Genomic DNA, 288,358 nt, shown 5'->3' on the forward strand with positions numbered 1-288,358 from the left:
TTAAATAAATCAGTAATAAAATAAACACACATCAATTCACAGTATCTGTGAGTATACAGGCTAAAAGTTTAAACTGTCCATTTTCTATTGAATCAAAATAGCCGACTGGTTCAGTTACACTGACAGATCCAGTGATTTTGAATTGCAATTAGCTCCTTTAACATTCTACAGTAAAATGAGTTCATCTGTGTTATGAGCAAGGAGCAGGTCACTTTCAGCTGATGTTTCAGTAGTAAGATGAAGTAAAATATTAATATTTTGGTGTCAGAGGCTTCGTCTGTGAAATGAAGCATCTGCACTTTTTAAAATGTATATAGGTAAATCAGTGCTTTGATTTATAATAATAATAATAATAATAAAGCCTCTTAACTGTAGTTTTTTTTTATTATTTACTTTTATTTGGCTTAATGGTTTATAGTCTCTTTAAAGTCTCTTTACCTATTTCTTAAATGTAAAAGCGTAAATATAAAAGCTTTTAGCCTGTCTAACCACAGATACTTGTTATGTGTTTGTTTTGTTACTGATTTATCTGACTATAATTTTGTAGAAAGTTGAGTGTTGATTGTGTAGGAGCTCGCGGACGCTCCTCTTCCACTTTCGGCGCTATTACCGCTAAGCGTCTAAAAGCCGCGCCCATTAAATTTACCTGCGGCTATTAATTAACTGCGGTTTCAGGAAGAGCGGCTGTTTAACTGCAGTGAAGCTTGGAATGACCGAAAAAGCGTAGTTCCTCTTCACTGTGATAGTCATTCCCAGTGTCCAATCAGAAACGAGCACGTGCTGTTCAATATGAGCCTGCCCTTTCCGTTTTGAGCTGTGTAGGGGTGGGCGAGACCACTCGTTTTCTTTTCGATCCAATACCAAGTACTTTCACGTCTAGTATCGTGGATACCGATACCGATACTTCTTTGTTTTGTGTGTACGTGTGTGTGATTTTACAGTCCATAGTGTATTTCTGCAAGCCATCATTATTAATATTAAATAAACTACAATGGGTTGGACTGGTTCATTTATTTAAAAAATACTGAACATTATTAATCAAACAAACTTTTAACAAAATATTACACGTCACACAAACCATATTCAAACTATTTATAATTGTCACATAATGTTTCTTCATTCCTTCCCCTTCGTAGGTTTTTGTGAAGGAACAAGAGAATGTTGACATTTTTCTCTTTCATTTGGCTGGATGTCCCTCACAATCATCTCTCCTAGGCTTATAGTAATTTCTAATGCTCTCTGTGAGTCATCTATAAAATATAATACATATGTATGTCTTAAAATTTATCCTCCTACAGCTGCTCCCTGTTAGGGGTCACCACAGTAGATCCTCCATCTCCATTATGGAAATCCAGTTTATGATCCACATATTTGATTTGGCACAGGTTTTACACCAGATGCCCTTCCTGACACACCCCTCCCATGTTTGTAACCAGGCTTGGGAATGGCACTGAGAGTTCGGCACTTCATACAACCCCAGTAGCTGGGTTTGTTGCCCAATGGGGGGCTCAAACCCACAGCCCTGAGATTAAGAGTCTCAAAATTTACCAACTGAGCTAGCCAGGTACCAGGGAGATAAGAATTTATAATGGCAATAAAACTCTCTACCAGGTATTTCTTGACATTTAAACTGTGTAAGTTATTTAACAGTTAGGTCTCTGGAGGACTAGTGGTTAGGCCACGGTGCTCTCACTGCCTCGGACCAGGTTCGATTCCCAGCCAGGGAACCAACCCCCGCGACCGGGGTTGCACACAGCAGTGCTGGTCCCAAGCCCAGATAAAACTGCCGAGGGTTGTGTCAGGAAGGGCATCTGGCATAAAAACTGTGCCAAATCAAATATGTGGACCAGTGATCTGCTGTGGCAACCCCTAACAGGAGCAGACAAAACAAAATCCAATTTATTTAATAAATAATTTTTAAATGATGTGTAAATAAATAATATAATATAATATATAAATTATTTCATTAAGAGTATCCTCCATTAGATACCAGGTGACAGACAAACAGACAAAGGCTAATGCAAAACGTATAAAATGTATTGATAAAAATCCTACTTTAATTAATTAATTAAATTGTCTAAACCTTTATACTCATACACAGCATTTTATTACTGTAATATTCTGCTCCTCATGAAATATCTAATATCTTCATTTTTTTATTCAAATAATTAAAATATCTAAATAATCGAATGTCACCACTTGGTACCTGGATGATGTCTGCCTCTCTGAAAGGATTCTGGTAAGGAGCTCTGCCTCATGCCAGAAGATCGACAGAGGGTCATGTCTGTGTTACCTCCTCTGTTTGCCTCACACTCAGCTGTACTTCATCGTGCTCTTTAAGGTGTTTGACTTTTAGATGCTTCATCATATTTGTGGTATTGCCACAATGGGGTATTGTTTTTTGACAAATGTTGTTTTTTCACATGTAGCTTCATAATCTTTAAGTGGAGTGTAATAACTCCAGATGATGCTTCTTTTTCTGTCAGTCATGACTTCAGACATGCACTCACATCCCTCTTTATACATGCGCTGAGCGTACTGTGACTGAGTGAGTTTATAGTGCAGGACAAATCACAGGTTTATATGAATTCACTTGCTCTAATATGGTACCTTTTCTATAGTAATATGGTACTAATATGGTACCTTTTCTATTCACAGGGTGTTGTATGGCAGATGCGCCACATAATAAGACTAATAATAAATGTGTTGTTATTTAACGTTATTTTATTAAATATTGTTATTTAAACATATAGCTTTTGATATGAGTCTCAGGTGTCAGTGCTTTGTAATGCCAGTAAGTTTTCCACTTACTCCTCAGGACAGAGGACTTAATTTCAAGAGAGAAAGAAAGAGAGGCTGCTGAGTGAAAGACTGTTTATAGCTGTTATAACATAAGTGATAACAGGAACTCGCAGATGTTCCATAACATTAAACATAACTATAAATGGTTTAAAAACATGACATGTCTTTCATTAATAAATTAAAAATTGTAATTGTTGTATTGCTGTTGTATTAAAGGAATAAAACACTTCATGTGTGTACTGTACAATGACATTATATACCTGCACCATCTTCTCCATATTGAGATCAAATTGCTTGCAAACAATCAGGAACATTACTTTAAGGATTTCGATCATTAATGTTGCCTAATTGGTTGATTTTCGTCTTGAACAATATAAACATTTCAGAACACGGACAGTTTGCACTTCTTTTTGTGTGCTTTGAACCAGTACTTAAAAATCCAGCTTAGTCTGACTGGCTAGCAGATGGCAAAACACAGGTGGAGCTGGCAAAGCTGGTAGACCATCTTATAGTATCTTATTCAGCAGTTTCTGAATTACCGATACTAATGCTACATTGTAGGCAAGTTATTTTTAAGAAAATCACACAATAATGAGGAGATTAGAAAATCTTAAACATTTATTCATCGATTTAGTGTGATTTAGGAAGCTTAAAAATAACATCTAGCAAAGATGCTCTAGCAGATCCCTGTGTTTTGGTAGCTGATCAAACCAAGCTGGATTTTCCAGCAGGTGTCCCAAATATACATTCATTTCTAACATTTCAGGGAGTGTTGACTGTCCTTCTAATAAACACATTCAGAATGTGTTGGAATAATACTATTTACACTATGGTAACTGATGTTAGATGGGATCCAGGCTTTAGAGTGGCGCAGGGTGTTTTGTTCTCACATCATTGGTTAAAACAGACAAATACAATTGACTTTGCGAAAGGAGCTGCTGCTGATTACGAGGAAAATTTGACAGCATCATAATCACACCATGCTTTAATCAGTGTCAACATAATTTAAAGGCCCCTCAAATTGACTTCTACCTGATCAATCCCACTACATTAAAACACAGCAGTAGACTGCACAGTCTGTTTCGTCAGCGGAAAATCTCTTCTGGTTCAGATGTCTTTGGCCATGGTGAGACGATTTACCATGTTGGTGCAAAATGGGGCAAATACTTTATTAATGATGTGTATTATTACTATTATTATTATTAGTATTAGTATTATGGGTAGCTATTAATAATGCACTGTAATACTTTATAAAAGCACATGCTTTATAATGGTTCTGTACCTAGTCCATTGAACCTGTTTTTGCACTAACATCTACTGAACTAGAGCTTGTTTGTGCATACACAGTGCCCTGTGATGGACTGGATCCAGGATGAATTCTCCTGCCTTGCTCCCAGTGTTACTTGGATAGGCTCTGGATCAAACACAGCTAGTAAACTGACTTTCTTCAAATGGACCCATAATCTCATTGACATCTGTTGTCATTATTATGGGAGATTTATTCCTAGACACTAACAGTCAACGCTTCCGGTGCAGAATGATCAGCCAGTGACGCATCAGGGTAAATAAGTCACGCCCCTCCATTAGCATATAAGCACGCCCCCTTATTATCATATAAACAGTGAGAAGATTAGGAATCGTGTGCTCAGCATGTGCTGGAATCGATAAAATAGGAAAAGTTGGAAGTTAAAAAAGTACATTCACCGAAAAAAGGGAATATATTTATAATATATTCTATAGTAATATAGTTATATTTAACAATTAAACAATTAAAATAGTTTTTATTTTAACTCACACTATGATGCATTTTTGTGTTTTCTATTTTTACATTTTTATATTTATATTGTTATATTTTATTTTTTATAGATAGCGTATTAATGTATGTAATGTAGTTTTGGAGGATTTCATAATAGCTCTTAGGAGTGTTTGGCAGTTTTGTCCGTTTTGTCCCTCGAGTTGTTCCGTAGTTTTCAGTCATGGCTTCCTCAGAGCCGCAGCCTCGGTTTGGTCAGTCTGTGAAAAGTTTGTTATCTGATAAAGTCGGTTCATGCAGTGGAGATGTGATTGCTCTTACACGCCAGGTATTAAAGGGATCTCGTAGCCAAGAGGTAACTGTTAAAACTGATAAAATGCGATGTGTTCTTCTTAGCTAGCTTGCCAACTAGCTTAATCTGGTCGTAGACGTAGCTAGCACTAGATTAGCATGCGATAGCTTTTGAGATTAGAGCCTAAAACATGAACAAAAATATGATTTGCATTAAAAGTTAATTTCTAATAGGAAAATATATACGGTGAATGTAAGATTAAGCTGAAATGTAAATGGAACATTTAGCTCATTTATAACAAATTAGTTACTGGTTAATTCACACACCTTTTCTGTAAAGCAGTTTTGTGACCCTGGCCATTCAAATACAAATACGAATAAATCTGAACTGAATTTTAATCATGTTATTGTGTCCCATCTGCTGGGATTTTGCAGTTGCTCGGTCAGGCAGCAAGAAATATGGTTATCCAAGAAGATGCCATTCTACACTCTGAGGATGTAAGCACTATTATTTCTTCATTTGTTTTCCATAATCTTGGTAAATAACTAATGAATCCACAAGTGTATATAAAAGTGCTTCCTTAAATTCATGAAGTTTCTGTCAGATGGAGGTGAACACGTTTGAGGAAATGTTTTTGTGTTACAGAGTCTAAGGAAAATGTCCATAATAACTACTCATTTGCAATATCAGTGAGTATAATGACACTGCTCCTAATCTAGATTTATTCTGTAGACAATCTGATTGCAGACACTGTATTTAAAATACAGCTCAAGTCTCAACAATCATGCCTGTCTTGTCTTTTTTCCTTTAGGCAAGAAGCCATCCAAAAGAAGTAAGTCAAAACAGAAATACTGTTGACGGTTGTTATGGTGGCTTCATCTGTCATTTAATGTCAAAACAAGCAGTGATGATATCTGTCTGTCCTTTATCCTCTTAACAGTGTGGAGCACTCCAGAAACCTTCAGGACCAGCTTAGACACTTGTTAAAATAATGTGCCGGCAAGCTATGCTGTTGACATGTTCAACTTGGACATTGCGTTGTTCCTCACACCATGTGCAAGAGGTTGCACTCCAAACACGCACATGTGCTTTGATTGCCCTCTCAATAACCCTCATGTCCTTGAGGTAACATTTTATATGTAGGATTGACTTGTCTGGTTTTTTGTTTAATTTCTTAACCAACATTCAGTTAAATTAGATCATATTGGTTTTTTTTTTATTTATGAAAAACTGGGTAGTGTCAGTGTTAAATGAGTCTGCTTTTGAAAACAAGAAAAGCATAAACAACAGTTTACTACAGATTTATGTTAATTTATTGTCTTTTTTATTTTAATGAATAAATTTGTCTTTGTATGAACATTGTTATAGATTTGAGTGAAATGACATGTTCTCTGCAGGAATGCCAGTAGAATGTGTAATAAAGCCACCCACGTGTAATATCAGTAGCACTTCACAAGGTCAAACAGATGTCTGTCCTAGAGCATAGCCTTGATCATTACTCCCAGAAAGCTTTGGATTACACTTCAGGGTTTTCACTTATCTCTGCAAGCTGTGTGCACAAGCATTTAGACACAACCAGTTTTTAGTGTGCAAAAAAAAAAAAAAAAATGAAAATAACACATAGGATCAACTCTTATTAAGATTCTTTAGTGTATACATTGCATAAATATAAATGTATTATCTTCACATTTACCACACATTTCTTTATATACTAAAAAGGTTCTAATGCTGTTCAGAGTACTGTGGTCCCCAAGGTAGCCTACGTATTACAGCAGCGTTCTAGGTTTTTGTAGTACTATTACAGATTTCAAACAAAATGTGATTTCAAACTACATGCCATTGCCATTCCAACATTTTTTTGGTCAATAAATGCTTATCTGACCTTGTATAACTTTAGAAGTAAAGGGGAAAATGGTGTAGTTTATGTGGATAATTGTTGGAGTGAAGATTTAGATTGCTCTGCCAAAGTCGATTGCACCAACATGCTTAACGCCTGTTTCTATTGCACCAACTTCTCGTAAATGGAATTTTTTTATTATGAGCAGGCATAAAGTTAAAATGTAGACAGTTTCTATTTTAACCGCATTACACTTTGTAGCAAGTACATTGTTGTGTCACATCCAGAGTGGAGTTATTATCTTTGCCAAAGGCTTCAAAATTACATTACTATAAATATATATATATATATATATATATATATATATATATATATATATATATATATAAAAGTTAGTAAGAGGTGTTCGGATGCTCTTTGTTAACATGCTTTCTTCCTTGCTGACTCTGTTAAAAATATCCAGCTTGGTCTGACCAGCTGCCGAAACACAGGCCGAGCCGGTTAAACTGTTAGACCTTAGTGTCTGCTGGTAAGTGCTGGTAGAAGGGAAATAGTTTCTGAATTACTGTTACCAATGTCACGTTGTAGACAGGTTGTGTTAAGAAAATAACGTAACAGTAAGGCAATTAGAAAAAGTCATTAAAGAAGCTGGAAAATAACATGGTCTACCAGTTTGACCAGCCCGGCATGTGTTTTGTTAGCTGGTCAGACCAGGCTGGATTTTTCAGTAAGGGAAAATGCATTTTTATTTTACTATGCATGTTTGTGTGATTATACTGTTTTGTTTAGCAGAGTGAGTGTGCACACTTTCAAATCTCGCTGTGTCTTCCTTCCATGCTGGTACCATGAATTGGCATGTTAGTGTGGTATAGGTATAGGCATAGGGATAACTTTCATTGGTTTAGTGCATGTGAAAGCCAATTGATAATTTGATTTAACTTAGGACCTGTTTAACAGTTAATACTGTCTTAGTTAAAACCTGTTGGTGCCACTGAGAGACTCTCCCAGTTCTGAGAATCCATCTTTATCAGTCCTCAGAGTTCAACAGAGAGAGAGAGAGAACTTTATGCCAGGTAATGCAATGGAGAGATAAAAGAAAGTTGGTCCTATCTGTTTGAACAGATAATTACATAGCCCGGCCTCAGACTTAAGTTAGTAACATTCATTTATTCTGGAAATGTGTTTCTGTTGAAAAAAATTCTTTTTTTCATGGATTATTATTGTGTAAATACTTTTTAACAGTTTTGCGTAACATGATCTGTCTTTAGAACACTTGTCTGGAGCCTTGCAAATCAGGGAAATGGATAAGATTATGAGTCTACAGTTTCCTTTGTCTAAACCTGCTTCTGCTGACATTGCTTTACTCCTAATAAGGCACATCTAGCAAGAATCTTTATGTTTAATGGAGATCTAGCAAATCTAGCAAGAGTTATGTTTAATGGATTTGGCTCCATCTACAGACAAAGACTGTACAATGGCCCTTTTGTAAGTAAAGTTAAATTTAGAGCAGTGATTTTAAATATTCCTCAGGACTAGGTGCTCTATATATGTATAAACTATATGTATAGTTTTTCCTGCTCTGTCACAGCTTTAGCTTAACTTATAAAGTTCTTCATGAAATGAAACTGAAAACACAGCCGGCCCAATACTTGTTTGTTTGTTCCTGGGGCTCTCCTTTAAATATCATTATATACGTTACAAATACAGTCATTTAATGAGAGATACTGCACTGAGTATTTCTTATCATGCCACATCTGGAAGTGGAAGCGGCCACTTCCAATATCTGCTTCATCCTTGTCAGGGTCATAGTGAATCTGGAGCCTATCCTGGGAAGACACCCTGGATGAGGGTACATACACACACATTCATTTACATTTACACCTAGGGGCAAATTATCATAGCCAGTCCACCTACTTGCATGTTTTTGCAAGGTGGAAGGAAACTGGAGGAAAAGAAAACTTTTTCAGGACATTTCAAATTGTTGTATTGGCTATGCCCAATGCCTGTGCAGTGGCTCTGATTGATTTTCCCTCTATTCTCAACTTCAAAATGGTTTGCTTTTCTCGCTTAGACAGCTCTCTGGTCTTCATGTTGGTTTATACTTTTTTTTTTTTTTAATAACAAATGCAGTCTTCACAGGTTAATCCCAGGGCTCAGACCAAGAGTAGACATTCAGAGCTATTAACTGTTTAAAAAATTAATCTAACAGGACATGCCTGGGCAACAAGAAACACCTGTCAATCACATGTTCCAATATTTTTTGGTCACTTGAAAAATGGGTGGGTTCAAACCAAAGGTGCCAGCATTAGAAGTGGTTTAACACATCTAGATGTAAATATCAGGAAATGAAAGCTGATTCCAGATACAATTATTTATTGCAAATGTGTTACAATTTGTGTGTAGTGGTTTGTGTTATGGTGTTATGTGTTATGTGTGTTATGATATGGATAGGAAACAGTTCCAACACCACACATGTAGGTGTCCTTATAGTCATTTCTATTCCAAAACAGCCACTCGAAGGTCTTTCTTATTGTTCATATATTTATAAAGGCCAGAAGCAGCAAAATAACATTCAAATTCAGCACTATTTGGAAAGTAGTATAATTAACTCTTTAAACAAGATTTTCACTGTTGAAGGAGATTAGATATGAGGGGCATGGTGGTGTGCCTCTCAGCTCCTGGGTACCAGGTTTGATCCTGAGCTGGGGTGACTCTCTCTATGTTCTCCCCATGGCTGTGTAGGTTTCCTCTGGGTTCTAGATACCATAATGGCTAAACACTCTCAGTATTTTAATCACAACATTTTTTTTAACTGTTTCATGACTACTGTAATAATATCGTGCTATTTGCTGGTGAAGCCACTGCCAGTTTTTAACGGTCTCCCATTTTTTCTGGCCACGAATAAGAAGTCATTAAAAACGATATATATGCTTTAACTTTATACTTTCTGCATAACGTCATTTGCTGCGCGTTCAGGTTGTTCCCGCCTTCATTTGTGTGCGTGCTCCTGATTGGTCCAGGTCCCCGTCAGTCAGCAGCGCGCTGGAGTGGAATAACAGTAGATTCTCAAAGAGCGCGCTGGAGTGTCATCGGGCTGCTGTGAGCCGCGGTGTGTAATGTCAATCTTATCACCTCACACAGGACAGCTCGTAGCAAAGATGAAGGCGGACTCGGACTCTCTCTGATCGCTGCATCCAGTTTTCATTCAGTAAAACCTTGCCCCATGTGAAAAGGGCAAAGCAGTGTACTGCATTTGCCCACTTCTAATATGGCGGCGCTCAGCCCGGTTAGATCGCTGACTGCTATTTTTTTATTTGTCACCGGCGGTCTGATAAGCCGCTCGGACGGCAGAGAAGCGGCGGAGGAGACCGTCATAATCGGCCTGCGTCTCGAAGACACCGACGACGTGTCATTCATGGACAAAGGCTTCTTGCGCGTTAGCGAGAGATCGCGCGTGAAGTTGCGGGTCTACGGGCAGAACATTAACAACGAGACGTGGTCCAAAATCGCGTTCACGGAGCAGGAGCGCAGCAGCGTGTCCGGAGTCGCAGACGGTCCACCCGGTTACAGCCAAGCGGACGCTGCTGCCTACCAGCCTTGTGGCATCCGATCGTCCGATATCATCATTCTCCCCAACGTGGATGTGAGCCGATCGACGTCCGGCGTCATCGAGATAGAAGTAAAACCCCTGCGCAAAACAGAGAAGAGCAAGGTGTACCACATGTGCGTTGCCGCACCAGCACCTGCTGCCGGCGGTGTGAACGACGCGTGGTCTGAAAACACCTGGATCTACCACGAGGGGCATGACACCAAAATGCTCGTTGTGGAGGAGAAGAAGTTCTTGCTGCCTTTTTGGCTGCAGGTAATATTTATTGCAATGCTGTTGTGTTTGTCCGGCATGTTCAGTGGACTGAATTTAGGTCTCATGGCACTCGACCCCATGGAGCTCAGGATAGTGCAGAACTGTGGCACAGAGAAGGAAAAAAATTATGCAAACAAGATTGAACCAGTGAGGAGTCAAGGAAATTATCTTCTCTGCTCACTGCTTTTGGGCAACGTACTCGTGAACACCACCTTGACTATTCTGCTGGATGATATTGCAGGCTCTGGTCTGATCGCAGTGGTTGTATCAACCATTGGTATTGTAATATTTGGAGAAATTGTGCCACAGGCGATATGCTCAAGGCACGGGCTTGCTGTTGGTGCAAACACCCTGATTTTAACCAAGTTCTTCATGATCCTTACTTTTCCTGCATCATATCCTGTCAGTAAACTTTTAGACCACGTGCTGGGACAGGAGATCGGCACGGTGTACAATCGAGAGAAGCTCCTTGAGATGCTCAGGGTTACTGACCCATACAACGATTTGGTCAAAGAGGAGCTGAACATCATCCAGGGTGCTCTGGAGCTCAGGACTAAGACCGTGGAGGATGTCATGACACCTCTGCGTGACTGCTTTATGATCGCAGCTGATGCTGTCCTTGACTTTAACACCATGTCCGAGATCATGGAGAGTGGGTACACGCGCATCCCTGTGTTTGAGGGGGACAGGTGCAACATTGTGGACCTCCTCTTTGTCAAAGACCTGGCCTTCGTGGACCCAGATGACTGCACTCCTCTGAAAACTATCACAAAATTCTACAGCCATCCCCTGCACTTTGTCTTCAATGACACCAAGCTGGACGCAATGCTAGAAGAGTTCAAGAAAGGTAGAAGTCAATTTCAGCGTCACTGCTTAGTTACCCATCAATGTCTAGTTTCTAACAACAAAAAAAGATAAACCTATAAATAATGGTACATTAATTTATGCTCTCAGAGCATAATGTCTGTCAATTCAGAGGTATCTGTGAACTACATTAGAAGAATGTTATTGTAGTATTATTTGAAATAATGACACTGCAAAATAACTGTTTGATTTTATGTAGTGAGTGGCAACATGTGCACAATGCAGTCTCATTCAAACCACGAAAGACTTCCACTGGCATTTATGTGCACACCAGCTTTAATTTAGGTTTAATTGCAGTCATGTCCTACAAGACACAACAAGTGCATCACATTTTGTTGTCTAATAGTAAGATTATTTAGGGTGTCAAAAGTATTTTCGCAGTTGATATATTTGTTCTTTCTTCTCACACAGTTTATGACAGGTTCAGTCACAGTGACAGACAGAAGATGCACAAGAGTAATAATTCTTGACAAAAATACTATAGCACAGCCGATAAACATGGCCATAGCTCAGTGACTCTGATTTTTTAAATGAACCAGCTTAGTTTTAGTAGCAGATCCACTGTTGCGGTTTATCCAGTCATGTGCATTTATGTAATGTGAAGCGCCACTACGAAACAAACATAATCACTTTAAATCATTTTATTTGTCGACATAAACAAAACTAAAAAAAGATAACAATTTTAAGGTAACTTCTGTCACTATTCAATTGGTCTAGTTTCTTATCCGGGCCTATATAGGCAAGGAATTCCTGTAACTGGACCTTTACAAATTGTAGTTGTATACCCCTGGCTTATATCATATTTCACAGATGAAGTGGCAGTTTCCTTTCCCCCTTCACACTGACCGCTGTCCTCCACTGTGCTATGGGTTAAACTTGGTTTCATCCATTCATACCACTTTCTTCCCAAACTGATCTGGCTTCTTTTGATACTTTGCAGCCAATTGCAGCTGTCCTTCTGCTTTCAAGACACGAACAACAGTGTTTTGAATCTATTAGTATACTGTTGAAGTGTCTGTGCATGCTGGCCTTTGACATACCTCTGCCTACATTTTGGAGAGGTCCTGATCTCTTAGCGCATTCTTCATTGTAATTGAAAAGATTCTTTAGTCAGCTTGAACAGTAGTCATCTTTCATGTACTGTGGTGTTTAGTGTTACTGGGCTCACCACATCTTGCTTTCGTCTTTCTCATTTTAAAGATTTAAAGATCCGAACTAAAGCCTCTGGTTAAGACTGGCTCTCTTGTGCATGTCTTGTGAGTGAAAATAAATTTATCTCCCTATGAAGAAGTGACTACAAAGCCAAATGGCCAAAGCATTTAGGTCAATATTTAAAATACATCATTAACAATCTGTACCTTAACTGGCATTACTGTTAAGTGATTTCAGACCAGTCCAATACTGACCTACAGTAGTTCTGCAGTGAATCTGAAATTAGTATAAACAAGAATACTGAATTAAGTGAATTGATTAGAATTAACCACAACAATCGTACAATTTTTTTTAGAGCTAAATGTTAGTAAGATATCAGCATCACAAAACTTGTTATTTAAGTGCAGATGTAGTGTCACAGTGGTGCAGCAGCTAGCATCGCCACACTCCTAGCTCCAAGGTCCCCAGTTTGATCCTGACCTCGGATTTCTGTCTGTGCACGTTTTCCCCGTGTCGGAGTGGGTTTCCTCTGGGGTTACCGGTTTCCCCCCCACCTCCCCAAAAGCATACAGGTAGGTCGATTGACTATGCTAAATTTCCCCAAGGCATGTATGTGTGTGTGCATGGTGCCCTGTGATGAACTGGCATCTCATCCAGTATGTATTCTCACCTCCGTGCTCAGTGTTCCTGGGATAGGCTCCAGATCCACCATGACGACCAGGATAAAGTGCATAAAGTGGTTAATGAAGATGAATGAATGACTAAAGAATGGATGTTTTTGCATGCGTTCGCTGGGGCATTTCACTGTAATAGAACACCTTTAAATGAGTCTTTATAAAAACTGGCAGTCATTTGCATCTGTAACTGCTTAATCTCAGTCAGGATTGCGGTGGATCCAGATACTAACTCAGGAACACCAGATGTGAGGCAGGAATACTCCTTGGATGGGCAACATGCACACATATTTATCACTCACTCACATCTAGGGCCGCATTAGAGTAGACAATCTATATATTGGCAAGTGAGGAAACTGGAGAACCTGGGGGAAACACACACACACACACACACACACACACACACACAAGGAGATCATGTAACTCCACACAGTCAGCCTGAGGTCGTGTTTGAGCAGCGGACTCTGGAACTGTGAGGTGTCAATGCTACCTGCTGTGCCATCATGCCACCCACATTGCATTACAGTATTAATTTATTAATAATTATGGCTTTTTTAAAAACAGCTTTTACATTGTTACACTGCATGCAGCTTTAACAGTAATGTTTGTCATTTTCACAGGACCTCAATAATTCCTAGTTACACTTCTTTGAGTTTCTTGATTTCTGGTAGCTTCTCATTATGTGGAAGAGAGCTGGATGAATGGATAAGATTTTTAATGCAGGCTTTTTTAATTCAGGATGAACTGTTCTGAAATCAGTAGCATCAGTGCTCCATTTGAATTTATGACAAAGGTTTTATGTATTAAACAGTATGAATATAGAGGCTGATAGAAGTCACTGAGTCTACTGAAACAGATATTTGTCCAGTGGACTACTCAGGCTTTTAAAACACTCCAGCATTCCACAAATGGTTGCTCAACAGAAAATGGACTTAAACAGATTTGGGTAACAATTGACGTGAGCATGTTCTACAGTCCATCTACAAAGCCTGTCTTAAAAGGCCCCACATTTCCTATGTAAAGGACTTAGTATCACCCACATAAGCGATTCTCTAATGTTTGTCGTGACATACTTGTCAACTGATATTTACTGAAAACAAAAGATAGCAGATGCTCAATGGGCTAAAGCATGATCACTCATGGTCAAGAGTACAGAGGGGCAACTATACTGTACTATAGTGCTATTTACTCTACAGTCAGTTATTCTGCTTTAATAGTGTATGTACATATATTTGCTCAAGTTCTAACCTTAAATAGATTCTCAACAAGAATAAAAACTTCTGAAAACTCTGGATAAGCGCAGCTGCTAAATATTTAAATGTAAATGAACATATACTTGCTTACAGCATTTTGCTGTGTTGGAATGTGTAATCCCAGCTTTAGCATAACGATTCCCAGTCAAGTGTGCAGTCAAGAATGAGTGGCATATTTCTATATTTGAGTTAATAAAGCATTTTTTCCAGAAGGGTGAACGCAGGTACTCCATGACATTCTTTATAATTTTGACCTCTTCAGTGGCTTTTGTCATCAGTCTAATATTTTACACATTAGGCATTTTTAGGCATAAATTCCTAACATGTCTGTTGGTATCAGAAGTGTCAGTGTAGTTGTTATACTCACAGGACACATGACCAACAGTTTAATGTCCATTACCTGCTCTAGCATTCTGGGAAACTAACAAAAACAAGGTAATTTAGCCTAATTTATGCTGAACAAGATACACACAGGGTCATCTTGTATGTATTTTGTTTATCTTTTAGTCTTTAATGTTTCAGTTTTTAATCCTTTTTATGGTACATGCAGTTAATGGTACCTACTTTAGGATTATTTAAGCTTGTTTGTGTCTAGCCTCAGCTTTTATAGATGCAATAAATCAAAACAATCCACTATGTACTACATATTATTATTAATATTATTATTATTTAATTATTTAATTAATTAATTAATTTATATGCACCTTTCATACAAAAAGCAATGCTTTAGGCACTTCATGAAATGACAATTATATAACAGTAAAAATAGATGACAGTTAGAAGAAGAAATAACAGCATTCAAAAAAAAGAAGAAATTCAAAATAAAAGAAGAGTGAATAAAACATGAGATCATTAAAAGATAATGATTAATAAATAGTTAATTAAAAACCTGAATTAAACTGAATTTAACAGTGAAAATACAGAAGGGGAGAGGGAGGGGTGACTCCTTACAGACTGGAATTTAAAACAAAACAAGTCTCTGCAGACTCTGAGACTCTTGCACAGAGCCTAGCACCCCTGCTTCCTTAAATTTAAATATAGTATTTATTCAGATAAAAGAACACATGGAGAACTGAGTTAATACTAAAAAATTGAACTGCAACATAAATGACTTAGGAATAAAACATAACAGGAAAGCAGAGGGCCCTTACCACTCTGACGGTTATTATTTTTCTATACCAGCACACCCAGTGTTTTATTCCCTCTTATACCCACCCCAACAGTTTGCCAATGATTGTACATTTTTATTTATTCAATGACGACATACTTTTTATTCGGCTATAGTTACATTTAATGATGTGGAATGTTTGTGCAACAAATTCATTCCTGTTAACATGTTATGACATTATAGCAGCTATAAACAGCTGTTTCCTCACCGGCCTCTCTCATGAAGAGAGAAAAATGCAACCATTCCAGAGATATATTTTAATAACAAGATTTCCAATAATACTTGAAATACTTAGACAATTACTCATATTTATACAACAGGGTTATTGAATTCTTTTACCTAGCTCTTTATCTAAAGGAACTTCCTGCTCTCGTCTTGCCCTGCCTGTCTGTGGCTGATGTCAGGTGATTTGATTACATGGTGGCATGAATAAGGCAATGTTGACTTGGCCTTGTAAGAAATAACAACAAAGCTTAAGAACATGTCATATTACATGTCATTTTCTCTCAGGAGTCTTACGTAGCTTATTTTTATGCATTCACAGCGGTTAGCTTTTGGATGGTCTTGGGATGCTCTGTGGGATGCTCTATTGCATTTGTGAGTTTGGATAAGGGTTGTAACTGAATACGAATACACTGTCAGAATGAACAGATAAAGTGTTCGAAATAGATACAAATACAGATATGAATAAGAGATGCAAGGTTTTTTGGTTATTTTTGGGAAAGGTTCACAGGACATGTGGTGAAGGTATGCATCCTGATTTGGATTCCACGGACAACAAAAGACAAGTCGCACGAGCAGGAGGTTTTTTGCTTTCATGTGGGCGAAAGTGAGTTGTCACATACGAAGCTCAAATAAAGACCACGTTCGATGAACGAGTGACGGTCAATTGGTAACGACCTGGTCAGAGTCATGGTGGTTTAAATTAGGCTACTAGTTTGTTTATATTTGGGCAAATAGAATCAACTAAATTCTTTAGAAAATATCAGCGGCAGGTACAAACAAAAATAACCTTGTGAGTGGGATGAGAAACAGTGATACGAGGTTGAGGATCTCTCAGAGTCAGAATTCACAGACCATGCTGACAGTGCTGACATTTCTTTATCTTGGGTTTTTCCAGTATTTTCCAGGAGCATAGTGGTAGGGTTCATATTTAATTAAAAAAACACGCAAAAAAACCCACCTTCCGGTTTAGGCCATGCCTACTGTGGGTTTAAATCTGACCTGAACAGACACAGATTGTGGCATTTCATCACACACCCATAGTCTAGACCGAGCACTAGTTTTGTATAATTAACCACTGGGTCTTTCTAGTGTATCATATCTAATATTGTTCTGAGTTTATGATTAACACTAAACAGGCTGTTTTCCTAGTGTTACGTGCAGTTCTCTACATTACTACATAGTTTTGATTTTTTAAAGCCTGGTAGCTGGTAATAAATGTTAACGGCTAATCATTACAAATCAGTACTCTTCCACAAGTTAATTATTTCTTTTGTAAGTATCCATGTAATGGGTGGGAGAATGTAGATTCTGCTAGTCAGAAAGTGTGGCTTGTATAAGTTAGATGTGTTTAATCATTATCATGCTTCTATTAATTGTAATACATGTAATATAGGTATATGGGTTGTGTGAAGCCTGGACTGGATCATTTTTTTTTAAGGTTAGCTGAAGTGAATTTTTTTAAATCCCGTCTGTTATCGTTAACTGATGTTGGGGTATTTGGATGCTTAAAAAGGTTATGTTGTTTTTCATTGAACAAAAAACGTTTCTGTCAATCCTCTACCATGGAGGTTTAATTATGTGAAAACTATGGCGTATACAGTATGATGAAACCTCTTAATGCAGTTGAATCTTATTACAGGGGGACATTTACTTATAGAGACCTAACATCACTTGCTGTTGAAAGAAATAAATAAAAGTGCTTGCTTTTCATTTACAAGATCTTATTGCTCACTTGACTTCATATGCAATAACTGGCAACTATTATTATTTTACATGTAATGTAGTGTCTGGAAATGGCCTCTTGTTTCAAAAGAAGTTCTTATTTTCTTTTTCCCCCTATGGATCTCTGTTTTTTCTTATTGTCTTAATTTATATCTTAGGCATTGAGGTTTTACTGGAATATTTTTCACAGACTCACCATCCAGAGTCTCATGGACTATTTATAGGGAACCTCCATCATGGAAAAATCCAAGAAAATCCCTTTCCACAAATAATGTGAAAAAATGTATATGTGTGTGTGGTCTGCATGGCTTGGTCATAAAACAAAGGTTGGCTCTGTCTAAAATCGTCTGTTACGTAGCCGTATGAGCAAGTGCTCATTGATGGAAGTCGTTTTGGGAAGAATGAAATGAATTCACATCACACTTAGGTTCTTAACACAAACACATAGTTTCTCACAATTTTTTCCCAGAATAATGTATTTGAACAAGAGTCAAAACTATGTGAAAAACCAACATTTAGAGAACAAGCGTTTTTTTTTTTAACTTGATGGTTGGTGACTTAAGTCACCGTGTCCTTGTTCTTTATATAAGAGAATGTGTTATATATAATAATCATTATTCAGTCAAGCAAGGAAGGGCAACAGACTGGTGTGTCTCATTATATGAATTATTTTGTTTCCTCATTACAGCCCTCTCTAATAAAGCCACAAGCTTTGTAAAATCACAAAATCGTATATTAATGGTCAGGCTAAAATGGACTTGCCCTAAGAGCCTCTGTGTCAGTGTGTAGTCATTAAGAAGAATGATTCATTTACTGGAGTTGTCAGTGTGTTTCTCTTCTCTATTATCACACATGTTGGAGTTGGAACAAGGCTACAGCTGATGTTTTCTCAGTGGTCTTTGAAAAAATTCCACCATTTCTGACAGTTTCTCTGAATAACCTAACTGGCTTACTGCTTTTATACCTATTAACTCAAACGTTAAAACTTCTTACAAGCCAAAGCCTTAAGGTTTTCCTTAATTGGTGTTGGCATTCACAGAAGCTTCATGTAGACACTCTACTTCCCCCATTGTCACCCCGGTGAGAGCATTTGCCCAACCGGAGTGGAAACTTCATTTCAGGTCTAATATTAGCTCAGGCCCCCGGAAAATTCCTTTTAAATGATCACTAGCTGAGAAACAGGAAAAGAATTTTCAACATTTTGGTTGATAGTGCTGGGCAGGAATTTTTAAACAGCTTATTGAGGGGGGCCTGGGAAAACAGATGTGGAACCACAGGAGATTTGCTAAGGAAATGCAGCGTATTGATGTTTGACAGGATCCATGAGTGTTTGAACAATTTCTTGGTCAGTATCATCATTGTTATCTTTTCTCATCAACCATGGATGGAGGATTCTTTGAATAAGCATTTCTACCACAGTCCCACAGAACTGAAATGATAGGGTTATTAGGTTATGTAAGTCCGTGGGTCACAGCAAATTATTTGCAATAAATGTTGTAAGCTACCAAGCTGATTTCCATTTGTGCATCATATGCCTCATGTATCTGACACTTGTGTGTATTGCATTTTTCAGGTAAATCCCACCTGGCCATTGTGCAGAGAGTGAATAATGAAGGCGAAGGAGACCCTTTTTATGAGGTTTTGGGTATTGTTACATTAGAGGACGTCATTGAGGAGATCATTAAGTCTGAGATTCTAGATGAGACAGATCTGTACAGTAAGTGTTTACAGCTTTGATTTATCTAGTGATAAAGATCTGCCCATGTGTAGCATACATTAGGAATGTATATAGAGTATGTCCCACAGCTTTTTTTTTGTTTCCTGTAAAAGCTGACAACAAGACAAAAAAGAAGATAACTCATCGTGAGAGGAAGCAGGATTTCTCAGCTTTTAAGCCAACGGACAACGAGCTTGGGGTCAAGATATCACCACAGCTTCTACTGGCTACCCTGCGTTTCCTAGCAACTGGTACTGATGTCCACTGTGTGTGTGTTTGTGTGTGAGAGAGAGAGAGAGAGAGAGAATGTTTGTGTGTGTGTGTCTATGTATGTGTGAACGTTTGTTCTTGATTAGGAAAGGAATTACAGACTTACTCCACATTCTTCATCTTTCCTCTTCCGTTTTTGTTTTTGGGTTTCTTCAGAAGTAGAGCCATTTGGCCCAGCTCAAATGTCAGAGAAAATCCTTCTGCGTTTGCTGAAGCATCCCAACGTGATCCAGGAGCTCAAGTATGATGACAAGAACAAGAAAATGTTAGAGCACTATCTCTTTCAGAGAAACAAACCTGTTGATTACTTCATCCTCATCCTGCAGGTCAGCAACACTCACTGTTTCAGTAAAGGAGCATTTTGTACACAATACAGAACTTTTTGTAAAACTTTTGCTTAATTTGTTATTTTCTGATATCGGGACACTTCATAGGGTGATGCATCGTATGATTTTATCCTATCAAGGCAGCATTTACTTCCTTATCCCTAAAACACCAAGTTACAAAAGCTACAGAATGTCTGGGGGAATTCAGCTTGATATCCCTTAACTGATTTCACTCTGAGATTAAAAATTAAATGCGTCAATTACCTTACTTCTTAGTGCTGATGAAAATGTACATTTTCATTAGATTCTGTTCAGTTAGAAAAATCACAAGCATGACCAGGAAGTAGCTTACCTAGCATAAGTGCTTCAGTCACTTTCAGTTGATATCACCTTCTGACATTCCACAGATATTCAGCATTGTGTAATGTTATTACTAGCTTGTTCATTAACGTGTGAACAGTTAGTGTGTGTGTGTCTACACATGTACGCATAGTAACATCTTCTTGTAATAACATATAACCCATAATGACAAAAACAAGAATATCTCATTTAGCTAAGTAATTACAGTCTTGGCTAAGGCACTCCACATTGAGCTCTGGTGCGTCCTTGGACTTGATGGTCAATTATTTAGAAACATTTAGTCATGGGACATTTAGAAAGGCACACATGTGTGTGTATAATGTCCCGCAATTCACAGTGCATGTCAGACCAAAAACCAATCTATGAAGACCAAGGAACTCTCTGTAGACTTCTGTAATACATCTGGGCAAGGGTATAAAGCCATTTTTAAGGTGTTGTGTGTTCCCAGAAGCACAGTGAGCTCCATTATTGTGAAACTGAAGAAGTTTAGAACCACCTCTAGGGCTCTTCCTAGCGCTGGTTATCCAGCCAAACTCAGTAACTGGGCTAGACGGTCCTCGGTCAGGGAAGTGACCAAGAACCCAATGGCCACTCTAACAGAGCTTCAGGGGTGTAGAGATGCAGAGATGTGCGAGCCTGCTGGAAAGACAACCATCTCAGAAATACTCCACCAATTAGGCTTTTATGGTAAAGTGGCTAGATGGAAACCACTCCTGAGCTAAAGGCATATGGCAGGCACTTAAAGGACTGTGAGGAAAAAGATTCTCTGGTCTGATGGGACAAAAAGTGAACTCTTTTGGCTGAACTCCAAGTGCTACATCCGGTGAAAACTAGGTCCTGCTTATCTGTGGAGAGAGCTGAAGATATCAGTTCACAGATGTTCCCCATCCAATCTGATTGAGCTTGTGAAGATTTGCCAGGACCAATGAAAGAAACTGCCCAAATCCAGGTGTGAAAAGCTTGTAGAGGCTTACCCAAGAAGACTAGAAGCTGTAGTTGCTGCCAGAGGAGCTTCTACAAACTACTGAAACTACTGTGCGCAGTCTAGTTGTCTAAAGTGTTTCTCAGCACCATTCTCTTGTAGAATGTGGTGTAGGTGTATGTGGTAACTGTTCAAATGCATTCATTTTAGCCATATCACTGCATAAACTGTCCAGACTGATGGCATGACACTGGGAGCTGTGTAGGTGAACAAGCCCCAGACTCAGGATTTTAGTAGGATTGTGTATTTCGTAGCATTGTGTATCCTGAAACGGTAGCTGTTTGTAGAGGCCAGAAAATGTGAGTTTAAGTCTGAGATCTCTAAAACCAGAGTCACATACTCATCACTTAAAGCTCAGCTTTTCTTTCATTTTCCTCAATTAATTTTCTCCTCCTGTTTACCCTCAGGGGAAGGTAGAGGTTGAGGCTGGCAAGGAGGGAATGAAGTTTAAAGCTGGGCCCTTTTCCTACTATGGAATGATGGCCTTAACGTCATCACCAGGTCTGTGTAAAGGAGAAACACACACACACACCCACACACGCCAGCATTGCTCCTGAGCTGAAGCAGTGTTGACACCATATTTTGAGACTGATAGTTTTAGATACACTTTCTTGCAGCTACAATTCATTGCTGCTGGTAGCGGAGTCTGCTGACCTCAGGTTCATTTGCACTGTTTAGAACCTGAGCTCACAGGTTTTTAACTCGCACGACTGATGGGCGTTTATTCTTAGGAAGCTGAACTATGTAGACCCTAGTCATTTCTACTGTCGTTTTTGAATATGCATGACTGTCTTCAATGTGTTTTTCACCTGTTCAGTCAGTAACCTTTGTAGTAATCTCCTTCTTGAATAACTGTGCTGTGTTACTCTGCTAAATTACTAGTCAGTTGATTGTTGGTAAACTCCTTGGTAACTGGTTTATTCCTCTGACTTTTTACTTTCTTTCTCTGTCCTTCGTTCTGCCCTCTTTCTCCCTCCTATTCTCTAGTTCCACTCTCCTTGTCTCGAACCTTCGTTGTCAGCAGGGCAGAGTCTCTTGCAGGATCTCCAGGTAAACCACTCATCCTTCTGCTCTTTTCCACAGTCCCTGGTTCTTTTTCTCAGTCAGGAGAAATGGGAAGCTTGATTGGTCATAACATTGCTTAACACAAGCTACTTTGGTTTATTGCTTTTTGCACCCATTATAATTTCTTATCAATCACATGCTCATTTCTTGCTAAAAAGCTTTTACCCAAAATGTATCAGAAAAACATCTTAGATTTTTTTAGTATTTGTGAAAAGACTTTGTTAGTGCTTATATATGTTATATTTATATTATTGTGATATTTTTCTGTGCACCTAATGCACCAAACCAATTTTAAAAACTCAACCTCTATCACACATTTTGATCTTTCTACTAATTTTCACTACTTGTTTTGCACAATCATTGTATCATAGTAGTTGTCTAAAAACATGTTTATCTCCAATTGCAATATTTTTATGTGGATTACACTTATCAAATTCATTTTAGTGTACATTCATTGAATGTACAAGAACCACCAGTGGTTAAAGATATTTGTATTAGCATTCATTATTATGTGCTATTAAAGCTTTTAGTTAAACATCAGACTCTAATTTTGTATAGACTAAGCTAGTCCTTCTCCTAGATTGGTTACAGAAAATTTAGCTAGACCAAGAATAAGTGTAATCTGTGTCCTGAAAATGGTTCCAGCTTCAACAAATTAAGTTCAAAGGAAAAACATTTAGAGTGCACAAGTGTTAGTATTAGTAATGCTGATTAGTATCAGTATTAGGACAAAAGAGAGAGGATACCTCCATCCTCTAGTGGTCCCGATACCAAAAGCAACTGAAGGACAGATGATAGCAATCTCTATTTGTTTATACCACAGCAGCACCAGCAGATGACCTTTGATTGTGTTTGCTACACAGAGAATAAGTCACCTCCCCGACCTTTTGGACTGAACCACTCAGACTCTGTGAACCGGAACGAGCGCATGGAAGCCCTCACTCCCACCCTGGCCAGCAGCAACAACCAGCTCAACGCCTTCCTGCAGATCTATGTGCCAGACTACTCTGTCCGAGCGGCCTCCGACTTGCTCTACATTAAGGTTATGATTCATCACTTTTGCATGTCTTTCCACCAGTGAGATGAAAAGATTGAGGAACCATTACAAATGACAATGCATATCGTCGTAGTGTATCTGTAGCAACACAGCAAACAGGTTAAACGCTGCAGGCTTTAATGACACTGCCGTCCATGCTGATCTGACTGTTTTGTGTGGCAGGTGTCCCGGCAGCAGTATCAGAACGCCGTCATGGCGTCCCGCATGGACAAGACACCTCAGTCTTCGGACAGTGAGTTCACCAAGATAGAGCTGACTCTGACTGAACACCAGGACGGACCAGGAGTCGAATCAACCTCACTGCTCATCCAACAGCATAACTCAACTAACACACACAAACCCAACCACATCACACACATTGATGGAAATATCTAAAGGAGACAGGAAATGAGGTGAGAGGGCTAAAATATTTTCAGCGAGCGAAGTTTGGGAAGCTTTCATTGGGCAGCTTCTCTGGGATCAACTGAATCCTGTGATTTTTTTTTCCTACACGTATAGACTTTACAGGGGATAAGAGGGCATGGTGAAATACCACAATCCACAGGATGGGATGTGCTCAAACGGTAGGCAGTGAATGACCTAGGAACCAGCAGATGTCACTTCCTCACTCACTCAGCCACGCTCTATTCAGAATGCACTCACATCCAACAGCAGAGAGACACTCGGAAGGCTGTAGCACTGTCCGCTGTCCATCATCACTCCGACCCGTATTTTAACAGAGAGAACGACAGTACCTGCCACATCACTTCCTGTCATCAAGGATTTATCACAGTCTTCTACCAGAGGTGGCAATGCAAAGCAAAAGCAAAAAGCAGTGTTAATGTACAAGTCAACTTTGTAACTGGTAGATATCATTCAGGGACATGCACATGCAAGTGCAAATTAACAGGAGATTCCTGCAGTGGACTTTATTCAGCATTGGTGTATTTGAGAGGGTGTTGTTAAGAGGAGCAGCGAGAACAATTTTAAGTCTAGTTTGGCATTAATTCCAGTTTTTCTTACCTCAGATTCAGCACGAAAGCTATGAGCGCTCTGGATTGTGTGTAAGCAGAGGAGAGTCTAGACTCCTTAGTAATTTTGCATTATTTACAAAGAAGGATAACCTTATAGGAAGTTAATTGGTTGCTTAACCTTTTTTATATGAAAGAATGTACATTTGTAGGCTGACCTGATTTTTGAGTGATCATTCACTGAAATCAGGGAGATCGATCACAGTATCTAAAAACCAATGCTGCTGCATTTCAGTCTAAATTTCCCTGACAAACTGACCTACTTAGTGATGCTTTCAGCAGTTTGAGAAACAAAGCCTGAAGGGAGAGTGCCATTTTGTGATTTTAATCTATACAAGGAGCTTTTCAGAGTTTTTAGTCGTGCTAGATAGAGCGAATGTACATGTGACAGATTAACAATTGTCAGTCACGATTAGAGAAAGGTTAATACCCACAGAATCAAGTGTTTTCGTTTCTATGGCAAAGCCCTAACGATTTTCCACAGAAATAGAGAGCACTTACCAAAGCACCGAGTCTCTGATAATCAACCATGAAGATAAACTGCTACACCGTTTTGTGCTTGAGTAACAGCAAAAGAAGGGATGGAGCATTAAATCATGATTAACTCTCCAGTGATGAGGATGTAGGTGTTCTATTTCACTGAGCTCATAGCACTGAAACATTCAGCTCCTTGTATCACATTTATGACAGAAGTAACATTCTGTCTGGGTATTAGACTGTGTGCATGTAACACGTATTCAGATGTGCCATGTAAAGTATTTGCAGTACAAAGACATTCAGTATGTTTACATGTGAGGGATTTTTCCATGTACCTTACAGTGTCACATTTTACAGTGAATAGAGCAAGAGTGTATGTATCTCACATCGTAACTTCAGTTTTTATATGAAAAAATGTTGGACCATTTTGTTATCAGTAACCTTTTGGTTTCTAGTGTCTTTAATCGTGTAAAACTGTGTTTAAAATGTGAATTTCTTTTTTTCCCCAGCTTAAACAGTTCTAGTATTTCTATGCTGGTTTTTATGATTTCACAATTTCCATGTACCATGTGACGTCATGTTAACAAAGTAACATGCTAAAATCTAATTATGCTGAGTTCAGCAGTGGGCATAAGGTACCTTTCCACAGCTTGTGAAACAAAAACAATCACACGTGTTCCTTTTATTTGTTTGCACCTCAGTCTGGAATATATTTTAAAGGTATATTACTTTCCTTGATATTAAGTTCAGTACTTCAGTTCATACACTGTAAGTGATGATTCAGTGTGGAGTGCTCTTTTTGAATTATCAGTGGTTAGAACCGGGGTCTCAGTCTTAAGTATTTATGTAGCGATCTGTCAGTGCAATAGTGTATCCGTTATGCAGGGACAATCAGCAGCATAACACCCCACAAAACACACACACTGTCAAGTGCCCTTGTGAACAGGAAACAGAAAATCAGCTGCTAGATGGTTGAGGACAGGGACCGATGTGTTATCAATGAGACCCAGAACAAAATATGATGATGTTTCTGAGTTCACTGGGACAATTTTTTTTTTCTGAATGATAAATTGTTAACACTGAACCATGTCATCTGCATATTGTATAAGCGTTAACAATGCCATGCACTTGAAACTACGTAATCTATTCCAGAATATAGGAAAGAATGTTCTCCTTTTTCTCAGAGGACAACGTTGTGTCTTAAAGACTGTAAAATTATCATGGCCCACCTTAGACAGAACAGAAATTTTCTTCAGAAATGTGGTGCTCAGGCATATTGTTCGAATCCACCGTATATTGCTGCTATTCAGAGTTTTGAATGTCTAAAGAGATGCTGCAAAGGCATTGAGAATAGAAAGTTCTATTATATACTTACATACTATCAACAAGAAAATACTATATCTCTATATAAAGAAGTTGAATGTTGCTATTATAAAAGAATTGTTTTGACAAGAATTTTGCTTGATTGGTGCATTTTTTTTTTCTCAAATACCTCTTTGATTTAACAAATACAAGTAACACACTGAAGACTGTGTATTTTGTAGTACAGAGTAAAACTCAGTGTATTCTGTGTATTTTATGTCTTGTGTTATTTAACTTGTTTTAGTCGCATCTACTCTGGAATTCCACCTGGACTTACCAAAATAATGCTGTAGAATATCTGGGCCTTCAAGCATCCCAAAGTTTTCAATCAGTGTATTGATTCTGAATTTTGGACTAAATTTTAGATTTCATGCTGTTTTTCTGAATGGCCACCAGGTGGAGATACAGTGCACACTTAAGAAAAAAAAATATTAATATTACAAAGTAGCTTATAATCAGGTTATGATGATAGCTACTTGAAGTGTCTGTTACTGAACCTGAACAAATGGCAGTGATGGGCTTGAATTTAGTTTATTTCAATGTAAGAAACAGCGCGGATGCTAACCCCACTACTAGCCCTGACGTTAACTTTCTGAAATCTTTATACAAATTGGGTTGTGCGAATAATCACAAATTTGTAAAAGTGAGGCCATGTTCAAAAATGAAAAAAACAAAACCCATCATTTCTTTCATTCACTGCAAGTTCATTTACTGTGAGTTTATTGTGCTGAGGAGAATTCAACAGGTTTCCACTATATATAATTGTATTAATTTTTTAAGGTAGGATTATTTTCCAGAAAGATACACAATTCTGCCAGGAATCAAAACAAAGTATTAAAAAAACTGCAAAGTCAAATAGCTTTGGAAACTAACATGTAATTGTATCAGGGCTATGAATGTACGTAAATCAATTATTTGATTTATTTTGCTATTGCCAGGTTACAGGTGTTAGGCTTGAAGCTTAGACAGAAGTGCTAAAATACTGTTTCTGCTCGACCGAACCAATTTTTCTGTTTGTCTGTCTGTTTGTTTTTCAATACGAGTTTCCAGTGTGCGACAGGTTACAATGAGCGATTATTGCAATGGCTTGATCACAAAAACACAAACTTTATTTCAGCAGTAAAATTACAGACTTTAAATGTTAGCCTGCTTTTCTTTTTCATTATGAAAAAAGAATAAGGCAAAATAACACAACTGCAAAGAATGTTTGAAACAGAAAATAGGAAACAATTAAAAAAAGTGAAAGTTTTTTTCCCGAGGCATGATAATAGCTAACACCTTAACCATTATTTTAATCTTTGTGCTGCTTTTTAAATGCCACCACTTTTAAATGGCCATAGTAGACCTGTTATTTACACACACCTGGATCTGCAACAATTCATGAACTTCTTTTTTCTCCCCAATTTGCGATAAGTAGCTTAGTACAAAGCCATTGAGAAAACCAAAAGTCAAGCTACTATTTATGCAGGCTCGTTGTGATTGCATCTGGATAAGGCCCAGTTTCACTGTGGAAGTGGCTGCATGCAGCATGGGCTTCACAATGCTTTACATGTGCGTCACTCATTACATGCTGTTAAACATGCTGTCCCTTAGCCATAATATATAGCTGTTTCCATGACACTGTCGAGGTGATACCGCTGTCTGGAAAAAGAGGCTAACGTGCATGTTAAAATGAGGCCATGCTCCAGTGGTTATGTCTGTAGGGACACCAATGAAGGCAGTTCTAGTGCTTGCACAGTAAACAATTCAAAACTAAGTTCCTGTCAGTGTTACACAATAAGAAGCATGCTAATGCACAATGTCCTCTATTAAAAACATCCTTAACCTACACATGATGGATTAAAAATAAACCGCCAGAAGGGAAACTGGGATAAAGCAGCTTGAGTAAGTTAAAAAAAGGTAAAGTTAACCAAAAATCTGATATATGCACTACATTCCAAACACTTTACAAGCAAATCTGGCAGGAGTCCTGAACACAGGCATGTAAAGAGAGCAGACCATGGTTACAGTTTACTGCCCACCTTCATCTGCTAGTGCAAGCCATCCAAATCAAGATCAACTATGTTTCATTTTTTTAGAAATACTGAAACTTTTGGCCTTAACCAAAAGTGTCTAAAGAACATGCATTTGGATGTCGGGGATATATACAGTACATTTTTGCAGCACATTAAAAGCAACCATTTAATAGTAAAGCAATAACCTACAATGCCTTTTTTGCATTCAAAATAAACAAATCTATACTGCTAATTTAACACTTGGCTATGTCATCATTCAGATGATTTTATTACATGGTTTAATTAACGTCTACATGTATTCAAAAAGGCTGTATTCAGTGTGGTCTGAGCAAGTGAAAGCAGGACATGGGTTGAGAAACCCTGTCTATGAATTAATCAAGAAGAAATAGCTAAGAAATGCTTCCCTGAAGCACATGATTACTAGTCACATTCTATTTTTTGACCCATTTGTCCATGACTAGCTTGTAGATTTAAAAAAAAAAAAAAAAATTCAGTCATACAACTTATTACAACAGTACTCAAGCTACAGTTCCAGATCAAAACATAAAGAAAGAACATTTATAGGAATCTGTCCATTTTGCAAAAAATAAATTGAAAATATGTAATTAAAATAGCATATCCTACATGCCTGGACAAGTCATTTTAGTACTGTATATGACTGGATATACACGAGAAGAATTCACAGTGGCCCAGATTCTTATTCTCCCACTAGTTAACCCACTACTTTACAGCAGCTGAGGCAGTAAGGCTCTCTCAGATATCCTCACTTATGGTGGCAGAGAGATTCATATTGATACAGTTGCCTTCCTTGTGCAGTTGTTGAGTAATTCAATCCCTTTGGTTGCATTCAAGAGAAAACAGATGCATAGTATGGGAGTCTTTGTGCTCACAAGCTTCTGATAGAAAACTACTGAAGTATAATTATAATAGAACCGTTGTATGCATACTTTCTTTTACTGTAGTGGAAACAACAAAAAGTTAAATAAAACCTACAATTTGGCAGCTCAATTTTTCAATGTATTGTTTTAACACATTGTGAGCACACATCTGCTGGAAAAAAAAATATTTATGAGTGTCGTCTCTGCTAAACATTGGTTACAGTAAGCTTTGGTTGACTCTGTGAGATGGGTACAGTTCCCATCATGCAGTATGGTTTCATTTTGAAAGGAACCTACTACATGAAAGGTAAGGCCATTGCATGCACATATTTTCTAAGGCTCTGCTTAAAATGCAAGTTCTGTAAGGCAAATACTGCACTTGTTCAATTAATATCATGCAAAGTCATGCTAACAGGTAACAAAAATAACTTAATGTTTCCACTGATTTAAGAAAGAAGGCTGATGCTTCTCAGCCTTAAGGCAATAAAAGGAAACTGGTCTCTGATGGTCGCGCACTGTGGGTTCCAAGGTGAGTTCTCATTTACACAAGATTGCCTGAACAACAGAAGGCACCCTTAAAGCTTCTTAGCTTTACTACACAACTACGATTCCAAAAAAAAAAAAAAGTATATATATATATATATATATATATATATATATATATATATATATATATATATATATATATATATATATATATATATATATAATGATTTAGCATGTGCATCTGGGGGGTGAGGGACCAAAAAAAAAACAAAAACACCACCAGGTCTGATCCAAGTATAAAGTTGAAATATAAAAGCCATGATAAACAAACTCATTTCTTGGTAACATGTAGGTCCCAAAAGACCAACACTCACTTGTGTTACATTTACAACCTTTACAATCTTACTCTTCCTCCTCTTCCTCATCGTCATCCTCATCGTGGCAGTGTGTGATCTCCTGTGGTGTCTGGGGGAATAGGTGAGGAGGCTGAATCTCACTGATGGAGCGGGTCAGCTGGTGCTTCTTATACTCGTGGTCTCTGTAGTCCACAGAGTGGCGGTTGCGTGTTGCCATGGGAGATTCTGTGTCATTGATATCCACGTGAGTGTGCTCTACAGTGGACTCATGTGGCATCTGAACCAAAAACGAGAATTATTATGAGCACAGTGTGCTCATGGATCCAGTTCCTGGCAAATTTTAGACATTTTTGTTATGGGCCCAATTGTGCTTAATGGGGTTTTTACCATTTTAGATTCCGTCTACCATGATGACTATAAAAACCTAAATGACGAAAAAAAGCATTTCTGCAGCTTTAAAGGCTTTAGACATGGCAAGTAGCAAATCTCTTTCTGTTCCACTAATCTCACTGTGCTTCATGTATGAAAAATCATAATTCCTGCTTAGCACAGTTTTGATACGACTGGTGAAAAATCACTTGCATCTCTTGTGTGGTAACCGTAGTAACATCAAAGATAGCAGAGACAGCACTTGCCCAACAAAGATTGCACCATTATTTTTAACCCACAGGAAATATCAAGCAAAATATAAACATATCTACGGGGTTGAGCAAGCTGAAAAGCTTTTAACTCAGACAAAAACAGCCATATGCTCGTCTCAAGGCATGGTTTCTCCCTGCTTGCCACTCTGGCCTAAATTTATTTATTTAGTTATTTATTAATACTGACATAATAATCCGGTACAGTTTAGTACAGCATTTGTTAGGTATGGTTAAAAACATACGTTATATAACTAAAGAAACTGTTACTGTTACTTACTTAGCTTTAAAGAGATTCAAAAGAACTGTTGCTCTAACTCTCTGACAAGCAAAAAACTGACTACAGCTGACTGAGTATGTAGCTTCTGAACAACCAATCAGAGTGCCCAATCCTTTAATATTTCAGTTAGGTTTGGCTAAATTTACAATTAGACTGGGCTTAATCAAGGATTTATGACTGTTACTCTCTAACTGGCCCTAATGTTGATATAAGTTTATTGTCAATGTTTTCACTGCAACTGCAATCCGTCTTGCAGGCAGCAGAGGGCTCTACAAATGAGTCTTCAAAGACAATACCAATCCTTGCGAAAAGTGATACCAAAGCTCCACACTCACCAGCACGTGTGCAGCTCTGAACAGGTAGCTGAAGGGGTAGTAGAGTAGGTTAATGAAGGAGGCAGCATACAGATCAGCATAGCGCATCACCTGAGATGCAAACAAGGTCTGCCGAGAGCCACTGCGAAACAGACTACCCATCATCCCATAGCACATATCCATGTCATGGGTTACTTTCTGTGAAAATCAGATACGAGTTATATATGATGTGAGTCAAATTTGCATGATATGGAGTCAAATTTGCTGGAACCAAACTAGATAACTTCCAAATAAAATAACTACAGCTCAAGACCTTAATCCTCCTCTGAAGTGAACTAATGTCGGGTCTCTCATTACTGCTGCTGTCCAAATGCCTGCAAGCAGAAAAAGTTGGTGGTCAGAAGTGGAAAAAGGAAAGACGTGGGAGCAAACACACATGCAGATGAAGAGAATGTAAGAGAGCCTGCAAGTTGTTGCTCCTAAAAAAGGAAAAAGTCCATTACTTTATACATGCCAGCGGCTTCAGACTTACGGAACAGTGCATGTCCTTGTCTTAAATTTAAAAGTCAAACCACCACATTCAAAGACACCTACTTGTAGAGCTCTGCCAGGAAAATATCCAGACTCTGCAGTTCTTCAAAAAGAGCTGTAAAAGAGAGCAGAATTATACTGTCAATCAACACAAAGCTCACCATTCTTCACTTGTAACAAATTAATCCAGTCCAGCTATCTCAGTAACCATATACAAAGAACAGGCCCTGTTTACTTTTTTCTGCTGTTTTCAAAGAATTTCCATTCCTCTGACATCATTCATTTGAGCATAGCGCTTACTTCAAGCAGGATGAAAAACAACACAACTTGTTTAATATACAAGAATCAATATACAATAAAATAATTCAGCTGAAAAATAGATTATCATAAATTCTAAAAGACTTACAAGTGAAGTGAGACTTACAACTCTTGTCAGTCCAGACATGCAGCTCTTGAGCCAACTCGGGAATCACAAGGAACGTTCGCCAACCCTGACGTTTCTTAGACTTGAGGATGTCTCCGAAAATGTGGTCACCAATGTACAAGATGTCTTTCCCTTTAGCCCCCAACAGATCACACACAGTGTCTGAGGATCCTGTAGGAAACAGAATGTAAATATGATCCAGCATACACAAACAAAAATGCAAATAAAGCATTCTACAACATTCAATTAATCTAACTGTTTGAATATTAGACCTAGACATAGTGATACTTACCACCAGAGTACACAATGCCATGCTGCAGAGGACCTGTGTAAGTTCCGATCTTTAGTCTCCCAGTCGTCTGTAAGAAGGAATAAAAGAGTGAATCTATGATCAAAAAACTAATCATAAACATTTCATGCATCAGTATGATATTACAGCTATAAATATGAAGCATTGGCTAATGTCTGGCTGAAAGTTGTGCATCACTGGGAAAGTGAGATATTGCATGTTACTAAACACAAGAAGCACTGTGCCATCTTACTGTATCAACTTGTCTCAGGACTGTGCCCTCCCCAAAAAACACAGGCTTCCTGGCATCAACCAGAATAAGGTCAAAGTAGGATTGCCAAGGCCGATGAGGTGTGCCAACCTGAAAGTAGCACAAGCAACAAGTCAGGTCTAAGACTTTTTGCTCACCTAATACATTTAAAATTAAGGGATATCAGCCAAGGGAAAAGCCCTCAAAGATTCAGATGTATCTAGACAGGGGCACAGGAACCGAGGGCTGGGCTGGGGATTTGCAGACTTGCTCCTGTTTAAAACCAGTAAACTTTATGTTTTCTTTAATAAATAAGGTACTGTGTCCTTTGCTATATCTTAACTAATTTGTTAACTAAATTAATTGTTCCACAGCCATGCTTGATTAATGCATTGAAAAATTTAAGAGAGTGGACCAATTTATTTATAGACGAGTATACAAGGTATAACTAAAGGACCATGAGATACAGTGGGACTATAATTTTTCAACTTACTTTTGGACCATGAGGGAAGTCAAACAGGTATGTCATAATTTTCTGAAAATGTACAAATGAAAAGAAAGTCAAGTTTCTGCAGGTTATATATTATATATATTATAAAGTAAGTATTTTAATAAACAGTATGTTCATTCGACAACATGTTGAATCACTTACATCAGTGTACTTGTAGTCACTGTTAGTGGCCAGGAAAACTTTGGCAACTTCGTTCATGCGACTAAGAAGCAAAGGCAACTTTGCCTTGAGGGGAACAAGAAACATAAATGCATAACACAAAAAAGAAAGATGAACAAATGCAATTGCCTAACATGATGTACTTCTGTGAAACTGCAACTTGTGTTTACTCACATCTTTCACCACATATTTCTCTAAGTTTTCAACAGTCTTCTCTTTCAGTGAACCCTAAGAATGTAGTCAAAAGCAACACATTTATTAGCGTTTTCAGTGGGTATAAGTGGAATGCAACTTTGATCATAAATAAATGTTTCTGTTGAAAAGTAACAGAATCTTGCCTTGAAATGGACCCAGTCAACTGCATCTCTAACATCCTGGAACATGCTCTTGAAGGACATGAAGAGATCACCATCCTTAAAACCAGTCTCACAGCTTTGGGGAACAAGATAAACACATTTTCATTAATTAATGACTTATTGCCAACTTTGTTTCTGGAGAATTCCTACAGAATTCAGTTCCAACTCTAAATCAACACACCTACAGACATCCAGTCTACTTAAAAAAGTTTTGTTACATAGAAGCTGGAAGATAATTCTGCAGAAAGGTAAATCTAACAAAACAGGGTTGATCATTGATATATATACACACAAACCTAGTGTATCTGGAGCAGTTTGTGAAGAAATCAACCAAGCAGGCAAAAAGGTAGGTCTCTGGAGGAAATTTAAAAAAAGAAAAAAAAAAAAAAAAACATATTACTGAATGAACAACATATGCTGACAGCATGAATGTAAAACTATATATGAACATTGTCAATAATTGCATATTTCAACTAGTGCCAAACACTAGTACGACTGCCATACCAGGGAGGTTAAACAGTGTATTAAGGATGTAGAATCGCTCTGTATCACCACGCTGGATGAACTTATTTGGATATAGTTCTCTAATCTCTGGCCTGTGTGAGACAAACACAAAGAAACAAAGCAAAAACAGTATTATTAGGCATGCATCAAATGTCCACCACAAAATATATTCAGAAAAATATAACCAAAATTAACTGGTTTCTGATGACTCATTCAGACACCACCACCACAGGCAAAATATTCACAAGCCAGTATAAGCCAGAAAAATTGTGAGAACAACACTCCAGTCAACAGGCCATTCAAATACAACAAAACAGCCTTCAGCACATCCTCATTTGGCAGAGTAAAACGTTTCTATACATAAAATTCAAGCTGTATTTTCCACCATCTTGTTGTCTGTTGTTACACAACTGACGAATGATGCTGCCATTAGAGCAACGGTTACTGACCAACAGAAGAAACATATTCAAAATGGAATTCTTCTTCTTAGCAGCTTATTAACAATATCAGAAAGAATAGGTGAACAGGGCAACAATAAAAAGCAACATGAAGCGTGAAAATTTGGATGCTCAATATTTAGCCCAGTGCTCTCAGAACATACGAACAGATAAATAAAGGCATGCAAGGCTTCTTTATTTCATGGTTACTCACCCACGCATGAAGTTAAACCCATGGGCACATACCAAAATGTTGCCATAGGCATCTACTTTCAACAGATTACCATACAGTGTATCAAACACCAGGCCTCTGTAAAGAGCAAAAGATAGATTGTAAAGTATTTGAAAAGTATTTCTAAAGAAATGTGTTCAACAGTAGCGCAGTATTATTTTAGAAAACATACATACAGTCCCCTCTGAAAGTACTGGCTGAAAGTAAAGGCCAATTCTTTTGTTTTTGCTATATACTGAAGACATTTTTGGTTTGAGATCAAAAGATGAATATGAGATGATAGATCAGAATTTCAGCTTTCATTTCCTGATATTTACATCTAGATGTGTGAAACAACTCAGAACATGGTATCTTTTGTTTCAACCCACCCATTTGTTCAAGTAATCAAAAATATTGTAACATTTGACTGACAGGTGTTTCTTGTTGCCCAGGTGTGCCCTGTTAGACTGATTGTTTAAACAATTAATAGCTCTGAATGTCTACTCTTGGTTTGAGACCTGGTTTTCACCTGTGAAGACTGCATTTGTTGTTAAAAAGGATAAACCAACATGAAGACCAGAGAGCTGTCTATGGGAGAAAAGAAAGCCATTTTGAAGCTGAGAAAAGAGCATCAGGCATCGAAGGAAAACAGCAGCAGTTGATGACAATCATTGTGAGAGCTGTAAAGAAAAACCCAAAAACAACAATCAGTGGCATCACCTACAATCTCCACAGGGCACAGGTGAAGGTATCACAATCCACCATTTGAAGAAGACTTTGAGAGCAGAAATATAGAGGCCACTCCACAAGATGCAGTAAGAATCAGAAGGTCTGCTATGAATTCAGAGATGATCCAGAAAGGTTCTGGAACCAAGATTAACCTCTATCAAAGTGAAAGAAAGTCCAAAGTGTGGAGAAAGACAGAATCTGCTCATGATCCAAAACATACAAGCTCACTGGTCAAGCATGGTGGGGCTTGCATGGCTGCTTCTGGAACGGGCTCACTAATCTTTATTGACGATGTAACTCTTGATGGTAGCAACAGAATGAATTCAGAAGGCTACAGAAACATTCTGTCTGCCAGTTTACAGAGAAATGTATCCAATCTATTTGGGGGAACCTCATCATGCAGTAAGACAGTGACCCAAAACATACTGCCAACACAACAAAGGACTTCATCAGGGGGAAAAAGTGGAAGGTTTTAGACTGGCCAAGTCAATCACCAGACCTTAACCCATTCGAGCTTGCGTTTCACCTCCCCGAAGGTGGAGACTGAAGGGAGAAAGCCCCCCCAAAACAAACAACGATTGAAAGAAGCTATGAAACATGCCTGGAAAAGCATCACAAAAGACAACTGCAACAGTTTGGTGATGTCAGTGGGTTGCCGACTTGATGCAGTCACTGCAAGCAAGGGATACATAACCAAATATTAAGTGTTATTTACTTTAAGACTGTCTGTTCTAATACTTTTGCTCATCTGACATCTGACAGCAAAGTTGTTTAACACATCTAGATGTAAACATCAGGAAATGAAAGCTGAAATTCTCACCTACCATCTCATGTTCATCTTTTGATGTCAAAACCAAATGTCTTCGGTGTAGAGCAAAACCAAAAGAATTGGCCTTGCTGTTCCAATACTTTCACAGGGGACTGTATATATAGTATGTATATATTTTAAGCATACACATACAGACATAGTAATCCACAAACATTATCAGTACTAACAGAAAGTCAGTGTGTAGTTTACCTGGTTGGAAAGGTAGGGTCATAGACAAAATTTAGAAGTTCTTGTGGATATCCAATGGAAACCAACCTCTCCACTGTCAGGTCAAATCCAAGAGATTCATACTCTGAAGACTTGTACACTGTGAACATAGTGGAAAGAATATGTTCAGAAATATACAGTACAAGCTGGCTTTGGTTGCAAATATAAGTGCACAGACATGCACATGCACAAAAAATAGAGAAGAGAATAGCAGTTTATTTTATTAGCACAAATGGACTGTGGCATTTGTATGTGCATATTTTAGTGCTATGATTTTGCTATTGAATAAATCATGTTCCAGTAAGTTCTAAGACAAGAAAGATTGCCAAGGATTGATATCTATGTCTATTCATATACTCTTATGTGTAATGCATACATGCACAGTTTACATTTCAAACTAGCCTATTTCACAGAAGGCTGTTTTTAACAACCTGCTCTTCACTTCTGGAATGTGTGCATCTTCTCTGCAACACAAGTCTATAACTGATAGTTACAACATTCACACACTGAGACTATCTGAGTCAGATGAGGTGCTTTAGAATGATGGCAAAGTACAGTGCTGAATAGAATAAAAAGCAGAGTACGTCTTTACAAATATTCTCAAAATACAAAATTTTCTAAACATACTCTAAAACATATTTAAGTAATTTAAAGACTTATTACATCCTATCTTTGCACTGTACCTCACTCTATTAGAAGCATGGCTTAAGTGGATTAAGTGACACTAGTTCAGTATTAACTCAGACATTATTATGGTTAACCACAGTAAAAGAGCATATAACGACCATTTACCAAATTTATATATACGCAGTTTTGACAGTATTGACTGAATTAGCAATGCAAGCGGGAACACGGTAGAGCCTTTTTTCAGTGCAACACGGCTGAACTGAAAAAAAGGCACAGTACTTGCCTGCTAGAGTGTAATCCATATCAAAGCCAAAGCATTTAATCTTCTCCATTGCTAAACTTCTGTTGACAAAAACTCTGAGAATGAAAAGAATAAAATAAGTTTGGTGGCTAAGACAATCACAGATTGTTCACATATTAAAAAGCAAGAAATTCTTCAGTAACCCTGGAGCCAGCAGGCTTTACCTTCTTCTCTTTGCAGTGCCTTTAACACACATTAGCAAATAATAAAGAATACGTAGAATGTCAGAGAATTTTTGTGTGAAGAAATAACTGTGGAGAGAACATTAGTTATAAAATATGTATAGCTGACAGGTAATATAATTTAGTCTCAAACATAAGTTCATTAGTGAAGAAAGTAACTATTAGCTGATAGATGTTAAGAAAACTTGCGTTAGAGGATTTTTTTTAGACATGAATTGTGGACACAATATTTCAATGAATTGAGACTTATTACTGAATAGCCTTTATTTTAGGTTGTAAAGAACTGTAGTAATATTAAATCACACAAGGGGAAAAAAAACAGCTGTTATGACCTTTGAGTGCATATCTGGTGAATGTAGTGAAATATGAAACACATTTTTCAAAAATCCAAAATTTAAAGAAATGAAATTATGGCTAATTTTCTCTTACAATCTTGAGGCTAACCTGACTAAACCATGTCCTCTTCAAGGTATTTCCAGTACACCATATGATGATGACTCTATGTTTTAAAAATTTAGAAAAGGCATTTGACTGACAACAACTTAGCCCTAAATGATTTGTTTCTCAGTCTTGCTTTATTAAGATTTTTTTTAAAATTTAATTTGGATCTATGCAAACTGTTGACCCCATTAAAGATGTAAATAATAGTTACTGCGTTAGGCTGATCTAGCCCAACTTACATTTGGCAATGTACAAGAATAACACTGAAAAATAAAACCAGGAAGAAGGTATGTCCATGTCCACTGCGATTCACTCAGTTCAACACAGAAAGAAAAATAACCTGATGAGATCTGTGATGTTAAATAATCACCTTTCTGCAAAAGTGACACTGAAATGCCAACGTTATAACTCGGGAGATGATATATTACGTGTGAAAATGAGAAAATGAAGGAAAGGTCTCACACATATGAAATTCCAAAAAGACCAAAAAATGGTCTTCCTACAGGCACCTAAGGGAGGCCACACCACAGAGCCGGGTGAGTAAAGATGAAGTCTGTTTAGAAAAAGGTGATGATTTTGGTGGACAATTCATCACTTACAAAAGTCAATACTTCAGGTCAATGACAAAACTTTCGCATACCTCATAGCAGGATGACATTGGGCCAGTTCCCATGGTAAGCTTTGTAATAAAGGAATAAACGTACTATACATTACTACAGTATGTACATCGGCTAATTGCCACTGCATAGTAAAAACAGTGTTGGAGTGTTGATCAATGAACACAAACTCAAACAAACGACTGAGCTCATTTACCTGCCATTTGATTTTGCTCTTCATGGTTAAATATTAAGAAGGCATTGTTTAGGTTTCTGCTGCTGCTCATAAATGCTCAACATAAATGCTTTTCCATCAGGTAGAACCATGTCTGACTGTATGTACTCAGTAAAGGGTTTCTATTATACTCTGCTAAAAATCAGGGAAAACTGCCAGGACACGGCAAATCCATTACTGTGAAGCACTCAATGATTAATCAGTGATTCACTTGTCAATGTGATGTCACTCAACAACAACAAATGATTTTTTTTTATTTAAAAAAATAAAATAAAATAAAATAAACAGATGATGACACAATACAAACAACAAAAGGTAATGCTTATTTCTTTCATACATTCAAGCAAATCAAGCAATCTGCACTACATTTTCATCAAGACAGACAACAGTATATAAAAAAAAAGGGATGTATCAAAGGAACAGATAATCCCATGACAAATGCACGCAAAAGCTCTTGTCATTATCAGTACTGTCACAAGCTTGTATTAGTTTTAATTATACCACAATATGGCTAAATTTTGGAATCTGTTGGTGTGCATTAATTTTCTATTACAGCATGTCTCTGATAGTAGGTTAATATTCATGTACTAGTTCTAACAGATTATTATTGGCACACAATCCACACAATCTAAGGTTAATCATAAAGGATTATTTACTTTGTACTTTCCAGTTTCTCTGTAACGTGACAAGCTTTGTTTTATTTTTTATTAACTTCAGGACAAAGAGTGAAAAGAGAGAGGCTGGTGAGGGAACAACTGTTTATAGCTGCTACAGCACAAGTTACAACAGGAACTAACGTGTTTCACGAACATTTCATAACACTGAATGCAACTATAAACTGTTATAAAGGTGTGACATTTCAATTTTTAATAAATTGATGATTGTAACAGGTGGCAAACTGCTCTGGTATAAGAGGAGTAACACACTTCAGACTCTGCTATTATAGGAAAGTGATCCACTTTAGGGTGCCAATACACCACCCTGGCATGGATTATTTCCTATAACTGTGTCATTCCTAACTTATCTCTGTAAAATTGCTTTAACTGTAAAGATTAGTTTGTTCAGGTTAAATGAAGTTACAATATATTTCAGTAAATTATAATTGTGGAATGAAATACACACAGAAAAATCTGGTAAAGTCTCAAGTTAGCTGAAACAACAAACTGTATGTGTTAACATAAACTACAGCCAGTGAGATCAGAAAGACTGACAGTCAAAAAAGAAAAAGTTCTTTTCGTTGATTTGGTTTAATGACAATGAATCTTAATGATCTGATTAAGATTCTCAAAAGGCATTACAGTACTAGGATTGCTGTAAAAAGGTCCTACAGGTTTCCCACATGGTTTCTGAACATGTTTACAACAGTCATTACAAGCCCATTCTGATTGGATGAGAGTGTAATACAGACTATACTATAAATTATAATCTGATATTAATTGTAAAGAAACAATTATAGCTCATCTCAACTACTAAGGATGATTTGTCTACATATTAGCATAAAACAGGTCATAATTTCTGTGCTTTGAGATATTCACAGCTGTCAGTAAACTATGATTACTCCAATTCAGATTTATTTACCTGTGATAGGCCTCTCGTCTGTACTTCTTCATAGACAAGCCATCCATGTTGGCAGGAAGTTCTGAGTAGTTCTGAAGTCGAGCACTCCAAGAAGTCATCTTTAACTGTTTTTGTGAAACAAAGACAGACTTCTAATTAAATATTATTTGATGAAAATCAGTTATTAAAGTTGCTGACACTGTTAACTGAAATGGAGGCTGACTGAAAACGGAGCAAGAGTGAGTGTGAATACAGGTCAAGCCTGGGACCTCCAATTGTGATCTTTCAATCCCTTTTAACATTACATCTAATGCTGTGGTATGAAATTTAATAAAGTGTTATGGCTTTAATATCTGTTAAATAAGCTATTCAAGGAGAAACCGGTTTGTAATGGGAATTAACCACAAATATGCATAATCAATCATAATCACAAACCAATAAATCCTCAAGATCCTTGACCCTGAGGTATATATTTTAATGTAATTTTTTTGTATAGAAAACTACTAAAACAGCTTTAAAAAGAGAAGACTCCTGTTTTAAAAGGACTCGCTGTCAGTCAGTCAGTCAGCTAGAGAAACAAATAAACAGACTTCTACACTGTGGTAGTTAGCGCTAGGTAACTACTATTACTAGCTAACATTACTCTGAAGTCTATCAGGGTAAATAACTCACTTCCAAACGCTTTAGTAACGTTAACAGATAACGTGGATAAGGTGGTTAACTAGCTGTAAATAGTGTAGCTGGTTAGCATTAACGGAAACTTAGTTACTTCCTCCGGTGCTTGTTGTCATAAGCTATATAGCCAACCAGCTAACACCTTCGGAGACAGTCTAAACATTTTAATTCGCTTTAAACAAACATGCTCCACACGTGATGTTTATAGCTTTGAAACCCTTAATACTGCACCCCTCTGGAAAATCCGTGCTGAATATCGGAGTTTATTTACATTTCGCCCCGCAGCTCCTCACCTCGCTTTTCCTCTGTCTTTGAAGAAGCTGCAATAACCTGCATACTGCGCATGCGCAGACTAAATTGACGCCTCCGCAGCAGTAGCTGTCGCATCTGCACTAGCAGCTTATGGCGGTGTTTTAAAAGCAGCTGACTCTGAGCTCTATTTCTGCACGCAGCCTGTAGAGCTGGGGAATGTGGTGTCATGACGCAGCCTGTCTCAGTAAAGTGTTTTCACTGGCGTTTCTTTAAACGCCTTCAAACGCCAGCGCCCAGGTTTGCATGTACTCTCATGAAGAGTGTCTTTAACAAAGCCGTTGCTTTGGTCACAGCGGAGCTTCCTAAAGTTTAAAAAGTTCAACCTAGTCAGAGACTCGAAGTGTGACGTCAAGCCCCTTTTTAAACCTCCCGACCAATCAGATGCGAGATGGGAGGCAAGGAAAAAAAAACATGGAGGACAGGTGTTCCTCTGGCAATATGAGAGGATTTACGACGTTGAATTGAAAATATTTAACTGGCAATATTCAAACGTTGTAATGGAACTAAAAATAACAACTTGACCCTTTTGGACATTCAGTGCTTTGTGATGTGATGTCCCACTTTAAATGCATACAGTCAACTCAGTAAACACAGACAGTTTCCCTGATGTCAGCATTTGGACCCACTTTGTTTTTTGAAGGACCATTTCATAACGCTCTGGAAACGTTCCATTTGTTAAAGTCATTGCTATCCCCAAAACTGTCTGGGACCTTTAAAACACAACATTCTCTTATGGCTGTATGACAAACTGATAAGGAACGTTCGCCAAATGTTGCTTTTAGGTAAAACCACAAAGTAACATTCTGGGAAAGTTCCTGCGATGTTCTCTTGCAGAAAGTTTTCAAAGTTCGGAAAGGTTTGCTTTTATGTATTGGTCTTATTTGGATACATACAAACATGCCGGGTGCAGGCCCAGAGAGATGAACATTTACACAAAAACTACAATAGATAGGCCACTGTTTAAAAGACACTATATGACCGAATGTTTGTGGACACCTGACCATCACACTCATATGTGCATCACACTCTGGAATATCCCATTCCAGATTTAATCCCCAGATTTGCGTAACCATGCCCATAGCACAGCTCCGTGAAGAACAGAACTAAATAATCAAGGATAATCATGAGCATCTGAACTATCAGTGAAAACAACAAACCCCCAATGGTGTTAAGTATAAACCTAAATCACCCTTGTTCAAACTATTTACCCATAGTTTACGTACATCTGAAACTAAGAAGGAATCATTACTTGAGGTCTCTGGAATGTAAGTGTGTGTCCTGTGGACAAACTTTGGACAAATTCTCTGTTCTTATGTCCTCTGTCCAGATTTCTTAGAAAGTGACCTGTTAGATTACTTGCTATGGAGATTCCCAGGAACTTTGCAGTAAAGATCAGCAACACATCACTTGATGGAAAATACAGTTTATATGCAGTATTTAGTTGAATTCAATTTTATTTGTATAGCGCATTTTTAACAATGGACATTGACACAATGCAGCAATCCAGGAAATAAATTTTAATTATCCCTAATGAGCAAGTCAGAGGTGACAGTGGCAAGATAAAACTCCCTGAGATGATATGAGGAAGAAACATTGAGAGAAACCAGACTCAAAAGGGAACCCATCCTCATCTGCATGACAGTGAATACTGTGATTAAGTACTTCCCTTCTATAACTGTGTACTACATGGTCAATAAGTGCAATTGTGTAACCAGGAAATTCATTATAGTTTTTGCAAGAAGTCTATTTTGTTGAAGTTATCAACTGTTCACTGATGGAGACTTGAGTGCAAAACTGTTCGTGGCAAATTGCAGTCCTAAAGCTATCATAGCAACTATCGTAGCAAAAGTGTTCGTATCAACTGAAGTCCAAAGCCATCTTCATGGTTTTTAAGTGGTACCATCCACAGTAATCTTATGTATCTTTTGGCTGTCTGTGTGGGGGCCATCTTCAGCAGCAGTGAATGGTTTCCAAGTGACGAGAGCTCCAACCAGAGGTAGGGCATCAGGATGGATCAGGCAGGTCCGGAGAGCAGAACAGGACAGGATCAGTACAGTTTATATGCAGTACTACACAAATTAAATGACCGTATGTTATACCTAAACATTGTTAAGCAATGCAATATTGCATTCTGCATCTGATTTTACTTGCTACCATACTTTGCCCAGTGCCTTAATCCCAAAAGAGCAACCGTGGTGAGGAAAAACTCCATGTTACATTTACTTAGATTCATTTATGGAGAAAGCTCAGAAGAAACCCAGCCTTTTAGGGAGCTGTCCTCCTCAGCTGGCACTAGGTACTATAGTTAAACAAGCACTGTATGCAGGCTTGTGTGATATAACGATATCAATGTCTCTACACGATATTATGTTGCCACGATTGCCTCTTACCTTTTTCCATAGAATGTCACTCCTGGATATGGTTTAGGAAGAGAACATGCAAGACACACTTAGAGGCACACACCAAACTCAAATCTCTGCCATTTCTAAAGTCCACCTGTGGAAGTCTGTGGGTATGTTGGTACAGAGATATGTTGAAATGGCATATTCTGCATGTTCTAAAAAGACTAGGAAAGTGATGAATTAATAAATATACATGAGTAAATTCTCATAAATTTAAAGCCCTTACTGAGCTGAACCAGGTATGTTGTGGGTGAGGAAACCTATAAGTATTTAACACACAAAATAAACAAAACAAACATAAACAAACCCCTGCTCAATTGCTCATTGTTTGTTTAATCATTTTTTCCCACTGATTTTCTCCCTATTTCGTCACTGATTTCTCCACCAACAGCTACAACCAGGGAGGACAAAGGCTATCACGTCCTTCCTCCAAGTCAGCGTCTTTTCGAACTGCTGCTCATGCAAAGTCGGGGGTGGCGTAACACACTCGGAGGGAAGCGTGATCAGCCACTTTCACAAACATGAGCTTACAGATGCCCATGATTCGCTAGTGTCGCTGTGATTGATAAGGAAGAGAGAGCATGCCACTCTTTCCCTGAGAGCATGGCAAATTTTGCTCTCTTGGACACGGATGGCTGTGATGTCGTGAACTCGTGATCTCTGGACAAGATGCTCTGGTGTTTGATGTGTGTACTTCTCTGCAAATAGACTGACTGTCTTGATGTGATGAGGCCAAAGAATTTGCGTGGAGCATGGATGTCTCCCAACAGTCCCAATGCTTCATGAATTACTCTTTGTAATATACAGTGGGTATGATTATTTTTGGATATATTTATATGCATTATTTATTATTTGGATAATTTATATGGATTTGTCTTTGTGTCATTTTTATAAATGACGAAAAATCACAAAAAAGGGGGGGCAGGGGGTGGTACACTTTTTATATCCACTGTATCTGAGAAGAGAATTCAAATTTTTACATTTGGCACCTGGAGACCTGCTGTGGAGAAGAAATAAAGTTTTGCTTGAATTTCTACTTATTCTATGATATGCTATGTGTAAATATTTTACATCCTACATCAGGGGATAAGGTATAAAAAAAAGAACTCAGTGTTTTGAAGTTCCAATAGTCAGTGATGAAATCGTAGCATATGGTGAGATACCATTGATTAACTATTTGTGCATATTGTGTTGTGCTATATAATTTGTGTAGCTGTATAGCACTAGCTAGATGCTACCAGGAAAACCACAGCAAGTTATAGAAGTAAATATAAATATAGGAGTAAGCCTCTAGTAATGTCACATTTATAATTGGGCTGGGATATGATGTTATAGAAGGTTATGATGTCATGAATATGTTGACTGTTATGAACACCCTCGATGAAGCTGGAATCTATAGTACTATGTACTGTGCTGCTGTACTATTGTTTTGTGTTCTGATGAAATACCTTTTAAGCTGTTCCGTGGATCTGTCGGTACAGAGTAAAGCTGAAAAGAGCTGTGTTGACCTGTTGAAAAGAGAGTTATGGAACAGAGTGATGAAAGACTGACTGCAAGTATTCTGACTACAATTTAATATAATAGAGAACGTAATTAACGCATTTGGCCCTATTCATGGGACCCAATCCCCTGCACAGTTTCATTTGGAGGAAGGCTTCAATCCAAAGTGACGTACAATTTTCCAACCAATGGTAAAAAATAATGGCAGGGTAGTTGTGGTAAGAATAGAGAGAGTCAGCACTAGACACAAAGGCTGGAGTAAGAGCTGATTGTAGAATAACTGGCTAAACGATTACATAATCCTAGTTTAATTATAATATTTTAATTATCATAAGTCCATCCTGAGTTGAACCAGATGTGTGTTTCACCAAGCACTTAGATGAGCACTAATTGCGGAAAAAAAAACAACTCGTACTGCTTCTTCCTCTCTAAGAAGTTTTAGTTTTATAGTATTCTTAGGCTCTGATCTACTTCTACTAGCAAGGAGCAATTTGCTCTGGATAAGAAGTTCTGCCAAATGTAATGGAGTCTGGAAATCATTGTAAGTACTACTGTAGCTCCAATTTTGTGATAATACAGAGTTTTATACTACCTTAGGACCATAGACGGCCTGGTATTCGGTGTGTTGATATTCGTCTGCAAACGGAGTGCCAGGTGTGTTCTGAAAGGTCGAGGCCAAATGGTGTGTAGTTTTCTTTAGAGCATGAGGTGGGTGGACAGCTTGCAGGAAACCAACGTTTTCTGTATTCTCAGTCACCCACTGAGAGCCGCTATAGCAATGAGAGAGAGAGTAAGAGTTAGAGGAATCAAGTTAATCTAGGGACAAAGTATACAAACCGTTGCCCATAGTTGACTTCAGACAAATTAATTATGACACATTAAAGATGATCCAGTCAGTGTTTTTTTTTAAATAGTTACCATGGTGTGTTCATGTCGGGCTGATGAGCCTTTACCCTCTGGAGTCTCCTGCTGGGCTGGCACACATACCTCAACAAAAATAACCAATCAACACATAAAGTGTACTAGAAACACATCAAATGTGATTAGACTGTCCAATAGAACAAAGTTTAGTATATTGCCATATAATATATCTAGACATTTGCCATATAATATATCTAGACATTTAATATATTGTTACAACCTGGAACGAAAATTAACCTAAGTGGGATTATATGTAAGAAATATACACAAAATATCGTATAATATTCAAGAAGGAAAGGAATACTTATAGCACCAACAAATGTCTGATTTTTTTTTTATTTACTTTTGTGTCACAATAAAAAATATTTTGCACCATCACACTGTGTAAAACCAAAAGGTAAAAATTGCAGTTAAGTTCACTTCAGTTGCAGGTTGTAACACTCATAAATGCAAAAACCAAATGTTAAGACAATCCACTGAGATTATACACACAATTGCTTGAACCTTCTAGGCTGGAGCAATACTTTTCGCTTTGTAAAGAAAGTATTGTAGCATTTACTTAAAATATACAATACTTTTAATCATTTATTTACTTTTATATTTACACATTTACATTCTTATACATATTACAACTTAAGATACATTTAGGGCACTTTGACGTGTAAATCTCAAATATGGATGAAATTTAACATTGATAATCTCAAATGATTTTTAGTGTTTTAAGAGTTGTTGTGCAGTATTGTGGGTCTGCAGGACTGGGAGTGAGGAGCAAGGCTATATGATATTAGATGGATATGCATAAAATGTTTCATTTGAAATGTCTGGCACAAAATTAACTCTGTAGCTCTATAAAGCTACTTGCTAGATATTGATATTGCAGTTAGCTGCATGTTTGCAGATCAGACTGACCTGCACTCGAAGTTACTTCTGTTGTTTTGCTGTATTTTGCTGCATCTTCTTGTCCATCTCTGTTGGATTTAGATCGGGTGATTGTGGAGGCCAGGTCATCTGATGCAGCATTCCATCACTCTTCTTCTTGGACAAATAGCTCTTACATAACCTAGAGGTGTGTTTGGGGTCATCGTCCTGTTGGAAAACAAATGATGGCCCCACTAAATGCAAACCAGATGGGATGGCATGTCTGCAAAATGCTGTGGTAGCCATGCTGGTTAAATGTGCCCTCAATTTTGACTAAGTCACCAACAGTGTCACCAGCAAAGCACCCCCACACCATCACACCTCCTCCTCCATGCTTCACAGTGGGAACCACACATTCAGGAACCGTCCGTTCACCTTCTCTACATCTAACAAAGCTTATCCTCTGCAGCAGGGGTAGCTCTTGGGCTTCCTTTCCTGGGACGGTCCTCATGAGAGCCAGTTTCATCATAGCGTTTGATGGTTTTGGCAACTGCATTTGGGGATTCATTCAAAGTTTGAAAGATTTTTCAGATTGACTGACCTTCATTTCTTAAAGTAATGATGGACTGTCTTTTCTTTTCTCTTTACTTAACTGAGTGTTTCTTGCCATAATATGGATTTGTACAGTAGTTGTAGTAGCACTAATAGGTCTATTGGCTCCGTACCCACCCTTCCTCTGCACAAGACAACTGATGGCCTAAAGCACATTAAGAAGGCAAGAAATGTCACAAATTAACTCTTGGCAAGGCACACCTGTGAACTGAAAACCATTCCAGGTGACTACTTCATGAATCTGATGAGAGAATGCCATGAGTGTGCCAAGCTGTCATCAATGCTAAATGTAGCTACTTTGGACAATCTAAAATATAAAACATATTCTGGGTTGTTTAGCACTTTTTTGTTTACTACATAATTCCATACGTGTTCTTTCATAGTTAAGATATTAACTTCACTATTAATGTATAATGTTGAAAATAATTAAAAAAAAAATTATATATATATGTATAATATATATATTATATATAAAAAATCATATATATATATACATATATATATATATATATATATATATATATATACACACACACACACGCACAGTGTGCAGATGTAGATCTAGATCTGTAGATACCTAATATTTATCTAATATTTATTCACTGCTTGCTGATTAGGTGCAGAACAGATGCCGGATGCAGAAGGAATCCTATCACTGTGGCCATGTTGCTAACAGACAACATCCCCCAATGGGCTCCACGCCTATTTTAACTGGATGAGCTTCTAGGACTTAGACCTGCGCTAAGAGACATGACCCTGGAAGCTTTTCCCTTAGAGGAACATTATTCCAATTATAAAGACGTCATCACGTTAATTAAGAAGGACGGAAGAAATACGTTTGATCCATGCCTTAATTACAGGGATCCCTGGCTGCATTTGTTATTTTAAAAGAAAATCACTTCCGATTAATAAAATTCATTCGTAGACTAATTACTTAACTTGCCGTTGGAGCTACTTATATTAATTGTGTCCCACCATATAAGGGTATTCAGGGGCGGAGTCGACGCACTCGCTCACGCGCGCATGATTTTAAACCCAGTATCAGAAGTTTTATATTGAGCCCCTAAAGGGTTAAAACTAGCTTTCTTAAAAAAAAAAAAAAAAAAAAAAAAAAAAAAAGCATTACCTGGCAATAATTTTGCGCTCGCTGGAACCCTTGCTTTAGTCTCTCCATGGGAACGCGCTCAGCAGTGTCTTCCACCACGATGCGCTTACTGAATGTTACTTTGAAGCTGGATTAAAATATGGAGCTATGTTGTCATTGCTTGTACACGTGGTTATGTGATTAGTGAATGAACACTAAAGCGCATTCTGAAACTTCTTTTTAAACGAAAGAACTGAGGATGCAGTCAGTTTTACTCGTGATCAGTTACAGTAGTGCACACAGCTTCTCTGGTACAGATGGACGTACTGTCAGTGGAAAGAATAATCCAGGAAGGTGTAGAGGAATCTGTGTACGTTTGATCAGTGAGTTGGATCCAAGAATGGTTTTACAGAGGAAACGAAGATGTTAATATTATTGCGAGAGGACGCAAAAACTATTGCAAGGGAACGCAACAAGTATTTAAAAAAATGAAATCTCATCATGACCCTTTAAAGGGTCAGTATTTTTATTAGTTTAACAATGGTGGAGTTCTGAATGCATGCTCTGTCCATGGTCCTGAACTTGGCGCAGACGAGAAGGGCGAGACTAATTCCAGATCCAGAGTGTTCCACTATAGGGGTTTTCCAGGTCACATTGGTTAATGTGCACTACATCATATTTACATTTAGCTACATTTTTATATTTATCCTACTACTGAACACCTGCAAGCAAAATTAAATCAGTCTGCTCATGGGTGTCTCAACTGGTGCCAGGGGCCCGGGGAAAGTGGCTTATTTTTTCGTGTGCACATACAGATAAATTATAGAACTGAATAACCAGCGTGCTAATGATATCATTGCAAATAAAGGACTGCACCATTGCTCAGCCAGATCTTCTTCACAGCGAAAGTGGCATAAACAGTGGGCATGTGGCAAATTAAAACACACACGAAATAGAGAAAGTATGATGCAGAAATTCGAATTATAATTGCAACCCATTTTAATAAAAATAAATGAGATGCACAATTTAATTCCTCTATCCCTGACTCTTTTTGCTTCTCCTCCAATTCACTTTTTTTCAAACAGTGAGCTTAAGAGGCACCTTAAAGGCTGAGAGACACACTTATCACTTTAACTTGACAGACATTGCTTTCAAAGCACAAAACTTTAAATCATTATAGCACTGAACTTTCAGAAGAGGCAAAGAACAAAAGAGTGTCATGCACAATTTAATGCTCCTCAACAACAGTCACTTTAATTTTGATGCAGAGAAGTCCTAATAATCACACCAGAGGCTGTGGTTTAAAAAAAAACTCTTGCACTTTTAATCCAAATCTTTTTGGCCAAAAGCACAAATATTCAAATATATATATTTATTGGGTGGAAAACAGATGCATTGGATGTATATCATTACAAAAGACACAGATCATTTTCACTGTCGTTACAGCGTCTCTTATACTGTATACCTCTTTTTTTTCCATAAAGTTTACTATTTCTATAAATTATAAAACTGCATTAAAGAATCCATAAAAATTGAGAACATGGAAGAGTATTAATTTTTAACCAAATGAGAAATATTTTCAACAGGAAGCAATAAGTGAAAAAGATTTTTTTTTGTTTCTCACAAAGTACAGAATAGCCCTTACGTTGTTCCCTGTGGATAGAAGGTTAGATAATTCACAGTCTTCTGTTCACTGAGTAGGCAGCACAAGTCCAAACTGTAAAACCAGCATTCCATCCTTAGATTGTGGGGAGGAAAAAGGAAGTAGTCATTTGGCTGTACAGTTCCAATTACTATACTCAAATATGAATAGTTACAGGCTAATTTACCTGCATAGTCAGATTTTAACTGATACTCACCTGTAGGGCATTTTCTCCCATTGTGCTTTGCACTTCTCTTAAAGACTGACACTGCTCTAAGAGATGCTCTCCACAAACAACATCCACCTGCCAGAGAAGGAGAAGCTGATAGTTTCATTTCAGTCTATTACAAGGCAAAATGAGGTCAAAGCCCAGTGAGGTATATATTGCTATATCTGGGTTATTCCTCTTAAAACATGAATTTTAAAGTTAAGCCCCAGATTAACCTATATTAAATAACATATACGGTTTCAATAATGACATATTGCCTTCTTTCTCTTGGTTTCAATTTCATGTCTCAAGAGACTGCAGGCACATTGCCTTTCTCACTCTCTCTCTCTCTCTCTCTGTCTTGTATTTATCCTTACAACATTTGCTTTCAATTCTCTCTCTAGGGACAGATTAGCTTTAGCCACATAAGACAGTAAGTGAGAGTCAAGAAATTACCTTAAACCACTTTTTCATGCATGTTCAACCATACTTATCAACCATAACAATTATTCTGAAAGCTACCACACTCAGCTGAATTACACTTTAATCCATGTTTGAAACGCTAACTAAGGAAAAGTCCAAAGTCCAGTCTGTTCGCATGATCTCCACCAGCAGTTTTTTTTACATGGTATTTTATATCTTATACTTATTCTCATAATACCATTAACTCTTAGTCTGCAGTCATTATGGTCTGATGCATGCCATTAAACAAGAATATGAATAATGAACTGTGCACTTTTCTTCACTGTAAAAAAGCTGCATTAATTATAACTACCAACTGTACTTGCTGAGCATGACGTACTTATTCAAAAGACCAATGTCTTATCAGGAGCTTGGATAAGAGAACCCTAATTAAATAACAGTGCTGGGATTGACTGTGACATGGGGATGGATAGAAACAGTTAGGGAATTTTTTTACAGTGATATTCAAATGACCTTACAACTAAAGCAGTTACAACATTCTCCAATTTGTCAAAATGATCGAGCTATGAAACCAAAACCTCCCACTGACAAAACGAATCATATTAAAATGCTCTGAAGACATGTCTAAAATGAACAAAAATAGCTGTTAATGTTTGCTTTGTTTGTTTACAATGAGAGCACTAAATGCTGCATTAATCTGCTCTAAACTACACACATGTTTAAGATAAATACTTTTACAGAAGGTGAAGAGACTATGGTATTTAAGATCATGCTAAACATATTGCGAGAGGCAACTGGCCTTAGGGTTACAAGAGTGGTCATTTTTACTCAGGCTTTACAGTTGCATTTATTGAATTGCCAGGCACTTACGTATACAGGTGAGACAGAATACAATGCAAGCATACAGCTGAGCACTGAGGGTTAAAGGTGTGTTGCTCATTGGCCCCAGTGGTTCTCTGGCAGTCCTGGGATTTGAACTTTCAATATTCCAGTCATTAGCTCAGAACCTGTACGTCTGAACCAGCACTGTCCCAAAGTGGGTTTTGGCACCGCATTCATGTACTTTATGCTCTACACCAAGCCAGTGCCTCACAACTTATAGCCCCCATTCAACCACTATTTTTGATCAAAAATAGAAATGACACTGTTTTCCTGGGCTTACTTACAATATAAAATACGTTTTTATTTTACATTTTAAAATACAGTGATGTGTGTTAGTTTTACAGTTTAGTGTGTACACAGTCATGTGACTACTACCATCTCAAACCCAGATAGTGCATGCCCACCATTAACAACTGCAGAGATTGCCACACACCCAAAATACACAAATTGTAAGCAACCTGACACTTGATCATGCAAATTTATGGCACTTGATTATGCCATAAATTAGACAACATTTTGCTGTACCTTCAGATTTGGACTCAACTCCATTTTCCTTCTGATAAAGAGCTCCACGTGACGAATAGTAGCTTCACCTGAGACACGGATATACTTTCTCTCCAAAGGCTGCACATAGAAAACCTCATCAGATCAATATTACCCACCTGAACAATGCCTCATAGGTACCATTATAAATGTAAATATACCTTATAATTCTCAATGCCCTCCTCAGCTCTGTGAATCAAAGATGTAATAAACACATAGAAATACTTAAAATAGAGAAATATATTTGGCAGTACTTTACACTTACTTCAACTGGCCATTATTCAATTGTTTCTGAAGTTTAACGCCATCTAGTGGTGAAATCCATATTTACAAACTTCATAATAAATTATGCTGAAAGGTGAGAGCATCATGCCCCAGACACAGAAAAACAAGACCACTCACCCAACAAAATCCAACATTAGAGACACATCAAGCTCTGGAGGAATGGTGAAAACAGACTGTGGCATGTGGTCTCTCTGTTTCTGTTTCAGAAGCTTTACTGGAAGCATACTTAGAGCTGTTATTAAAGAGGAAAAAGGGACATAAGGGTGTTTTAGAGCATTATTTCAGAATACAGAAGAGACATAATGCGGGTCGAGAGAGACCACCATCTCAAATCTAAACACTCTGAATCATATACATAGGTGGTGGATGTCATTAGAAATATACAGCGGCAGTAAAATGAGCACACCTGGTTTTGGGATTGGCAGTCCTCTCTCTTTGTAAAACGCACACATTCGTGCCCTCTCCACTTGAATGGAGACCAAAGACAATTCAAGAAAAACAACAAGCAAAATGAATCATTTTGGGACATAAAAGAATAGGCTGCCAGACATGTAAAGTAAAATAACATCTCACCGTCCTCCAAACATGGGACCATCTTATAAACAATATCTTGTAACTGCCTGTCAGGTCTGTGAAATAAACAGACAGATTAGACAATAAATGCAGATCAACAGTGGCTACATGTACATGCTGGAAAATCAACCATGTGGAATAACATGGGCGAGTCCACCATTGTTCCAAGATAGCAGCATAATTTACACCCAAAGGATTGTCGTGACCATAACAACAAAATCTCACGGGTTTCCTTTTGATCAGAGAACAGTGAAAAATATATTTTGATCACATGAGATTCTGCCTGCTGCCAGCAAGACTTCTCGCACTTGCTTCATTTCATGTCAGTCTTGTAAAAGTTTAAACTATATGTATGAACTCCTACAGTAACTTCAAACTACCATGAAGAACAAAGAAAGAGACAAAAACGCTAACACAAGATAGTAATACCTTATATTGTATAGTGGTTGTGTTTGATGAACGACGATGCTACAGTTGGGACACCTGTTGCTGCAGAAGAAGTGCTTGACAATGCAACTTTTACAGACTGTAAATAACAAAAGAAGACAGTGATGTGTTTGCAGAAGTGACCCTCTAGCCAAAAACAAAATGGATGTGTACATTAACTATGTCAGGGGTTGTTCATTTCAATTCCTGGATGGCCAGATTTGTGATGACCCTCCTTCATCACACCTACTGTGCTCACAAATAACTGGCGAGGTCATTGGGTGAGGAAATCACCCTAAGCTGGACTTCAACCTTCATGAACTGGATTTGGAGAACCCTGATCTATTCAGTTAGTGTCAAGTGTCAGACTTACATGTATGAAGGCATTCAGTGATGGTGGTGGCATCGATGAAGAAGCCATTGCAGAGACCACAACGAATATAAGGATACAGCTCCCTCAGTGGCAGTGAATGCTTCAAGACAAGAAAAAAAAAACAACATAAATGTTAAGATAAGTAAGGAACAAAACATGATGTGGCATGCTATAGCATGTTATTTAAGCAATACTGCATGAGCAAGAGTGTTATACTGAATATGAGCACGGTGAAAGGCCATGACGCTGCAGGTAATCACTGCCATGTTGATATTCAGTAAAACAGCATGGTTGTGAGTTTGATGTTCATTTTATACAACAGTTCTATAAAATATAAATCTATAAAAAAATTAGTATTGAGTAACTGACATTTCAGACACAGTATGGCCAAATATTTTGATTATTTTTGCTCCATCAGTAAAATAGTTCCCAAAGAGGCCACAGCTGGATAGAGCATTGTGAAGTGAAGTGAAGTGAAGTGACTTGTGGCCAAGTATGGTGACCTGTACTCGGAATTTGTGCTCTGCATTTAACCCATCCAAGTGCACACACACAGTAGTGAACACACACACACCGTGAACACATACCCAGAGCAGTGGGCAGCCTTTTTAGGGAGCAGGTGGGGGTTCGGTGCCTTGCTCAAGGGTCTCACCTCAGTCGTGGTATTAAGGGTGGAAGAGAGCGCTGGTCATTCACTCCCCCACCTACAATCCCTGCTGGACCTGAGACTCGAACCCACAACCTTCAGGTTCACCTTTGGGTTGCAAGTCCGACTCTCTATCCATTAGGCCACGACTGCCATGTGTTGCCATGTGTTGCCATGTGTTGCCATGTGTTGCCATGTGTTGCCATGTGTTGCCATGCAAGCACAGACTGACTGACAGCCCATAGTAAGTGTAGTAACAATTACATTATAATGAACTATTGCCAGAATTGGTATTTAATGTAGGGAACACAGACAGGCAGAGTGATACAAACAGTGAAATCTCCCAGAGCTGTTATACTAAACATCAGCACTTATGGAATGCCGCTTGACCAATCAAATTATTGAACCAGAACTAACTGTTGTACAAAGGAAAATAATCCACAACGTTGTCGGTCGAATCGTGCTTTTTCCCTTGTGATTTGTCAAGACAATAACAATTTGTAATTTATTAAGGAATGTGCTGTGGCACATCTGCGAGACAATTTCCCATGATCACTTACGTTATAGTCATTCCCTCATCAGCCTCTCTTTTGTTTCTCTCTTGAAGTTAAAAAGCCCATAAATATGCAGCATGTCACGGTACAGAGAAACTGGAATGCACAAAATCCTCCATCCTGAAGACTCTCCCATGCTAAAAAAACTTACACACTGTTAGAAAGCCCTGATACCTGAGATTCCTTCTGTAAATGTTAAATAAATGTCTCTTCACAGAAAGCTTCACCATATTAACAATAATGTTTTGCTTTGTTGAATAACGAAGTTCTTTAGTCTGTTTATTACTAGCCTTAGATAGACATCTCTCTCCATGCAGGTCCCTGTAAATGAGCTGTTGCTATAGAAACAGTGAAGCATTGAAGTGAGCGCATTAATATAAACCTGTGATTTGCCTTACAACCGGGACTACTGTCAGAGCCGTGCTGTTTTACAAAATTAATCCACACCTTCTGACCAATCAGATTAAAGAATTCAACAGCGCTGTGGTAGAATGTATAAACTTTTGCTGCCCAAGATGTGAGAAGAAAGAAGAGTGAACATTTCCGTGCTACTGACAGGTGTCTGAACACCTAACAAAACAAACCTATTTTTAATAATAAAAATAATAATATTTAAAAAAAAACTTTTATCACTTGTTAACAGGTGAATGTTGAAGGTGTACCTCTGCACAGGTGATGTTGCTCCCCGGAGCTTCCTCCTGAGCGTCAGCGCCACTGCACGAGCCCTCGCCCAAACTTTCCTTTCCCTCACGGCTGTCGTCCATTCTTCGTCGTTATTTTTTAAATATATATATATTTTTTCTTAAATATTCTGTTCTTTTCAGATGAACATAACCATATCCTGCTTTGGGTCTTGTTTTCCAGCGAAACTGAGACGTTTAAACCGTGTTACAGTAAATAAATGAACTTTAACAGCATTTCTCCTCACAGCCGGTTGCTACAACATTAAATCCCGCGAGTCAAGCTTTGCGCGCGACAATAACAACACCGAGATGCCGCGTGCGGGTTTACACACAATAAAAGTCAACACAAAAATGCTTTTTAACTTAAACAACAACCACAACAACGTTGAAATGCCACACATAATTATTTATGGTATATTACATACAAACTTCAATTTTGTCTTTGTCATTCACACTGAATAAGGCGCTGGAAAGGCTTAAGGGCATTTTATTTTGAAATGTAAACACAGTTTTGAACACGGAAGTCTACAGTAGGAGGTGGGGCTGGAGGAGGAAAGCGGGCAAAATGGCGGTGCCTATGAGCAACGTGGATGAGATCCGTGACAGAGTGATTTTGGGCGAATTTGGCGTAAGAAATGTATGTATAACATCAATTCGTTATCAGATTTATAATAAAGTGAAGAATATACGCTAATAATAAACACACTTTCCTGTGTGGATGTCTACTGATGTCTGTTTACATTGACACTGACAGGAGCTACACCATGTGTATTAGATAAGTGTTTATTGTACGTGTGAATTGGTAAAGTTTTTAATGTGGTTGATCTGTAATGTAGATCTAATTTTACACAGGTTCATTCTACAAATTTTCCTGGTAATTATCCTGGTTATGATGACTCATGGGACCTCAAGAAGTTCAAAAAGGTACTCTAAGCGTTTAGCTGCTCTTACTTTGGCCATATAGGTCTGATCTTTTGCAAATGCTATGCTTTTTCATACTGTGCTATAACAGAATTTCAGGCTCGATGTTGTTCATATGGATGAGAACACGCTGGAGTTTGATATGGTGGGAATAGACGCTGCCATTGCCAACGCTTTCAGGCGGATATTACTAGCTGAGGTATGCCATTAATCAGTCACTATCTCTGTTATCCAAAAGCATTTCCTTAACCTTGTACACTTTCATAAAGACAGACTGTGAACATGGTGAATATTTGTGCAAAGTGACTTGAAGCTGCCGTTTTTAAAACAATGTTTAAGTCCTTATTTTACTCATCATCACAATTTCATTTCATCTCTCATTTATTGTGTTGCGTTCATCCAGTTGCACTATGATGCTGAAACCTTGCTAAATTGCATTAATGAATTGCACAGATTTATACACTATATGGCTAAATGTATGTAGACACCTGATCATCACACGCATATGTGGGCCTTCCACAAACTGTTGCCATAAAGTTGGAAGGACACAATTGTATAGGATGTCTTTGTGTGCTGTAGCATTAAGATTTCCCTTCACTGGAACTCCAGCATGACTATTCACCTGTGCACAAAGTGAGGTCCATGTGGATATGATTTGCCAAGATTGGAGTGGAAGGACTCGAGTGTCCTGCACAGAGCCCTGACCTCAACCCCACTGAACCCCACTGAACTCCACTGTATGAATTAGAAAGTCAACTACCTGCCAGCCCCCCTCGCCCAACATCTCTCTCTGACCTCACTAATGCTCTTGTGGCTGAATGGACACAACTCCCCAAAGCCACACTCCAAAATCTAGTAGATAGCCTTCCCAGAAGAGTGGAGGTTATTATAACAGCGAAAGAGGACTAAATCAGGAATGGGATGTTCAACATGCATATATGTGAGTGATTGGTCAGGTGTCCACAAACTTTTGGCCATATAGTGTATCTACTATATATGTGATGTGTGTTACATTGTTGCATTTGTATGATCAATGTTTGTGTGCTGATTTGCTAAGTCGTGTACATTCGGCAAAGAGATTCTGATTTTATCCTGTTTTCCGCATTTAGGTCCCAACTATGGCTGTTGAAAAGGTTTTCATTTACAACAATACATCTATAATTCAAGATGAGATCCTAGCACATAGGCTTGGCTTGGTACCCATCAAAGCTGATCCTCGTCTTTTTGAGTACAGAAATGCTGGTAAGAGTTTTCTTTTTGTTATATTCAAGTAAAACAGAGACCCAGACACACAAGTCATATCCCTCTAAATCACTTCCAGTTTTCTCCAGTCAAACTGATGGTCCTGTCAACACACTCAACAAGCTTGTCAGTTTGAATACCATTTAAATGCTTCATTCTTGTGCTTTATTACTTTAATATTCTGTTTAAACAAGATAAGCATTCTATAAGGCATATTGTTTAATATGGCTGTGTATGTTCCTTTCTGTTAGGTGATGAGGAAGGCACAGAAATTGACACAATTCAGCTTCAGTTGAAGATCAAATGCACAAGGAATCCCAGGGCATCTAAAGATGCCTCTGACCCCAAGGAACTCTACCTCAATCACATGGGTAAGTAGATGAGTGTTAATATCCTATGATTTAGAGATAACTGGAGCATTTGTGCATGATGTGTGTATACAGGAGTCGGTTATTCTTTTTGTAAATTTTAAGGTAATGTTTAGTTTACATTGTACTTGCATTATATTTAATAATTTTGTTTTCTATTTATTTTATGGTTATACTTGACACCTCATTTTGAGGCAGTTCTCACCATATTTTTTTAAATGCAGTCATCATTACGGAGGAAAAAGATTTGTAATGAAATGTGCAGATACCTGGAAAAATAACCTGGTATATTGTTTGTATTTTTAATGTGATTTGATCACAGAGCTGGACACCTGATTGTCATATTCGGTCGGTGTGTTAAGTTGATTCATGAAGCAACTAAAATTTTCTTTTGTTATTTTTCAGTGTATTCAAGGGACATGAAGTGGGAACCTATTGGAAATCAGGCTGATGTGTTTGCTGATGCTAACATTGGTCCTGTGCATGGAGACATCCTCTTGGCACAGCTTCGGCCAGGACAAGAGCTGGATATAGTTATGCACTGCGTTAAAGGAATAGGTGAAGAAATATGAGCTCTAGTTAGTTTATGTATCTACTATAACAGTATTAAAAAAAAATTCATTATGTACAGTTCATAAGAATATATTTCATCTATGAAGAGCAGAAGATAAAACTCTAGATCTTTGAAATCTGAAGCTTTATCATACTAATTGTCTTTAAATAAACCAGAAAGCCACATGTTGAAGGAATATGCTAGTGTTTTCAAACTAGTAGTCTGTAGTATATGTGATTGTTGTGAATTTTAACACAATAGCCTGTATCTGAAACGCACTCATATTAGCGGTATAAGGGCAGTGAATTCATTCTGTAAAATGAACATTTATTTTAAACACCTAATTAATTTGTCCATTTAAAAGCATTTAAAAAATTTAGCACAATTTACGCTTTCAGATATGTGGGTTGCTGGAAGACTGGTGGTTAGGCCACGGCGCTCTCACCACTGCGGCCCAGGTTCAACCCCAGTGCGCTCCCAGTGCCGGTCCCAAGCCTGGATAAAAATAGGGAGGGTTGTGTCAGGAAGGGCATCCGGCGTAAAAACTGTGCCAAATAAAAATATACAGATCAATGATCTGCTGTGGCGACCCCTAATGGGAGCAGCCGAAAGAAGAACATCAACAACCGTTTCGGATATGTGATTATTTCACAGTTAAGAATTTCTGATTGTGTGTTACCACCGTACTTCTCAGTAAACATGGATGTGGTTCAGCTGCTGCCTGATTGCACACAGATACCACAAAATCTTAGTGACCCTGTAAATAACTGGAATTACTTTTACCTTACAAGAGCTTACAAGACAAAATCTCATTAGACTCTAACAGTTTGTAGACTTAAATTCATGTTAAACACAGTCTTAGAAAAAAAGTTGTTTAGGGTTCTATGTAGAGGTCTATAACAGTTTTCTTTTCAGAAAAGGTTCAAAGCAGCACTGTTTAAAAAGAAAACAGTTAACCATCCAAAGATCGCAAGCCCTAAGAATGTACCTTTTATATGTTTATTGAGAATTCAACTGTCTTTAGACTTCTGTTATAAGTGAGTTTCCAGTCTGTGAGGTTTTCCTTCTTTTCTCAGTACAGGGAAACATGTCAAAGTGATTGCTTTTGGTAATAGTATGTATGCTACAGATGTGGTGGTGGTGGTGAATAGGTTGAAAATGTTGGAGTGTTCCTTTATAATGCTGAGTTCTGTCTGAATTGTTGCATGTAAAAATTCTTAGCTGTCTCCTCTTTACATTGTGTAGGTAAGGACCATGCAAAGTTTTCCCCAGTGGCCACTGCTAGTTATAGGCTACTTCCTGAGATCACATTACTGCAGACCATTGAAGGAGAAAAAGCTGAGAGATTAAAGCGCTGCTTCTCACCTGGAGTTATTGAATTGGAGGATGTTGATGGTATGAATCTCTCTCTCTGTCTCTCTCTCTATCTCTCTCTCTCTCTGCCAGATTATTCACAGCCTCAGTAAAGCACTAAACACTTTTTCAGACAGATATGTTCTCATAGATTTTTTTTTTATACAAAATTTCACTCAAGGAAAGCAAGTGGCTAAGGTGGTCAACAGTCGTCTGGATACGTGCAGCAGAGAAGTGCTTAGGCATGACGACCTAAAGAACTTGGTCAAACTTGGAAGAGTGCGGGACCATTTCATATGTATGTATTTGAAGCATGAAAGCTTATACAGCAGTGATTGTTCTTCCAACTACAGCAGGATGAGGTCACTGGCTAATGTTCTTCTTGTCTCTCTCTTTCAGTCTCAGTGGAGTCTACTGGAATTTTACCACCTGATGTCTTGGTCAGTGAGGCAATTAATGTACTCATTGCAAAGTGCCAGAAATTTCTGACTGAGCTTGACTCAGTGACTGAAATGGAATAGCCAGAAGGATGTTGGACCACATGTACTGAAGGCAACATTAACAGGACCTCACGACCTTGAAAGTGTTGTAGGATTGGATAGCTGAAGCAGTGCATGATTAGGGAGTGTTTTCTTCCCTAATTATAAAAGCCTTGAGTCCTACAGGAAGCCTGGATGACATTAGATCCTTATCAACTAAGATTATAGTGTTAAGCTAAATGGACATGGCTACAAGAGCTAGTGTTATATTCTCATTCTTAAAACATCTGCTTTGCTCAACGTAGGCATTGCTTGGCTGGTCCTGATGAATGACTGTGAGCTTAAGCTTTATTTTTGGCACATGCCCATGTCTAGACAAAGGCATCAATGGTCTGGTCAAGCCCAGTGTTCATATTTCTCCATAAATTTTGTTTGACGTGAAACATTGTACATTGTTTGTATTAAATTTATTGACAAAATGTCACTCTGGTACTCCTTGTTCTCCCTTTGAAATGTGTTTTTGTTTTGTATTGTTGTGTGTGTTGTCTTGCCTTGCGGCTCATCTGATTTCTTATTTTCTACAAAGCTACAAATTCTACTTTCTACAAATACTTCATTTGTTTATATAGTTGGAGAGTTTTGATTTTTTTTGTTCCAAAAACTGCTCCAAAATGTATTTCAGTGAAATGTAACCATTTCTCCACTGAAAGCAGTTAAACACACAGGGGTGGCCAGGTTAGAACCAAAAACTTTATGGGGTGGCAAGCTAGGGTGGGGCAAAATATAAATCTGCATCCATAGAAAATGACATTTGACTACCCATATTTGTGTATGGCTTGAGTAAGATCCCCTACACACATAAATATACACACACCTCAGCAACATTTGTTGGCTACAAAAACCCCTGGCTAACATAACATTAGGCTACGTCCTATTAATTTGGTACCATTAGCGTACTTCATATCATTAGCTAATGGTAGCTTATGACTAACTGACGAAATCCTCAATATGATGAATATTGTTAGCATTAAAAAGAATTGTTTGTTCTGGGCAGTGAAGCCAGGGAATTGTTCACTTCTGTATTAGCTAGCTAAACTTTACATGTAACAATAAACATTACACTTGCTGACATTCCTTGCCATTGGACAATGATGAAATCAACTTTCAGATTTCCAGGAAATGATGATGTGGGTGTTGCTTTATTATTCATACACTGAGGTCTAACATTCTTGTTCAATTTAACATTGTATGACATTGGTACGAAGGCTGTTTATTGAGGTTTTGCTTCATGCTAGGGTGGCATTGGCCACTCCTTAGCTCCGCTCATGCTGAAACTACTTTTTAAAGGGTACTGATTACTCACGAATACAACTATTATTTCTAGGGGTATGTATGTGCATCTGTCTGTTACAAAGTTGTGTTATTAAGCAGTTTTACTGTTTTCGTACTTGGACTTTACAGAGCATACAAGTGGAACTGTGGCTTCTGAGTTACCCATTTGATCAACACTTGTTCATTTCTGTAATGTGAAGTCTTTGCAAAGCACACAACTCAAGCTCTAATACACCTGATCCAGCTCATGAGGAGCTGAAAGATCAGCTAATGAATAGATGTACTGGGAGCAGGTAAAGCCAGTGAGTCTCCAGGACTGTAATAGAAGCCCTCTGATAAATATATCAGAGATAATATATTCATTCTTTTTTTTTTTTTTAAATCAGTATATTTAAATCAGATTTACTCAGTATAAACATTTAAGACTGTTTTTTTCCCAATTAGATTAATTAGATTTTGAGGGAATATAATGTTTACTCATATTATACCATTTACTTGATGCTAAATTGTGTAATTGTAGCAGATGGACTAAATTATGTAGTGCCAGTGTGACTCAGTTTGGGCACTGAACTGAGAACTGAGAATCTCAGGTAGCAGAGGTTGGCAAAGCGTGCTGAGCCACACAGACTTGGCTTTATCTGGTAGTTTACCCTGTGTGCCCTGTGGTTTTATTTTTTCCTTTCTTTAGAGGAATTGGTGATGTTCAGGAATGAGACCATGTTTGCAGTCTTGAATATGAATACATACTCCAAAATGACTAAATTAATATTAATAATCTCTCCTTTTCTATTTAAATTAGTACTTGTTTAGTCAATTAATTGATTACAAAATTCAGCCTTTAGTGTGTTAGGCTTCGACTCGACTCGACTTCAAATTTATTGTCCCTCTAGGGGAAACTATTTTTGCAGCCAAGTGCCACGCCATAACCACATCACTACAAAATTATAGTATTAATAAAAACAAATACAGTACAAAGACATAATACCTACAATACAAACATAAAACTGCAAGTTACATAAAATAAGATCACCAAATAAATTATCTGTCATTAGAGCAAGTAGAATTCAATAACAATGGCCACAGCCACAAAGGAGTCTTTAATTTTTTTACTCCTACCTCTTGGTACTCTAAAGCGACAGCCTGAGGGCAACATCTGAAACTCAGTGCATCACAAGTCACAAGTGTCCCTTCATTATTACAATGGTCAAATAGTGCATATTAAAATAATAATTAAAATATTAATATTGGGGAAAATGATTACATTTTAAAGGGTTGCATCTCACTTTCTGGATGTGATATAAATGTTCTCTAAATACATAGGCAAACCCACCATTTGCCGTTATAATTACCCCATATCTCTTTTGTATCCAGTGAACTGGTTTCCATTGTAATTTCCACCTCTCTATTGTAATATTTACATTGTAATATTGTTTCCGGACGTCTCTGGCTGATTGCCCGGTTTCTTTAAATATCTGTTAGAACTGCTAGATTTCATATACTGCTTCAAATGAACTATGAAAAAAAAGCCTACTGTAACATCCTTTTTTGGTTCTTTAAAAAAAGATTCTGCAGATTTTTTTAAAGATAAATTATAAATTCAAAGTGCATTTTTCTCCTGTCACCGTAAGGTGTGGGGGATGTAAACTTTTGCAATTAACATAGCTAATTTCATATTTATATAATGTTCTTATGTAGGTTTGCACTGCATTATTTCATTTGTAAAAACCTAGGGTCACACAGCCATACTGGGTGTCATATATAGTGTCATACTGGGATGATGATCACTTTTTTGCAATGTGCCTGGAGCTTGGGTTATATCAGGAACTTAATAACCAAGCTTCCCAAAAGTTCATGATGTTTCATAATATATACTGCCATATCACTCATCTGTATTTATATATACGATTATTGGTTATGTAATAATGCTAATGAAATGATACAAAAATTCTGTTTTAATTAACTGATTAATTTGATTTTTTTATTCAGTAGGTGGTGTCTGTGCTGGCACTGGAGGATGATCAGATATAAATCCTTTCTCCTCCAGATGGGCTGCATTGCCATTGAGGCTAATTACTAGAGTAGGCTGAAGTCACTACAGCTGCACTGCATCATTTTGAGCATGTTTCTGCCAACAAACCACCAAGCCAGACACACAAACACACACACACACACACAGACACAGGCTTGTGTACGCACATGTGCACATGTACACAGAGAAGGCAGTTTAATTTGGGCCAGAACATTATCCATGGTGTCTGGAAGCTGAAAGAGGTGACAGTAAAGTGGGTCACCTTCCTTTGTGCCGCGAGCTCGCTCTCATCATTAGAGCTTCATGAAGGATGTTGAAGCATGTAGAATTAAAATGGGGAAAATCATTGAGCACTTTTTTTCCACCCTCCTTCCCCTGTCTGACTTCACAGTCTGACTCATTTGTTTTGGTAAACACAGATCCTACTCTTTAAATGATATATGAAAAATAAAAAAGTGGCATTAATACCAAGTCTTGATGCCATCGATTACTGATATGACTTTGGAAGATTGGTAATTTTGGAAGTTTGGTATCTGCTTATGTAAGGACTGTTGATATAGATATGTTTATAGTTTATGTGTAATAGTTTGGATTCTGGATAATTTGTTCCTGTTAATCCCTGTAATCTTCCCATTGTTCTAGGCAGACTACAGCAGACTAAAGTAAAGTGCAGTGTGTAATGACCACTGACTGCATGAGTGAAGCCTCAGGTGTTGTAGAGCCATTACTGTACTGCACTATAGTTATTGCTGACATAGTGAAATAGTGTTTGAGTAAGGAAACTGTCCAGTCAGAACACAATGCTCTATTAATAATTAAATTATTAAGACTAGAGCACTTATAAGAGACTGTTGCATTTTGCACTGTTGCATGCCAAGAACAGACACCAGGTGTTGACACTGGCAGTCATTAACTGGGTCAGTATTCAGTATTTTAGGGCATGCGTATCTACTGAGGGGAATACAAAAACAATTTCATCTGATCTGGGCAGCAGACTCTGGACAGCAGGCTGACTCTCTTACTGGTTCAGTTATGACTGTGAGGGCAACAGTGCTCATTTTTGACAGTTACGTTTCAGCCTGGTCTGTGGAGTGCCTTAATGATCAATCTCTTCTTGGCGTAGGTCACAAGTGGCTGGACTCTAACGCTCAAGGCTGGTTGAAGTTAATTGAATGTGAGGCGCCCGTCTGCCTGCATGTATGCTTTCCTGGCTGCGTGTTTCCAGCGAGTGAGAGACAGAATAATGCTGTGCCTTGTGTGCCCCCTACGAGCAATCACTGCTCTGCCGTTGCCATGGCGACAGTGCCCTCTCTGGGTACGACAGGCTGGAGAAGTTGCTCTGGATCTGCGTCATATTTTTTTTTTCCAGTGGATCTGTGAGCACTCTCCCGCCTCCTCTTCTCGCTCTCCACCACATCACCCCTCTCTCTCCCTCTCTCTCTCTGTCAGTCCTTTCTTTGTTTAAAGGCTAATTGACCCAGCTTCAGATCGTAGGCACTCAGTGCTTGGTCTGCCACAAACATCGCAGCTCTTGAAGAAAGAGAACGTGGTAAGGAACCCAGGGCTGATAAATTATGTAAATTGATTAATGAAAACAATGTCATTGTCATCATCTGTGAGCTTGGTGACAGTGATGACTGTATGCTGTGCCTTCTGTGTCAGTTAAGGTTAAATCTAAGTAATGTATTTCTGCCTGATTCTCAGGTGGTCACTGTGGGACCATTGGTGTGTGTGTGTGTGTGTGTGTGTGTGTGTGTGTGTAAGGTGAGTTCATGCTCCTGCATGCAGGTAAATGTCTACTCTTTCGCCATGCACTCACACTGCTATGCAACACCCTAATACAGAGCGAGGTTTAGAAGGTAGGGGGACCATCTTTGTTTTCAGTGGAGCTGTGGCATGTGTGTAGATGTATGTGTATATATATATACACATACATATATATATATATATATATATATATATATATATATATATATATATATATATATATATATATATATATATATATATATATATATATATATATATATATGTGCGCGTGTGTGTGTGTGAGAAGGAGGGAGGAAGTGCAGGAGGACCTGATTGTGGTGAAGTGCATTTCCTGAGGCTTAGTGCTTCAAAGCTTTGGCTTGGAAAACAAAAAGCCATTTCCCACAAAATCGCTGCAGCAGCACAGAGATCCTTTTAGCGTAAAAGTACTTTGTGATACAGCATGTCTCTTTGTATGCGGTTCACCATTTGGGCAAATCATTCCCTCTTAGTCTTGAAATTAATTTATTACATAGAGTCACTAGATGCTGTTGAGGTGAGTTAATGAACTCTTCTGGGCTTTGGAGTTCTCCCCAAAGCTAGAACAATGTGTCTTACAATTTGTACAAAAATTCACCTTTAGTTGCCTTGTCATTCATATAAATGCAATAAGTAAACGGGAATGCACTAGTGTCTTCTGAGTGTTGTCTCTCTGACAGTGTATTGATTTTAAATGACAGGCAACAAGGACCAACACGATTCTCTTTTAAAGAGGTCCCTATTCCCTGGGATTGAGATTTCTGAGATCAAGAGGCTGTAACTCAGTCTTTCATGCCTTCTCTTCCTCACTCCTGAGGTTTCTAAAGCTCCGGAGGCAGCAGTCAGCGAACTTGACAGGCTGTGTGAAGGACTCAGCAGTATATGTATGTGATAGTTTGGGGACTGGAACACAGCCGATAGAGGAGAGAGACTTTAAAAGGCATGTGGGGGAAAGTCAAGGAGAACAGAGGGAATTGATCAGAGGGCTGACATCTGTCCTCAAGAATAAAGAGAGACAGTAAAGCTCTGAACTAAGAAAGGCAGGATTGAAAATGAGCAAGCAACTGAGGAAGGTTTTTATTTATTCGAAAACTAGTTAGCAACAACAGCTGAAGCCTTTTGAAATTATGAATAGTGTGTTATTTGTTTGCTTTATGGATTCTTGAATTGGACTTTTTCCCCATTAGAATGGAAATATCCTTGCACTGCTCATTAGCTTGTGTCTGCTAGGCTCCTTGGACTCTCGTGTGTCCCTGCACTCCAGGTGGGCTTTGCATTTTTAATCGATGCTGTCTGTAGCCATTAACACCACCGTTCTCCTGTCAGCAAAAATAAATGAGGGCTTGGAGCAGAAACAGAGGGAGAGAAATGAAAAATGAAAGAAAGGGGGAAATGATAAATAATATGACAAATAAAAAGGATGGAGAGGTGAGTGTAATTTAGAAGACGCATATGGACGAAGGGCTATGTGAAGAGGACGGGGGAGATCTGCAAAGCAGGGGATGGAGTGTGTGTCTCAATGTCTGGGTGAGTTGTTCAGCAGACCCTAGGGAGTCACAAGAAAGTAGGCTGTGTGTGTGTGTGTGTATGCGTATGTGTGTGTATATACACCACAGCTCCACTAGGCGATAATGACTCTGTGCCTCTGGGCTCTGCCTGACTCTGTTTATCTCACACATAGCGCAAGGTAAAAGCTGCCAATACATCCACAGGAATAAAAGAGCTGCATTTCATGGCTAACATGCAATAAAATCTGTCTCACTTGCTACTTTTATACTCCTTCACTTTCTCTTTCTCCTTCTCTGTACACCTTCTGTCTTGTCACTGTCTCTCACACTTCCTCTCTCTCATATTTTTCCCCACCCACAAGTATTTCAATTTGCATGTTAATATGCAACCGAGAGTTGAACAGGAGCACAATTCCTGCTTCCTGCTTCTAGTCGAGCTCCTGTTTCTACATTTTATTCCCTTAAGCACTCCTCCTCCTCACTGCCCTCCCCTTGGCATCTGTTTCTGCTCCTCAGAGGAAGCCCATGCTAGCAGTGCGTGGACTCAACAGCAGCTTTCTGTTCCAAGCAGAGCCAAACATGTGAGAAGATGTCTGTTGGAGGTTGCGCTTGCCCAGGTAAGCACTTCAACTTGACTTATTCAGCCAAGTGTTGCACGCTGACTGCACTGCTTTTCTTGTGGAGCTCCATGTGTCACGTCTTTCTATTGTTACTCTTCAACGCAGTAGTTTTATGGGTCCCATGGCTTGTACCGTGGTCTGTTTGGGACTCAGTGAGAGGTTGATCAGAGGCTCCACGTCAGTGTTCCAGCAGTTACGCATGGTACCTAATATGCAATCTCAAAGTACTGACCTCCTGCGCAGAGAAAGAATGTTGCTGTAACCTGAATAGCCTCTCTGACTGGTTTATATCTGTGTGCTGAGTACACACTTTTTCATGTGATGTCAACCTGTTCTCACAGATCTTACGGTTGTTTGTAATAAGCAGTGAGTAATAGACCATGGTCTCTGGGGCTGCCAGTGAACTCCACTAAAAATTGACTTACTTAGACAGGTTGAAAATCATCCCTTTATTTGCTAATGGGATCCTGTTAAAATGTGATGCTTAGTCACCTGCAGAGGTTAAGCTTTTATTGTTCTTTTCTCTTGTATGATGAGTAAATGCTCAGGCTTCTTAAGCAAACACTTCAATATTAAATATTATATTGAGTATATAGTTCTTTGCTTTTTTCTTAGGGTTGTAAGTTGTATTTCTAGTGAAGAGTTTTAGACACTGAGTGTGCTAATAATAGTAACTAATAAGGCTGCTGAGTGTGTGAATCAAACTGAAAGATGCCTTGACATGGCAAAAATTATACCTGGTCAGAGATCTGAAGGCTTTTAGATTTAATAGCCAGAATCCATGTGGGGGATCTACAAGCCAGCAGATTCAATATAGAACATCTTATCAGATTAATGGGAATATTAAATTTCATAAGGCTATACGTTATCTGTGCACCGAGGGGAGGCATTGAGAGGATATAAGGTAGAGCCAGGATCTTGTTTTGTTAGGCTGTTAAGAGCTTTGGTACACATCCTAGAAGAAGTGCCCTTTTCTCCAGTGCTGTTCGTAATCCAGCTGTGAGAGCCATGGCAGTGGATCAACAGTGAAAACGCGGGGGAGTTGTAACTGAATTGAAGAGATTACGCCACGGACTCTGGTTGTTCAGGAGAGGTTCAGGACGCACTTTAGATATGAAAATGACCCAGTCGGTCTTGACTGATATTAATGAACTAACTTCACAGTCCTGTGAAATGTAATAGTCTGTTAGGTGATGACAGAGTCTTAGTAAAGCCGCAATGATGTAACTGCAATATCAAACAAGACCACGTTTGGACAAGACCACGTTTGAACTATAGGAGTCAGACTGTACCTCAGATCAGTGATAACCAGAAAATGAGCAGCTCTGTTGAAACCACAGTCACAAGGCACATGAGGTTTCTCTCCTGCTGTTTTAAATGTGATAAAGATCAGTAACGTGTTCATAAAGTGTGGCATCGAGGCAAGTTTAGACGGATGCAGTGACATCAGCATAATGCAAACAGTTTCTTCGCTTGCTCCCTACTGAGATCCTTATCTTTGTATAAGACCCAGGCATGAACGTCTTACTGGCAGCTCAATGGATTAAAAAAAGCCAACATTTCGCACATAACATTTGTTTAAAATCAAGTAGATTAGGTTCACAAGGGTGCATTTTTTATGAGTGTGGTCATGGAAATTTCCACAGCCGTGTGTCCTTTCTGATTGTTCTCTTTTTTAGCGGCGGGAGGAGGGAGAAGGGGTAGAAAGAGGGGGTGAGACAGAGTGAGGCAGGGGAAGAAAGAGTGAGAGAGACAGTTGTTTCATGTTGAAATGGGCTGCTTTTGTGTGGGCTCTCCCTGCATTGCTCCATAAAAGCCAGCGGCACTCCATAAAACCTGATTGTGATATTCACCTCGGCTATGAAGACAATGCTATCTCCTTTTCTTTTCCCAAGTCACAGTTGAAGCCCCTCCTCCTAACACATGGTTCTTTTTGAAGTCGTGTTTGTTTACATTCCTGTGCTTATGTGGGCTTGGTGGGAGTGCACGTACCCTGGACCTCAGAGGTCCCCCATCCTTCTGCATACCTGTAGAGATTGCGACTTGCGTGTCCTGCCTTTTATGGTGCATTACTAAGTTTATTTGGACAACATTAGTCATATGATGGAATCCCAGTTGCATCCCCAAATTCAACCATTTTCACTTTGCAATTTGATACGAAGGCTTGGACTAGTCTTTCGTGTTAAGGCGATAATAAGCTTTATAGAGACAACACAGCAAAAATAGAGGGATAGTAATGATGCTGTTCCCTCTCTGCTCTGTCACACACTCATGCAAAGCGTAAGCTGCTGCTCCATTCTGCTTCTTATATACAAGCACTCCAAATCAGCAGGAGCTCTGCTACTTCATGCAGAAAGTCACATGGGCCTCTTGATTAGAGGAAAATCAGAGCTAAAATGGCAAGCTCACAAAGCCAGAGCTGTTTCATATTTCACAATGGCTGCTGCTAGGAGCCAAGAGTTAGGGCAGGGTGTTCTGCCTGTCGAGCTGAATAAGGCTGTCCCGATTCAGTTTCCCTGTTGGACTGTGCGTGTGTGTGTGTGTTTGTATGTGCGCAAACAACAACTCATCTCTACCCATCCCAAACCACACAGATCTGTCTCGTTAGGTTGAGCTCAAACAAAATGGCTTCCTGGCCTGAAAGTCAGCACCCGTATGTTTTGTGAGCTTATGGCTGCATGGAACTCATAATGAACTCGAATGCAAGAAAAAGCAGGAATGTGCCAGACGTACACTCTAGGACCATGTGGATCAGTGCTGTGATAGTACAAAAGAGGGAAACAAGTGTTCAACTGTCCAGTGTAATTATTTCCCCTAATGGCAACCTTCAAATCCTTGAGATCAAATGAACGACAAAATAAGACAAGGGTGACGCCGTGGTGCAGCAGGTAGCATCGCCACCTCACAGCTTCAGGGTTCCTTGTTGATCCTGAACTCAGATTATTGTCTGTGTGGGGTTGCTGTGCATGTTCTGCACATGGGTTTCCTCCCACTTCCCATAAACATGACAGTAGGTGGATTAGCTATGCTAAATTGCGCTGGATGTGAATGACTGTGTGCATGGTGCACTGTGATGGAATGGCATCCCATTCATGTGTGTCCATGCCTCTCACCCTGGCTCCAGGTCCACCGAGACCCTGATCAGGATAAAGTGCTTACTGAAGATGAATGTATGAATGAAAATAGGATAATACGGAATGCAATGACAAAAAGTGCTGGGGTAAACATGTAAGTGCATTTGTTTTGAAAGTACTGCAAGTGGTGGATGTTTGAGAGACATTCAGGGTTGGAGGAAGCAGGAGACAAGCATCCGTTTGCTAATTCCACCTTAATTTCCATGTCAGTAGATCCTGCACCGTGAACATTTTATCTTGTTGCGTTTCCATGACTCAGTGCTGTGCTGCCTTTGCCACAGAAGACACAGTGAGTCTTGTCACAACAGCTCCCCTCTATTTAAACTTACCTGACACACTGCACTCCCCAGTAGGAGCTTACAGCTCCTTAAAACTTTAGATGCATCCCTTTTCCATATGCTCTCTCTTAGTCTCTTTCACTCCCTCCCTCACTCTCTCTCTGTCTGTCTTTCTCACTTTCACTCTGACCACATACTGTTGTCAGGCTTTGACAAATACCACATAATGGTTTGAATTTACACAAGGCTATTAGACAGAATTATTACAACTGCCATTCCACCTATTTTGCATAGTATTTCAAACTCCACATTGATTTTTGTCTGTCATCTAGTTAAGTATTTCTCTTCCTTGTGCGTACTGTTTAACACATTTTAGAAGCTATAAAGTGTTGAACTTTTCCACACCGGACACATTGTGAACAAACAAAATATTTGTTAAATATAGCTAGGAGGATGAGCTTGTGTTTGATATCTTTGCTTTCTCACCAGAATGCTATATGAGCCCGGAGTTGTATAAGAGCACAAAACTGTGACAGACTGGCTAGAACCAGATTAGGTAATTTACAGCAGTAAGGTCTGATGTCTTAATTTTATACCGCAGCAGAAGCAGTGACATGAATATAATAATACTTTTAAAATGATTAAGCAATATTTGAGCTCTAACTGAGAAACAGGAAAGTATGTCAGACGTGGAGTGCATATGATGTAAAGGTCAGGAGAAAACAGTTTGAACCGGCAGTGAACCACAGCAGATCTCATCTTCTGCACTGAATTATAGTTTAATGTAATAGAGAGACATCTCTGAAGCTAGGTCAGTCTGGGGCGGATCGGCTGCTCATCTAAATGAGATGAGAGCCTGCCTCAGCAGTTCTGTAAAGTAGTTTTTCAGCTTACTCCAGTGCTCTATAGCCACAGTAAAAACAGTAAATGGTACATTGGATGGGTTCAGTTAAGAGAATACCCAAGTGCGTACTCAAACTTAGTCACAATATTAGATAAATTAAAATTAGTAAAAGTTTTATAAAGGTTTTATTGAATGCTTGTAAGGTGTGGCTCTAATGATTCGTAGAGTATATACAGTGTTCATGTGGCAGAGAAATGAGCTACCTATTCCTGTTAAGATTATCTATCATTTTTTTTATGTTACATAAAAATTTGTCTGACTTTTCCCTCTAATATTGTTAGAACTGTTTTTTTTTTCTTTATTGCTGTACATGACAAATTAGGTTAATCTGGAATTTAGTCTTGCTTTTTGTCCACATGGGGGCACTGTGTAAGTTTACAGGTCAGAATATTGTGGCACGGTTATTTCAGAAGCCTTTCTGATGCCTATTTTGAATATATATAAGTAGTTAGTTAATTTTATCACTTTGGCATTTTTAGAGAAATAGGGTGGTAAAGGTAAAAATCCACCTCATTTGCATTTATTACACCAGCATCTGTATATCACACACGCCTTCTCAGTCACTGCTTATGACATGTTATGGATGTGTTAGTGACTGAAAAATATCAACTCAAATGGAGATCAAATCTCGTGGTTGTTTTTTCTGTGTAATCACATGACATAATAACTCATTGATAGGCTGCATGAATCTACTGTCTGGGCTACAAAGAAATCAGCCCCAGCACTGTCCTCATACCTGTGTATTCTGTTCAGACTCTACTTTTCTTATGAGCATCGGTGGTGCTGTTACACTTGGTTCCACAAAAATCTAAAGTAATACATTTTAAGACATTGTTTAACAGGAAATAATGTGATGTGGATGCCAAAAATGAAATCATATATTAGTGTCTTTTTATCTTTGAAAGACAGGGGTGCTTAGCCCTTATACCAGCCACCCTAAATACTGGTCAGATGTAGTTAATGTTGAGAACTCCATAAAATAACATAAATTGAATGGTATTGTTCCTGTTCTTTTCTTGAAAAAAGTACAGTTCCAACACATTCTCATTCCCAATTTAACTCCTGAATATAATTTAGATGGTGAATATAAGCACAATATGTTCATCGTCCACAAACCAAAACAGTGGCACTCCTGAACAGATGTTGAAATCTACATTCACATTAGTGCATTCATTTCCCAATGTTTAATGCAGTTTTTTGAAAGTGTTGTTGCCCTGACTGTAGTGTTTTGGGCCTTTAGGCGGTGATTTGTACTGCGATCACTCATCTAGTGTAGTTAATATGGCTGTCACATCTAGTGTCTGTCTCCGGAGTACTATCACACTCTGCCAGGTGTGTAGCTGTAAGCAGTCAGGGTGAATGTACAGTGTAGAGCTACTTCTGTGTCTGGGTGCTGGGAGATACGACATATTAAAGAGCCCCTGAAGCTGAGAGGGGGAAACACATTTTGTCAGCAATGACTGAGCCAAGACTGAGTGGTGTATAGTGTTTCCCTGCAGTGACATCTCTTATTCACAGCAGTGGATTCAAACAGAAGAGAATTACTGCACATTATGGACAGTATTAGTGCATGTGAAAATTGATTGCTGTTAAAACTTTCACTGACTGTTAAATAAACAGGAGTTAGCTCTTTCGTGCCTCTGTGATAGCAGAAATGGTTTGACCTTGAAAAGGCAATTTACAATAACAATTTTAGATGATATTTTGCAAGCACAGGTATGTGTCCGATTCAGCGCACCAGTCTCAGGTATTGTGTTCTGGAGGGTTTTTTTTTTTTTTTTTTAAGAGAATTCTGAGAGAGACCTGGAAGCATACATTTCAGCTCTAAATGCTAGATATACACAAACATAATAGATATACGTATAATTCTTACAAACTGTAGTTATTAATAAGGAGAAATACAGAAAAAAAGTTGTGTATATTTCCATGTGGAAAATTCTTTGAACCCTCAAGGCATCTGCTTGGAATTAGTTTTCCCAATAAATGTTTGTGTATAGTGGCATTGAGACAAAGCTGATGTCAACAAAATAGTTTTAAATATTATTGAATGCAGTTTTAAATCACAAGCTACAAACCAAAGAAATGCATGTACTGAAACTAATGATGTCTGCACCCTTACTGAAGTCACATGCTCACAATCTATACATGTGAATAATCACATGATTCATAGGTGAAATTTATATGTGGTTTTAGTTCACTTTTCACATGCAGTGCATGTTTTTCATTTTACATGTGATTCATTAAATTTCACATGCGAATTTTCCACAGTTCATTTATTTCATGTGTGATTTTTACATGGTTTATTTTCACATGTGATGTTTACACATGATTCATTCATTTTCACACTGTAATTTTTATATACAGTACAGTGCAAAAGTCTTAGGCACATGCAAAGAAATGCTGTAGAGTAAAGATGCATTCAAAAATAATGAAACTAAATGTTTCTACATTAAAAAAAATACTATAAAGAGCAGTAAACAGTAATAAATGAAACAAAGTCAATATTTGGTGTGACGATCCTTCACTTTTTTTTTTTTTTTTTTAAATAGTAGTCTCATGTACAATGTGTGCAGTTTTATAAGGAAATTAGCTGTAAGTTTTACTGAGCGTCTTGCAGAACCAGCCACAGTTCTTCTGAAGAATTTTACTGTCACACTTGCTTCTTATTTTTGCAGCAAAACCCAGCAGCCTTCATTATGTTTTTTTTGTCTGAAAAGTGTCTCTTATGTAATATGCTGCTTTCTTTACTGACATACAAACATGTTTCTATAGCATTTAATTTTGTGCTGGAAAACTAATGTTTGGAAATCTAAAATGTTTTTGTACTGAATCAGTGATGTAGAGGTCATAAAATAAAAATCTATAACAAAGTTCGTACAAAAAAAAAAAAAGGGTGCCTAAGACTTTTGAGCAGTACTGTATGTTGGGTATGCAGTTTTATTTTTCACATGTGATTTCCCACACAATTTAATTTTCCCATGTTCATTTTTCCACATGTAGGGCACATTGTTTAATTTTTCAGATGTGACTTTCTCACATGAATAATTCTTTTTCCAAGTGATCACATACTGTATTTGCATGATGTCACGTTTACTTGAGTTCACATGTGCACTTTCAGAGCTTAACATGTTGAAATACACCATCAAATACTTTTCCACATATGATTCACATAATCACATGTGAAAAATCTGGTATGATCCATAAGAACTAAAAGATTTTAGTCTTTAGAAATGGGTTGCCAATAGATGGTGCTGTTGTAATACTGAGTATGTAGACTGCAGGTATTTCCAGCAGTTCATTAACCATCATGCAAACCCACAGGTGATCTTCAGTCACTCTGGATTTACATGATGACTCGTCTTGTTGCTACAAGTACACCATTAGAGGGAAAGTAGGTAGACACAAGACTAGCGCTTATGGATGCCATTCTGATGACATGGTAGCTCATGCTGCTGGTGGAGTTGTATATGAACTTTTTATGTATTTAGGTCTATTAACCTCTATTATAAAGCTAAACCAAGGTACGACATAATTTATCAGTAAAGTAGAGTATGCTCTGCACATTTAGGGTCTTAAAACGTTTTGGCAGATCACATTTGTGCAGCTCATGGATTCTTAGTTTGTGATGATACATTTCATTCACTCATCTTCATAACTGCTTTATCTCAGTCAGGGTCCCAGTGGATCTGGAGCTTAACCTGGGTACACTGGGTGTGAGGCAGGAACACACCCTGGATGGGACATGAGTGGACTGTGCAGGGCAGCATGCACACACACACGAACACACACACACATTCACACACTCATTCAACACCTAGGGGCAATTTAGCATAAGCAGTCTATCTATCAGAATGTTTTTGGGAGGTGGGTCGTAAACTGGAAAAACAGGAGGAAACCCACATGGACACAGGCATAACTTTTAATACATTGTTTATACAGTAGTAATACTGTAATGCAGGGGGTTTCCAACTCAGTACGGTGCAATCTTTTTTTTAACTTCACATAAACTGTACAGATGCTATGTTTTTGTTAGAATAGTGATGGAAAGGCACAGTTGCATGCTATTCCCCTAGGAGAACAGTATCTCCTAAAAACCCACTTTCACAGAAGCAAGACATTTTTTGCCTTCATAGTCAGCTCTGCAAACTGTTTGACAACTTATTCGAACTTATCCTAACCTCAAAATCAAACAAGCTATTTATTATGTTTATTATATTATCTGCACAGAAAGTACAATGAAATTCTTAATTGCACGTGGTTCCTCGTGACATACAGCAATGCAGACATATTTAGAAGAAGACTTTGTCAGTTATACATTACAGCACAGTGAAATTCTCTTCCTCGCATATCCTTGATTGCTAGGAAGTTGGGGTCAGAGCACAGGGTCAGCCATGATACGAGACCCCCTGGAGCAGAGAGGGTTAAGGGCTATCCTCAAGCTCAACTGTGGCAGCTTGGCGGTGCTGCAGCTTGAACTCCTGACCTTCTGATCAGTAACCCAGCACCTTACAACCCAAAGACAATACGACATCTATACAACATTCAACCACAGGAGACAGCAATACATTTTTCCATACAGCAAGAAGACATGCATGGGCAGTATGGTGACACAGTGGATAGTATTGCCATCCCACAAGTTCTAAGTACTGGGTTTGATCCTGACTTTGGGTTACTTGTATTTGTGAGAGGTTTCTCCATTTTCTTCCCACTGTCCAAAAACATGCAGGTGGGCAGGCTATACTAAATTGCTTGTAGGTGTGAATGAGTGTGTGAATGTGTGTGTGAATATTGCCCTGCGATGGTCTAACGTCTCATCCAGGATGAATTCTCACCTTGCGTCCAGTGTTGCCGGGATTGGTCCTGGATTCACCTTGACCCTGACCAGGATAAAGCAGTTTCTGAAGATGAATGAACGAATGAACGAATGAATGAATGAACGAACGAATGAATGAATGAAGGCATGCAATGTAAAAATTATCGAATAAACGAATGAACGAATGAATGAATGAACGAACGAATGAATGAATGAAGGCATGCAATGTAAAAATTATCGGGCAAAGTAGAATAACATGGGCAGTGTAGAAAGTGACATGTGCAGTTTGGTATGTGCAAGTTAAGAAAGTGGCACATACAATGTTAAAGCATCCATTCATGCCATACAATAACAAAACTGTTTAAATGTTTTAACTTATGGAAGTTTTGGCATTGCATTTTCAAAACGGTATTATTTGACCATCTGGACATGGACTCCATGCATTATCATCACAGATCCCAAGAAAAACCTATTTATAGTGTTCAAATAGGAGTTTATATTAATAATAAAAACAAATCAGATCTGGGCTGCTCATCAAACAACAGCTCAAAGTTATATTTTATAACTGTCCGTTTTACTTCTATGCACTCAAAGCTATGATTCTGCAGGATACACAAGCCATACATTTATGGGTTTTGCAGACATACAGTATTCACAACCTGAAGACAATATGACACCTACCCAACATTCAACTAAAAGAGACAGCAATACATTGTTCCTTAGAGCATGAAGACATACACTGGAAAACATAAGGGGCAAAGCAGAATAACATGCAAACTGTGCAATGTTAAGAAATTGCCATGGCATGTCTAGTGTTAGTGTCCATTAGAACAGCACAGTAGTAGTAGATGTCTGTGCTTTAAATGTTTAACCTATACAATTTTAAATGTTGTATTTAAAATAGTAATACTATAGACACTGACTCCCTGCAGTACCTTCATGGATCTGAAGAGAATCCCAGGATTTACTGTGTTCCAGTAGGAGTTTATAAAAATAGTCCAGTCAGATCTGGGCTCAGTCATGTTTTACCTGTCGTTGTTGCTTGTATGCGTAATATGGATAGTGTATCAGAATCAGAATCAGAATGAGCCTTTATTGCCAAGTGTGCTCACACACACACACACACACACACAAGGAATTTGACTTGGTATGAAGCTTCCAGAACACACATACCAGTAAGACAGCAAGACATATAATAATAAAACTTACAAATAATAATAATATGAGAGAATATATAAACACTGTACAGTAGACACAATAGGCTTAAATGGAATAGATATATGTACAGATATGATATAATTCAGCTATGGGCAAGGTGAAGGCAATTGCAGAAGCATTAAGGATATGTGTACAGGTAGTATAGTAAAGAATGAATTTACATATTGCACAAAAAATTGTATCCACAGAGAGATAATACACTAAGAAGGACCTAGAAGTCAGTTAACTGTTTATGAGGGAAATGGCTTGTGGGATGTAGGTGTAGGATTGACACATCAAAGATTTCAGGATTTTAACCCATTTAGCAAATGAAAAGCAAGTCAGGGCTCGTCCATGCATGCAGACTGTAAAGTAGTAAACGCATGCTGCAGATGGAGCAGAACTGTTGCAGAGGGAGGGCGGTGTGAGGTCCGGCTGCTGGGGGGGAGGGGTGGATTTAGGCTTGCAGGGAATGCAAAGGGGGTGATGATGCACAGAGGAGTAGGAGGCGGTGTGGCGGGGTGAAAGAGGAAGAGAGAGTGAGAGAGGTAGAGAAGGAGCAGGAGAGAGAGAGAGCGCGAGCGCTCTATGCTATTGTTCATTACCCTGTGCAGGGAACAAAGGGCCGGGCGAGCGCACTGTCTTGGGCTTTGCTTCGCATTTGTGTTTGTGTTTTTAGTTGTAAAGAAGACCATAGATTCAGTCACTAAAATTGGATGTAATATTGCATGCCACCATGGGCTTTTAAAAGGGTAAAGTTGCGCTGAGATCGGAGCTGAGATCGGAGCAGGAGTGCATTCTTCTCTCTGCACAGGTAAGCACGGCCCAGCTAGGCTAACTGTGCTAACCGGCGTGAGCACTTGCGACCTGCGTGCTACTGAATAACTGTATTTTGGCAAGCAGTGTTTAGAAATTAATGTAGACAGACAGGTAAAACTGGCTGTTGTTTGTTTGTTTCCTGAATAGGAGCTAAGTTGAGCTGTAAAAGACCGCCTGAAGTGCAATGTTGCTAGGCTAACCATCAGAGTACTCCTAGCCAGGCCTGTTCTCAGACAGTGCTGTTTCAGACGGTTTTGTCCAGTTTGGAGTAGTTTGTTGATAATTCACAAGAAATACGTTTTTTTCTCTCATTGAAGGACTAACATACATAGGCAAAGAGCAGGCAAGAAGTAATCCAGTCCACATAAAGGATGAGAGACACATGCTTAGCTTTGCTTCAAGGCTGAGATTGAAACTGTTTTCTAGTCCACAGTTTCTAATCCTGGTGCTGGAGTAACCCCCAGTCTGCACACTGCAGTGTTTTCCGAGCTCCAGCACACACACACACACATTAGCTGAAGGTGTAAGGTGTAAGAGCAGGGAAAACACCAGGGTTGTGGACCTGTGTTTTGGGTATGAAAACAAATCTTCATGACAATGCATTAAAGCATAAGACATTTAATCCTACATGGACTCCCTGGTACAGCCGGTTTCCCACTACATCCTGCAGCCTGCACATTGTGACCATCCCATGCAGTGTGGAGCCCATGCAATGTAAAATTCTGTGTAGTGTAAATCTTATGCAGTGTGACATCCCGTGCAGAGTGGATCCCGTACAATGTAAATCTTATGCAGTGTGGATCTTATGCAGTGTGACATCCCGTGCAGAGTGGATCCCGTACAATGTAAATCTTATGCAGTGTGGATCTCGTGTAGTGTAAATCTCGTGCAGTGTAAAATCCTGTGCAATGTGGATCCCGTACAATGTAAATCTTATGCAGTGTGGATCTCGTGCAGTGTAAATCTCGTGCAGTGTAAAATCCTGTGCAATGTGGATCCCGTACAATGTAAATCTTATGCAGTGTGGATCTCGTGCAGTGTAAAATCCTGTGCAATGTGGATCCCGTACAATGTAAATCTTATGCAGTGTAAATCGTATGCAGTGTGGATCCTGTGCAGTGTAAATCTTATGCAGTTTGGATGTTATGCAGTGTAAAATCTCGTGCAGTGTGATAATGTACATTGATTCTTTAGCTTAGATTTCTTTGCTCCAACAACTCACAGCTGCTGTACATTTACAGTAGAATAAAAAACAAAAGTGAAAGTGTATTGAAGTATCAAGTTTTTTTTTTTTTTTTGGCAGCCTGAGACCAGCTTTTTTTCAAATATTAGATATATTAAATAAATATGTACTGACACATTATTATTATTATTCTTATTATTGCAGACATGGTGTCTTTGGTTAGCACTGTTGCCTTGGATCTCTGGGGTTGGGGGTTCAATTTCCGCGTCCGCCCTGTGTGCACTGAGCTTGCATGTTCTCCCTGCGCTTAGTGGGTTTCCTCCCCTGGTCCAAAGACATGCATTGTATGCTGATTGGCTCTTCCAGATTGTCCATAGTGTGTGAATGGGTGTGTGAGTGTGTGCGCGATTGTGCCCTGTGATGGGTTGGCACCCTGTCCAGGGTGTCCCTCGCCTTGTGCCACCTCGCCCTGTGTAGGAGAAGCAGTACAGAGAATGAATGGGTAGATAATAATAATAGTAATAATAATAATATCAGCTTTTTCTCTTGGAAGTTATCACCCACAAAACCCAAACTAATAACATTTGTGTTAAAATGGGGATTTAAATTAAATTTCTATTAACTGAACGTTTCCTACTTTTATTAAGGTTGCCTTCATTTCAAGTTTTTCTTTGTACTTTGTTTAATTTTTTTTTGAAAACTAAATGCATTTGTGTGTTTAGAATGTAGGTTTAAAATGGTTTGTATGAACTGTACCTCATTTCTTTCTACATTTCATTTTAATAACCAGGCAGTTAAGTGTGTAACTATAATGAATAAAAACTACAGCTCTATCAGACTATGTTATTTAAAGAGCTTAATCATTTGGTGATGCTTCACACAACACACTGAGAATCTTGCTTTGTGTTGTTTGCCAGCTGATTAATCAACAGTCTATATTCAGCACAGCAGTCCATCTGCCTCTATAAAATACAAACCAGTTATCCATCTTTGCCAAAGTTGTATGGTATGTAAGCTGAAGTTTGGGAAGAAGCTGGTTGTTCTGCTGGTTCTCACTTCACTTGGATAACTTAAAGGAGCAGTTTTAATTGTTTTGCCCTCTGGTGCATGCAGTGTGAATAACAATTGCAATAAAACATTTTGACATTCTCTCCAATCAAACCCACCTCCCTCTTTTGAAACTGTACATGCCTCATGCGGTAAGGTACACAGGCAAAGAGCAGCTGTGGTCTGGCTTTTTGAGGGCCGGAAAATGATTGTTACAAGTCTATAAACACTTGGATGTTGCAATATCACCTTTAAGTTCAGTAAGGATGCCTGGACAAGGTACTTTTTTTTTTACTCAAAGTTGCAGAAAGCTAGTCTGGGAGCAGTTTGACGTCATTGTGATTTGCTAGGGAAAAATAAACTTGTATTTGAATGGCACGTCCTTGCTTCTGTTTTGTGCAGGATATCGCATCGTCTGCACAAGAGAAGTGTATAGTTTGTGGATAACCAGGCCTTTTATTTCTTATAGATTTTTGCCACAATTGTGGTTATTGCTGAGATATATATGTATATATACAGGTATATTCTTCATTGTGTCATATCTGAAGCCTGCTGAGTTTTGCTGTGTCTTATGTGGTTAGCGGGTCAGTAAGGTCAGCAATTGTTCAGCTTTTATAGTTGAGTGACTATATTTCCTAAAAGCCCACAAGACCTTTAAGATCCAATAGGTGGTGTAGCTTAGAAAAGCCGAGAGCCTGTGGGTGTAGTTAAAATGAGAGAGAGGGATTATGTGGTTGATGTTTGCATGTGTTTAGCAAGGAACATGGGGGATGGGTAAAGCATGCCTCTGCTTCCTTACGTCACCCGCTCACATTTTAACTCGAAGAAGGTGCAAAACAAACCACTGCATGTAATATTTCACAAACTCATCCATGTCTATACAGGGAAGGTGTTGCTGAGAGAGCTCGCATAGGATGTAGATTACATCTGCATGACTAATGACTTTCTATAGATACAGTGACTGATTTGTGAACGTAATTGGAACAGAGAAATGAGTCACTTGATATGGTCAAGTTTTGAACTTAGTCTTTCTCTTCATTAAGATTATTAGTTCAATCTTTGACTAAAATGCTTAACCGCAAGAGCAAAAGTCTGGATCTTGTTTTTTTTCCCCATCAGTGTAAGTCTATGTCTCAAGGTTTTTTTTTTTAAAATTTATTTATTTATTTTTTTGTTAAATTTATTTATTAATTTATTTGTGTGTAAAGGGTTTGTGCCTGAGGTTTGTGGCAAAATGGCACCGCTAGACACGTAGGAGTTAACAGTAACAAAATAAGTGGGGGATGGGCTGTGCGTAGAGTAAGCAGCAGATCAACCCAATGTCATGTGGTCACATGGTACTGTGTTTGTGAATGCAGGAAAAGGGGGATTGTACGTTTCAGCTGAATTCAGTATTTCACACTTGCTGACAAACTATTCTGAAACTATAATTGCTAGAAGTCTAAATACTTATCTGGTGTTGGCTCAACGTACCCTTTATATGCAAATCATAAATAAAATTGTCTTTGTCTTTAAGAAAAAGAAGATTCAGTGCATATTAAATTACACCTCACTTCAGAAGCACATTATTCATTCAAGCTGGATTTTCTCTTTCTCTTGTAGGCTGTTCGTCCAAGTCATTCAAGCTGTACTCCCCAAAGGAGCCTCCCAACGGTAGTGCCTTCCCCCCATTTCACCCAGGCACTATGCTGGACAGAGATGTGGGGTAAGACACACTCCTGTGGCCACATTTTTTTTTAAACATACAATAGTTGTACAAATTAAAATGTCTGTAGTTGTTGTGGATTCTTGTCTAATTAGGGTTTTCATGATGTGCCTTAAATTGCAGCCCAACACCTATGTACACCCCTTCGTACATGGAACCTGGAATAGGGTGAGTGTGTGTGTTATTCAATCACTAGGCTTGTAGACTTGTGTGATATTGGTTTGATATTGGTGCCTTTTAAACCAAAACACAGGCATCTTCAATAGACCTTATAATATAAATAAATTTAATAGCCTGTTATTACTGTAATAATGTCTAAAACAAAACTCTTTGGCCTTCACCTGCCCACATATGCAGTGATACTGACTGTTCTTAGAGTTCTTCACCAAGAAAAATAACATTTACTCCAAATTACTGTTATATGTTTTTAGGATTTAAAAATAGGAAAAGTGAAGCACCGTGGCAAATTTTCTCACATAATATATTCAGAGTGATTTACATACATAATATAGGGGAGGACAAAAATTAATTAGCTGGTACTCTGGACAAATGTGTATACCCAGTCCTGTGTTTTGGTTGTCCAGAAATCTAATTAATTAGACTGCCTAAGATATTACAAGCTAGTAGATTAGTGCAGATAGTCTTGACAAAAATGAGCAAATATTTGAATTCCCAGGGAGATGATATATCTGTGTAGGCATAATCCTTATCCTCTCCTCCTGATATTATCTCTGATGTTGCAAGCCCTTGGCTGTGAGCTGTGGTTGTCTCTTCTCGTATCACACACATAAAACATTATTGGAATCTGGCTGTGTTTTTATTTTTGTTGGCATGCAGAGGTTTTTTTTTTTTTTTTTTATGATAATTGTGCATTGCACTGTTCTAAATTCAGTTCAGCTTTGTCAAAGTTTCCACATTGTTGCCCATTACTCATTCGTTGTTAAAAAAAAAAAAATGAAAAAACAAGTTTGTCATTTGTACAAGCCAGTTTATTAACATAGTAAAAGTTCCTGCTGATGGTCAGAATGTATCCTCAGTTGAAGTGTGCAGTTTAGCAGGATTGGGGATTTGCATTTAAATGTTTTTTGAAAGATGATCAAGTGTTTTTTTTTTTTTTTTTTTAATTCTGTGGATTGTGGATGGGAGAAACACTTGCTGGTGTCCGCTATATCAGCAGCTTATTGAACCTGCTTGTCCATGGGACAATTATGAATAAACAAACAAAAAGCCCGGACATGTAATCTGTTTGTCTCATGCACCTAGGCTTCTGATTCGTGCACTCCTGTTGTTATGTGTACATAGTAATATTGCACACACTGACATGATCTATTTGATATACCTCTTTAGTCATATTGCTGTACGTCCAATTATTTCCATGTCTTGTTACAGGAGGCATACACCGTATGGAAACCAAACAGACTACAGAATATTTGAACTCAATAAACGACTGCAGAACTGGACAGAGGTAAGAAAGTCTGCTTTCTTGCTAACGTATGGACTACAATAGTTGACGTCTAGTGTGAATAAATGTTTTCCCCTAAAACATGAGTGAGTGTGATTTTTGTTTCTTTTTATCCCCCAGCAGGATTGTGATAATCTGTGGTGGGATGCCTTCACTACAGAATTTTTCGAAGATGATGCCATGTTAACAATCACATTCTGTTTGGAAGACGGCCCTAAACGATATAGTAAGATGCCTTCAAATTTAAAACCTGTATATTATGTGAAATTTCAGGCTGTTCATCTGGTAATTATTTTATACATTATGAAAGTGTATAAATGTCTCAAGGGTGATGAGTCATGTCATGTCTGTTGTATTAACCCTAAACCTTTTTTGTGTTCAAAGCCATTGGCCGGACGTTGATTCCTCGCTACTTCAGAAGTATCTTTGAGGGGGGAGCTACTGAACTCTTCTATGTACTAAAGCATCCCAAGGAGTCTTTCCACAGCAACTTTGTGTCCCTTGACTGTGATCAGTGCACCATGGTCACACAGAATGGCAAGCCCATGTTTACACAGGTAAACCATTCTTTAAAGTTTTGTTGAACATTTGCAAAGACTTTTAGGGTTGTCCTCTCAGCCTTTAGGCCAAAACATACAGCACTTTACAGGGCTGTCTATCAGTGTGTAGAAATGAACACTGATCTGTGCTGTCAATGGAGCATTTCCACAGCCTACAACAGTGCACCTCATGTTGCTATTACTGGGTGAGATAATCAGCTACTGTAACCAAAACAAAATCAGCTTTGAGCGTGTTCCGCTGACACAGTTTCCTTTTTGAAACCAATCACAAAACTGGAGCTGTTTGTCCCACCTCCAGCACCCCAAAACTACGTACTTTGAAGAAGAGAATAGATGGAATCATTTTTTAAAATTACGTTTTGAGGAAATTGATATCGAAAACTCAATTAGCATACTTAGAGTCGTAAATTCATCTGATTATAATTTATTTTGCAAAACTATCATTGGTATAGAAAAAGAAAAGAAAAAAATCTTAAATCTGCATGTATTAACATAAAAACTGTCTGAGGTGACTAGAAATCACAGAATACATACTTAGAACTGCTCAAATGTGAAATAAGGTGAACTTCCCCTTTAAAGTGGATTTTTAAAATATTAGCTCAGTTCACTCCTTACAAAGTAAACATCATTCCAAGAGTTTTAAGTAAGGAACATGGTGGGACGTGCAATATGTAAACAGCTATAAACAGTCATTCCCTCACCAGACATGTTTTTTTTTTCTTTCAATATCTTGAAGTTAATAACTACTAATAAAAAAACTACTGTTACAAAGCGGTGACACTGGAGACCCCTTCCATAAATATTAAATAAAAGTCTCCTTACCGGAAGTACTATCCCCTTTCCTCTTTAATCTAACACTTTTTTTTTTAAAGCAATTTATTAGGCTTAGTTTATGTGGAGAGTCACATTAATATAAATTTGTGATTTGAATTACAGCATGCGCTACTAACAGAGCTGTGCAGTAACTGAATATTTATCAACACCTTCTGATCAATCAGATTTGACAATTCAACAGCACTGTGGAATAAAGAAATTTGTGGAGTCTGAGTTCTTTACAGTGTGTGATGGGGCCCATGGGTCACGATGTCCACAAGTCATTTTTTTTGTTATCTAAACCACCAGTGAAACTACAGTTTTTACATGTAATGCTAAAACGGTGATGATAAGGTCATTTTGCTATGGGTATTATCTTTCCGTTAATAGTGTTGCATGTACCTCTCTGCTGTGTATGTATGTTCTTCAGCTAGAGTAAGTGAGGTTTGGATGCTTAATTTACCTTTGTGTTCACTGTTCATTAAAAATGCTGTCATATCCTCAGGTTTGTGTAGAAGGCAGGTTGTATCTGGAATTCATGTTTGACGATATGATGCGCATAAAGACGTGGCACTTCAGCATCAGACAGCACCGGGAAGTCGTGCCACGCAGCATATTGGCCATGCATGTGAGTGTCTAATGTTCATATCATTACATCTTTAATCAAGTAAAGGGTTTTTTGCAATGTGTCCAGAATCACCAGAATTCTGTTTTGTATTGGGATTTTTTTTATATTTCTTTTGAAACCCAAATGCAGGCAAATATCATAATTTGTCATTATTATCCATTTAAATTGAATTTACCAAGATTGTCCAGGTGATGGTGCTATATGAATGTTAGAATTTCGATTTTTAATTTTTATTTTGACTTTTTCTCTCAATATTATTTTCTACAAAATGACTCATTACTCATAACACATCATTAGCACCTTGCCATGTCTGATAATTTTACTCCAGTGTTTGCACTCCAGTTTCCAGTTTCCTGGCTATTCAAGCAGTTGTTTTTTTTTTTTTTTTAAACCAAATTAATCAAGACAAGAAATTGTTACTCAGAGTAACACTTGTATGTGATTTTTACCAGTACTAATATCCATTGTAAAATAAACCTAAATCAAAACCTCTTTACAGGCACAAGACCCTCAGATGCTTGACCAGCTCTCAAAAAACATCACAAGATGTGGGTTGTCCAATTCAACGTTAAACTACCTCCGAGTAAGTATGCACCGGAGTACAGCTGTGCGGTATGACAATATGATATCAATATTGTGATATAATAACATCCTGATACACTTTGGTGTGGTTATTATCGTCAGGTTTAATTAAATGCATTTATTTAGCCTTTATATTGCCCTGCTAGGTTCACTGTGTAGATATAAAGCTGTGATAAAGATGCCCTGTGCATTGAATGCTGATTAATGTGATTGTTCATCTGTCTTCTTCAGCTGTGTGTAATCCTGGAACCCATGCAGGAGTTAATGTCCAGACACAAGACATACAGCCTCAGTCCTCGAGATTGCTTAAAGACGTGCTTATTTCAGAAATGGCAAAGGATGGTTGCCCCACCAGGTAAATGGGCTGAGGAAAGCTCTGCCTTCTTTGTGGTTTAATATTTGAATGTTGCTCTTCCGCTCATGGCTGTAACATGAATGTCATTGTCCCTGCAGCTGAGCCGGCAAGACAAGCGCCAAATAAGCGACGGAAACGGAAGATGTCTGGTGGCAGCACCGTGAGCACTGGTGGGGGCACCAACAACAACAGCAACAGCAAGAAGAAAAGTCCAGCCAGCAGCTTTGCGCTCTCCAGCCAGGTACCTGTAAGCATCTCATTTTGATTCCCCTTATACAAACGTTTGGGTAATTAGACAATGAGTGCATGGGTGGTGGGCCTGAGAGCTTTGCATGAAAGTAAAACAGAAAGAGTTCAAAGAAAAGACAGACCCAATATAGAGACAAGTGGACATGATCCAATGCTGGGCAGTCCCTGGTCCTTCAGGGCCTCAGGTCTGTGGGTTTTCTTTGCTATTTTCTCAGTTATTTGGTCAGAGCCTGTTTTGTGATTTGAGCTCCTGAAACAGCCAGTAAAGGAGACCCGAGGTGGAATGAACCCATGCCGCACTAAAGGATCAGGGACGCCCACCGCTGATCTTTTCTCTCAAAGACAGGGCTACACAGGGCTACATTTTAAGGCCACAGTAGAATATGGTTCCCAATTAGTAAACTTCGTGTTGGATTCCAAGTTCTTTTTATTGGCAGCAATTGGTGCTTAGAGTTTCTGTGGCTGCCGAACTGTGCTGCCGTTCTTGATTACAGTGGGCGCACATGGCTTGAGCTCTGAGGTCTTAATGACCTCTGAAGTTGGAATGGGGAATGGACGGTGCCAGAAGCTACCGAGCTACTCCTCCACCCCCTGAAACACCCTCCCCCGTGTTACGGGGATAATGTTTGCACCCCTTGCTGTCCCCTGCAGGACGTGATGGTGGTGGGTGAGCCCACTCTGATGGGAGGGGAGTTCGGGGACGAGGATGAGCGGCTGATCACGCGACTGGAGAATACGCAGTTTGATGCGGCCAATGGCATCGATGATGAGGACAGTTTCAGCAACTCCCCAGCTTTGGGCAACAACAGCCCGTGGAACAACAAAGCTCCCTCCAGCCAGGAGAGCAAGAGCGACAACCCCAGCTCCCAGTCAGCCCCGTAGACTACAATACTCACTGTGCATAGATAGGGAAAGGGCAATATCAAATGCCTGCTTTTGTTCAGAATGGCACTTGCGTTGTAGTAAAGCCAGCCTTCCTGTCACAGTGTTCTGCTCTGAGGAGTCCTCACTGGCCAGACTATGTTTTTCAACTTGTGAAATTGTGATTCGCCGCATACTGTAGGATTGAAATTTGATACAGTTAAATTTCATAATTGAATTATTTCTTTTAAAGGAGCTCACTGTGCATTTGTGCCTGAGAGAAATTCAGTGTTTGGTCCGTTTGAGTTCTCTGAGCCTCAGCAGAGTTAGTGAAGGCAGTCATGTCTGTGGGTTCTTGTTCCAACCTCGGGTCTCAGTGGGTGCTGTGCTTAACTATGCATGGCGGTTTCTGTTGTGCTCACTTCACATGGAAGGGGTCTTTTATTGAATCATCTAATGATAACTATTATGTGCACCTCAGATTCAAAACCAACGCTAAATTATTTGTTTTGTAGGACCTGGTTGGAACAAAAACCTGTACAGTTCCGGAGCTTGAGGACCGGAGTTGAGAACCACTACGTAAAATCTCTTAATAAAGAAATAAATTAATAAAATAAGCAAATAAGTGAAAGCCTCGATGGTACTGGAGTTGTGGTCATGCTCAGTATGGTCATAAGCAGAAGTGGACCATGAAGCCAGGCTCCAAAGAGGTGTTTGTTTTTCTCATTTGTTTTTGAGTTGTTGTTTTTTATTTTTCTAACAATTTGTAAGGGAAAAATTATGAGCAAGTAAGAAATACCCTGAATATCCTTTGCACTGTTGCCACTCTATTTTTGATCTATTTTTCTTAAAAGAAAATTATAGTACATTTTTGTTTCTTTTTATTCTTCCCTATTATTAATAAGTGGAATTTGATTAAATATGTAACTGGAGAATGGTAGATTTATATATGATGATAATTTGTATTATTAAAGTTATTACTTTGCGGTACAAAGCTGAGGTCCTGTTAAATGTGTACTAAAGGTTTCATGGCATGTATGTCTGGAATCTGCATGTTCCAGGCATAAGGCTTACAGCGAGAGAAGCTAATTATTTACAGGATCTCCCCTTTTTATGTAATCATATTTGGAGGGCTTTACCTCCATGTGTATGGTACACATACTCATTAATTTGAGTTGATGTTCTCATGAAAGAGATTTTTAATCTGTACAGGAAAGTAGTCAACTCAATACCTATTAAAGGCTTCATGGTACACTAACCATGTGGTTTCAAATGCATAAGCAAAGCACCTCTTTTCCTCAACAATAGAGTACGTGTTTATTTTAGTCTCCCAAGAATGGTTTGGTTTTGTTTTGTTTTTTTTATATGCTACAGACCAAGGAGCTAAGAGCAAGATAATTCAACTCAACTATTGTGTATTTGATTCTATGAAGAATACTTTTCATAATTTTGTTTGTGTATTTGTGCTTGTATATTTAAGACTGTAGCTAAGGTCTGTATAAGTGTAATTGTATTTACTCGTCTTTAGAACATCTCTAAGGACTTGCATTTTAATGTAAAAAAGCAAAAAAAAAAACAAAAAAAAAAACATGCATTGTAGTCAGTGTTTTTAGAGATATTAGTCATAGGCATCATTTATTTCTGGGATTAGCTTCAAGTTTTTCAGTGTACAATGTATTTATTTTTTTTTCTTGCCATTGCATCATGTGTGTATACATTACATTACAATGTCAGTTTTCTGTCATTTTCAATAGAGAATGATGGCGCTGCCCTTTTCTATTTCTCATCACCTCATCATTTCATTTTGTCTAAACAAAAGCATTAAAAGTTGTCTGAAAAGAAAAATCAGTCCTTTAGCTTTTAATCCCCTAGATATAGTAGATTAAAACACCAGAGGGCATTCTGCATTTTGGTTCTGTGTACTATATGGGGAAAGAGTTATACTAATTCAGCCAAGTATTCTGCTCAATTCTCAAACCTCCAGTAAAATTCTTGTTCAGATACCTTCCAAATGTCCTGTGTTGCTTTTGGGGCTTTTCACCAAATTAACAGCAAAGGGTTAAACCCTTTTCGTGTTCCTGTTGAGCCCCTTTGATAGTGGCTGTTTGATAAATCTATTTTTTTCTATTGTCTGCTATTGATTCATGTATGGTATAATAAAACCAATTTTCATGTAATTCTGTGTTTTGTCTTTGTGTAAGTAGCCATGTGATTATATACATCTTCCAGCTTCACTCCTATTTGAGCACTGAAGCCAGAGTGTTTACAGGTCCAAAGGTTGAACCTTCACAAGGAGGAAGTCTCATTTCTCTGCTTAGCCTGAAACAGCAAGTGGACTTGTATTTACATTACGATAAAGAACGTTTTAGTAGAAGGTTCAGGGTAAGGTTTATTGCCGTTTTTAAAGGGTCAACTGACTCACTATTCCCATAATAAATTTAAAGGCTTCCGTTTACGTTTCCCTGAAATGCAAATCTGTTTTTTTTTTTCTTTTTAGCTTGAATGTCAGACAGTGCAAATGTGATATGCAGCATGCTATTCAAATGCACTGGTGTCAGGTTGTAAGCAAAGATATTTGCTTCTTTATTTGTCTGAATACATCCTGTAGTGGAATTCAGTATGTACTTCGTCATGTCGCTGGTTATTTTCATCTTTGCATTGTAAGAGATTCAAGTTAAAACTTGTTTACTCATTTTTGTGACTAGTTTAATGATTGAGTTTAATGTATTAAATTATGTCTGTGAATCCACTAACCACCAAAATCCCTCACACATTTTGTAATCAAATAGATTAAATAGATTTCATGCTGGTTTGAATACTTAAGAATTTTGTTCTCGGCTTCTAATCTAAACAGTCAGCTTCCCGCATATTTGGACTGTGCTGTTACATGTTTGTGCCCCTTCATTGCCTTGAATTTCACAAAGTGTTCAGCAACAGTGCACACACTTTACACTTACTCTGAAATTATTATTCGTCTGTTTGTGGCCATTTAATAAAGAGTTAAATTAGTTAAAATATATTTTTTTAATTAGTTGCCCTATGCATATTCTAAGAGTTAAAATTTTTGCCAAAAGCAATATAACTTATTGCTAGTTTCTTCCCTTCCTCTTTATCTCTCCTTTCAAATTCCTTTTCCAACAGAAGCCCTCCCCTTCCTTCACTCCCTTTTCTGCTCTCACTCACCCTCTAATTGCATTCGTGAACTCCAGATCACAGATCGGCTTTCTTCGGGACATACTCTGTTTATTAGCTAGGCAAGTCAAGCTCTTTGGTCCTGCTCAAGACACAGCAAGACCCTCTTTCACGAGGGTAAAGGTAACGTCCCAGCACTTCTCTTTCTACATGTTAGTAACACCATTAATTCATTTTTCTTCGCATCTTTTGTGCACGGGACAGCTTACTTTGTTTAAGGTTTCCTATTTTTGTGCCAATGGAATGAAGATATTTGATGCTGTATTTTGGAAGTGAAGGAACTATCAGATGATTGGCAGGTAGTTGGTAACTTGTGATGTACCAGAATTTCACAAGTCTCGATGTGAGCATTTGCAAGAGATTTCATTACGCGCAGTAGTCCTGAGTAACGTTTTGAAACTTTAGTGTGAGCAGTTATTGTTCGTTACAGCCGGAGTGCAGTTATGTTTATAATCTACACTGAAGAGCAACCATTATATCCCTTTCATTCTCTGTCTGTCAGGTGCAGCGTGAAGGTGTAAAAGATTAGTAACCATGAGTTAAAATACGGTTGCTTGTTTACTGCTTGCCAAAATGGGGACTAGTATGAGGCTAATTCTTGGGGTGGTGAACTTGCTGCTCTTTCTTTGGCCGTGTGTGAGCACACAGCACTGTCCAGCCGGAATAATTCCTCCAGAACTGGACGGTCCTGAGTCCATCCCTAAATCTCCAGTTCAAGATGGTTATATGTCGCCTATCGTCCACTCCTTTTTGAGCTCTGTCCAACCCAACCCTTTCCCTAAAGGTAAGTTCATTTCTTATATTTGGAGTAATATGTCCCTGTATTTTGTTCTGATGTGCTTGTGTTGTGTGAATATGTTGCATGAGAAGGAGAGAGAGAGAGGAGAATATAATTCAATTTACATTGCAAATAATCTGTGTGAGGAACAATGTTACTCTGTTTATAAGACTATAAGATATGGGTGATGATGTGTAGTGAGAGCATGGTGTTCATTTAAAATTTATCATTTTTAAAATTTATTTAGAATATTTTATAAAATTTATTATCCAGCAGTTGAAGTTGAATTAGGACACTTACGTATTCGCATGGCAAAAACTCAAATAGAAACGATGAACAAAAAATGAACCTGCTGGGAAAAAAAATTCTTAATGAAAATTCCATTAAGCATTTACCTATCAGTACCTAATATTAATAAATTTCAACGGCTCATAAATAATTAATTTCCATTAGGAAGTGTTTTTTCAGCAGGGAGGTAATTACTGAAAAACCATTAAGGTCTGTTAAATGTATAAACCCTTAATTAAACAACTGGTTAATCAGTAGTTAGGCAAAAGTGAGTACTGGTACTTCCTAAAGTTAGGCTCTTTGTTTTGCTTTTCATAGTGTAAAGAATTACAATTTAAATATGTATATTAATTTGGAACTGGGGAAGCTGATCATTACTTACTCTAACCACAGAGACTGGTCACATGTACAGTATTTCTAAAACACATTTAAAAACAAGTTGATCAAATTTCTCTACACTGAGAACAGATTAGTTCAAGATAAGAACATACTGAAGCAAGCCCTTTACCTCTTTCTCTAAAACAGCTTCTCAGGAAAACAGTGCTAACGCATCTATTTAAGAGCTTTTTCAACACAAACCTCAAAGTTGTTGACAAAACATTTCTCATGCTGGCTTAACCTAGTTTACACCACTTATGATGTCGGCTATGTACATAAGGACTGACCTTGAAGTCAGGTTTTAATGACCTAATAAAATGAAACTGCTTGCAATAGAAGTAAATCATTTTAAGAAGTCATGTACACAATGAGTTACCTTCAAGGGAGGCTTTACTGACCTGATAACATGAATTGACATGAAATAAGTTTGAAAATGGGGACTCTAAATAAAACCTCTTTAATTTAAGGTACTTGATGACTTCAACTTGATGAGCTGAACAATGAAATGATCAAAGCTCAGAACTAAAAATGTCTCTTCATGTTTGTTCAGTATTCAGATATTAAAGAGAGAACACAGTTTTGGACAACATGGGAAAAAATATTCAAGTGTTAAGGAAAGTTTGTTGGCACTGATTGAATCTTCAGACACCGTCATTGTTACTGAATGAGTGATTTTTTCATTTGATTTGGTGTAGAAAATGGTTCCATTTGCAGAAACGTGTTTCATCATTCTATTTTGACGGTAATTCACTGTACTTCACTAATAACCATCTGTGTTTCATATATGGAGTTTTGGATACAAAACAAATGAGATACGCGTGGCTCTGTTCTGCTCAGTGCCAGCACAGAAACCAGCTGGAACCAGGTGTACTGTGCCGTAAATGATCATGAATGGATAAACACGAAACACAATAACTAAAGATGTCCAGTTCCCTTTTCAGACATACATCATTGTATTGTGATACCTTTATATTTGACTGTAAACAGAACTACAGAGCATCTCGTTACAATTTTGCATTGTGAGAGCATTTTCACAGGAACTGGTGAACATTGTGACCTTTAGTTCTAAAATGATTAGCTGAAAATCCTGTTACTAAATATAACAATAATTAAATATTCTTTCATACCATGTGTGTAGAATGTGCAAAATATTACAGGTTGTAACACACTCAGTCCTCCTTCTTTACTTAATAACGTAGCATGTCTTGTGCTTGGGAGCTTTGTGCACACACACAGCATGTGGTGGGTTGAAGCCCAAAACAGATAATGTTTATGTTTGAGGGGAAAGCCAAAGCTGAAGGAGTGTGTATGTAAAGTGTTTTATTGGATTATTGATACTGACCAGAAAACAGAGCAGTAAGCTATGCCAATATGTAAAAATGTGAAGATGTAAAAATGTGTTTTTTTTGGTGTTTGTTTTAGATCTATTCATTAAAATTCTGAAATCTCAGAGCACCGATAAAGCAACAATAAATGAGGTATGTAAAGAGTGAACAGAAACATAACATTTTAGAAAAAATGCATGATAGGAACATCTTCATACTTTTCTGGCCAAATGACTTTTACATTACTACAATAATAATACAATAGAATAGAATAGAAATTCATGTTATCCCTTACCCAGGTATTATGTGTAAAATATACACTCACCATCCACTTTAATAGGAACACCTGTACACCTGCTCATTTATGCGGTTATCCAATCAGCCAATCACGTGGCAGCAGCACAGTGCATAAAATCATGCAGATACAGGTTAAGAGCTTCAGTTAATGTTCACATCAAACATCAAAATGGGGGAAAAAATATGATCTCTGTGCCATGGTTGCTGGTACCAAATGGTCTAGTTTGAGAATTTTTCAAACCAGAATATTACTGCTGATCTCCTGAGATTTTCCAACACAACAGTCTCTAGAGTTTACACAGAATGGTGCAAAAAGCAAAAAACATCCTGTGAGCAGAGGGTCTGCAGGCTGAAACACCTTATTGAGTAGAGAGATCAGAGGAGAACGGCCAGACTGGTTTGAGATGACAGGAAATCTATAGTTACTCAAATAAGCACTCTTTACACCCATGGTGAGCAGAAAAGCATCTCGGAAAGCACAACACTTCAAACCTTGAGGTGGATGGGGTAAAACAGCAAAAGACCATGTAAGGTTCCACTCCTGACTATCAAGGGCATAGACTCACTGAAACTGAACAGTTGAAGACTGGAAAAATTGTGTTTTTTTTTCTTTCTAATCTTCAAGTGTCCAGTCTGGGTGAGCCTGTGCTCATGATAGCTTTAGATTCCTGTTCTTAGCTGACAAAAGTGGAACCCAATGTGATCTTCTGCTGTTGTAGCCCATCCATCTCAAGGTTCGATGTTTTGTGCAAGCTGAGATGCTTTTCTGTTCACCACGGTGGTAAAGAGTGATTATATGAGTTACTATATCCTTCCTGGCAGCTTGAACCAATCTGGCAATTTTCCTCTGTCCTCTCTTATTAACAAGGCATTTCCACCCACAGAATGTCACTCACTCAATGTTTTTTTTTTTTTTTTAACATCTTTCTGTGTAAACTCTAGAGACTGTTGTATGTGAAATTCCCAGGAGATCAGCAGTTTATGAAATACTCAAACCAGCCCTTCTGGTATCAGCATCCATGCCACAATTAAAAGTCACAGAGATCACACTTTTTCTTCGTTCTGTTTGATATGAACATTAACTGAAGCTCTTTGACCTGTATCTGCATGATTTTTTTTTTTTTTGCATTGTGCTACTGCCACATGATTGGCTGATTAGAGATACAGGTGTTCCTAATAAAGTGGATGGTGAATGTAGATATCGCCATGTAAATACGTGTGTGGTACTGTTGGTATCGCAAAAATATGTTTTGTTTAAACAGTAGGCTATTATCCCTCAGTCATGAGCACTGCATGCTTGTGTGTCTTTAATAAATAATGTAATAAATAGTGTAATAAATAGCGTTTTTAATAAATAAGTTCTCTCCAGTCACTAGCAGAATATATTGTTGAGTGTCATAATGTTCATATAGCCATTATCAATTTTGAGTAAACTTCTTAGTGAAAAGCTTCCATGTATCCAGTTGAAGCTGTCTTTAAACAAATGAAAATGCTGTACAAGTTTCTTTGTAACACCTAGATATGAGTCAGTGTGTATGAGTCAAGTGCTTCCAAATCCTAGATAAGTAAACCATGTAATCTGTTTTTCACCCTTACTCTGTCTGATGGTGCGTGAAGGTTTTGCGCTATGAGGTGGGATTTCTGGTGTGCGTGGCCATTGGGATTCTGTACATCCTCCTCATGCCCTTAATTGGCCTGTGCTTCGCTTGCTGCCGTTGCTGTGGGAATTGTGGAGGCCGCATGTACCAAGAGCAGACCAAAAGCATCAAATGCAGAAGATGGAGTTTTTACTGGGCCACTTTTCTAATCACCTTCCTTATATTGTAAGTGGCAAAGTGGCTGGTAGAGAAATAAAGCCTCATTGCTCTCTGGTATTCAGGTATTTCAGGTATAATCTTTAAAGGTAATTATTTTAGCCTGTCAAAAGAGCCTGTCACTCTCTCACATTCTTATATGACTCTTTGAAGCATCTTACCCAGTTTATCTCTTAGTGGTGCAGGTAATTTTGGTAGTTGTTTGTTGTCAGTAATGGTATACTACTTCCTTATTTTCTTACTTTTAAGTATAGACTCTTGTGCCCTGTACTGCATATCATTATATACAGTATGTCACTGATGTCTCACTTCACTCTGTATGATTATATGGTGTGATTTAATGAATATTTATCTTTAGGGCAGGGAATATTTGTATGTTCTTAAGCAATACCTACACCCACGAGAGTGTGAGCTCTGCACCACGTGAATTCAACAATACCTTAAAAAATCTACAAAGCTACATCACCACTATTCCCAAGGTAAATATGATAATAAAGAAAAGGTTTATTAAAATTGCTTTATTTGGGTTGGGCACGCTTTTACATTCAGAGCCAGGGCTTCTCTGTCCTAACAAGCTCATTTGACATTATGTTATAACACTGAAAAAGTACATTGCATATTATAGACTCTGGTGTTTCTACCAGGAACACTTTCAGACTCATAAGCTGAATGTTTAAGGAAAGGTTAACAGGTGTGGTGCTTACGATAAGGCTCAATCCTCAAATTTGGCTTGGTGACAGTTTCTGTCTAGTTGTGTGTTTAGGTCTTAGTTTAGTTGCCAAATGGAAAATATAAAGCCCTGAACATGCTGCATGTCTGTGTGTTTTGCTGCAACAGCAAATAGACCAAGTGGTGAATGAGAGCTTTGTTGCTGTGGATAATGTCACATATAACATTAATGGTGAGTCAGAGTGGCTGTGTATGTGACAGAAAAACTGTCTGCTGGGAAAAGGGTTTAAACTGAACCAGATATTTTTGCTTACATTCTACAGAAATTGGCCCTTTGCTTGGCAGAGAGATCCAGAAAGAAATAGAAGGCTTTATTATCCCGGCCCTGGACTCTGCTGCAGTGATGGTACAAGGTAAAAAAACAGAGTCTCTTAAAGAAAACACCTTGAAATGAAATGATATTACACCCACTGAAAGTTTACATTAATGAAATAATCTTTCGTACATTTTTTTTTGTTTAAAATTCTTAAAAACATGTATTTATTAAACACACACTCTTATTACCTACTTGAATTGTTCAAATGCTACAAATGCAATTAATTCAGGCTTTATTGTGATAGCACATCCAATAGTCATACTTTCACATAATAGTTTGTCAAAATAATGTTATATTATGAAATTTAAATTTTAAAACACTATGTCAAAGAAAAATGAAGCATGAGGCCAGTCTGAGAAAATGGCTGACAACAGTATTCCAAGAAACAGTTAATCTTTCAGCGCAATATAATGTTACTGGTGATAAATCTCTTCTTATTGTATTATATAACACTAGCTGTCGCTGAATAATAAAAAAATACAACAAAATTTATGCTGTGTGTAGTAAATGGAGTTCAAAGTGTAAAAATATTAACATCAATAACTGTCTATTTGTATATGTTTTGGAAGTAAAATATATGAGAAATATACACACTGCAAACATTATATCTTTATAACAAGCGAAGATATCTTGAGTAAAGGAAGAATTATCTAATATTTCTAATTATCAGATATAACAGATATAAGGCCATTAAGCCAATACATTAAAACATATTTACTAATTTCAAGCTTAAAATTTTCTCATTCTATTGGAAGATAATTTTACTTCTTTCTAGAAATAAATGCAAGAAACAATATCTGCCAATTGAATAAGGCAAGCTTGAAATGAGTAAAAATAGTCTATATTCAAGATATTTTAACCTAAATTATAACTTTTTGCAGCAAAAATCTGAAAATGGATAAAGAGATCACCATTTTTGCTTAAGCCTAAGTGACAATAACGATCTGTTTGGAAAGAATAATTACTTTCTTAAGACCAGTACAGAAATGTACTTCATTCCTGCATGGCACAGGATTGTATGTTTACTTTAAAGTATGTGTCCATACTTTACTGTATTTTTGCACCTCTTACTTTTAACATTTTCATCTGAATGTTGTGTGTTCAGTTGTTCAAAACACCAGTTTGTTGCTGTACACATTGAATGCAACACAGAAGGAGCTGGATTTGCTACAGTCAAACCTGACTGGAGTGAAAGCTCGCATGAACAAGACACTGCACAGCCCAGACTGCGTGCAGTGTGTCTCCTTGCACTCTGAACTGGACAAGCTGTCCCTGGACACAAGCATTAATGTAAGTGTAATCTGATCTGTCATGTGGAAAAACCAACAGAAATTTGGCTAGGGAATTCAGTAACCACTGTTAAGTGAACCACGTGGACTCTTGAGGCTCTTTATTGTGCTTCTTTAATCTTCAGTCCTTCATTAAACAATTATTGGACATTAGCAGTATCAGCAGTTACAAGCAGACAAAGTACTCTGACAGAAGCAGGAAGGTGCAACCTCTTTTGAAACTTTTTTATGCTGTGGAGATGTGTGTGTGTGTATTTAGTACCACAGTGCTCTCATTTTTACATTACTCAATCTGACTATGACTCTCTCAATCAATGCGACCTTGAGTAGTGATTCTCAAAGTGTGGTCCAGGGAACCACGGGGGGTCTGTGAAGCTTAGCTAGGGGGTCTGTATTTATTTATTTATTTTTTTTGTTATAGCAATGCTAATAATCCAAACTGCCGTAACTCAAAAGCAAACATATAGGTCTATAATAACGTCAACTTGGACCTATTGTTTTTTGTTGGTGGAATGTTCAGGCATAAAATGTACTGGCTTTTGACATTTGAATAGTTCATAAAGTAAATCCATGCTAAGAGTCTGTGGGTATGTATGTATATATATATATATATATATATATATATATATATATATATATATATATATATATATATATATATTTATTATTTTTTTTTACAACTAAAGGGGTTCCTGGCTGCAAAAGTTTTGAGAAGTTTTTTCCTGCCCTAGAGAGTGCAGAATGATGATATATGTAATAGCACACTTCTTGGGGTAATACAGTACTGTCCAAATGTCTCATGCCACTGATAAATAGTACTTGTGTTGGGTTTTATAATGCACGCCTGAACTCTGTAGTGCAGGGACACTTGCTCAACATGGGCTTTAGTACAGTGTTCACGATAACCCTATGTATGGTAGACAATCCATTTTATGCACTTTACTGAAATTATTTTCTCTCAAAAAGTGATTTTTTTCCTACACTTTATTTCATTAAATCAGCAAAGTAATATCCAACCAAATGCTTTTCAATATACATGGATGATAAAGTTATTTGATATTCAGATGAGATATATTAAATGCTTTACAGAGAATATTTTTTCACTTTTAACATAAACAGTACTGAATAGGAATTCAGCAAAAAAATAGCTGAATTATATGTTCATGGTGGTTTTGCAGGCTTGTATGTCTCTCTTTCTTCCTCACTTCCTCATCACCGAGTTGTCCTGTAAAAATACAGGATCCCAGCCCCCACCAAAACAAAATGGAACAATGGGAAAAGCTTTAGCGTATTGCTGAATTTTAAGCATTACACTGGTAGGTCTTTTGTGATGAGAAAATTAATTTATTACCCACAGATTTAGAACTCTCATGAATGCCTTCTGAATAGAAGGCATGAAAACACTCCGTGTGACAGTGGAAACAAAAGTGTATATGTGATACAGAGCAAGGCACTGGCATCTCCTTGCCTCATTACAGTTTTTAATCTTTGCATTAGCGTCAGATCTTGAACTGCTTTTGGATCCTTGTTTGTTTATATTTGTTTAAATAACAACACTTAATCTTCATATCACGTGTGACCATTGTGTATAACTTACTGTATATGATAGTCCAAAGTGGCAAAAAAGAAGTGAACTGGAAGGGAGTATGCAAATACAGTACATCAATGGGAGGGATATAGTCTCTAGTTACTGGAAGTAATTATTGTACAGTACTGTGGCGACAAGGAAGTCTTTTCAAAGATTTGATTGTGGCTACACTGTACAGCAGTTTTCATGCCCAAAGAGAGTGATTCAATTATACTGGCTGGTGGATTTGAAAATGAGGAAGAAGTTGAAGAGGAAAAAGATGGTTTTTCATGCCATCCATTAGACAAACAGGTATTCATAGACCATATTGAAAAAGTAGATCTTTCCTCCTCAGTGGTGGATGGAAAAATAAAAGGGCAATTCCGTAACGGTAGTTCAGCAAGTAGCATTGCTGTCTAACAGGTCCAGGATCCCTGGTTCAATCCTGAGCTCAGGTTACTGTCTGCGTAGACTTTCTGTGCATGTTCTCCCCATGTCCGTGTGGGTTTAATCTGCATTCTCCAGTTTCCTGTCACCTCTAAATTGCCTCTAGGTGTGAATGTGTGTGTACATGGTGCCTTGATGACCTTTGCTATATTCTTGTATCAAAAATAGATAGGCTTGTGTCACACACAGGAAGGTGAAAATGAATTACTGTTTATGTTTTTTAAATCTAATCTTAGAATGAAAGATTTTTTTGCACGTTCAATCTATAATACATTTATATTTAAAAGCTTGTTTGATTTGATAACGGTTTCATTTTTTTTGACTGATACGAAGCATAACATTTGGTATCAATCTGACATTTCATAATATAATTTACCTTACTGTGTCTTATCTTTTAAAGTGATTCCACACCATTTCAAATATTGAGCCACCACATTAACTCTTATTCAAACCTTTTAAAGTTTAATTTCCAACCACTTCCTGCATACATGATACAATGGCCTTTCTTGTTGGTCTTCTCTTCCTCTATCTTTTGTTGGTTGAGTGAATTCAGTAAAAATGAATGTGCTTCTCAAATCAAGCTCAATATCATAGCTCAGTATAATTCAAGTTTTGTGCTGAATAAAAGGCCTGTTACATTTGAAAAGCATTCTTTCAGGGACCCAAACAGAATAGAGACCTTTGTCTCCCAATTTTATCATTTATTACTGGACAGGACACATTCATTGTTCTCTGTTTTTGTGTGAAGTTTATTATGGGCTTAGTGTCTGTGTTGCCATGAAGACTGACTCCAGTAGGCTCATCTCCTTAATGGCTTTATTTTGTTCTCCATAATCTTTAACTCCCAATCAGTTTACCTCTCTTTAAATATTTACCATACTGAAAATCTTACTGGTCAGATATTTAGACATTCATAATTATGTTAATAATTATGATTATAATACCTTTTCAAGTTTTCACAGTATCCCCTCAAAAACACCTATTGATGATATTTTTAAAATCAAATTATTGTTAGAGGCACTAATTAAATTATACAAAGTAATTCTCTGTTAAACAGTGGTGGGAACATTATTTGCAGTTAAACCTAAGTGAGGAAGACTGGAAAGGTTCTGCTCGGTATTCACTTCTTCTCAATTGGTGACGTAGCTAAAACTTCATCATGCCTGTTCATCATGCATGTTGGGCTAAGGTCAATTGTGTCAAGATCAAACCTAATCTCGACCCCACATGTGATAGATGTCACCACGCCCCTGTGACATTAGCTGATGTGTTTGGTATTGTCCCTCTCTAGCTCAGCAGTTATCCTCAGTAATTATCATGGCATCACAGCATTTGTAACTGTAATCCAGTTGTATTTGTTAAAACTTAATTGCTGAGCTTGCTTAGGGAAAGGCCTGGAAACCAAATAAGTGTTTTTCTATCCATGTGACAAAATGCAATGTAAAATGCAAACAATTAATGTTACTAATATTGTATCAGTGTTTGTTTGCAGTTATTCTAGATTTATAAATCTATTATAGATAAATAGGTTTTACAAGCACTTGCTGCTCATACAGTTGGTGGCATAAGACTTTTGCACAGTACTGTCGAAGAGTGTGAGACAATCTTGTTTGAGAAAGATAATAATAATAAAAAAATCCAGTGTAGAGTGAACCCAGACATTTGCACCCTCTGGAGTCATTGGATATTTACTGCCCTCTGGTGTCAATTATACCACATATCAGCCATGGTGCTGTATGATTCACTCAAACCAATGTGTAAAATAACACCCCACTATCACAACAACGCTGATAATATTTGTTCTGTTGGGTCTTTCAGATATCCAGCCTTAATAAACTCCAGGCAGCTGTGGACCAGGCTGAGAAGACTGATCTGAATATGCAGATACAGAAAGTACTATCTTCAGTACATTCTTTCACTACCTATAGTTGGAAAATATCTGAATAATCATAATTGTGTTAGTACATGAAGTAATGTTCATGAGATTTTACAGTTATTGATTGTTGCTATGCTATGAATCTTTTGCTGTGCACAGTTTGTCAAGCCTCTACCGCATCTGTCAGTAGAAAGACATTACCATAGACATTATTAACACTTTAGTCTGCCTTAGACACTCTACATACTGTCAATTAGCCATCTATAGATTGTCAGGTGACTATAATGAAGCATAATCAACTGGTTCTCGATAACATGTCAACAAGTAGGGTTGTTAATGTTTAGCAGATAATCTATAGAGCATCAGCTTGTCCCTTTTCCTTTCACTTTATTTGGATAGTCTAATTTATAGTTGTTGATTTTTAGTAAATATACCCTTGGCTCAATCAGTGTGTCTCAAATAATATGATGATTTCAAATACAGTCCATGTGTACTCTGTTAGTGGATTTTCTGATATTTTGTTGGAAGATGAATAAACATATTTTGACATATTGAAAAGCACATATAATAGACTATAGATGGTTTGTTGACTGTGTGTAGACTGCCCAAAACTTGATAACCTAAATGAAGTGTTCTTAGTCTTTCTAATTTATTCAGATTTAATTTGTAGATAAAATGTAAAGCAGAGGTTCATTTTTTTCCACCCATAAACTTTGGGGGATGCTAACATTTGCATTCCATCATACATTTCTGTCTCATAGGGGAAAGCCTTCTTTGAAAGCATTCCTGACAGGGTGACTACTGCAACCAGAGACAGCGTGCAGAGTAAGTACAGGTTGTGGTATGTCTTTGAGGAATCCAGTAGTCTATTTTTTGACATTTCCTGTGAGCAAAGGTTTTCATCTAATTATGTGCTTTTATTTACTATGTTTAATAAATATAATTATGTGCTTTTATTATTTTTTTGATAAGTATGATAACTAAGTACAGCTTACTTTGTACTATAAAATGGACTAAAAGGTTTTATACTCAAATATCCATGCAGCTGTTAATACTGTTCTTCTTTGCTTTACATAGTGCTCAGTTCTTAAAAGTCTTCTTCACTTGTTCATGCCCTTTATATCTTTTAAAGAGGTTCAACAGGACCTTCAAACCATAAAGAGCCAGGTCTCACAGGTAACCAGAGATATTCCACTTGACCAATTGACTGAATTCTCCAACACACTGAGTACTATACAACAAGATACCAAGCTGTACACACCCACGATAGACCAGGCAGAGAAACTCAGGTAACAACTTATCACTCTTAGAGTTTATTAATATAGAGAGACTTTCAAACGTTTAATGCTGTTAATGTTAATGTTTTAATGCTGTTTGCAAATTTATTTTGTGGAAAATATTAAGTATGATGTTCAGTATATAAAAAAATATATAGACATGTGACAAATAAAAGGAAAACAGGGTAACTCAATTATACTTTAGATCCACTTGTCCTCTTAGAGGGAAGATCTAAGGTGCAAATCACTAATCACTGACTGATCACTTTTTTTCTTCCTTCCTTTTCTTTCTTCCTGTACTTTAACTGTCTGTGAGCTGCTGTGATAAGTGAATTTCCCCACTGTGGGATCAATAAAGTTTATCTTATCTTATCAGTACAAAGTTATTCTGACTGATAACGTTAATCTTATGATGAAACATTTCTATCCTGATGGGAGTGGTCTCTTCCTCCTGTTTTCAATTTGGTAATTTGCCAGTTCCCATCCACTAGTTAATGCTCCCCTACATGACAGCTACCAACCGGGGAGGCTTGGGGCAAACACATCCTTCCTCTGAGACACACGAAGCCAAACACTCTAAACCTTTGCTCATTATGTGTCACAAGGCAGCACAACCCACACGGCGGAAAGCACTATCTCAGCTCTTCTTCATAAATGAGCTCACAGATGCTCTGATTGACAGGGGAGACATAAAGCATGGCCAAATATGTGCTCTTGGAGCCAACACAGATGGCTGTGGCATTGTTGGGCTACAAACTTAAAATCTCCTGACGATAAGGCAAATTCTTTTTTGTTGCACCACTCAGGACTCCTAGGAAAATGGTTTCTTCCAAAAATGGCAATGTCCACTCCACAGGGCATGAGGAGTCACTGAATGGTTTGAGTATCAAAATGATGTAAATCATATGCTATGGACTTCACAGTCACCAGATCTGAACCCCAATGAACACCTATGGAGAATATTGGAGCAACATGTTAGACAGCGCTCTTCAGCACCATCACCAAAAAACACCAGTTGAGGGAATATCTTTTGGAAATATGGTGTTAATCCCTCCAGTACAGTTCCAGAAATGTGTAGAATCTGTGGCAAGGTGCACTGATTGTATTGGTGGCCGCATACTTTACTAATAAACGTTATGTTACTTTTTCTGTGAATTTATCGCCCACCCCTATATACTGTATATACAAAACACTTCAGTTATGCATTGTGGCAAAATTGTGGAGACAGGAAAAGATGAAAGTGTGTATGCACTTGTATGTGTATGTAGGTGGATTATTGCAGTGATCCTGTGCTGTCTCATTCTTCTGGTGGTGGTGTGCAATCTGCTGGGATTGATGCTTGGCCCAGCAGGACTGGTACCTAAAGATGATCCAACTGATCGCTCTAGCACAGCAAACTGTGGTGGACTGTTCCTCATGGCGTACGTACAAACATAACCTGAGTGTGTGAGACAGCACATTCTGTTTAAATCAGAAAAAAGGTCATATCTCTTGTGTAAAAGTATTTATCCAGATTGCATTATAGCACTGCCTAATGCTTGAATATGTTTCTTTTGTTTGATTGCAGGGGTGTAGGCTTCAGCTTTTTATTCTCTTGGATATTCATGATAGTCGTCTTGATACTTTTCTTGATAGGGGGTAACACGTATACCCTCATCTGTGTGCCATGGAAGACCCAGCAACTCTTTCAGGTAAAATTACTGTACATATTGTACTGTTTTAGTTTTCCAAATACAGATCCATTCATTTATTCTTCTAGTTGTATAATGCATAATGATATGACCAGTGCATTAATTGTGTTTGTGTTTTTAATCACAGCTCATTGACACTCCAGATGTGATTCCAGGATTCCAGCTGTCTCAAAGCCTAGGACTAAAGATTAACCTCACTATCACTGATGTGTATAAGTAAGACACACACACACACACACACACACACACACACACACACACACAATGAGACACTCCCTGCAAAATAAAAATTGAAAGCTATTTCTAGTCACCCCATTTCTACACTTAGATAAGAAGAAGGGAAAAATACAAAGAAGTTTTAAAACTTTACAATGAATCTTGTGGCCACAAGTATCCACGTGACTGTGAAATTAAAGAGTAGCTTCTACTTAAAGTAGTTTAGGAAATTTCTTTTTTCACTTTTATAAAATGCTTTTTTCTGTCGTTGGTAATTTGTATCATGTATCATTCACAGTGACTGCCAGATGAACAAGTCTCTATGGAACACCTTACACCTGGAGGACATTATTAATCTCAATAACTATCTTAATGTCTCCAAAGTAAGAGCAATATCTCATCTCCTAGACTCCCCATTCCATTGAAACACGATTAGATGTTTTCAGTAATCCAACAATTTTCCACCTACAGTATCTTATGTAATGTTAGAAAGTCAGTCATGATCTCTTGTTCTTGATGGTGAACAGTACACAGGACAGGTGCAGGAGGCGCTTGAGAACAGCAATATCACTTTACCCAGCATTGTTCTGCTCAATTCTGAGACAAAGAAGCAACTGATCAGCTTCTCTGCTACAGCCAGCAGCGTCAACATCAGTAGCTTAATGCAGAAGGTACAGTCCCTAATTATCTCAGCTCTCTCCATTTCTGATTAGAGGATTCAAATCTAACGTGTGTCAAGATACTATTCTTGGGCCCTTTAACTTGAACGCTTACCCATTTAAGAGGGGGAATACACTGGCTGGTCCTTTGGATTAACAGCTACATTCCAACCTGGTATATACAAACAATAATTATGTTACGATGTAGACTTTTGTACGAATAATTAACTAAATAATTTAGTTAAGCTTTCTTTGCATCACAGTAAGTGGTGAATATAAAATAAACCTTTACTCCAAAAGTTTATAGAAAACTTTAAAAATATATATATGTATATGTTGTTGTTTTTTTTTTTTTTTAGGTTACTACTCCATCAGGAACAAATCTTAGTTACATTGCAGACAGATTGGATGCTTTGGTTAATATCCAGGTATACATTTTATTTTTTGTATGTTTTTCCTTTGTTGTTGTATGTTTTTCCTTTGTTTAAAAGATATGGCTTGCCTGTTATTGAATAATGCTCTAGCTCTAGCATTTGGCTTGTGATTTAGATGCTACTCATGCTGTGAGAAGTTCCACAATCTGCCAAAATAATAATAATTAATAGTAGTTTTGAAATTATTATTCATTTTTTATATTTTATTATTACCTACTTTTCAGACCAATGCTAGTATAAAAGCTGAACTACAGAATGAGGCAAAAGACCTGAGATTCATCCAGACTCAGCTTAATTCCACCATCAAGCATCAGTTGGTATGTTCACTAAACACAAAAGAGCAACATACTGAAACTGAATACAAATGAATGTAGATACTAACAGAAAACACTATCCCATTATCTCTTTATGCAACAGTTGGTTTTGTCCAATATATAGGGTGATTTTCTATTTTACAGATGGAGTTAGACTCTGAAATTGAGCGTTTCAGTGACATAATGTCACACATCAATGTAAGTTGGAAATTGAAACACACATGAAATTGTTGGAAATCTTACAGCATACCTGTAAATGACCATAATTATTCTCTGTATTCAGTATTAAATCCAAATCTGCTAATCTATGACACCATGTATTGCAGAGTTTCTCACAACTCTAGAAAACAAAAAGGAAGCTGCAGTGTTTCCCTTTCTCTAGAACATCTTTGCCACATCAGCTAATTATCTGAATATTCATGAGATGAATTTGGTGTGTTGGTGCTCTACACTGCGCAGTGTTTGGTCCTCCAGAACCTTATTTGGATAACAGAAATCTTCTTCTTAGAAGAACTATGTCACTTATGTTTCGCATTAGATTATATTGGATTTTTGTGCATAACCTAAAGTAAGAAAAACAATGACAGGAATTTCCACTGCTCTAGGGTACTGTGGAGAATGTTCTGGAGAAAGTCAGTTCTGCTCAGGATGTTTTGAACAACAACACAACAGAAACAGTGAAATCAGTAAGTATGCTGGTGAATATGGTCTATAATTAATATTCAGACTACGCTTTAAGTACATTGTAAGTAAACACATAGAACTCAATAAGCCTTCTTAATCTGACGCGTATTACCATTAATACTGTAGCCATTAATAGTGTAAAATATCAAACTTGTAAACATTCTTCTACAGAAATTGACTGAATTTGTAGACTGTCAGATTGGAGTCTTTACAACGCTTGCTGAATGGGCCAACCAAACAGTAAGTCTTAGCTTTACATTTCTAACACAGATTGGAAATTTTTAGCACACTATACATTGTATGAGGTGTACATATTGGCTATGGTGGACTGTGACAAAAACTCCAGACAGAATGGAGTGTTTATTTGTGCTGTGTGTGTGTGTCAGATTACTGAGCAGGTGGGACGCTGTGGGCCGGTTGCTGTTAGTGTCAACACTGTAGAAAATCTATTTTGCTCACAGCTTGTGGACTCTCTGGTAAGCATGCTTTTTTCCCCTTAACAATATCTATTTCCACTTACCTTTCTTTGAATATCTGTGTACAGCAGGCATGTCTTATAGGAAAAAAAAGTGCTTCTAAATAGATTATTATGGCATAAACCTATAATTTATCTCACCAATTAATTAATTAATTGATATATTCTCTGTGTCCAGAATGCCTTTTGGTTTAGTTTGGGCTGGTGCATTGTCTTCCTCATTCCTAGCATTATTTTCTCTGTTAAACTGGCCAAGTTTTACCGCCGGATGAAGTACAAGGATGAGTTTATGTGAGTTTTAACTGCTGGATCCCAGACACATAGAAATGCATTGTGTTAGGCTGTTGGCATGGCTCACATTTTTGTGCTACTTCTTTTTGAAGGGATAACATAATGATGAGCCCGATCCCACGAGTCAATCTAAAACCATACTGAAAGGAGGAAGAAAAATTACAGTACTGTATATTCATTGTTGCCATAATAAAGGACCTTGGCACAGCCTGAGGAGACATACACTGGATGCTGGGTCTAAAAACTCAGAGCCTGGAATTCTTCTGCTTTTGGATAAAGGAGGAAAATTTAATGTGATTTGGAATGTGCACATTCCAGACATGCTTTAGAGATTTTACAATAAGTGAGATCTCCTGAGTCATGACTATGAATGCGTGCGATCTATCAGTCAGAGGCTTTTGAGTTATTTTGGATCACTGCTTTGTATTTGCACTTTTTTTCACAGTGATTATGTACAATATGTGTCTGGAATGCATATTGTTGATTTTATTTTTTATTTTTTCATAATTAATGATAATTGGTAACGAGAATGAAAGCACTGCTTCATGCATTGCTGTAATTTCAATTGTTTATTTCAGATGTTCTGTCTTTAATAAACCATTACTACTGACATTGTAATTACCAGTTTCATTTTTTCTTTTTTCCTCTTAACCGCTCAGTCAATAAGACATCCCTTCCGCCTCCATTTCTGAGGCTCTGTTCTAAACATAGAAACAAAATCAATACAATGGAGGCAGCAGTAGCTGGTGAAAAACCGCTCTTGTGAAGAAGCAGCTTTCAGAGTCTGTGGTTTTGCCTTACTGGAGATAAGTAGGATGGAATCTGACCACTGAGTCTGTTCTGTAAATGTAAAGCTGCATAATCATAGCCCTTTTGGAACTGTCTGCTGTCTCTTATGATCTACTCTAATGCTCTCGCTTCACTTAATCACAGCTTGGCTGGGATAGCAGAGGCCTTTCACACTGCTGTGCTGAACCTAGGTGTTTGGTGTAAAGCACCTCTTACTGTGGTCTGTCTTGTCCAGCAGCACACGTCTCATTCTCCAGTCACATATTAGTGAGCATTCCAAACATAGCCATGCTGCTCAGGACAAAGGAGCAGCATATACACCCAGAAGACCCCATTTGCACTCAATACTCAGCACTGAATCAAATACAGCCACCTTCATAAAGGCTTTCTTACAGCTGAGTAAGAACATACCCACTGAACCTGTGCATGATTTGATATTTAGGTTAATACTCATTATCTGGGTTAATAGTGGTCAATGGTATTTTATAAATCCACTATGTGTAATACTAGGCCAAATAACTATAATCTTTATGGAACACTGAAGTGCTTCAAATAGAAAACTGTATGCTTAAGCCATTTACAATCAGTTTTTTGAACCCTAAACTACAATAAAAAACATTCCTATTGTTTATTCTCACAACATATGTTTGAATTTACATAAGATTTTATGCACAACTGATGGTAAAACTGTATATCTAAATAGATGTCTAATATTTTTAAGGAAATATGGTTCAAAGCTGAGGAATCATCACCAAAAGAATCATTTCCATCCATCTGTCATTGATCAGTACTTTACTGAGTTTGGTATTTGGTGCATGAAGCTCATTGTGTTATACAGTATGTAAATAATACATATGATGCACAAAATTACAAAAATAAAAAGAAATGAATTGTGTAACATGTACAGAAATACAGCATTTCAAATTATTGAACATTGACAGTTTTCAAGAAATCCTATTTTCAACATGTTTATGTTGATATATTTAAATCTTCTGTTCAATGAAAATCCTTTCTGTTCCCATAGCAAACAAAAGGTCTCCACAAAAGCTTTAAAAAAATGCAAACTGCATCCAATTAAATAACATACTGATGTTAAGCACTGGTTTGTGGTCATGGGATGGAAAAAGGTGTGACTTAAAAGGCAACACAAAATGAAATTAGCTGTGCTGAACCAATACAGAGTCACATGTCTGTGCAACATGCTTTAAAAGTCACTCTTGTTCTCTGCATAATAAAATTTACTTCAAATTCAATTTAAGGCAGAGTTGTGACTGCTCCTGACTCTGAACCTCTAACTCAGAATCTGTGTTTGAAAATCAACATCTAATCTCTATGTTGGAGGTTAAATGCTGAATTCCTAGTTAATCATCAGTAAATAAGATATATCATGTTGATAAATAGGTTGGGTTGTAATGTAAATGCTAAATCTTGTAGGAACTAGCAACTAAGTTTATACTGCTGGATAGTGAGCAGAATGAAAAATACAAGAAGTAAGACGTAACTTCGAAACAACAGAGAAGACTACTTAATAGGTTTATACAGACCATTCTTTAATTATTTTTCCATTATTTTTCCAATAGTGTCTTCAGAAGTATTTGTTCCTATATGAACATGCCAACAAAACAGCAAACAACATTTTCATGGCTTCTGCATATCTATATAGTTATATCACCAAAGCAATTGTTAAATGCTTTATCATGCATACTTAAAGTCACCCTAAATCTTTCTGGGGAATTTCTTAAGCGCACACAGACTGGGCAAAGTGTGAAAATGTCACCATAGAGCTTCTGCTACATTAATTGAAGAACCAAGGGGAGCTGAAAATCTCAGCTGGTTTTGAACATATTAGAACAAGTGTTACTGCATCATTATATATAAGAGCCAATCCTGTTCAAATATGCAACTACAGGCCATGCAACACTGGTTTACCAGAGAAGGAGGAGTCGAAAAGTACACAAATGGGGTTTTCATGTTCCTAAATTAGATTTTCTTGATAAGGTTAAACTTGTATACATGCTTGGAACTGTCATGTCAAGTAATTTATTACTCAATATACAAACAGGTGACAAAGTAAAGGAAAAAACAACTTAGAGTGTCTAAGTAAGGTGTTGGCCACCATGAGCTGCCAGGTCCTCTGCAAGTCTCTGGACCTGTACTGAAGGGATGAACACCATTCTTCCAAAACATCTAGGTGTTTTGATGATAGTGGTGGAGAGCACAGTCTAAACGTCACTCCACAATCTCCCATAGGTGTTCAACCGGGTTGAGATCTGGTGACTGCGAAGGCCATAGCATATGATTTACATCATTTTCATACTCAAACCATTCAGTGAGCCCTCGTGCCTTGTGAATAGTGGCATTGTCATGTTGGAGGAGACCACTCACATCAAGAGAGAAATGTTTCCTCATAGGATAAATGTGATCAGGCAGAATAAGTTTGTAGTGACTTGTAGTGACCCCTCTTAAGGGGACAAGTGGACACATACCATGCCAGCAAAATATAACAAAAAGTAACAAGTGTTTAATCCTTTAACTTATCACCTGTCTGTAGAAATAAATTATAAATTTATTAAATTTTGAATGACTTTATATACATTTTGTATTAACATATTATTATATGTTCACCACATTACTTACTACAGTTAAGTGTAATTATTATGCACATTTAGATAACATCATCTGTAGTGTTATAGCAATACTCAAATGTTTCACTGCCAGAAGCGGACAGCATGGCTCAGTGCAGCTCCACACTAGGTGCTAATAGATTTCCTGTAATGACTGAACCTCAAGCTGCTCCACCAAAAGCACACCTTTTCAACTGTTACCCTTGAATAAGGCAAGGTTTGTTCTATTTGCAATAAAAGTAACCAGTTTGACATATTTTATATAAAATATACTGTGATGTGACTTTGACCCCCATGAATCAGGTCAGTATAAAAGAGCATGCCTTTTTAACACAATGAATGTTCCATGAAGCTTAAATAAGGACACATTCATATTAAATCAAAGAATCATATCATTAAATCAAAAAAACATAAAATGATGCTCCAAAGAAACCATTTTTTAAAAAATATAATAAAAAGAGGCCATACTTAAACTCTGCAGTTCACTAGAGACCAATCAATATTTTAAAAGCCTTTAATGTAGGCCCCATTAAGGTTCCTACATCTCACTTTGGACAAACTGTTATCAGTGATAACACTAAGGCCAACAGTGTCTGGCCTGTGCAAGAACCACAGCCAATGGTGATACTGATCTGATTTGTGTCTGGGAATGTCAGATAGAGGTGACTGGTGATCCAGATGGACTTTTCTCCTTTAGGTCAATGTCCAGATCAGTGTTGACCCGTGCCAACTCTACGACCTGACGTCGAGGTGTAGGGGGAGGGAGGGTGGGGGACTGGAGAATGTCTGCATACCTCTGGCTGGATCTTGTCTCTCGCTGGAGAACTTTACTCAGCAGAGGCTTCAGAAGCCCAATAGTGAGCTGACTCCCGTGCAAATGTCCCTGGAACGGGCCAGAGGATTGTGCAGTGGGGGGCAAATTTTTGAGAACTAGGTTTAAAATTCCAGTAACAGTCATGTCTTCCGGACAAAGGGCCCATAGTAAGTCCAGATAGGGGTCCAGGTCTCTGTGCTGGGACACCTCACTCAGCAGTGTGGTGAAAATCTCCTTATTGAGAAGAGGGCTTTGACGGCAGTGCTTCTCGGCCACCTGGGTGACACGGTCCCACTGGCCTTGTCCTATGAGCATGCGGAGGGCCTGCATTACTGCATTAGGCCGCTGGCTACACAACAGCAGCTCCACCTCAAGGTCCTGGCAGACACTTTTACCTGGAAGGACAGCAAGAGCCCGTTTATATAAAGGTAAGCTCTCAGAGTTCTCCTTTCCAAAACTCCAGGAAGACGTAGATGAAGAGCTGGACTGCTGCTGTGCCAGCTCCAGAAACATGGGAAGCCAGCTGGGCTGGAATTTAAACATGGACTGACACAGCAACTCGAAGACTGGCAATGTACCATTGGCTGGGGTGTTTTTCTGCTGACTATTGTAGTAGTTAGGTGTCGTTTGGACAGTGCTTAGAACAATCTTCCATAATTCAGCAGGCGCTTTGGTAGATAATGAGCCCTCGCCGTTGCATCTGAGTTGGAGCACAGCTTGTACGGCTTGCCAGGTCTCGGTAGGGAATAGTTGGAACATACTATTCAGATATTGTAGGTTTTCCCTATCGATTTCTGAGCTGAGTAGTCTGCAGAGTTCCTGCTGAACTAGAGTCTCACAATGACTCTGTAGATCTTTTTCTGAGGCTTTCACCACTGATGCCTTAATGTCCTCCAGGGCAATGAGACTCTTCAGCTCAGAGTTAAGACAGCTTAACAGTTTCTCATGTCCTGAAGAATCCTTCCCTGCCATTTTCATCTTACTGTTGCCCAAGTATTCCCTGATGATGTTTGCCAGTGTGATAGGTGCCTGAAACATCCCGCCCTTCTTGAGTTTTTCGGCTGTTAGCTGTGTGGTGCTAAGACTTCTCTGTTGGTAATATTTACATGCCTCCTCAAACACAGTTTCAATCAAGACAGCACCTAAGTTAATATTCTCTAAATGGGCACCTGCTGGCTTGGATTTTGCTTCAATCTCCTTCTGGATTACCATATATAACCCAGCCTCTGAGAACATCTGTGGGGAATAAGTCTCCAAACAGTTCACAAACAGGAGGCCCTCCCTTTTCAAAGGGATCCTCTCCAACTCCACGCCACACTTAATGTCAATTAGGTACATCATTCTGCCCACTGTTAGTGCAATGACGTCATCATACATGTTCAGGCTGTTTTGAGTCCCACATGTAGTGAGGCAGTTGTCAGGCAGTTTATAAATCTGCCGTAGACTTCCATCTCTTTGCATAATGCAAACCCACCCAGAGCTGAGGAGGAGCAGGATATCCCCATGTCCAGCAGGACTAAAACTATAGATGTCAGGCGGGGTAATGGTGGACAGATAGCCGATGCAGTCCGTGACCAATCTCTTGAAGTCAAACTGTTTGTTTGCTGTGGATTTTCTGATGAAAAGAGTTCCATCACTGGCACTGTGGACCTTATAGACATCGTTCTGAGGGGACCATGATAAAAACACTTTTGTAACACTCGTGCAAGAATCTTCCTTTATATTTGGTAACAAATATACAATATCTCCGGTACTGATAACTGAATAATGAGGATTATTGTGCAGTGCAGTTTTGACTCCACCCAAGGAGATACCCCGTTCATCTACATCAAAAGTCCTTTTACAGATGCAGTATGTGAAGTTACTGCGATCCACACTGGACACTGAAGAGCTCTCTGAGGCTGGTCTCTCCTCACACCATATGATGAAATTCTCACTGATGCAAACTGAAACGATTTTGGCTCTGGAGCTGTTACAGAGATCCACAGTCTGAAGCAAGCTCCATCCAGATTTCCGCTCGGAGAATTTCCATAATTCAGCTTTACCATTCTCAAATATGATTCCAAGCAGAAGGGCTCCATCCTCTGAGTCGTTTTGTTTGAAATAAAGTAGGTCAACTATCGAGACATTCCGTGTCAGCACTAAATCCAGATGCTCCTGGCACTGCACTAGGTGGGCTCTCTGATATCTGTCATGGGTCATGAGACCAGTTCTCGGAGCTTGCTGGATAATGTGGATGTGTCGCCCATCTGGACTAATGCGGATATTAGACAAGCAGCTTTTTGAAGAATTTTTCGCATAAGACTGCTTCAAAAAGTCTTTTAGCTCTTTACCTCTTGTGAAATCGCCGAAATCTGTCGCCTGTTCCAAAACATGTCGTGTCATATTAGCTGAAGGTGAGGAAATCCCGGACTAGGAAGCGAAATAGAGCAGTTAGTCGCTGACAGTTCCTTCACTTTAAGGCACTTTGACCATACAGCGGCGCAGCATATCCATCTTCCGTCGCTTCATCGCATCCATTATAGTTAGCTGATGCCGAAGTGTTCAGAAATAATTATACTCCAAAATAATTATAATCCAAACAAGCCAGACTTTTCCTATGCTTAACAACTCGACCCTTTCTGCTCGCCTCCTGACATCACGAGTTTGTTAATTTCCGGAATTAAATGTTAGTCCTTTTCCTGTGGGAGGAGTCAAAAAGGAGGCGTGCACACAGACCTTCGCTTTTTCACGGGGCTGTTCGATTCCAGAAATCGACTCCTTGAGAGAGTCGACTCCCTCTGAATCAGATTCGTGTTGTTGTGAATCGCTGGTTACATCATCTGAGCCGAATAAATTTAGAGTCGACTCCGATGCTCCGATGCTTCGACTCTGAAGCTTCGGAGTCGACTCTCGATTCCTGATTGCCTAGGAGTGATTGACTAGAAGAAGTGCCTCTTTTGCTCCCACATCCTTTGTTAAAGTGACGCATTATCAGTTAAAAATATTTATTTTTAAAGCACCACGAGATATTACTAATAGTTTACTACATACTATTACAAATATATAGTAATAGTGCCTTCATTCTGCACAGTTTGAGTCCAGAAAATCTTATAGGATCTTATAAATCTTACGTAATCAAAGCACTTGCCAGCGTATTAACATTTAAATGCTATTTTTATTGGGCACATTTTCTATTCACATTCTTTACAACCGATAAATCTAGAAATCACGGAGTTCTTTAGAGTAACATTGTGTAAATGGCCCGGGACTGTAATTCTGAAAACATGCTAAATGAAACATTAATGTTGCCTTCAGAAAAAAATAATAAATTATATACAGCTCTGAAATCGTTCTTTTCTTTGTCAGAATGAAAAAAGTACCAGTTAGTAACATCGGGGAATTCTGGTAGCAGTAGAGGGTGTTCATGTACAACTGCTCAGATCGAAAACTCGTATTTACGACATTTATCTCAACAGCACATGAAGGTAACATAAGTCCACTGGTCCAAAGGCTAAATTCGTTTATATTAAACCCTACGTAGTGCACTTAGGTAGGGAGTGTGTGGCTGTTTGGGATTCAGCCAAGTATGCAAATCGGACAGAAGTCTACTTCCGTGTTTATTTTCGCGCGAAGCCATTCTGTAGCTGGGACCGGTATTCTGCAGGTTGTGTGAGTATGGTTAGCTACTGTACACTGAACTACACTGTAAATCATGATAGTGATGTAGAATGAGGGTTGTGTAATGTTGTGGTATACGTTTTCAGTAGCCTGAGTATTACTGAAATGCGTTTGTTTATAGCTAGCTCGCAGCGCAGACGCCAGTAGTAATGACTTTAGATAACTAGCAATAGCTTAAACTCTACAAGGAAGCAAACTAACGGCAGCTAGCGTTTAAAAGCCCAGACTGGTAATCAACATGTCATTTTTTAAAATGTAAAATCTTTTCTAGACGCAATCTAAATGTTTTAAGATACACAATATAAATATTTCAATATACATATAGCACGAATAATAGGCTTGACTCTTGAGTACAGAGAGCACTATTGTTGTATATCTGTGAAGCACTCGAGTCACATTCTCTTCATGTTATTAGTCTTTCCAGTAAACTCTGAACACTTTCAGTAAACTTCCACTAGGGCTGGATCAATCCAGAATGTGAATATCACAATATTTATGTTGACTTACAAAGTTCCAGCAAAACAAGGATGTTTATTTAACGTTTTATTTAAACTCCAGTTTAAAGTCCAGTTATCTGTTTGTTACTGTCTGAAATACTTGCAGTATCACTGAGAAGTGGATTGAGGTCTAATGTATAATGTATAATTGATATTATATTGTGATATACAGTACTGTTAAAATCTCAGATTAAATTGAGAACACACGAAAAGGATAAAACAACAAAATAATACAAAATTATTAGTAAGTGTTATGGCCACCCACAGTATCATCAGCTGTATCATATAGCAAACTGAATGCACACAAATCTAGATCTAAATCATTTTACACATATGAAACTGGTTCTGTAGCATCTCAGAGTACTTTCTTCATTGTAAATGGAAAGACGTTTGATAAGCATGGGCCCTGCTCCAAACTTAATTTATATATTTACAAATATACCCCTCTGGCTGTATTTATAATGATCTGCAAACCATATTGTGCTTTTTGCTAGTGATTTATTTTGCTCTTTATTCCATTTAAGTGTAATTTAATTAATTAATTAATCTGCAGAAGTGTAATCCCAAACAGAAATACTTCCACGCTTTCAAACAAGGCCTTGTTAAAGATGTCCGATTCGAGACGGAGGGCCAGCAGAGGCAGTCAGGAGGAGGCTTCTGGTCATGGTAATGGAGTGGGTGGACGCGGTAGACCAGAAAGAGCAGCAGACACGGGTGAGGATGATGAAGCAGCAGGTCCATCAGGCATCCACGAGGAAGACGACGACCCTGCCAGGCGGAGGGAGATCAGAAGCCAGTACAGGGATCTCATCAACTCTGTTCAGCGTGAGTTTCAGCACTGAGGGCTTTTCAACAATATTATCTTGAAATTACTATTACACTCTTTAAATTACATGTTCTGCCACCTGAACTAAAGTATTCTTCTGATTGTTTTGCTTGCAGAAAACCGTGAGGACATGCTGAATCCTGCCAACAATAAACTGTGTGATGTGTTAGAGGAGGCCAACAAACTGTTTGCTAATGGTAATATATGCACACATATCTTCTACTGCGCTAGAATGATGTGACATTTTGTCTCACCTCTGTAAGTGTATTTAAAAAAATCATGTCATGATTGTGGTCTGAACACTTCTACACAGTCAGGCAGGCTCGAGAGGCTGCACTGGATGCACAGCTGCTTGTCCTAGCCACAGACCTGGGGAGAGAAAAGGCCAGCCAGCTGCATGCTGAGGGTTCAGCTTTTGACCCGTCTGCATTTGCAGAGCATTTGGTGAGTTATTGTTTATTTAGATTTTCACAACAGATAACCTAGCAATTTGGGTTAAGTGAAATTGTAATTTTTTTTTTGCAATCCCAGTTGTCCTTCATGGGTCTCAATCGCTTAGAAGAGGAGGAGGATGGTGATGCCGGTTTGGATGGGTATATGCCTCCAGATGCCTGGCAGCGGCTTTCCAAAAGAGCACAATATTGCTTCAAAACAGCTCCTTCATTCCACTACATGTGAGTTTCCCAAGAGTTTTTTTCTTTTTTTTTTTATAAATCAGTCACTATGAATAGTAGATATTGAATTTTTTTTTTTAAAACTTACTTTCGTTCTTTAAGGTTCGGCTCATTTTTGGCTGAACCACCACCACCACGGCAGCGGGTTGAGAGACAAAGGAAAGCTCCCAGCAAAGAAGCAAAAAGAATCATGCCCACTCAGGTCTGATTTATTTTCTGTGTACTTCATTGCTTTGAATGCAGTGGATCAAAGCAAGGATACATTTCAAAATGTCCTTTCACATCACAGCTAAAGAAAATGGAAGAGTCACATCAGGAAGCTACAGAGAAAGAGGTGGAGAGGATTTTGGGGTGCCTTCAGCGTTACTTTGCTGATGATCGTTAGTACATATTTTGTTGTTTATTGCTGGCAGATATTGATGATTGAAGATAGTAATGATATCAGAAATGTCAAGACAGTTATCCATCTGTTCTGGAGCTCTAATGCAATTTGCAGTTAAATATTATTAAATATTATTCTTTCAAATATTTTGCTTTCATTTTCAACAGCACAGTCCCCGATATTGTATTACGAGTTTGTTGTTGACCCTAGCTCCTTTTCCCGGACAGTGGAGAACATTTTCCACACCTCGTTTCTTATCAGGGTGAGTGTTTTGGGCTTGTTTTATTAGTTTACTCTGTCGTGTATGTTGATATTAAATGTACGAGTAGGAATCCTTCCCTACTCTGTTCTGATCTTTATATTATAATACAATAATAATAATAGAACTAATTTAGGTAGAAGCATGAACAAATTTAGGGTTAGCATCAACTTCTTTGGAATACAGTTACCACTCAAAAATGTACTCTTATATTCAAACAACCACATATTTATTTATTTCCAGGACGGCCTGGCAAGGATTTATCTAAACAATAACAAACTTCCTTGTATAGGTAAGATTGCATAACTGACAACTTCACTTTCCTATTTTATTTGGATTAATTCTTAATAAACAACAATTTTATTTTAAATTACATTTGCATGGAGCCTATAAAGGGAGGTGTTATGAAAAAAAAAAAGCATAATTTTGCATGAGTTTCCCAAGAGTTAGCAATGCTTCATATGTGATACGTGATTGGTGAATGACAGGATGGGGGTTACACGAAGCTGAAAAGAAGGATGAGGGTCAGATAATGTGCAATGAAAATACTAGACCTATGAGAATTTGATGATGGTATGAAGTATGAAGAGCAAATGAAGAGCAACCACTATCAATTTATATCTTCTCTTCTTACCCTGATGCGCCCATCGCTTTGGAATAGAGTAAATCTGGACTTACCAGACCACGTGACCTTTTTCCATTGCTCCACAGTCCAATCTTTATGCTCGCTAGCAAATTGAAGTAATTTTTCAAGTAATAAAAAAAACATAAAAATAGGAAAAAGTATGTATCTATATACAGTCAGGTCCATAAATATTGGGACAGTGACACAGTTTTGGTAATTTTGCCTCTGTACAGCACCACAGTGGATTTGAAATGAAGCAGTCAAGATGTGACTGAAGCGTAGACTTTCAGCTTTAATTCAAGGGGTTTAACAAAAATATTGCATTAACCGTTTAGGAATTACAGCCATTTTTTACAGAGTTCCTCCATTTTCACAGGCTCAAAAGTAATGGGACAATTGACTGATAAGCAGTTTCATCACCAGCTGTGGCCTGTTTCCTCCTTATATCATGATAAATTAAGGAGATAAAAGGTCTGGAGCTGATTCCAAGTGTTGAATTTGCATTTGGTAGCTGTTCATGGGAACTCTCAATATGCCGTCCAAAGAGGTGTTGATGCAAGTGAAGGAGGCCATCATTAGGCTGAAAAACCAAAACAGACCTATCAGAGAGATAGCAGAAACTTTAGGAGGGCCAAATCAACAATTTGGTACATTCTTAAAAAGAAGGAATGCACAGGCAAGCTCAGCAACACCAAAAAGCCTGGGAGACCACGGAAAACAACTAAAGTGGATGATTGCAGAATTCTTTTCTTATTGAAGAACAACCCCTTCACAACATCTAGCCAAGTCAGGAACACTCTGGAGGAGGTAGGCCTATCATTGTCAAAGTCTACAATCAAGAGCCACCTTCATGAATGTAAATACAGACGGTTTACCTCAAGATGCAAACCGCTGGTAACACTCAAGAACACAAAGGCCAGATTAGACTTTGCTAAAAAACCTCTAAAAAAAGCCTGACCAGTTCTGATGCAAGATTAACTTGTACCAGAATGATGGGAAGAGAAAAGTATGGAGAAGGAAAGGAAGGGCTCATGATCCAAAGCATACCACATCATTCGTCAAACATGTGGAGGCAGTGTTACGGCATGGGCATGTTTGGCTGCCAATGGAACTGGGTCACTGGGGTTTATTGATAATGTGACTGTTGATAGAAGTAGCAGGATGAATTCTGAAGTGTACAGAGCTATACTTTCTGCTCAGATTCAGTCAAATGCTGCAAAACTGATAGGGCAGCGCTTCACAGTACAGACGGTTAACAACCCAAAACATACTGTGAAAGCAGCCCAAGAGCTTGGAAATTAAATGTTCTTAAATGGCCGAGTCAGTCACCTGACCTCAACCCAACTGAGCTGCTTTTCACTTACTGAAGACAAATCTGAAGGCAGAATGACCCACAAACAAGCAGCAACTGAAGATGGCTGCAGTAAAGATTTGGCAAATCATCTCAAGGGAGGAAACTCAGCATTTGGTGATGTCCATGGGGTCCAGACTTCAGGTAGTCATTGACTGCAAAGGATTTACCTCAAAGTAATAAAAATAATCCTAATATTTATGATTATATTAGTTTGTCCCATTACTTTTGAGCCTGTGAAAATGGAGGAACTCTGTAAAAAATGCCTGTAATTCCTAAACGGTTAATGCAATATTTTTGTTAAACCCCTTGAATTAAAGCTGAAAGTCTACGCTTTAGTCACATCTTGACTGCTTCATTTCAAATCCACTGTGGTGGTGTACAGAGGCAAAATTACCAAAACTGTGTCACTGTCCCAATATTTATGGACCTGACTGTATATAAAACCTTTTCAAAAGAGGATTTTATGAAAGAGGATTTTAAAACAACAACCACATTATATTAATTAATTAATAACTCCCCCCTCCCCAAAAAAACATTTGATGATAAAATTGTGGTTTTTGAATTGTGATTTATAAACTGTAGAACCTTTTCCTCTTTTTATGTGGGGAATTTTTTTTAATTTGTCCCATTTATAATGTAGTCACTCTCTGGTAACACTTGTGTGTATGCCTGTGTGTGTGCGTGTTGCCTTCAGCTCCAGTTGAGGAGGGGGAGTTAGAGCCCGGAGGTGCCAACACCCGTCATCAGTGTGTCATCTCAATCAGTCCAGCTAGCTGGAGGGTAAGCTCCTAGTCATGCACAAGCATATAGGTGCCATTAGGCACAATTAATGTGTTATGCTTGTTCAACTGAAATTTAGGGATATGTCCATGTGTGTAGAATAAATGTAGTGGTGTCACATTAATCAGTGTAAATATCCCACTGTCACGTGTAGCTAATCATACACTGCCTGGCCAAAAAAAATTAACACACACTGATATTTTGTTGCACTGCATTTAGCTTTGATTACAGCGCGCATTCGTCCTGGCATTGTTTCTGCAACTTCACAACATTTATTTCCACCCAGAGTTGCATAAAGTTTTGGCTGAGATCTTGTTTTGAGGACGGGAGAGTCGTACCACTCCATAAAGTCTTCTCCAGCACATCCCAAAGACTTTCGATGGGGTTAAGGTCAGGACTCTGTGGTGGCCAATTCATGTATGATGAATTCTTGTGTCCTCATGCTCCCTGAACGACTCTTTCACAAGTTAAGCCTGATGAATCTTAGCATTTTCATCCTGGAATATGCCTGTGCTGTCAGGGAAGAAAAAATCCATTGACGGGATAACCTGGTCATTTTATTGCCGCACAATGAGACTGAGCCTAGACCTGACCAACTGATGCAACCCCACATCATAACACTGCCTCCAGAGGTTTGTACAGTAGGCACTGTACTGTATGCCCATTGCTTTGGTATAGGGAAAATCTGGACTTACAGGCAGACCACAGGACCTTTTTCCATTACTCCACAGTCCAATCTTTATGCTCCAGAGCAAATTGAAGTACTTTTTTCTGATTAGTCTCACTAACAAATGGCTTTCTTGTGGCCACACAGCTGTTTAGTCCCAATCCTGTAAGTTCTCATCACATTATGCTCTTACTTTCACTATTAAACATAGCCGTGAGTTCTCCTGTCGATTTTTTTTACGATGTGACATCACCAAGCGTTTTAAAGATCTCCGATCACGATCATTCAAGATTTTTTTCCGACTACATTTCTGCTGTGAAGTTGATGGTTTACCACTATCCTTCCAGGCTGTGATAATGCACTGGACATTTCTTAACCCAGTTCCAGTGATTTCAGCAATCTCCTTAGTTGTTTTCTTTGCTTGATGCAGGCCAACAATTTTCCCCTTCAGTAACATCTTTTACATGACCACGGGATACGTAATCTGCCACGGTTGTTTAAGAAATGAGAAGCTACACACTGCATCAGTTAAGGTTAAAGGAATTGTTGCCATCTGAAACATATTAATCACTGCAGTAATGATCCAATCATAGGCTCTTAAGTATTTGCTCATTTAAACCCAAACAGTGACCTTTTTTTTAGCCAGGCAGTGGATAATTGAAAGGCAGAAAAATTTTAGACGGCAACCTTAGAAAAATTACAGCACCATAAACCTTTGTGCATTTATACGTCTCACAACTGACTGTGTGCAGCTGTTTATTTCAGTAAAACAGTCCATTCTTCATTCTAAAAAACACCTTCATACCCGTTTGTTCTGTCTTGTTTAAGTCTATTATATTTTAAAATAAACAAATATTTTAAAATAATTAAAAAAAAAAAAAATGTTCTCTTTGTTTTGCAGGAGATCATTGAGGCCTTTGATATTAAGGAGGCTTTGATTCCCACCCCAAAAGTATTGTCACAAGAAGGCTGATTTTAAAAAAAAAAAAAAGAAAAGAAAAGAAAGGAAAAAAACACAGAAATTTGTTCATATTGTTTTCATGACTTCACTTTTTAGAAAAGGATTTTAGTTTTATTCTCAATTTTTAAATATATGATGTATGTAAAATGCACTGAGGGTCAGATTATATAAACAATCCAGCTTTATAATGTAAGAAAAGTATATGCTACAATGTTATTATTGTAAAATAAAGTTTACGTGGTCTTTACAACCACAACCATGATAATTTTTATGCATGTATAACTGGACACATAGATTCTATTGAATGGCTTCATCGGTATCACTTACAGGATTAGAAATACTTCTGTACGGTTTGTATACCTACTGTACTTGTCCACAATCTGTGATTAAGTGCTGCCACCTAGTGGAGAAGAACTCTATCACAGTTAGACTACTAATAAATATATAGTATTCATTAGTATAGACAGTATTCAGACCCCTTCGCTCTTTGTACACTTTATTGTAATATAGTTTTAATTTAAAATTAAATTAAATTTACCTTTTTACCCATTTAAATTAAATGGATAACATAATGAAGTGTGCAAAAACTGAAAAGGTGTGAATACTCTTTTGAAGCCACTGTACAATATGCAGTCTAGTTTGAGAATACTCCTTCTAATTTGTCAGTGGTCAGTCGTTCTGCTTTCTAACTTGTGTGTATGGTGAGAACAGTAAAAGTGGGCCAGTTTCATCATTCCAAGTCTCCAAGCATCTGCATAAGCTTTGGTGCATTCCTGCTGTATGAAGGAAAAAAAACCACCAACAATTTATATTTAATCTTTATTATTTATATATTTTTTTGTTTGTTGGTTAAGGCAGCATCATTTTTTGTGGCTGTGGTCCCTTTAAAATCTCAGATGTACTCTCTTTTCACCTCTCCCCATCTCTGTCTGCTTCACTCAATCCTGTCCCCATCCTCTTCTTGCTCTGTTAGTGTTTCTGTGGGAAAGAGAGGAGCTTTTTACCTACTCACAGTGCTACAAGCCACCATTTCTCTGTTACTCCTGAGGAATGCAGGAATGGAACTCAAAGCTCTCTCTTTTCTCTTTGCATTCTTCAACTGATTATATTGTTGCCCTCTTATATAACACAGCATTACTCTGTGTTACCACACCAGTACTCTGATCAGTGCTGGCGATGAAGCTTATTACTCACACACACACTCACACACTTGCATGCACAAGCCACTAGGGTTTTCTCACTCTTACACACTTGCAGTCAGTTGCTCACATGAATCGTAGCCAGCTCTGCGATGCCATCTCTCTGTAGTGGCAATGCAGTTCTGCAGAGACTATTTCTGCAAGCCTTGTAGTGCAGCCGTCACCTCCCCTCAGGAGGACATGGAATACAGGATGGGGAGCTGCATTGGAGTCGCACGCAACCAGGTAACACCTCCATCACTCTCTACGGAACAGCACGCAACAGATGATGTGGTAGGGAAAGAAACACAAAGAGAGGTTTAAGAGGTTGATGGAATATTGAGGGATGCTTGTGATCGTGACCGTGCAGAGCAGAGTGGTGGTGGGGGGGTGTTTGTGCTGGAGTAGAATGACGTCAGGAAAAAAGAGAAGGAGAGGAATCGTGTAATTTGGGCTGCCACTGCCAGCACTGGAGAGATGGAGAGAGGAGGAGGAGAGGGCAGCAGAGAGAAGGAAAAGAGGGAGGGGCTGAGGGAGTGTGGGGAGATGGAAAATGGAGCAGTGGAAATGAGCGGATGAGAGTGACTGCACTGGTTTATCTAAGAGGGGATGCTTTAGTATAATGACTTTAGAGTGAGATTGATGCATCTGTGGACTGATATCAGAACAGAAAAATCTTGCATAGCAACATGACTGAATGATTCACACAGATGTGTTTTGGGGATTGAGCTGGCAGGTGGTGTTTCAAATCTCTTTCTTTTTTTATGATTACTGTGATTATTAGATAAATTGAGTCAAATATTGTCAAAAAAAAAAAAAAAGAACAAAAGGGATAATATCTGTTATTGTTATAGTTACAGTAAACTATGTCATTAGTATAAGGATTGTTAAATATACCATGTGGATGTTTACGATGTCATTCAGTTTGATTGATTTGCCACACTTCCTCTTGGCTTAGTTAATCAAGCCATTTTTATTAGTCATACATATTTTATATTTTTAAGTCATACATCTTAAATGTATGGTGGTCTGGGAAATCCTGTAGAATATTACTGCTGTTTAAGAAAGCATAAATATATTTCCCCAAAAACAATGTAGAAACATGTTATATCCTGTGCTATTTTGCTGCAAAGATCACGTTATGTGGTTAAAGAGCCAGTTTAACAAACATGGATGAAAAAACGGTCAGCCTGCTGAAAGATGTTTAAATTCTAGCTTGCTAGCCACGTGTCCTTTCCTCACGCAGTGAATGCCATGCTTTGATCGAGTAGCTATGGCAGCTATGCAGTAGCTATGGCAGCAGAGAGTTGTAGTGTTTCAATGCATCTAGAAAAAAAAGGAAATTTAGCTAATAGAACAAAACTCATGGAGTGAATCAATGGCTATCTCAGCACCAGTGTAATGGCAAATAGTGATCAGTTGAGTGTAAGATGACAATGAGGTTCCAGTTTGTCAAATGAGATGATTTTGCTCATTATATGAGACTAGAGAGATAGATTTTCATGATGCTTATTATTAAAAGGATTGCTTGTATTACAATGTTATAATTTTTGATAAATTGGGCAGTCATATGTATTATTTTTATTATTTTATTTATTACATGTTAAATTAAATGCGAAATAAGTTAATATATAGAAATGTTTCTTTCATTGGAATTGAAATTGAATCTTTCAGTGCAATTTTGTCCAGACTTTAAAATGCTGTAACTTTATTGTGAATGAGATATATGCAAAAGAATCAATATTTATACAGAAAAGCCTGTAGCTTTATAGTTGCAATGTCATAATTTGACCACATGAAGGGTTTTTCCAGGCCTCCACACAAATAATACACTACAATATGCTTTAAGCATTTAGGACTTCTTCTTTACCTCATGACCTTACATTACTGCATACCTTATGCCTTACATGCTACAGTTTTTAGTCAGTAGTATGTAAGAATCCATTTTCTACTCAGCAGTAAGCAGTAAGTGCAGTGTGATGTGTTGGTTGGTTGGATAGTCACTTTTAATCGTAGCAGGGCTCCTTTACAGCGCCGACCACAAACAGTATAGTGATTGTTCATCTGCAAAGCCGTGGCATATTTCAATAGCAAAACTTTGCTTTATGTGAAAGCAGAGCTGAACTGGAGACCTGTACAAATAAACTGTTCATTCTCTGCCCACAGTTTTACATTCTTATTTATAACCACACATTCTTTTCTGCATTGGAGAGACCATGATTATAGCTAAATGGGTGAACAGTCTAAAAAGAATTACACAAAGTGACAGGAAAGTGCACATTAACACCAGTGTAGGTCTGATCCCTGATAAATATATGAGGAAAAGCCTTAGAGTGTTCTCAATGTTCTGGCATTAGGGTAAGAGTAGCATGCTGTGTCACCTTTCAGCACTTACACTGACAGCAGAGTGAGGTGAACTAGGGGTGAGATCCTGACCACCGCACTGTGGCATGGTGTTTGTTTACATGTTACCTAGTGGCTGTCCTATCCAGCTGACTACCCATGAGAGAAAATAAACACCCACCCACCCCACCCCCCATGATGCCACGCTCAGCCCGTACTCTGCCCTCTTACTTCCCCTCCTCAGCCTTCACCTACTCAGCCCTCTGTACAGATATAGTGCTCATCTTGGACAGGTTTCTCAGAAAGGACAACTAGTTTAGATACAAAGGTTATATTAATGGATCCAAACTGGCTGTGCACCAGTTAGATGGGAAAGTACGGGCCGGGGGGAATAACTACTAAAGATTCTCTAAGGTGGGTGAGTATTTCTGAAATGAACAGAATCAAAGGTGATTTACTATGTTTCTGTCTGTCTGTCTAGATAACAGTTATCTTTGTCTACTTGTTGGATTTTATGTTTCATTGTTAAAGAAATGAACAATGTCACTGTAACTGAACTGAACTGAAAAGTTTTTTTTTTTTTTTGCAATTTAACAGTTGGGTAAATATTTGTTATCATTTTGAGCTAAGAAATAGATGATAATAATACCATACACAGAAAAAGTTCTGATCACGGCTGGTTCTCAGAAATATCATACATGACAGCTGGATTTGAGTTTTGTTTTCAGATATTACAGCACAGGGATTATTTGTGATGTTCTACATGGAGCATTTAGCGGGTTGATGTGAATTAATATTGAATTAATATGGAGGATTTGAGGACAGCTCAGCATTACCTCGCACCACAATCACTTTAATTTGACCACAGGCTTGGCACGTCTCTAGATTGTCGGATATACATAAACCTAATCTCTTATGAGCATTTTGCAAACAAGCTAAACCTGTGCTACAGATCATTGTCGTCATGCACGAGGAAATGATACTGCAGCTATTACAGAAAGGAGCTTATTTAGGAATGAGATGAAAGCACATGACTCTGTTCCAGAAGGAAAGACAAGTGTGGCTGTCGCTGGTGTCGAGATGACAGGAGGAGGGTCTATTTATAACATGTTTCAGATCTGTGCTTGCTGGCAAGGCCTTGTCACATGACCATGCAGGCACACAAACAATCCAGCAGCTATGCTGTCTGAAGTCTTACGGACAAATGTAGTTATGCTTATTTTGTTGTGAAGACTGTCTGCTGCACTGATATTACCTTTTGGGAGACTGATTAGATCTAAAAGCATAAATGCTGCAGTAACACACTCCGAAAAAGCTTAAACCAAAAACTGACAGTCTGTTTAAGAATCTCAGTAGGGGGAGACAGAGAGCAGCACCTAAACCTGCTTTGTGTCGCTCATTATGGACCACTTTCAGAGAAATATGTGGCTCTTGCTCTGTGGTTAGATGAATGGCCTTCTGGGTAAACAGTCTTATGCCTTGGCTGTGTGGCTGAGAAGGGGGTAGGGTGATTGATGGTGTGTGGATCGCAGAATGTGTGTGAGGCTCTGGACACTTTAATGAGTCATGCGTGTGTGGAGTTTTGCAGGTCACAGTGGTTTTAGAGGGGGGTGGGGATGGAGGGGAGGGTAATAACTTGCACACATTGAAACATTCAGCCCAGATGTGTAACCTGCTTATGTGCAACTCTCTTCTCCCAGTATGTCTCCTGTACAGTATGTGGTTTTCCCACATAAACAAGAACAGAAATTACCACTGACAGATTTAATTAAGGATCTAAACATGTACATCATGCTCTGAGTGCTGGGAGAAATTTCTGGGATGTTCTGGGAGAGTATTTGGAAAGTATATGAAATTAGTTTTCATTTGCATACTGTGTGTGTATAGATAACATACATGCTGTGCAGAGAATAGACACAAGGCTTGTGCTGATAGGTATCTAAATACACTCAGTTTCACTTAAACCTCAGACTAATTTAACCATGCTGCAATCCTACGTTATATTTAGAGCATTGTTAATTCTCAATTCCTTGTGGGGGAAGAAAATGCATTTGATTTTCTGTAGCTCCAGAAATATTGGATAGCTTCATCATTTCTTTCTATCAACAAACTACCACATAGTGTACATTTGGGGGGGAAATGGTAGTAGTATTTTTAGTACACACTGACAATTTACATATGAACACTAAAAAAGAGAAACTTTTCTCTATTAGCATTTGTATGAATAATATCTCCTATAATATTGTATATAGGTCTTTACTAAGTGATATATTAGCTGATAGTGTGCTGAGATCTGGTGATATATAATACTTGCAGTTAATATAAAAATATAATATAATATATTTCAAAAATGGGGTGAGAGAATGTGATTCAATAACATCAAACTTTTATTTCTTTCTAAACATACAGTTTTAAACTATTTATACGTAGGTATCAAATGTTGTGTTGATTAAAATCATGTGTTGATATAGAAATAAGCTATTAACATTTAAGACAAAAAATATTTTCAATATAACTATAGGGAAAAACATTTTTTAAATGATTTTTTAATTTTTCTTTGTATTAATATGGATGCTGATGGATGTGACGCTATCTGGACAGGACTTCCGAAAGAGTTTAAGCCATAAAATGTATAAACAAACAACTGGAGTACAGTAATATAAGGATTTAATAATCAAGCCAGCAATGATGTGTGACATTTAACACATAACATTACATAAGCTAGTTAGCTCAGTTGCTAAAGTCATTATAATGCCATGTTTATTCAGGTTCTGTTTGGGTATTTTCTTATGAGTTTCCTTCAAGTTTAATTGTGTCATTGAAATGTATTTTTACTTACACTCATGTATGTCTACATACAACACTCGTAATGAATCACAACATATTTTGAGTCAGAGTTTACTGTTTGAACATATGTGGAATCTGAATCATTAGCAGCAGAGACATACCATCTGTAAGTGAGGCATGTCACAAATTCACCACTTCAAGGCTTGTTGATGCTGTGTTAATAAATCATGTGGCTAATCATTTACAAGTACCGTTTTTGTAATATTCTGAGGGAATGCTATAGGCTAAGCACACACTCCTGCCATTTTAGCTTTTGTTGAGGACAGAATCTAAAAGTGAAGTTTTTCTTAATACTTTGGGACAGCAGTTGTGTACTTTGTTCCAGGAGAAGGTGCTTGCATCATGGGCCTCTAATCTCAACACATGACACACTCACAGATGCATGCACACATTTTTCTTTCTGTTTACACAAAGCTCAGAACACCTTCAGACATTCGATAAGGGAGCAGTGTCTGGCACTGCTCGTTTCTTTTCCATGCTCATCATTCCTCCTGTTGGTCCTTCAGTCTGGGAGTGCTGGTGGTGTGCGACAGTGGTTAGATCTGAGCCTGCTCACACTGCACCATGGGAAATGAGAACAGCTCTGCAGCCTTGCCGGTAAGAAAGAGGATGCTAGCAGGACCTGCTTTCGTGTGCTGCATAGTGTTCGATAGTGCTGTAGGAGGTCAGCAGCAGACTGTTTTGTTTTAATGCTTATGGAGCACTAATAGCCATGCTTATCTTTTTGTATTACAGAGGCATGCAGACATTTGTGGCGGCTGTTTACATTCCCACACTAATATGCATTTTTGCCCTTGTCATACTGCCCTTGAGATAACAGTGTGAGACGGGGACAGAGCGAGTGGTGCTATGCTGTAGGAAATAGACCAAAATTTGTCAGAGATGGTGACTATTTATCTTTGACATGAACTGTTGTTGGATTATTGGTAATGGACATAGTTTGTTCTATGCAGTTCTAATCTTGATTTTAATATTAACTTACAGACAGCTTGCATTTGTGAATCTGTTGCTCATGTGATACCTTTTTCACGTCTCATGCAGCTCTGACATTCAGTTCTAACAAAGTTAGATATTAACCCTTTCTCGCAGTACACTGGTGTTCCATTCCTCTGACGGAGTGGAATTTGACTTATCTGACATTTTCGTTCAGTATAAACAAACGAATTATTTTATTGCCACAGCTCTGTTATAAGATTAGTTGAGACAATGTTGGGTTTCTGTGTGTAGAGTATCGTGACTCTGTGTTTAGCTGCTGGTGAGCAGGGTGATGGGAAGGGGAGGGTATGAACCACCTGCTGGGCAAACAATTCACACCTCTCCATAATAACACTTGTACAGAGATAAATCGGACAGCACAACTAAAGCTTTTTTGAGAGTAAATCAGTGTATACAACTGCCACAATAAAATTATAAAAATTAAACCTAGTAGGCTAGATAAAAAAAGAAATACTTATGTAACCCTGCAAATTCTTAAAGAGTGTCTACTTTCATATGAGCCATTAACCACTACTGTGGAATGTGACATCACAAATAAATTCAATGCTGAACATGGGCACCCCAAAACAGGCAGAAATTAAATTTTTTGGCCTCAGAATCTATGCATAGTCCTTAAGCAGACTGAAAAAAAGCTCCATAGCATTATCGTACTCAGGGATTATCTTAATACGATCAGCCTAAACTTTAAACTGTATGCTGGTGGTGCATGGGTGAATTCACTCATTTTATTATTTATTTATTTATTTATTTATAATAAAACTCTTAGTTCTTGGCTATGTTCCAGTACAAACAACAGCCTTTATTCTTAAACTATCTTTCACACCTGTGTGTTCCCACCACAGGAGGGCGCAACAGACAATGTGGTGCTCTTTCCTCCTCAGGAAACAGCGTCTGACTCCACACATGAGGTACTAGTGGGCTTCACTTGGCTGCATGGCCTGAAAACTGAGTTTTGTGAAATGTCTGTGTGTGTGTGTGTTCATGGTTTTATGGCCTGAAGTGTTTTAGACAGACAGGGGTTGATGACAATAAGCGGGACAGTTAAACTGACCAAATAGCAACAATTACCACAACACAGCTTGGTGTTCAGAGTGTGCGCTGTGTGAGACATTTGTGAGCTTCTTTAGCCTTCAGAGTCAGTGATGAGGAGCACCATAAAGAGCGCAGGGGGATTATTAGGAACTGTAGTAATTATGGCTTTGGGAGTTTTATATCTCTAATCTGGGAAACATGGTCTAATTCGCTCTATGTGTGTGTGTGTGTGAGAAACCTGATTCCCTCTAAGGAAACACTATATATATGACCTTTGGCCCATTTCCCAGCCTTCACCTGCAGTAGTAGTGTCACTGCAGCTCTCATCCACTCAAAAGGAAGAGACAGAAAAGGGCAGAAGCTGAAGGAGGGAGAGAGAAAGAGACAGAGGGAGGGGCATAAGAAAGACAGGGGGAGGGAAAAGAAGAGAGAGGAGTGCTATGTTGAAAGAGTGTGGAGGAGGGGGAGGGCTTTTCCTCAAGTTGTCTGTGTTTGCTACTGCGAGTCTAGTAGTCCAGTACAAGAGCCGGCACCTTTACTTCAACCTGTGTAGTGTTGTATGTTCTCTATCACATACATACACATACACACTCACACAACTGTACACACCGTAGGTGTAGTGTGTGTACACACTTGCCCTCAGAAGGGCAACAGGAAAGGAGGAGGGAGCTGATTGAAGAGCATTGGGAGGACACATGTGCTGCAGTCCCGGGTGGACTGCATCATAACACACAGCCCTGTCGCACACCTTTCCTTGACTTTATCAAGACTTCTGTGTGTGTGTGTTCTCCTCTAAGCCAAGGTGAGTTTGTTAATCAGTTTGTGTATTTGAGTAATGGAGCAAACTTCTGTATACTGTCTCAGAGTACTGTATATTGTATACTGTATACTGTATATATACATTAGAAATGTTTAAATCAGTGTATTTAGGTATCACCAGGTTTTCCAACCATGTCGATAATTTAACACACAGAAACAACTTGGATGTACTGTTCAGTCAAAGGTGTTTTTGGTTAGAGTTATTACTGTTGCCACAGTAACCAGTGTGTGGCTTGGATTCTTGTTGGCAAGGAGCTACTTTAATGGAGGATAATGGGCTTATAAGCTATACATGCTATGGGAACCCGTATGGAGTCTTTTTTTCAGATTCACAAGTACCTGAGGGTTAAAGCACAAAGCCAGGCACTGCCCCATTCCAGCTATATTTTTAATTATACCTGCTGTATCAGAACATGTCTTAATTCATTGTTTAATTCCTAGTTCATTTGCAGACTTGTTACACTATTTGAATGATATATATTATGTTGTTTTGTGCTGACAAAGAGCTGTACAAGTTCAGAGTTCTGACAGGAAACAGGAAGCTGTGAAGTTTCTATAATACTGTGAGAAACACTGGCACGCTCTCTGGCTCTATGAGAAGATGCTTTAACCCCTTACATTCACAGATTTGTTTTGACATTGAGCCTAAAGCATATTACTGAGTAACTACTGAATAATAATGGGAACGATGTGTAGTTATGACATGTATGTAACTTTGGATCTGGGATGTTAAGAAGTTAAAGATTATGATTGTAAATTTCCATTTACTTAGAATTATGTGATGGCGCTTATTCATTTAGGGTGGTCGGCTAAGCATATAAAACACTAATCTATAACATCAGTAGTATATTCACTGTTCTGGTGACTGAGCTCCAGGTTTGTTTGGGATGGTTTGAGTCCTCTTATATAGTTGAATGATTGATGTCTTTGTCAAGCTGTTTTGGTAATAGAAGAAAAAAGTTCTTAAGACAAAAGAGCTGTTTGGAGTTGAAATGGTTGGTGGAGTAACACAAGTCACCATTCTGCCATTAAACAGGTGTGTAAAAGGATCCTAGCTGTGTTAAGAATGAGCCTATGAAAGTACAGGAGACACAAGGGACTGGCATTGTGGTGAAGAGAAAGAGCGAGATTGGAAGTCTTGTGGTACAGGGAATATTTTTACATCTTGAATACTTCATTCTGTTCGAGTCACAGTTTGAGATGAACATGACTAATATTTTCCTTTTTGGATGTGAGTCTAAGTCAAACAAATGGAAATGGTTTTTTCGCACCACATCCTCGATGTTAAGAGTTTGCCATGAAAATTTAGCTCATTACAGTAACTTATCCATACACTTCACTCTGCATCCCAGAGTGAAAGGGATTAGTGAAGTGGGCAGACTTTGGAATTGAAGACTGACTTGAGTAATTGTTTTTTTAATGACTTCACTTCAAACCTTGTGGCTTTTCTAAGTGTACTTTTCTGTTTTTACTTGTAATCTTGAATAGCCATGTAACCTGAGATTTTTGCAACTTAAGAGATTTTAGTCACGGGTTCTTTTAGCAGGTGTTAAACAGGTGTCAAGTAAGCTTGTTTACAAGTAGTATGCTATGCAAATAATCTTTAGTCAACCATGGCCCTGACCAGGGTAAATCGGTTACTGAAGTTGAATGCAGTAGAATGAATCTTTAATTGATTCTTGCCCATTAGGATTGAACAACTTACTTACACAACTCCAGCTCAAAATGGTTTTGTGCATGTCTTGGGTGGGTATTATAAAAAAAAATAGAAAAAAAATGTTTTCATGATAGCTGATACACTATATCATGATATATTTTTACATTCATAAGTATTACAAAGATCATTTTAAATGGAAAAGAGGACATTTTAATAGCCAACCTGCTTCTTTTTACTCTACAGTACTCTCAAAACAGCATTTTAGATGTAATTTACCACAGTGACAATAACATATTTTGTTATTGTACGTTCCTACTGCATATCCTTCTCAGTGCCTTTATTTTGCTTTGGGAGCCAAGCTTAACCAACGAAAAAACACAAATAAAATGAAAGCATTTTGTACACATATAGCAGTTATTTCACAAAGATTCCAACGAGAAGAGCGAAGAGCTAGTAATCAGTGTAGGGCTGCTGGAGCAATGTAACTGTAATACATCACTGCTATACACACCCCAACATGTTAGTAATCACAGCCAGGATACACCACCACTTCTGATTTATGCTGTCTTGATCTGTTAGTCAATGATAAGATATCTGTTTAACTGTCTGATATGCATGTACATAGTTATTTTTAATTGCACAGAGTCCTGTTCCTGTGCTCTGCTCATTGCAGTGGATTGCAGATTAGAAACTGTACTTATGGTCAGTTTTACTCTGTCATTCACTAAATATTTCAGAGGCCTTGCCATTCACGGACCTCTGCAGTAGAATACCGACATATGATTAGATGTTTGTAAATGGCTCCATGGTTTCTGGCGTAGCTGCTTGGTTAGATGAGGTTGTTTTATAGCTTTGGAAAAGAACAGAAAGGAAAGCAGTCGAACCGGCTCAGTCAGTATGCCTAATCATCTCAATCCCCTCTTCAGTGGAAAAATAAAAACCTGAACTAGACAGTCTGGAACAAATAAAGCACATGTTCTCTGTTGTCGCAGAATTGGTATGACTTGTCTATGACACTAGTGCTAATGTTTAACAGTAGTAAACTGACTTTTCTTTTTCTGGCTACTATTAATGCACTGTTTTGGATTTCAATTTTATATAACACCATGCTGTAAGTATGTATTATATTTTTGTCTGTTGCTGTGTGATGGAATGATGCCAAAAGATCAGGGTGTGTGTTTTTTTAAACAATTTAGCTCAGTATTGAGTTGACACAGGGTGTGTTTGTCTATTAAGCTTAAATGACAAAGCCTCTGTGTGTAAAGATCACGATGTGTTCTTGTTTGATTTCCACGATTAACCAGTTTGTGAGTGGTTAGTAAACATCTCAACCATTACAGGAGCTTTTTGTGAACAGCTCTATGGGCGAAGGCATAGTTCACAAAGTGAATGATTAATCTCATTGACACAGATAATTGAATGCTCAGTCATAGATCTGAAATTCCTCTCACTCTTAATGGTCTTTGTTGTGTCTGTCAGGCTGAAGTTCACAGTGAAAAAGTCAGTCCAGAGGCTGAGAAATCCACCAGCGCAGACAATGGAGTAGTCCAGACTGAAGTGCTATCTCCATTCCACAGTCTCAGTCCCGTGGTGGAGGCAGACACACAAACTCATGAGGACGGGGGCGGTAAAGAAGAGGAACTCGAGTTTCCCCATGACCTGCTGCCCAGCATAGATCTGAGCACTGAGCTCAATCTCACCTGGGGAGCGTCACTCAGGTAGGTCTCCAGCTCCTTTCACTCTCTCTTACGCTCTCTCTGTTATTCTGTTGCGAACACGGACACACGAGTGCTAACTAATATGTTTCAGGCTGGTCCTGGCAAGGACTTCCTGATAACATGGACTTAGAAAAAAAAATGCTTGACATTATGTAGTTAACAAAGGGCAAGTTTCAGCATGCCACTGCTTTGAAGATATCAGATGCAAATCCCCATCTCACATTTATTTTGCATGCGTAACTCATAAACAAAAGCATTTTGTGCAATGATGTACCTGGGTTAGTGTGAGGATTGTCAGTCCTGGTATTAGTTCCTCTAAAAAACACGTATACAGGTTCTGCATTTTTCTTCCATGCATGCATAGTGCATGTCTATTTGTAATCTTTATTTCGTCTCAACAACCAAACTAAAAAAATAGATTTGTATTTACTAATGATACTGTATGACAAATTATAAAATGAAATAAAATTGATTTTAATGCTTTATGAGCAGCAACCTTACCTATCTTAGTAGTTCGAATCACACAATGAACATAAAAATGGAAAGCAACAATGTGTGAGATGTTATGGGAAAAACATCATTTAATAAGTTTATAAGTAATTCAGTTTTTAACATTGCTATAACACTAGACCAGCCTTATTTGCACCACATTCCAAACTCACTGTTAGGCTAAAAAAAATCAGTCACAACCAAAATGAAATGAAGAATCTAAAGGGTACTAAGTTAAGTATATTCACAGCACTTCTGCCAGAAAGTGTGACATGATGTTTTGCACCTGGCTAAAATGCTAGAGTGCTCTTCCATAGCCATCTCTCACTATATATTTTGTAGTTAGCTCATAAAAATGTAGCTCTGGCATGTTGTATTTATGAGTTTGATGGCATATATTAGTTCAACCCCCCCGAAAATGATCATATCAGTGCCACAGACAGTCAGACAAGACGTGTATCTCTGTACATACTGTAGTGTCCTTCTGCTACTGATAAAGGGGTAAAAATATTCACAGTTATAATCATGTTGCAAGATTCAATTCAATTTTATTTGTATAGCACTTTTAACAATAGACATTGGCAGCTTTACAGAAATATATAAATTCAGGATATAAATTTTAAATGTATGAATTTATCCCAAATGAGCAAGCCAGAGGCAAGGAGAAACTCCCTGAGACTATATGAGGAAGAAACCTTGAGAGAAACCAGACTCGAAAGGGAACCCATCCTCATCTGGGTGACACTGGATAGTGCAATTATGAATAATTCCCTTCTATAACTGTGTACTACATTTTCAACAAGTGCGATTGTGTAACCACGAAATTCATTATAGTTTTAACATGAAGTCTACATATATTGTTGAAGTTATCAACTGTTCACTGATGGAGACTTGACTGCAAAACTGTTCGTGGGCCATTTAACAAGAAGCCATTAAGTTAAAGGGCACACCTAATGTAGTCCATAATAACAGTATGTAGTAGTAATTGCGCATGAGACAGTTTGTTGTTTTGACTCTGTACTCCAGCACATCAGATTTGATTTCATTAAGTAGCATTTATTTATTGAACCATATTGCACATATCACTTCCATTTTTATGTACTGTCCCTCCATTATAGGTGTCAATAAGTAAGTGGGCTGTTGGCTGCTTGGTTGTTTTTTTGGTCAGCTGTGTTTTTCAACTTGCGCAAAAGAGCTAAGAAAAGATCTGGATTTGATGAATGATGGCTCTCTAGTGCCAAAAAAGGTAATGCCACTAAAACAGGCCATTATAAAATATCTGGGGAAAAAGCCAACAACAACAACAACAACAACAAACCTCATAACCAGTAATCACATACTGTATTTAAAAAAATAATTAAATTGAGCTCTGTAACAAAGTCTTATGGACAGGTTAGAAAGGAAGGAAATCTGCAGACCAAAGCATAGAACTTCGTATGTGAAACATGGTGGCTTGGTAATCCTTGTCTGTCAGTGAAAACTGTAGATCGTAGATGTAGAAAAGTGTAAATGTACATGGCTGTGGGCTGTGATCTGCAAAGCACTAAACTTGCTGTGACATTGTTTGCTTATGCTCATTTAATTTCCAAGGTCTTAAATGTTCCCTGAAATGTGGGCATGTGGGTGCACTATGGATATAAAAAGCACTACACAGCTTCTACTGTATATTTAATGTAAATACCCTCATGTGACTTTCTGCACTTATTGTTTAATCCCTAAGACAGAACCAAGATTGTCTTACCAGTTGTCTTTCTGTTGAATTATTTACAGTCTGTGCTACAAATTGAAAATATTGTTTTATATAGTTCTGCATATAACACATAGTCTTTACCACATGTGTGCAGTTCAAAAGAAATGCTAAGCCTTACACCTGACTTGACAATTCGTCTGTCTTTAAAAGGCAGATTAACGCCGCAGGTGTTGAATGAGTTTCCAAAGTTATGTGACTCACTGTTGTGGAAAATTTGCCAGAAGCTGCTATTGGCAGGCTTGTGCATGAACATGTGTGCAGTTGAAGTGGTAATTCAGGCATAATGGAAACTTTAATGATTTAACTTCTTAATAATTTGCAGAGTAATGTAATTAAAAGGCAACAGATATCTAGAAGGTTTTTTTAAATTATTATTACCCCATTTTCTCCTTATTTGGTCATTTCCCACCCACTAGTGAGTTTTTCCCTTTTCAGATAACAGCTAACAGCTAGGGCATGTGGGGGCTAGCAAGTGCTTCCTCTGAGACACATGAAGCCAGCCACTGCATCTTTTCCAAGTGCTTCTTATGCTATTACACAAGACAGACGAAAACAATCAGAGGAAAGCACAAACTTCTCTCTTCCTCATACATGAGTTCACAAACGTCCATGATTGGTTAGTGTCACAGTGATTGACAGAGCAGAGAGTAATGCCAATTTTCTTGGACTCCTGGACGCAGATAGTTGTGACAGTTTCCAAACTTTTGATCTTCTGAGGATAGGGTGAATAATTTTCCTTTCTGTTCTATTAATTTATAATATTCCACACAGAACAGTCAGGGGTATAAGGAGACAAAATGAGTAAAAAAGCATATCCGTGTGGGTGTGTTGCGTATGCATGAGTTCACAGCTGCATGTGCAACTCACACAACCATTAAGGACAGGGCAAAATTCAGTTTTTGTTCCTTCTTTTTCAAAGTTGACTTAAAGTTCCAAGCATAATCGCTAAATTAGGTAGGTCTACTGTGTGGCTTTCAGAATCTGGTTTGCTTGATAAATCCCATCTGAAGTACTGTATATGGAAATAACCTCATAAAGCCCCACCCTCTTCTGAAACCACAACTACACCCTTGCAGACAAGTGATTAATTATTAATACAAGAACAGAACGATTTTCAGGAAGTCTTCAGCCACCTCAGAGCATTATGAAATGTGTTTTTTTGAGGCCAAATAGTATCTGCTTGCTGCCATTTGCAGTAATCAAAACAGCTTGTTGTACTGTGTTTGTGCATGGGGTGTTTTCGCATTGTGGAATGATGTGCACTGGTTTGGGATTTCTGTGTGGAATAAACTGCTGGCATCTTTTTGTTTTTTTTAAATCTCCAACATTTATCTCTATTATTCTCTCTTGCTGAATCCCATATAGCCACACAGTTTCCACAGAGAGCTTCAGCCACCTCAGCGCATTATGAAACGTGTTAGATAATGAAAGATAATTTTGCTTATTGCATCAGCTATTTAGAAGCATGTTTTGGAAAGAAAACATCATGGCTCTTATGATATGTTAGGATTTCTTGTTCAAGCATATCTCTATGTGTGTGTGTTCATGTGTATGAATTGTATGAATAAGTAGCAGTAAGCCGGGTGAGCAAGGAGATCCCCTGCTGGGAGAAGTGCAGCATTACATGGAGGCCAGTCCACCAGTGGTGGCCACTGTAACGAGGTAACAGATAGCAAAATGCAATCAGAAAGAAACCAGGTCCAAACCTGTACAGCACTGCCTTACAGCAATGAGCATGTTATGCATGTTTCCTTCACCCCACATCTAATAATGTGCACACATCCTGTGTAAACACAAGGAAAGAAAATGCATCTGCTCTTCAATATCTTTTAAACAAAACTGACAAAACCATGGGGTCCCAGAATCCCAAAGGCGTTACACTACCACAGAGGAAGTTACAGTGTCACAAATATTATTTCAGCAAATGTAATAAACAAAAAAAATTTGGTAAATTCTAGCTTTAAGTCCTCCTGATGCACCCTTACTGGCCTCTTTATTAGACACACCTACCTTGAAGCGCACCCTGACAATGTACAGTTAGACACTAAACGTCTTTTTCAAGCGCCATGTATATTACGCTAGCTGGCCAGTTTACTGTGAATAGGGATGGATATTTTCCTCCTCAAAACAGCAAACTGTATAGTAAATGTTATAGATTTAATAAACAAATATGTCTGTATGTTGGTTGATGTAAAGCAAATACTTATATATAGCATATCTAATTTAAAGGTAAGAAGTGCTACTTTGCTCAGTCATGTTGATTTGAAGTCACTCATTGAACTTGGACAAACTAGTAGCTGAGAAGACTACCCTGAGTTCAAGAGTAGGAATTTCAAGTTGAGGGGTGTTTTCTTTAGCTTTTCCTGGAAAATTACAAGTTACAACATCTAGTCGAACGTAGCTTAAGCCATGCTCTACCAGTGCCACACACACTGCCATACCACTACTGTGTCATGGTAATTGCTGTGCGGAGCACATAATATTAATAATAATAATAAAAATAATATTTAGACATCAGTGGTTGTTTCTAAAGTGGGCTGCCATATTGTGCATAGCAACAGAGAGATTACAGTCAGGAAGTGTATACCTATAATGTGCCTATATGTTAGATGTACCTGATAAAATGATCAGTGAGTGCAGGTACAAGGTAGGTAGACCTAATTAACAGGCCACTCAGTGTCTGTTTCCAAAGGCGCTACACACAGTTTTCATTTTGCCTCCACATTGCATATAACAAACTCACCTGATTTAATATCCACATAAAAGAACACAACTGAGAATCTCCCAAATATCAATGGATTATCTTAAATATGAAAGAGATGCAGTGTAAATCTTCCTATCACCTTTATGTATCTAATTACAGTTGCTAAGTAGTTTCTTGATCAACTGCAGCCTCCTCTATGGGGAATGTGTATGTGCTCTGTGTGTGTGTAGCTTGGTTTTTGCTACTACCACTAAGCTCTGATTGACTGATTTGATGTGTGCACACAGACTTAGCAAGTTACATATATGTAGACCCTTATACTGATTTTATTATATCCAATAATTTGCTAGATTGGAAAAAGACAGAAAGCACTGTAAGGAGAGCACACTATGATTTGTTGCAGTGCAGCAGACAGGTGTGTGCCAAGTCATCCACAGGCATGCGCACACTCACACATGCACACACACTGGCATGCAGGCAAGGGCTTGCCATTCATACCCTGTTTCTCCTCTCACATCTGGCAGGGTGTGTTATTAAGATCTTTCTGCTTGTAGGTTGGAAAAAGGCAGCTTTTTCAACATAATTTCTATGAAAGACAGCAGTACATGGTATTATTACCTTACAGCTTACATTGTGAATGAATGCCAGAAGGTGACCTTGTGATTATGACTTGTGATTATTATGTTAGTGTGTTTCCATTTGCGGTTGGGAATGATTGATTGCCATAGAGTTTCAGTTGGCAGAGAAAAATGTGCTAGGTAAATATTAGCTTTACTCTGTGAATATCTCTTTAAATTGAAGGCACAGAGGGAGAATTACTGAGGTTGAAAAGACAGGCAGAGTGAGGGCAATGTGTCTGAACAAGCTGGTGCTATTGTATTGGCCAGTGACTCAGCAGCTGTGATTCAGCACCAGAAGCAGGAGCATCGGAGTGGTTATAATGTACAGCTCTATCTGATGCTTGTTTCACGAGGCTGACAACATCTGTATGACTGTGCTTGTGTTGGCAAATCAAATGACTTGGGCAGAAATAAATTGCTTTTTGTGGCCAAATAGTATCTGCTTGCTGCCACTTGGAGTGCTCAAACAGCTTGTTATACTGTGTTTGTGCATGGGGTGTTTTCGCATTGTGGAATGGTGTGCATTGGTTTTAGGATTTCTGTGTGGAATAAACTGCTGGCATCTTTTTTTAGTCTCCAACGTTTATCTCTATTATTCTCTGTTGCTGAATCCCATATAGCCAAGATGGAGAGGCAGTTTCCACGGAGAGCTCATCTCTTCCACAGCTCCAGTCAGCTGGAATGATTCAGGAAAATGCACCATCACACCAGTCCTCAGCAACGCTGCTGGACCGTGAGCTCCAAGAAGCCTTTCAGGAATGTGAGGAACAAATAGCCTCTTTTGGCATGTCCTCACACTCAATCACTTCATGTAGTACAGATCAGACTGACAGCCGTCTGTCAGAGGCCGTGTCTGCAACTGATAATGAGGAACTCAAGAGTGCAAATATCAAGGAGGATCCTATGTCACTGCCAATTTCACTTGCAGAATCTCAAACAGGATGTGACCTGGGTTGCCATGGAAATGTTGGAGCACAAACTACTGATTTAGCATCTTGTACAGAGGAGGCTGTGTTTTCCTTTAGAGACTATGTACTAGGGAAAACACAGCCAAAACAGGCCAAGGCCGAAGATCGCAAAGAACACAGTGAGAAATTGCATAGTGAACCAAAGGAAGAATTTCAGAAAGAACCTGAAAGGGAAACATACACTGACACAACAAAATCCGAAAATGAAGTAAATAAAATATATGAATTACAGGAAGTACCAGAAGGTGTCAGCTTAGTAGCTTACAAAGACTCTCAGAATGAGGAGAGTAAAACTATAACAAGTCCAGTGGAAAAGCCACAGATGACACCTGAAACAAGCACACAAATTATTACCACTACAATCATAGATAATAAATCACTAAAAGGATTTTCAACAGAAAATGTCATTAATCATTGTTCAGTGTCAGAGAACTCGGATTGGGATGGGATACAACTAAACACACAGACATTGCTGGAGTCAGAGAAGCAGGTACAAATTATTACTCAAACAATGGCTCAGTCAGAAACAAACCCTGATCTTAAGACAAACGCAGTTAATCAAATAGAGTTGTTAGACACACTTGGACAGCTGGGGCATCTCTGCTGCTCACCTCCAGGGTTTTTATCTAATCAGGCTCATCTTACCCCACTGGAGGCTACACCTGCCCCCACATTGGACCATCTGCAGGGAACTGAACAACAGGGTAACTGTATTGGGGCAGATGGACCCTGTAAGTCAATATCAGAGCATGAAACCCTAAACCTCAACTCAACAAGCGAAGCTGAAGATGAGAAATGTTTATATAAGGTATCTACTGATAGCACTGTGATTGAATTTAGAGATGTTAAAGCCAATGAACATGAGCATGAAAAGAGATGCAGTTCAGAGGCATGCCCACTGGAGGAGGAGGCGGAGGAGAATGTGTTTTTTATTGGCGGTGAAGCTGGCACACACACAGTGGTGCGGGGGAAAACACACTCTCTGAGCAGAACTAGTACTAAAGGGATAAAGACAGAGGAGGAGAGTGCCCTTGAGGAGGCTTCAGCATCAGCCGTTGATTTCACACCGCCACTGACGACATCCACAATGCCAGAAATGATAGAATGTGAGGGAGTGGGAGAGAAGGGAACTGGAGATTCAGAAAGAGTGAAGATAACAGAGAAAGGATATTTAGATGGAACCATAGAATTACAGGAAACACATGAATCTCTGTGTTCTGATGGAAAACAGAGTGAAATTATTGCAGCAGAAGTGCAATTATGTTCGCTAAGCTTTCCAGAGACTGAGAACTCACCTGCAAAGGAAGCTAAGGAGGTAGAAGCAGCATCTCGGGTGAGATGGAGCAGCAAAATGATACAAAACTCTGAAGGGAATGAAGAGAAGGGAGGAGGTCTGCCAGTTGATTGCTCCCTGGGGATGGACTCTCTCTCTGTAGCTGGCGAGAAAGAGACAGGCACAGCCAGTGTCGTGGACATGACTGTGGTCACAGCCTCCACACCAGAGTTTAATGACAGATGTGATTGGAAGAGAAAAAGCTCTGAGTCACTGGAGGAAAGGCGAGGGGGAGGAACGGAGGAGGGGAGAGGGAAAGAAAGGGGTGGAGCAGAGACTTTAAACAGAGAGCAGGCACTGTCCTTGACAGTGACTAAATCGTATCCTCTCCATGACAACGGAGTGACACTGGTGGCACCGCAGCAAAGGGGTGAACTCGTCACTTTGGTCGCAGCAGACATAGCTGACAAAGCCTTACCTTTGTTGACCAGCAGCAAAACAATTGCCAGCAGCTTGATCAACCCCTCCTCTCCTGTCTTCCTCTTAAACGCCACAGAAACAGAGAGCAAGGAAGCATCAGAGAAAGAGGCTCATCTGAACGAGAGTTTTAATGCATTGGGTGAAAACCAGCCAAACAGCGATATTTCACATCTGCCAGCTGCTTCAGCAGATGGTAAAGAGCTTGCTGCGCAGACCAACTATCAACAGGTACAGAATACTTTGTGGATTCAAACTGAAATTAGCAGCACCCAACAAAACAAGGCGGGGACAGGAAAAGACACGTACCATAAGAGTGAAGACCAGCACCCATCATCTACATCTCAGCTGGATATGAGGAGCAGCACTAGAAGTTTTAACAGTGTGGAGGGGGGAACTGGGGGAGATCAAGATGATATGCCACGCCAGATGACTGGGTTTGCGTCTCTGCCGCCACTAACAGTTCATGAGAATCTGTGGCACCCAGTAAGTGAGACAAGCTTTAGCTTTCAGGGGTTATTTAGCAACAGAAATCCAGACCCACCCCAAAAAGCAGTTTGTACCATGTGTGAAAGCACCAGTGAGACTGAGGTGACGGAGGAAAACATGGCTGTGAATGAAAATCCTGAAAAGCATATTGATGGCAAAAAGGCAAATGATTCAAAAGATAAAACTACTAATAACATTATAATGAGTGCTGAAGAGACACTGAAGAGTGTGAATACTGATGATACGAAGACCTCTGAGAACAATGCAGTGAACCAAAATCCTGATCTGTGTTTGAAAAACAAAGAAGAGAATCAAGGAAAGGATGAAATTATAATAATCACCCAGAGCACCCTGGAGCATAAACCTTCATTAGAGGATACTAATGAAAAAGGGGTTGAACTGCAGCATACTGTTATTGAAGAGGGTGGACGTGATAAAATGAACCTCTTCAGTCTTTCTGACCCCGCTGTGTCTGAGGTTGTGCTCCCTACCAAAGAGGTGGATGGAAGGGAAGCTAAATCAATGGAATATGATGTGAGAGAAACTTGTGAAGAGAATTTCCATAGCATTCTGAGTCACAGTGTACAGCAGCAGTCCAAGTTAGAGCCGCAAACTTCAGAAGATGCTTCTCAGGAACACTGTATAAAATCTGAGGAAAAACCCCTCTCCTGCTCAGATGGAGACGGCATGCTGTCCAGTCACTCTACTGACAGGATTGGCATATCCAAGCAGGACCTAAAATCAAATACTGAACAACCCTGTGTAATTTTCGTTGGATGTCCTCAAGCAAAATGTGAAGAGCACATGAGTGAGCTCCAATATCAAACAGAATCCAGTCATGACACTGGACCAGCTTCAGAAGTTGCCATGGGTGTTGTGAGTACAAAAGATCCTACGCCTACTGCTATAAAAGTATCTAGTGCAGTGGAAGGGAGCGTACACTCTGCCAGGGCCAATATTCAAAGTGATACTAAAGTGCCTATTGTGCTCAGGCCTCCTGGCCCTATGATGAGTCACTGGGAGGTCATTAATGACTATAATGTTTCTCTCCCAGGAGAGGAAATGAAATGCAGCCAGGAAGTTAATGCAGAGACGAGCAGTAAGATTGTAAAAACCGATACTGTAGAAAAACCAGAACCTGTGGAGACTACGGGAGAAAAAATAGAAAATAATACCAGCCTTTCCTGTATGAATGTGTTATTCCCTGATATAACTGTGACGGCTTCTTCCGTGCAGGATTCCAAGTTAGCATCTAATGAAGTGGAAGGTACTAATTTGACTTCAGGCAGCCTACATGGTGATGACAACACAAATGAGAGGATAGATTTTGTGGCGCTTAAGAACTCTAAAGATGGAAAACCTGAAGTGGATTTTAAGCCTGGGGCACCTGAGAAACTGTTAAGTACTGGTCATGAAGAGGAACCCCTGTCCTGCTCTACACCATCTGCTGCTGAATGCTCCAAAGCAGACAACACACTGTCAAGCCAGTCTATTAACAGTACAGACATATCTCAACAGGACCAGATATCAAATACTGTGATCTTGAAGGAATGTTCTCAAGCAAAACTTGAAGAGAACACGAGTGAGCTGCAATATCAAACAGATTTAGGTCGTGACAGTGGAACAGTCTCAGAAGTTGCCATGAGTATTGTGTCTATGAAGGACCTCACGCCTCCTGAAATAGATGTATCTGGCATGGGGGAAGGGGGAGTTTCTTCTCCCAACATTCAAAGTGATCCTAATGTATCTATTGTGCTCAGGCCTCCTGGCCCTATGATGAGTCACTGGGAGGGCATTAATTATAATGTTTCTGTCTCAGAAGAGGAAAAACAATGCAACTATAATAAAATCAGCACTCTGAACAATGGAAGTGTTGATGCAGCAGATATGAGAAATAAGATTGTGAAAACTGATACTGTAGAAAAACCTGATGAGCATTCTGAATCTGTGGAGACAAAGAGAGAGAAAAATGAAAATAATAACAGCTCTTCCTGTATGAATCTGTTAATCCCCAATATACTAACTGATGTTGCTTCTTCTGAGCAGGATATCAAGTTAGCTTCTAAAGAAGTAGAAGGTACTAATTTGGCACCAGATAGTTTACATAGTGACGAAAATGCAAATAAGATCAAATCAAGCCAGTCTACTAACAGTACAGGCATATCCCAACAGATCCAGAAATCAAATACTGTGATCTTGGAGGAATGTTTCCAAGCAAAACCTGAAAAGAACATGAATAAGCTTCAATATCAAACAGATATAGATCATGACAGTGGAGCAGAAGTTGCCATGAGTATTGTGTCTACAAAAGAACTCACACCTCCTGATTTGGCAGTATCTGGCATGAGGGAAGGCGGAGTTTCATCTTCCAATATTCAAAGTGATACTTTAGAAACACCTAATGAGCATTCTGAACCTGTGGAGACAAAGAGAGAAAAAATTGAAAATGATAACAGCTCTTCCTGTATGAATGTGTTAATCCCAGCTATAACAACTGACATGGCTTCTTCTGTGCAGGATACCCTGTTAGCATCTAGAGAAGTGGAAGGTACTAATTTGGCACCTGGCAGCCTATGTAGTGATGAAAAGGCAAATAAGGGGATTGATTTTATGGTACAAGAGGACACTGGAGATGAAAAACCTGAAGTGGATGTTCTAGCAAGGGAACCAGGGAGACAATTAAATACTCATCATGAAAGGGATACAAGTCCTATAAGACAAGCCACTGAGCAAAATACAGAAACTCTACCGCTTATTCCACAACACAGTGATGATAGCAAATTCTATGACAAATGTGATGCTATTTCTAAGCCAAATGCGTCAATAGCAGATAAAGTTTACCCTTCATTTGGATATGTCAGCTCTGAATCAGAGGACAGAATGGCTGATATTCAGTCCTCACCATCTGCCCATGCAAAGCCGAATTCCTTGGTGGAGGCAGACACCTCTATGGCTAAGGAATACTGTGTGAATGAACTTTCCACTGTGATACCACAACACTCAAGCCCCAAAACTGCTGCCTCTGAAATCAGCCCTGTCCTAAATCAGGTGCTGATAGAGGATGCAAGTAGCTTGAGTAAAGATGATACAGTTAGAACAAATAAAACATATCAAGAACATACTGAAGAAGAAAATCAAGTGATTAAGTTGGAGCATCTTGAAAAACCAGAGTGTGCAAATGATGCTAGTCTATTCAAAGAACAAACCACTATAGATAAACTTAATGTCTCTGAAAATAAACTGAAGTGTGAGCAATCATTCAGCAACATAGGTACATTGGATAATGGACTGTCTGGAAACCTTATAGAAGAGATAAACAAAAATAAGGAAACAACCCCTTCAGATGACCTACAAGAAAGCAATCAAAATCTGGAGAAAGAAGTAGAAAAAGTACAAACCGATGTTAAACAGAAATTGATAAATGTGGATCAAAGGGAGACACCAGAAGAACAAAAGGACAGGAAAGAAGAAAAGCACTTAGATGAAACAGAACCAGGAACATCTTTGAAGACTGGTCTTTCTGATTCTAGCTTAATCCTCACAGGATTTGAGAAGGAAGTGCAGAGCTGTGGTAAGGATTTGATTGAAACCACTCATCCATCCATGGATCAGGACCTGGTGCAGGTGACATGCTGTGAGAGAGACCAGACACAAGATCAGACAATATTTAGTGAATTGGATTTGGCACCTGCTTTAAATATTAAGTTCCAGCCTACAGAGCTACAACAACCACAGGAATGCATTGAAGCTGCAGAAACAGTGGAAATTAGAGGTTTAGAGAGGTATGATGATGTTTCTATAAAAGAACCCAAGGTTAGCTGTCCTGGTTATGAAGTGCAGGCCAATGGGATTTTGGAAAGTAGAGTTGAATCTGAGAACTCCTGTAGTAGTTTTGGGAAGTTGGAAAATGTCACGTTGCTGATGGAGCACAACAATATCATTACCGAGGGTGATGGGCATCTTGATGGTAAGCAAAATCGAAGTGAACCCAGTATCAAACCAACAGACTTTAGAGAAGATAGAAACCAAGCAAACCAGATTAAGTTGGACAATCAAGAAAATAAATTCCTGAGCATTTCAGCAGCTCTTGAAAATACAGAGCTCAACACTGAGCTGAAAGAATTGCCAGTGTCTTTCATTCAAGATTCACAAGAAAGTGAGGGCAAACCTCACTTGGGGCAAACAAGTGAATCACAGGTCAGTGATAAACCTGGATGTCTGGAGGAAGTCGTACCTGACCTCTGTAAAGCTGTTGAACTTGCCAACGATTTGTCTAAGCCATATGAGAATTCTAGCACCTCACACCATGAACACAAAACAGAGGATCAATGTTTCAGTGCTATCACCTTTGGCAAGAACAAGTGTACTGAGGAGTGCACTGGTGTTCAGGTTGAGGCTATACTGCCATCTGTTTATAGAACTCCTGTTGAGAAAGTGGAGAGTGAGAGTGTTGTTGATGTCTCTCAAGACCTGGGCAATGAAGAGCTGACAAATAAAGCTCAAATTCACAAAATAGAACTCCCTTGTACACCCCTTCAAACTGAGACCTTGGCTTTGGTGATGGAGCAACATAATGAGGCATCACTGGATCCCAAACATTCACAAAACAAAGACTGGCAGGATGCATTTGATTCTGAAGCACAGCATACTGAGTCACAAGACCTCACAAGTCCAGGAACTGAAGAGGAGGCCAAAAATAAGAAGATACCAACAGTTATTTCAGGAGGGGTCAAGCAGATGGAGCACAGGAAGGAAGAGATAAGTGGATGCAAAGAAGAGGGAAGAGAGAATGAGACAGCAGAGGGCAGGAAACTCGCAGAGAAGTCTGAAAGGCCTGAGACTAGGCCCGCAGAGTGTGATCTTAGAGACATAAAAGAAGGAAATGAGAGAAAATTGCCTGAACACAACAACTCGGTTTCCTCGGTTTCCTTCACAGTCAAAACAAGTGATGGCACTGATCTTCTTAAATCAACTGTCAGTGATGGCTTGCAGACTGAACAGGAAAGGGAGTTATCATCAAGCCCCAAACTCACTGTTGTTGCCACGGCGTCAAGCTCACAGGACCCTTCCCAGACATTACTCAATGCTAATGCAGACTCTGGTCACGAGGCTGCCAATTCCTTTATTCAGACTATAGGTGAAAGTGCTTCAGAGGTATTGAAAACAGAACATGGCTCAAACAATGGAGAAGTGGACTTCACTTTATTCAGCAAAGTAGTTCAGAAGGAAAAGGCTGATGGCGATGAATACACTGAATATGTATCAACAAATGAAGACAGGTCAGTTACTCCGAAGACTAGGGCATTATCGGAGGAAGATGTTTCAGACAGCCCAGGTGCAGCTGTTAGTCCTTTAGAACTGAATCAAAAACCAGTGAGCACAGAAGAATCATGTGAGAGTACAGACTGGCTCAGAGAACTGAAAGAGGCGGCCTCTATATCTCAGACTCAACAGAAATATAAGCTTGAGATGCCTTGTGGATCTGCAGATAACAGGTACTTGAGAACTGCTAAGGAGAGAGTTTATGTAGCTACTATTCATACTGAATAACAATGATGAGAATTTTTTTTTAGCAGATATACACTTCAAGCAGATATACATTGTTTAGCAGATATACATTTCATGATTTTAATCCCATAAATGATTGCGGTAGTTCACATGACTTCTTGGGTAGAAAAAGAAGTCAGGAGGCCTTTCAGTAAATGATAAAAGATTTTCACATTCCCTATATTTTTCAGCATAGCTTAGTCTCAGCCTCTGATGCTACATGTCCATGCATCTGATATCTTTTTATAGCTGGTCACAATCTTTAGAATCTTGAAGGTTGCAATCTGCTTGGGTATTTGCACTTCTGTGTATTCATACATATGTACACTGGTTTTCAACGTGAAGCCAACTGAGCTTTTCAGAGCAGGAAGCAGTCACTGGATTAAAAAGAAAATGTTCAATAAGGCAAGTCATTAAAGGTTAGTTGATAGTTGTGTTTGAAAAATGGCCTCTTCCTGTGAAAATATGTTGGATGGCCATATTTAGTGACAAATATTACCACACTGTCTAGCAATGCCTAGAAGTCTGGTTTGCTATACTAGCCATAGCCTAACCTACACTTTTAGATAGAAATGTTCCATTTACCACCCCCAGAGTCCTTCTAGGGGAATCTATAAATGTTTTATGTAGAACCCCACAACAGAGGATTTTAATTTCAGAAAATATCCCAGTTAGAACCCCTTTAGGAATTTAGAAGTCTTAACCACTCTTGAAGAAACATTTTCTCTAAGTGTACTATAACTTTATGGTATATTTAGATCTTGGTTTCAATTTACAGAAAGTTAGGAAGTATAAATATGCAAGTTTTTGAAACTGTATAAACTATTGTGGTGGTTTAATGAAAGTTTGCACATCTACTATGGCCCATTATCTCCTGAAGGTGATCTCAGCAATGACATCATCTCATGCCCTTTTGTGACAAGAAAGAGCCTATTCATATAGACACCCAATGACACATCGCCCTCACAGAGACTATAAACAATTGCTTATGCGATCTTTGTTTTGTGATGCACACATGGTCATCTCTTGACCCGATTTCTATGCTTGTTGTTTATCCCTAGACCTTTTGGGACTCTTGACAAACCTCAGGCTGAACTAGCGTCTGATTCCCCTACTAAAGACAGTGACTCTGTAGTAAAGGAGCAGCCAGAGGATCCACCAGACAGCAGGTACGAACTTTATTAGACTACATTACCACTTTTGCATAAGTTAGTTTATTCTGTAAGCTGTTGATTGTTTTTGTTAGAAAAAGTCCATAGTTACATTCTGATAGGATTTTACTGTGGATTAATCACTCACTTATCAGTGCTATGTTTACTTTCTCTCTAATTCTGTCTTCTTCACTCTTTACCGACCTTACTATAAAACTACATAGCCACACCATAGCACTTGGTGCCTGTCAGTCATAGCCTTTGACCCAGAAGTTTACTAGGAGAGACAGACTGGGGCCAGAGAGTGACAGACATATTATGTCCTCCTTATTTCTTAACACACAAAGGTTAGCTTGTTAGTTCATGCTGGTAATCACTGGTGTTGTGCATGAGTGGCTTTAGCTTACTGAAAAGTAGCTGTCAGATTCTCCCTGACTCTCTGGTAGATGTGGTCCACAAAGAATGTAGGCTACATATGTGAATGTATGTGTGTTCTGGCAAATGTGAGTGCAAGAATGTGCAACCATGCATACATATATGTTTGCTATTTGTGCCAACACCTCTTATTTCTAGAGGCCATCCACCATTCCTAGAGGCCTATCAATATAGAACAAAAGGGATGGAGCAGTGGCACACTCGAGACCAGTGTGAATGAGTCAGAGTGCATGCTTGTGTGTGTGTGTGTGTATGTATGTTTGTGTGTGTGTGTGAGAGAGAGAGAGAGAGAGAGAGAGAGAGACCAGCAAAGTCTTGAGGTATTTTGAGTGCAGAGCCTAAAGGGAATACCCTCCATGCTGTAGTGTGTAGTCTGCACTCAATCAGGCTAGTGGACTCTGTGTGCTCCAACACTTGGTAAGTTCTGCACTCATTTCACTGTTCTTGAAGTTTAGACATATCCCTTCTTTAATGTTTCTGAGGCTCATGGGTACATTAAGTGCTAATAATTGTCAGGGTGCAACAGATGGAAAATGGGGGAACTCTATATGCGTAGAGAAGCATCTTGTTTCTTTCTCTGTTCCTGCTTCTCTCTCTCATTCCTGATTTCAAACAGATGACTATGCACTGTATAATCACCCCTTTGAAACATGTTTTGAGATTTAAATGTTACTCTCAGTGAGACATAGGTGTTTGCATGCTAATGTCTCTGTCTATTCAGCTCTTTCCACCCTGACTAATATAAACATGTGCTAACAAGCCACAAGTGGATCTGCACATGCTCACCATAACAGTAACAGACGGTGTTCACCTGCATGTGGCCAGTAACTTTACTTTTAGATGTCACTGACTTACACACATATTACCTATGACGTTTGTTGTGTATGAATTTATTTTTTCAGATGCTTGATTGTTTTTCATTGTTATGTAATAAAAATAGTCATCAGAGTTTATCATAAAAGAGGTTCTAGGGTTAGACAAGATAAAAAGCTTTTCACATTGTTAAAAATATATTTTAAATATTTATATTGAAACCTCAGCCTTAGAAATAGGGTCTCCTTTATAGATATGTTACCACAAATAATTGCATGCAATAACACAAGCTAAGTGTGTACAGTTTTTAATACTTTCACTGCTGTTTGCACCACTTTTGGCTAAAAATTCTGGACATGCTGTTCTTAGTTCTTAAGGGGCACCTAAATATTGGATGCTCAGGAAAGCTAATGTAAAGGAAGAATATTCATCCAAGAGTATCTGTGGCTGGAAGAAATGGGTGTATGAAAGAATCTGAGGTATCATGGTAATTCATGATCGCCAGAAAAAATTGTCTGGGAAGCAGTAGATCATAACAGACTTGGGAAAAACTGAAAGTATATAACCGTTTTATATGGCAACTCAACTATAATTAGCTGAAACTGCTTCTGGTGGAGTGTAAAAAAAGTGTGAAAATTGCTTTAGGTTACACTAGTTGCATTGTTATATGCCAGCTCCTTCAGCTACTTTTATTTATTGCAGTCTGTTTGCTATTAAACACTGTCTGGGCCTCTAGGCCTATTTCAGAGAATAAAGCTGCTCCCAAGTGATTAGGTTATGTGAGAATATATATGTTAGTGTGTATTTGTGTGTATGTGTCAGAGAGAGAGAGATAACTGTGCTATTTGGCCTCTTTTACAAATTTCTTTTGTTCTTGCGGCTCTCATGGCACTCTAGATAAGTTACAGTAGAACTATGTAACTTAAATATCTATTATGAGATATTATGAGTAAATATATATTATGCAGATCTGAAGTGGCTGTATGGGGTTTTCTTGATTAAAGGATACAGTGTGTTGGAAATGCCAGTACTATGCTATGCTATGCTATGCACAGTTGTTGAAGGAGTGTGGATGTCTAGAGGCTGAGATGCATAAGTGAGTTATATTTTTAGAGTGTGGCAGGAGGCTGGCCCTCACTATGAGCAGCTGGAGAACCGTCTGCTGTCTACCCAGTTGGGCTTTTGCCATCTTTCTTTGGCCAATACCAAATATATGGCTTTTTGTAGTTTATATTTCATTTCTACTTTGGGGCGAGGCAATGTCACATCACCCGACAACGCTCCACCTTATGATTAAAGTTTTATACAAAACGTATGGTTTTATGTTTATATTTTCTTAGTATATATTGTGCTAAAATATGCTGGTAATTCAGCTGGAATAACATTCCAATACTATATTCCAGAATAGCATTACATTCTAAACCAACATGCTGCACCGCTCCTCTTATCAGCGGTTAACTATCAAGAATTATAAAAGGAACCAGTGAATTAGAAAGGGTTAAAACAGAGTAGTTCTAACCTTGTAGAATAAACCTTACATATACAGAATTCAGTAAAGTTGTAGACAGAAACTGATAAGGAGTGGTGTAGGTGACATTTAAATATTTCCCTGAGGTTGTCAGAATGGTCCCATTAATAGTAATTAGTAATTACTTGATTTTCGAATATTGATTTATTGATAAGTGGGCACAGGCCTACCAAAACCGGAGAGTTAAAGATTGTGAAAACATCACCTGGTCTTTCTCCCCATTTTGATGTGAACACTAACTAAAGCTCTTAACTTGTATCTGCACGTGTTTATGCATTGTGCTAATGCCACGTGATTGAATAATTGCAAGGGTTAGCAGCGGTTACAGGTGTTCCTGATAAACTGGATGGTAAGTGTATGTAGAAAAAATATTACTCAGTCTGCATCCACATTTTTGCTCTCCATTTGCGTATAGAAATGTATTATGTATTTGCCGTTTCTTTCTTATGGAGGTTAAACTGAATTTCGTTTCCGAGTACCTGTATTGTGCAATCACAATAAAGTTCTATCTATCTATCTATCTATCTATCTGTAACAAAACAAGCCTTGGGTTAGGGTTAGTTAGGGTTTACTCCTCTGTAAAGTGAACAATGTATTTTCCCTTTGTGTATTTGTGTGTTGTCCAGGCCACTGCTGTCAGACTCACCTGATGGGAGTGAGTCTGTCCTTTCCTTCCCCCCACCTCCTGAGGAGGACACATTGCCGCCTGCTCTCCCTGCTCACCTGTTTTGTGACAGTGCTGAATTCCCCACCCCGCCACCCACACCCCCAGAGAGCGCTCCTCTAGAGCCCGAACCTGAGTCTGCACCTCCTGTTTCTCCCTCTGACCCGGACCAGGTCCCAAACGCTGCAGTAGTCCTACCTCAGCTCCAGCACGAAAAGCAGCCAGGCCTTCCAGCCAGGTACACTGCTCTTCCATCTCTTATTCAACAGTTACATTTATTCTTGTGTGAAATGTGCCTATGAGAGTACAGCTGTAAGTTGAGACCTCAAAATAGTTTTTCAAAATGACTTTAAAGGTAATCAGGTAAGCCACAAATATTAAGTTTCCCCTTCTTCATGTAGATGCTGATGGAGGCAACACAGTCCTAAGAGTGCTGATTCACTGCTAATGTTTTCTGTACTCTCTGGCTGCCTGTATTAATTAATGCAACACTTGCATAGGTGGCCGCTCTGTTGTTTGTGTGAGTCTTAGTCCTGTTGCTGCCAAGAGAGACATCATTCACTTTTAGCTCTTTAATGCAGATTTTCCTTGCAGGTGAATAATAATGGCAGCTTTTACTGAAGCCTTAATGTGACGTGCTGAGATATACTGAGCTGGCTGATGCTACCTCAGCATTCTTCCCCTGCTGATTCTCATAAAAATGGCAGCACAGTAATGCATCTGCATCCTATAATTTGAAAATATATGCTGCTCTGATGTTTTCTGTCATATGTTTGCTCACACAGATATATTTGAGCTATAATGTAGCACTGGCCACAGATGAAGCATTTCACTAGCACTGCTTTGTTTGGATAGAGGACAGGATGACTCAGCCACGTTGACAGAACGTGTGAATAGCGTGCACTTTCCTTTTCTGATGTAGAGGTTTAGTGCGCTGCACTCAGTAGCACTGCCTGGCTCCATCTACACACTGCTGCCCACTACAGTATATAGTGAGTAAATGCATGTAGGAAGCAGCTAAATCTACAATATATGATGACTATAATTTTAGTTGCTGAAATTCTTTGTTGTTCTTAAGAACTAGTTTGTCTTAGCAAGTTATTTTTTAGAGAGAATGTGTTGACAACACACAGAGTGAAATTAATGCTCTTCATGGGAAATCTGCATAGTTTTTATATATGTATATTCAGGATGGTGCATAATACACATATTTCATACAGTTAGGAACTGTGAAAAAAATATTTTGTAGATTATGATGTATTGATTAAAATGTTGTACATATTCATAACATAAAAATGTATGACAACATCAGAATTTGATGATCATACATATTTGTTGAATACAATATATATGTAACAGAACTGAGTACAATATTAATTAAGCATTTATCTAATGGTATATTTCATAAAACCCTAAGGGCCTATCTGCCTCATATTAATTCATCAGTGCCCTGTGGCCCTGCTTTCAATATACATACTGACTATACAGAAATTATGCATTTTGGCCATGACAATACGAATTTATTTCAGCATAAAGTGCTATTAAATATAATAAAACACAAATATTTACCTTTGAAAGGAGAATCAAAATAATAAATTAAATGTAACCATTCAAGTAATTGAATATGGTTTTGCATAGCATGTTTTCCAGCATGTTTTTCATACCCAAGAAACTACTAAAATTGCCTAAAATGATAAGCATTTTACCATCTTTACCCATTAAGAATGCAAAGACCTATGACTATGAATGTGCAAGGTGGAATGTCCCCATGTCCTCTCACCATCCAAACTCACTATGCTATTGCTTATGCTATACTGCACTATTGCAAAGAGGCAACATTGACGAATGTATGCAGCAATACCTGTTCGAACCTCAGACTGACTCACAGTTTTTAAATACAGGAATTAGCATATGTATCAGAATAGTAAGTTCAATTATTTTATTGTATTTACTGACATTACTGACACTGATAATAAAACTGTACATTAGGGTTACTTTAGCTAGCTAGTCAGAGAGTGGAATTTCAATAACTGAGTCTCAATTTGCTTGTCATATTAGCTAATTATCTATCAAACTAGCATATTTGTTGCATATCAAACACATATCGTTGCTTACTAACAATTAGCATAGTTTAGCATATTACAGAGGATGTCAGATACAGAAGTGCCTTTGAGAATATTTTGTAAAATCACATCAGATACTAAGCTCATAGGTAGCCTCCTAAATCAGTTTTTATAAGTACTGAGAACATATCTATATCAGTGGAAATATTGACCCTCATTTTAATGTAACATTGAAGTATAGGGACCATTCAAGTACCAGTCTATATAATCCTAATAAGCCCAAGAGGAGGTCATTGTTTAAAATTCATGGGAGTGAATGACATTTTTAATTAATTATAGCCAAACAATAACAAACCAGGACAAATATGCTAGCCTACGTTTTTTTAAAAAATCTATAAAACAATTCAATTAGCTTAAAACACATGAGAGAAAACTCAAGAGAAAAAAAAAAGAAGTGAACAAATACACAAACAACAACAAAAAATCTGCTTCCCAAGTTTTTTTTATTTGCCTTTGGAATGCTTTCAGATGTCTGCAATAAATTAACTGAAGTCACTGTTTGTTCATAAATCAGGCATTTAGACATTTCTACTGACATTAATGTTTCACAGCCCTCACACAAGAAAGACACAGATGAATGAGCTTTGTTAGTGAAACACGAAAGCTTACTTCAATGTCAGCCTTTTCAGCCATTGCTTCTATAAATTATATCACTAAGCCTGCTGTAATCCTAGGCTTATTACCTACTCTATCACACTAGTATGTTGCTTTCAGTTTGCGTGTAAAAATTGGGTAAGTAGAGTAGAATGGTTCTGCTGCAGTTGTGCAGTTGTTGGCTGCATTGCTTTAAACTTTAATTGTTCCATTTCCTCTGGATACAGAAATATAGTCTGTAGTTACAGCATATGTGAAGGCTCACTGTTTCTCCCTCCCTTTCTGAGTTACTTTGAGAGACTGCAGCAGCAGCATCTGTGTTCTTTATTGGTGCATTCCAGCTACAGTAGACATCATTGAATTAACATTGGCTAAGCTTTTCTCTTTAAGCTTCAATTTAATTATTAGCATATTGCTATTATTTTTAGCTTATGAGATGACTTTATGATTGGCTGCAAAAGATAATGGTGTTTTCAGTTTAGAGATCTCTAAAGTTGGGACACAGATGGGGGATAAATTAATTCTGAGCAGGACAAGTTGACCTTGGTTGTGGGTCATGATTTAAGTGGGTTCATCATTGAGGCATGGATCGCAGGAGCTTTAGTCACAAACACTGCTTAACTGCTTAAATATGTTTCAGTATGAACAGTGACTAAAGTAATCTGCATTTAGGTCTCTAGAAAAGAGCTGGAAATTGTGGTCAAAGCATGCATTCAATGACAGTGATGCTCATACATTAGTGTGATTATGTAAGGAAAAACGGAAGAGCAACTGACATGGTCAAACTGTCAGCAAGAGCAGTATTTCCACAACTACATAGACATGGATTTATAGTAAGGTTGCTGTTTATAAACCCCTCATAACTAAGACGAATGCACGTTTGAGACTTCAGGGGTTCAAAAACCGTAATCACTGGTCTACAAAGATGTGAAAAAATCTGGTCAGATGAGTCATCCTTCACCATCTTCTCAACAAGTGGGCGAGTGCAAGTTTGGTGAACACCAAGATAACAGAACAAGCCTGAATACCTGAATACACAGTGAGGGGAAGCAGGGGCTCTGTTAGGCTGTGGAGGCATTTTGCTGATATGGTTTAGAGCGATGGGTCACTGCAAATCAGCAAATCAACTCGAAGCTATTGTGACTGATCATCTTTTTTTCTATGATGAAACATATCTATTCTGATGTGAGTGGTCTCTTCCAGGATGACAGTGTCCACATCCACAGGGCACGAGTGCTCACTGAATGGTTTGAGTATGAAAATGTTGTAAATCATATGCTATGGTCTTCATAGTTATCAGATCTGAACCCACCCTTGAAAACCTTTGGGAGATTTTGGACTGACTTGTTGAACAGTGCTCTCCACCATCACCATCAAAACTCCAACTGAGAGAATAGCTTGTGGAAGAATGGTGTTCATCACTTCAGTGCAGATCCAGAAACTTGTAGAATCTACGCCAAGGTGCTTTGAAACCCTAAATAAGTTTAATTGAATTTCTTCATGGTAGACCAGATTGCTCTTGGGAAAGGTAGGTACAACAACAGGGAAGGGAAGTGCCACATTAGTGGGTTTAACTCATGCTTGGTGAGAAACCTGTATACCAGTCTACACATTGATGTATTCTTTATTTTGACAACAAAAGATATTCCTATGTATATTATTTTGTACCTTATTTGGTGTGCTGAACTTTCCATTTACCTGTGTGTTTTACCAGAAGCTATGCGATCATGGCACAGCAATGGGTACCACCAAACACTTCATTTTACACACCAGAGCCATGAACTACCATTTAACCATGTATGTGTATGTAACTGTATATATTTATAGAAATTATTATCATTATTAGCTTATTACTATTATTTTCAGCTGGGTCACATTATGATTTAAAAGGTAACAAATCAAAGGAAAAAACATTTAATGCTGAACAAGCCCAGCTGACCTAAATTTTGGGTCAATGGCAAGAGGAAAAGATATAGATGACTTTGAAAGAGGTTTCATTATTGGGGCATGGATGCAGGAGCTTCAGTTACAAAGACTGCAAAATTGGCTGTGTTTCAACAGGACCAGTGATGAAATTGATCTGCATTTAGATCTATGGGAAAGACATCAGCAAATAGAGTAGGAAGTTGTGGTCAAAGTGCACATTCAATTGCCATGATGCTTCATTTAACACACCAGAGCCACGAACTAGTGTGATTACTATTTAGTATATGAGGCATGAGAGATTTGTGACATATGTTTACTTTGTTAGATCAGGTTCAAAATATATGAATTATGGTTGAATATAGCAGAGCATGAAAGCTTTGTCTCTCCCCAGAGTTAGTAAAGACTCCCAGTACTAAAATGCAATAGGTAGAGCTGGGCTTGTGTGAGAAGTTCTTTGTTCTGCTTTCCCATGAGCAGACAATAGATTTATAATCCTCATGTTTCAGAACCCTTCAGCCTCCCAGTTTCCCATATCCACTGCTCCTTCACACTGTAAATCAATATGAATTGTGTGGACTGCGTAGACTGGCGAGAGGTCCACTGTCTGCCCTGTAGGCAGTTATACTGTATCTTTCTTTACCTTCTTATTCATTCTTCTGCTTTCTCTATTGCTAATCTTATGCAATAAAATTTTTAGGTCCCATGATTCATTTTGGTATGAGTTCAAGTTATTTAGATCTGCAAGATAGCCTGTCTCCTTCAGGACTGACAGAATTAATTTGGTGATGGCAGTTAGCACAAGCTCTTGCATTGGTAAGCCTATCTTTCATTGTGTTGTCCTGAACAAGCAGGAGAATTCAGAACCTTTAAAAGGATAGAAAGTCATTTTATTCTCTGGAAAAGTCATCTGTAAGTGATTTTCCTATCAGGATTTATTGATTTTGGCATTAACTGTGTCATAGATGATCAGACAATATAAGTAATGAAAGTGCCGTTAGTGCTTTAGTACTTAAAACAATTAGAAACTGAAATCGGGTCAGTCTTCATGAATAAACTAAAACACGCACACACATAGAAAGGGATCTTTCTCAGGGTCTATTGTTCAGCTCTTTTTTGTTTTCAGCTGTCTGTCCACTCCTATTGGAAGTTTCCATTTTTCCCCATGAAAACTCACCAGCAGCTTCCTTATAACTCATGAAAAAAATGTGTACAGAAAGAAGCAGTGAAAAGGAGATTATGTTGCATTTAATTTTAAATGTCAGGTGCAATTGTGCTTTGGATCGAGAGAGTGAGAGAATGAGGACGTGGTGGGGGATGTGTTACATAGCTTTGTGTGGGGTGCTCTATTGTTTACGTTCCTTTTGCAGATAGGGCACCACAGGGCTGATAGACAGGGAAAAGCTGCTTGATTGTTTATACCTAACTAGCCCCGAGAGAGAGAGAGAGAGAGATAGAGAGAGAGAGAGAGAGAGACAGAGAGGGGGGAGGAAGATAACCAACATTAGCTTCGCTGAATGGTCCAGTGCTTCAGAGAGGGGAGGTACTAGTGTGAAGTAGCATCATCTTCCTTCCTCCTCTCTCTCTTATTCTCTCCATCTTTTATTTAATATCTTTGCACACTGTTTTGCTCTTCCAACCTTGAAGCTCTGCTGTTGTCACGGATACAAGCAAGCCTCAGCCTCCTCCCCCTACCATGTAAAGACAGCATGTGAGAAGCGGATTATTGGATAGAGGAATCGGGAGACTCTCTGATGGGTAGATGCTGAGTGTGGGCAAGCAGACTACCCCTGATGCCATCTTATCCTGGTTCACTTGACAGCGACAAGCCGACTCTGCGCTCCCCTTCCCCGTCACCCACCGTCTGGAGGAGGGGGGAGGTGGAGGAGCAGGAGGTGCATGAGGAGGACGGTGGAAGGGAGCAGGTGGAGGTGAAATTAGCCGAGAATGGGAGCAGTGGAGTCCACCGAGCAAGGACAGGTTCCCTGTCTGTTTCAGGAGCGTCCCGAGAGCATGTGAGTGAGGACAGAAAAGGAGAGAGAAAAGGAAAGGAGGGGGAGTTTCTTGATGATCTCATTGTTGTCTCTTGTTATTGTTGTCGTGAGAATATGCTGCGTAATGTACAGCTCACCTGTTCGGTTTGTCTTGTGCACATGCTCGCTTGTGTATGTATGGAATTCACTGAGCAGCGCTGGTGCAATGTAGCCAGATGGCCTCAGTGTAGATGTGTAAATGGTTATCAGTAAGGCATAGCGACACAAGCATGCTATCTGAAACGAAGACAATGGTTTATTATTGTTGGGTGGTGGATGACGTTATGCTTGTACCAGTCATATTTGCCTGTGTTTATATCCAGGTAGAACATACATTGACTAGAGTGAATGTGGTCAGGTCTGGGGGATAGGGGACTCCGTCTACCTTGCATACAGAGTGTGTTTTTGTGGGGGGATGGAGGGCAGTGCTGCAGGGAGAAAGAGGACTGAGTGAGCCTGTGCTCCAACAGAAGGCTAAAGTACATGAGAAAAAGGGGGGATGGTGACATAGCAGAAGAGAGTTTTATTTATGTCTCATACGGTCATACAGCATTGAGTATTTGAGAATAGAACAGCTAGGTGGCTGTTAGCTTCTTATATGATGCAAAAATGTATGTTGAGAAAATGTATCATATTCTAAATATGATCATGATCTGGGGTTACTGTATACACACACACACACACACACACACACACACACACACACACATACATAAAAGCAATTATTCTCATTTTCTAGTTTCTTAATTTTTTGTTTAAATTCATCATAAACTATTTTTTTAATGATTAAATCTCACACAATGGACAAAGTGTGGAAAGTGTCAGCAGCTCTTTTGTCACTTTTTTAGGAAACAGCAGGATTAAATTCACATTTCAAAAAGATTAGTATTGAACATGTGATAAGTGTTATTGTATTATTATTATTATTATTATTATTATTGTCTATCAACCGTTTACCATGAGTAGGTAGAGGGTATGACTGTTGGTGTTTACAATACGCATATTCAGAGAATATGCGTATTGTAAACACCAACAGTCATACCCTCTACCTTCTCATGGTAAACGGGTGATAGACAATAATGTAGGTGCTTTGTGCCTTCATCTTTTGTCTAATGACAATTTTGTGGAAACACTATGCCAAGATAAATATTATTAAATGTTTTATATATGACTTTATTGGTTTAAGTTTATAGCTCTGGAGTATCCGATAGGTGGATGGTGGGACTGCTGAAGTCCTTTATGGGCACTCAGATGCCACTTCAAATAAGAGTTAAGCACGCTGTTTTGCATCAGAAAGTACTGTTCATCGAGTCATGACTAAGCTTTTTGTCCACTTACGCAACCACTTCAAATGTTCCCATGTAATATTGGCACACCTTTTAAACTTCAATAGACTTTGTGCTGAAGTTCAGGACCTTTGGTGTGTGAATGTAGTTAACAATCTTTGGATATCAATTTGACACAGAGCACTCAGTCAATAGCATAGACCTCATATGATTATATATATATATATATATATATATATATATATATATATATATATATATATATATATATTTTTTTTTTTTTTAAATATGACGTAATACAAATGCTGTGAAACAAGGAAATTATATAAATGTTTATTCCATTGTCAGTGTTGCTTAATCCTAGATGTCATGGGTTCACAATGATTCTTGGATTTGGTGCAGAAAGCGTCATCTCATCATAACTCTGTGGTTTATTTTCTAGAAAAAATGACCAACTTTTATTTGGAATATGCTCATCATAACTCTGTGGTTTATTTTCTAGAAAAGTGACCAACTTTTATTTGGAACATGCTTTTTTTACTTAAATGGAGAGGCTGATTCTGTGGTCATGGCTCTGTTTCTCTAGACTCTATTATCATCTGTAAATCAAGGCTACTGACAAGCGGTTAGGCACCACTCTGTTATTAGAAGCGTGCATATCTTTTAAACAGTCCTCTTTGTTTATGTAGAGATTGCTTACATGTAAAATGACTTACATGTAAAACTTACAGCACTATTTCTGGGTTTCTTACAGTAGCTGAGGCGAAGAGAGAGAAATCCTGTTAGAGGTTTTTAGACATGTTTAGTCACATTTTTTCAAGAAATGCTGCTGGTCAGTAAAGATCAAAACGTTAAGTAAAATATTCTAATAAAGGGTTTTAATGTAATTATTTCTGTAATATGGAAATAACAGCGTTAACAAATGCAAGTGATAACTACAGCCAAAAAATGTTGCCCAGTGTTTTAGGAAAACATAAATTTTAGGCAAAAATGTTCTCAAAACACATAGAAAACCTGAACAAAACCAAAAGATATCTATGTTTAGATATCTAGTCCCAAATGGGGGCATAGTTAAAACAATTAACTATGCCCCCATTTGGGACTTTTCCTGACTTCTTACTATTGATTTCAAACCAAATGCCCAGGGCACGTAACTGTATTCAATGCTGTCATGCCTAAAAAGTACAATAGACAATGTCTCATGATGTTTCATGTTAATATAGTGAGACACAGATGGATCATGTGGGATTTGGTGGGTTGTGGCACTAATTCTTATTAACCACTATATTTTATGATCCATTTGGGATTACTGGCCAACAGGATGACTCATGAAATAGGATTTGATGAGCAGGACTGGAAATCAAAGCTACTGGCTGCTGGTTTTTGCATTTCGAATTCATTTTTAGCCTGAGATGAATGGCTGCAGATTTTTGGGGCATAGCATGTAGAAGTAATGAAATATTGAGGCAGAATTACTTCAGCACGAGGAGAGCTGGTGCATTACTGCATGCCGCAGAACGGAGATGGAAAATAACTGTCTCAGAAATTTTGTTTATGTGCTAATTATGCATTACTTTTCCTAACTATTACAATCTCCCTATGGTTTGGCACTAGATTATGCTCCTGAGTTTCTGCATCTTATATAAACATGCATTGAATCCAGTGGACACATAAACCCAAAACACAGAGAAAAGAGTAGTGAATGCAGTTATGTAGGCTTGATTAGCATGTACTTGTTTTTATCTGTGTTTTTATTTGTGTGTTTGTTTGTTTTTTTAAATTCTGGTTGTTAAACTGCAGTAAATGTTTCATCTCCTTCTCATAACACAAATGAATCTCCACGAGTAATTTCCTGGCTCTGATTTTCTCAGGGACAGACATAGGGAAGGGGAACACTTTTGATAGACACTAAAGGGAAATGAAAGGTAACTGAAGCACATTGCTAGCATTGGTGAGGAAAAGTAAACAGAGTAACATGTTACTGGTTAATTGGGGGAACAGGATGTTTTTCAGGACTGTTTTCTATTACTCTGAAAGCCATGAAAGAGAAACTGTGATCTAGATTGGAGGTGAGAACTGAACCTAATCATGATCTACTAACCAAAACTGCTGAAAATTGTATAGTTGTATACTGCTGAGTGTTATATATTCAGCAGTATTTTTTCCTCTGTTCCTGTCTGCTTTGTCTCCCCCTCTCGGCCTCTAAATGTCATACACTGTAGTCTCTTTCTGTCTTTTCTTTTATAAATCAGATTTCAGCATTCAGAAGAAAGTTATCACTACTTCTTATATTGTATTTTTGTATTATCTGAATTCTAAATAATCAGAGGATACCCTAGCAGGTACTAGTACAATAGAATTATATTCTGCCATCCACATCCCTATCTAGTCACACACAATACAATATAACATTCATTAGGAATAATTTAATGAATCTCCTAGTCATTAGTTTATCATATTTGTTTGGAACACTTATCCTCCTCTCTCAGCAGAATAGGCCTTCCTTCTCTTTTCTCTTTCTTTGTTATACACAGAAATGACTGCCGTATGGCCGGGACACAGCTCCAGCTCTCTGGCAAGGACAGGGTCTGTGCTAAAGTATATGTGTGCCAGGGATTCTGGCTGTTTCCATGCAGACAATCCTGGCTGTATCTGTCTCTCTCTCTGTTTCCTTCCCTTTTGTCTCCCTCTGCCTGCTGCTGATGTCTCATGCGTCTTCATTTTATCCTATATTTTTCATTCATGTTTTCAACAGTGCAGGGAGTTTCCTTTGTCTTTCACTGAAGCATTAGTTATTCAGTGTCATTTATTATGTTTAGGGCTACCGCAGTTATTTCAGTTCCTTCCACATTAGCAGGGAATAGTAGCAGTAAAACCTTTTGTTCTCTGGTTCCTCCTCTATGCATTGCTTCGTTCAAAAATGCAGTGCAGCAAAAATATCATCCTTTGGCTTTAAAAACACTCAAGGGAAGCATATGCTTGGTATTACAGCACTGCAACTCATATGTTCTGCAGATATTTGAGAAATAAATTAGCACTTTATATCACCACATACTGACAAGACCACTTTTTGTGTATTTGTGTTTACTGTGATAAATGTGACCAATTAAAGCCGTGTGATTATATGTGCGCACATTTTGAGACAGAGAAAAGGACAGGCTCAGCCAAGATTTTGTGCAACCCATCAATGTGTGCCCAGGGGAGCATATGGCCTGAGACATAGTTGCCATGGCAACAGTCTGTTTGCAAGGCTATGGAAAAATTACCCTACAAAGAACAGAGATGCTTGGAATTAACTGATCACCCCATTAGTTTTACCAAACACCATCACTAACACAATCTAGCTAGGGAATTTAGCAAACTGAAGAATGCGTCAGTGTCAGAGTTGGAGTTATTTTTCTGATTAACATGAGTTTAGTAGCCTCATACTGCTATCCTCAAAACAAATGCAAGAGAATGATATCTACTAGATGGGTAGCAGAATGAATAATATACAGAATACATAAATATACAGAAAACATCATTGTTTATCTAGTTTTATTCTGGAGTTATAGGATGTAGTTCCTCAGCAAACAGTCATTGTTTTTCCAACCCATCAGATCACCATTGGTGCGTCTCCGCCATAGAGATGAAAAGGTTTCAACTCCCACTTTGGCTTTGGCATTGACCACCATGAGTGATGCTTAGCTCTCTTTCCTCTCTATTCATTGATTTCCACCGTCAATGATCCGGCATCTCACATTAGAACCACACTTAACCCGTGTGTATTGTAAGTGGACACAGATGTTGCCAAATCCCTCATGGCTTTGTTCACACAGACAGAGTGCACACACAGCAGGTGGGCTTGTGCCATTGAACATGAGTGAGAGCCCTTGGCATGAGCTGGATCAATATACATGCTTTTCACCTCAGTTAGTCTATGTAGCTGCCTATGGGTTTGGCACTGTGTTGTGTAAGTGCAGCCACAGATTATAAGATCTGTCTGATACAAACCCTGCTTTCTGCTCCCTTGTGTGCGTTCAGTATGGTTCTGCTCCCAGTTTGGTTCTACTGCTAGAGTAATGAGTGTTCATCACAATGATGCTCTTTACCTTCTCATTTAGGTTGTTTCAGTATTTCCTCAATCAGCCTTTGGTCAGACTGCTCAAGACTGTTCTGGAATATAGATGGAAGATAAAGGATAAAGCTTTGTATGATATCTTTACAGCTGCACAGTAATGGCTAAATTAAAGCTGTTTGGTCAAGATTGAAATCAAGGTTCGGTATCACATTTATTCAACCAATTTAGGAACAGGAGTTTTATTGTACTTTAGCATTTTGATTTGAGAGAAATTATTTCTTTCACAGTGTATATTATAAGCCTATATCTCTGCATGTTCTGCCATGGTGGCACAGAGGATAGAATTGAACCCAGTATAGGCTCCAGACCCACCGTCACCCCGACCAGTGGTTACTGATCACAAATAAGCATCACTTCACTTTGTTATCACAGTTAATTATGTTTATTTGATTGAGAAACCCAGAAACTGGGATCACGATTAAAGTATGATTAATTGTGCCAGTATAGATAGACGAAGAAAAAAAAATACACACAATGGAAATACATGTGCATGGCTAATCTGTATGTTAGATCAGTACTTGGGCTTTTGAGTATAATTTGAATACATTTATTAGATTTAAGTACAGCAAGAAAGGATGGGGGAAGGTGATGAGAAGGTGAATGTGTAGTGCAGAGAAAACAGACACAGAAAGGATTGCATTACACCGACTACTTAGAGAGAAGACCTGTTTCGCTGCCTTTTACAAACGTGTGAATTATTACAGTATATTTGATGCAGAGAGAACTGGGAGCCTGATTCACTGCTCAGCATAAAGGCAAGGGGATGCTGAGAGAGAGAGAGAGAGAGAGAGAGAGAAAGAGAGAGAGGATGGGGGTTGGGGTGGGAGGGAAGGAGGCAGACAGTGAGGAGTGCAGAGAAAGAGAGAAACAGGCAGAGAGAGGGAGGCGGCCTGTAGGTGGTGATTATCTGCCACAAGTCTCTTGAAAAACCCCACAAAGGGAAATGCTATAGGATGATAGGGAGGAGATTCTGTAAGAACAGGCAGTGTGTGAGCTGAGCTGTAGCAGAGAGGAGAATGGAAAGAAGGGTTGTGTGAGGAGTGAGGAGCAGAGCTCGCTGACAGAACATCTGGAGTGTTTCTGCATTTGCAAGTGCGTACCTGGTGGTGGTGATGGCGGTAAACGCATGGCAGGCTCTGTCCCCATTGCAGTGGGCACGATGGGGCTGGGATACATTGCTGGGGGGCTCTGGCAAAGGGGACGAGGGTGACCCTACTCTTGGACTTCTCCAGCGTCTCACCTGGAGCTCCAGAAGCGACTATATGATCAAGGCTGCTAGCGGGCCGGCGAGGCAGAGGTGAGAGATGCTGTCAAGCACTGAGACGTATTAGTCGGACACTGATGCAGGGAGATTGGGTGGGGTCTGCAAATCGGGAAAAATGTTGCGTTCTTGTATCATGGTGATTGTAGTCGAATGAATAAACTACTGTGATTTTGTAAGTGCTTACTTGTCAGTCTGTGTACACCTATGTGTGCTTTTGTCAGATAATGCCTGTATATCCATATTAAAGCCCTGATTAGACAGACATGAAGATGCTTTGCCTTTATTTGCATTAATTGGAATTTACATAGGCTTTTTAAGTAGGTTAATGCTTATTGTGGCTTATTGTATATATGTAAGCATGGTTAGTTTGTGTGTATGGATGAACACTTTGTGAGAAAAAAAAGAAAGGGGGAGGCAGAGGCTGTATGTCGGAGCCATGGTGTCCATCATCTTGCAGCAGTTTCAGTGCTTTGATTTCCAGCAGTAGCCCAACAATCCTCCAGCGATAGAAAATACATGCTGCAAAGTGTGTGCCATAAATGAATAGGCCACTAAATGCATTCTAATATCTCTCCATGTAGTCTCAGTGTGTGATGGAGATGGGAGCAGTGCTGATATCCTGCAGTGCTACTGGCTCATGACGTGAAATACAAACGCTTATAAATCGAGCTGAAAACTATATGTATCACATTTGTTTTTCCTTATTTAAAATGTGAATTTGTATTTCAAAATCTGTAATCCTTCCTCAGTCAAATGAAATCTGTATTAGAGTGCAATAGTGATATTTACCTTACACAATGTACATATTTTGATAATGGTGTTAAATCTAATTCATATGGCATGAGCTGTATTCACTGGGTTGTCAGTTTATTGGTTTACCTAACTAGGCATCTCAGGGCAGTATTACATTATACAGAATAGTTGACTGTCTCTCTGTTTTTCCCTTGGCTTGTGGTAGGAGCTCAGACTCTGATGGCACGTTTGAGACCCCAGAATCCACCACCCCGGTGAAGACCGCAGCTCCTCCAATTCCCTCAGTTGAGCAGCCAGAGCCTATCACGCAGCCTCTGACCTCTACAGACACAGGTAAGCACTGATGAACACAATCACAGATTACAGCTGGCCAAAGATGGAGACATATCTATCAACCTGATCATCATTTTTTATCTGCATTTATATACTGCCTATTTGTTGTTTATAAAGTGTGCATGGTTTCTGATCCAATCATTATGTTTTCCATTACAACCAGGAAAATTACTAAACCTCACTGTAGGCTATTACATAACAAAAATACCACAAACACAATACTAAAGTGTTTACGTAGATTAGGAAGAGAAGGTGTTTGTAGGATATAAAAAATCTCTCTTAGTGGTTCTTTGTGTTTTTTTTTTGGACAAAGAGGTTGGCCACTCAGGCCCTCTAGAGGAGATCAGGAATAGTGCAGAGAATTTAGATGAGCAGAGTGGTCACATATGAGAGCATCAGTGTTTATCTGGAGCTTAACTGCATGAAATTAGTCACCTGACATGACTTTTGGTGTTTAAGCAGTAATTATATTATTAAGTGCAATATGAGTGCAGCATTTTTAATCAGTTACAATATAGAAAAGCTTTAATATAATTTTTATTTCTTATCACAGCAGAACAGAAAGGCATGTACATATCCCACACACACACACACACACACACACACACACACACACACAAGACGTTTGTCTAACTATCCTTCCATGGGCATAATTATTAATGCAGCTCATTAATGCTATGCCTACACCTAAGTTTAACCCTAATCCAGTTAACCCTATTCTAGTTTTTTTTTTTTTTTCCAAACATGAAAGCTGCAGTGTTTGTATAAAAAAAAGCAGTGTTTCTTGTGGGGGGGAAAAAGTCCCGATAAGGTCAAAATTGTCAGATATTCTTTGTGTGCATAACAATAATATATAAAACATGAAGAGAATACTATACAAATACTGCACGCACACACACACACACACACACACACACACACACACACACAAATAAGACAATGTCTGAAATCAACAGGCAGTGCACTAGAGGGCATAATAAGAAGGACAGAATTTGCACACACATACTGTGTGTAAAAGATACTAAAATGAGAATTAAGTGAAACAAATTTTAATATTAATATTTGAACACTTTAGGTTTTATGGATAGTTTTCAAAAGGGGTTCTTCATCAGGGATTCTACAAACAAAGTGAATATTTTCTGAAAGGGAAAGAAGAACACTTTGGGGGGTAGAAGGAAACTATTTTGTACATAGACACAAATTCTGCAGTGCAGGTGTGAGGCATACATGCAGCAACATGAAAAATGTATTAAAGCTAAACATTTTTTGCATTATGCTCAACCATCATCTTCATTTAAAGGAACACCAAACCAAGCCAAACCAAATTCAGTAATCTGCTGAAATATACAAAATGTCTACATTTCCTTCAGAATGAGGCTACAATTTTTAAAATCACTGGATTATTTTACTGTTACCCAACACACGAAATATTAGATATAATATTAGATATAATATATATTATTATATATATTCTTATAATATATACTTATAATATGATATTAAATATTAGATTAATATCCTGCCTTTAATGCTTCTGTTTTCCAGACTCCTGTCCTTTGCCTGCTTCTACAGAAGATGCTTGTGCTAGTGAGGTGCTAGATCCTCCATCTTTCCATCGCTCTGTTTCCACTGTCTTTGATGAAGACAAACCCATAGCAAGCAGTGGCACCTACAACCTCGATCACATCCTTACCACTGAGCCCTTATCAGCACCAGCATTTGATTTGGGCTCATCAGGGCTAGAGAGTCGTACACCCCTAACCCGCTCACTCAGCTTCCAGTCTGGGGAGTTAGACAGCTCTAGCCCTGGAGATAGACCTGCAGGGGGAACCTCTGACAGATCCACTCATCCTCGTTCGGAGTCTTTCAGTGTAGGTACGGAGAGTGCCCCTGGGACTCTACGACGGGTCAAAAAGCCTCGACCAGTCTCTCTGAAGAAAAAGCCTCTTTCCAGGCAGAACTCAAACCCTGAGAGTGCCACTTCCAGAACTGTCTCATCCAGCAGTACCCCAGAGGTGAACAAGAAAGGGAAGCCTCTTGCAGAAAGTCCTCTACAAACACAAGAGGAGAAAGAGTGTCCCCCGGCCTCTCCCAGCCCCAGCCCAAGCCCTGCTGGCACTCTCAGACGGACCAGAATCAAGTCTAGAGTAGAGAGTCCTCCACCTGTAGTGGAGGAGTGCAGCCCTGCTCAAGCACCAGTGGCTGCAAAAGCACAGGAAGAGATTTTACCAGTTTCTGAGGAGGACTCCCCCATCCCTCCCAGTGCCGCTTACAAATGGGACCCAGATAACTTTGAAAACATTGACCCCTTTTGCACAGGTGGCAGTAAGCTTGCCAACTCTCCTATCTTGAGTAGGAAAGCTGACTTTGTTCCTGCCCCTGACTCCACCCCTATTCCTACAGAGGAGCCCCCTGCTGCTCCTGCACCTCCCTCAGAGAAAGCCCTCAACATTGAGGAGCAGCCAATCACCAAGCGGCAGTCTGTCAGACTGGAGTTTGATTATTCAGAGGAGAGTGGAGATACACCACAGGACAGTCCTCTGCCTACCAAAAAACTGGGCAAGAAGCAAGGGGCCAAGATGCCTCTTAGAAAACCAAAGCTGGGGATTAAGAAAGCCCCCCCACAAACTGAGCAGTTAAGCAACACATCTGCTGCAGTCCATTTAAATGACAATGATGACATTCCCATTCCCAAAGCTTCCTACAACTTCGATCCTAGCAAATGGGATGATCATAATTTTAACCCTTTCTCTTCAGGGAAAGGCATCCCTAACTCCCCTCCCCAGTCCAGGGCAAGCTACAGCTTTGATCCAGACTCGTTTGATGACTCCGTTGACCCATTTAAGTCGTCCAACAAGATAGGAAATTCACCTCCAAAAGTGGCATCTTTAGAAGTGTCCAGCAATGACAATGAAAATGACAATGACAATGTTGATGAGCTGGAGGATCAAAACCAGAATAAACCAGCCAAAATCAAGAAAAAGCCCCTCAAATCGTAAGTCTAAGCCCAGCATCAGAGTAATCACCTTGTCTAATGTAAGCATGTGTTCTGTTCATCTTATTGTGGCCATGAGTGTATGTGTGTGTGTGTGTGTGTGTGTGTGTGTGTGTGTGTGTGTGTGTGAGAGAGAGAGAGAGAGAGAGAGAGAGAGAGAGAGACAGAGCAGTCTGTCTGTTACTTGTTCCCATGTCACTTTCCTGTGTCACAGGAAGTCCAGTGGTTTTTCTTCTCTCTGTTGCCCCTTGTAAGTAAAAGATGAAAGAATAAACGAGCATCAGTAATGATAACATACATCACCATTTGCTTTCTGACCACAGTATTCGTAATACTTTTTAATAGGATTTCATTTGCCATCATAGAGAACTGTTTATCTTTAACTCAGACATTGGTCTAACTTTTAAGTCATGCCCACACCATCTAGGCCCTGACACATAAGTAAGAAAGAGAGAAAGGAAAGAAAAAAATCAGACTTTATCACATTCTGATGCTGGTCAGACATATTGGATACTGTTTGCTTGGACTGGTTAGTGAGCAATTTGAAGTTAGCCTCAGAGTAATATTAACTCTATATCTATCTGAGCCCTATAAAACAAAATATGTGAAACTACATATACAAACACCCTTTATTTAATGGTTTTACATCTGTTCTGTTTCGTGAACCGTTGTTTATTTTCCACTAGGAGTTAAATTCATGGGTAAGCGCCTGTATATATAGGACTACCAGTATATAATTAGAGGAGAGGCCAACTTCCAAGAAAAAAAATAGAATACAGGGAAAACCTGCACATCATATACACACTGTAATACACTAACAATAGCACTGAGTGTGGAAACCCAGTTACTAAAGCTTCAGTTCTCAAATATGCACCAGTATTTTACTCTTGTTAAAGGTAGGGTCAGTGATTTTTAAGTCAGAACACTTTGTGTAATATTTGTTTTTTTTCTCACATTATGGCCACTGTGAATAAAATACCTACTCAGCTGAGAATCTCCAGTCTCAGACTGTAAATGGGAGAAAAAAACAGTGATGGCCCCTGATGTTCTGTCAGTCATGACAAAGACTAGACTATAAATCATGTTGCAGAAGGCTACCCCTGTTGCACCAGCATGCACTAGTGTTCAAACCTACAGTGCACTTGTAGGTGGTTTGTAGTTGAAGCTTTGAAGCACTGAAGTGAGGGGGCTGTATTTGTTTGGAGTTTGAGTTTCAAAATAACTAGCTTCATCTAACTAAAGCTAAAATCACTGACTATACCTTCAACTGTATGTATATAGACATTCTTAATATAACTGCTAAATGTTGGCAGCTGGAAAGCATTTAGAAAAAGGCAACACAGAAGGTATGTATTCAAATGAAGTTTCATTTATTTCACAGAAAACAAGACTGAATCCTTTATATTCTAAAAGTTCCACTAAAATTCCAGGAATGAGGCATTTGTTCTGTTTCGCAGTTGTTATTGAAAATGAACAGTGTTAAGCTTTAGTCCTCATGATGTCTTCTTTTTGTTTATTTCACAGTAATACATTTAGAGTGAAGAAGTCACCAAAGAGGTCACCTCTGTCTGAACAGGTTGCACAGGTGCGATTTTTGACTGGCACTGACTGTCATTCTGAGAACTTATAAGGAATTATGAAGAATTAATAAGTGAAAAATGAGCATAATACAGATATAGTTCAAGAGTTGTATCTGCTCTTTATTAAGGGATCAAAACATTATGCCTCTTCATCTTAATATCACAGAATTGTTGGATTGAACCTTATAAACTCACTTTGTTGTCAGCTTTTTTTCCTTATCGCCAATTTCTTCAGCGTCAGCTCAAGACAATGTAGTGGTTTTGCCTACCATCTCACTTAACATCACCCCCTGCAGGACTCCTCTGGCGATGCCATGCCTGATCACCTTCAGGACCATGCCACAGATGAAGAGAAACTGGCGTCCTCTACCAATCAGAAATGGGCAGCTCGACATGACGTGCAAGTGGAGTTGACGTCTGACATCCAGGACTTTCCACAACCCTCTGACCTCACTGCCTTTGTCAATGAGAGCAGCTTACCAGCACAGAGCCATGGTGAGAGCTGGGGACACACAGAATAGATGTGGGTGCATGTATGCATCTGTGTGTACTTTTCTTTTCCATGAACATAGAAAGCATGCACTGGTCTCATAATCATAGAAAATATGTAATATTCATGAGTATATATGTGTATATAGTCTCACATTTTTGTTTTGCATTGTGAAAAAGTTTTACCTCCTTTAGATGCTGATAATCTATGGAGAATTTGCGATAATTAAACACACAAATACATTTTCAGTAATTTGAACAATTAACTAAGCCAGTGTGCAGAAGCTTTAACAAAAGGTAGAAGGCATGATTAACCTGTAAAGTGAAACGTACTGAAAACTCATAAGATTCAGCAGTGATTCATTTACAGACACCCTTATCCAGAGCGACGTACATTTATCTCATTTCTATACAACTGAGCAGTTGAGGGTTAAGGGCCTTGCTCAAGGGCCCAGCAGTGGCAGCTTGGCAGTGCTGGGATTTGGACTCATGACTTTCCGATAGGTCCAGTAGGCCAACGTCTTAACCACTGAGCTACCACTGATTCATGAGCACAGTCACACCATTTTATGACTATTACAGATGTAGAGTTTCAGGCATAGTTTACAGCAAGAGATAGCATTGGACTACAGATACTTTTATGATTATTGCGCATAAACAAGCTACTTTTTAGTGAATGGAAATTTAACCCCTTAAATTCCCAGGATCTTTCACCAGGTTCACTCTTACATTCCTCACTCTCATAAGTACATTCTTTTAGTGTTAGAGTCACTGTAGTTACTGAATACTTTATAGTAGCTACTGAATAATGTGTTTTAAGAGGAATAAATTAATAGCAAGGCAGGCATTTAATGGGTTAATGCTTCAGGGTGGTAAATTAAGTGTTAAAATTGAATCACTGAATCATCTTAGGAATCTGTTAGCTCATGTAAAGAGAATTTAGCACTTAGTGTGTTATGATGTTGCATATACAGCAGTTTGAAAAGATACAGGTGGCTCAGTGGAAGCATGTGGAAGCCTTTCCTCTTCCGGGTCTGTAGCTGTCACATGAGAAATGAGATTATTTGACTGATAGCAAAGAAACTGAGGAGAAAATAAAAAAGGAGTACAAAAATAATGAGAGGATAGCTGAATGATTTAAAAATTAAGTATATTTCATTTCTTATTCACACTTGGCACTAGTTTGATATGAAATACACTAGTTTAGCTTGTATTATATTAGCTGTCTCACTGATAACAGTTTGGATGATAGCACAGATAACCTCAGGTTGAAACAGCCTTATTAATTCTCATATACTCTTATCTGGGTCACAGTGTGTGTGTGTGTGTGTGTATTTATCAGATGTACTGCAGTGATACTGTCCTGCTTATGCACTCACTTCATTATTGTAAGTCCAGAGGCCAAAATGGGTTTGTTGCAGAGAGGGTGTGTATTGACTATAGAGTTATTGTCCTCTTAATCCAGTCATTGTGCAGGAGCTGTTAAAATTCACTTCCTATGTTGCTCTTCTCTGTGTTTTCTGTCTACTTACAGACTATGAGATTGAATACATGGAGAAGATTGGAACTTCCACCCCAGTAAGTATCTGTATTTTAGTGGTTAGTTTAAAATCACTCAGAGAATACTGTACCAGTAAGAATAAACGGAATTATTTTGTGTTCTACTTCTTTCAATGTGTTTATTTACGTGGGTCACTTTGTCTTTGCCAGCCATTGTCAGTGAAAAAGCCATCCCTCTACTTAAATCTGGATTCAGTGACAGACAGTACAAACCAGGGATCCAGTATGCACCACTCAGGACCCAACTCCCCCTGTACTGGGTAAAACACACACACACACACACACACACACACACACCTTACTGTCCTTGTGAGGACCTTCCTTTGACATAATTATTAATGCAGCTAATTAATGCTATACCTGCACCTAAATCTAACCATAAACTTAACCAAGAAAAAAACAGGTTACTTTCTGGGGACGGGTTAAAACTGTCAAATATTCCTATCCATGTGGCGAAACACATGCATGCACCTTGCTTGAAATCTCAATCCTTTATAAAGTTTAACCCACACATCCTCTTTAGGAGTTTTGAGGAAATGGAAGCTAAGATCTCAATGGAGGGAAAATCACCTGTGTCATCATCTTGTGGAGCTCCAGAGCCCCTAACACTGGAGAAGAGCAAAAAGAGGGAAGTCCATTCCCACAGCCGGGCACAAAGCAGTGAGAAAGATGGAATGGTCAGTATGATTAATCAAACTTTAGCAGCGCTGGCAGACATTGTAAATAACATGATCATTAATTGAGAAAATGTTGAATTCATTCATCTGTACTGTAGGTCTGGTGTTCAGAAAGGGCAGGATTTACACCATGTCATCTTTTTAATTTTGCTGATCTAATGTGCTAGTTATTAAAGTGCTATTTTAATTTCAGCCTCTAGAGGGAGACAAAAGGCAGGTTTTCTGTCTACCTCTGGTACCTTCAATGACCTGGGTTTAGCCTTCAATTCAGCCTGTAAACAGCCTGCTATTATTTTAGCATCACATCCACTTGCCATAACAGAATAGAACCCCACCAGAGAAACAAACAAAAATCCAGCTTAAAGTTTACACCAGACCACGTTGGTGAGACATCATGTGTGCTTGCTTCACATTTCTGACACCCACACACCTTCCTCCTCCTCTTGTCCTTCTCCCACTGTGAACTCCATAACAGTCCCCCTCTCAAAGTCCTGGGGACCCCGCAGATCTGTCCCTCTTAGACAGGCTGAGTGAGTCAGCCACCCCTCTCAGCTACCTGGAGCCTGACCTGGCAGAGACCAACCCCACTGCCTTCGCCCACAAACTGCAGGTGTGTAGAAAATGCCATGCCTGCTGAGCCCCTTTACTCTCATTCTCCCCCTCAGACTTCTTCTGCTGGACTGTGTGCTTGAATGGTGGCATCTCTGCGTGAGTGTTTTCATTCAGCTTTGGTGTTTTTTCAAAAATCATTTTATATTTTAAGTTTGTTGTCTATGTGCTGGTGTCTCTGTCGTCTATCACATCTGTCTGTGTTAGTTGTTCTTGGGCTGAGGTCAAACCAGCAACAAATTTTTTTATAGGTTGTCCGTTCTTTTCTTAGTACAGAAAAAGGTGCTGAAAATCCTGTGTGTGATAATTGCACATATGCTTTGACTTTAGTCTAGGTTGAGAAAACGCTTGAATATTTCTTTGATTTTAACTATGATTGACTTTTATTTGACATTTGTTTTCAATGTGTTCAAATCCAGTTTAAATACCTGAGCAATTTGGATGTTAGAGATGGACTTGGCCTCAGCTCTGAACATCATGGTGTAACATTATACTTGTATGTGTAATACGGGATGTTTGTCTATACTGCATTCATATAGGTGCGTGTGTGTGTATCGGAGTGTTAATGTATTCTGCTGAACTCAGTCAGTTCAGCAGAATACATTAACACTCCCATATACACACACACCTATATGTGTGTGTGTGTGTATGGGACTGTTAATGTATTCTGCTGAACTAGTCATTTCAAATAAGAGGTGAGAGTTTGAACTCTAACCACTCTCTCCCTCCTCGCCCAACACCCTTTCCCCTTGCATTGCTGCTTTTCCTTTTCCCTCCTCCGCCTCCTCCTTGTCCTCCCCCTGCGGCCCAGGAAGAGCTAGTCCTCGCAGCTCTGAGGATTGAGGCTCTGCAGGTAGCCCAAAACATCTCTCAGAGCCCTTCTCTATCCACTGTTTCCCCTCAGGTATTGCACTGTGCCATTGTGCGTGGGTGTGCTGGGGTGTGTTTGTGTGCGTGTTTTTCATCTGCAGTAGCAGAGTGTGTGCAGTGCTGTGTGTGGGAGCACGTGTGATACCTTTACCTGACTGCATCCCGGTGTGAGTGCATACCCACATACTACCTCAACATATAGTGGGAGTGGCCCAACACTCACATTCATCCCTGGTTCCTGTCATGTGATTTCTCTAACCTGGCTCCTGCTCCCTGACTGGTGCTGCTCTCTCCCGAACCAACACCCTCTCTCTCTCGAGAGAGGAGTGTGTGTCTTCTATAAGGGCTTTGTGACAATCCTGCATGTTTGCCTGGATAGGAGATGCATAGAGACAATGATCAATGTGACTTGGGATGCTATGCTGGGGTTTAGTTTGTGTAGCAGTCTTGTCCTAATACATCTAATTCACCATGTAGTCTTAAAAAAGTCTTCGGTGCTTAATTGCTTGTCACGTTTTTGCATTTTGAGTTCCAATTCTGTCACTAATTGACACTATCACACTGGAAAACAGTGGACATACAGGCAATCTGTATGTTCGACCTGGACACTATTAGTGTAATAGATAACCCTGAGCTTTGATCAGTTTTGATGAGTGTCTCACTGATGGTTTGGTGATTGTGAACTGCTCTCTTATTGACTAATATTGTTTTTGGGAAATATAACCATTTATAGAAGTGAGCCTTAGACAAAAAATAATGAATCCAGTCATTCACAAATACATTTTGTTCTCCCTGGGTCATCTCAAGTGGTGGGCGGGGCCAAGGGCTGTATTTTTCTTGCGAGGACTGGGCTGGGGGAATGTAGTGTGTGTTTGGTGTGCACATACTGTACAAATAAACGATAGAACCAAACATAATCAGTACCCGAATGACAGCCAAATTAAGCATTTCTTAAATACTTAAGGACTTGAATTGCCATAGCTGTTTACCAGAAATTATTTCTTTTTAATGCCATAAATTCCTGTTTGAGTGCTGCACCATCATCCATGTAGATTTAGTGACAAAAGCAGCATAAACAGTGAGCACATGACAAATTAAAATACCCACAGAGACTAAGTATGGATGTCCATCTATAATTCAGGTTTAAATGAAGTTGGGTATCTATGATTGATATGGAAATACGTGCAGCTCTAACAGAAACCTTGCTGTTTGTGGGCAGAATTGCAAATTGAAATTGCAGTGCATTTTTATCTCATTCTCTATGATCAATAACACAATAATTTCTCATACACGCTCTGACAGATCTGCCATGTTTTTGTTTTCAGTTGTCGCTTGCTGTTGTCGGCAAAAATATTTCCCCATCCATTTAAGTTATACATGCCTTCCTCTCCCCAGCTGAAGCACAAGAAGCACACTCCACATTATTATTATTTTTTTCATATGGCAAAGCACACTCTGAGTAACATTAGCTCTTGATCTGTAATGACTGAAAACTAATCTGTTGCAAAAAACATTTCATTAGAGTTCTCATTAGCTCTTCTGAATATTTCTTTCTGATTGCAGAGTTTTACGGATTCAACGTTCATTTCACACACAATCTCTTGCTATAATTTTAGCTGATGCATAGTCAGTGCAGGGCCCTGAGCCGCTGTTTTCACCCACTCATTGAGACGACCCTGTGTTCTCCCCACTCCATATTCAAGTCTTTTTCTTGCACACTTCACAGTCTCGGCTCAAGAAACCCAGCCCACGCTGCTGGAATCTCGGCAGTTCATCCACAGCTAAAGTAAGAGGATTCAGACTAGAATCAATTAACACCCTCTCTTTTTCACACTGGGTTAAACCCTTTCCTGAGCTAACACATAGATGTGAAATAAACCTTATATCCCACATACCTTCTGTCAATTCACTGAGTACAAACACCACAATCTCACTCCCTTTAGGATGCTGCCCACTCTTTTTAGGTTTGTCTAAAAGATAGTTACAATACAATAGTTACAATAAATCTCATGCATGTGCATCTAACACTGAACATAATATAACAGATAACACAGATAACACCATAGATCCATTTCCATTTGGACTTTAGATTCCAAACCCATAGGACACTAATGTTGAAGACAGAATTCAAACTCTCTAAAAAAATCTTTACAGTTCACATGGGTACAGCATTTTGTCCCCCACAAAATGTATGGATAATGAGCCAAGCATCCACAAGCTATAGTGAAGATACTGTAGATTGTGTGTAGTTCCCCTTAGACACATCATTACTTCAAAAAACTAGACATATAATATACACCATTAAATTCACAACCCCATCCTGAAATTATGTAGTCACAATTGTGTAGAAAATACCATGCTTAATGTATAGCAACATCCAAATTCAGTCACACTATTGTGTTGGGAATTTAAGCTAAGCAGCTCTCACAATTATAATTTCACATGAACAGCTTATCCTGTGCATCACAGATGCAGTATCCATTGATGTCCATAGACAAACACTGTTTAAGTGAATACATTCCAAACCCAGTGGCTGCATGATGGCTCTGTTGACAGCTTTTCTTTCCACAACAGCAATGAGCTTCAGGATGGAATAAAGAAATTATCATAAATACCATGGCCAGACCCAAAATGTATGTATTTGTGCCCTGTCATATGCCTCTGTGCCCTCTGTAAAACTGGAACTCAGCCAAATAATCTACTAATCCTCCTCGTTTTGGATCAGCAGATGGATTTTAAGTGGAAACAAAATCATTGTGTTTACATTGTGCCTTCCCATTTAGGGTTATTAATAGATTGGAAAATTAGGCGTGTAGAGAATGGTCGAATCTGGGTACAGTCATGGCTCGTGGCAGGTTTTCCTTTTCAGTTTGCTTTAAGGATACAACCTGTTTTGTGCTATAAGACCAAGGAATTCATGAACCCCATTTTGTTCCACACTTTCGAGTGTCCCAGATTCTTTCTTCAGCTAATTTTTTTGCTGATTTAATGTGGATTAAAACTGATCAGAAGTTAGTGTTGGGTCCTGAGATCTGAATGTGTCTGGGGTTATTACAAAGTTAGTTTTGGAGTTAATCCTCAAATTTACGCAGGACTGGTTGGTCTTCTTTGAAAAAGAAAATGTGCATCTCATAACTGTCTATTCATACTTGTGCAAATCATTATAATTAATGCCTTTGTATACATTTTGCTCTTTTTAACTGCCCCAGCATGTCACTAACACATGGGCACTTCTTTGAGCCCTCCCAAATACCCTTCCTCCCTGGCCTGGGCCCAATCACAGCTATGCTCTTTCACAAAGAGCAGCTGCTTCCACCCATCTTGCTTTGAGCCTATCACGGCCTCTTACCTGAAGCTCAACAGCAGATTGAAGCCTCATCCCAACTGCGCAAAGCTTTAAATCCGAGCTAAAATCCTGCTCTCATTGGCATTGTGGCTTTGCTGAGTAGAACCTGTAGACAATGTGCTGCCTCATGGCTTGGTTCCGAATCCCTCTAGTATGAGTGTATGACTGAAAAGTGTGAATCACTGAGGGTAGAGGTGTGCGTGGGACCATTTTTTAATTCCCACTCCTCCCAACTCCTGATGGAATTCTGACCAATCCCGCCCACTCCCACAGACACTCTTGACCAATCATGCCCTCGCCTGCAGTTTTTTTTTTTTTTTTGTACCTGTTCGCAATATTCTCTAAAGAACTTAGTCGGTTCTGTTTCTGAAAATATAAATAAATTAGTAATTTAACCCACAGCAACCCTGACCAGAATAAAGTAGTTACTAATGATGAATGAATGCAGGATATGTTGTGCAGCGCAAGCACTTAGAACGCTCCTGGGTTACATAAACGTGGCCTATTTTTGTCCCACATGATTCATATCCGGTAAAAACCACATGCTCCCTCAACTCTTTGGTAGGGGTCCTGGGGGTCCCATGTGATCCCAGTCCCGATGCACACCTCTAACTGAGGCTACAGACAATTAACCTCAATTCCTGTTTCTATCCTCCTTCCTAACACTTACTATCTTTCCAAACCAGGAGAGAGAGCTGGCCTCCCCTGGAGACAGTGGTGTGTCCAAAAGCTCCCTATACTCCCGGACGGGGTACAGTGAAGCCGAAAGCCCTTATCTCCCCCAAGACCTGGACCATTCACTGGGCATAGCGAGAGAAGAGGTATATAAGTATATATGTGTCAATTCTCAAACAAGAATTCTACAAAATATATGTTTCTAAGATCAATAACTGATGTCCCCACTTGTCTGGCAATCTGAGGTAAAAGAATGATGGACTACATGCGTCAGTTCTGCACTCCATAACTATCCAGTCTTTTAATAATGCAGTTTTCCAATTTAAAAAAAAACAGGATTAAGAATGCATATATGAGAGCTCTGAGCATTACCCATTCTATATTACTATATAATCTGATCTATTCCATCAAAGACCATAAATGTAAATGTAAATGTATTCCATTCCTGTATGGAAAATATACTGTTGCTTGCATCATCAGATTGTTGCCAAGGAAAAGGAAGTGCTGGAATGGCAGAGAAAGTACGAGGACAGTCGACAGGAACTGGAAGAGATGAAGTAAGAGAGCACTATATTACTTGACACACATACTGTTCCTTCGCCTTCATCTGCAAAATATCTTGTTTCAAAATTTTTGTGATATGCACTTGTGTGAAAATCGCTTTGGTGACACAGTAAAGCAATCTGTAAACTTAAATAGCAAACAGAATTGTATTTGTAATAGAACTTGTCCTTACTTAGTAGCATTGCGCTTCCTAGCTACATAACTACAGCACTGAGCTAACATTGCCCTATAGCTACATATTTAGCTTTGCAAATTTTAACTCTCCAGCAATAGCTATTCAACTTTTAGTAGCTGAACAAGTTAAAAATTCTGCTAATGTTAGGCAAAGCCTTGTATCATTTAATTAAAACTAAGCGATAGCAAATTAGTTTACATTAGGCTAATTATATTGTGTAAATAATTAGCCAGGTTTGCTAGTAAGCTAGTTGACACTAGGCTATTAGCTGACATGTCATGTAATTTCAAACTAACTGACTTGGACCAAGAGTTTCCATGTTCGGTAGGATGTATCAGCCCTCGTGCTCCAAGATTGGTGGCCGTCATGATCACAAGAGGGAGGGAGAGAGACCACGTTACAGGGTGGGAACTGACAATAACTAAACTGGGTGCAAATAGGACACGTTTCTATTTTTACCCAGGTGCAAATAACCTCATGTGCAGGCTTACCTCTTCATTTTGTCTGCACTGTACACTACATGGTGTAGCCAACTGCTACAGTAATCTTTTTATGACCAACATGTAAGCCTCAGTGCATCTGTCAATCTGTTTATCTCTCTCTAACCTTTTCTTAAAGCTCAGGCCTGTGCATGAAACTAATTAAGAAGGCCTAAATGTGAGGCAGAGGCAGGGAAGAGACATAAAGAAGTGAAGTAGAGAGAGGACTATACTGCTGTTTACGGCCCATCGAGGCATGACATACACTCACCTGCCACTTTAATAGGAACACCTTTAAACCTGCTCATTCATGCTATTGTCCAATCAGCCAATCATGCGGTTGCTGTACAATGCATAACATCTTGCAGACACAGGTCAAGAGCTTCAGTTAATGTTCACATCAAACAGCAAAATGGGGAAAAATGTGTTCTCACTGACTTAAAGCACACTGACAATAGCAATTCTCATTGACCATAGCACAGTTGTCGGTGCCAGGTGGGCTGGTTTGACTATTTCAGAAACTGCTGATCTCATGGGAATTTCATGTACAACTGAGTTTACACAGAATTGTGTGGAAGAAACCTTGCAGTTCTTGATGAGAGAGGACAGAAGAGAATGGCCAGACTGGTTCTAACTGACAGGAAGGCTACAGTAACTCAACTAGCCATTCTTTACAACCATGGTGAGCAGAAAAGCATCTCAGAACAACAATATGCAGAACCTTGAGGCAAATTGGCTACAACAGCAGAAGACCACAAATCGGGTTTCACTCCTGTCAGCCAAGAACAGGAATCTGAGGTGGGCACAGCCTCACCAAAACGGGACAGTTGAAGATTGGACAGGTGATGATTTTCCAATCTTTAACTATACTGAAGCTCTTGACCTGTACCTACAGGATTGTATGCATTGTGATGCTGCCACATGATTGGCTGATTGGATAATTGCAAGTGGCTGGTGTAGGCAGACATGAAATTGAACTATTCTGTCAAAATCATAACATTAATATGCACTACACTGATTAATTTTCCTAATATATAGCACTGGATCTAACAGACCTGATAATATTAAATGAGACTGGGCAGTAATGGCATATAGCACTTTAGTGAGTAAAGATAAAATATTGTATTGCAACACAGAAAAATACTAAGAGGAGTTACTCAGTTAGGAATATGGTGCCTATTGTGCTTATTTTAAACTTTTTCTGACCCAGGCATGTGCTGGAGGCTGAAGGGAGGGGAAATAAAGACAGCAGCTTACTTCATTAGACTGATTCGGCTTAGCATAAGGTAGACCTAGAAAGCTAAGGGGGAAGCATTGCTAATCCATCTGCTTACTGTGCGGGCAACCTGCTTTTCCCAAAATAAGCCGTCCCGTGGGCTTTTGCCAACAAACAGCAGCCTTCGAAGCACTTCCTTTACCAGGGGAACTTCAGGAAAAAGTGGCACAGCCAGCCATCACTATAAAGCACAGATGAAAATGTGAGAAACAGCTGCACTGAATTAACCAGCACAAGCATAGACAAAGTATTCTGTTCTTGCTTGATAATTGTGTACTGTGAATTGCATACTTTTGTGTTTTGAGTCCAAATCAATTTAAATTTATTTCCTCCCTTGTCTACAGGAGAATAGTTACAGAGTATGAGAAGACCATTGCACAAATGATTGGTGAGTATGCAGCGTCTGCAATACACCTGAGCGTCTTTGGTTCATTATGTCTACTGTCATTTTCTTTTACAGATATTATTCACAAGAAGAATGAATATCACACACTAATCTCTGAAGCTAATTTCATGAAACATATCTACAGGTTCATATACCACTTAATTTTATTGAATTGGGGGGTTGGAGGGTTGGGGGTTGTGGGACATTTCCAAGCACAGGCTCTCTTACTCGTCACTCCTCAACCTCTGTCTTGTTGTCTTGCGGTCACTATTTCTTGAACCCCTTAATGTGTAATGCTATTTTCACTCTATTTTCTATCCTTCCCCTATATTTTTGTCTTTAATCTTAGATATATTTGTGCTGTGAAATATAATAGGTTCTTCATACTCTCTTTCTCAGACATATTGTTTCAGAGTTGTGTCGGCTCCAGCCTTGACATTCTATTTCTCACTGAGTTCAGCTTCCCTTTTCTCCCTTTTTTCCACACCGAGTGTCTTTCTTGCTTATTGTTTTTGCTTATATTATTTCATTGCTTTACTCTGACAGTTATTCACTGATGTAAATCTGTTCTTTCGGGTTATTTTATCTTCATCAGTGGAAGATTTACCTACCTCAATGGAAGGAAGAGGATTTCTTTTTATATCTGTAACACACTTTCTCCCACGTATCACTCCCAGCTGGCTTGTTTTAACACAATCCCTTCTTTCTGTTTGCCTCCCTCCTTTGCCCATAAATACCTGATAAACCAATCAGGCATGCCTGGTAAGTAACAAAAGGACTCTTCTTTTTGTCTGTTTGTTTAGCGTCCAGATACATCTGGTAGATGGGGCAAGGTCTATCCATCCTTGTCTCCGTGCGTGTTTCATGTTTTTTTTTTTTCATTTCTGGGTTGATCTGTTGATTTCAAATCTGGGGCATTACTACTTATATTTACATTCCAGACAATGTTAAGGAAACATAAACCATAAATACCATACTTGACATGCACAATTTTGGATGTGTCATATTCTTCCTGTCTCTCACTAAACTTAGCAATGGACCATAAGTCTGTAAGAGTCTCTTGTGTAAAGGGAAGTCAGATGATCCTCTGTGGTGGTCTCATCTGTCACCCTGTGTCTCTTTGGTTGCCCATCATTTATTGTGTGTCTCGTCTGCATGCTTCACAGGGGAAATGCGGTTCAACAGAATGTCATCAAATATTAGTGATCATCATTAATGATGCAATGCATATCATATTTTCCAATTCTGAGTCCATTTATAGTGTCTCTTTTGCTGGCCTTCCATTTGTCTACTCAGTGGGGATTTGACTGTGTGGAATTGATTGTGACTGTGTGTGTGATGCTTAATTATTTATAACATTTAGCAGTATTTTTTCATATCATTGTCAGTATTATGACAGTAAAGCAGGGCTGTTAGGCAGAGGTCTCATCACGGTGTGTGTGTGTGTGTGTGTGTGTGTGTGTGTGTGTGTGTGTGTGTGTGTGCACGTGTTTGCACGTATCTTAGAGGATGAACAAAGGGAGAAGTCTCTGTCCCATCACACCATCCAGCAGCTTATTCTGGAAAAGGACCAGGCACTGGCTGATCTCAACTCAGTGGAGAAGTCTTTGGCTGATCTGTTCCGCCGCTATGAGAAAATGAAAGATGTTCTAGAAGGGTTTCGTAAGGTGAAGTCAAAAGTCTGCTGATAAACACTCACTTAGACACTTACACATTCACACTAACACTGTGTCTAAAATCATGCCCTTATTCAAGGATTCAAACAACATATTTTAATTACCTTTATATACAAAAGTGTCTGCTCTGTTATTCATGCTGAGTAAATTTCAAGCTGAAAGAAATCGCTATGCTCTGTGATACATAGTGCGGAAGTACGTTTACATTTACATTTACATTTATGGCATTTTGGCAGATGCCCTTATCCAGAGTGACAGAAGTGCTTTGTAGTCTCTATCAATAAATACATCCTCATACTGGTTCACTAGGTCAGAGACTAAGCGTACTATCAGTCTAAAAACAGTGTTGGGGAGGTTAGTATAGTATAAAAAAAAAAGCATGGACTTTTTTTTTTATTAATTTATTTTTTGTGCTAATTTAAGTACTTCATGAAGAGTTCGGTCTTCCAGTAGTAAAATGGATTTGCTGTGGACTATGGGCAATAATTAATTACTACTAATAAATTTAATTAATTTAAAATTAAAAAAGTTTAAAACTAGTAAAGATTTATTTTAAAAAAAACAAAAACAAAAGAACAAAAAAAAAAAAAAAAAAGCTCCAGGACCCCAGCGTCTTGATACAAGGGCAAAACACCCTTTCTGTCTTTTATGTTTTCCCATTGCACTGACATCAGAGACCTGAGGAATTAGGCAGTAAAACTGCTCACACATGAGTGAACACCCACATGGGCACAAGAAGACAGAAAATAAGTTCTGTGCATCAGAGTTTTATTTATTCCACTGAAATATCGACGTAAAGTAAAATCTGATCGTATATCATTACATAAACGCCACCGCACTGGGCTGCCAATGCAACTCTGAGTTAATTTGATTGGATATCACATAACCACACTTCTAGATAATGTGTTCGCTCTTACCCAACCCATTTTTTCAATTGGTACTCTGCACCAGGTAAACACTTGCATTGATAGCACATAGACATAGCGAAAATATATCTGCTGCCACCCAACATGCTAACACTATTATCTAGTGCCTTATTTAAACCGTTAAAGGTTCCACTCTTACTCACACAATTCAATTTAAACTTTAGAATGAGGAGGTGCTGAAGAAGTGTGCACAGGAGTATCTGTCTCGAGTGCGCAAGGAGGAGCAGCGCTACCAGGCCCTGAAAATCCACGCCGAGGAGAAACTGGATAAGTAAGTGCTCTGCAATGAGAAGTTCTAAATGCTTTATTGCAACATTATTTTGATTTGTCTTGTCTACTGCAGCCTAATGCATGCACCTAATGGCTGTTTGTGAGTAAATGAGTAAATGTGGAAATAAAATCTGAATGTATTGTGGAATGGCAGTGCCTGACTCTGAAGCGCTTTGTGGTATCCTGCAGGGCGAATGCAGAAATTGCTCAAGTGCGTGCGAAAGCTAAACAGGAGCAGGCAGCGTACCAGGCCAGTCTGAGGAAAGAACAGATGAAGGTGGATTCACTGGAGCGCACACTGGACCAGAAGGTTTGTCTTCACTGCCATACATGTCTACTCAGTGTTTTTGATAAGACAAATACACAGTGTTATATTAGCACATACTTAACTAATCCACTGCAACATGATTTAAAATATAAAGTAATTATTTGACACAGTATGTTTGATTTTTTCACAGAACAAAGAGATTGAAGAATTGACCAAGATCTGTGATGAGCTGATTGCTAAAATGGGGAAGAGCTAGCTGACTATCATATGATCCATGCCCACATAGGACAATATATGAACTGAAAGAGAGTTGTAAAAACCATTGTGCTGATTTTGTCCTATTGACTGCTGGACAGAACAACAGACTGTCCGCAAAATCTTAAACACTACTGACATTCTTCAAGAAACGGGGCTCCTGTTGACTAGGAGGACACTGGTCACTCTATCACACCGCTGTAACTACTAACCAAGCATTTTGATGTTTTATTGTACACCAGTTTACCTGTAATCGGGGTTTTGTGGATATTTTTGAGATGTATTCCCCATCAGTACAGATATTTTATGAGAGTGTGTGTACAGTATGTCTGAGAGAAAGAGAGAGAGAGAGAGAGAGAGAGTGAGGATGAGTTTAATTGCTAATGATGCCATGACAGCCACTGATGGAGCTGACTGTTACGTTAATTTCTGTGGTAACCTCTTTGAACTTGAAATCACAAGTGAGAAGAAAGACATGTCTATATATATGATTATGAAATGATTATAAACATGCATGTGTTAATTTCTTTTTTTTGTGAATATGAGCTGAATATAGTATAGGAACACAGATGCAGGTTTTTGATACTGTTTAATCTGCTTCCTCATGTATCTTTGTAGATACTCCCTAGTTTTGTTGCCTCTTAGCAAAACTGATGTGCAATTGTATTTTCTGGGGTTTTATTTTAATATGTTAATAAGCATAATGTCCTCTGTCTCTGGTACTAAGATAGCTAAATTAATTTGATTAGGATTGTCTCAGTCCTGCTCTGGTTGATGTGACACAGTAGATGTTTCCCTAAAGAGAAGCTCTACTTGGCTACACAGCACCTGCTTACAAAGTGCAATAAAAGATGGCAATAAACTCTGCTGCCTCTTTGTTTGATCCTACACTAGAATTAAATACTATGAAATGCTTACATAGTATTTGCCCTGAGAATTAAAACAGTCTTCTGATTAAATGGAAAGAAGAGTACCTTGCTGTTTGAGGAAGTGGCTGTATGTGTCTGAAAAGATGCCCACTGCTGCTGAGACAGCAGACGGTTACTTACATTCGGCAGGCAATAATCCTGCTAGTGCCAAGCACAGAAATAGTCTGTCTGAGAGTCTGTTATATCTGCACTTGTCATATGTAGTATGATGTGGATGAGTCAGTTCATTTGGTTCATGAGTGTTCCTGTTTGATCTGGATTTACATTCAAAAGCTCAATTCTGTTTTTCATATTCAAAAGCAGGTATATGAAAGAACAGAGCTGATCATGAATCATGTATAATAGTCTGTATATTAGGAGTGTAACCCAATGCCACTATCTGTATCCGTATTTATTTAGTGCTCCAAATATTTGTACTGTATTAGGTTTTTTATTTAATTAAATTTGAATCCTACTATTATGGTCACCGAAACACTGAAAAAAAAGGAAAAAGCAGTCTTTTTTTATTCAAAACTATGATGTCTTTCCCAAACCAGTAGCCACTTAATAATATTTTATGTGATTTACTTTAGTCATTGAGTTTGTTACACTCCAGAAAGATCAGAAAAGATTGCTTGACACGTTGTCAGAATCTACTACAAAGCTGGCGTGCAGTCTATGGTCTGCGCTGTATGGAGCAGTGGCTTTATAATTAAAAGAGTATTTCTTTTGTGAATTGTGCACCAGTTTGTTTAGCAAAATGGTAGAAATATGGTTTTATTTTGGAGTTTAGTATTACAAAATTCAGGTCAGGCTGCGAGAGAAAGCCACTGACAGTAAATTAAAAAAAGGAATAAAAAAGAATTGAAAGATTTAAACTTATGGCTCACTATTTGGGTGAGACTCATCTTGTCTCAGTAGACAATCTGGTAATCTGGCTCTGTTCAGTACTGGTGAGGAATTAGCTCTCTGTCGTATAAACTCAGAGGTTTGTACGAGAACAACCTGCTTTTCACTGATCAATCTGGTCAGCCCAAGACCAACAGCAACATGAATGCTGTCCAATGCTGCTGGTTGTATGGCCTTTTCCTTCTACTCTGCTGTGTTCATAGTAAGTATCTCTTTTCTATTCTGTATGCTTTCCATGTCTCTGCCACATTTGTTTTATCCTTAAAGGAACACCAAAGTGTCATAATCTTTTCAGTCTAGACCTCCATCTGTTGTTTTTTCTGTGTACTGTCAGTTTCCTGTCTAGCCAGCTTCCTTGATAAAGTCCAGTAAGTGCCTCTCATCAGATAAGATTGTCTTTTGTTCATGTTTTCTTCATTTAGACAAAGTGTTAATGGACTAATGGCAGCAGACAAAACACTCCTTTAGAAAGATTGAGACCACAGTGAGTCAGAAAAGAGCTCAGTTGCCTTACTGTATAATAAATTACTGTAGTCACAGTGATGGTTATGCAAACAGTCATAATAATAATAATAATAATAATAATAATAATAATAATAATAATAATAATAGTTCCCAATGTATTTTTGTCCCACTTGTTGAATTTTAGATTAGTTCTAGACTTAGTCCTTAGGGAAGGATAAGCAATGGATCCATCGTAGATGAATAAAGCATGCACTGAGTGTCTTTATCTGTCTGACTAGGTGAGGCACTGCACTGTTACACCTGCATGGGGTCAACAGATGAGGACTGCAATCAGCAGGGATCCAAAGCATGTCCAAGTTACTCAGATGCATGTGCTATTATCAAAGGAGATGGCAGTGAGTTTTACATTTGAAATGTGATCGATTTCTTGTTAAATAATATTAAGTATTGGGGAATCTTTTAGAGAGGCAGATATTTAATTTGTCTCATTTAGCACTGGAGAGGGTTGTGAAAAGCTGCACTATTTATGTGTACATACAGTATGTGTGTGTGTGTGTGTGTGTGTGTGTGTGTGAGAGAGAGAGAGAGAGAGAGAGAAAGAGGTGGTGGCTCTATCCACTAACCCACATTAAAACATAAGTAATTATGCTCATAATATACTGCCTATATTTTTTTTTTCACAGTGAATGTATCTGTTCTAATCTTTTCTAACAGGCGGTGTGCTGAAGTCATGTTCCTACAAATCCTTCTGCAGTCAAGCTAACAGCCAAGGTGACAGAGTTGCAGGGGTGAAGGTTCACTGCTGCTACTCAGATGACTGTAACCTGATGGGACATGGCACCCAGCTCAGCAGAGGGTTTAGCTATCTCTTAGTCCTTCTGCCACTGTTTTGGCATCTATTGTCAAGCTAAAATTGCCAGCACAAGCTTAAATGTGCTTCATACAGGGGAAGTCACATTATGAAATCAGTAGCCTTTAAGTGTAATAATGTCTCTGATTAAGTATAATGTCTTAAATGTAATAATGTCTGTGCCTATTAAACTGAATAATACCACACAAATGGATTCTACAAGCAGACTCTACATACAAAATAGTAACATAACATAGTCATTTTTTTCCAACAACAAAAATGCTCTATTCATGTACAGACTCATGGTGCTTTATGATTAATTCGAACTCTAAATAGCCAAAAGCCTTAGACTCTAAAATTCCTTTAGGTCAAAGTAATTTAAGTAGTGTGAATAAATGCAGCTGAAGAAGAAATACTGGAGGTATGTCATGCTCAATAGTGCTCAATATTCCTGTATATGTACATATATATATATATATATATATATATATATATATATACACACACACACACACACACACATATATATATATATATATATATATAGTGTGTGTAAATATAAGTAAAATCTGTGAAGATTAGTTTAGATAATATACTCTATATAATACATATCAAATTGTCCACTGTAAAAGCAACCACTAAATTGATTCTTTGGAAGGTAGAGCTCAAATCCCAGCATCTCCAAGCTACCAGTGTCTGACCCTCTGCTTTGATCCCAGTTTCCTAGGAAAGAATATCTTCGTACCAGGCATTTGTATTTATAATGACAATAAAGGCTGCCATTTTCTTTTTTTAGCTCGTCCCTTCTGTATAGTCAACATTTAGCAGGAGAGTGGGGTATTTAAAACACTGATGTTTTGCCACTAAAATATTCTTTATAGGTCACGCTGTATACCTATTTTAGGCTTTTTGTTTTCATGTTTAGATGTTTCAGTGTTTCTGGATATGCTCTAGATATCAATTTGATGCAGACCTGATTTTGCCTTGAGGATTCAAAGAATGGGTTAGTTGCTGAAGATATTTAAGTACAGGCACAAACATTAAAGGAGATCTATTATTCTTTAAGATAGACCTACTCATTAGATTCTCTTATTAGAGAATTAGGGCATCTTTCAGTGTGTATTACCAGGCATTAACGCAACAGACTTTCTGCCTCATTTTGCTTCTGAGTAATTTTTGTGGCATTAACACTAGGGGTCAGTATAAATTCACAAATGTTATGGTTATTGTGCAGTATTCTGGCAAGTGCAAGTGTGACCTATTACAGGATCTGCTACTCTGTAAAGGAACAGCCATTATTCTGAACTTTCCTCTGGCAGGTCTTAGCTGGACAGTTTGACACATGGTCCAATAACAGCAGTAAAAATATCACTGGTTTCAATGGTATTATTAGCTTAGCACTGACAATCACAGGAGCTGTTTCTCGTATTCAGTGTATTTTGTGGAGCTTGAAATTAGGGCAGTATACAACCATGTGTAAAACAGGTATTTTTTTTTTTTGTTTTGGAAATGCCATTTTACAGTGATATTTAAAAGTGCTTCCCTGCTGTAGGCCTGCATTGCTAAGACAAGCTCCTTGCATACCTTTTTTAAGCAGTAGACTACATATGCTATCTAGTGCTATTAAACAGAGCATGGCTCACTTTTCATAATAAAATTAGAATTTTACATTAATCTGCAATATAAAACAAAATTTATTTTTAAATGTTAAGAATTATGTAAGCCATTAAAGGCCATTGTGAAAAAGTGGTTCTACATAATGATCAAACTCAATTATGGTCTGGGTTTGGGTCATGAACTGGTAGACCTCCATTCACATGCAGACCCAGCAAAGTACTTCAGTGGATCAACCTGAGCACTCAAAAATACTGGAGCAGAACCGATCAATGTGTCAAAAAACTGGCTGTAGTTCAGCAACTCCTTTTTTTTAATTGATGAACTATAACGGCAGATTCTCTGCTGAGGCTTGTTGCTGTGAAATACGTCCATTTATTTAAATAATTTACCTTAAGGCAGCTCACTGAGAAAGAGTTTTCTTAGACTTGAATATTCTTTTTTTTTTTTTTTTTCCCATTTGCCCTCTCTGATCTAATTAGTGAAGTGACGACTTGGTTAAGTCTATGATGAAAACAGAATGTTTAAGGACAGTTGTAGAAGTAGAAGTTGTAGAAATGATAGAAGGATGCATTTATTCAAAAGAGTTCAAAAGTTTAAAACAGACATCTCATCTGTTCAGAGTCCATAGCACTAGTTAAAAGTGGTAATAAGAAGCACTACTAAGAAACAAACATAATTACTTCATATTGATGTGTTTTCTTTATATGTACCTTTGTACCGTTTTTACAAAATGCAATATTTATCATGCTGCTATTAGTAACTGTGTTGTTAGTAGTTACCTATCTACAACATTAAGAAGAAATGGAGACACGATTACACCTTTCCCCCAGTTGAACTTTTTTAAAAATATTTTTTCTGTCCCCTGAAAGAATAACACTCATTCCTTTGGTTAGATCTGTGACATTATATTTTTCTTTGAGTTTTTCGAGACATTTCCTTTAGCCTGTATTCCTGTACTCTTCCCTGCGGTGCGCCTTGCGGCACAATCCTTTGACAGGCAGGTGTGATAGTGTGAGTGGGCTGCCCTGGAGGGGGATAGAGACTGACCCCAAACTGTGACGCTGCAGGCCCAAGAGCCTGAGTGCTCTGCTTGCCAATGTCAGAGCTCATCAGCTTTATTCGCAGCTTTATAATGTGCGTGGCATTAAGACACGAGGCCTCGGTGCATGACTGCTGGGTGTTTGCACTAAAGAACTTTAACTTCAAAGACAAACGTGCACCTCATTATTAGATGATATTAGGTCACAGGATTGTTGTACACTTGAGTAAAAGTAATTATACCTTTCTAGGAAATAACTGAAGTAAAAGTTAAGAGAAACTCATAAGAGCAGTACTTAAGTGTAGACCATTTCAGCCCTTAATATCAGGCAAAGTTGTACTTACTTCATCTGTACTTGAGTTGTTTACAGTTTATCCCTATTCTTTTATTTGGCACAAAGAAGATGACACATAATTAGACATGAGACCAGCACATAATTAGGCATGGAGGCCCTCAACATTCACATTAGTAAACTAGAACAGCACGGTGTCACATAGAGTTTCTCATGTTGTCCGTGTGGGTTTCCTCCAGGTTCACCAGTTTCCTCCAAAAACGTCTTCCCCATACTTCAGTTTTCCTCTCTGTTGTTAAGCCAACCTTAAACTTTCTCATAATTAGGAGTGTAAGCCACTCACATTGTTGGCACTACAAATCTCATTAGACTACAGAGCGAGTAAGAGGTAAAGCACTAGGATATTCTTGAGATCCATGGATTGAGAGATTAATCTGAATAAAGCATTTAATGACTTTAGATGGATTTGACTGATATAAACTATTCATTTCCTTTTTCTATCTGGTGATAGCCATCAAATAAAAATAATAATTGGTTACAGATTCAAAACTTGGTGCTCAGTGTATACCTCAGACATGATTATTTAATATTTTTGGTTATGGTCGTGCAGCAGTTCAAAATTTCATTCCCAATTAGGGGTTTAATTAAAACCAAAGATTTGCTCTACCATGTTGGCGTACAGTCTGTGTCCACTTGCAATCAGTGGTGTGTTTTGAAGATCTGTGTGGCCCAACCTGGCCTGCTGTTCAGCAACATATAGTGTTACATTGTACATAACATTATCTATGTAGGGGAGAGTAACTGTAGCTGATTGATTCGCTAAATGAATTTGTTTATTTTTGCTCACTGAAAATGAAGTTAGCAACTACTGTATTGCCTTAGCACAACTCAGTCCAGTGTCGTTATAGTAGTAGCTAACACTAGCCAGCTTATTTATTAAACCAACCAACCAACCAACAAACAAATAAATAAATAAATAACATTGATCCACAATGCCTTAACGAATAATGTAAAGTTTAAGCATATTTTGTGAGCTTTGAAATATAATCAAATGGTGATTGGATGGCTAAAGAGTAGAAATATTCCTACGTATGTAACAACGTATTTCATAATGTATTTCATAATGCATAATGTCTTGTGTGGAGACTTCTTTTTGCCCTGAGTGGTAAAAACACAGTGGAGGTGGAGGCCTGTCTAAACAAATTGGAAATGTTCCTGGCAGTTTTATGCAAGCTGAGATGTTTACAAAAACATTTTATTATCACGAACTACAATAGTGGTTCAAACTTTGCAGGGGAAATGATGTCATTCTTATAACATAATGTTACCATTTGCCAGGAGTGCCAAGTATAAAGGTTATCATCACCATGGTGACCACCTAGGAAGAAATGTCTCATTTGATCATCATAGGTATCTGCTCAGACCTAATCCTTTTCTACCTAAGGGCATTATTACAGTAAATTATATCTTCCTTCCACAGACCCTTGAGCTATATGCCCTTTACAGGCTGGAGACATGGCTGCAGTTATTTTGATCCTGTAGATTTTGCGTATGTTTTGTTCCACACTTGTAATCTATGTGGTTTTAGGTCTTGCAAACTACATTATGCAGGCACTGCACAAGAGGTATTAATCACTTGATTTTTTTCTATATCAATAATGTGTTTTTCATAAATGAATATAAGAAGGATGTATGCATGTATGTGCTATAATTTTGAGATTATAATCATTGTTTATTTACAATGTTTTAGGATATTACCACAGTTGTGTTAAATAACTGCACATTTACATGTATAGTGTGCTGTGCATGTTGCATTTGTTGCTGTCTTCCAAGTGAGACAGGCTTTATTTTTTTGCCAAGAAAATACTGTCCAAAAAGCTAGCAATCTGCACAGCAATGGCAGTGAGCTTTGGCAAAGTGGCAAAGGTAGCATTAAAACGAGCATTACTGCCTACTGCATTTATTTTGGTCTTATTATGTAAATATGTCTATGTATAGAATATGGGCTTCAGTAAATCTAATTTGGTTACTGTGCTTCATAGTGACGGGCCATTCACAAATGAGTGGACTTTTTGAGCAGGCTCTTTTAGGGGAACATTGGAAAAATGGACAGGATCTTACAGGTTTTACTTTAAAGCCAGTAGCTGGATTGGTAACCTAGCCGTGAATGAGTGTATGAATGTGCGTGATGCCTAGTAATGGACTGGCATCCCACCTAGTGTGTATTCCCCACTCACACTCAGAGTTCCCGCGTAGCTCTGGATTCAGTAAAACCCTGACCAGAAAGCATAAAGAGATTACTGAAGATGAATGAATGACTGACTGTATATGCAAAGTATAAGGTTTTGTGTCAATCACATAAATACACTAATGCTTTATTGAACAATTTAGTGAAGTGAAGTGACGTGTAGCCAAGTATGTGACCCATACTCAGAATTTGTGCTCTGCATTTAACACATCCAAGTGCGCACACGCACACGCACGCACACGCACACACACACACACACACACACAGTGCCCGGGGAGCAGTTGGGGGTTCGGTGCCTTGCTCAAGGGTCTCACCTCAGTCGTGGTATTGAGGGTGGGAGAGAGCGCTGGTCATTCACTCCCCCCACCTACAATCCCTGCCGGACCTGAGACTCAAACCCACAACCTTCAGGTTCACCTTTAGGTTACAAGTCTGAGACTCCAACCATTAGGCCACAACTGCCCCTAGGCAGTAGCTAGGCAGTAGCTAGGCAGTAGCTAGGCAGTAGCTAGGCAGTAGCTAGGCAATAGCTAGGCAATAGCTAGGCAAAGAAAAACAAGGAAATATACTGTGTGTATGTTTCTATACAATTTATGTATTTATTTATTTATTCCAGTAGTATACATCTTTTTGTAGAGTGTTAAGTCAGATGTTGCATTAAGCGTGCACTGAGCTGGAAAGCATTTTGTGCATATGCAAGATATCTTGCAACTAGTTGCTTTCTTTTCATTTTACAGTTCTCTCTATTTTAATCAGTTTTGGCTATATAGTTGCAAATATTGGACCACATCTGCCCTGGATACCTAGACAGGTGTGATCTGAAAAACAGTCTAGTGGGTGTTGAATGCAGCATTACAGTATATTGTAGATGCCTAATGCAAGTAGTATCCAGTGCTTTAAAAACAATGCATTTTTTTTTCAGTACTTATCCTAGCAATATTAAACTTAATGTACTTTATATAATATGGAGTCAATCTGGTAAGAATACAGATGTGAAAAATGCATAAGAATCTTGGTATGCATCTGATCAATGCCTTCATTTGCTTCTACATCCATTGCAGTTACACTGTACTGGAAGCTGTGCACTGACCAGAAGCACCAGTTAGGACAATGCATCAAAATGGCATGCAATCAAACAAGCCAAGTATCCAGATTAGGGCCAGATACTGTAGTGAGCCACATCAAATGCCCTATGTCTCCAACAAGAGAACAAAAGTGTAAGAGTGGAGCAGAGCAAATGAGATGATGTCTATGTTTACGAGTCTGAGGGGCGGACAGGCTGGCCAGGGTTCAGGCTGTGGTCACTGGTTCTGGGGTCTCTGTTACTGAGGTCTTTTTGAAAAAGTTTCATGAAGCAGAATTAAAATGAACTACCTCTGAGGATGCAGAGTTTTGCAACAAGTGGAGGGGGTAAACAGAGAGTGGATAGAAATCGGTAAGGATTAGTGAAAAGAATGAGGAGTGGTGGGGGTTTGGCAAGGATACAAGGTGAGTTGTACATAATTAGAGTGGTCCCCTGCCTCAGTTATTTTGAAATGTGACTAAATGGTCCTATGGTGCTGTTTTACCGGCAAAAGTTGAAAGCATAGCAGTTTACTCCATGACCAGAATACCTTCTGCCTTCCTGTGGATTTCTTTTGCTGTCATGCAAAATTTTGTCAGTATTACTTGGAAACCTTTTTATATATCCTGCTAAGATTACCCTTTCACTTTTGGATTTTCAGTGCAACTCTGCACAAAGTCAAAAAAAAACACTGACTGGAGTATAACTATACATTTTCATTGTTAGAGAAAGTAAGAGATGAAACAGGTCACCCTAGAAACCCTAGAAACACCCTAGAATATTAATTTAATTATGTATTTGGCACACGTTTTCTTCAGATTGTGTCATGTGTCATCACAGATAAACAATAGGTCTTCATGCCATCCATAACAATGAAATACAGTTTATTTACTCTCCGTGAGAGTGTGAAACCACTGTTGAATCTAAGACATTATAGAAGGAGGCTGATCATCTTTAATGGTATTTAAGAGTTATGCAGTGTTACATAATTTCCCCCCATTGAACAGATATTTTGCTGTTCACTAGCTAGATGGCTACCTACCAACATTATACTTTAGTTAAGTCAATACCTAGAATGTAACAGAAGGCTTACATAATGTATAAACAAATTGTGGGAACAATATTTATATTTATACTTACATGCATATTTACTAGCTGCTGTAGCAGATCTTATTTCAGCATTTCAAATCAGACCACTTGATTTTAAAGTGTAAGTGTGCTATTAATAGGACGAGTAAGTTATGTGTTTGACAGTGGTATGCAGTAACAGTTGAATTGTAGGAAAGTCCATTACTAAACTCTCTAACATTGAGAATAAAGAGAACGAAGTAAAGTTTCACAATTTCATGCAACCTTTGCTTGAAATCTGTAATCTGTTCTGATTGGTTGGTGATGTCTGGCAAATTTGCTGCTGAAAATCTGACAGTGAAGAAGTTCTATCCCAAATGGCACCATAAGCCCTGCAGTCCTTCTTCAAATTGGCAACAAGCTTAAAAGCTAAAAAAGCTAAGCACTTGTTGCACAGTGTTGTCACCAACTCAGTGTGTCATTATTCACTCAAACACTGGCCATGTGCATTACTGTGGTCTAATAAACTTAGTTGTTTTCCATTTGATAAATGATTTTTGGGTTATCACCTCCTTAATCAAAACAGAAGGTAATCAACCACAGTTGCTTAATCAATTTATTATTATTATTTTTTTTTCAATATAAGCTATGACCCTAGAGCTGCTCAGTGACAACTAAATTAATGACAAAAACACATTAACACACATTTGATGTTATAGCTTCTGCCGGTTTGCTGTCTGCATAACAACAGACGGATTGACTGACTGATGTACTTTATCAAAGGTACCAAAGATACTAATAAGAAAGACCTACCAGACAGAGAGAAAAAAACTGAATTTTTTGCCATAAAAACCATAGTGTATATTGGTAGACAAAACGGCACCGTGCTAACAACATAAATGATAATGCTGGACAAATTATATTTGTGTTTGCTCTAACTGCTTACGCTGAAAAAGTTTCAGGTTTCTCCTGTATCGCTTTAGCAAGAGGTAAAAAATTGTAAATGCTAAGACTAAACTGTAAATATTGGTACCTCTGCTTTATTGATTATCAGGTAGTACACTAGCAAAACCATTGATATTATACACATATACACATACAAAACACATATTAACACATGTACAAAGTGCAAAAATAATGGAACAACATGGTACAGTGAGTAGATCCTACAATGATACTGCATCCCCAGCATACCATAGCCTAAAAAATAATGCTGGCCAGACTGACAATGATACTACCACTGTATTGTAGTCTGTATCAATGCAGGTTTCTCCAAAGGGAGCATTAAGGAACCATAGTGGTGGTTGTGAGCATGCTTTTGAATCCCAAAATGAGAACTGGGATACCCTACAGCAGAGGTCTTCAATCTTATCTGCAAAGGGCAGTTGTGGCTGCAGGTTTCATTTCAGCCAAATAGGAGCTACAACTAAAAATGATTAAAAAAATCAAGATTAAGTGATTAAGAAAATGTATCAGGTGCACCTCCTGCTCAGAATGAAACCCTGAAGCCACTTTGGTGGAATCTCAGACTAAACTACTGTACTCTTGACTTTTGGCATTAAAATAACTTTACACATAGATACAGTATCTACAGTAAATATCCTTAAGGTCATCATCAGTATTGTTTAGATTAACCTTAAACCTTTCTGTTGGTTTCTGCTGCCATTATAACATTAAAAATTATAATTTGCTATTTATAAATTCACAAGCACTGTAATAAAAGTGACCTGCATGTAAATGATTGTTAATAAAAGCCTGTTAATTTGTTTGTGGGTTTTTTGTTGTTTGTGGTAATTGTAGGCTGTAAGATTTATGGAAAGTGGGACTTTCGTGGAAGCGTGAAGCACCAGAGCCAACAGCAAATCACATCAGTAACTACTGTGCTCTGGGGCCGAGGTAGACTCACTCAGCCGTGCTGTGCAACTGGGGTAATTAGTTTTGGAAAGGAATATCAGCCGATATAATTGAGCATTCTCCCCTAATGAAGATCCTCCATGTTGTCAGTGACAAGGCGCTAACTGACGGCAAAAGAGTGATTTGACAGCAGAGGCTGAGAAAAGGGTTTGTCGCACATGTAAGTGCAGAGTGTTTTGATGATCAAATCTTCTGCTGAAATCTGTCAAGAGTTCATTTTCCCCAGTGCTGCTTTTTTTGCCTTTGTCGTGCACTATTTCCTGTGTTGGCGTTTTTTTGGTTTGTGATTTATGTTTGGTTTGTGCTTTGTGGTCTGTCTGTTTCTGGATGAAAGAGAAGTCCATAGAAGGACTACAGAGGAGAGCAGGAGGGGATTATAAAGAGAGATAGAGAGAAAGGGTAAAAACAGGAGGGAATTATAAAGAGAGATGGAAGGAAGGGGTAAAAAAACGGGAGGGAATTGCTGGGTTAAGGTTGTTGACTTGTTTAGTAAAGGGGGAGTGCAGGGTGTGTTCAGGGTTTTCAAGGGGTTGAAGGTTTCAAGAGGGGGGGAGGCAGGAGGAGGTCACTGTGAAATTAGTTTGGAGGGAAAATAGGGGAGCAAATTGGTTTTGACAAGTTTGGGGAGGTGGAAGTAATGCACTTCTTTTAAAAATGAAAAAGGAGCAAATGCAGGAATACCATGAGATAATAGAGGGGATTGGTCGGGAGGGGGTGAGTGTGGGATTATAGTCCCAGAGCCCTGGGGCACAGCCATGGTGCAAATGTAGCTCATGGTTTACCCCTTATCACATCCTCACCTGTACATATTGTCATGGCAAGGAGCCATGTAATAGAAGAGGCTCAGCTGTGGGGCATAATTATGGGCCTGCCAGTGACTGCTCAAAAGAGGAAATCTGCTTGATGATTATTTCACATCTAAATGAGGTTTACAGGGGTTGGGCTTGCAGATATTGCAAAATGAGTCTTGTCCAATGGTTCATTTTTGCAGATCAGGCCCAAACCTGCAGCACATCTCTCTGCTGTTTATGAGGAGCTACACCCAGCTGTCATCTCCCTCCTGTTAATAAGACAGTAGTGATTATTTACTGCATGGTTTGTTGTGTCAGTGATGCAAGCAAATGGGTTTTCATGTGTTTGAGGAGAAACAGAGGATTAGAGGAGTGCAGGGAAAGCTGCAGGAGCTAAAGCAGCATTAGGCTGTTGATATTTCCTACATAGATTGAGGCCTGCTCCATGCCTGAGCCAACTCTGCTGGGGTGAGAACTGCACTGTATGGTGGACCGGTCTATATTGAGAAAGCCTTTGAAAAAAAAAAAAAAAAAGCTGCTCACACAGTGTTTTGTGTGGAATACCTGGCAGCATGGTCCTCTGTTACTGAGCACTAATTCTCAAATAATGGCCGGTGGTAATGGAGCCCTGACGGAGCTTATTGCCATCGGATATGCAAGGGCCTTGCTTAATATGGAGTGCATGAATTAAAGTCAAGCCATTAGGCAAGAGTTCCTCATTTGAGAAATTGCTCCTTTTTCTTCATTGCTCAGCGCTGAAAAGCAAGGTGGGGGAAGGTCCAAGGAGCAGACGGCTTTGATGATGTGAAGTGAAAAATTTCCTCGAGCACCTGGAACAGGTTCGCAACAGGAGTTAAGATCAGTGGAGCAGAGTCATCTTTATCACACTGCCACACAGACTGGATAATACTTGCATATTTACGCCTTTCAAACCCTGAATCCTTCCAATATATATATGTCAATCAAAATTCGACAGCCATTGCTGACCTCTTAATAAGCACACACTGCAGCTATTACAGTTGCTTTTTTGTCTTATGGCAGATGTAGTCGCATTATTGGCTATATTTCTGCATGTCTGTACTGTATCTCCTTCCCACTCAGCTGAACCCATGATGGCAGTAGGCTGAAAGAACATACCGTGTTTCAGACAGTGGCAGACAGCAACTGCATATAAGGATAGACTCAAGCTAAGCCTGAGTGTCATTAGTCTGTATGTGTCTAGCAGGCACTCATCCTTTTGCTGATTATTTCCCATCCAGGAACGTCTGCCATTCCACTGGCGGACTGCTTCGCCTGCATGGCTCTGTTATGTAGGCGGACAACACAATTAATGAGAATCTACTATTTTCATAAGGATTCTTTGTAAGACCTTCTTATTATTTATTATTAAATGAATAACAATTTTACAGTTTCAAGGTTTTATTATGCTCTTGATGTTTAGGAGTTGTCTATCAAAGTGATATCCACAAAATTACACTGAGAGAGAGCAAAGATAACTATGTGTTTACTGAGTGAAATGATGCATGCTCTAATGCCTCTGATGGATGCTTCAATATGTCGTTCTAATTAAAGTATTTAATATTGTTTTTCTTTTACTTCATAATTCTAAATTGCATCACGAATGCTTTATAAATATAGTCTCTGAAACTAGATACCAGGTACCTCATTATATATATAAAACAGTCATCTGATTGGATTTGATCTTAAATTCCACACACACACACACACACAGTGACACATGACGTTCATGGTATGATTGTAAACTTTTTGTAAACAATTGTATGTCCATATTTTGGATTCTTTTATGCAGGTCTTTATAAAGACATTAAACCATGTTAGTAGGTTACATCTTTTCAGCTTTCTTTCATATTTTTCACGTTGCATGCTCAGGTAAGAATTTATTTTAATACTCTTTTTTACATGATCTATTGTCAGAGAAGTGGCTAAAATAAACATATTATGATCTTATTTCCTCCCCTAGTTTAACTTCTTTTTCCCTTTGTTGTTGTGGTCACACCAATTTTGACAGAACAGTGTAATGACTCAAGCTTCTCCCTGTTTTTCACTGTAGAATAGAGGGTTCTTCAAGGGTCCTTTGAGGGTTAATTGGGTACATAAGTGTCCTTAGCTTCTAAACAGAGTCCTACTCAGGAACCCTTTCTGATAGGGAAACACTCTGTTGTAGTGATCTACAAGGACCTTTAAGGGCTCCACCTACATTTTCTAAATTTACTAAGTGCGTAGGATATGATGGACAGTCTGGACACTGAGAGAGGGAGGAGATGAGGGCATGAACGCTAGATGAAACAGGATAAAATAGGCAGCAAAGGTATTTAGGGGCTGCTCTGTTGGTTGTTCCTGTCATGACCACTCTGAGCACCACTGGGTCTGTTTTGGATTGATAATTCTGCTGCAGTGTTGCACCATCAGGGCTGTACCCTTAGCAGCAAATGCTCAAAGTTAAAAAGGGGCACATGGATTTTAAAACACCAATTCCAACATAGCCTGCTGACCTACAGCAACTGGTTTTCAGGCAGAACATGACAAACCATGCCATATTATCATCCAAAGAGTCCCAAATGGAAGTGTCATATCACACAAATACCTACGTGTTTTCTTAACAGTAAACTGGAATAGTCAAACAACACTGATGCCACATAGAGAAAGCACCAAAGTCTTTATCTAATGAAGAGACTGATATATTTTAGAGTGTGCAGGGCACTCCTAATGTCATTTAATAACTCTATGGTGGCATCAGCCATATTTTTGGAGTTGTTTGCTGTGGCATCATTGCTGCTGACAAAAAGGAGACTGGACATGCTGATCAGGAAGGCCTCTCTCTTAAGGAAATAGGCACAAAAAGAATGATAGCCAAAGTAACAGCTATCATTGACAACACCTCCCACCCACTCCTTGAGATGTTGAGGGCATTTGGCAGTTATCTCAGCAATCATCTGCTCCTCCCACAGTGCAGAAAAGAATATCACAGGTCCTTCATACCTGTGGCTGTAACAATATATAACCACTGCCCTCGGCGGTCTGCCACACCTACAACTGACCAATCTATCCAGCCATGGTACCCACATTTGTTCAATGTTAGAACTGTACAGATGCTGTATTAAGCAATATTTTGATGTGTGTACTTTGCACATATGGAGAATAACCTGATATATTGCATTAGCTCATTTGTTTGCACTCTTACTGATATAGTCTTTCAGTTTATGTCATGCAGCTGTCACTTGTATTTTTGCAAGCAATTATCATCTGATATACTGCATAAATATTTTTGTTTTTCTGATCATGCTGCTACTTTTCATTTTGCATTCTACATTCATATGTTGTATATATATAAGCTTGCAACACAATGACATGTAACACAATGACATAATGACAATATCTATATCTGTATCATTATCTGTTTCACTTGAGGTGGGCATGGCCCAGAAGTTGTTTGTTGTTGTTGTTGTTATTATTATTATTATTATTATTATTACTATTGTTGTTGTTGTGCTTGTTAATTCATTTTTTACCCTACCACTATGGCCCAAAGAAAAGAAAATGGCCCAAAGAAAAACAACAACGACAACAACAAAACCAAACGCAGAAGTAGAAATGCCAACACTGCCTGTGAATTCTGCCTCCGAGAGTTCCTCATCACATAAGTTCATAACTGGGTTTCAACTAGGGAGAGATATGTGTGTGGCTGTTATGTGTAAATTATGTGTAAATTATCATTTTTGTTTGTAGATGCCTGTGATATTTTTTAAGTTGATTTTATTTCCCATAATATAAACAAACTAGCTGCCTAATTTAAAGGACAATGACCTTGAGCAGGCAGTTACTATGTAAATGTATTGTGCAGCAATATACATGTTTCATCTAAAAATCACACCTGCGTGAAAATAAAAACCTCCCACTTATGTGACATTTTAGTTGCATCTTGATGGGTACATCTAGTCCCAATCAGATTCCCTGTGAACCTGTCTGGCAAGATAAAAGCTGCTACCTTCCAATCTGTATACTTATCATATTGAGACTCTGTTGTCATATTTATATTTTCTACCTCTCTATCCTTTCTATCATGCTGCTGTAACACTTTAATTATCCACTGAAAGATTAATAAAAGCTTATCTTATCTTTAGATTAGCATATATCAAATTATATAATAAAATGTAATATCTTAATGAATGAAAGATAACATAATACCCATAATTAAATACAGCTTAAATTCCAAATAAATTTTAAGATGAAAAATGAAAAGTGAAAAAGTGTAAAATTGTAGCATATTGTTTACTGTTTCAGTAAATAAACAGCATATGCATTTGTTTTTTGATTATCCATAAATATCATTCATAAGCAAGAACAAGTTGTGCAATCATGCAATCTTTGTAGATCAGGATTTAAAACACGGTTCACAAAAGATAGAAAGTGTGAGTTTAATGGAGTTTACACTTCACTTACGTGTGAGTAAAAAATTGCAATTATGGTGTATTAAGCAAATGTATGAGATGTGCTAAAATGTTTCCGTAAGGCATCCAATGTGAATAAGCATTTAAGCTACATAGTCTACTGTTCTGCTGCACAATTTCCCAGTTAATTGTACTACTATAAATACAACATGACAACATAAATACAGTTGAGAGTCACTCTCTTTTAATTATAATAAACACAGCATCTCCACCTCACTATTTGGAGCGCGAATGTTGGGTCACGGCTTGTGGCTGTAGTGTAATGACAGGTCGCGTGATGTAAACTGACAGATGGCAGCCAGGGCTTTTTATTTATAGTTGAATTATTAATAATTATATTATTCATTATTAATTATTCTCTTGCTTAGTGCATCAGGCAAGCTTTTCCAAAAAACAAGGCTTGTTTTCATAATTACAACATAATTTACAGTTTATAAATTCATAAGACTTATTCTGATTCATCCAATGTTCCCCACTTGGCAATCTGTCAGCATTCTGAGAGAGTCATTGTGCCTGATGAGACTGTGCATATATTTCTGTTCCAGTTAATCACATTTTATTCAGCAAAGCAATCCACTTTCTGTCTCTTTGCTTTCTCAAAGGTCACACGGCACATACCATATTGATAAACAGTCTTTGATTAGTGCGCTCTGCGGTCTATTACACCTTCATATCACTTTTACACCTACACAGACTCATATTTAATACATTAGACGAAATATGATATCTGATGAAATGACTAATATAACAAGGTTATACATCACTGATAATCACTAGGAACAAGTGCAACATACTTTTCAAGGGCTATATGACTCTAATGCTCTTTATGAGTAGTTTGTACCAGTTCAATGAACAGCAGTCTTTTTTTCTTTTCTTGTAGGCCTAGGCTTAGATTTCTGTTCTGCTTCACATGTGACAGCAGCACAATGAATAAACTCATGCAGATACAAGCCTTCAGTTAATACTCACATCAAATATCAGATTGCGGAAATAATGTGATCTCAGTGACTTTGACTATGCCATGGTTGTTGGTGCCAGATGGATTGGTTTGTGTATTTCACAAACTGCTGAATTTTCATGCACAGAATAAAATATTGAGACAGGCAGTTCTGTAGGCGGAAATGCCTTTTGATGAGAGGGGTCAGAGGAGAATGGACACACTGTCTTGAGTTGACAAGAAATCTACAGTAACTCAAATAACCACTCTTTACAACCATGGTGAGCAGAAAAGAATCTCAGAAGGCACAACACTCCAGGATTGGCTCCAGATCCACCACAACCCTGACGAGGATAAAGCGGTTACTGAAGATGATTATTATTATTTTACTGGGAAATAGTAATTACCTTAATCCCTGAAAGGAATCATCATTGTTCATTGAATATTCTTGAAAAAAAAAACATATAAGGATAGATATGTTGTGTATTAAAATCTATCATGCACATTACCATAATCATCCAAACGCCATCCATATACCAAAAGCCACCAGCCCTGAACTCAGTTAGCACCCATAGAAAAGAAACGTTCTTGAAGTAAAGATAAAGAGATCCCCCTCAAAACCTCCTTCTAACTAGACATGATAATTTAGTTAGAACAGAACTTGCCGTTTGATTAAGACAATCCTTTTAGAGAGAAAGAAAAGTTGCAGTACGTGTGTAAGGTAGTACACACTTGTTCAGAGAGTGAATATAACAGTGAGAGATATTGATTTCAATGAGCTGCATGTAAGATTAAACAAGCGGGGCATCAGATTCGGGGTCAAATTTCCTGAAAGATATTGGTTGTGTTTTCTCCTTTATTGTATGGTCTGTACATTTATGTCTAAAACGCATGCACATTCATTAAATTTACATTAATAGCATGTGAACAATGATGTGTGGGACGACTTTAGAAAAATTTAATGTAAGTAAGATATTGATTAATGATGCAGCACAATATCATGATGATTGGTTTTGATAGCAGTCAAGTTACAATGATCTCATTTCAGTCATTACATATAAAGTATAAACACCAAATATCCATAAACACCAAATGCTAATTTTCATAATTTAAAAAAAATTAGACTTCATGCAAACAGTAAACACTTATTCAGCAATTATCTTGAAATGGACAATGCCTGAGGCAAATACCTTGAGGGTTTTTTTAATTAAAAAAACACAACCAACATATAATAAAACCAAAACAAAACATTATAAACAATTTAATTACACTCTTCTTTATCACATTCCAAACAACGAGTGTGCCTCAGAGGTGAGGCCACACTGTCAGTGCAGCAGAAATTAATTTCCAGACTAATTCTCTCAGTAAACAAAAACGGGAGTAGTGTGCAGATCCAACACACTCGTTTAGGATTCACTCAGTCGCCGTTTCTCCCAGTAGACACTGCTTTGTTAACAGACCTGTAATTTCTCACCGGTATGTTTGCAGTTTTGTGGCTTTTCTGTACAATGTCAAAACAGGTATCATACTTAGATATTACACAATATCTGGGGAAAATTATGGTGTGCTTCTAAGTTCATTAGTCAGTATGCTTGTACCTGCCTTATAATTGTCAAAAATCTATTGGAACCATTTTAGCTTTCTCTGAATGCCATATTTGTTTACATAACACTGCATTCACAGAAAGTTGCAGCTCTAGCATTATGCTACATTTTAAGCAATGGCTCCTGTGTACATGAACATTCTAGCCTCTCTCTAAATAATTTCTGTTACCTGGCATCTTCAGGGTTTTAATATGTGGAATAATAACACTTCAGTTTGTAAACATTTCTGACCTGAATGATTGGTGGTGGCTAATCCCCTACCATTCGTTCTTTTTTAATGATGCAGTAAATTTAATATTTTACACTGTGTGCTCTGTCTGTTTCCAGTGTGGACAGTCATGCTTAATGAAATGATGTAATTTAGAGAAATTGCTGCTTGGGTATGCTGTATTACTCTCTGGCTTGAGAGAGTGTTACAAGTGTATCTATTACGAAGTTTTTTTTTTTTTTCTTTTTGCTGCTCAGGGCCTTATTTTATGCTCTTATGTGGTGCAAGTAGAAGCACTGTTTATTTCATCTTTCCAATTTATTCAATACACTTATTAAATGTTAATGAAGGGTGTATATCTATCTGTCCAAGATAAAACAATAGGCACATATATCTGTGGTTCAAAATATACATTTAAAGCAAGCAAAAAAAAATAAAAAAATTACAATTTACAGATGTTTTGACACAGTATGGTGTGGTGCAATGTGATGCAATACAACAGTTTAATTTGAATTGAAAACAGAGTTAGTATTTAGGAGTTTTCTAGGATCTAGGGTGTTCACTGGACTGACAGACACAAAAGCCACACCTCCTTCCCTGTGACTGACTGTATGATATATACAGTCTATAGTATATCAGGGGTTCTCAAACCTTTTGCAACCAGGGACCCTTTATTTTAACTTTAAAATAAATTCAAAATATCAGAAACATTATTTAAATGTGTATAGTAATATTCTGGCTATTTATTGGCACTTTTTATTCCTAAAGTTTCTACTGCCAATGCACAAGGTCTAAACTGACATTATTTATAAGCATTATTGAGGTTTGGATTAAACCAATTTAATTAAAGGGACCACTCAAATAGGTTATTAACTATAAGAACACAATGAATATAATTTTGATAAGGGTTAATTGTGATTTTCATCACTGTAAGAAAAAAAAAAATCCCAGACACCCTGGCTATGCTTCACTGACCCCACGTTGAGACTGGTCTATCTAGACCTATTTTACTGGGACTGACTGATAGCAGAGTAAGAGAGCAAGGGTTAAACACACTTTATGTAAGGAAAATTTGTTAAATATGGCAGACACTACTAATTTTATAGACCTGATTTTGGAAAAGCCTTTTGATGCTCTTATGAGGCTGAGACTTAAACAGGAGGCCAGATCATAAGATGAAACATATAGAACACATAACAGAAAACACACAGGCATATAGATATATACTTCTGTTACAGACACTTATGCTGCCCTTATTTTAAAAACCACCAGCCACCACTGCTGTTAGCTATAGCTTCTGCGGGTGAATTTACCGTTGACATCAAAAGAAAGCTGGATTACTCAGTTAGATTTCCGAAATTAATTTTTCTGCCATTTTCTCCAGGCTGATTTTCCAATCCTAGTTAGATGAGACTATATTTAGTAGAGATGATGTCCAGTCTACCGTATTATCAATCAGAAGTAGCCACCTGCTACTTTATCTGAACCAAATAAACTCTTTCCTTGGTGAGTGAGTATGAGCTTACATCCTTTATGTAAGGAAATTAGTTGGATAATGTTTTTAAATAATAATACACCAGTAAATAGATACATGCGTGGTGTCATACATCTGTTTGGATTCTGTCACGATTTTCTCCCAGTTTTTGCTGTCGTGTGGGCAGCCAGAATGTAAGTACTGAGATCAATACACCAATTTAAATTGGTCAATCTTTACACCCCTAATTTATCAGTGGCCTGTGCACATTTTCTCTGCTCTAACTCCATGTAGAAAGAAATGCCCTCAGCGCCTACACCTACATGCTTTCCTGCTTTCCTGACTGAGGGCTCATTTCTGAATATCACTGTCTATGTCAGTGCTGACTCTTAAGTGCTTCTAACGGGCTATTAGTGGCACTAAAGCATTTTAGCACAGCCATTGAAAGGCACTAAAAACACAGAAATGTGGTCTTAACTATACCGGCTATGACCACTGAATCCTGCATGAGATCTGGGTGCATTTCAGCCGTGTGCTTGTGTGCTAATGTGTCATATGGGCCGAATTACAGCTGAAGGAAAAAGACTATGAGTCAGAGATGGTTTATAAAGTATGTGCCAGAAGTCTGTTACACATTAACAAGTGTTCAAGAAATGGGGAGGCAGACAGGACTCATATGGGTTTGAGTGAGCGATGAGAAGGACTTGTGAAAAAATATAACATGCTAAAGCCCATCTCTCCCTGTGTGCTCTTTAGAAGAATGGAAGATAGGAAAAGGAGACAGACTTGACCCTAACTGTGGAGGAGACAGAGAGAAAGGTTGTGAAAAAGACAGAAGGAGGAAGATAGAAAGAGTATTAGTGAGCACTAGACACTGGGAGAGAAAAGCAGGGAGAGGGAGAGAGGAGCAGTGAAAGCGAGTGGCCTTTCTGGCCTTTGCCTGAGGTGGACATGGTCTGCTGTTCTTGTCTGAATGTCCCTGCCTCCATTTTGGACTCCAGAGATGTGTTGAGGTCCCGCTTCTGCCATCGAGCACTCAACCGCCCCCAGCCATAGCTGACTTTACATGCACCTGCCCGTGATATAGAACAAAGCACTAAGGATGAGGAGAAAAAAAACGAGATCCCCCTCCTTTATTGTGATACTCTTCCAAAGTGCAGAAAGGCCAGGCTCGACCGAGTTAACAGCTGCTGGGTAATGCATTTAGAAAGTCATTTGTTAAAATCTAATTGATGGCTCCACTTGCACCTCCACTCATCCTGGCCAGGCAGAGCAGAGCTGAACTGCAGCAGATGCTGGCAGTCCTATGCGTGGCAACGCTGCAGGCAAGGTGCTCTAGTAGCATAGAACATACACACGCACACACACACACACACACACACACACACACGCACACACACGCACACACTTGATAAAAAGATGGATGTTGTTTTTTTCAACAGTGGAGAGTACTTACAATATTTAAAGGTGCGCTTAGCAATTTTTTTTCAGAAAGCTTTTATATTATTTGCTGAAGTTCTTCTCACAATCTGTCAGCTGTCAATAAAATATCTGCTTAGAGATAATACTTTAGTCTCTGATGTACACCAGGGTCTGTAAACAGAGGTAAAAAATAACTAAAATTAACCATCAACATCTGACCAATGAAAACAATGTGGTGTCTGTACCTAGCTGTCAATCAGGTTATTTGTCAGATCGGTAAGCTTTATTATATGCAGTATCATCCAAGAGGTCTCCTTTTGGGTGGGGAGGCAGAGGGGGATGGCAGGCTGCGTAGCTTTAAGGGGAACACTGAAAGAAGGAGCTGTATTTGTCTGATCTCAAGACAAAGCTGGTGCAAATTTAAATTTAAATTTAAGTGAATAAATTACAAATGCAACCATTGAGTATTGAGTTATGTCAATTGCTACATGTTTGCAATTGTGAGACCATGTTGATATTTTTTTTTAATTTTGACATCCAAAACTTTTCGGAATATTCATAGAAACTTTTCTATGTTTCTATATTAAATGTAGAAGTGCGTCTATATTATTTATCACCCTTGGTGAAATTCAATATTATTGCTCATTGCAATATTGCGCTGTTCGTTCATTTAACGCAAACTGTTTTCAGTGTATAGCGCAGCCTGTGTGAAAATCTCCTTTGCAGCCCCTGACACACTGTCTGTAGAACTCCAGTGAAGCACGGCTTCTATGGGCTTCTATGGCAGATCCAAGTACACTGTATTTTCATAGCAGGAAGGTTTAATGCTCATTGGACAGCAGGCTTTTAATATGTCATTTTGAGGTTGTCCCAGCTGTCACTACCTTCACCAGTGAAATTTAGCTGCTTTTTAGCATGACAGGGCTGACGATATTAATTTATTGACCTGATTTTGGAAAAGCCTTTTGATGCTCTTGTGAGGAAAGATAGAGAATTTATGAGCGAAACGGCATCTAGTTTTAGTGTAGTAGTTTATCTGTGATAATGGTGAATAGTTCTACCTTTTGGCCTAGACTTTTTAAACTGTGAAAGCAATGAGAATTAGAAGAGTGGCTGCACTGTAATTGAGATAATCATGATTTACACCTACTACTGTAAAATGTTGTATTTTTGTCTGTATTTTTTATGGTGTCTAACTAAAAGCCTGCAGTTCCTGACAGTGTTTTTCAGAGTTTTTTTTATGTTTTTCAGATTTCATAACATTATGAACAGAAAAATACAACAAAGTTAACCTTAAATGATTAATAAGCCAGTTGCTGCCATATGATAGTACACAATTAAATGCTGGGAGAATAAAGCACATTTTAATCCATTTTATTAAACCAGGCACTACTGTGAATCAGTGTGCAATCCAGCATGACCACACAGCTCTGATTAGACAGAAAAAAGCTTTTTGCAGCTTTTAGTTTTAATTAGTTTTTATGGATGTATTTTTCTTGAGTCAACCACTGGTAAATACCTATTAAATGACAGACTTTAAGTATCACAAAGTATCAAAAAGATTTTTTTTTCATGTATGAAACTGTGTTGCCAGAGGCTTTGAATGAAAGCAAAACAATACATAATGCCCTTGAGCACAAATCACACTTTTACATAGACACTTAGCTTGAGCTGTGTGTTCTAGTGAGTAATATGTCATGCCATCAGGTATAGGTTCTACAGATATGTTTCAGAGTGATAAGTGTGTTTGTGTGAGACACAAGGTTGCTGTTGAGCTTATAGACTGTTGGCGTGCTGCATCTGAGCAAGAAATAGCCACCATCCTCAATGGCTATGACCTGTGCCCTCTCACTCCCCTTGTTTCATTTGCACCTCTCATGATGTAGGCCTGGACTTTTCAGCTGGGACCCTTCCTGAAAATCAGGCCAGCAGGTGGATTGTCACTGAAGTGCGTGTGTGTGTGTATGTGTGTGTGTGTGTGTGTGTGTGTTTGAGGGCAGTGGGGGTTAGAGCAGGAGGATTAACAATAGCAGGCCTGACAGTGAGCACAGGAGGAAAATGTTGGTGGTGTGTGGACTCCACTGTCACTGACAGTGCACTCATATCACATCAAAGCAAACAGTGGCAGTCTTGCAGCGTAATTCTCACCCTGAGAGATGTGTGATGCCAAGTGGTGCATTACCTCACAGCTTCAGTGTGGCACCGCCATACTGCACAAACCCATCCTTATAGCACACACGTACAGTATTAGACCCAAAGACAGACATGGGGGCACGCACCATTCAATTTAAATACAAACTGCTGTTCTAACATTGAGTCTACTGTAGGCGTGCTTCAGGCATTTTACTGACAGTCTTACGCAAGTGGGCTTCAGAAACCTCATATTTCAACATGTGACCACTGGGAGGTATTTAAATTGGTTTTACCAGTGGGACGTATTGGTGCTTGGTGAAGTGGATGAGCAACAGTAGAACATGAACTCAGCTTGAATTAGTGCATTTGCAAGGAGGTCAAGCTGCAGTTGGGTTTGAATTACGGCACAGTTGAGTGTAATGTCATATTAATAGTGGTTTAAATGACCAGAATTACTTATTTACTTCAATGAAGAGCAGACTGCTGGCTTGACAGGTACTGTTATCAATTCAGTTCCTGCATAATCAGTGTCCTGGCGTGGTTGCACTCTGGGGTTGTGGTGAGCTCAAACTGAGGCTGCTGCAGGCTGTCTTCATGATAGATTTTTGTCTAACCTGACCATACTGTGCAATCAAAACACAAAGTATACAATGTTTTCATCACAGCCTGATATTTGTCAGTGTTTCCTATTTGTTTTGATTGTTTGGCTTTTTGAATAGAATGAATATGACATGCATAAGACATGAAAGTTGCTAGGGTCTGACTGTAATGATGGATAAATGAAAGTGCGTGCTGGTGTAGTGTCCTGTTCTGCTGCCCCAGGCACAGTGTGTCTGTCAGGGAGTCAGAGAACTCCAGTGACACACACGAGACTGAAGAAGACACAGGAAGATGACAGCTACTGGTCACCCTCTTATTAGCTCACATCAGTGTCTGCTCATGTCATTGTGTCTTCATACACACAGCTCTACAGTCTAATTAGCCTCTTTCTTATTCACGTTTTCTCTCTTCCTTGTAGTCTGACTTTTTACTTCTGTCTCACTTGACTCTTGTTTTCTCTGAGTCGTCTGTTTAGTGAGATATCATTAGCCACGTCGAACTACTGACTTCATTTATGTGATTGACAGTTGGGCTGAGTTGTCTGGAGGTTTGCATATCTCACATCGGCACACTACCTGCCGCTAATGGTGCCGATCCCCAGACTACAGCTCCTGAATTAGCATCTGCCAGTCTGGGAGCGCACTGGGCTAATCAGCCTGGGACAGGGAGGGGAAGGAAAAGGAGGTTTAAATTACATCCCTCTCAGTCTACAGAAGGCGCACATAAAAGTGTGACATCCTGCCGTTTTATCACAGAACCTGAAGATTGGAGATGGGCACTGACAGCCCCCTGCTTACCAGTGGGACATCGAGAGGGCATCTCCAATTAAGAGACCTCCTATGATTTCTTACATTAATAATAAATGTCCTGCATTTTCTGTGTCTATGTCTTACACATACTTACACACACATTGACAGATGTTTTCCTGGCATGCACACACACACACACACACACACACACACACACATATATATATATATATATATATATATATATATATATATATATATATATATATATATATATATATACATAAGGGACTGTATATGATGGTGTCACTGTCCATTTGTGGTGAGGGTGTTTGCTTCTCTGCTGTTTGCTGCTCTGCTGTAGTGAGAAATCCCATAAGCAGACCCCCAAGGAAACTGTAACCTCCACAATGGATTACAGCAGGAAACCTAAAGAGCTGAGACTCATGAGCAGCTCAGGTGAATGCCGGGAAGCTGGACAACCTCAGACACAAAATTTTCCGGAAAAAGGTGTTATAGCTAACACGGCTATACTGCATGACCTCACAGCAAACCATAATGCCACTTGGAAGACTCCCCAGAATGGCTATTGATACACTGTTCTAATGATACAAGCGTTATTATGAGTATAATCAATAATGGCCAAGTCTGCAGAGACCTAAATGAAAGGGAAGAAATTTGTTAGTATTAACATTAATAATATTAATAATATTAATATTAACTTAGCTGAGAAGTAATAACAAAGTAATTAAGGCAGTTAAAACCACCATGAAATTGTGTTTATAGTCAGCTATATTTTATTGTATACAATCTATAATGTATTTTTTATTATTACTTTATTGTATCAACTAAAAATAAGCCAAAAATGACTAGAGTTCATAAATGAGACTAAATGGTGGGTTCCAGCATGTACACCCAGAAAGCCGAATTCAGATTATTACCAACATCACATTCTGTAATTTAATTATGCAAAATTACATTGTCTTATAAACTATAGTTAATGCATATGTTCATTATTTTGTTAATATTCTGGCACAAAGCAATTATACATGTGTTAATATCACTTTTTAGGTGTATTAATGCTGAAGTTCATGATTGTTAACGCTAACTAATATAGTAAATAAGGTTGAGGAGGAGAGCTTAATTTAAGATGTTGCCAATTTTTCATAAAATTGCAACCTACAGAAATGGAGGCAGCTGGGTGAAAGGTGTCTGCTGCAACTATGGAACAGCTCTGTATATAGTGCATAGTGAGGCAAAGCTCTGTGTCTCTTTGGCAGAAAGCCCATCATGTTTACAATATACTATATTTAGAAAAGTTAGTGATTTTTTACATACACTTGCAGTCTTCAAGTCTACTACGCCTTCTGCTGTGGGTCTTGTGGTTTTGACCTCTTTGCACTCATATATTGTTTGTTCATCTGATCTGAAGTTAAATCTTCAGTTAATCACAGGTAGTGTCTGTATCTGTCAACAGTATTAACACATTAGGTTTTGTAGTTTGCATGTATTCCTTTGCAATGCTTTTACTTTTCTGCTTGCAAGATAGCTCCTTTGGAAATAGAGTGCTGAGAGAAATCATATGGTCAGGGGCCTTTTGGGTGATTTGTTTGGCTGGTGAGTGTGTGCCTGATGCCAGAGCATGGCTGTAGTTTTTTCGGCCCGTAGCAGCTGCAGGGCAAGGCCATGTGATGTATGAAGGAAGGGTGACCTTGGGGAGGACCAAGCTTTCTCTCCACTTCTCGCAGTACCTGCTGTTTCCTTTGTGCTGGCTGCCATCTGAATGTGCTTGTTTTGTCATTTTGTTCTGGTGTAAGACTAGCTGCTGTTTCTCTTGCCTGTCGGTAGCGGTTCAGGTCTCAACATGATAAAGTCAATACCCAGACACACCCTGATCTATCTGTTTCCCGTTGCTCTTAGTCGTTTCAGAGGCAGCCCATAGGTTCAGTGTTGTCTCTGGTTTGTTGTGTAGGAGTTTCCCCTGCAGCAAGTTACACTGCAGTTTGCTTGGTAGGAAGAGGCTTTGGCCACAGCAGCCTCTTACTTAATTTGAGCTGTCACAATTACTCTGTGTTAACATTGTCAGACTGCACAAAGCCCAATGCCCAGGCTGCCTTTTTTGTCTCCTTAGGTTGCTCAAGCATCTTGTAATGCATTCAGACAATTCCAGTAAACAGCTGAAAGCATCTTATTTTAAATTAAATTTTAAATGTTTTCAGTGCAGCTACCTTAGTTGTACAGTTTACCTTTTATGTTTGCCTGCATTTTACCTGCAGACTTTACCTTTAAAAGATTTCATCACTATTAAAAAAATTGCTGCTGATGATGATGGTTGCTGTTGTTGTTTATTTTTTATTCATTTTATTCATATCTTGCATATTTGGCTTGGTAAGGTCAGTCAAACTGAGGGTTTAGAGTTTGTATAAACTCCACCATTTATGATAATTAATTCTTATTGCAATTATTCAATGTTCAATAAAACTTAAAATAAAATTTAACTATTAAACATTTTATTTAAATGTAACATTAAAAAGTATGATAGAATCGATAGAATGTGACATGAAATTGTAGCATAATTTTGACTAGGCAATCATCTGACAATTTAAAAAAAATAAAACTTTTTTAAGTTTAACCTCAGAAAGTTGCCGAGAGCTTTTTTTTCTCATCTACATTTTGACAAATGATACCTGTCGGTCTGTCAGAAGTGCACTAATTGAGTCCTATTTAAATCATTAGCTGGCAAAGCAAGCCTAAAGTCCCTGTGGTCCTGAACAAATTACTTGTAGCGTATTTGTGTTCCCCAGAACATATCTACTGCTGCCGGGCCATCAGTGTCTCATGAGTAGAAGAATATAGTGGTGAATGTATGCTGTTATTACTTCATTTATCTTCAACAGAGATGAGCCTCAGCCTATTTCACTCTGAAACCAAGTGATTTAAATATATGAACTGAAACTCATGTTTCACTAATATTAGTAATAGTACTAATAATCTACTTGGACACTGCTTAAAAAACAGACATTATCAAATCCATGTAATGAAAAATCTGCTTTAATGAGATAAAATGACAGTTACAGGTATTTGTCATGAAAGCTGTCAGTACACGTTAACATGTGTTTTATGAGGAATTACATAATACATATATGTTAAAGATCATATACTGTCCTCATGTTATGTCGTGTCATATATATGTATATACACCGATCAGCCATAACATCAAAACCACTGATAGGTGAAGTGAATAACATTGATTATTTTGTTACATAGTACATAATCTGATTATCTGGAAGCAGGAAAAATGGGCAAGCGTAAGGATCTGAGCGACTGTGACAAGGGCCAAATTGTGATGGCTAGACTACTGGCTCAGATCATCTCCAAAACGGCAGGTGTTGCGGGGTGTTCCCGATATGCAATGGTTAGTACCTACCAAAAGTGGTCCAAGGAAGGACAACCAGTGAACCAGCGACAGGGTCATGGGCACCCAAGGCTCACTGATGCATGTGGGGAGTGAAGGCTAGCCCGTCTAGTCCGATTCCACAGAAGAGCTACTGTAGCACAAATGTGAGCATGTGAGCATCAGAACTGGAGCATGGAGCAGTGAAAGAAGGTGGCATGGTCTGATGAATAACATTTTTTTTTACATCATGTGGACATCCGTGTGCGTGTGCGTCGCTTACCTGGGGATGAGACGGCACCAGGATGCACTATGGGAAGAAGGCAAGCCTGCAGAGGCAGTGTGATGCTCTGGGCAATGTTCTGCTGTGAAACCTTGGGTCCTGGCATTCCTGTGGATGTTACTTTGACATGTACCACCTACCTAAACATTGTCGCAGACCGAGTACACCCCTTCATGGCAACGGTATTCCCTAATGGCAGTGGCCTCTTTCAGCAGGATAATGCGCCCTGCCACACTGCAAAAATTGTTCAGGAATGGTGTTGACCTGGCCACTGGACAAACAAGACTGATCCATGGACACCCCTCCTCACAACTTACAGGACTAAAAGGATCTGCTGCTAACGTCTTTGTGCCAGATACCACGGCACATCTTCAGCACGTCTTGTGGAGTCCATGCCTCGTTGGGTTAGAGCTGTTTTGGTGCACAAGGAGGACCTACACAATATTAGGCAGGTGGTTTTAACGTTATGGCTGATTGGTATGTATGTATGTATGTATGTATGTATGTATGTATGTATATACGTATATATGTATAATGTGCAAAGAAATATTTTCTTTATGTTTCTGTGTGTTTCTTTTTCCCCCAATAATCATCGTTAAGTCCCAACTGTAGAAGACTTTTCCGGGAGTTTTCTTTTGTAGGTGTGCTCAGCTAAATGACACAGTGACAGGCTTCGTGTGCTTCATAGGAAGACATATGCAAGCCTTCATTTCTCCAGATGGTACTGTCACTTAATCAGAGACACACTGTTCTGGGAACTGGGTACAAATGATTAAAAATGGTAAAACTTTTAAATAATGATAGATACAATAAATTTAATAATGATTCATTTATTTAAAAAAAGAAAAAAAAATTGATAAACTCAGTGCTAAACCAAATTTGTTATTAAAAGGTACATAAGGCAGAGTTTATCTTCAAGCTAAATAAAGGTTTTAAAGATGCTTGAGACTGGACTTCATGTTGTTGCTATGGTAATGCTGATAGTGATATTAGTAAAGCATCTTATAAGGGAATTTGCCTCTCATTGGTGTTGATTTTAATATACACCATAATACCTCTTTATTTGGTAGTTAATCCAAGGCAATATGGTCCTTCTCCTGTGATGGTAATTAATATGCTTTATTTATTTATTTTTCTCAATTAATGGGCAAGATTAAATTGCAATTCCAGCTTCTACAGCAGATTTTTTAAATGCCAAGGGTCCCCAAATACAGCTAGATGAATTAATATGATAATCTGAATGGCTTTGTGAAAGAATATTATCCTAGGGAAATTATAGGAATTTGCCTCAGAAAAGAATATTGCATGCTCTTTTAATTTAAATCTTACGTTCTGTGTATGTTTGTGTGTACGTATGTTGCTCCATACTTCCTTTTTATGAACGTAATGCTTAATATGTTATTGAATAGTCTATTCCTTTATGACAAGCCGCATATCTACAGTGTGAGTGCTACTTAACACAGGCGCGAACACAGACAGGGACTGCTCTGCAGCCAGGCTGGGTGAGCAATATGGATATCAGTGTCAGTTATTTTTACCCCATCCTTTTTATAGCCTTAATAAATCTATGAAAGAGGGAATTCTTCATCAGGACTTCCAGACGACATAAATAACAATGATTAAAGAATAATATAATATACATTAAGCACTCTATCTTGCTGTTTCATTCAGTCAATTCTTTTTCTTGAGTTTTAAATAATTTAAAACTTTAGCCACTACCTTTATCACAAATATCCTCCAGTCAGTCACTGCTGCTTTACGTGTTGCCCCCCAGCAGTTTGTTACTTGTGGATATTGTGAAAGCACTGAACTGCCAGTTGGACAGTATTAATGACTTAAGGCTTCCTGATAGATGCTTAGAGATAGATGCTTAGAGATTTTCATAACAACAACAACAACAAAAATAATAATAATAATAATAATAATAATAATAATATCACATGATAATATTGCAGTGTTTAGCTCCAGGGTCCTGGGTTCTATCCTGAATTTCAGTTACTGCCTGTGCCAAGTTTCTGATGTCCTGACCATGTCTGCATGGGTTTCCTCCGGGTTCTCCGGTTTCCTCCCACTGTCCAAAAATATGCAGGTACGTGGATTTGCTACACTAAATTGCCTCTAGATGTGAGTGAGTGTGTGTGAATGGTTCCTTGTGATGGACTAGCGTCCCATATGGTGTGAATTCTCCTGCCTTGTGTCCAGTGTTACCAGTATAGGCTCCAGATCCACCGCAACCCTGATCAAGATAAAGCAGTTACTTTACTAAGGTGAAGAACGGCATTAGACTAATACGCCTCTGACATACCAGTGATCTTAACAGATTTCATATCCATGTGATATTGTGCCTGTGATAGCTTGAAACATAAGTGCAGTATTAAGGAGAATAACACAAAGCTAACCATGTACATAATTTTGAAACACCGTATGAGTGAAGCTGTTCCTGTTACTATAGCACATGTAGCTGATCTGAGAATGCGTTGCTCTAAGAGAGAAAGTGTGTGTGTGCCAGTTTCATTGTTTTTGCTTTTGTTAGTGGTCTGAATTGTGCCATGCTCAATCAGACATGAAAGGTTTGTATTATTGTACACTTAAAATGCACATTTTTGTTGTTTTGATTACGTTTAGTCAACTAACATTACATTACAGTACATTTTTATCATGGTGTCTGGCAAAGACATCTAGGAAGTTCTCATTGTAAGTACTCAAAGACAAACCCAGGAAATGTTTCATAAAAAAGTTTTATGATGGTATCACACTTATGCAATGAAAAGAAGGAAATATTTCATCAAGTGAGAGATGAGGTGCCTAATGCTAATTGGGTTATATAGTCTCTCACTTCATTAACAAGGTTAGCAAATTTTGTGTTATTAGCCATATTTTAGAGCTGGAGAATAATTTTTACATTTCATCAAGACGTTTTTTTTAAACATTGAACAGTTTTTTTCTATTCCTTGTAATGGTCTATTATAATGGTATATTTCAGCAACAAATTGCAGCACAACATATGGAATGCAATGAGAAACAGCACTCAAATGTGTGCCAGAGAAAGTGACTTCATTGTTTGCTGTGGATGATAAGTGCTAGGTACTGATTTAGTCTCTAATTGACAGAATACTGTGAGCATGGCAGTCTACAGCAGAGTGTCTGTCACTCAGAAAAAGCAGTGGTTCCATGTCTTCTAAGCTGTTAATTAGATAATCACCTATTATATAACTGGCAGTCACAAAAATAGATTTTTTACAAGGATATAACTCATCTTTAAACTTTTAACTCAGCCTGATATCAAAACTACAGTTTCATACCAGTTGGGTAATTTTACAGCATTTATTTTTAACAGCAAAATTTCAGGACTGTAATGTAAATGATTGGGCAGTTAGAGCAGTGTATTGGTTTACAGTATAATACCAGCAAACTTAATGCATATTGGGGTATCTAACATTTCAGGTGACAGGAGAATATTGACATCTGAAAATTAGTGGATTTTGTGCCCTTTATTTTAGGCGACTACAACCCCTCTTTTCCCATCTTGCCTCAATTGGAAGTCATAGCCAAAATAACAAATGTAGTGGATCATATTATGAGAAAAATATTGTAAAAAAACATCGTAATTACCTGTAAATATATTGCAATACTTTAATGTAAATTAAATAATTAATTTACATTAAATTACATTAAATAATTGTATAGTTTACAATTATTTACTGTAAATGTATAGTACTGGTATGAACTGGTAAGTTTGCTATCCCAAAGGGGAGCTGATTGCTAACCATATTGAGTATCATAATTAAAACATCATTGAAGTCAACATGATAAGCTTGACAGAAAGAAAGTTCATTAAAGATATTTTGATAAATGAAATGGAGTATGCACAGTGGCATAGCATTGCTGCTTCACATCTCCATGGTCCATGGTTCAACCTGAGCTACATTTACTGTCTCTTGTCCATGTGGGTTTCCTCCCACCTCCTGAAATTATGTTGGTAGGTAGATTTACTACTGTATTCATCTCTAAGCAATTGCTTTTACTAGTATAGTCACTGTTACATATTCTCATCTGGGTATTTATAACATATATAAAATATTATATTTTATAGTATTTATAAAAAATAATACAATGCTGTTATATTCGCGTTATGGCCATAATGCCGTCAAGTCGTCTGACTCATCAATTGTAGGTGAAAACACATTTAACAACTAATTGATATTTTGATAAGTTGATATTATGATAACCAACTTGCTTTGCAAAAGGAATAACAACAGACACAGGCCTAGTGTGTTATTTGCCAGTGATTTATATTTAATGTTATGGAACGTCCATGAGACAAGTTATTCCCTGTTATCGCTTACATTGTAAACAGTTGCTCCCTCACCAGTCTTTCCTGTATCTCTACCTTGAAGTGAATGAGTATAAACCCCTCTGTCCTGAAGACATTCCTGTGCTGAGAAAATTTACAAAGTACCATGACCGTTACAAAGCCCTGACACCCAGACTCCCTCCATAAATGTTACATAACTCCCCCAACAACAAAAAAACACATCAATTATTATACACTTTTCTTGGTTAAACAACAACCTATCCATTTACTATTAATCTTATATTATGTGGAACATCCACCATTCAAGTCACTGTAGAAACAATAACATATTAGAACCAGTGCATTAATATAAACCTATGGTTTTTGTTAGAGCTGGAACTGCTCTCTGAGCTGTGCAGCTATATAAAATTATATATGAAATTAATCCACACCTTCTGACCAATCAGAGTCGATAATTCAACCATGCTGTGATAATTCTGCCACTGCAATGTGCATCTCAGTTCTAGTTATCATATGGGCCACAGTGATGTTTGAATCTGTTATATAATGTTGTGGTGCATTTAGGGAAAATGAGTCTGATTAGTTATGTTCAAAATGAATAATTAAAGGCTTGACCCACTATATGTCTAAAGGGATGAGGAGAATAATTCCATTTTGGTTGATTTTTACTGAAAATGAAGTCAATAGGACCACTTCTACAATAACATGTCACATTTATTTGTTAATACAATAAATGGGCTCATCGTATACTCTGCAACTGAGGAGTGATTCTTTGTTTATAGTGTTGCGTTATTAAAGATGCTGGAAGATGCAAGCATCCATTTAATTTCAGGTTTCCTTGTTTTAATCTTATTACTATTGCACATAATGACATGAGAGCCCACAGTCCCAAAGGAGGCCCCACTAAGCAGGTGCACATTATAACACCTATACCATCCCTTTAACTTGATCCTTAAAGGTGTGCATAATCATTGCCTCAGGGATTCTCCATGACCAGAGATTCTGACCAGTACTCCTATGCCTGAAAGGATCCCTCATTGAAACATCTCCCCAGATTCTCCCCTCAGCTACCTTTAATTTCCTGATCCCACCCTTCACAGATGGACATAATAACTGACTGGTTGATTTTAGCGGCTTGCTCATTCTCTGCATGCAGCGTTGAGATAAAGAATAAAGGATTGTTCTGTTAAGCTGTGGCAGTCCAGCGACCCATCAACAATTTTGCATTACCACAATGTGAAAATCTCCTCATCTACTTTAATTACCACCTAATCATTCATGTCAGGGTCCACAGGGACTGACACCCTGCTCCCTCTCCTTGGCTGTGGAAAATTCTGTCTGAAATGTTAAAGGTGTATGAATGTCTTTGCGTTTGCTGCATTTGAGGGCATCAGTTTGAAGGTTGTACGGATCTTCTATGTGTTACATTAAATACTGTATTTAAACATTTCAGTCTGAAGTGCGTTTTGGTTTATCAGATGTTTCAAGTTCCTCCATCTCTACTGTGTGTTGCAGAATGATTTCACATATCAGCATAAAATTGTAGAAAGATTTATATATGGAAATGTGTAGTAAATTATTATTAAATAATTAGTTGTAAAACCAGTGTCTCAACATACGATGTATAAATAGTAATACTTTGTAAATGACTTCCTTTAATTGTTTGTGTTCAGTACTTACCTCTATTTTCTGTTCCTTTTACACAAGCTGTATGTAGGCCTAATGTAACAAAATAATAAGTTTGGAAATCTATTCGACATGGGGTTTGTAATGACAAAGACATGTGTGATCACTATTAAGTCCATCACCACTGGCTGATAGTTTAATGTAAACACAATATGTCACACTGAAATTCATGTTTTGTGCAAATTCAGATTTTGCTATGGAATGCCATTTGAGGCCAATATTGTCCCTTTCATGTTCATATCCGTGAAATGGAGGATGTTAGAGACAGGATCTTAATCAGATACACTGCTTATCCCAAGGACTTATTTTTTAAGGATAAAGTTATGCATTAAAATAATGTGAGCTACAAGTATATCATAGTGCTTCTTCATCTTATACTTATCTATGGGAACATTTTCTTTATATATTATATTAACCACAATATTGGAATTTTTTTTTTAATTCGAGATTTTAGGACAGCAAATTAAATGTGTCATAAAATAGCACAATATCCCATGCACACATAATAATTTTGTGACATTCATTTAGTATTTTGTAGATTCAGTTTAACTTAGTCCATGTACAATAAATAAAAATAAAATGCAAAATAATAGGAAGTGTTGCCGAATAATAGAAGCTTAGATACCATACTGTAGAATTGATAAGAAGATAGAATAGAAGCAAATTTGGAGTGATTAATGTCATAATTACAACTAGCACTATTCATTCGGCAATATATTCCTAATTTACTAAATTATTATTAGATGTTTTTTCAAAGCTTGACATCTTAACATTCATATATCATCAAATCAGCCTTTTCATTTTTCAGTTCACTCTTGCCTTTATGTTATAGTATTACAGTTGACAGCAAATCTTAAAAAAACATCCTTTTTTTACTCTTCAGTCTGCATTTTCTATGCTTGATTTTTTTTGGGGTATTAAAGCCAAATGCTTGTGTTTAATGGAAATGGTCTAGATAGTATTTTAAAAAAAAAAACAGCCTTGGACACCTCTACTGAAAAACAATCTGGTAACCTCAGAGATTGAACTAGACACAGGTAGTTTGTGTAATCTGAATGGCACACCCTGAAAATCAGCTTAAGCAGGTGCTTAGCCCATCTCTCAATATGGGTACCTTTCCCCATGTAAATACTAGTGTAACTTTTGCACTTAATTCACAAATCCTTAAGCCCATAGATAGAAATTCCCTGATTAAAATACAGAGACATGCTAGCTGACTTAATGTACACCTGTACTCTGGTTAACTAGCTAAACTGTTTTTCTCTCATTTTCACAAGTGCAGCACAACAACAAACAGGCTCGTTTATCTGTTTAAAGCAACCTTTAACATAATGAAAACAGCATTTTAAAACATACACTGAATGCAATCATGTGAGATGTGATGCTGAACCAAAAACATTTGAGAGTTTGGTGGTGATACATAACTCCACAGAATGAAAATGTAAACTTATTAACAAAGATTTCAAATGATCTCTGGAATAGATAAAGATGATTAAGTTTTCAGTTGAGTTTTTGTTCCTGACAAAATACCATGCTTTTCTGGTTTTCATTTTTGTTCTTCAAACTGGTAAACACTTCATTTTAGGTAACAACCCAGGTAGGATCTTAACAGGGTACAGAACCTCTGCAGATGAAGACACATAACCTGAAGAAATGAAGGGCTCATAACTTGATTTATATAGATGGTCACTAGTACACGCCAATGTCGCTGGAGGGCTAGGCGTTGAGCTATCTCTGTCCCGCTAATGTTTCAGGGCCGAGTTAGCTATTCTGTGACCAGGTTTGTGACAGTACAAACTCTCATCTTTGGAGCTTCGAGGCAGCATAGTTGACTGGACAAGCTGAACTGGTTTGCTAACAGAAACTTTGGTTTGGGAAGACTTAAAAATGCTTTTATGTGTGAGTACAAATTCATCCATGAGCCTAGCAGCTGCTGACAATGACAAATCCTTACTTTCATTCAGATAGATAACTACCTTCTTCAGCAGAGAATTTTTGAATTCCTCGAGCAAAACAAGTTCTCTAAGAAACTCAAAATTATTAACCCCGGTTGAAATGCACCATTTATCAAATAAAATTTCCTTTTCTTTGGCAAACACAATAAAGGTTTGTGAGCTCAGTTTTTTAAGGGTCTGTCTATATGCTTCAGGGACCAGTTCATAGGCACATAGTATCGCTGCTTTGACAGTTTCATAATGCAAGTTTTCTTGCAAAGACAGCAAAGAACAAACTTCCTGAGCCTTCCCTACCAACTTGCTTTACCAAGTCTCTTTCAGCCAAGCTAAGGTTGGTGTGATGTATTGAAATACAATAAAATAGGTATCCACTTCAGCTTCCTTAAATGGGGATACCAAGACGATCTGCATACTGACGTCAATGGCTGGCGTTGGAGGTAAACAAGGCTCTGGAGGTGACTCCACCTGAGGTACAGGAGGAGAGAATAAAGGAGGAGGTGGCACAACTGGTGGAGATTGCCAGGTGGACTTATGAGATCAGACCAGATGATCAGACCAGATCTTCAGTGCCTGGAGTTCCAATTCCTGGAATTGGATCTCTTTCTCTGCCTCCAGCTCCATCTTGCGGATAGCTAGCTGCAGCTCCCTTTCTGCAAACCGTGCCTTTTCCTTAGACTCCATCTGGAACCATGCAAGACATACCTTAAGACAAGCCTCATCTCTAGAGCCATGGGAAGCCGATGAAAGAGAATCAAAACGAGGTAAGGTTGCTCTAACCCGTGGCATAACCTAATCTTCCTCAACCGCAGCTAGGGTCTGCTTTTTTACTACATCCTGTCCAGACTCACCCACTGTAGTCTTGACTTGAGGACTTAAGTGAAGATCCTTCAATTCCACCAGCTTAGCTAAAACTATTTGTTTGTTTTTAACCATGTGCTTTAGAACAGGTATGCTATAATATTCTTTAATCCGTAACAGATCATTCTTCCTACAGGCCTTAAACAGCTCCAAGCTAGGTGAACTAAGGAAGGACCACAAATCAGATGGAGCCATATTCTCCACACAGCACTGACAGAAGCAAAAGAAACCTCAGCAGACTAATAGCCACCAAGAGCACAATTGCGTTTAAGCAAATGGCACCAGCATTTATTTATTTAAAAAAACCTCCAGTCTATTGGGACCTTTAAGGATCTAAGAATCCATGCTTATTTATGAGTAATATGTGATCTGGTGGAGTACTAGCTAGCGTGTGGTGCTGTCATTACTTTGGCCTGGGTTGATTCTCGGTCAGGGAACAACCTCAGCCACTGGAAGGTTGCAGGGTCCTAAGCCCAGAAAATGGGGAGGGTTGCATTAGAAAACTTGTTCCAGAATCATAATAGCCATAGATCCTCTAAGGCAACCCTGAATGGAAGCAACCAAAAGAGGGGGAAAAAAAGAGTAATACATGATCCCCTATACTGAAGTGATGCTATTTACTGTAGCCTGTAGATAGACATTTACTTTCATTAACATTACCTCTATTCTAAGAAAAGCTTCTTATACAGCTTTTTGTACAGTTGTTATAATTTAAGAAAGGTTTTGTCAGACGAATTCAGAATTCAAACCAAGGAAAGTGCACCTCAATTAATTCTGTATCTCTACTGTTTCTCATTTGTATATCCCCTCCTTCTCTGAGGGACACTCATTCAGCCCCGGCCTTTGTTTAATTGGGGGTTTGGAAATGCTCGGCTCTTGTTAGACTTGCCATGCGGGATCTGATCTGGTAACAAATTACACACGTAGCAAAGCAATGAATTTCAATCACCTTTCCTGCCTGCTCTACAAATGGTTGTGTGTCAAACTGCCGCTATGCCCATCAAGACATTTCATAAGATGTGAATGCTCAGTGGAGGGACATCATTCATGGGCCTTTTATTAATCAATCATGAAATAAATAACAATGTAAAATGAGTGTAGAAAGATGCAGAGTTTTCTACTTGAAGTTACAAGGTGAAGAAATGTGTGGGTAGGGGCAGGTAAAAAATGAAGTATATAATAATAATAATAATAATAATAATACAGTCATTTTTAGTGAATATGTTAATAATAATAGTACAATTACGATGAGATAATAGTACAATAATGATCTGCTGAGGATACAAGCTTTTATTGGGTGCTCTTGTTTCCTTGACTGTTTCTTTAGTGTACAGTGGGTGACAAAGTAAAAGGCCATGTAGTTCATTGCATTGTTGATAATTATCACTGTACAGAGTCAAGAAAAAAAAAGACTTGTGAAAGGTCAAGAATTCAAGTTCAACATCTACTATGTCTGCTATGTATTTGTTCTCATTTTATTATTTACAGGACACCTTGCAGTATAAATATAGAGGGAGATTCAATTCAATTTCCTATTATATTATTTATACAGATATTGAAAATACTGTTCAAGATAACCATGCACAGTTTTTAAGAGTCAGGATTCAGTCCACTATTCATCCTCCAAGCGTTATTAGTTTTGATTAACTCCACTCATTGCATTAAGTGCAATCAGATATTGAGTTGGAATAGAGTTAATGTGAGCTAAATTAATATTGCTGCCTTGCGGCTGTCTTCAAACCAAGTTGTTAATGAGAAACAATGTGACCCTCACGCCCCTCCTCAGCTCTGTCAGTAGACTTCATATACTCCCCATATTGTAAATCTTTTACCTTTTCCTCCACCGTAAAACAAATGAGAGTAGTTACAGCGCTGTGGTAATTCAATTCCTTTCTTTATTATCTATATTAGGCTCAGTCAAACATCATCAATTTTTTATTTCAATTTAACAAGAATTTTACAAGTTGATTACAGTGTAACTATGTTGGATTTTGTATGTTTGTTTGGGTATGTGTGTATGTGAGAGAGAGATGGAGAGAGATGAGAGATGCAGAGCTGTAAGTTTTGGGCATATACTGACTCAGAGCAGAGGTAAGTGGTTCCTCTGAGGTGATAAATTTTGATCTCTTCAGCAATGGCACAGCGCTTTCTAATTCATCTGTCTTTTAGTGATGTGCTTCCATAATGAGAATTCTGCAGGCTGCCCATTGTCACAGTATGAGAACATTGTCTCTCTCTTTATTTATTCATGTCATGATGAGTGGATGCTGTGGCTTGTGCCACATTGTATTTCTCACTCGGCTTCATGTTGACGCTGCTATTCAAAAAAGGAACACCACAACATAGCTTAATGCACCTTTCCTCACATAGCCTGACTTCCCAGTAGCCCAGCATTACCAGAACCTACTGTGCTCTAAGCTTTTAAATTTTTTCTTTCTGTTTTGGCTTAGGCTGTAATGAATGACCACTGGAGGGACCAAAGCCTGGAGGAAATCGGTCACTCTGCTTTTAATGAGAGAAGATCAGATCAACTGCATCTGCTTTTTTCTCTGACTGCATGACAGCACGTCTCAGTAGAGATTAGCTGCTTGCCAATGTCTCCAGAAAGACACTGGGATGTCTTATTTACTCTTATTTACCCTTCTTTTTCCACAGTCTCAGTCCATAGGTTCTAACTGCTGCATTCTATGTTCTTGCTCCTGGTAACTTCATTCTTGCTCAAAATGTTCCTGTTGTCCTGTTTTTGTATAAGCATGCTCTGGGTTTTTTGATTCTCAAATTCTTCTGCCAACATGGTCATTACTTCTCACTCATCCACTCAGTTTCAGCAATCAGTTTATCTTGGTCAGGGTCATTGCGGATCTGGAGCCTATCCCGAGAACACTGGGTGTGACGCAGGAATACATCCTGGATGGGATGTCCAGTCCAATTACAGGGCACCTTTCACACACTGATTCACACCTAGGGGAAATTTATATTAGCCAACCCACCTACTGGCTCCTATTGTTTTTGGGAGGTGGGAGGAAGCCAGAGAACCTGGAGGAAACCCACACAGACATGCTTCTCTTGAACATGCAGGGAAACTCCACACAGACAGAAACCCGAGCTCAGGATTGAACCGTGGACCCTGGAGCTGTGGACAGTAATTCTGATAGAGGTATATGAAATATGTGCTGTATTTACATATTTTGTAAATTATATTTAACGATTGAAGAAGTGCTATGAATTTTGTATCAGAATTCTTATGTGTGTATTTTTGACATAATGTACTGATGCTCATGAAGTTCTGATGGACTTTAAAGCAGGCAATCACATTGAAATTATCTGCCAGCACAATCTTCTGTTTCTGAACAGTCCATGAACAGCACAGCAGATTCTGGATGTGAACAGTCCATGAAGAGCACAGCAGATTCTGGTTGTGAACAGTCCATGAACAGCACAGCAGATTCTGGTTGTGAACAGTCCATGAACAGCACAGCAGATTCTGGGTGTGAACAGTCCATGAACAGCACAGCAGATTCTGGTTGTGAACAGTCCATGAACAGCACAGCAGATTCTGGTTGTGAACAGTCCATGAAGAGCACAGCAGATTCTGGGTGTGAACAGTCCATGAAGAGCACAGCAGATTCTGGGTGTGAACAGTCCATGAAGAGCACAGCAGATTCTGGTTGTGAACAGTCCATGAAGAGCACAGCAGATTCTGGTTGTGAACATTCCATGAACAGCACAGCAGATTCTGGGTGTGAACAGTCCATGAAGAGCACAGCAGATTCTGGGTGTGAACAGTCCATGAACAGCACAGCAGATTCTGGTTGTGAACAGTCCATGAAGAGCACAGCAGATTCTGGTTGTGAACAGTCCATGAAGAGCACAGCAACTTCTGGTTGTGAACAGTCCATGCACAGCACAGCAGCTTGTTTCTGAACAGTCCATGAACAGCACAGCAACTTCTGGTTGTGAACAGTCCATGAAGAGTACACCAGCAGGTTTCTGAACAGTGCAGCAACTTCTGTTTGTAAACAGTCAATGAAGAGTGCAGCAGCTTCTGTTTGTGAACGGTCCACAAACAAAGCAGCAGCTTCTGTTTGAGAAAAGTCCATGAAGAGTACAGCAGCATACAAACACCAAACTGACTCATCAGGAGAGAAATGGAGAGCTAGTAGTGTGCTGACTGACTCGTTTCTTGCTAACATATTACAAAAACTGTGCCTGAGAGTATAGGATGTTTAATACATGCTTAATAATTTCACATGATATGTAATGGCATTTATTCTTCATCTTACCCATGCTAGCTAGTGAGCTGGGTGTTAGATAGTGAGCTGGATGCTAGCAGGCAAAGCTGCTTGCTCCTACCAACACACAAGAGGAAGACACAACAGAAGCTTAATGTGTGTGGTACAGTTAAAAAAGAAAGAAAGAAAGAAAAAAACAGCAAAGACCTTTCATGATTTAGAGTGAACTGTCAGTATGAAAGTATCAGAGTCCATCAGATGAAAGATTGAGATCCTGATCCTTTCCTCTTTGACCTGCTGATCCTCCTTTTCCTTCTGCTAGCTTTTTCTTGAGGTGAATCACTAAATCAATCAATTACTTGACCGGGCCAGTGGAAGAGAAAAGACACCTGTAAGCCCCACTTGACATGTCAGGTTCTATCCCTGATAAGCTCAGTACTTATCAATTCTGGGTCAACCAGAATTGTTGTAAGTATATCAGATATTCTTAAGGGTTGCGAAGAAACACTCAAACATGAAAACATCTCTTATGTAATAAGAGTAATGTAATAAAATTATGCCTGATGTAATAATTTTACATTTGAATCCCATTGCTGTTTTTTCACTACAGAAACTGATGTTAATGCAAGCCTCCAGGTTCCTACCTAAATACAACTTAAGCTCATTGATTTCTAAATACACTGCAGGATTTTTTTAGGCCCTGTGTGTCTGTGATATTATAAATTCAACAAGCAGAGGTGGCACAACCCTCACATCTCATACACTATGCTGAATGCCAAATAGACAGTGTACGGGGTGGTTTAACATTGATTTAACATTAAATTTTCAAATTGCATGCATCCACATAAATGCATGTATCTGTACCTTTTATCATTAAATACAAATTATTTGCTGTGTATTTTCCAAGTCTTCAGGGGCTAGAATTCAGGTTGACTGAATATATTTGCAGTTACAGTTGATCTATGCATAGTCTCTCTGGGGCACTCGGATTTCTACTCTCTTTAATGAATCTTATTTCTGAGCAGAGATATGGCATGATGCTCACTGTTATTAAGTCTAATAGATTTCATTGATGAAGCGTGGCCATGCTGTATTACTAAACACTGGATCTTCTCTAGCAGCACATTATGGAGAATGTAAGTGACATTTCGCTACTGAAGTGCTCCATAATAACCGCTCTGGAGTCAGTCTATCTTACTTAAGTATAAAGCCATTTTATGTCTTCCTCCTCCCATTTAGAATTACTAAGGGTTGAATGTTACATGGTAAAACTTAGCAAGAGCAATAAAATGGTCTTTATATCATCTGATATCATAGATCACGTAAAGATTTATATGCATTAGTTAGGTCTTATTGCTGGCACTGCTGGCTTACAAATGCAAATGTGTCTGTTAGTGCAATCATAGGTAATCAAACTCATTAATTCAGAGCAACTTAAGTGCCACTTTTGACTGAATATACTTTCAGCATTTTAAGTAAGAAAAAGTTTGAAATCTAAATGTCACCCTCATTTGGTTGTGGAATACAGTAAAATTACAAATTCATCAAATGAGACAAGATTGCCAAATTATTATTGAATGTAAACATAATAGTAAACTTTGCACATGATGTCTTATTTAAAATGTGTTGTTCTACTCTGGTTTGACAATATGATATTTTGTGTAACGTAATCATCTGTCAAAAAGCAAATCTTTAGATACACTGAATTAATGGTGAAAGAATGATTTGGTTGAAATGATTCCGCCACCAACCCTGATAATGTTTATTTCATTTCATGCAATCACACTCACAGTGTGGTCTCCTATTTCGAGCTTGTAGTCAAGCAATATGTGGCATTTTTTATAGAATTTGTATATCCCTTAGAACCATGTACAGTGTAAATTTGGTGTGTACATACATGATGCTTGAGTATTTCCATTGTGTTTATGTATTTCTAGTTTTACATTGCATGTTATATTGGTATGTTTTGTGTAAGGAAGCATACAGAAGGCCAAGGTACAGATATAAAATGCATGTATCTGTATGTATGGGTGTGTTTGTGTATGTGGTCATGACTGTGCAGTATTCCACATAGCTGTACATTTCCTGACGTGGCTTTGTATTTACTGGCACTGGTCTTCTGCACTCCCCATTCTGCTCTTTAATTACTCTGGTCCATCGATCTCTCCTCAGTGTAGTCCACGGACTTGGCGCTGACCCGTCCAGTGGAGCGCCATGCCGCCTGCCTTAATGAACCAGTGTTTAACTGCCTGCAGCCCCTGGGTCACTGATCTATAGGATCAAACTGTAACAGTCATCAGTACTAGTTTCAGCATGGTACAGTGTTACAAGACATTTTGGGTACAGAACAGAGTGAGAAAATCAAATACTAAGAATCTATTAATTGGAGAAACAAATAAATAATAAACCATACTGAGGGTAATGTAGAGACTTTCTACGATGCACATGCTGTGAGCAATAAAATCTTACATAGGGCAAAGAGACTTTAAACATTAAAATGCCACAGAGAAATACAGTATCTTGTTGACATACAAGTCTAATATATTTTCCTGGATCTTGTTTTTTCTCCCTTTTTAACAAAGACAGTTGCCACATTTGGGAATGAGGTTTTTGTTATTTAGTTATTTAGTTTAATTATTGTTTCCATGTTCAAGTGCAAGGAAAAGTAAGGCAAAGAGAGGTGATGTTCAGTTTGCCTTATTTGTAGATAGTTATTTGGCATCAGCTTGTGGCGTTGGGGCCCCTTCATTTATTAAATTGTCTAATTATATTGGCATGTGGTTTTGCTTGCAAATAAATGACTATAAGAAGGAAAAACTGTTTGTTGGTTAATGTCTAGAAATATGTTCAATACTGTTATGATTCTTTCAAACTGATGCCATAATAAGAAATGCTATTCTTATTATGTAAGTTACAACTATCTGCCAAATAAATAAGACAATTTCTAACTTCAGTAAAAAATCTAGAAATAGGTTTAATAATGTTATAATTCTTAAAAGATGGGTTGAGAGGCCGTATTGGTTTGTACTGCACAGGAAGCCTTGGTACTGTTTAACAGATGGATTTTATCTTCTGGATGCCTGAAACATGGTACATTTGCTGCACTAGTAATGAGTGTTTGGTCAAAACACAAGTTTATGCAAGAACAGTCAGTTCTCAATATGGCACCTAGGAGCAATGAGTATATCAGTATTTAATGGGGAAATATGTTACCTAATAGATGTCCTTCTATATTATGGAATATAAGATCTAGTATTTTATCCCCCTCAGCAATCTTCCATTTAAACATTCATAAGAATACACCATAATGAAGAATCTCTGTGGCTGGAAGAATCCATTTGTGCTGCTATATTATGATGTCTTAGCGCAGAGGGTAGTCTAAGCATGGGTACAAGCAACAGGAGATGGGAGTAACATTAAAGGGAAGAAGAACCCTGGCCCAATTTTAATGAGGAACTCTGATCAGTTAAAGTCCTTAGACTCTTTGAAGCAGTGAGGGATGGACCCATCAACTCAATACCCAAAGACCTTGGCAGAGAACAGAGTATATGTGTGAGTGACACAACTGTCACAGCTAGGTGGAAGAATCTGTATCTTTTCCTTACTTTTCTCCTTTCCTCCTATCTGCTTCACTCTACTGCTCTCTTTATTTCTTCATAGCTGAGGATTTCTGGGAATTTCTCTTTCGTCTTGGATAGGAAAAGGTCACTAGGGAGAAATAAGAGATCATTATGAGGAGTGATCTTTACCCAGACTGTCTGTCCTGTGGGACCAGTGTGGAGATGAAGGGTTGAATAATGAATATGTCAGAACAGGAGAGAGACAAGGGAAAAAGAGGTGAAAATGATGAAGAGCTGGCCAAGAGTGAATAAAATTGGATCCAGATTCTTACAGTAAGGTTTCGATCTCAGGTGAGGTTAAAGTGCTGCCTCTATAAGAAATCTTCAATGAGATAAGGATTTCTCTCTCTCTCTCTCTCTCTCTCTCTCTCTCTCTTTTGAAGCAAACAATGGACCCAAAATTGGTTGGTGAAGGTTTACCATCTGAGTCCTGTTGAGTAGTTGCCCAGTATAGTCATGTCCAGTTTATAAAGCACTTACTTAGAAGAACACCTTGTTATTCCATTATTAGAAAAATATGTTTAGTATAGTTTTTGTCTTTATGAGAGGTGGCTCATGCTGTTCTACCATTTTTAATCAGCTACATTTTACCAAGTTAATTGACAGCACTGTGTTGGTATAAATGGAGCATTTTTAAGCAGCACATGCTTATGATTAATGTGCCCACACATGCAATCCATCGGTGCCACCCACTCCTGTGAAATGCATTTTCATCTGAAAGGTTGCATGCTGAGATGTGTATATGGCTCCCTTTCCATTAGGATTGTATAGTTCAAAAACATACGTGGGCCACATTGTCTAGCAACGGCTAGGATTTAAGTGAAAGTAATCACTTTTTAACACAACTACAGATGGTTCTCTGTTACCTTCAGTTACATCCTCAGGTGTATAACTTCACATTTATTGGCTTCATTTTCACTCAGTCTTTCTCATTCACCTGCTGATCATGGTCTGTTCAGACCTTTTGATTCATAATAACAGCTTTAGAAAAGGTCTAGCTTGTATTGACATGGGCAATCTCATGTTTTCTCAGTGTCAGGGGAGGTTCAGTACAGTTAAGTATAGTACACGGTATATGCTGTGTCTGGGTAAGAGGAGTATTTCAGTGAATTTGCACACAGGAACCATTAGAGACATTCAGGCAGTGATTCACAAGAGGCCAGGTTAGAAAAAAGTCCAGTATTCATAATCCATTTTAAGGACATTTATAATGTGTTACATTGGAAAGAGATCTCTTTATTGTCTTTATACATTGGATATAAATGTCTATACACCCCTGTTTAAATGGCAGGTTTTTGTGATGAAAAAAATTAAACCAAGATAAATCATGTCAGCTCTTTTCCCACCTTTAATGTGCAATTGGGCGGCATGTGTTGAGTCGGCGTGTCGGTGTGTGTTGAGTCGGGATGTGTTGAGTCAGCGTGTGTTGAGTCAGTGTGTCAGCATGTGTTGAGTCAGCGTGTTGGTGCGTGTTGAGTTGGCGTGTCAGCATGTGCTGAGTCAGCATGTTGGCGTGTGTTGAGTCGGCATGTCGGCGTGTGTTTAGTCGGCGTGTTGGCATGTGTTGAGTCGGTGTGCGTTCAGTCAGCATGTTGGCGTGTGTTCAGTCAGTGTGTATTCAGTCGGCATGTGTTGAGTCAGTGTATCGGTGTGTGTACAGTCAGCGTGTGCTGTGTTGGCGTGTGTTGAGTCAGCCTGTCGGTGTGTGCTGAGTCGGCATATGTTCAGTCGGCGTGTCTGCATGTGTTGAGCCAGTGTGTTGAGTCAGCATGTGTTGAGTCGACGTGCCTCCGTGTGTTGATTCGGCGTGTGTTGAGTCAGTGTGTTGGTGTGTGTTGAGTCAGCCTGTCGGCATGTGTTGAGTCGGCGTGTGTTGAGTCGGCATGTCGGCATTTGTTCAGTCAGCGTGTCGGCATGTGTTGAGTCAGCGTGTTGGTGTGTGTTCAGTTGGCGTGTGTTCATTCAGTGTGTGTTCACTCGGCGTGTCAGCATATGTTTAGTGGCGTGTGTTGAGTCGGCGTTTCGGTGTGTGTGCAGTTGGCATGTCGGCTTGTGTTGAGGCGTTCGTTGAGGCGACATTTTGGTGAGTCCGCATGTGTTCAGTTGGCGTGTGTTCTGTGGACGTGTAGGTGTGTGTTCAGTTGGCATGTTGGCGTTTCGGTGTGTGTGCAGTTGGCATGTCGGCGTGTGTTGAGGCGTTCGTTGAGGCGACATTTTGGTGAGTCCGCATGTGTTCAGTTGGCGTGTGTTCTGTGGACGTGTAGGTGTGTGTTCAGTTGGCATGTTGGCGTTTCGGCGTGTGTTCAGTTGGCATGTCAGTGTGTGTTGAGTTGGCACGTGTTGAGTTGGCATGTTGGAGTGTGTTGAGTCAGCGTGTCACATTGCAAGTTTTATGATCCCTCTTATTTTTTTTTTTTGAGGCTTCCGTCTAGCCACCCTATCCCACAACCCAGACATGTGAAGAATAAGTTATGTTATTATTTTGTCTTCTGGGAAACATGTAAATATCTTATCTAAATAGCTTCTGAAGAGCAGTACTAAATGAAAAAAAAAAATCATTAAACAAAATAATAACAATTTACACGAGTCATCCGGTTCAAAAGTTTACATCCCCCTGGCTCTTAATGCAGTGTGTTGCCTTAGTGAGCATCAGTGAATGTTTGCACCTTCTGTAATAGTTGTGTATGAGTCCCTGAACTGTCCTCAGTGGGAAAAGATGGATCTCAACATCATGTAGCAGCTGTTGGAAAGGGGTCAATGTGCAGAAGATGCTGGAAAAGCAAATAATGTGCAGGACCAGGAGGATTTTTCTGTAGAACAGTGGGCAGTTTAACAGCTCAGGACAAAAAGGGACTCATGAACAAATTATAGCAAAACATAAACACAAAACATAAACACAATCATCCAGGTAACAACACACAGTATTAATAATCAAGCTTATGTAAACTTTTGAACTGGTTCATTTGTGTAAATTCACTTATTAGTTTGTCTTGTTTATGTAAACATCTGTTATGTGAAATAGCTTATTCAGGGTAGTACTAAATAAAAATGCCTCTTATTTTTTTTTTTAAATTATTAACATTTCGCAGATTCTGCAAGGCTTATGTGATCTTATAATGCCACCTGTAAACCTTTTGGAATTGGTCTCATCAGAACATAACACATTTTGCCAGAAGTTTTGGGGTGATTTAGTTGGGCTTGGATTTTTTCTTGTGAGAAAGGGCTTCCGTCTAGCCACCCTTCCCCATAGCCCAGACGTGAAGAATACAAGAGATTGTTGTCACATGCAGAGAGTAATCAGTATTTGTCAGATATTCCTGCAGCTCCTTTACTGTTGCCATATGTCTCTTGGCAGTCTCCCTGGTAAGTTTATGTCTTGTCCTTTTGTTAATTCTGTGGTGCTCCATTTTCTCCACTTGTTGATAATGGCCTTCACAGTGTTCCATGGTATATCTGATGTTTTGGAAATTTTTTATACTCCTCCTGATCGATTCCTTTCGAAAGTGGGACCCTGTACAGGCTTTGTCAGCTCTTTGGGGACCATCCCCAATTAAAAAACAGTGTGCACACTTTGCAACCAGGTTATTGTAACTGTTTTTTTTTTTTTATTTCTCCTATTTTCCTCTAAAATATTTCTGATTGTTTTTCACTTAATTTTTATATGTTGTAAGTTCACATTGAGGGTGGGAAAAGTTCTGACATGATTTACTTTGGTTCAATTTTTTTCACCAAAACTTGCCATTTTAATAGGGGTGTGTAGACTTTTATATCAATTGGGACTTCTCCTAGACAGCAATCAGATCAAATGGAATGAAAAAGGAGATCTCTGCTTAAGTCTCCAGTCCCTCAGGTTGTTCTCCTAGGGTTAAGACCCTAGTAATCTCCCGCTTTCACCTTTCAGGTGAGAAAAACTGGGTGAGTAAAAATAACAGATCTTAACCAATATATTGACAATGATGATCAGCCACTATTGGTCATGGACATGGGGGATTCTGATGGAACGAAGACAATGAACCGGACTTTACTTAATGTCTTTGTGAAGTGAAACTAAACCTGCTCTTCTCCACTGCAACCCTACTCAATCCAATGTAACTTGAATCTACTTGCATACGTTATACAGAATGAGCCTAGTAGCTTAGTGCATGAATATGCACATGTGAGCCTTTCATGGCCATTATGTAAATGCAGGAAACAAATACAGAGCTAAATGAAATGTCTCTGATTCATACTAAGTAGGTTACTCATTCTAGTATCACTATTATTATCGGTACGGGTAAATACCAAAAATGTACATATGTATACATACTTGGTCTGAAGAAAATGGTATTGATGCATCTTTAATTTTATGTGTAGCACTTTATAAAGCATAAGACTTAATTATGTCACGTTATGTATCACACTACAATATATGTTCATAAGTACATTGTAGACACTGACATGGCATAGGCTTTTGTATAGTAAAGTTATAATGATATAGTGCATTATAATGTTAGTGTCTTGTTCATATAAATAGAAATTATAACACATTATGTAACCTGACATTATGAAATTACTGTATATACTCATGGTTTATCATTATGTTTATGTAATTATAACTACCAATGAGAATGTATACAGACTTATGCCAGTAATCATGAGGTATTATAGGCTATATAACACATTATACAGATACTTATAATATGTATGAATACTGGATTCATAGAATGTTTTAACAAAAAGCTTTTTCATTTTGATCAAATATTATATTGTCTGTACTTTAAATAGTTTACTGGTTAAAAAGTCATCACTAAGGAATTCACTGAACAAATTAAAAAAGTAATTTGAATTTGCAAAATAGACGGAACAAATGATAAATATGATCATGTAGGAGGTAGGAAGATAATTGTTGGGAGCTTTTTTTATTCTTCACTTGTGTCGTCTGCCTCTATGCATTTTCACAGGTGGTGGAGATATTAGAAAGAAAAATTGCACTAATAATCTGTAAATCACCCTATGCACAAATCTGTTAGGCATGTGCAGCTGAAAATCATATTCCATTATGTTCTGTTTCTATTCTTGTTTAGTATTACATGCTTTGCATGAATTTAGCAGCAGAATTTATTATTCATACACGTCTGCTTTGTTAAACATGATAGCTAATTATGTTGTTGTGATCTTGGCTCATTTTGAGAATATATTTTAAGCACCCATACAGTACATTCCTGACAGGCAGTGCAGCATTTTTCAGGCTCTCCCGAGCCTCAGTCCCACCCTTCCCTCCTGGGATCCATCACGCAGTCCCCTAACAACGGCCAGCTAACGCAGTCATTACAGACTCTAATGATAACATGGCACTTGTCTCTGATTGACTCAGTCGGGGGTCCCCAGGTGCCTGCTCTACACTTGATAGGAGCAGGAAGGGGATATAATGTGTGTGTGTGTGTGTGTGTGTGATAAAGGATGAACTGTCTGACTGCATTGTCAGGGGTGTGTTTTAATTAAACAGATGAGAACTACAGCAATAAAGGTACTGAGGAGGCCTGTGGGCTTGTGTTTTAATTGAGATGCAAAAAGAGTGGTTTCCAAGGACACCTCCCATATACAGGACTACTTTGCAGCTACTGATGTCTACACATGCTAAACCACATAAAATATAATTTGTTTTTAAACTTGAGTAGGTAATATGGTAAATAATGAATATGAACACAACAGCACAAACAAAAAAGCTGCTGTTGCATGTGGCTGCTAATAGGATTTGCATGAGCACATTTGCCTAGTGCATGTCATTCAATCTAAGAGCGATGGCAAATTTTTGGTCTCCCTATTCTGAATTTGTTTTTTAAAAGTCACATGTGTGATATATATGCAGGGAGATTTGCATGTGGAGTTGGATTTACCTAGCTTCTTTACCACTTCTGCTTAGTGACACACGTACTTCTGTTTACTTAGGAAAGATGTGAAAACTGAACAGCTCTCAGCATGGCACAGATGGTGGGATGAGGCACAGTACATTGGTATAAACCACCTGTAAACACAGTGCATATGTCTCCTACCATTGGTCATGGTTTTATGGGCAACTGCAATGCAAATCTCCAAAGCCATGCAAATGAGGTATAACCTCATAAAAACAAAAACACTGCACAAAGGTTTTCACATAAATATGTTATTTGAAAACAGCCAGGCCTCTAAACCTGAGTAATAGCATACTATTTTACAAATAGTGCATATAATAGAATTGGGGTTGAGTGGTATGACATTATGATTTCATTATTACAATAAATGTCAATGTAAGATTTTTTTTTTTCCAAGAGCTTTGTGGGTATTGTTAAAGTTGATTAAACATTTAATGCAGTCATGATGGTTTGGCCAGCAGGTTGTTGCTAAACACACTAAAATAATCAAACTTTCAAAAAACTTGTTACTGTAAGTAGTTTGATTGATAACAGTGTGGATTAGACTTGTAATCAGAATTACTTGAGCCTTTATATCCAAACAAAATGCAACATTAATAATCTAGGTTATTTAAAGGCTGTGGAACTAGTTTTTGTAGCAAGAAACAGCAGGAAGTGCTCAAAATGTGTTTGGATGAGCAGTATCATAACTATAAACACCAGCAGCACCAAAAAGTCAGTGACTTGACTGATTAAAGTTAGAAGGGGTGAGGTTCAGGGTAGGTATCCGTGTAGGTACTGTGTAGCTGGCTAGGTATAGTCTATTTGTCTGATTTATCTCATTGCACAAAAAATATATTTCAAATATTTTAACCCCTGACTACCTGTACCCTTACGATGTTAACCAACTACAATGATATGCAATTAATGTTGAAATTTTCCCTCTTGTTCCTTTTTAAATAGTGTAATTTAGTAATATACTGTATTTGAATACAAGAAATAGGATTTCACAAATCCTACTGAATATATATTGAAATCCTATTTATCCTATATACTGAAAAGTTTAGTGTTATATATTTTTCGCCATATTGCCCACCTCAGTAGACATTCTGCAGTATTTTGTTGTTGGAATAAAGGTTATTAGGGTAATAGATGGCATGTGGACTCATTTGGCAGCCCACATGATTAAGTAATATGGTACAGCTGCCAGCAGAGCGGATACGTGTGCTGCAACACAAATGACATTGAATACTTCTATGTACCTTAAACAAGATGTCTGTGTTTTAACTTTCTCTGGTTTTTTTGAAGTTAACATCACACACTTGCACTCAATCCATTGCCTCTAACCTTCCTTTAAGTCTCTCTAATTCAGCACTTTGTAGTTGCATTGATTCAACAACCATGTCGATAGCTTTCAAATACAGTAGCCTGTCAGAAGAGGAGCTGTGGAGCATGAAGAGAGAGAGATTTACTCTCGGTACAGCCTTCCCCATGGCTTTAGCTGCACTATTCAGCTTGTGTTGATGCACAGTGTTTTAGGTGTGACTTTGGACCAGCATCTCTCCCCCACACTTTTCTTAATTACCAGGTATCCACTGGGAACCGAGGCTTATGTGTCTCCTGCACAACCTGTTCAAGGTTGTGGCTCTTGTGTTTGCAAAGCCTCTCTGACACCTGTCGCTATCAGCCCCGGTGTTTTCACCTTATAAGTTTCACTTCCAGGAAGGTGTTGGTCTTATGAAAATTGCAGTACAATCACTTGGGGCTTGGCAGAGACCCCGGTGGCCTGAGCTGCTGTACTGTGAATCATGTTCTCGAGAGTTTGGGAATGGAGGAGAGAAGATCAAGGCTGGAGTGTGGACTGGGAGCATAGTTTCAGGGGCATGGTAAAGGTCTATTGCTAGCAGTTTGGAGAGTGCTGCTATCCTGGGGATGGAGCCCTTTCTGGGGGGGTGGTCACTTTGGTCTGCCTTTGTCAAAGTCTCTCAGTGACACACAGGGAAAAAAGCAAGAAAGGGAGGGCACAAGAGAGGTTAGAGTGAAAATAAAAAGCTGCCTTGGGAATGGAGTTGCAGAGAGCAGGATATTGGGCTTGAATGCTCTCATTACACTCACTACACTCTCCAACTCTCACAAGAGCACTTGAATCTGCCACCACGCCTCTCTGCAACAAAAGAGGCCTGCTTTAATAACGCAGGCTTAAAGCACAAACATTCTCTTTAAAACTACTTCTTGTCAGCCGTCTATGAAACAAAAGAGATAACCAGCTCACACTCTTAAGCCCAGTCAGAGAAGGCATCAGAACAAAATGACAAATGCTCTCAAGCCAAGGCAGCCCTCGAATGCTAATATCACTTCATTTTTTTCTGTAGTGTGGCTGAGCTCTCAGTAAGCAGTGTTTATCTCATTGTGGCACAACTATGCACACATGAGGTGGACATGAGAAGCAGCGTGGGCAGTCGCCCAGCCCATTCTGCCTCTGGTCTCCTCTCTAAGTCGGGGAGCTGATAATTGGTAGAATTCCCAGCAGGCAGTAGTGCTGTTTTAATCTAGCGTGTGTGTAATCCTGGCTCCCTGTCTGCTACCGATAGGTCTTCAACACACCTGCGACACCCCCCAAGCTGCCAAAACACAGCTTCAAATATATAAAAATCTACTCTGCATATATATATATATATATATATATATATATATATATATATATATATATATATATACATATATATATATATATATATATATATATATATATATATATGTGTGTGTGTGTGTGTGTGTGTTTGTGTGTGTATGTGTGATAGAGATGGAGCGAATTTGTAATAGGCAAGATGTTTATATTTGCATCGCATAATTCTGGATGAAAGAAAATGTCTGCATGAGTGTGCATGATGAGGGAATGTGTGCTTGTGATAAAGAAAGAGAGAACATATATATGTATATTTGTTTATTTATTTATTTATTTTTCAACAATTGTTTCTCTGTTGATGTGTGAGAGAGAGAGAAATCATTTACGAAAATGTAGTGAGTGAGGGAAGGAAGGAAAAGCGATGCCTTAGGATATAGATGATGACCTACATGGACTCCTGCTCCTCCTCCCCCCCACTCCCCTTGGTCTGCAGAATCATGTGAAAAGCAGGTTGAGATATTTAATGAACTTCGTTTGATTTTTTTTTTTCCTGTTTATTTCTCTCCAGCTGTGCTGTGAGTCCACTCGGAGAGCTATTTACTTTCACTTAGGGTGTACTTTGTGTAAATGACCTAACCCACGCTCATAACGGTCCCCAAAATACACTGTAAACTGAGTCACTTCCTCTCAGCTTACTGCCGGGAATATCACCAAGTCCTGCACTTCGACTTTAGCTAGACAAATCTCCTTTTTTTAAAGCATATCTAATCCTCACCTCAGATATTTACTGCTACCTCCATTGTTTCTCTTCTCTGACACAGCATGCTTAGGTTCCTCTAATGCTCTGTTTCCCCATGGACTATTCCAACCTCCTTTCTACATGTTCGTTGACACAATGCCGGGTTGTCATTGCACATGATTAGGAACAGGCAGCAGTGTGCAAAGCCTTTCCTGCATGTTTCTTTCTAATGACCAATTTGCCACACTTTGGCAGCGTTTATTGGCAGCACATGTCAGATAAATGGAGATTCTGACTGGATGCCTAAAGTGGCTTTTGCCAAAAGCAATTAGATATATTATGAAATTAAAATATGCACTTGTTATCTCTGCTAGTTCAATCTAGTGCACAACACAAAGGATTAAAGCTTTCCATATGTCTTAAGGGCTGCAGTTGTGTGTGTGTTACAAAGTTCTGTTACATGCTGACTTGTTTTTCTCATATTGCCGCCATCATCGTGGGAAGAATTTTAATGTTATGCTTTTTAGAGTGCCAGGCATTAGGATATAGAGCCTGTGACAAGCAATTCTGAGAAATTACAGGGTGACAAATCAATCTCAATCTGCAGTCTTCAAGCACTTCAGTCCCAAATCATAGTCAGCTTAAGTGCTCCAAATAAATCAATATGCTTTTTCCCCAGTGTGGTGCAGGGCTTTAACCTATTCAGGAATATTCATAACGAGAAGAAAAGCTCACGATGTAATATCAAGTGCAATAAACTGGCATCACATGACATGTGGCATGACCTAAAAACATGTCTGTTAAGTGTTGTCAGACACATTAACTTGATGTGTATGGAAAAACTAAGACGCAAGTCATGTGCTGAAATTTTGCTGACATTAAACTATGACAAGGTGTGTAATGTACTCCCAGACACATACATCACACCCACACCTACTCACACACACACACTGCACAGAGTCTTGCACTATTGCTCTCTAATTACATTGTAGCTCCCTCATGCACCTTCTGCAGTAATATTGATTGCCTCCTCTCTCACACACACACAGACATATGTGAATGTGTTTATGAAAAAAAAAACAGTCAAATATAGAATCACATAGACACTTACATTAAGGTCACACTTATATTTACACTAGGTTTCTCACTCTTTTCAGCAACTTTCAAAGAAGAAGAGGTTGTTGTTGAGATCCAATAAGCACCTGGGTACCTGTAAAACCCAACAGATTCAACAGACAGAGTCTCTCACGGTGGCTAAATGAAAATAACTTCATATTAAAAGTCAGTAAAACAGCAGCAAGTGGCTGAGATAGTGTTGAAAGTGGATGATGAGGGGGAAATTAATATCAACAAACTTTACCATCTGTTCCACCAAGGCTCATGTCAGCCGCCACTGGTTTAGGCACATTGTTGCTGATTCACACACACAAGAATGCTTTCTTATTCGTAAGGCGATTGACTTACTCCTGCTGATATGCAAATCTATGCACTTCATTTGCATATATCTCTCATTTAGTGATAGGACATTAAAATATGGATAGTGATCATGACTCTGACTTGCACAAAGGTGTTTAAAAAAAGTAAACATATCCACACGTGTATAAACAAAACAAAGCGACTATCCCTCAGGCAATAATCAGCAACATCATTAAGCGTTTAATAACAAAACCTGCTAATGATGGTACTGCTATAACTGCTAGTTGTTAAGGGACAGTACATTGTTTAGCATAATGTGGCTTTTGCTTCTATTTCCCTCATTTATCTTGCATTATAATACCTGCCTTATCTAAATTTAAGTGTCTGGAAAGTAATTAATTGTGTCAACCTTGGGTGTCATCATTTGCTAGGTGTCACACATTTGTAAGGTGCGGTTTATGTTTTTCACTGATATGACCCACATGTAATCAGAACAGCGTCTGAGCATAATCAGTTTACTTAGTTAATTCCAGACACATGCAAAACACAGCCGAGGAACTTTGGGCAAAGCAACTCTCATTTACAGAAAATCACAAAGCCTACATTCACTGAAAGTCATATTGTTTTTAAGCTTGTCAACACTTAAGCCTGCAACAAAACATGACACCAAATAAATAGTCATTACGGTTAAGGGTGTTATACCACAGCACCACTGAATTCACAATTCTGAGCAGTCAAAAGGTGTTGATTAATAAACGACATGGTTCCGAGAGTAGGCAAATAACAGATTTATGTTAATGCACTCATTCTAATATGTTATCATTTTTTAACAATAACGGCTATAATTTATCATGAATTATCCTTTCTATAATAATTCCAAAAGACTTGTAAGGAAGTCACTCCAAATAAATGGATTTTAAAAATTGTATAATTGCTGCTATTGTGAAGTTGACTGTCAGGAGAAGTTTATTTAGCATTTTTGTAAGGAGTCTCCAGTGTTAGTGGTTTGTAAAAGTCAAAGGTTAAGCTGCAACTTTTCTGTTTTCTGCTGTGGGGAAGTCTTAAGATAACTTTGTTGTTTCTCAGTTTTGTGACAAGCTGCTATACCATAAGTGATTACAGGAAACAATGGATAAAATGTATGATGTTCTTTACTAAATAAAAAATGTTGGCAAATCCTGGGCAATATGCTGTGGTATAAGAGGAATACACTTATGGTACTTGACATGAATAACACTTCGGGACATGCTGTTATTGGAAAATAATTAACTTCACTTCTTAACGGGCTGCATCACAAAGCCAGCTTGTTAAATATTTTCTTAAGACAGCACACCTGCTGTGTTTTATTCCTTACTTAATATGGAATGAATTGTTCAAGACATATAATAGCTAATTACAAAGCCTTTATGTGTTATGCTTAAGGGAAACACTGATGTGTGAAGGAAGTTAGCATATGATGTGAGAGCTGTGATTGCCGGTGTTAGAGTGGGATGGGGAGGTGATTGACATGTTTGGATGTCTCTTTGTCTATAAACACAAGACTGTTCTTTCACTACTCTTAATAAATGTCTATATCCTGCCCTGTTAAAGTGGTTGATATATGGCTTCATCAACAGCCAAAAACCTTTGGCTCCATCTTTAAACTTTCATGAGTAATTTATTCTTTTTAGGCAACTCATTTTAGAAAGGTCACATTTGCTGTAGATCCTTAGAAGCAAGCGTGCCTTTGTGAGTACTGATATGGACTTTGTGTCCAGACGATATGCTGAGAATTTGTGTTTGTGTGTGTGTGGATGTGTGCCTTTAGGGAGGGACAGTGTGTTTGTCCAGAAGATTATTACCCTATACACACTACCAGGGGATAAAGCCTGCAGCAGACAGCCTTCTAATAACATTTCACTTTTATCAGAGAACACTAATGCACGCGTGGTGGGTGTTTGCTTTCCGAATGTCAGATCACCCCTCAAATGGAGGCAAACATCAAGTGACAGGGTAAATTGGAAACTATTTTTTTTAAAAATCCCTTAAAATCTCAGAGTCCCCAAAGTAATTAGTGAGGGGGGCTCACTGGGAATTCTTCCTTCCACCCTACGCTCCTCACCTGTCCCCCCATCTCTCTGACATACACGCAGCCCTGCTTCTGAACACATAAGCTGCGTTTCAAATGGTTTACATTGCATACTTTAAGTCTAAGTAGTGTGATCATACTGGTAAATTTGCTGAGACGTAGGCTGTGTTCAAAACACAAAGCAGCTGCCTTGAGTCTTGTATGTAATATAAGATTCTTATAAGGCAGCATGTAGATAACTATGAAGATATCAGTAAGGAAATGTTTGAGACATGCTTTGAAGGCAGCATACATCATGTCATATTTCCAAGGCACTACTAAGCCCAAAGGTACTTTCAGGGATAAGGCTGAATATTCTGGGACTATGCCAGTGATTACTCATCATAAATGAAGCTTCAGTTAAAAACAGTTACAAATAATTGATCAATACAAGTAATTGATCTCTAACTTCTCCCTCTCTGCCATTTTGTCTAGACTGGATACTGCATCATTATGTTTTAAAATTATGTTTAAAAATAGACCTAATGAAGAGATCTCAACATTTGATTTGGACTCAATTCTATGCTATGCTGAGCATTTATTTATTTATTTAACATCCTAGACACACCCATAGTGTACTAGGTTAGACTGCAGAATTTCCGGCAGGCACAAATTCTAGGGAAATGGACACGGGTTTTATTGTAGCTTCATGCACCTAAATGTTATCTCTTCAGTTTCCTATTCTCCAACTACTGCAACATCCCTTCAATTGCCTGTGTTAACGACCAGCGTGCTTGCATTTACCTAAAATAAGATAAGACAGATAGGAAAGACAGATAAATTGTAATATAAAATACAGTATATGGCTAGGCTTACTCATCCAAAAGTTCTAAATACCTGGAGGATATTCTAAAACCACTGAAAAATGGCATAGAATGCTAGAAATGTTTTGACTCAGTGGTTTCTTAGTGTAAGAACATAGCTATAGATAACATATATCTGATAACACCATAGAGGCAAATATAACACTAGCATGCAGGTGTTGGGTATGCAGAGCTGGAGCTTCCTGCTGAACACACACAATTTCCTCAAAATCCTAGAGGCCCCAGCTATGGTTCTCTCATTTGATAAAAACATTGCTCTTGGTGATACATCACAAAAATGGTTTTGACCTTACATTTAATTTATGATTTTGATACCAGTTCACCTGTCTCTCAGTGGTCAGGTTAGAACATGCTAGCTAACCTGCTCCTTGTTATACTTTCTGAGCTGAGAAATGTTGCTTTAGACTCAGGTCAATGCATCCATTGGTGAAACAAGGCTTATGAATCTCCAACATGTCTGTACATCAACTGGTATAATCCCCATTTTTTTCCTAGTGTCTCTTGTTTTTCATGCATGATATTCTTTTATTATGGTTGTCAATTGCAATTTTGTGAAATGACCTTATAATGTCCCTGAATAATGTGGACTGGATGCAGAATACAGATTTTAAACTATGCCATGAATGTAAACTAGGGACAGGATTGTCTCCAGGTGAGTGGCTGCTCTGGAAAAGGAATTAGTAATTATGTGTTTGTGCATGTGCCTTTGGATCTCTGTGTATTTGGGAGTTACGGCTTATTCAGCAGCATCTTATTGTCTCGCCCTATTTTCTTTCACCTCAGATACTTCACCCCACTCCAGTTCCTTTTCTCCTTCTCTTCATATCCTTTCATTATTACCTATGTCTCTTTCTTTCTTCATCCCTTCATCCCTATTATTATCCTGTGCTCTGCTCTTCTCTCTGTTACCATAGAAATGCCTCAGTGTCCCTTTTGGCACAAAGCATAAAGAGTCTAAAAGATTCCTTGCACTCTTTCATCCCTTTCTCTATCTCTATGTCCAGCTCCATCTAACTCTCTCCCTCTTTCACTCCCTCGTTCTCATATTCATTTGCACTTTTTTCAGTCAATGAACTGATTTCTTTTCATCCAGGAGCACAGCAGATTAGGAGATATTGTATCATGGTCAAGACAGGCAAAGCCTCTTTCTGTCCCTGACATCTAATTAATGGTAATCCTTTAATCTGCTGCTTGTAGTGCAGACCCCTTGGTTGCTGTCCTATTTGCAGTCCACAGACGCAAGGGAAGGGAAGGGAAAAAAAAGGAGGAAAGGGAGGAAAAAACACTTCCAACAGCTCAGCAAGCTCAACCGCGGGTCCTGTGCGCAGATGTGCATCATGTAATAAAGATGTGTATTCTTGCTGTGTGATCAGCTTCCTCACACCACCATGTTGTCTTTCATGTCCTTACTAGAGTTTCTTGGTGTGTTCTGCATTTGAGGCAAACATCTAAAAAAGTCCCTACAATGTCAATACCTGTGATATATTTAGCATATTTCATGGTGCCTGGCAGCAATATATCACACATATTGTACATAGTGTATTGTACATAATGTAAGCAGTACACAGTCACCTCTCCTCTCTCTCTCTCTCTCTCTCTCTCTCTCTCTCTCTGTGTGTCTGTGTCCTTCACTGTCTTTTTCTCTCTTTATTTTGCTACCTCACACCCCCACACCTACCCACACACAGTATTAGAAATACATATCAGAAATACATAATATTATTTTGTAATTTGGTTTTGATGGTCATACAAATATTGCTATGTAATCTGTATCAAATTGTACAACAATACAAACACTGAAGGACTGATTAATATCTGTGATGGTAGGTGGTAGATGGTGAGTCAAATTTTTCTGAAAACTCAGAAATCAGGTTCTAGGACATAATAAAATATACTATAATTGGATAATTATTTGGAATAACAAGGTAGTAAGTAGAAACTGGAAATAAATTGCAAATAAATTGGAAAGTAAACTCAATAAAAACAAATTATTCCTTTTAAAAAGTGGTAAGAACAAATACATTATTAAAAAAAAAACTTTTTCCATTGCCCACTGTTTATCCCTTATGTAGGCGGCAACTGCAGAATTGTTATGCATTTTTCAACATTTAAATGCTAATACATTTCGCGTTACTTTCACTGTAATTGTGTTATATATAGCCATACAGTATTATACAGTACATACCTGTCAATTATCACTAAATGTGACTAAACCTGGGCCATAAAAGATGCTGTTGATGATGATTACTATGGTTTAACTGGGACCTTCTATGACCTTGAGAAATTCTATTTGTGTAGCTCAACTTACTGTCTTTTTAGGTTGAATAACTTTCAAATTGTGTTTTATTTTAATTCCAAATAATTAAATCTGTTCCTCAAAATGAATATCCAGTTATAAGGTACATTACTATAGCCATGTCTTTTTTCTTAGTACCTAGAATCTGTCAGAAAATTTAGTCAATCCATCTTTTTAATCTAAATAATGACACAGTACTTTACAGTTTGTACCACACCTTTATTCGCACAATAATAATACAGTCATACTCAGCACATCGTAGTTTAGCGAAGTATGTTTTCTGAAACATACCTAGAGGTAGCATTAGCTCTTGTCCATGTACCGATGCTGATGTGGTAAACTTTACACCTGCACCAGGGCTGCTCTCTGGCTAGAAATTCTCGGCTAGCATTAAAGACATATCAGAGCTTATGTTTATGAAAAGTTAATGAACAACACAACCGTTTCAAAATACCTGACCAACATGTTGAAAAAAGCATGATTATTTTTACAGAATACTTAATAAGTGTTCAAAAAATTTCACATGCTCGATAATGTTATTTATCATTCACTGTAATTCATAGCTAGCTAGATGCTAGCTAAAAAGCAAAGCTATTGCGATGTTGTAATGCAGCATAAAGCTCTCACCAAAACAGAGGAGAAAATTATGTTTAACATTCCTGGTACAATAATACAGTCATACTCAGCACATCATCGTTTAGTGTTTGTTTGTTTCCTGGAACATACCTAGCGGGAGCATTAGCTTTTGTCCACCAGAACACTTTATTTGAAGGGTACCTACATAGTGCCTGTATAACACATTCATAAGCATTGCATAAATATTTTATAATGCAATGCAAGAGAATTTATGATAGGCATAATGTCAAAACATATAAGATGATATTGGAGATTTTGTGCACATTTGTGTTTACATGGAAGAGAGAAGGACAATCAATTATTATGAGTTACTGTAATTTTCTTATTCATGTCTTGCACGTTATTAGCTTGTTTTTACAAGCAGCACATTCATGACACTTTGACGAAGTTGTAGAAGGTACAAATAATGCTTCATAAGAGTGTTATAAATTAGTGTTATAAATGATTAACACTTTAGTTTGAGGGCATTGCAATCATTCATTTGCCTGGCATATGGATATGGGCTTCATTAATAAGAATCCGTATTGGAATAACCGTTTTAATACAAATGAACTAAGCATTCCATGTTTCTATATGAAGTAGATACCATAAGTTTACCTCACAAAAAGTAAGATGGCAGGTGGACACACTTTTACCAGTACCTTATTATGGTATCTACTTCTTATAGAAAATTCTTCTTATAAGAAGTAGATACCCTTATAAAGTATTGATAAAAATGAAGCCCATATGACAGCCAAATGAATATTTTTAATACCCTCAAACTAAAAGTGTTAATCAAATTTTCATTTATAACATTCTTATAAAGCACAATGAGTACATTGTACAACTTTCTAAAAGAACTGTTGGTAAATCCAAGCTAATAATTTACAGGAATAAATGAAAAAAATATATAAATCAGTCAACTCATAATAATATTTGATTGATGTTTTTTCTTCCATGTAAAGGCAAACTTTCAATATCATCTTATGCAATTTGACCCCAGCATTGCTTTATAAAATATTTATGGAATGCTTATGAATGTGTTATAAAGGCACTATGTAGGTACCCTTAAAGTGATAAAGTGTTACTCAAATAACTTTACCACCTGAAGTGGCACTAACCTAACCAGAACCTCAATATGTTTTAATAAAATACATTTTTCTTTCATGGCAGCCAGCCAAAGATTTCCAGCTAGATTTGGATGTTATATGGCTATATATAACTAAAACACACACACACACACACACACACACACACACACACCTTGCAGCTCTGCCTAAGTGGTAGTGGAGAATGGCATCAAAATTTACAGCATTGCATAATTTCTTACAGGGACTACGGGAAGCAAATTCCTCCCATCTTAATTAAGTTAATTAACAGATATAAATAATCACCTTCAGCCTGTGTTCATTTGTAAAGCAATAAACCCCGGCTATAAAAGTCAGTCTTAGTGCTGTCATAAACAGTATGCCGTTTCACTCATTAACTCTAGCCGCGCTGGTGTCTCCTTCAGGAAGCAGAGTTATTGCAGCATTATGCTACTATTTAAGGCCATCTTTGGCTTCTTGGCAGAGCAGAAGGTTTAGCGGGTACTTCATTTTCTTTTATTTCATTAGTCAAGCCTAAATGCACCACTGCAGTGAGCAAGTGTCCTCTCAGCTGCAAAATAGATAACGATATAAATGAACAGACAGAGCCATCTGCATTGTGTAATTCATTTGCTAAGCAGGCATCTCCATCCAACTTTTTTTTTTCCCCAAAACCTGATTTTGTTTGCCTTCTCTGGGTTCAATAAATGAATTAATGCTCTGAGTCAGAGATCCCCGCCCAGCTGAATGTCTTCCTTACTTTGGGCATTTTTGTTCTGACAAAGATGGAGGGTAGAGCTCAATAGCAGTGGAGCAAGCCAGGAACAAGCTCACTGCTATAATGGATTCTGTTATCCAATTAGAAGCCCTGGGTTTACTCAGTCTTTTTTTTTTTTTTTTTTTTAATTTGAATGATTTTGAGAAGTTTTGCATGGCAGACTGCAGTGCTTGGGTGATTCACGTATTTACACAAATATTCTCTTTTCTAAATCAAAACTGACAGCTTTACCTTGTTAGCCCATGTCCCTGATCTTGTTGTTGTAGGCTAGTCATCAGTATCAATCACATAAAAAACTAAAAGTTTTGTCTTATATTAGAATGAAATGCCTTTTGCCTACCTGTAAACATCTTCTGATTTATGACTACGACACTGTGTACATGTGGGCAGGAACAAAATAATATTAACTAAAAAATATCATATCATGTTTCAGCACCCCCTCTCCTCATCCAGCTATCATCCATCAAAAACGCTGAGTAGTTTCACTCAGACATACAACCCATTACAAAAGAAAAATGCTTTATAATCCCCACTTCATGTTATCTTTCAACTTATGAATAATCTTAAAGGCTTTTAGAAGATAACAGTGTTATTTTAGGTGAAAAACCTCACATATTTCCACACTTCCTTTGCTATAAACACAATGATGCCCACAGACTCTTGCACACCCTCACATGCCAGGCCTCCAGCAGAGTAGTGATTAATGCATTAGGAAGCTGCCTCTGCTGTGGAGTCTGTGTGTGTGTATCTTAATCATACACTCTGCATGTGTAATTAGCTGTAGATACACTTGCTGATGAATGGGAGCATCCAGCCTGTGCCATTCTCATATTGGTAACGTGCCCACTGCCATACAGAGCGTTCCCCCATGCTATTGTAGCCTATGCTGAACCTGGCAGCTGTGTGTGAGTGGGAGTGAGTGTGTGATGATGACCTGAGCTGAGTAGTGATGAATTTATTAACCTGTGTTGATGGGAGAAGGCAGGAACCATTTGGTCACCATATGTATCACTGGATGAGCTCCAGATGAGTGTCTTGGAGTGTGAGACCTTTCAAGACCCTAAGAATCACACCTGTTTCTCACTTCCATCTCCTCATCTCAGACTTTTGTACATTTTATCCTTGAGATACCTGTTTTTTTTTCATGTTTGCTTGTGAAGAATATGTGTAGTTATCACTGCAACTTTGCAAATGAACAAGTCAAACTGTTTTCACACGGAACGTGCTAAATGCAAAGGCTCGTTCACACATCAGAGCACTGGTGGGAGTGGGCCATCCCAAATGACTGTGCCGTAATCCGGGAGTTGCAGAGAGTCTGATTTTTTTATTGGATCTCAGTGGATATGTGGATATGTTGCCAGTCTTCTTCCCAGCAATTGGGTGAGGGGTGGGGTGGGGTGTGTGTGTGTATGTGTGTGGGGGGGGGGGATTGGCCAGCTGGGTTTAGCCAAAGCTTTTTTGCGCCCTGCTTCTCACAACACATTTCAAATTAACCCCGCTGTCTCTGAAAGCCCTTCTGCTGGGAGTCCTGTCAGCATGCCTACCTATAGACAATAGCTTATTAAAGACTATCTAACCCTCCATCTATCTAGCTATCCAACAAGCTGCACTATTCTTCTGGAGAGAGGAAAAGGAGAGACAAAGACAGGAAATGTAGAATTGAAAAGTCGGAGATTCAAGTTCTTATAGAGGAAGGAAACATGTTACAAAAGGAAAATGTACATGAGGGAGTGAAGCTGCTCAAATAAATAGGGAGCAAAGAGAACAAACCTTGTTTTCCTTCATCAGTGCAACTGTAGCTTCATGTTCTTGTCTTTTTTTCCCCCAGCATCTCACCTCTGTTCACTCATCTACTCTCTAGGTAGTTTACTTCCTCTGCTCTAGTGCTGCAGTTGTTGTTGTTTCTTTACACCAGGCAGTGTTGAAAAGACTAAAAATATATGTTTTTCAGAGAGCAGTCCCTACAGGAATTCTAGCAGAGTGTGAGAAAAGATTGTGATGTTGTTCACATAAAGTCCCAACCTGAGGTCATGTAAATAGGCTCTGTGAGGCTTATGCTAGAGCAAAAACTGTAATCACTGGATTATCGATTTATAGCCCAGAATAAAAAGGTACATAAATTGGGTTAATCTCATTAAGATTTACTCTCAGTGTCTTTATGAAAATTGACTTATCCAAGGTTATTAATTTAATGGATTGTTAGGATTTGATGGCAGTACATGTTTCTGGGGCAATCAAGAAAAGTCTATAGAGAGAAAGAGACAGAGAGATGATGATGGAAGTGTCCTGGAATAAACGACAAAAGCATATTCACTGAAGGAAGTGACATTCTGGTGACATTTGGTGGCTTACTGGCATTTTAAAAGACAGATGAGAGCCAGTTACAGTTCAGCTGAGTTTAAGATCCACATATTGCCTTTTCCTGACTACTGTTATCCTACAGGCACATATATTAACTATGGCCAAATATACATAAGGATATATAAATACTTTATCTTCTTCTTCTTCTTCTTCTATCTTTATATAGCATATTATTCCTTTTTAAAAATCTCTCTCTCTTGCTTTGCATTGCTTGCTACAGAAATACAATCAGCAGGTTTGCAATTCATCACTGTAACCCTGGGCATAAACCCATGTCCATTTTGGAAGGAGAGAAATTCAATGAGGCAAAGAAACATAAACTTTTAATCAACATTGTCTGAGAACATTCCTTTTCCCTCAACCCTACATTGTCCATTTTTTTCCCCTCATCCGTCTCTTTCTCTCTCTCCGTCTCTCCATCAATCAGAGAGTGCTTCACTGGAGCGCAGCATGCCCCACAATTGTCCTCATAAATTGCGTGTCACACTGAGGATGGGGGGTGGAATGGAGGGAGAAAGTGAACACTAAATAACAAAGGGTTCCGAAACCAGTGCCACGTTTTCGGCCACGCAAGATTACCCAGGCTGTCCTGGGAGGAGCATACTCTTCCCCATGGTGATGAATGTAGAAAAGGAGAGTATGACATGTGCTTTCAAAGCACCAGACTTCCTCCACCTTACCTGGGCTGAGCCCAACCGCAGAGCCCCCTGAAGATTTAAATTGATGAGCATCTTTATTTCTGGCTAAAAGAAGATATTTTCTGCCCACCTTCTGTAATAACCGATTTCTCACCAGACATTCCCAAACTGCCATCATTCTTCATTCCCTCTTTTCCTGACACACACACATACACTCTGACTGCTGTCTGCACTCTCTTGCATCCAGTTCTCCTTTAGTTCCTCTCATCCTCTATTCAATCCCTCACATTTTTCTCTTGTATTGATCACACATTTATAACTGCCAGCGCATTCTGACTCCCTCTGTGCTGTTGCCCGTCTCCCTGGCTTGTTTTGTCCTCTCCCTTCCACTGGGACTAGTCATTTAAAAGAGATTATTTGTGATTTGTAATAGGCCTCTCCTCCACTCCAGTCTTCTCAGGTTTTTTGTTTCCTCTCCCTGTTCATCATTTCTCATGTGTTTATTTCACATTTTTCTCACAATATTCCACTCCGACACCCCTTTTTCTCTTTTCTCTTCTTCATTCTTGCTGTTATTCACTGTCTTCTCACTGTCATAACAGAACACCTATCCCACACATCCATACCTGCCAACGAATACAATATTTATAACTTTGGGTTAGCACCTCCTTCATTCTCACCTGTCTCCCCCACTGCTCTTCTTCCGATTTTCAGTTTCAACATGTTGATTTCTTATATGCGTCTATCATCTATTTAGGCTTTTATCACTCTCATATTCTCCCTGATTTTGTCTCTGCATTATATATTTTGTGTGTCTTTATTTCCCCCACTAAAACATCAGCTTTTCCATGTCTGTTACATAAGCACTGTCTCACACATGATGGCTGATTGACACGTACTGATTGATATCATGAGGTGATGTGGAGAAACTGCAGCAGAATCAAATTCCCTGACACTGTAGAGGCAGCGTTTCACTTTTGAGTATCACCTCGTTGTCTCCAGACTGCCTCTCTCCCAAGTCACAGTTATGACAGCCTTGAGAAATAAGATGAATTGGTGTAAGACAGAAATATTCATTTTGCTTCCCATGAAGCTCCAAATATAATCCAAGTTCTGAGACCTTGAGAATTTTTTTTTTAAATATTGCAGTAACAAAGCCAACAATATGATTGCACATATTATTCAATATCTGTCTGCTATCTCAGAAGTGAATAATTGTCCATCATTTCACCCACTTATATATCTATATATCTGTACAATGGAACAGATTTCGGGGCCCCAGTCAATAACGTATTTAATAGTTTAATATGTAACCTTTTTGAGACCATTGATTTCTGTTCCCGTTTGCAGCATGCAGGATGAGGGCTCAATCTGGAGTGTATTGACTGCGGTGGTGTTGTGATATGGCACGTCTTGGCCTCAGGCTCCTCTCTGACGCTCAGCAGGCCACAACTATTGACCCTCCTCACCTTCCTGCAGTTGCATCTTGCATTTAGTCACTGCATACACAACATAAAAGTCAAAATTATTGCAAACTCACAATATTATTTGGAAAATTGTTTGATGAGATAAATTGGGTGCATTCAGGTAAAGAAAAACACAAAAATGTGGACCAAAACTGAGAAAGATAAAACTCTAGGTACAACAATGTTATGCCTCTTCAGGTTTCAGCTTGGTGTAAGACAGAAGCTTTGATTCTTTTGAATGAATCATTAAGGGATATTTTTTTTATTTTTGACAATCAGCACAGGATTGTGAAAATCTGCCTCAAATGTGTGCAATACAATATTTCTTTACAACTTGAAGATATTGGTGCAATGACAGATTAGAATGAAAGGGCACCAACTGATCTCTGACATTTAAGCTTATTACATTTGGTGTCCATGATCAGATTTGAACCTAAAACTACACTCCACGGCCACTTTAATAGGAACACCTGTACACCTGCCCATTCATGCAATTGTACATCAGCCAGCTATGTGGTAGCAGCAAAGTGCATAAAATCATGCAGATATAGGTCAAGAGCTTCAGTTAATGTTCCACATCAAACAGCAGAATGGGGATAAATGTGATCTCACACAACAGTCTATAGATGTTACACGGACTGGTTCAAAAAAAACAAAAAAACTCCCAGTGAGCGGCAGTCATACAGGTGGAAACATTTTCCTGATGAGAAAGGTCAGAGGAGAATGACCAGACTGGGTTAAGTCTGGAAGGAAGTCTACGGCGACTCAAAAAAACTACTCTTTACAGCAGTGGTGAGCATGTCAGACCACATAGGGCTCCACTCCTGCTGGCCAAGATCAGGAATCTGTGGCTATAGTTGGCACAGGTCCACAAAAACTGAAAGATTGGAAACTCAAGATTGGAAAAAGACCAGGTGATGTACTCTGTATTGTGCACTACTGCTACAGGTCAATGCTAAATTGCTAGAACTGATAGTCATCATGCAAACCCATTTAGGTGGTCAGGAGATTTATTCAACATGTTAAAATGGTCTTATTGGTATCTACTTATTCTTAACCTTTAAGACTGTATATCAGACAAGAATGACTGCAACGTAATGCTGATGCAATACTTTAAATGTTCAAATATATATAAGGTATCATCTATCGATGTGTAAACTTAAAGCTTCCATGCCATCTCTGTTTCTCTCGCTCTTTCTGTTTTGTTCTCTGCCTCTGTTTCCCTACACAGCTACATCACACAGTGGGCTAGAGGTGACCCCAGGCCCTATTAACCACTCCAACCGACAGCAGCCAAAACACATTTCCCAAATGAAGCACCTCTTTCGCTCAGCCTCAGAGCCTCTGCACTCTCCTCCCTCCATCAGTTTGCTGCCTCTCTTTTTCATAAGGCTCTTAATGGTTTATAAATTGCACATAATGGTTCCTCCTCTCCCTTGCGTTAAGGCTTTTTTTTTATGGTCTCTCGGCTTTTGTGAGGGTGAAGTCTTACAAATGGGAGCCAGCAGCAGAAGCAGTGAAGCTGTGAGCAGAGCTGATGAAGGTTAAACTGTTAAACTGTGCTCGCTTCCTTTACTATTGAACTGCACTGTGGCTGCCAGTAGAAACTCAGCTCTGAAATGACAAAAGATAGTGCAAAATGATTTCATCTTGTGCTCTTCTAGATGTGAATGGAAGGCTTTGTCACTTGTGTGATGTCTCAAACACATGCTTTCAACTGGTGTGACACTGTAGCATTTTTTCAAGTTCATCACATTCAGTGAAAACATGATGTTTATTCTCCTTCTCACCACATGTGTGCAGAGAAAGACATGCAGTCCCTTTGTTTTGTGGAGCTGCATTGTGCCTTAGCCTTCATTATATGATGCAATATTTCTATAAACTCTCAATCCAGTGGTTGTTCCTTAAGCCTTTGAGAGGACGTTTTGTCACTGTTATATAGAAGTGAAAAAGTATGACAGAAAATGAACGAATTTTTTCTCAGATGTTATATTGTCTAGTACTCAGAAGTAAAAAAGAAAAGAAAAGAAGAAGAAGAAGAAAAAGCTCAGGCTACTGGGTATAAGCGATGAATAATAATTTAGTAAATATTAACAAACAACAACATAAACAATAAACAACATTAGACAACATGCTTATCAAATCATATATAATATGGGTGCTATATTTTTGTGATGATTTTAGCAAATGGAAAAATAAGGAATTATTATTTTTGAGAGTGGGACAGAAGTTTTTTCTGGTGAAGTGTCAAGTTAATATAAAGAAACTGTTGTGCTAGAAAGAATACATTATCAAAAGGAGTGTTTGGGTGATTCATTTTAAAAACAGAGCGTGTTCCAGCAGCACAGTAACACTTATAAGATTGGATTTTACTTATACATTTCACATTCATATAGAAATACCTGACTGGCTGCCATCACATTTCTGTCTTCATTTCTGTCTTCTCATGCCCTTTTTTAACTGTTCACTTGGTGTGAGCATCCAAGAAAGTTTTTAAATTAGCTAATTCTTTATCCCTATGAAGGCAATACATTTGGTGACTGCTATGTTAACAACCAAACCAAAGATGATTATGTTCCTATGTCGGCATATCCTGATGTGTTTTAATCCTCTTATACCAAAGCAATTTGGCAAGGCTAACTATTTTCTATTTATTAAATAATGACATGTCATTTTTTACATCCATTTGCAGTTATGTTTATGTTGTGGAACTTCTGTGAGACAAGTTCAAGTTCAAGCACTTCATTATAGCAGTTACAAGCAGTTGTTCACTCACCAGCCTGTTTTCTTTCTCATTTGAAGTTAATAAGACAAGAATGCAGCTTGTCATATTACCAAAAACACACAAAATATCCTCTGTCTTGACAAGAACCTGTGTCTGAAATTTTAAAGGTACAGCTTTGCTTTCTTTAGAAAGTGCTGACACTGGAGACTCCTTACCTTGTTAACTAAATGTCTTCTCGTAGAACTTGACCATAACAACAATCATTTCTTTAAAAAATTTGTTTATGTGGAGTGTCCACAATACAAGTCCCTTTGTAATTTTTTTGTATAGAATAATATATTAAAACGAGCGTGTTAATAGAAACCTATGATTTGCCTTGAAGCTGAACTACTCTTCAAGCTGTGCAGATATACAGACTTAATCAACACTTTCTGATCAATTAGATTCAAGAATTCAAAGGCACTGTACTATATGAACAAAAAAAATCACTCAGTTGTATTCAGTTAGTTGTTGGATAAATTATTAACATATATGCACAATTCCAGATTGTAAGAAATAGGACAGGGATTTTAAGGCTTCACTTGAAATCAGATAAATACAGTTTTAGCCTTGTGTCTGTGCTACCCCGAGAGGCAGTATCATTAACATTTGACCAAAATGGGTTGAAAATACTGTGCAAGCATGCTTTGAATGTCACACCCTAGTTCTGCTGCTCTATCCTGGCCTCCACAGACATTTTCACTTCTAACCATGAATAGCAACTGAGCACAAACAGGGAAAAAATGGCTTCTGCTCAACCAAATTAGCAACACGCTGGCATTATTCTGAGTACAACCCTCAGTGTTTCTATTCAAGCACTGATCTTTCCACCAGCAGTGGATAAGAGAGAGAATATGTGTGTGTGTGTGTGTGTGTGTGTGTGTGTGTGTGTGAGATAGACACTCTATGGCAGAGCATGCACAGGAGCAAAGTCAGGGAATGTGCTGACTGCACATCAGGAGCACGACTGGGAGAAGGGAACTTAATGAAACACACTACTCCTTTTGTCTTGCTCTCTCTCTGTCTCTAGTCCCTTTCTCCCAACCAATCTGTGTGCCTACATTTGTCTTCCCCATACGTGGGTAATTATGGGGAGTGTAGAGTGGGAGGATTTTAATTTTCAGCTTGTTCATCATAGTGCTGAGACTATAAGGCATAGCTGTGCTTCTCCCAGTAGTGTTGATGCTATTCTGGCACCGTGTTATTTCCTGTCATTCCTGTTCACTGACTGCAAATGGAGGAGATGTGCAGTTGAATGTGCTGAGGTTTCATCTCTACAGGTTGGGTGTCAGCAGAAGCTTGTGAGTGAGGAGTCCCTCTGATAAAAAACGTTTAGTCCTGATCTGGCCCCATGTCTCTAATTTCCACCTGTATGTCTGTGTTGTGTACAGATATGAGCCAGAGTAGATAGAAACATGCTTGCGGGGTTCAGAGCGGACATGAGCTGCATTCCAGAGGCTGGAGGATATTATCATCGCAGCTTAGCCTGCATACCTACATCTTAAATGGACTGACATGGTTTCAACTGGTCAAATCAATTAATTTATTTCCAGCGGGAAAGTCTTTGAAAATTAATTTTCTTTTTAACATTAAATGCATATAAATGAGGATGTCAGTGACAGTGAGTACACTGGAAACGTTTTCTGCAATTTCTAAATTAATGCTAAATTAACACTAGGTTCCAACCAGTATGATACTTTAAACATGATTTGCCCACATGGTAGTCTAGAAAAATATTTACAGAACTGGAAAATTATCCCATATCAAATGACATTACTGTACAGCTGTAACCTTGCTGTAACATTGCTGTGCCTATGTTGCAATGACAAAGTAATACATAAAGTATTAACTTTACTGTAAAACTAGGTGGCAAAAGCAGTGACAAAGCAGTAAACCTTGCTTCTACTGACTTCATATATACAAAACAGCACACTGTACCTTCAACAATACCAGTGAGTCGATGACTAAACCAGAGGTAAATCTATGCAGGAGACTTGGTAGCAGCCTGTCAGCCTCAAGTTACAGTTTAAATAAATAACCCATGTAGCTACTTAAATACAAATTATAACCAATATTTAACTGAACTCTGGATTCTTGGACCGATAATGAGCTAGACTCATGTTTATATCCTGCAAGTAAACTATAATAAATGACAACAGTTTACAGGTGAACTAATGTTAACATAGCTAGCTAATAGTTTGACCTTGACCACAATATTCTAATACAGAAGAGCTTCTGAAGTGAAATCACTGCTTTAATTAACACATTTTTATTAGATTCTTTGGTATCACTTTATGTGGTAACTATGTTAGGCAGCATGATGGTGCAGCAGGTAGCGTTGCTACCTCACAGCTCCAGGGTCCCCTGGTTCAATCCTGAGTTTGGGGTACTGTCTGTGTGGTGTTTACTTGTTCTCTCTGTGCCCGTGTGGGTTTTTTCCAGGTTCTCTGGTTTCCTCCCAAAAACATGCATGTAGGTGAATTGGTGATGCTACATTGCCCCTAGATGTGAATGAGAGAGAGAGAGAGAGAGTGTGTGTGTGTGAGTGTGTGTGTGTGTGGTGCCCTGAGATGGCCTGGTATCTCATCCAGGTTATATTCCCAGGTCATGCCCAGTGTTCCCAGGATGGACTCTGAATCCTAACCAGGATAAATCAGTTACTGAAGATTTATGAAAGAAGAATAGATGCCAACTATGACATGAACCATGAACCAGTTATGAACCAGTTTATCACCTGATTCTCAATAACCACTCAATTGTTGTTTATCTATCTTTCATCATAATGTCATAAAATGTATCAGAGTTAAGTCAAGTCAAGTAGATTTTATTGTCATTCCTCTCATCACAGACAGATGTTAGGGATGAAATATAGTTCGTCCTGAATCACAGACTAGTATAAAAGTAAATACAGTGACAGACAGTGCAGTAAATACAATAAATACAGACAATAGCTTACACAATAAACTATAAACAAAACAGTAGCGTAAACACTCATTTCTACAAGACAAACTCTATTGAGTCATAGTATTATGATAATGTAAACTCTGTTAAACTAGTCTTGAGCAGCAGTATGAACAGGTAAAGTGACTTGAGCATGTGGATTTGGTAATGTGCATGTGGTAATGTTGGTGCAGTGGGTATAGTAGTGTAGTAGAGTGAAATGTAATGAAATGGCCATCAGGCAGATCTGTTTAGGAGTCTAATGGCCTGTGGGAAGTAATTGCTCATGAATATGGTAGACATGGACTGAATTTGAAATTGGGGTAAAGACTAAGGACGATATGATAATCTGATAGATGATCTGCTAAAAATCAAGGGTTATAAACTGAACTATTCGCCCTCCATAAAAAACCCAGACAGAACAATCTATAGATTATGTATAGATTATCTACTAAACATCAACAACCATAAGCTGGACCACCCAAATAAAACAAAAGAAAAAGACATTGTTTAGAATGAGTTAATATACTCTTACAATATGTAGTGTTGCAAATTTAAAAAAAAATTAAAAATACACTAGAGCTCCTGAGCAGCACAACAGAAAAGCATTCACCTTGTTCTCCAGAGATAGCAAGTTTGAATCCCAACAAATGTTATCTGTGGCCAGGAGTCCAAGAGTGCACATTTGGCCATGCTTTCTGGTTGGGAGGGATGGCATACTCTCTCTTCCCTGTTAATCACAGTGAGAGTAACTGATACTAGCCAGCACTAGCTCGTGCATGCAGAAGGGGCATATAGCCTTGAAGCGTGTTACGCCGCTCTGTCCCACAGCAGGAGATGCAGTTTGAAGAGATGCAGTTGTCTCAAATGAAGCATATGATAGCCTTCTCCCTCCCCAGTTGGTAGCTGTTGTATGATGGGGTAGGAATTGGCCAAGACTATATTAGGGAGAAAAGAGAAAAAAAATTCTATTATGTTGTAAACAAACATTATAGAAAGAATTCTGTAAGTATTAATTACATTAAAAATACCTGCCAACTATGCTGCCAAAAAAAGATGCGAAGAACTTAGAGGGTAATTTTTACAGCATACATCTGGAGTGCTTATTTGGCGCTTTGATTTACTTTCCATTGCATTTGTATCTTAAGCTGAAATAGTCCATTCCCTAAATCTGCTAAATAGCTTAAAAAGATGTGAAATGTGTCTGCTCTGAGGCTCAGTGGATGTATGATATTGCCATCAAAGGGTGTGACACAAAGTATTGGTCCAGATTTAATACAGAAGGGGAGGGTGTGTTTTATGATACAGGTCTTTTCCCCAGCCCTTATAATGAGAAGAAACTACCTCATAAAAGCTACCTGCAGGGCCATGGGGAGCTGTCAAACCCTCTCTCTGTTTTTCTCTATCTGTGTGTGTGTGTGTAAGAGTGAGAGAATATGGGTTTTTGCATGCATACACACTGTATCAGTCAGAAAGACAGCATTGTGGTTGCTGCGCCCCTAAATTAAATTAAGGTTTGGCTAGTTGTGGTATGAGTTAATAAATTTTGAAAATGTATGTCATATTTGTTAGTATGTACTATATGTCATATGTGTTTGTTATATTTGTTTTATATTTGGTTCTGCAGTCTGAAAGATAATGAGAGGATTGTGGAGGCAGCTCTGTGAGCTGTCAGAGGTGCAGGAGGAGCACAATTCACACCTGATGGTTGCAGGTACAAATGCCTCAGCGATATGCCAAAGGAATACGTTTAATGTCAAAGACCTGCAAGTGCAAATATCATTGCCCTTTTTCAGTGCTTACAGCATAATACAACACAATCCTAAGTTGGAACGAAGGAATTTGTGTCTAACTGCTTTAGACACAAAGCAGTAAATGAAGGCTGTCTGGTATGCCAATGGCAAAAAATGATTTAATACTCAAATCTATTCTGTAGTTTGTCAACCTACTTGAATGTAATTATGCCATTTTTACTTTTAATTGAAACTAGATCATTATAGCAACACTAAGTCGTGTTTCCTGCAACACAGAGCCACACTCTCCATGCATTACTGTACAAATGAAGAGAAAGCTCCAGTTCTGTTAGTGAGTGACTGACCTTTAATGAATTAGTCCTCTAATGAACTGCTATGAAAGACTTCAATGTTTTCAACTTTTTTTTTTCTGTGAGACTGGCTTAGATTTACCCCTGCATTGCATTTTTAGAGCAAAGGCATGAATACACTGCTCTGTTCCAATAATGTAAAATGCTTAAATATCCATCTAGAGTTATAATATCACAGTGTTCATAATTAGGCATTTTTGACTTTCAGATAGCAACAATTCACATAGAAACACCACCAAACTAAAACCATTACTTTTTATGTATTGTCTTTCCAAGAATAGCATTTATCCATGAAATAAAACTAAGCAGCACACATTGATGGCCTTTATTGGATCCCTTATTTTCTTAGGTGTGTATGGTGTATATTTACGAAAGGAACAGATTGCACTTCTGAAAATGTATGACCCACAGTTACACAGCCAGAGCGTATGAAACTTTGTTTGAGGTCACATTTTACTGCTCCTTTATTTCAGATATTTGATAAAGAGCTACTTAGTCTCGTTTAACAACAACAGTATAATAATAATAATAATGATATATTATTTTGGGACACCCTGTATATATATATGTACTGGTATATATGGTGCTGGCATACATATGTAAGACTTATGTATGTAAGACTTTTGGGACTTCCTGTATATATGCATACAGTACTGTGCAAAAGTCTTAGGCACATGCAAATAAATGCTGCACAGCAAAGATTCCTTCAAAAATAATGAAATTAAATTAATATTTCTACATTATGAAACACTATAAAGAGCAGTAACGAAAGAAAGTCAATATTTTGTGTGACGACCCTTTAAAAAAATTAGTAGTCTCAGGTACAATTTGTGCAGTTTTATAAAGAAATTAGTTAAATTAAAAAGTGAAGACTTTGACACACTTGCTTCTTATTTTTGCAGCAAAACAAAGCAGGCTTTATTATGTTTTTTTGGCTGAAAAGTGGTCTCTCACATAATATGATGCATTCTTTACTGACATACAAACATTTTTCTATAACATTAATTTGTGCTGGAAAACTAATGTTTGGAAATCTAAAATGTTTTTGTACTGACTCTATAATGTAGGAGTCATAAAATAAAAATCTATAACAAAGTTTGTACTAAAAAAAGGGTGCCTAAGACTTTTGCACAGTACTATATATATATATATATATATATATATATATATATATATATATATATATATATATATATATATATATATATACAGTGGAGAATGGATGAACAGATCAGGAGCATTATCCTTTTGTCAGAGATGAATTCAGCTCCTGCCCCAGTTTCTTCCACAGGCTCTGAATTGCTCTGAATTCCCACAGCTGCAGTGTATCCAGACTGGCCACAGCTCTGAAATAGGCCAACCCAAGCACAGAGTACATGAGGGACATTCAGTACCAGTACCACTGGGTTGTAATGAAGAGAGAGATGGGACAGGAAAAGAAGAGAGAGAGAGAAAGAGAAAGAGAGAGAGAGAGAGAATATAGTTACTTATAAAAATCAGTGTGGAGGTTGACAGAGCGATGAAGCAATGCCAGGAGACGTTGTGGTTTTTGGAAGGGCAGGAAGTGGAGAAAGGTTAGTGAAAACAAGGTAACGGAAGGAAATACACACGCACACAGACAGAAAAAAGTGCTGATCCATGCTCCCTGTCTGGGAAAGAGCAGAGGGCACATTGATTTGGCACGGTAAGCCAGAAATGAGAACTCCATGGGGGCAAGCATCTCCTGAGCTGTGAGAGAAAAGGAAGGCACAGAGGGGGTCCAGTGTCACTCGGGCACAATGGATCTGCCACCTTAGAATCCATCAGAGAACAGGGGGCACAACCAGCTGAAGTCAACAGGACAAGGGGTCAGTTTATGTGAGGTCACTGGGTTACTTAAAGCCTGAGCTATTGCCCATGATGAAGAAAATGGAGTGATTTGTATGAAATGACAAAAATGGTTAATCTCTTTAATTCATATTCAAATAAATGAACACACCCACATACTACAGAACTTCAGAAATACTCTTTTGCCCATGGCCATTTAAGGTTATCTGCTGTCAAGTGCTTTAATACATTTCTCAAAACTATGCATATATATCGCACAGTGGCTCCAAAACCATGAAAACTCCCATCAAAATGAAATATTCACATCAAACACTTCTACAATAAACTGTTTTTCACACTGCACTGATTAATTCAGAAGACAGCTTTCACAACATGAATGCCGGTGTCACTGTTGCAAGCATCAGCTAGAGAAAACTGCATAGAAATGTAATAAATTATTTAGTAATATATATATTTACATTTTACTTCTAGTGTTTGTACCTGAATAAAATGCAAGCAGCCCAAATTCTATATAATGGATCTAAATAGAGATTTCTGTTACAAATAAAATGGAATTGAATATGCCAAGCTATAACAAGAACAAACAAACAAACAAAAGTAAAATAAAAGTACAAATATTGGTGCATAACACTTTATTTGAAGAGTACCTACATGGGCCTTTATGACACATTCATAAGCAGTGTATAAATATTTTATAAAGCTGGAGCATTTATATATGACTTATGTCAAAATTCATTAAGTGACAGATTTTTTTTGTGACTTTGTCTTTACATGGTGGCAAGAAGTGAGAACAAACCGCTAATTATCATTATTATAGACTAATTGAGATTATTACTGTATTTTCTATCTACTGTATATCATGTAAGTTATTAGTTTGTTTTTGCAAAAGCACATTTATCACATTGAGAAAGTTGTAGAAGATATACATAGGGCTTCATAACAGCCTCATAAATGCAAATTTGATTATTAGTCTAATATGAGGGTATTAAAATAATTAATTTGGCTGGCATATGGGCTTTAAGTTTTATTATATATTGGAATGGTACTTCATAATACACTCTGAGAAAAAAAAACAGAAACTGTGGATAAAAAAGTCTCAAAATGGGAATTAAGGGTTTCTCTATTCTCTCCTTCATGTAAAGAAAACATATAGTGTTATGTCATCTTTTACATTTAAATCTGTGCACCAAGATTATAGGTAACAAACACGTGAGCTTTGGTTGTGTATAACTGTAACAAAACACAACCACAAGTAAAATAAATCAATTTTGATGTACTTACTTTTTCTATACTTTTTTTTTTTAAACAGATTGAGGTCAAGTGCTATGTATGAGGTACGTTCATTGACCTGTGATCTCATTAATCCTTCTAGCTGTGGCTCTTCCCTTTACACACACCCCCCATTAGGATCCATTCTGATTTCAGCTCTGCCTCTTGGCCCTATAGATAAAGAGCCACCACAGATTCCCGCTTACTTTTCATTACATTAAACCATTTACTGCCCCTGCTGCTGGAGAAAAGGGAGGAGACCTTTTTCTCATTACCCCCCACCATCATTTCATTCAAACACACCAGCAGCAGAGGCTAGCCTAATCTCATCTCAGCTATGCTAATCTGCTGCTGTTCCTTTCAGATGGAAGCTCACCAAGATGCAGAGAAGGGGAAGAAGTCATTAACTGGGCCCTAAGGCAGTGGAGATGAGTGGGCTGAGGAGGTAGATGTTTTAGGGAGGTGACTGTGATGTGTATTGATGAGCTTGGCTCCCATGCCTTGATCTCCCCACTCTTGGGAGGCTGGTGGTCCCTGAGCACGGTTGGATGGATAGCCGTCAAGGGACAGCGAGGGATGGAGGGGAGAAAGCTGAAAGCAAGGGTGGGGTTTGAATGGACATGGTGGACACTGATTGGATTAAAGACGACAGCCGTTATTCTATTCACTTGTCACAATGTGTCACTTAAAAAGCTCACTGGAGCATGTGGGGGCTGTCTTTTGACACAGCTACATGTTAAGCCTATAGGTGTGTATAGGTGTGTGTGCTTATGTCCATGTTTATGCACGACATGGGAGAGAGAGATCATTTTACTGTATTTTTAGTTCCTGCGCAAAAATATCAGGTAATGGGTTAATGCCAGTGTAGCAACTAATCCCATTAAAACTCATAATGGGTGCACAAGACAAACAGAAATTCACACTTTGGAAGAAATTTCCAACTGTTCCGTTTTTTTCCAAACACATGCCCTACACATGTCAGTGTGCCACAGATGGGGTAAGAGTGTGAATGCTCATACTGCAGTTGGTTTCTGTTTATGATATCACTTCCTATGAGCATGCTTCTGCCAGCATACTCCAAGCACAGAGCTGGCAATCAGGAAATATAGCAGTTACACAATATATATTTATATACAGTATATTCTGCTCAACTGGAGGAAAAAGTGTGAATATGAGAAACAACAAAAATAGTGTAGGATGGGGGTAGGAATGAAAGAAATATGGCAGTGAAGAGATTTTCCAATAAAAGCAACTCACTCCTCATGTTACCCATTAAAAACCAATTCACTGTTTTATTGCATCAGTATAACGTACTTATTTGTTACAGGCCATAATCACTGTTACACAGACCTAATGGAGGGGCAGTAGTGAAAGGAACTGCTGTGTTATTGTCTTTATGTTTTGTGTGTGTGTGTGTGTGTGTGTGTGTGTGTGTGTGTGTAGTTTTGTATAGGGGAGTACAGGTGAAGAGTCTATGTTTATGTGGGCGTGTAATGTATTCTCTCACATTCATGGTTGCATCTTTATCTTGTTGACATTCATGTTCACTGTATCAAAGGCTATATGGCATGTTTAGATGAGTGATTCTGTTCCAACCAACTAAACGAAAGAGCAGAAAACTCTGCAACTCTGATTTAACAAACACGATGACACACGCCTCTGTCCATGTCCGCAGAGATTTCAATCTGTGGGTGTGAGAGAAAGATAGGAAAAGCCCAGAGGAGAAGAGATGCGAAAGTGAGGAAGGAAAAAGACTGTATGTTTTGACAGGAAGCCGGATATATGAACTGTATCTTGTAGGAATAGACAGGGTGAAAAACAGGGAAGGAGAATCTGTGAAAACAGGAGCAAGGGACAGAACGAACAAAGAGGGAATAGACTTTGATGGAGCCACATAGAAGGAAAAAAAGCCAGGAAAAGGACGGTGAAACTGTTGCAAGCTAGAGTATCTGCAGAACATTGGCGGAGCTCTTTAGGAAGAGACAGAAAGTGGGGAGAGTGAGAAAGATGGAGCAGTGTGTCCTCTACTCATCCAGCCCTGCGGCACCTGGCCATCTCAGAGACAGCCCACTGAATTACACACAAACCTTGGCTGCTCCTTTGGTGCCTAGGCAAGGGTAGAGAACAGGAGAAGTTAATGAGGGGAAGAGAGGGATCAAGTCCCCAGGGGCCTCCTGGAGGGTCTGGCCTGCCAGCTTTAGAGAGCTCGTCCTCTGAATGGGTAATTAGTAACCTGGACTTGGCCTGAAACCTATGAATTGATTGATTGCATGCTAAAAGAAATGTATCTTTTTCATCTCTCTAGGCACATGCCTGGTCACTGGAGGCCACAAGGGAGCCACAATGAGTACACACTACACCCAGACGAAGTCTGGCTGGTGGCCTGTCACAGTAATATTATGACACATGTGTGCACTCTTTCAAGCATTTGCATACTCAGAGGGGTCATAATTAATTTCTCAAGTGCTAAAAGGAAATAAAGCTAATCCACAGATAATGGTTAATTACAATGTAATACATAGTAATACATTATTCAAATTCTGCAGAGAAAGCAGCAGTCTTGGGAGGTTAAATATAAATATAGGACACTGTTATTTCACAGATTAATGTTATTTTCTTTTGCCATAAGGCCACATGTTATTAGGGCAGTTCAATTTAATTAGTTATTTCTTTATCAGTGTAGACACAGAAGAAGAAAAATCAGCAGGGAGAAGGTATGTAAAAAGTCAGATTTATTTTTTTTTTCTTAAGACAGGATCCATTTCATGAATCTAAAGATTTTAGAAAGGCAACAGCTCAACAGAGTGACATAACTGTACTTAATATATCAATTGTTTCAAAATAATACAGCTTACATCTATCAAAGATATTTTTTTTATCAGGTTCAGCTTAAGATTGAATTTTTGAATAAGAACTGTGGTCTGTGTGATAAGAAAGCAGCATAAATTAGAAAGGAAATGCATCCCTGTGTGATTGAGACTCACCCATTCTCTGATATAAACTAGGCCTAAACCATCTATAGGGAAAACGTTAGAAACCCACAGAAAACCTGCTGCTCCTGGGGATGTGGCTAAACCAGCACGGAGAATAAATCTCTTTCTTCCTGTGTCGATAACACAGCCCCAGCTGAGAACTTTATTGGATCGACCAGATTATAGAGAAGAGAGGGAAAGAAACAGGGACAGAAACGGTCGAGGATTTAGTTCCATGGTAACTGTTGGGCTGGTGATGGGACCCGCTGCTCATGCATGTAAAAGGCTCTTTCATCAGTGTGCCACGGGCCACACCCATCCTACAGGCCTCCCACTGGGCTGGCGAGGGATTACGGGCAGGCCAGTCCCGCAGGAGCTGCAGGTTGGCAGGATATTAATTAAGTAATTATCACTCTGTGAGGCGAAGATATGAAATATGTATGAAGCTTGATTGGGACATTTGTGATTGTGTAATCTAATTTCAGCCATGTGCTTGCTTCTCCCTGAGCCAGGTGTCTCATGCCCAAAGATAGGACACATACAAACACACACATACACACACACTCTCTCTCTCTTTTACACACACACACACACACACACACAAAATTGAGCATTGCAGTCAGGTATCCCTCGGCAATTCAAATGCATTTAACTTAATAACACAAACACAATCAGGACAAAACAAATATCCATCATGACACGTAAATGACTCAGACTATCATTAAGCAGACTTTAGTATTGTGAGGTAACAGTATTTGCTAACTTCTCATTATGGTAATTAAAGTGAACTAGCTTAATCAGGCTGGATTACGCCTCATGCAGATAAAGACTGAATGTTGGATTAATCCCCCTTTAACCAATAAGTAAGATTTTATTTGTAATGTATAAGTAGGCGATTACGTTAATCCTGTAGAATAGAACAATAATTTCTACTGATCATTCAACAGCATTTGAAGTCATTGTTATTTGTTAATATTTATTTATATGCAATAGGGCCATTGAAGAGAGGAAACAATTATCATTAGCGCCGTAATTATATCTGTGATGGTTCTGATTTACACGTCTTTGGTGCTTAAGCAGTTACAGTAACCCTGCATACGTAATACTGCACATACAGCGCTATCCCACATGGACCAGGAGACAGTAACAAAGCAAGCGAGCTATTCAAAACTATTGTGGGGAGACATCACCTTACAGATAAGAATAACTACGTTGTTTTAGTTATTGTTTGCTTGCTAAGGGCTTTGCAGTCCCCGGCCTCTCCCCTTTCGCTTCTATTGTTTTGCTCTCAGGCATCACAGACATATTGACAAAGTGTAGCTTGTATGCGGGAATGCTCCTCTTTCCCTTATACTCCTCACACTTCTAGAAAAATCTTCAACCTTAGAGTCAATACAGACCAAGACATCAGCAGCCAGGGGGTATACACACATAAGAAAGGGTCTGTGCATTCTGCACACACACCTAGACATGTGAATTTATAAGTGCATAGTGAACATCCGCCTGCTGTTGATCACCTGCAGGCTCATTGATTCAGGTGTGCTTGCCTCCCTTTCATTTTTCTCCCCCTTTTCCTCCCTTATTGATTTTGATCATCTGTGTATTGTGCGTGCTGTATGATGTTGAATGGATTGCATGGCGCCAGAATATCTAGCTCTGTGGCTGGTCATTTGTGTCCAAAACATTTGTCTTGTCTATTCTGTTCTTGCTCGGCCAGCCCCACAATCTGATTCCTATGCCTCGCTTGGCTAACAGTTTGTCGTTATCTGTCCGCTCATCTGTCTGTGAGCATGCTTTTGTGTTTGTAAGACTTTCTATCTCTTACTCCCTCTCTATCTGTTTCAGCAGTTGTCTTTACTGTGTACCCACAAACTGTTTGCATGAGGCAAAAAAATATTCTTTGTGACAAAATTTAATTCATCCTCTCTAGAAAAACAAAACTTTCAACAGATATATCTGCTGTACAGTTTTTAAGTGGGTGTGAAATACTTTGTGGCTGCAACAAAGCATATGTCCTGTGATATCCCAGTTATGAAGCACACACTCATCTTAAAGAGGTCCCCAGTGCACCAGCTTCTTGGAAGAAGGGATTCGAAACAGAGACATGACAGAGGAGAGAGAGAGTAAAAGGAGAGCTGATGTTCTCCTGAGGGTTTGCAAGCAGTCGTTCTTTCCTGAAGTGTAGGATTTGAAAGGAGCCCTTTGTCTTTTCTAGTCTCTAAGCGAAGGCTTCCTGTAAAGAACCCGCTTCAGGTATCAGACTGATGTGCAGAGTTTGTATTACAGTAGACCATGTTCTATTAGTTCTGTTATTATTATTATTATTATTATTATTATTATTATTGTTGTTGTTGTGTAATTATTGACTGGTCGATTTTTAATATATATTTTCATGAGTTACATATTTTTTATTCTTGTATGCTCTTCCTGCAAAAGAGCAAAGCAGTGTATCATTGCATGCTATTCAAACAGTGTAACCTTTCAATACTTTTCTTTCAGTCCTATTGTATGCAATACTATATATATATATATATATATATATATATATGTGTGTGTGTGTGCGTGTGTGTGTGTGTCACTGAGTTACTGTGCATCAGGCTGATGCAGTAATGAGAACAAAACGGCAAACACTAGACACTGATAACTGAGGAGTTCACTGACTGAATCTTTTGTCTGAATTTGCATGAAGATTGAAGTCGGACACTGAACTGTTTTATTGCCCAGCACACTATCTGATTTTTATTTGTGTTCACAATTACAATTTGAATACAGAAAAAAAATAATAATCAATTTTACACCAGCACCAATGTTGGCGATGTGCAGTACAGCATCCAATACAGCATCCCTTTGTTTAGTTTCACTTAGCAGCTAGTTAAAGCAGCCACTAATGTAATTTGTCAGACTATAACAAGATTTAGACAACTATATCTTACAGGATAACAAAAGATCATTCAAAAAGTATAGCCAAGGAGGTTAGTCATCCAGTTAGTTATTTCAGACAGGTGTGTATTGATTGATTGACAGACTTAATTGCATCAGTCCACATCATGTCAGCTGTGCAACACAGTTATTAGTAGCACAATAATTATTGTAATGGATCAATTATAGTAATAACTATTTTAATTCGTTACCTCATTTCACCCTCTTAGTATTTTCTCTGCCTAGGAAAAAAAATGTATTTTGAAACAGGGAGCTTTTATTATTTCAGTAAGAAACAAAGGTGTCAGAGGATATTTATCAGCCTTAAAGTAGCAATTTGCTTTTCAAAATGTAGTGAACTTTTAATTTAAATATTTATAGTCAATTAAAGTATACATTTTATTACCACAAAAACAAAATAGTTGAAGACCTGGTGGCATTTTTCCAAACTTCAAGTGTCCAGTTTCGATGAGCCTGTGCCCACTGTAGCCTCAGATTCTTGTTCTTGCCTTTCAGGGTGGAACCTGATGTGGGCTTCTGTTCTTGTAGTCCATCCACCTCAGGGTTCAATGTGTTGTGAATTCTAAAATGCTTCCTGTCAGCTCGAATCAGTCTGGCCATTCTCGTCTGACCCCTCTGAACAACAAGGTGTTTCCACCTGCAAAACTTCCACTCACTGGATGCTTTTTGTTTTTCTCACCATTCTGTGTAAACTCTAGAGATAGTTGTGTGTGGAAAATCCCAGGAAATCATCAGTTTCTGAAATAATGAAACCAGCCATCTGGCAGCAACAACCATGCCACGATCAAAGTCACTGAAATCATGATTTTCCCCATTCTGATGTTTGATATGAACATGAATCTTTTGACCTGTACCTGCATGGTTTTATGCACTGTGCTGCTGCCAGATGATTGGCTGATAAGATAATTGCATGAATGTGCAGGTGTACAGGTGTTCCTCTTAAAGTGGAGTTTATATAAAGGTTAGCACATGTTTGCTCTTGTGTACACTGAGGATAGCTGGAATCAGGTGTCTTACTATGTTTAAATTAGCACCTTTTTTCCTTGTGTCTTTAGACTCAGAGATGTGTGTCCTTCTTCTCTCACCTCACCAAGAAAAGCCTCACCACCGCAGGCAAAACTCTCTTCCATCTCATCTCCCTGTCTCCCCATTTTGTCTCACTCACATTGTTTTATGTTGTTCATGATCTAGATCACCCCTGTTTTATTGGTCTAATGCCATTTCAAGTCACTTTGTAATTCAGACGTATATCATGCTCTTGTCCTTTCACAACATTACATACAGGAAAGAAGAACGTGAAAAGCTAATGAAAGAGAAGGGGAACTGTAAACATATTAGCTAAGGCTTTCTGGACTGCATGTCTCTCTTTCTAAGCAGGAGACCTGTCATTTATCTCATTGGTACCATTTTCCCTGTCTAGCTGTTAGGTCAGATGAGTCCAAAATCAAATATTTTGGCCCTGCTCACCAAAATATTTGGTTAAAAAGGACTCTGTAAAAAGAAAAGCAACTGTTGCTGACTGTAAAATATGAGGCTGGATGATTGATGTTTTGTCGCTGTTTTGTATCGCTGTTTTAGTGAAGATTTATGACATTATGAATTCTGCTATTATGAATTTCAGCCTGCCTCTGCCATGAGGTTAAGACTTGGCCATAGATGTATCTTTCAGAGAGAAATTAATCTCAAATATGCTTCCAAACCAACACAGAATGGTTGCAAGAAACCAAAATCAGTCTTGGAATGGCCATCTTGAACCCTGTTGAAAATGTGTTGTCTAAGATAAAGAGGACAGTGAACAGGTGCAAAACTAAGAATATAAAGGAGCTCGAAATGTTCTGCATGGAGCAGTGGTCCAAGCTTGTCGGATATTACAGGAAAAGTCTCATTGCTCTCCACAAGATGCTTCAATAAACATTAAATATGAATGCCAATATATTTGAAGCTAATACATTCATAAAATAAAAATTATATTGAAAAAAAACTAAAATTAAAAGCCCCATATATTTAAACTCAAAATAAATCCGACTCCATGGCTTAATCATTTTATATATTAATTTTTTCTCATATTCACAAAGGGTGACACTGACTCTGAATATTTTCACATACAGTGTATGTGGAAATATTGTATCTTACATGAAATTATACATTCTCCTCCAGTCCAAATGTTGAAAATGATTTCAGTATGCAATGATTTCCATGCAGTGTTCAAATAGAGAGAGAGAGAAAAAAAAAAAAACAAGCATCTGAGAACTTGAGAATTGATCAATACTTCTGCACAAATCATTAAATGTGCAGTTTTGTGAATGTGCAACATCATAGCTGAAAAAAAACCTTTATTTTGGTCCTGATTGCAAATGATTTGTTGTTGAAAATTAGTTAAAATTTGTAAAATAATTCAATTTTCAACACATTCTCTGAACCTTGTTAATGTTAAATTAAGGTTGTTGGTTCAGTGCAATTCACTGAAGACATATGTCTCTTGTTTTCCCTCCCTCCCTCTTTTTTCTCAGCCCAAGGCTGTCTCCCACTTCTGGTGATGAGCTGAAATTGGTGAGATGTAGGTGCATGTGCAGGCAAACAGAGCATGCACACAACTAGACCTTTATATAGGACTCTAATAAGATGACCAGCACAATATGCCACCTGAGATGAGCCAGAGGCTCAGGGCTGATATTATCACTGAGGTCATCAAACTCATTACAACAACAGGCATTCACAACTAAAGGTGATTTGAGGTGATTATTAGATTTCTCACAACTTCCTAAATGCTCATCAAAGATATATTCCTTTAACACCTCCCTTGGTAAGGCCAACCCCAAATGTTGTATGCTACTTTAAATTGAGTATCTAATTTGTAGTGGGCTTTGGTGGATTTCACCAACAGTCTTTATCTTTGCTGAAATGTACCTTTCTGTCTTTCTCTTCTTTTCTATCCTCTGCTACTCAACTCATTTATTGCTATCTCTGGGTTGAGCTGCGAGTCTACAGGGGCCTCCATGGACCTCTGCAATGGGGCTAATGGCAGCTGGGGCTCATGGCTCGCTGCCGTAGCACCGGAGCTCATTGTCACTCCGTGGCACCCTCCATCAAAGCTATGATTAATAGAACAGGCCTTTTCCTCCTTCTAGCCTGCAGCACTTTCTCACCTTCTCCGTTTACTGCTCTCCACACACCACTCGCTCTCTCCCTTTCTCTCTCTCCTGAGTACGCAGGTTGATTCGAGTAGGCTCTGCTTGCATGGCATGGAGACACACCACACTGATGTTTGTACTCCTTAGAGGTGAGATTATTTACACGGTACTCAGGGAAATGAATTATAGTAAATTGTTAAAGTAAATGGAGTCAAAGATACTGACAAGCAAAACCTATTATTCAGTGCAATGCTGGAGTGGTGCATTTAATAACAGATTTTATTTAGTGACACTCAAATGTAGCTATATCCTGGGTATCGCTCTGTTTTGATAGACAGTATTTGAACTGTACTTCTGTATTAACGGTCTTTATTCTCTAAGCCACCTTCATGCTGAACTTTCCACAATGTTTTAAAATGTCATTGCCAGCATCAGTCAATGAATGTGATTGTGGTAATTATGCTGTTGGGGCATTTTAGTTCTCAGATTTAATTGCTCCCATATAGAAATACTTGTAAGGAATGTAAATGGACATGTTGAGATTCTCACCAGGTAAGATGAGATGACATAGTTTATAACTTATAGATCTCTTCTGAAAACTATTATGGTGATTCATCCCATATTATTAAACCAAATCTATTATTTAAATATCTTTGTACTCTTCATCTATAAAGTCTGCTTTTCCCAAGTAAACATTTGCAAAATGGAATATTTGAAAAATTTGCAAATCTTTCATGCAGTGCTTTTATTTTCATAAAGCCATGGCATGACTCTCTCTGCTAATGAAATTAAAAGTAATAGAAAATTGTTCCATTTCATTCACTCCTTCTCTCTTCCTCCTTCAATAAGACTGTGACTTTCAGTCGCTCCCTCTCTTTATCTCTCTCAAGAACAAAATTAATATAATTACAGTCTTTCCAAATTGCTCTCTCTTTCACCCCTTCACTGACTTCTATTCCATTATGTTACTTTTGTTTTTCTGTCTCTCTACATGTCCTGCTCCCTTTCTCCAAATTTAGTTACATCCAATCCCTTTATCACTCTGTAACTTTATCTTTCCTCCATCTCTCTCATTTCTCAAGAGCATCTGCTAAATGATGCATGGCTGAAGCTTGGACGTTGTGTGGTCATTAATGAGGTGGTCCAGGTGAGGAGTGAGGGATGATGGAGAGAGGGAGAGAAAGAAGGAACAGCAAAAGGCTTGTTTCTTCCCTCAGGCATTCTGCTCTTTCGTCACCAAACTAGTGGTTGTTTGTGTAAAACGCCAGTTGAGGCCATTGCCTCAACCCATGGTCATTAATTTGAAAGTAAGCAAGCACACACACACATTCTCTTCTATGGTTAATACTTGCTGGATCTTTTTTGAATCTTCCCATTAAAGCCACCAGGCAGTGACATCTGGTCATGATATTGAATGGGAGGGCAAAATAAATCTACCACCTATCAGTAACTCACTGTTACAGTTATGTAACCTTTAAGGTTGAGCCTTACAGTATGGCCTCTCATTATAGGCAAAACACCATTATGCATACACATACGAACCCATTCATTAAAAGACAGATAGGCAACACCTTTCATGGTTTCAAGTCATGTAAACAGAACAGTGAACAGAAAAGCTGCACTTACCTTTAGCCAGCTCTTTCATTCAACAGCCCAAACCTGTTTCAGCATGACAATGCCCATGTGCACAAAGCGAGGTCCATAAAGATATTGTTTTGCCAAGGCTGGTGTGTAAGAACTTGAGTGGTCTGAACAGAGCCCTGACCTCAACCCCACTGAACACCTTTGGGATGAACTGGAACCTTGACTTCACGTCAGGCCTCCTCACCCAACACCAGTACCTGAAATCACTAATATTCTTGTGGCTGAGTGGGCACAAATCCCCATGTAGTACTTTTTTTATTATTATTTTGAATGAGCGGAAGTGCTTAGCCCTCTGCTAGCCCCTGGATTTGAGACAGTTGCTGTTGCTTCTTGTTGTACTGTTGGCATTTTGACTGTTCATGTCTAAATTAGGGGCAAGCATTTGTGTCTTTGATCTGGCATAAATTTTTCATTGAATTTGTCATTATGAGAAAAATGAGTGAACATAATGAGTGCACACTAAATGGTACTACAAAGCAATAAATGTGAGTTCATCACTAGTGCCTTTAAAAATGATGTGATGTAAGAAAAAGTTCTGCAGTTGGCTGTGAGTCTGCACCAGATCTATGATATCAAGTGTTTTTCACATTTGAACTCTGAGTCTCCACATTCAGTGTTCCCAAAAGCCCTTATGTAGGCAGATGCTGTGTTTAATTAGTGTTCTCACAGTTCTTGACAGTGTCATACAATCACACACACACACACACACACACACACACAGAGCAGAGCTCATCCCAAATTTATTCTTCATTTGGACAAATAAACTGACTGCTCACTAGTGGGAATTGCTTGCTCTGTTCATTCGTAATGCATTATGCACAAGCTGAAGAGAACAAACTTAATCAATGAACATGGGGAAGGAGAGGAGAACAGAAAAGTGAGGAGCCACAAAGGCATTATGCAATTATATCAGCTCAGAGGATGTGAAACACATCCTCCTCCAATTGAATGAAGCCCAGCCATAGACTACTACATCAGTATGTGTCATATTTAGTTTCCATGCATTCCAACGCACACACTGTATAGGGACATGAATCTTCACATAAGCATCTGCCTTGTTGCTGAAATCTTCTTTTCTCATCCTAAAAAAATATGCAGTCTTATCAATAACAAACATGTCATAACATTACGATCAGCCCCTCAGTTCTGTATCAGCCCCTCTCTTGTATTAAGTCTAAAAACTCTTTTCAGAAGTTATTCTGTTGCTATCTCCTGAAGGTGGGGGCTAATCTGCCTTTACAGAATTAACTCCACCGAAATATCTCCTTCTTTTAAACACATCGCATACAAATGCTGTGAAGAGCCTTCATCTCCGCAGGCTGTTGAATCTCATCATCTCACTCACAGCAGAGGTATTTACCCAGGTGAATGTGAGAAGGGAGGGCTGTAGTACACAGATCCAGCCTGCTTTTATGTGCTCCAAATGCCAGCGTGTGTAAGCATCAATCAGAGCCTGGCCATTCCAGAGAGCGCTGACTCATTGCTAAGCCATTGCACAGAGACATTTACTTTTAAACTCTATTTAAACTACGTTCAGGCATATACAAAAATGTGACCCTTTAGTACTAAACTAGTTGGGTTTCAGTGCAGTGATATACGTTAAGGGCATTGCTGTTCTTTTCTGACATACTTTTATTTCAATAAATATAAATATAAATATAGATATTTTTAGGTTTAGCAAGTTTAAATATCCTGTACACTGATGATTACTGTACAATAAATACATTTTGGAAAAAATACTTTAGACTCTGGAACAAGACATATTAAACCACTCCATATGCTATGTACACTAGGTATCTAAGCAACTGATTGGCGTTTTTTTAGAACACTTGCCACAAAGGTTCACATAGCATCTGCTTGAGACTAGAGATCGGGACTGGGATCCTGGCAGAAAAGTCACATGAGCCAGATATGAAGTAAGACAAACAAAGTCCAAACAAAGACCAAAGACCAAAGTTCATTTACACGAACACAAACAATGCATTTAGAGTGATGCATTTACAGTGTACATCCATTCATCTTTAGTAAATGCCTGGTCAGGGCCGTGGTGGTTTAACATAGGCTACTACTTTGTTTAGCCATATATTTTCAGAAACAGAACCAGCTAAATTTGTTATAAATTTTTTTTAAAAAACTCTTCCAGTCTAACAACAAATTTTTCAGAATATTACAATGTCACTGAGGTGAGATGGTGGTTATTTTTTTTTAAATGATATGGCCATGTATATTAATATATTTTGGCCACAAGTTAATTTCGAGGTCACAAACTAAGTATCTCCATGCCCATGATTTATGATGTTGTGAAAGATAAGTCATGGCCAGAAATTGTGTAACTTGAGCCCATGACTATGTTGTGAGAAGGTCATACTTAATATATGGCCTCCAGTCAATTTTTGGTGGGATGGTAAAAAAAATCTATTTACTGTAAGAATTAATTTAAAATAACATGGGCTAAAGGTATATAGCCATGTCACAATTCCAGTGACTCCTCTATGTATTTATGTGTCATTGCAAGATTGAAGCAAAATATAAAATCATCAGTCATCTTCAGGCTTCATGTTCATCTGGTCATATGATCTAATTCATTGGATATCTCTGTGTCTCATTCATTTTAAAATACAATAGTTGCCATGAGTATTTTGTGACCACAAAATAGATCTTGTGGCCTTAATATATTAATTATTCTCCTTTTGATGCCATGATCATTTGTTAAAATTTTTTGTTCATCTCTGACTACCTATGTTCAATATGCTGAATATGTCATATTTCTCAGTATGTGTCGGTATCTCTGTACCTCGGTATCTCAGTGTCTCGATATGGTCTCAGAACACTGTATGATCTCAGAACACACCAAGGTCAGAGGTGACGCACTGTCTGGCTCAGGCTGCTTCTCTTTTATCTGTCTCCCTCCCTTCTCTCCTTCTTTTTTTGTACATAAGCTTGCCTCTCAATTTCGAATTCAAGCTGGTGAAGCCTTTCTAAAAAAATTTCTAAAAACTTGGTGCCATCATAGCATAGCATACTAACACCTTTCTGGTGAGTTACAGTTGGCTGGGTCCCTTCCCTTGTGAGATAGGGGAGAAGGAGTCATTATAAGTGATATCCTCTCAGGGATTGAGAGAAGACTGGTTGATTTTGTTGCATTTTTATCCCTCTGCCATTGAGTGGAGGACGCATTATGTTTTCAGGTTGTCCATCCATCCATCCATCTGTCCATTATTCTTGTTAGAGTGATATCTCAGGAAAGAGTGGTTGAATATTTTCTAGGATTTATATGGAATTATCATTGTAACCAGTAGATGAAGTTAGTAGATTTTGGAATTGATCGTAACAGGGTCAATGTCACAACAAGGTCAAATACGTGAAATAGTTTTTTTTCAATAACTTTCTTTATGAATGCAGCACATTTGAAGGGCACTTTTGGCATGCAAATTAGTAAGAAGAACGAGTAGATTTGTTGGTGGCGGAGGCATCCCCATCGATAGCATGGTGGTGAAACTGGTGAATTTAGGGAAAGATTCCTTTAAGATTGTTAAAATGTATGTTCTTGAACAAAAAAAGAACTCTAAAGGATTTTCTAAAGGATTTTGCACAGACAGAGAACCTCTATAATATATTCCTTCATGGCCACACCTTCTAAAACATCCATATCACATCAGCAGCTCTGTATTTTCTTGATGTCTCTAATAGAAGCACCTTGTTCATGTGTTAGGCTCATTATAGACCAGTATATATCCTTTCTGGAATAGAAGGTTTCAAAATGATCCACGAATCAGACACTCAAGACCACAGAGACTATTGGAGATCTATGTTGATCCCTCTCTGTCACATAGCCAGCCTGCTAGCTTCAGGCTAGCTTTTACATTTCAGCAGCTGATGGACTGGTTCAAAAGAGCATGATGACTGAAAATTCTCATTTTTCCCAATTGTTGTGTCACCTTTAATTTCATTAGCTTTTTGCCTGATTGCCGTGGGAGAATTGAGTTTCTGGGCCAACAATTAGAGTAATAGCACTGCTCATGAAATTTGCTAAATGCCCAACAGCCTTCAGACCCAGGTGTATATGGAGATTAGAGCAAGGCAGGACAAGAGAACTCTGCAGTGATAACTACCAGCCACTGTCAGTAGACCCATACAATACATAGTGTACAATCATACACTAAATTTATTTAAAGCACAGCGCTGTTGAATTCTTGAATCTAATTGGTCAGAAGGTGCTGATTAATTTTCTATAACATGACTATGACTATGAAAGTATTGTCGTAGTTGTAATTCAAATCACGGGTTTATATCAATGCCCTCATTCTGACACTCATTCACAGGAATTTGTATGGAGCCCACTCCACATAAAAAACCAAAGCAAATATACAACATAATCACTGATATGATGTTTGCTGTAAGGGGACATTTCTGTAAAATTTATGGAACAAGTCTCCAGTGTCAGCACTTGTCAATAACAGTCTAGTCCCACCATGGGAGAGTGCTCAGGACAAAGGACTTTCCAGTGCTTACCAGTTTTTTTGGTAACATAACAAGCTGTTTTTTTTTGTCTTATTAACTTCAAGATAGAGAAAGGGAAAAACTGTTTATAGCTGCTACAACGTAAGTGATAACAGGAACTACCTTGTTTCACAGACATCCTAAAACATTAAAAATAACTATAAATGGTTGAAACTATAAAGTGTCATTGAGTACTTAATTTAAAATGATAATCATTGGAAATTTGTTGTGGCAATAATAAGAGAAACAAAAGCTTTGGGCTGTACTGTTATTGGAAAATAACCAACTTCAAGGTGGTAAATGCATCACCCCACTCCATCATTGATTATTTTCCTATAACAGCCCTCCCTGTTGAGCTTTTTTCCTTATGCATTATGTACGACACATTAAATGTGTAAAGCTACATTTAAACTAACCTGACACATATCAGACCAAAGGAAATGTGTATACGTGAGGTAAATAAGACAAACACAGGACATTTTTCAATTTTGATATGAATCCTTTATATGGTAGAACCTGGTGTATTCTATTTGTGTATAAAAGAGTTTTCCTTTACTATGTACAGTTTTACACTATCGCTGCATTTTATGTGTCTCTTGGAAGTACCTTCAACTGAGCTTCAAGGGGTGATTAAAGATTGCACGTATAGCACATTATTGAAATCTATTAAACATCTCCCTCTCTGGCCCAACAAGAATAATTAGTAAGTGGTTTGGGTCAATTCAGTAATTTCTAAAAATAATATTTAGTTATAGCTTCCACTGATATCAGATGATCTAATCTCTTTATAGGGCCTGCTGCTCCCATTTTACATGGATAGTGAGTTTCCTGTCTTAATAATTGTTGTGCAAGGAAGAAGCCTCTATTCTAACGGGAAAAAAAAGCCAGACTGTAGTTTGCTTGTTCACTAGCCTTTTAGAGGAATTCTCAGGCCAGATTAAACAAAAAAATGAACTGTTTGTCCATAATGATCAGCATTATGTATGGAGGAAAAAGGCTGATGCTTTTAATCCAAAGAACACCATCCCATTTGTGAAGCATGGGGGTGGTAGCATCATGTTGTGGGGGTGTTTTGCTGGAAATGGGACTGGCGCACTTTAGAAAATAGATGGTATCATGAGGAAGGAGAATTATCTAGACATACTGAAGCAAACCCTACAGATATCAGACAAAGATAAAACTTGGTCACAGTTGGGCCTTCCAGCAAGACAGTGATTTTAAGCATACCTCTAAAGTTGTAACAAAATGACTTAAACACAACAAAGTGGAAATATTGGATTGGCCATCACAAAGCCCTGGCCTGAGTCCCATAGAAAACTTGTGGCCTGAACTGAAAAAGTGTGTCCAAGCAACGAGGCCCACAAACCTGACTGAGGTACACCAGATCTGTCTGGAGGAATGGGCAAAAAAATCTGGCAAAGGATTGTGAGAAGCTTGTGGATGACTATCCCAGGCTTTTGAATCAAGTTCAAGCAGTTAAAAGGCAATGCTACCAAATACTAATTTAATGGATATAAACTTTTGACACACTAAAAATCTGATATAGTAAATTAAATCTGAAATAAATGTCTCTTAGCTATTATTTTGAAATGATCTCTTATGGAAATAAAGATCCCTGTTTGACTTAACAAGGAAATGTATGGTAACATATACCTTTATCCTAGGTATATGTAAACTTTTGTCCTCAATTGTAAATTGGTTAAGAAAAAGCTCCATATGACTGAAATTACAATGTAGTAAGCTTTATCTATAGCCAGAAACACTACCATATATTAATGAACATGTGCAACTAATCTAGAATAAACCAATAGACTTCAATAAGCAGTAGACTACAATCATAATACAGCACAAACAATAAATCAATGGAAAAAGACTCAACTGTACAGCAAAACTTTAAAAGCAATAACTGTACTGGGGTAAATATCCCTGATATGTGTCTCTTAAGTCCCTGCAACATATTTTGATGTCACTTCTAAAAGAAATTTTAAATCCTCTGCATTTGAAATGTTGAAATATCTGAATAGTCCACTGTACACACTTTGATTTAAGATAAATCAGCCTGTCATAAAGTGATTCTCAACAACATGACATAAAATGGATCAACAGAGTCAGCATTAACTAAATGAGCTGATAGTTTATAGATGATCTACTAAACATCAAGTGCTATGGACTGGACCATCTAAATAAAGTGAAATAAAAAGGTTGCTAGTCTATAGACTGTGTATAGATTGTCCACTAAACATCAACAAACATAAATTACTGACATACTGTATGTGTGTGTATTCTACCCTGTCGTCAAATATTATAAGATCAGAACGAAATGGTATCCCTAGACACAGTATTGCTAAATAAGGTCAATATGTTTTTACAAATATTATATATTTTTTAAATCTTATATATATTATTTTATAGTTGCTATCCTGTTGACTTTCAACTCGACTGCTTGCAGCAAACTGTTTAAAAGTTTGAGAACTTTCCATGCCTTAAATAAGACTTAGCATAGTACATGTGTTCACTTTTAAGTTTTAAATAATTAGTGACACAGAGGGCGTGGTGGTTTAGTGGTTGGCACTGTTGCCTCACACCTCCGGGGTTCGGGATTTGAATCCCGCCTCCACCCTGTGTGTGTGCAGAGCTTGCATGTTCTCCCAGTGCTTTGGGGTTTTCCTCTGGGTACTCCAGTTTCCTCCCCCAGTCCAATGACATGCATTGTAGGCTCATTGGTGTGTTTCCAAAGTTGTTCAGCGTGTGTGTGTGCGAGTGTGTCCTGCGATGTGTCCCCTGCCTTGTGCCCTGAGTCAAATTTGGCAGTTACACAACTGGCTAGTTTGTAGTTACACAACAGGAAGTCTTGGAAAACTTTTAATTACTATCATTATATCTATAAATTATATCATAATGCTTCACAGATTAGCCAAAAAGAGGAAACAGTGGTAATTTATATTTGAGTAATGTAGCTTGTTACAGGTTCTACGACAACCATGTATTTGTTCTATAGCAATGCTGTGACCTTTTACAGCTTATATCAATAGTACCAATGACCAAACCAATGCTAACGTTAATTTAACAGCTTTGTGATATCACTAGACCATCCATGGTATAATAATCACAATACTGCCACATCTGCAAAC

The 288,358-nt window shown here is 38.5% G+C and overlaps 11 protein-coding genes across 41 annotated transcripts; 8 read left to right on the forward strand and 3 right to left on the reverse strand.

The window, feature by feature from the left end:
- Window positions 1–4,728: 4,728 nt before the first annotated feature.
- borcs7 (BLOC-1 related complex subunit 7) lies at window positions 4,729–6,286 on the forward strand. Its single transcript, XM_026943016.3, has 5 exons — window positions 4,729–4,910; window positions 5,282–5,344; window positions 5,493–5,536; window positions 5,659–5,679; window positions 5,788–6,286. The coding sequence occupies exons 1-5, from the start codon at window positions 4,779–4,781 to the stop codon at window positions 5,837–5,839; spliced, it is 312 nt and encodes a 103-aa protein (XP_026798817.1). The 5' UTR covers window positions 4,729–4,778; the 3' UTR covers window positions 5,840–6,286.
- Window positions 6,287–9,748: 3,462 nt separating this feature from the next.
- On the forward strand, window positions 9,749–27,173 carry cnnm2a (cyclin and CBS domain divalent metal cation transport mediator 2a). Of its 2 annotated transcripts, XM_026942643.3 has the most exons (9): window positions 9,749–11,393; window positions 19,178–19,321; window positions 19,435–19,572; window positions 19,748–19,917; window positions 21,667–21,760; window positions 22,247–22,309; window positions 23,188–23,366; window positions 23,544–23,773; window positions 23,880–27,173. In XM_026942643.3, exons 1-8 carry the CDS (start codon window positions 9,953–9,955, stop codon window positions 23,754–23,756), a joined length of 2,442 nt encoding a protein of 813 aa, XP_026798444.3. In that variant the 5' UTR covers window positions 9,749–9,952; the 3' UTR covers window positions 23,757–23,773; window positions 23,880–27,173. The 2 variants fall into 2 exon arrangements, with proteins under 2 accessions (XP_026798444.3, XP_026798436.3); XM_026942635.3 differs by having other exon boundaries at window positions 23,544–27,173.
- A 2,654-nt stretch (window positions 27,174–29,827) lies between these two features.
- On the reverse strand, window positions 29,828–41,866 carry nt5c2a (5'-nucleotidase, cytosolic IIa). 4 transcript variants are annotated; one of them, XM_026944180.3, is made up of 19 exons: window positions 41,542–41,866; window positions 40,595–40,698; window positions 38,826–38,864; window positions 37,545–37,618; window positions 36,617–36,734; window positions 34,873–34,968; window positions 34,222–34,313; window positions 34,014–34,071; window positions 33,700–33,793; window positions 33,536–33,589; window positions 33,344–33,427; window positions 33,185–33,226; window positions 32,695–32,802; window positions 32,445–32,511; window positions 32,153–32,323; window positions 31,792–31,843; window positions 31,511–31,571; window positions 31,219–31,395; window positions 29,828–30,242 (listed from the first exon to the last, which is right to left on the reverse strand). In XM_026944180.3, the coding sequence occupies exons 2-19, from the start codon at window positions 40,690–40,692 to the stop codon at window positions 30,012–30,014; spliced, it is 1,716 nt and encodes a 571-aa protein (XP_026799981.1). In that variant the 5' UTR covers window positions 40,693–40,698; window positions 41,542–41,866; the 3' UTR covers window positions 29,828–30,011. The 4 variants fall into 4 exon arrangements, with proteins under 4 accessions (XP_026799981.1, XP_026799961.1, XP_026799971.1 ...); XM_026944160.3 differs by having other exon boundaries at window positions 41,520–41,866; XM_026944170.3 differs by lacking the exon at window positions 38,826–38,864 and having other exon boundaries at window positions 41,520–41,865.
- Window positions 41,867–43,030: 1,164 nt separating this feature from the next.
- On the reverse strand, window positions 43,031–56,582 carry pcgf6 (polycomb group ring finger 6). Of its 2 annotated transcripts, XR_008301490.1 has the most exons (14): window positions 56,155–56,582; window positions 54,293–54,392; window positions 53,923–54,019; window positions 53,494–53,549; window positions 53,327–53,386; window positions 53,038–53,152; window positions 52,797–52,824; window positions 52,618–52,716; window positions 50,797–50,883; window positions 50,583–50,675; window positions 47,293–47,469; window positions 46,381–46,449; window positions 46,055–46,232; window positions 43,031–45,470 (listed from the first exon to the last, which is right to left on the reverse strand). XR_008301490.1 is itself a non-coding variant. In XM_026945723.3 (10 exons), the coding sequence occupies exons 1-10, from the start codon at window positions 56,254–56,256 to the stop codon at window positions 50,628–50,630; spliced, it is 792 nt and encodes a 263-aa protein (XP_026801524.1). In that variant the 5' UTR covers window positions 56,257–56,578; the 3' UTR covers window positions 50,238–50,627. The 2 variants fall into 2 exon arrangements, 1 of the variants encoding a protein (XP_026801524.1); XM_026945723.3 differs by lacking the exons at window positions 43,031–45,470; window positions 46,055–46,232; window positions 46,381–46,449; window positions 47,293–47,469 and having other exon boundaries at window positions 50,238–50,675; window positions 56,155–56,578.
- Window positions 56,583–56,684: 102 nt separating this feature from the next.
- On the forward strand, window positions 56,685–61,575 carry polr1c (RNA polymerase I and III subunit C). Its single transcript, XM_026945712.2, has 9 exons — window positions 56,685–56,812; window positions 57,028–57,099; window positions 57,188–57,295; window positions 58,206–58,338; window positions 58,590–58,709; window positions 59,112–59,264; window positions 60,505–60,654; window positions 60,794–60,910; window positions 61,012–61,575. Exons 1-9 carry the CDS (start codon window positions 56,741–56,743, stop codon window positions 61,131–61,133), a joined length of 1,047 nt encoding a protein of 348 aa, XP_026801513.1. The 5' UTR covers window positions 56,685–56,740; the 3' UTR covers window positions 61,134–61,575.
- Window positions 61,576–65,872: 4,297 nt separating this feature from the next.
- On the forward strand, window positions 65,873–91,135 carry ldb1a (LIM domain binding 1a). 9 transcript variants are annotated; one of them, XM_026941657.3, is made up of 12 exons: window positions 65,873–66,001; window positions 68,265–68,365; window positions 83,346–83,448; window positions 83,572–83,616; window positions 84,838–84,913; window positions 85,034–85,136; window positions 85,295–85,467; window positions 86,789–86,911; window positions 87,411–87,494; window positions 87,725–87,848; window positions 87,947–88,089; window positions 88,749–91,135. In XM_026941657.3, the coding sequence occupies exons 2-12, from the start codon at window positions 68,338–68,340 to the stop codon at window positions 88,977–88,979; spliced, it is 1,233 nt and encodes a 410-aa protein (XP_026797458.1). In that variant the 5' UTR covers window positions 65,873–66,001; window positions 68,265–68,337; the 3' UTR covers window positions 88,980–91,135. The 9 variants fall into 9 exon arrangements, with proteins under 9 accessions (XP_026797458.1, XP_026797478.1, XP_026797498.1 ...); XM_026941677.3 differs by having other exon boundaries at window positions 65,874–66,001; window positions 85,031–85,136; window positions 87,947–88,095; window positions 89,474–91,135; XM_026941697.3 differs by having other exon boundaries at window positions 65,874–66,001; window positions 85,031–85,136; window positions 89,474–91,135.
- Window positions 91,136–91,238: 103 nt separating this feature from the next.
- Window positions 91,239–109,905, forward strand: prom2 (prominin 2). 2 transcript variants are annotated; one of them, XM_026940574.3, is made up of 25 exons: window positions 91,239–91,340; window positions 92,100–92,273; window positions 92,653–92,934; window positions 95,017–95,072; window positions 96,834–97,039; window positions 97,389–97,509; window positions 97,868–97,931; window positions 98,023–98,112; window positions 99,181–99,365; window positions 103,197–103,271; window positions 104,016–104,079; window positions 104,387–104,543; window positions 105,800–105,952; window positions 106,099–106,222; window positions 106,350–106,438; window positions 106,737–106,821; window positions 106,966–107,109; window positions 107,457–107,525; window positions 107,756–107,848; window positions 107,990–108,043; window positions 108,451–108,531; window positions 108,701–108,769; window positions 108,916–109,005; window positions 109,183–109,295; window positions 109,388–109,905. In XM_026940574.3, the coding sequence occupies exons 3-25, from the start codon at window positions 92,724–92,726 to the stop codon at window positions 109,437–109,439; spliced, it is 2,445 nt and encodes an 814-aa protein (XP_026796375.2). In that variant the 5' UTR covers window positions 91,239–91,340; window positions 92,100–92,273; window positions 92,653–92,723; the 3' UTR covers window positions 109,440–109,905. The 2 variants fall into 2 exon arrangements, with proteins under 2 accessions (XP_026796375.2, XP_053088430.1); XM_053232455.1 differs by having other exon boundaries at window positions 91,280–92,302.
- A 954-nt stretch (window positions 109,906–110,859) lies between these two features.
- Window positions 110,860–116,189, reverse strand: LOC113544576 (HPS6 biogenesis of lysosomal organelles complex 2 subunit 3). Its single transcript, XM_026943448.3, has one exon. The coding sequence runs from the start codon at window positions 115,905–115,907 to the stop codon at window positions 113,361–113,363; it is 2,547 nt and encodes an 848-aa protein (XP_026799249.3). The 5' UTR covers window positions 115,908–116,189; the 3' UTR covers window positions 110,860–113,360.
- Window positions 116,190–117,033: 844 nt separating this feature from the next.
- nsmce4a (NSE4 homolog A, SMC5-SMC6 complex component) lies at window positions 117,034–125,005 on the forward strand. Of its 4 annotated transcripts, none has more exons than XM_026942083.3 (11): window positions 117,034–117,173; window positions 118,251–118,504; window positions 118,622–118,702; window positions 118,819–118,949; window positions 119,037–119,179; window positions 119,282–119,381; window positions 119,469–119,559; window positions 119,729–119,823; window positions 120,064–120,112; window positions 122,494–122,579; window positions 124,148–125,005. In XM_026942083.3, exons 1-11 carry the CDS (start codon window positions 117,091–117,093, stop codon window positions 124,217–124,219), a joined length of 1,185 nt encoding a protein of 394 aa, XP_026797884.2. In that variant the 5' UTR covers window positions 117,034–117,090; the 3' UTR covers window positions 124,220–125,005. The 4 variants fall into 4 exon arrangements, with proteins under 4 accessions (XP_026797884.2, XP_026797892.2, XP_034158860.1 ...); XM_026942091.3 differs by having other exon boundaries at window positions 117,041–117,173; window positions 118,233–118,504; XM_034302969.2 differs by having other exon boundaries at window positions 117,150–117,168.
- A 176-nt stretch (window positions 125,006–125,181) lies between these two features.
- Window positions 125,182–190,072, forward strand: tacc2 (transforming, acidic coiled-coil containing protein 2). 14 transcript variants are annotated; one of them, XM_053232258.1, is made up of 25 exons: window positions 127,986–128,142; window positions 131,082–131,172; window positions 132,414–132,479; window positions 136,559–136,797; window positions 140,609–140,698; window positions 142,981–151,062; window positions 152,176–152,283; window positions 155,668–155,943; window positions 170,007–170,134; window positions 171,680–173,129; window positions 174,654–174,714; window positions 175,006–175,204; window positions 176,733–176,776; window positions 176,909–177,018; window positions 177,282–177,435; window positions 177,911–178,045; window positions 178,856–178,948; window positions 180,641–180,700; window positions 182,947–183,081; window positions 183,416–183,492; window positions 185,774–185,817; window positions 187,321–187,481; window positions 188,581–188,687; window positions 188,876–188,996; window positions 189,145–190,072. In XM_053232258.1, the coding sequence occupies exons 2-25, from the start codon at window positions 131,140–131,142 to the stop codon at window positions 189,208–189,210; spliced, it is 12,039 nt and encodes a 4,012-aa protein (XP_053088233.1). In that variant the 5' UTR covers window positions 127,986–128,142; window positions 131,082–131,139; the 3' UTR covers window positions 189,211–190,072. The 14 variants fall into 14 exon arrangements, with proteins under 14 accessions (XP_026796126.3, XP_053088235.1, XP_053088239.1 ...); XM_053232259.1 differs by having other exon boundaries at window positions 127,999–128,146; XM_053232262.1 differs by lacking the exon at window positions 132,414–132,479.
- A 141-nt stretch (window positions 190,073–190,213) lies between these two features.
- On the forward strand, window positions 190,214–192,798 carry ly6pge (lymphocyte antigen 6 family member pge). Its single transcript, XM_034303147.2, has 3 exons — window positions 190,214–191,228; window positions 191,770–191,886; window positions 192,206–192,798. The coding sequence occupies exons 1-3, from the start codon at window positions 191,168–191,170 to the stop codon at window positions 192,400–192,402; spliced, it is 375 nt and encodes a 124-aa protein (XP_034159038.1). The 5' UTR covers window positions 190,214–191,167; the 3' UTR covers window positions 192,403–192,798.
- The last annotated feature ends 95,560 nt before the right edge of the window (window positions 192,799–288,358 follow it).

The sequence above is a fragment of the Pangasianodon hypophthalmus genome, chromosome 3 (genome assembly GCF_027358585.1).
Source record: "Pangasianodon hypophthalmus isolate fPanHyp1 chromosome 3, fPanHyp1.pri, whole genome shotgun sequence".
Classification (NCBI taxonomy): Eukaryota; Metazoa; Chordata; class Actinopteri; order Siluriformes; family Pangasiidae; genus Pangasianodon; species Pangasianodon hypophthalmus.

What these genes read in the sequence shown, in the direction of transcription:
- nt5c2a (XM_026944180.3), bottom strand. Translation starts at nt 40,692, where the DNA reads ATGACTTCTTGGAGTGCTCGACTTCAGAACTACTCAGAACTTCCTGCC. An exon ending in TGGCATTGTGTACTCTGGTG is followed by an intron (nt 32,324 to 32,444) that starts GTAAGTATCACT and finishes TGTTTCCTACAG; the next exon opens with GATCCTCAGACACTGTGTGT. An exon ending in TCAGAGCTGCACACGTGCTG is followed by an intron (nt 30,243 to 31,218) that starts GTGAGTGTGGAG and finishes TTTTTGGTTCAG; the next exon opens with ATGCCACATGAGTCCACTGT.
- polr1c (XM_026945712.2), top strand. Translation starts at nt 56,741, where the DNA reads ATGGCGGTGCCTATGAGCAACGTGGATGAGATCCGTGACAGAGTGATT. An exon ending in ACCTCAAGAAGTTCAAAAAG is followed by an intron (nt 57,100 to 57,187) that starts GTACTCTAAGCG and finishes GTGCTATAACAG; the next exon opens with AATTTCAGGCTCGATGTTGT. An exon ending in ACTCTACCTCAATCACATGG is followed by an intron (nt 58,710 to 59,111) that starts GTAAGTAGATGA and finishes GTTATTTTTCAG; the next exon opens with TGTATTCAAGGGACATGAAG.
- prom2 (XM_026940574.3), top strand. Translation starts at nt 92,724, where the DNA reads ATGGGGACTAGTATGAGGCTAATTCTTGGGGTGGTGAACTTGCTGCTC. An exon ending in TGCTGCAGTGATGGTACAAG is followed by an intron (nt 98,113 to 99,180) that starts GTAAAAAAACAG and finishes TTGTGTGTTCAG; the next exon opens with TTGTTCAAAACACCAGTTTG. An exon ending in CAACAGAAACAGTGAAATCA is followed by an intron (nt 108,532 to 108,700) that starts GTAAGTATGCTG and finishes ATTCTTCTACAG; the next exon opens with AAATTGACTGAATTTGTAGA.
- ly6pge (XM_034303147.2), top strand. Translation starts at nt 191,168, where the DNA reads ATGAATGCTGTCCAATGCTGCTGGTTGTATGGCCTTTTCCTTCTACTC. An exon ending in TCTACTCTGCTGTGTTCATA is followed by an intron (nt 191,229 to 191,769) that starts GTAAGTATCTCT and finishes CTGTCTGACTAG; the next exon opens with GTGAGGCACTGCACTGTTAC. An exon ending in TATTATCAAAGGAGATGGCA is followed by an intron (nt 191,887 to 192,205) that starts GTGAGTTTTACA and finishes CTTTTCTAACAG; the next exon opens with GCGGTGTGCTGAAGTCATGT.
- nsmce4a (XM_026942091.3), top strand. Translation starts at nt 117,091, where the DNA reads ATGCAAATCGGACAGAAGTCTACTTCCGTGTTTATTTTCGCGCGAAGC. An exon ending in ACACCTCGTTTCTTATCAGG is followed by an intron (nt 119,824 to 120,063) that starts GTGAGTGTTTTG and finishes ATTTATTTCCAG; the next exon opens with GACGGCCTGGCAAGGATTTA. An exon ending in TAACAAACTTCCTTGTATAG is followed by an intron (nt 120,113 to 122,493) that starts GTAAGATTGCAT and finishes TGTTGCCTTCAG; the next exon opens with CTCCAGTTGAGGAGGGGGAG.
- ldb1a (XM_026941626.3), top strand. Translation starts at nt 68,338, where the DNA reads ATGTCTGTTGGAGGTTGCGCTTGCCCAG. An exon ending in ATGCTGGACAGAGATGTGGG is followed by an intron (nt 83,449 to 83,571) that starts GTAAGACACACT and finishes CTTAAATTGCAG; the next exon opens with CCCAACACCTATGTACACCC. An exon ending in AGACGGCCCTAAACGATATA is followed by an intron (nt 85,137 to 85,294) that starts GTAAGATGCCTT and finishes TTGTGTTCAAAG; the next exon opens with CCATTGGCCGGACGTTGATT.
- pcgf6 (XM_026945723.3), bottom strand. Translation starts at nt 56,256, where the DNA reads ATGGACGACAGCCGTGAGGGAAAGGAAAGTTTGGGCGAGGGCTCGTGC. An exon ending in AGTTGAGTCCAAATCTGAAG is followed by an intron (nt 50,884 to 52,617) that starts GTACAGCAAAAT and finishes CTTCTCTGGCAG; the next exon opens with GTGGATGTTGTTTGTGGAGA. An exon ending in TGGGAGAAAATGCCCTACAG is followed by an intron (nt 50,676 to 50,796) that starts GTGAGTATCAGT and finishes CCACAATCTAAG; the next exon opens with GATGGAATGCTGGTTTTACA.
- cnnm2a (XM_026942635.3), top strand. Translation starts at nt 9,953, where the DNA reads ATGGCGGCGCTCAGCCCGGTTAGATCGCTGACTGCTATTTTTTTATTT. An exon ending in GCTAGAAGAGTTCAAGAAAG is followed by an intron (nt 11,394 to 19,177) that starts GTAGAAGTCAAT and finishes TGCATTTTTCAG; the next exon opens with GTAAATCCCACCTGGCCATT. An exon ending in AGATGAGACAGATCTGTACA is followed by an intron (nt 19,322 to 19,434) that starts GTAAGTGTTTAC and finishes TTCCTGTAAAAG; the next exon opens with CTGACAACAAGACAAAAAAG.
- borcs7 (XM_026943016.3), top strand. Translation starts at nt 4,779, where the DNA reads ATGGCTTCCTCAGAGCCGCAGCCTCGGTTTGGTCAGTCTGTGAAAAGT. An exon ending in ACTACTCATTTGCAATATCA is followed by an intron (nt 5,537 to 5,658) that starts GTGAGTATAATG and finishes TTTTTCCTTTAG; the next exon opens with GCAAGAAGCCATCCAAAAGA. An exon ending in CAAGAAGCCATCCAAAAGAA is followed by an intron (nt 5,680 to 5,787) that starts GTAAGTCAAAAC and finishes TCCTCTTAACAG; the next exon opens with TGTGGAGCACTCCAGAAACC.
- LOC113544576 (XM_026943448.3), bottom strand. Translation starts at nt 115,907, where the DNA reads ATGACACGACATGTTTTGGAACAGGCGACAGATTTCGGCGATTTCACA.
- tacc2 (XM_026940325.3), top strand. Translation starts at nt 125,521, where the DNA reads ATGCAGTTCTGCAGAGACTATTTCTGCAAGCCTTGTAGTGCAGCCGTC. An exon ending in CAGCCAGGCCTTCCAGCCAG is followed by an intron (nt 155,944 to 170,006) that starts GTACACTGCTCT and finishes GGCTTGTGGTAG; the next exon opens with GAGCTCAGACTCTGATGGCA. An exon ending in AGATTGGAACTTCCACCCCA is followed by an intron (nt 176,777 to 176,908) that starts GTAAGTATCTGT and finishes TGTCTTTGCCAG; the next exon opens with CCATTGTCAGTGAAAAAGCC.